Raw genomic sequence first — 286,151 nt, 5'->3', positions numbered from 1 at the left:
GCCTTCACATCAGTTACACAACCCAATTGGAGAAGCGTATATCCCGGCCCGAGGCCTGGCGCTTCGCCCTGCACGTTCGCCCCCTCCGAAATAACATGACAAATGATGCCCATGATGGCCGTCGCCTCGTGCGAGCGGAGGCCATTTCCGAGCAGTATGGTGCTCCACCGCATACGCGGACGCGGCCGGTCCACACTACAGGGGTTGGTACCCGACGGCCGTTGTCCACCGGAAAACCTCTGTTCAGGGCCTCACCTTCTGTGCCCCCAACAGTACATTCGCGGAGGAAGTTGCTATCGCGCTTAGAGCCGTGGATCCAGCGTCCCGAGTAATTACACCGAATCAAGGGGAGCTTGCCGCAATTTCGAACAGGAACAAATTACAGATCGTGCCTTCCACATTTTACCAAGTTGTGAGTACCGGGGTTTCCCAATCCGGCGCACCATCATCTGTCTCCAGCACATGCGGGGATAGAGGGAAATAAGGTAGCAGACGCTACCGCCCGTGCGCTTAACCACCGGACATTGCCTCTCTAGCTGCTTGATCCGCCTCCTGATATCAATTCGGCGATTACTTTTCGGGAGATCTCTCTCCTATACCAAACCGCTTACAGCCGATACCCACCCCCCACCCCCCTGTAAAGGCCTCAAGAAGGCGGAGGAGCGTTGGCTTCTTCGCCTCTACACCAACACGGTACTGTGCCCGGCAGTGCTTAAACATTACAATTCGGCCTTTTCGGGCGAGTGTCCACACTTTGCGGAAGTGTTTGCGGACGCATATCACATGGTGTGGGCACGCCCTGCGAATCCTACTTTCCGAACTTACCCCCACCCCACCCGAGAGGACTGGGCCGCTGCGGAGGCCTCAGGTGTCCCGGACTAGGGATCCCTTCTAGTGATGGTGACGGCCGGGCCCTCAAGGCCCGGAACAAGCAATGCCTCTTTGGTAAATTGTATAAATAAATGTTTTACACCAACACCACCACGCGTCTGCCACAACATCGCCAGCGCTAATGCATGCAGGCCACATCTCTTTCACAACGGCCATATACTGTCCTGTCTTTCACCACGGACATATACTGTCACGTGTCAGCGCCTGTTACGTCGTCTTCCATGTTTTCTGTCCGTGTCTTTTAAGTGCTGTCAACAAAAGAATGGTTCACCACCAACTAGCCCGACAACTTGTCCTATACAGCTTCACTACGCCAGCTTTTCGAGCCGTCAGCGGGGCCGCAAGTTTGACCTTGAATGTAGCTAAAGGTCGAAGCTTAAGCATGACTGGTGGTAGTAAGGTTCGACACATGACGGCAGGGACACCAGCGGCTGTTACAGCAACTTTCTTGACATTGACCTTGACCTTCGGTCGAGAGGGAAAGCGTCTGCCGTCGTCGCATGCGCAGCTCATGAAAGTGGGTTCTGCGTTCTGCACAGCACACGGGCGCCTTAGCGTTTTTCCTCCATAAAAACGAACCCGACCGCGGCGGCTGCGTTTTTATGGGGGAAAAACGCTAAGGCGCCTGTGTGCTGTGCGATGTCAGTGCACGTTAAAGATCCCCAGGTGGTCGAAATTATTCCGGAGCCCTCCACTACGGCACCTCTTCTTCCTTTCTTCTTTCACTCCGTCCTTTATCCCTTCCGTTACGGCGCGGTTCAGGTGTCCAACGATATATGAGACAGATACTGCGCCATTTCCTTTCCCCCAAAACCAATTATTATTATTATTATTAAAACGCCGCTGCACTTTGATGCGTTCAGCGGAACTCTAGGTGTGATCGATGCCACGCCTGCCATGGAGAGCGGCTGATGTGCGCTCCGTCACCGCGTTGCAGAGAGGAGGAAAGGAGGCATGTCAGGTGTGCTGCTTACGCCCTCTGTGACGTCACACACTGCTGGTATCGCATGCGCAGGGTACAATGCCAGCCGCATCGCCGGCTTCACAATAGCAACCGCAGGTACACCTCATTTCAGTTAGTTGCCGCGCTGCGGCGCTACCTAGATGGTACGACTGTTTGCGTCAGTATTGCGCCTGATCGCGCGGTGCTTGCGTTCTGATGATAGCTCTCTCCTACTCCTTCACCACGCGTCTGTCAGAGTTTTGCTTCCTACCCCTTCTTGAACTCTCGCTTCATCCGTGGAGCGGCGCCTTTCCCTACGACAATCGTGTGGAGCAGCAACATTGCTAGCCATTTGCAGAGGTGGGCAGAGGCGTTCGCTCCGCCTATCACTTGGTGGCGGCTGGCATAATTGAGGTGCAGCTTCAGATTTTTCCGCCGCTTAATGCTGTTCCTTGCCAGGCAGAGTGTTGTAAGTTGTTACGTTCGTTCGTTTCGTGCCACCAAAGTTAAGTTAGCGAAAATGGTTTTGCGCGGGTAAATGATGTTTTTCGTGCAGGGCCGGATTAAGAAAAATGGGGGCCCTGGGCTAATGCGCATGCGGGCCCCCTTTCCTTATACTGACACCCCCTCCCACCTTGTCGCCTGCTACGCTAATGGAAATATGCCGTGTTTCATTTTAATTCCACCACATTAAAAAGAACGAAGTGCGATCAACGGGATTATTATTATAGTCATTATTATAAGGAAAACAACAAAACTTGCTTGAAACGCGTGCTGTTGTAAATACCAACGCATATGTTCACTTTGTCATTAGACTGCCTTCTGTATTCAGCAAAAGTTAAGCTTTAAGGAAAAGTATAGTGCACTCAAGACGAAGAATAACGCAGAAACGACAACACAGCTCAAATGTCGATCCTTATGAAGCTGGGCTTTTTTTGCATCACTGAATGATCTCAAAATTACACCAGAGAGAATAGAATCGGCCATCGATCGACTTTCTAATAACTCAGCGCCAGGTCCAGACGGCATCTGCACAAAGATGCTTAAAATGACTAAACCTATATTATCTCCCGTATTAGCCACCCTTTTCCAGCAATCAATAGATACAGGAATCGTACCAGATGACTGGAAGGTCGGTCGTATCACTCCCATTTACAAATCAGGTGACCGATCAGTGCCCTCAAACTATAGACCTATATCCTTAACTAGTATTCCATGTAAATTACTTGAGCATATCATATCTTCCGCAGTTATGAAATATTTATCTGAACATAACTTCTTTTCTAACAATGAACATGGATTTCAGAAAGGACGCTCTTGTGAAACACAGCTTTTTGAACTTATAACTGATCTTCATCAAGCTGTTCACGATTCCATAATAATCGATGCCATATTTATTGACTTCAAGAAAGCATTCGATAAAGTTCCCCATTCTCGCTTAATGACGAAACTTAGCCGGCTTAACATACATGTAAAAATTGTTAATTGGATCTCAAGTTTTTTAACCGATCGCTACCAATTTGTTTCCGTAAATGATCACTTTTCCGCTTTAGCACAAGTTAAATCTGGCGTTCCCCAGGGATCCGTACTTGGCCCAATCTTATTCTTAATTTACATTAATGACATCAGTAACAACCTGACCTCAACAGTTCGATTGTTTGCAGATGACTGCGTGCTTTACAGACAAATTATCACCTCTGAAGACGCTAATATTTTACAGGCCGACCTAAACAAAATTTCACTTTGGTGCGTGCAATGGAAAATGGAAATTAATGTTTCTAAAACAAAAACTATGACATTTACCAGAGCCAGTAACGTTCACTTAAGTTCATATTTTATGAACAGCATATGCATAGAGAATGTGTATACATTAAAATATTTGGGAGTCCATTTAACTTCTAACCTTACATGGAATGATCACATTGATGAAATAATTTCGAAAGCAAATAAAACACTTGGTTTCATTAGGCGAAATTTATATTTAGCAAATCAGTCAACTAAATTATTAGCTTACACAGCTCTAGTTCGCTCAAAGATTGAATACGCTTCCATAATATGGAATCCAAATCAGACTTACCTAATAAACAAGCTGGAATCTTTACAAAATAAAGCAGCACGCTTCATCACTAAAACATACTCTAGAACATCCAGCATCACGGCTATCAAAAAGTCCCTCCAATTACCGTCCCTAGAAACACGACGACTGTTAGCACTACTTTCCCACTTCCACAGATTGTATCATGCCCCGTCATCCTTTACAGCATCCCATATCAAACCCCCACAAAAAATTTTCTCCCGCCTCGACCATCCCTTCAAAGTGCGTCCCATGTTTGCGCGTACGAATCTCCTGCGACAATCACCGCTCTTTCTAGCTATTCATCACCGGAATAAGCTGCCAAAAGAAATTGCTTCTATACGTGATCATGACTCATTTGTAAGTAATTTGAAACGCAGTTTTACGCATGTTGGGTAAAAGCAGAACTTTATGCCTTTGACGCATTTTAAGTGTATCTACATGCTTTGTACGGAGTGTTGTTGTTGTTTGTTTTTTTTCATCATGTATGCAATTCTCTCTCCTTTTTTCTTTTTATATTTTCTTGTTGTATTCGGTGATCCTTACCGCGATGTTCTATATTGCCTTGCTCCCCCCCCCCCCTAATTGTGTTTGAAATATCCTGTTGTTAACCCCCCCCCCCCCCCCTATGTAATGCCCATAAGGGCCTTTAGGGTATCTGAATAAAAGTTTAAACCCGTGAGAAGACGCATAATTGTATCCAAAACTTTCTTTATTAAAATTGAAGCATCAGACTGCAGTAGTCGTTATAAACGTTACTCTATAAATATGCAATAGATATATACAATACTTTAGTCAATACGAACACCATAAAAATGCTCTAGAATACAGAAAAATTACCAATTGTAATTACAAAACGTTATTTGGAAATATTTTCGTTAAAGGTAAGACAAGCAAGGATGACACCAAATAAACGTGGCACTATCAAAAACAACAAAAATACAGTTCTTTATAAGCACGCTAAATATCACAAGAAGAACAAACAAGAAACGAACAACGAAGATTTGCATATCTTGAATTACACTAATGATCGTTTCATTGGCAACGTGGAGGCTGGGAGGCGAGGCAACGAACTTAATGGAACTATTCATGTATAGCGCAAACAGTCCTCTTATAAAATGGCTTTCGCGCCTTCGCGTTGGCGAAATCGGATATAGTCTGTTCGAAGGATATATCGCGGAGGAGGTCATTTTGAATGGGCATGCTAGAAAGCGAGTTTTCACCTTGTCGTCAAGGAGGCTCGAACAAAGGCGATTTTTTATCAGCGACAACTTTGAAAACGATCGTTCGGTCTCACAATTTGCCACGTGTATTTTATTTTATTTTTTTATTTGCGAACACTGCAGACCCTTGTCGGGCCCATGCTGAAGTGGATACAAGGCGCAAAAAAATTACAATGGCGGATTGAACAAGGCAGACAGGTATATGCACAAATAAATACAAAATACAATTTCATCATTACAGAAGCATCACGGTGAGAATGTTGGATCAACGTGATTAACATGCTGTAAGAAAGATTCGACTGTGCTGCAGTTCACAACAGTGGATGGTAGCTTATTCCAGTAATGGATAGCTGAAGAGAACAAGGAATATTTGTGAACATTAATGTGGCTTATGGGTTGACGAAGTGCTTTCGTATTGTTAGTCCTTGAGGAGTGGTAGAATGGTTCCTGAAGGTATGTTTCCTTTTTTATGTTGAAGTGTCTGCGATAAAGTAGGTACAAGAACTTCAGTTTTGATACTACTCTTCGCTGAGCTAGGCTGTGTAGATCGGCTTTCTTTAGTAGGTTAGAGATGCTGGCGTGCCTGGAATAGTTCGAGTATACAAAGCGTACTGCAAGGTTCTGAATTCGTTCTAATCTGCCTATTAAATATTTCTGGTGGGGACTCCAAATAATATCAGCGTACTCTAAGGATGGTCTCACGAGGGTTTTGTATGCATTAAGTTTTACAGCAGGAGGAGCATTGCGTAATTTTCTTCTGAGGAAATACATCTTTCCCTGAGCCTTCTTGCATATGCTACTTGCATGTTGTTCCCAGGTCAGATTGCTTGATAGCGTCACCCCTAGGTATTTTACAGAATTGGTTTTTACGAGTGGGACATTATTTAAAGTGTATGAAAAATCTAGTGGCGTTTTTTGTTGGTAAAAACTATGCGTTTTGTTTTGACGGCATTAAGTTTCATTCCCAAATTAATGCACCAAGTATTAATGAATGATAAAGAATCGTTTAGTTTAATCTGATCTTCTACAGAATCTATTACCTTATACTCTACGCAGTCATCCGCGAAAAGTCGGATTTGTACCCCCGGCTCAAGGCATGAATGGATATCATTGATATATATATTTAAGAATAACAAGGGTGCAAGCACTGAACCATAAGGTACTCCTGAATAAGCATCCAAGTTGCCAGATACGGAATTTTTCAGTTTGTTACACTGTTTACGGTTTCTCAGAAAGCAGTCAATCCATGAAATTACGTCATTTTTGATACCTATAGCCTGGAGTTTTGTAAGCAAGTCTTGATGAGGAAATAAGTCAAATGCCTTAGAAAAGTCTAAGAAGATGGCATCTAACTGACTCCTTACATTGAGAGCATTTGCGATACCGTAAGTTATCTCTTCCAACTGTGTGGTTGTTGATAATTGGGATAGAAAGCCATGTTGCCGACTGTAGAGTAGATGATTAATTTCTAGGTGATTAATGAGTGCTTTGTAAATAATATGTTCTAGCAGTTTACAACTAGAGCTTGTTATCGAGACCGGCCTGTAGTTATTTATTTCGTTGTTGGGACAACGCTTATGAATTATAACTATTTCAGCACAGCGCCAGTAATCTGGAATTGTTATGATTTGCATTGACAGTGTGAATATTCTAAATAAATATATTGAAACCAATGATGTGTACCTACTTGAAAAACTATTTCAGATATCATCCAGCCCCGTAGATTTCTTTGTGTCTAGTTTTCGCAGTGAGCAGAGAATGCCATCCTCGCTTATCCTTATTTGAGGCATAGGATGAGTGATGGAGTATGCTTGTAGGCAAGTTTCCGAAGCCTTACGTGAGAAGACAGACTGAAAGAAGGAGTTAAAATTCGTAGCAATGGTGTCTGGGTCACTAATGATAACGCGTGGAGTTTTTATTTGGGAAGCTGTGGATTGCTGGCTTGCAAGATAGCGCCAAAACTTGTGTGGCTCATGCTTCATAAAGGACTTCAGCGTCTCCGTTAAGAACCGTGCTTTAGCATTTCGAATTATATTGTGACGAAGAAGACGAACTGTGCAGTGGCGCGGGCAGGAGCGCTCGCGCTAGGCTACCGGCCATTAAATCATCTCATTGCCATCGATCATAGCGTCTCTTTTTTCGGCTGGCCGCCACGTAACATTTGGTGGAGCTTGCGGGGTACCATCGACATCCTGGTCCGGGGAGCTTCGGCGTCCTGCGTCAGCCGTGGTCGTCAGCCGTGAGTTCTTGGCGTGCGTCGCTCGGCCGTGCCCCAGCCTTTCAGACCCGAACCGACCTCGCCGTTGTTCTCCCCGCCCCGTCCCCCGCCCCGACCACTCAACACGACGGACTGAACCCGACGCAAGGACCTGACCTATCGACCCCACCGACCCGAGATGGCGCTTACACCTGAAGACTCCGATCCCCGGCCCAGGCCGTTCGGCGCGTCCTGGGAACTCGACCGCCAGCTCTTGGCGACCTGCGGCCCGGAAGCTTCAAGGCCAGGAATCATTCAGCCATCTTATTCATCGTGGCGGCCAGCACCTCACCCCTTTCTCGTTCCTGTCCAACCATCCTCTTAAGCCAGTAACCACTTCGCGCGTCTCTTTGTCACCGATCGAGACGATCGCACGGTGGCCCCGGGTAGTGCGACGAAGAAGACGAACTGTGCAGTGGCGCGGGCAGGAGCGCTCGCGCTAGGCTACCGGCCATTAAATCATCTCATTGCCATCGATCATCGTGTCTCTTTCTTCGGCTGGCCGCCACGTAACAATATCGTGCAGCGTACTGATAGGTGTACACGGTCGGCTGACGAGCGATGCTTGCGCCGCCGCTTAATCTTTCTTTTCAGGCGAATAATTTCTCGCGTTATCCACGGATATTCTCGCTTGACGCGTTTTTTTCGCAAAGGAATATAATGCTGCTCGCAGAAGTGAACAACTTCTTTGAAATAGGACCATAAAGCGCAAACGTCACTTAACGTTTCATATTCTGGGCAACAAGCTTCCAGGTGAGCTAAAACAGAAATATCATCAGCCCGCTTGTAATCTTTGAGAAAGGTAACGGATGGTTTTACAGGGCTGTGTTAAATATGGAATGGACATGAGATGATTATCATTTTATGGTCCGGAATTCTATCGTCGATATTTACCGAACGGTATGCTTAAGTAATTCGCAAAGGAATAGAAAGTTTCGGAAACACATCAATAAGCTTTCTTTCGTGCAGCAACTTCATTATTCCCAGTGGTCTCGTGTCCTAGCTGGCACACAGAGTTGTGCAGAAAGTTCGCAAACTGAACAATTGCAGCGGAAAATGCTGGATCCAAATCATTTTTGTAGGTTTTCACTACCTTCTCAGCCTGCTGTGCCACAGAGGCCTCGCTCCCAACTTCTGTCGGCAATTTGAAGAATCCGAACCTTTCAGTGTAGGCAGCCTTTCGCACTCGCAAAGCAGAGCCTAGGCTGTCAAGCACAACATGTCTACAATAAACTTTTTTCTATCTTGTAGTACACTATCGCTTTTTACGTCCTGGTGCTTACTCAAAACGATGCGTTGGAGCTCATCCTGATAACATTGATGGGTACTTAGTGTGCGTGCTCTCTCTCCGAAGGTATTATATACAGGTAGCAAAGTATTAACAAAGCCTTCTAGAGAGCTCAGCATGTCTACAGCAGTTGGAATGTCTAGGCCTGGTTTTTTTATTGCTATTCTCGTTTTGTCAAAGCGCTCCAAGGTTTCACTCCAGAAAATTGCCATGAATGCAGTCTCTAGTTTTGTCATTTTCTTGAAGGGAGAGTGCGCTTCGTTTCTAATGTCACCGTTTTATTCCTCGTTCTTTAATATAGCTTCGAAGCAACACAAGACATCACTGAAATTTTTCAGAATGGCCTTACATGATTCGGCATGTATTGACCACCTGGTCTCAGAGAGACTTTTAAAAACAAGGTGCTGGCCAGTTACTCACGTGCTGTCCAAAAGATACCTCCATCGCTTAGGTGAGGCAGAAAAGAACAGATACAGTCTCTGAATTACAGTGAAAAATTTGACTGCCTCAAGGAAACTCTCAACGCTACACGCGCCAACTAAGTTCAGTGAACGACCAGCACACGAGACGTAGACTGCCAATTCGTTAAGGTGTTTGATTTGAGCTTGCAGTGCTTTGTATTTTCCTGAGATATTACTCGCATTTTCATGAGCTTGGCCCCAAGAATCATCAATTGAGATGCCATTGGTCGTCAAGAGGAACAACACGGTATCGAAAAGATACAAGCCGGCATGCGGTTCGATTGGAACAAATCCAATGAAGCGCTCGTACACATTCTCATTTATATAGTATCGTAAAACAACTGACAGCTGATTAACGTGAGTATGGTCTGGAGTCGAATCAACAATTAAATAGAAGTATTTTGTGCGTTTCACTTCGTCAACGAGATGTTCCTTGACCGCATTTGCCATATGCTCGATAAATTTATCACAAATGGTTTTTGACAGATACGATGGGTGAACTTTTCGTTTGTTCTCGTAGCATTCGATGTGCTCCTCTAAAAAGGGATCAAACTTTTCAATGGCCTCAAGCACTCGCATATAATTGCCATTTCTCGGTGAGCCAAAAATTTCCTCACTGCCCCTAAACGCTAGGTTGCGCTCAGCTAGAAGCTTAACTACAACGCCTATGCGCTTCAACGCCTCTGTCCAGTAAGCGGTCTCCGTGACAAAATGCTTAACCTGTTCCTTGGCAATTGTGCTGCTCGAGATAGAGCGGGTGAGCCATGCTGCCACGTAATTCCGGTGCTCGGCGCTCATGCGCGCAAACCTTTCTTTCTGCTCTTTTTCAATAAGAAAAGCCGTGCGTGGTGAAAGCACTGGGGTTGCTTGAAATCGAAAATAGTTTTTACATGAAAGAGTAAACGGAACCTTTGGACTCCGAGTACATTAACCAGTGTACGCTCGTACGCTTCCCCATTTACAGCCTTTCGCACAAAAAGATGAGGTGACATATAGTGCTTCTGAGTTTTGTATTACCTTTTGGAAGACCGAAAACTTTCTGGCCGATATTGAAAATACAATGGCCCTTTCTCAAGGCATACACTCCAAAAGGTGTCAATTATACCGCCCGGCCACTTAGCAGGGTCATTTCAGAGAATCTCGCAACGTACCTCTTGCTGCGGGGGTGTCTGTAATTCTCTTTTGCCGCAACGAGAAGCCGTCTCATTCGTCCCCTCGAGGCACACTTTGTGGGTGGGAACATGATTATTTGAAGCCAAACTAACAGTAAACAAGTGAGTCGGTTCTTGGAGTGTTGTTTCCTGGCGCCCGTCAGTAGAAGGAAGCTCATCGGGGAGGTTTGGCACCTGTTGATCAGCAGTAGTAGACATCGGGCGTGGTGGACCGGACACCTGGAGCTCTGTGGCAGGGGCCCGGCCGAGTAGCATAGACGTTGCTGACTCAGGAACAGGACAGGGCTCGGTCAGCATCGGTTGCTCAGAAATATGGACGACCGAAGTTGGCACCGTTTTTACAGGATCCAGAAAACCAAGATGAGTCAAACCTTGATTCTTGCCAGGAAACCGTGATGATGGAGTTTCGCAGGTCCTCCACAGAAGCGCAGTCGGTACTATTGGGAGTTTGAAACGGACTCTGGGTAGAGCGATCACACTGCTGCTCCGCGAAAGGCGCATTCAGTAGGTACTTTGTCATCTTTGGTAGCTTATTTTCACGCCCTTCTCTCTCTAACTTCGCCTTTCGATTAGACGCACCACTTTCCGATCGAGCATTTTCCCATGAATGGATGCTAATTGTGAACCGCACCGGGCACTTCGTCAGTCAAATGCGACCGCAGGTGTTTAACGGTGGCCGTCCCGATGACTGGCGCACGCTGCCTGGATGGTCCGCGGCTGGCCGAGAGTGGTGCGTCCCCCGGGAGCTCCTCAGCGAGCGGGCTTATGCAAGCTTAACTGGCGGCTCGGGGCTGTGTCGCAGCCCGCGATCAACTTCCTTTCACGGACGCGCGCCGCGTCTGTTTGTTACTAGCGCCAAAGCAGGCGTTCACATACGCATAGAGTTCCTTGTACAAATTCCCTCCTTCTCCGTAAGAACTCACTCCTTCTCCGGTTTCGGTCTCGTCTTCCTATAGGCTAGGAGCAATCGTCTCTTCTGGGAGGTTCTCGATTTTTCTTTCGCCCCGTCGACACCGAGCGCGAGAACGAAGGTGAGAAGGCGACTCCTAGCGCGGGCGAAGTTACTCGCCCTCTGTCGCCTCTGAGCCATCTTTTTCAACTTCTCTCTGGAAAGTTCGGAGGCCAGTTTGACCTACTTTTTCCGTCGAGCGCGGGCGAGAGTGCGCAGCCACTTTGCAGGAATGGGCCCTGGAGACAGGTCTTTGCGTCCAGCTTTCCAACTTCCCCCTTCACTCTTCCACCATCCTAGCCAGAACAGTGAATGTTCCATGCCCCATGACACGCGGACAAAAGCACGTGTGACGACTTCTTTCCTTTCCTGCCTAGGCTCTGCCATCAGACTCATCATCATCTGCTATCAGACTCATCCCCCCCCCCCCCAAATTACCATCACGATGAAGAAATGTCGAATGGGAAGCACTGTTTTGTACTGCAGCGCATCCTTTGTATGAGAAGAACAGCGGCGGAGCTCTTTCCGAGTGTGTGGGTGGCGTGGTGGTGACAAGGGGCAAGGGAGATTTAGGTCCTCATCCAACATTACATGTTTTAGGTGTTTGCCCCTTTCCCCTCCTCTCCAGACAGCACTGGACAGACGGACTGACAGGAAACCACGAAAACTCTTCCAAGCAAACGCACCTGGCTTCGTAAGAAAGAGGGCCCCGCCGGTGTGGCGGGCGATTCCTGTTTTTGCAGCTCGACAAGCTCTCCGCAAATGATCACGCTAAACGCATGCTGTTACTTTAGGCGGGGGGCCCCGTCTACTCGTGCTGGTTTTCTCGCTTCATACATGTCGCTCGAAGTTCGGTTGCCCATGGTTCCATATAATAAGCAGGTTAGAATAAATGGGCCCCCTTCTCCTACTGTCTGCGGTGAGGCCCTGGGCTGCAGCCCCCTTAGCCTCCCCCCCCCCCATTAATCCAGCGCTGGGTCTGTGACGCTTTACAGGTGTCCTCGCAGCAGCACTACAATGGCGCCGATTAATTATATCCTGTACGGCTGCTGCTGACAGTTTTTTGTGGGATGTGGGCATTTTTAAGCTGGCTTATGTGGACCAGAGGAACTTCGCTGCACAGACTATAGAAAAGAAGGGGACGTTTGCGTGCATTTATTTACATATATTTACAACTATTTACATCAATACCATACACTGAACTTTGCACGTATCTGCTGCTATATACGTTACAACTCTTTGTATGTGTAGTCATATTGATTTATAGAATTTATGTCTATTTACATTGATAAGAAATATGCATTGTAGCGCAACCATCTTTGTACTCGCGAGGACGAAAAAGCGTCTCTTGCGCGAACAGAACGCAACAACACTGAACGAAACAAAACACATCTAACACCCGTCTGGAGACGCCAGTTCATACGCCCTCAAGTGTTTGGTCGCCCCTCCTGCGGCGCCGAACGACAACGCCCGTAGAAGAGACGCTGACGCGGCGCCGAAGAAATGTTGGCTTGTGGTTTGGCCTTTACGGTGACTGCGCCTGAGCACGTGCTGAAGCGAACTTGTATTCATTTTTTTTCTGCCCCTTTTCTTTCAATTGCTTTTTTAGCTTTGAATAGTAGTATTAGCGCCTGGTTGTAGTCACATCCAGGCAGAAATTCCGAAATGCTTCGGCATCAGCTGCTGCGCCGTACATTAGCGAATAGAGTTTACTTCTCGCTTCTTAAAACATTCTTAGCTGCAGTCTGCTACGGACAGGGAAAATCTTTATCTAGTTGTCGTAACGATGACAGCTTATCCTGCAAACGGTAGAGCTGCGACTTGAAAGTTACTGCTACTTGGTAGTTTCGAAGAATGCCTTCTCGGGAAGATTTACCAGTCCTTTATTTCATTGCACCATTTTTCATACTGAACTTCATTGAATCGCAAATCAATATAGCGAAGCTTATTACAGTCTTTATCCTCTGAGTTCATATTTCTGCCAAGGAGTTGTAGTGCGTCTCCCGGGATGTTTCCGCGTTCCAGCTAAACCACAGTCATGATTCGAACAAGCCGCCACATCCTTTCGTTGCAGTGCCAACGCCGCAGCACCGCACTCTCTGTGGCTCCTTTTAAAACCAGCGCCTGCAGGGGCTCTACGATGAGCAGCTGCACGGTAAGCAGCGCCACGAACGGCGCGCTCTATGACGCGTCCATACCTGACAGGCAGCTTGACGATCATGAAGGATGCAGAGCATCGCGTCACGAAGAGAGAGAGAAACAAATTTATTGAGCCGAGCTAATTACGATGTCTTCTTAGACGCCATCGATGGAAGTGGTTCTCTATTCACGGGACCCATATGCTTCCCCAGCCGCCTGGCCCCTGCAGATCAGGACGAGCTGGACTTCCTGGGTGGGGCTGGTTAGGAAGGTCTCCCATCGCTCGGTAAGCGAGGATGAGGGATGGGGTGGGGAAGTGGGGCAGTTAAGAGGTTGGGGATTGCTTTGACGAAATTGCATACTCCAATGACGTGCTTGAGCACGCCTATCTGAGTCTTGCAAAAATTACATTCCTTCTCGTATCTTTCAGGGTACATCTTGTTTTGCAGGTAAGGGTGCGGGAAGGATCCCGCCTGTATCTGCCTGTAGATCGCTTGCTGTTCTCTGCTATGCGATTTGTGAGGATTGTCGCAATGTCGCCTCTCCCTCTTGTAATGGTTCGTAATGTCCCTATAACTAAGAAAGAGAAAAACGTTTCAAAAATAATCTTCGTCCACTTTCTGTCGTCTGGCACCTCTCAGACGGCTCTCTCCCCCAAAGGCGTAGAGCAGGCGCGAAGGCTAGCCGACGAGGGAGCGTAGGAAACGAGGATAGGAGAAGGTCTTTGACGGTCGGATCGACCGTACTTGGCAGGCATGATAAAAAAAAGAAGGCCGCCACTGCCTGGAAAACTTTGAAGTAACGAGTGTTAGCTTTATTGCCCATGCATAAAACGGAAGTTTTTCCGCATCCAGCGGGGCAAGTGAAGAAAACCTAAGCGGTTCGGAAAGTTAACATCACTTTTCCACCTATAGGATCGATCGACGCCTAGCGCCATCTATAAGAGAAATTACGATGCACGTCTACCCACTGTCGAGTTACACCCCTTCAAGATTGGTCATAAACGGAATTTGCTTCGTTTGGGGGATCAAAATGGGCCTAGAATTCGGCTTGCGGTGCGATATGATAACGATTCAATTAGTAATTGCATGTATACAATGTTTGCCTATTATTCCTTTGCGCGTTTATTTTTATACCACAACCCAGAGGGTTTTTATTTGAATACCAAATTCAGTACACAACTGCACCCGGATGGATGCCCCTAGTTGTCGGAGCATATATAACGGAACGAATGTATACATTGTATATGGCGCTATAAGTCTCAATGCGAGATGTGTTGTTTTCTAGTTGCGGCTACAGATGGCGCTGTGACCTCAGAGTAGTAGCAGGCCCACGTAATCCCGAAACGTGGTGAGTAAGAGCTCACGCTTTTTAAATAGAGCAGGAGCTGCAAAAGAAGTGGGTTCTGCATAAAACGCCGGTGCACTTTCATGCGTTCAGCATAAAGCTAGGTGTGTTCGATAAGACGCCTGCCGTGGAGACCGCCAGCCGCTCGACCACAAACGTTGCCAGGGATATGAGGCTTTTCGCCTTCGACCAGGGTTAACCAGAGCAAAAACCACCAGCAATTTTTTGCGTGACGGAAAGGCACAATAACTATCACGCTTCTCTGTCGACACCTCAACCACGTCGTGTTTGAAAAAGGCCGCCACAGTCTGCAAGACGTTGAAGTAACGATCGTTAGCTTAATTCGCCGTGCGTAAAACGAGTCTTTCCGCATCCAGCGGGGCCAGGGGAAAGGGACGTCATCACTGGCGCGCGGCAGGTGGTTGGTTTTACAATGCTATTGTGGATGGCGCTGTGTCCTCAGGGTGGCAGCTTACTCCACGAAATCTTCAAACGTGATAAGTTTTTTGCTGCCACAGATGGCGCTGTGATCTCAGTGTGGTAGCAGACCACAAGAAATCTCGAAACGTGATGAGTAAGAGCTGACGCTCTTAAAATGAAATGAAAAAAGTTGGGAGTGGCTTAATTTGGCTAAACCTAGAATTCAGCGAAAAGCAAGGACGCTTGCTAGGCATCTCAGGCTCGTCTATGGGTTCTCTGCTACATGCTCGCGACAGCCGTTCTAGATATATCCCCACACAACCACGGGGCTATGACGGGGTATCACATGGTCTTACGACACCCCCATCGGATGTTACGTGGCTTCACGTCACCTCATCGGATGTTCTCAAAGTCAAAGGACAACCCAAAGGTCACCCAATGTTAAAAGGTCAACTAAAGGTCATTGGTGAAGGGTTCGATACCATAACTGTAACACTTATGGTCATACTCGGCTAACGTGGTGAGGCTGAAGGCCGTTCAAAGTCATTCTGCGGCCTACGTGACGACGGCTTTACCTAGCGTACTGAAGCATTTCTCTTCGAATATTGTAGAGGGCGCGCACCTACGCCTTAGGGAAGGACACGAAAGAACAGCACACGACAAAAAAGCATGCGCAAAAACAGCGCACAAAAAACAGGACGGTTACAAAACAGCACAACGAAATAATGGTACAGCGACAAAACAGCACAGGGAAAAAGCAGCATGGCGACAAAATAGCACAAAGAAAAATCAGCCAGCGTCTAAACAGCACGCCGGACAAAATATCACAGCGACAAAACAGCGCAGCGAAAAAACAGCACGGTGACTGAAAAGCAGAGGGGAAAGATAGCACGACGACAAAACAGCGCACTGCAGTACGGGGCAGCGCTGCAGAGGCTGCTGCAGTGGTCGAGTGCTCCAAGGCAGCGGGAAGCGAAGCCGTTTTGCGCGTCTCTGTTTCGATTTCAGAATTTTTTTGTACTTCATACTGCTCTAACGCAAAACTTCGGAATGTCAAAAGTGAGCATATATCATGTGCCATGCGGGAGTTTCTTTAAGGCTACCCATGCAAATTTTTGTTTTAAATGAAAAAATAGTTATTCTTCAAGTTGTGGGCCTCCTATGAGGGGCATCTGCCGCTTCGTTCTTGAGTTGTATCCCACTATAGCCACGACGTTATCGCGCGTGCTTAAGAGAGAACAAAGGTTCTACGCGCGAATTTGAGCTGTAAATAGCAATTAGACGATATCGGCTCTAATCTCCTCACCCTGCCAGCGACGGCCGTATTTAAGCAGCCACCAAATAAGCTCATATTTTGCCTTGTTGTTCCGAAATGCTTAGCGAACATGTTATAAATAGCTTGAGACAAAAAACAGTGTTATCGTCCCTTTAAGACAGGTGAAGGCTTGATATGTGATGAAATGCCCGTGTTCCGTTCAAAGGCCGCGCGCTTTAAAACCGTCGAGTCAGTTCAACTTTGTTCTTGAATAAACTCTTCTGGCATCGAGAGGGCTACGGCACGTTTGGTAGTTTTCTCCGTCCTGTAAATAGCTCATAAGGGATCAGTATCTGTCCTTTATATAACCTCTGAAGACTGGTTCTTGCAGCGCAGCACCTTCGTCTGCTGCAAAAGGAGATATAAAATGCCCATCCCGTTCGGTCTTACTTTCTTTCCGCCCATGGGCACAACCAAACCACAGCGCTTGATCTCCCGTGGCCAAACTCACGAAAAACAACTTCGATTTGCTCAAAGAATGCGGCACGATCTCTTGGAGCCGCCTTCACTCTCCTTGTTATCAAAACGCAAAGTGTGCTTCCTGGTAGGAGGGCAGAGAGGTACTGCTAGCCTGGTGGAACACTAGCCAGTCTGCTTGTGTTCAGACCTAAAGCGGCTCCTGCATTTCACAGCGCTTCTCGCAGCTGCGGGGTGGGGAGCGTGGCTGCAGCGTTCTTTAGTCCGCATCTCCAGTTACTACGCGGTTTATCCTGATGCTCCTGCTACGTGGCCGCTTCATTTTTCTTTTTCTGTAATTGTGCCCTTGAGAAGATTTCTTTATTGCTCAAGCTGGCATCGTCGAAACCCAGAGCACCATCGCATGCGAGCAGCGGGTTCTGTGTATGTTTGCAGCCGGCGGCGAAGCTTACTGCAATGAAGTGTTGGTACAGGGCAACGCCGGAATCGGATGCGGGCACGCAGCATTAAACATTATTTCCTCCATTAAAAAAAGTGTTCCGGAAATAAATGCATTGAATCGTGCTGTTCTACGCACTAAATTTCATATTTTGACGAGCAGCTCACTGCAAAAATTAGGGTCGATTATAGCGCAATAAGCAAATTTTCTCACATTTCGAATTTCTTATCTGACAGGGCTTACCTTACCTCATGTTTGAAGCAATTTTGTCGGCTTCTTTGCCTTTTCGACAACCTGAGAAAATACTTCGACTACTGTGACACGATAAATTTTTCAAAATATTTCAAAATCCCATTGTTGTGCACCCTTTACGCACGGATCGCAAAAAATAAGCTGGAATAATGGTTGTCATAGAAGCCATGACCTTTTTCGCAGGAATCGAAGGATGCATCAGGATTTTCTGCAATTCATAAAGTACTTTATATCGCACGCAGCTTGTAGTACTCAAGAATACCTTTATTACTAATTATTATGAATTATATTTATAAAATATCATTAATACAAGCGGAATTTAAGAACGGTGCCTATGAGACAATTTCGCACAATACTTTACTAAAATATCCGTCTACGTACGCTGCTGATTTACTGATGAATTTCTGTACGTGCCATAGCGACATTGTGGGCTACAAGACACGCCAAACGAGGGCGCTGATTCTTAATTAGTTGTTTTTCTTCATTTGTAGTCGTAGTGTGAACAGCGGGCAGCTGTATCGGGGAAGGCAAGACGGGTTACAGCAAATAGACTAGTGGTACTAGTAAGTGGGTTTATGAAGAAGAATGGGCATGAGCCTGTCAACCGGCACCAACTGGGCCACTAACAGTGAGGCGTGCGGAAAAGAGAGAGAGAGATAGCAGAATCAAGAAAAATGACGATGGAAAGAATAAATACGCGTCAAACCCACCGCATGCTTTAGGACTGCGTAGGGAAACCAACACGACGGCTACTAGAAGAAGGAGCTTGTAGAAAACATTTATTTCGCGAGGAGCTAACACTCGTAAGCAAATCGGCAGCCTAGCATAACATCTATTAAAGGCGTCGTTGAGTGGTTTGCCAAGACGCCTTGCTGGCGCTCAGCAATATCAGCATAGGCTGACCTTTGGGGAACTGCAATCCCACGTCTAGCCTCCGCCTGCTTTTGCTCGGTTAGTGACGGCTCCTGCTTGTATCCGTGCCGCACAGGACGTGACAAAAGCCAGATGGCCAGAACAAGAAAAACGCGGGTTTATTGAGAATTGTTGCTTTTATAGCCGACCAAGTGAAAACAGGCCGACCGCAGCGCGCATGTCCGGAACAGGCGCACGGTCATGCACGCGTCTGATACATCCTTTCGTTTCAAGAAACAAAACAGACGCTCGACAGATTAGTTAGGCAACTTGATTAAATGCCTCGTCATAGTGAAGGCGTTGCGGGGGGCCTAGTGTTCCTGGACGATCTTCTAGGAGCTGGGGTCTACACAGAATCAGGTGTTGACCTTCCTTCATGGCTGTCCACTGTTGTGCCCCATCAATCATTCGTGACGATTCCGAGGCCTGCTATGTTGACCCAGCCCAAGAATGCATTGCAGGTACCTGAGGGTTGTCGACAGGCGTGTTCGCTTCGGTTGTGTCGTCCCCGTCTTCGCTGCTTGTCTCAGAATACGGCTCATCCGTTTGTATGAGGTGTTTGCGGTTGCGCCGCAGCACTTTCCCATCTTCAGTTACCAGCTGGTACAGCTTTGGAGCTTGCGTGCCTCTTACCCTCGCTTTCCGCGACCACGTTCTCGTTCCTCGCAGCCGTACTACGTCCCCTCGAGAAAGCCTCGGCAAAGGGTTGCCTTGTGCGTGCTGGCAGTGCTTCTTCACCTCGGTGCAGTGTACTACATGGAAGTCGGGATGATTGGCTCCCAGGCGCTTCCTTTGCAACAGTTCCCCAGGGGATCGCCCAACCTCTGAGCTGAGCGATAAGCCAGTAGCCCTTGCCAGAAGTCGTCCCCGGACTCCTGGGGGTTTTTTTTGAAGATGCGTTTGACGATCTGTACACCTTTTTCCGCCAACCCATTTGACTGCGGCAAATGAGGACTAGAGGTTGCATGTGAAAAATCATAGTTTCGTGCAAACATATGGCGAAGTCGTAACTCGAAAACTAAGTTCCATTGTCCGTGCAAACGTCTACCGGGACGCCATATGTTACGAAGATAGCGCTGAGTGCAGTTATCGTGGTCCTTGAGGTAGTGTCCTGGAGTTGTTGGACCTCTGGAAAGTTCTAGAAGGCGTCATAAGCGACAAGGTAGGAGTCTCCCCCTATTGGAAAAAAGGCAACGATGGGTAAATTGGAAACCAACATCAAACACCTTGGTGGAATACGGTAATGGAAAACGCAGTGGACTGCTGGCGATGCTGGGCGATGTTGCCACTGTTGGGCGATGGTGGTACTGTTGGGCAATGTTGCGACGGTTGGGCGATATTGGTACTGTTTAGCAATGTTGTGATAGTAGGGCAATGTTGGGATTTTTGGGCAACGTTGGAACTGTTGGGCAATGTTGGGACATTTGGGCAATGGTGGTACTGTTGGGCAATGGTGGGACTTGTTTAGAATCAGTTCCTGGGCGAGTTGGTATTTCATGCTTATATTCACAGCGCAAAGACGAACACGGACACGAGGGGAGACACCACAAAGCGCCGCGGTGGTGTCTCCCCTCGTGCCCGTGTTTGTCTTGTCGCTGCGAATGTAAGAATGGTGGGATTGTTGGGCAATGTTGAAACTGTTGAGCCAGGGTCCATGCTAGGAATTCGGCCAAGTTACACCTGTCGCAATGAGACATCAAAAACTTTCAAAAAAAGAAGAAGCTTGTGCAGCCAGGTTTATTTTGTGTTCATGCTCCTCTCCTCTTCTTCACTCACTTGCCAATGCAGCTGGGCCCTATGAAACAGCCTTGTTGATGTACTGCCGGTGCATGGGAACTTGGTATAACCAGGCGATGCACTCTCCAGAAAAGATTCATGTAGAAACATTGGGATCCACAAGATTTTTTCCTTGCCTATATTAGAGTCTTAAAAAAGTAAGCACTGTATTACGGGTACAGGAATACACCTAACCTAAATCAAGAACAGCTGAAACTATTCGCACTCCAAGAGAAAAATAATCTCATGTTCTTACTGGGTTCTTAATGTTTTCATGCGCTCCTTTAAAACGGCATCAGGGAGCATCTTGAGCCTATTAATTACTTCATATAATTTTTTCTCGGATTGTTCTTCTGGAAGCTTTATTCTAACTTATGATCTATAAAAAGTTCCGCTCATATTTTAAATTCGTTCTGCTTCGCGTTCGTAGAGGGCTCCTCAGCTTTTCTTCTACACGTAAAACCTAACCACATTCCTTACTGAATTTTCTTTTTAAACGTGTAAACGCAAACGTAGCTAGCGTGTAAACGTAAACGTTTTGAGTGTAAACGTAAATGATTAAACGCTAGCTACTACAGAGCGCTTCGGACGAATTCTTTCTGCCACCGGCACTTGTGCACACAAAGAAAATTTCCCGCTACATGCAAAAAGAGGCTGCATTGAAGTCCTTATCGTCCGTGTCAGTGAAAGGATCAAGAAATTTTGAGAAACTGACTGCCATCACGCTTGTTTGAGTTTTCATTATTTAATATCTATGTGTGCAGTTAGACATGATCAAAGCCACCTTTTGTCCATTTGGTAGTCAACGTGTGGACGTGTCTGACGTGGACCGATTTTCAGTGAAGGGAGACAGCTAATTTACTGCTACGCTTTCTGGCTGAAAATAACATTTTTTCCATTGCGAAGGAAGTAGCATACAGGACAAGTGCTCTCCCGTCTGCTCAGTTCTTCTTTTTGTCCTTCGTCTTTAGATAAAGGCACTAAAAGGTTTCGAAGCAATGCATAACTGAATTGTGCTTGGCCTTAAACCCGCAGATGCTAATGGATGAATCATATTCCTACTTTCTACTGTTAAATACTGCTTAATATATGCCGCTGTTTTAGAGAGCGGAAGACTTGGTGGCAAAAGTAAATATTATGCGGTACCCGCTTGAGAGAAAAAGACAGCACAGGTTAGCTCCCTGAGCAAGGGTTCAAAAAGAAAGCACAAGCACAGCAGCCACCATCGGAAGCACTGGCTTTATTGGCAAAACAGCAGCAGTAGCCAGCCCCGGGAGGAATGAGAGATCTTGCAGTGCAAGTAACCAGTCCATTTCAGTCAGCAATATTATAGCGCCATGAGCAACAGCAGAGACCGCGCATGGTCATCAGCAGTTCTCACCAACCTTTTATTATATACCTCAAAATAAGGTGGTGCTATCAACACATTTGGACATCACGTATCCGACATTGACGAGAAGCGTGTGTGCGGTGGGCTGGGGTTACTGGAGAAATGGGGTTAGCAGAGACAGCTATAAGTGAACAGTTGCGATTGTTGTTCAAGAAGCGTACATCTGAAATCGAGATGTGAGGGGTGTTGTGTCTTGGGAGGGAAACGGCATTGTAGCCGAGGTGTAAAAATAACTCAGGCTTAATGTCAGCAGGCCGTCAGACCGCGCGTCCCGCTGGTCTACGACTGCCCATGCAAAGCAGCACGCCATGCACGAGGTACAGACAGGCAAGGGGGCGTTGCCCAAACACTGGCACGTGGCCATGAGTTTGCCGCTTGCTTATCGTGATACAAACACTACATTCCCTCTTCCCTAAACTTTGCATGCTCTCATCACAAATGGTTGTCATTTATAACGAAAGGTTAGATTTTATACAGACATAGCAGAAACAAGTTAACTGTTTAAGCTGTAGCTCCAAATGTTGGTTGGCACAATCACGGCCCCGGTTTGTACCGATCCGGGGATGTCTTTCCCTTGTCGGGTATCGATGTCGTGTTGAGGCTTCGTAGCCCCTGGCGCCAGGAGAAAACCCCGAGTCGCGATCGGTGTCTTCGGAATCGAGGGCTGCCGTCGATACTCCGCCTCCTGCGGTGACCGCCCCTGGATCTTCCTCAGTGGTGCTCGCTGCTTGTTTCTGCGGTTGCACGGCACTCTTGTCGTCAGTACCCGTATGTGACCCAGATGGTTGCCACGGCTGCCAGGAGTCCTCACCATGGGCGCCGCAACCGTGGTCGGCAGACGGTGGCTCCGGTTCTGCCTTCCTTGCGTCGTGTTCGCCGTTTGCTTATTGTGATACAAACACTACAAGGGGAAATGGTACAGTGCATAGATTCTTGTGCCAGTTCTCACTCTCCACACGCCTCAGTGAAGGTACGAAAATTACCCGGAGTGGTAGGCACGTCTAGGTAAATAGTAAGAGTGTTACTTAAAGTTTAAGAAACTGGAGATATCATTACGCAACGAGGCAAAGCAAGTCTTTCTTTAAAACACTGCATTTCTCAGGACAAGTCAAACGTGACAGATAAACACAGCAGAAAAGGTAGCTCAAAGTTGGCTCTTCTGATTCCTCTTATTTTGCCAACAGCTAATTCCTCCGGTCAAACAGCTCAACATAACTGATATTCATTGTCTCCCCAAAACATAGAGAATTCCTCTTTTAGAGGGAACAATGTGACTCCGACTTTACTGTGTATGCTCTATATAATAAAATCTCGTTTCTGCCTACAATCGAGCGTTCCAGTAGTGCACATGCTCGTCTTATTCAGAAAATAGAATCTAAAGTAGTATAGCAGATTTCATTAGGGCTAAGCATGACGCTTTTACGTGATGGATCGGCTGGAGTTGCCTTCTGTTTGTGATGCCGTTCATTGCATTGCTCAGGACCACCGACAATGAGCTGTGCCAAACTGCAACGGCATCGGTAACAACCAAGTGAAGTAGGCCGACACATCTGTGGAGTCCAAGACGACCAACAATGCGTTACAAAACGGGAAACCAGGCGAACTCGAATACTTTACTACTTCAAACTGGGCTCACATTTTCCGTGTAATTGTACACTCAAGGCGCTGCCGGTCGACTTTATATTCCCCCTAGTGTACAAAATGGGGCTTGGACAAGTTGGTCCAGCAGTACCGAAACGGCGCAAAGGCACAGACATGATGAACATCCTTTTCACGTCCGCGCCTTTGCGGCGGTTCGATTTGCGCGGGAATGTAAATAAAAAATTAACAGTGCGGCGCTGAATTCAGATTTAAAATCACAAATACGGTGAAATTTTATAAAACCCCCGTAATTTCAAGAACACGCTTATTCACCAGTACGAGTGGGGTTGTGTAAAGATTTTATTTTCTGAGGTCATGGAATAAGTCTCGACGAATGGCATTCTAACGACCTTTGGTGTATCCCTAGATGAGACCGCTGCGTCGAACTATTTTAATGTGTTCAAGGTAAAATAAAGTGAAGTAAGCGGAGAAGTGCATTGAAAAGAAAAATGGCGGTGCTTTTGAGTCTTAGCGGCAGATCATTTTGCCATTTCATAAACAAGCGCAAACTTTCGCACTAAAATATGGTGCACTTATTTCGTGGGTTGAGCGGTTCGCCCACAGTGCACGAGAAAGCCGAGCTGAAGGCTGCCACGTGCCGCACAGCAGTGTTGCAGTCGTCCCCCAGAACCTCCGAGAATCCGCGACACTTGATGTAGCACCAGGAAACGAAGAAAAGCTGCAGCTCTGTCATGCTGCTGAAGTCAGCCAATCTGTTCTGAAAGCCGCGGCTCTTGAATGCGTCCACCAACATGTCCAAGGACGTGAAATCTGACAGACTGGCTAGCCATGATCTCCCCTCCGGGGGCGTGACACAATTGCGAGCAGATTGTATCAAGTTCGTCGTTGCGTTAATGTTGAAGTAGTGGATGAGAGATATTTCAGCGGACGCTTTCGCTACGTGAGCTCCAAGTGCGCCGTACTTTACAGCGTCAACAATGCTAAAGTCGTACAGCGGAAATGAAATTACGTATGGAGCAAGGACATAGTCGTGGAGCCAGTTAGAATACGGCGAGAACTGGTTGAGGGTTTGCCAACCCAGCGTCCGCGGTATGGTGTCGTTCTCCAGGAGCCGAAACATTCCCCAAGCCTTCTCCCAGTTCTTAGTAAGCGAAAGAGTCATGTCGGGGAGGGAGTTAGTTGCAGCGTTGAAGTTCGCGTCCCTAGACATCGATCGGTTCAATGCACCCATCACAACGTCGAGTGAGCTCCACCGGACACTCATGGAAGTGTCGTCAGAGTAATGTGGCTGCGAAGACAGCCGAGAAGCGAATTCTTTTCTGATGGACAGGACGACACGTTCCACATCTTCGCGTATTTGAGGGGAAAATATCAGCGCATTGTACGGAACGAAGAGGTAGTCTCCGACGAATTGGTAGACGAGTCTGTAGCACAAGCGTCCATGATGGTATCGAATAAGTTCATGGTTGCTTGTACCATAGTAGTTCGAGATGAGCTGGTAGTTTGCAAACACACTGGCGTACCTTGCTGCCATCCCAGACACGAAAAGGTGAGTTTTATTCTCGCCTAATTTCTTCCAAAGTTCGATAAATGTCATTACGTAATATAATCTAAATGTCCGAAAATTTGGCACGGTAGTCACGTTGAATTCTGCGAGTAACTCCATCCATTTCTCTTCCTGTAGGCTGTGGTCTGGGAATGCCTGCATTGTTAAGCGTTTTCGAGCGGCATGAAGCCGAGGGAGAAAAGTCTCTTCCAGCTCGCTGACTTCTTCGAACGTAACAGCCCTCTCTGTATTGCCTCCGGAGAACGTTTTCCTTATGAACTCGAAGCTGTTACGCCTGCTGTCCAGTCGGCGAAGTCTTTCTTGCTCTTCCACCGCGAGATCAAAAGATAGGGGGACAAAGACCCAGATGTTGTGTCGGCGTGGGACAACTTTAATCACGACGGCCCAGTCGAACTCGATGTTAAGGCTCAGCAGCGTCCGCAGAACATCGGGAGTCGTGGACAGGCGCGGCCACACGATGCCAGCTCGCCGGAAGCACTCGCGGATCACAGGGAGCTCATCGCGCTCCCCACGCCAGACCATATCACAGGAGCGGTAGAAGAGGCCGGCTTTCTGCACAATGTTCTGGCCTGTGGTCGGAGGGCTCGTGTCTCTGCTGACGACTTCGGTCATTTTGTCGACTGCATTGGCGACAAGCTCCGCGTGCACCGAGAACTTGCGCTTGGTGTGCCACCCAGCGCAGACGTACGCATCGAAGTTGGCGCACGGATTTAAGGAGCCGTTGACGGACTCCGCCATGAGCTTGGCGAACTGCTCGCAGGCGGGACTTGTGCAGAGCGTGGTTTCGTTACGGAGCGATCCATGGAAAATACCGAGCAGAAGCAGGAAGCAGGCGCCCGTTAAGAGTGCAGCGCCGACGGCTGCGGCTATGGCGATGCGGTACGGCGAGGGTTTATGCTGCACACGCGGACTGACGAGGCGCTTGTACAGCTGCCTAGGTGACTGCGAAGAATTGAAAGCAGAGAACAACTTCCGTGAGGTGGGGCTCTCTGAAAAGAGTCACAGCAGAGGGCACAAAAAAGTCGCTAAGATTAGGTTTACGCTATGTAATCGTCAGTCCCAATTTCTCCTTTTATGATGAAACACTACACGCGCTTGATTGTTTTTATTTCCAGCGCACTGCTGGCCAGGTAGGCCAATGCAGTTCATAAACAACTCTTTTAGCATTCCGAAATGTGTGCTACTATTTTAGTAGCGTTTTGTATGGGGCTAGCTAGGCTCAGGATTTAGGACGGACAACGGCTAGGGCAACGGAAAGGGCGCACCACATAAAGGAAGACGGCACAAGCCGTAAGAACTTTTTGTTAGGAGAAAACGTCTTTTTCTTATCTGTACACTGACGTCGCCGATGCATTGTTGATACGTTTTTCGGATAACAGCGGCATCAAAGACTTCACGTGCCCCAGTCTCGTGGCTTCGGCTTAAAATCTTTACATTACAATCTTAAGCTTTGATTATATTTTTACTGTACTTACAGTCTACCCCAGGTGTAAATTTGCAGAGTTTTGGAGTGACAATTCAAGTTCGCGCTCCCTTACAGCTTGTTAAATGCATATCTTTCCACGCAGAAGGGGTAATTCATACAAAACCACTTGCGCACTTGGGCCTGGTATGATTGGTCCCGCATCCAGCTTTCTTTTTTTGCATCCATAAGATGGGGATCGATCGATCATGTTTTCGAAAATCTGACAAAACGGGAGCATTGCACTTCTTCGCCACTTTTTCAGACTGAGACATTTGATGTAGAAATGCGGAGCTCGCTGTCTCACTTCATTTTTTTCTCTTGGAATGCTTTTCTGTCCTTTCGCTTCCTCCAGCAGGCACTCGGCGATTGATACAAAAATAAAATGCAGATGTCCTGCTTTTTCTAATCTTCTAATCTCGGTAGAGAAACAACATTCAGCCTTATGAATGCAGGACTTCAAACCTGGCAGCGTTAAAGCGGACTTTCACTGGAAAAGCCGCACATCTTCTCACACTAATATAGGATTAGCCCAGAGGGCTCAAACGCAAACTTTCACCTGTGGAATGAGAATAGCCAGAACTCGAATAAAGTTGGGATTATGAGTTGTAGTTTCACCTAATATCATTACGACCCATAATTAGGTTAAGTAAATCAATTTCGCTGAACAGATAACTGCGGTATTTACTTGGAAATTGAAACCATGGCCATTGGGTTGCTGTAGCCGGATACAACTCAAGAACAAAGCGCATTTTTCACGTCAAAGGACCTCCGTCCAGCCAATGGCATCGGCCGATTCTCATGACCCTGCTAACGAGGTAATAGAGGAAGTGGAAGATGATAGGCGACAGTCCCCTCCCTCCATGGCCGGGGATAGTCCCCTACCTGCATTATCATGCCACTTCCTGCATTCTGACGCTAGCTGGCTCATGAGAAGTGACCGACGCTACCGTCAGGAAAAAGATCCTTTGAAGGGGAAAAACCGCGTCGTTCGTGAGCTGAATGCGACTATAGTCCTACACGTTTGCGCTAGGCTATTGACGTTCGTTCGACTTGGTTAAATAGAGAATTTTGTACTGTGGTGTATGTCGTGGCCCCTTATGCCTGCTGGCGAAGCACAGGGTTAATTGGAGAGACTTGGGAGAGATCTTTGCCCTGCAGAGGGTGTACTCTGGCTAGTGATGATGATCATGAATTAAAAGAGGTGCTAATTAAGCAAGAAACTAGCAAATTAGCATTAACGCTTTCGCTTTACACCCGTAAGGTGGCGCATAATTGTGTCTATAAATTTCTAGCGCCGACAGAAGGGCAATGTTTGCTACTGCTCTCTTCGCTGCCTTATAGAGACAATAAATGTCAAGCCCAGCATAGAATCTAATGATGCTAATGCCTTTCGAAACAATTCTGAAATTTCTGTGGAAATGTTTTCGACGCTGCTGTAATTTTATCGCAGTGCCACGGTTGTGTCGATCTCAAACCCACTAGCATATTGGAGCTGTAAAGCATTTACGTAGGGTCATCTGTGGCACTTGATCTGTCAAACATCTTTCTTGCCTCATAGTTCATGACATTATTAACGTCCGGTACGGTAATAGTGCTATTAAGTGCGCTCAAGGCAGTCTAGTGCGCCTCAAGTAACCTGTCTTGGCCTATGTGAGAATGATGGGACGTGCTGTCGCGAAAATTGGTACTGTTTCTTCGTTGACACTGGAAGATGCGGCACGCGATTTTCTTTTTTTTTGTGAAGCGAGAAGGCGAGCATACCTAACTCGAGTGATCATGGCTAAGTGCAATGCTTCCGCAAGTTTCCGGATTGTTGTAGCTGCTCTGGTCCCTTATCTCGAACGTTCATTGACGACAAAAAACTGAGCGGGGCCAGAAGATGCAGACAGAACTACAGGCCATCACGTTTTCAGTGGGAAGCCGTATACCTAGCAATACTAAGTCGGAGCATCCCGTCACCTTGAGTGTGTTTGAAGCAGCAGTGCGTGTTCTGCCTCGATCAAGCGTCATCATCTCAATGGGTGCCAGAATTATCAAGAACATCAAGGGTATCATCGAGGGAAACACGCAGCTTCCCTTAGACCAAGGACTGGGGATGGCTATAGAAGCACCACCGGCTTCCGAAATGGAGTAGCTGAGGCACTGGTGGCAAACTTTAGTGAAGAATACCGACACCCCAACAAATTCTCGACGATTGCTTTTTTTAGATGAACTATCCGGCGTACAAGGGGCCTTCGCCTTCTCCGTCCGATCAGCAAAGGATTTCGCGTAATCAAGACAACTTGCCCGCATTCGACATCAACCCGTTGCTGCCACGGAAGACAGAAGATCAAAGATGAAATACGCAACATTCTTCAAAGTTAGAGCTTCTCGTCGCCTTCTAAAGGTCAGACAAACACCGATTGCCAAGCATCGCATTGTAACGGACGAGCACACCTGACCATTCCGCCAAAGCCTCTATCGTGTGTCGCTGCGACAGCGCTAAGCCATTCGGGCCCGGACCAAGTGGAAAAAATAATTTGGTACGTCGTCATCCAGCAGTCGAAGAGTCGCTGGGCGGCACTTGTTGTTTAGGAGAGAAACAGGGACGGCACACTGTGGTTCTACGTCGATAACTGCCCCTTCAACACCATTGCTAAGAAGGATGTCTAACCAATCCCCCACATCGACGACACACTGGAGCGGCTGTGCAACAGGAAGTACTTCTCTTCGGGGGACTTCAAGAGCGGGAACTGGAAAACTAAAGTCAATGAAAGAGTCCAAGAGAAAACCACATTCATCGCACCAGGTGGCTTTTTCGATTTCACGGCGATTCCATTTGGACTCTGTTCTGTACCAGCAACGTTCCGACTGGTAATGGAAACAGTACTGGCAGCTCTGAAGTGGGAGAGTGTGCCTTGTATATTTAGATGACGTCGTTGTCTTCGGCTCAAACTTTGATGACCACCTAAAAAGTTTCTGAACATAGCTGGAAGCAATCAAATCGCCCGCGGACTGTGTGAAAGCACAGCACGGCCCTTTCGCCTATTAGGAGCTTTTGTTTCTGGTAACTATCGTAAGCAAGGATGAATTACGCCCGGCTTTAAACTGAGCGCTGACAGGATATACAGGCTTTCTGTTCGAGGACCACCGAGCACGCTTGTGGTTATCGCCGTCGAGTTATTCAATTATTGCTGGGCGGAAGTAAGCACAAATTAATTTTTTAACCCTTTTCTCCGTGATTCTGATTACTGGACTGCCATCAACGCTTAGTAGCAATAATTTTTAAATACCCTTAGGCAACATAGCCAAAAGCTGACTTGTACCAATTAGCTTCCTACTGAATACATCCTTAAGATTTAGATGTTAAACTGTCCTTTGAAAAGAAACATGCCTGCTGGATGTACAATACACGGTCAAATAAAGAATTACGCCTTAGGATTCAGCTCATTCGCAAACTGCAAAGGAATCAAAAGCAAACATCTTTATCTGCAGCAAGTTGTATTAATCGCCGAGACATTGATGCATAAAGTAAGGAGAGGGGGGGGGGGTTGAAAATAGAACTAAGAAGGAAAATGACGGGAAACCGATAGCAGTGAGTTTTATATATATAGATTGGCACACAATAAGAAAAAAAATGCGAATAAGCAGAATACGCGCGTTGTTTTCTCAGGCCTCTTGCAATTTGCTCAGCTGTGCTCCCGCATTATGCATGCAAAAAGAAGAAATTTTTATGTGGGAAGCGATATTCCTGGCAGATTGGAAATTGCGCAAGCGGCGTGGTGTACAAATTATCCCTTTTGTGTCGAAAGGCATAAATTGGACAAACTGGTGTATGTATGCAAGAAGCGCATGGACATAAGCTGCCAGTGTAAACTGGTGGTAACTTACTTCTGCCGAAGCACAGCAAAACATAAAAAAGCGAGCGAACGCTGACACGTATGAAAACATTATGCAGACGCCATGTATGGATCTGCGTCACGTCACCTCCTTGAAGATCTTTTTAGCCGAAAAAAGATTAACTGCGTGGCATCGACGTATGAGTGTGCCTGAAACAACAAGAACTTTTCGATGTATGATTAGATGAGAATACGTACTTATACATGTTTATGTTTAGGTTTATACGGCTTTACCGTCCCAAAGTGACTAAGGCTGATATGGACGCCGTAGTGTTTGGCTCCGGATAATTTGGGCCCGTGAGGTTCCTTAACGTGCATTCACGTCGCACAGTAAACGCGCCTCTAGAATTTCGCCTCTATAGACACGGGACCGCCGCCGTTGGGGTCGAACCCGCTTCATGCTGGCCAGCAACCGACCACTGTAATCAATGATCCGCCACGGCGGCTCTACTTTATTGTTATGTGTGCTTTATGCTGGTCTATGCAGTACTATGTCCTAACTCGTGTGCCACAATATACTGGTGCCTAAGTTGTAGCGAGACTACAGAAGGAGTAATAATAAAATATTCTATAGCAATCACCAATAAAAGGAACGCTAATTAAACTTCGTATATATAATGGACGCAAGCATGGCTACAAAAAAAGAGTTCAAAACATTTCAGGAATAAATTTGTTTCCTTTGTACTTTGTGCTTTTTTGTCCCGTGTAGCTTGTATTAGAGCTGTGAAGTTAGTCCTGAAGAGAGGCAAACTTGGGTGGAAGAAGTGGAACTCGAAGTATGAACAAACTGCAAAACTTACGTTCCCTGGAATGGGCTATTATTTTTCAATGGGGCAAATAACTCAATGCGAGCTATGAAAAAAAATCAGAAATTCAAGTTTTGCTGGAAATATATAATTTTAGATCAATGAGTGTTTCCTAATTGTTCCATTCTTGACGGCATATTTGAACCTTTTTTTAGCCATTCTGAGAAAAAAGATCCAATATTAAAAAAATAGATTAATGGGAATTAAAAACGAAGCCAGATTTTTTGCACTGACCTTAAAAAGTTATGTGTCTAACTCGCAAGCGCATTATTTTTGACGTTTCTTCACTGTTGCTTTCGTCATAGCATTGCTGTGGAATATTCTAATAATGCGAGAGCATTAGAACCTACGTGTCAGAAAAAAAAAAACTGATGGAAGATTTTGCGTACTTAGACCAAACGAAAAATTAGGCGCGTTAGAACTTTTTCTGCTGTTCTGAACCAGTGTTCACGGAAGACAAGGAGAGGGCTGAGTCGGGCTGATTTGTTCATGTTGTATGGTACGACGAAACAGCGCTGACGGACGGGACGTAAAAAGAGACAGACACATGCGCTCTCTCCCTGTCTTTTCCTCCGTTCCATTGGTCAGTGCTGTTCAGTCGTACCATTCAAAAACAAAGTGCCACTGTCCTGCCATGTCTGATGCTGCCATGAGGCTAAATGCGGCAATTGCCCACTTATGCTCGCTATAAGTGCTAACGCTTTAAAAATGTCAACTGGCGGTGCTCTCTCTGATGGCACATGCCACTGCTGGCAGGTGAGAAACTGGAGAGAGCAAAATCCCCTCAACATATAGGGAAGAGGAGGAGAGCCCAGAAAGCGGTTGCCATCGGCAGTGCCTAGAAGGTGGGCTCTGCCGATGGCGATCGTCTTCGCCTTTTTCATAAACTTTTTCACCATTCTTATCTACGCGAAGAACTTATTTCACTCCCACAGTACGTGTCATCCCGCATGGATCACGCCCACAAGGTTGGAATACCATTCTGCAGAACGAAAATCTACTTTCATTCCTTTTTATCCCGGACATTCGACGAGTGGAATCACCTTCACTGGCTCTAATTAATGATCACCGTTTATTTCAAGATGCATTAACTAACATTGCATAACTAGCAACCTTACGTAAAATTGTGCTCATATTTATATGTTTTACTACATTGTATAACCACTCCCCTCTATAATGCCGTATGGCCCTGAGGGTATTTCAAATAAATAAATAAATAAATTAATTAATTAATAAACCTAGACGGAGGAGGTTCTGACAAGAGCGAAGGAATGCGCAACATTAGGGTGGTCGCGAAGCAAACAACCCGCCGGGTGGCTATACAGGAAGGCAAAGGGTGAGGACAAAAGCGAGCTGGTAAGAGGAGTCGAGATTACTAAGGAGAAGAGGAAGAGATAGTAGTGTGGCGCACACGCTCAGGACGTCACTCTTTCGTTGAAGTCGATGCGTGCTAGTCACCTCCAGATCCGAGTGCCGATGAGTAGTTGAGATGAAACATGGGACAGACCGCATGGGTAGGGAGTCAAGTGTAAAGAAGTACAAAGGCGACAAAGTGCGCAATAGAGGTGAATGCAAAGAAATGTGTGTCGTGTGTCGTGTTCTGTAATGCCGATTGACTGATACTTCGCATTTCCATCGGATTGGTCCACCGATTGCCAGATATTAGAGTTAAAGCGTTGCGCGATTCGTGATCCGCTACCGTGTACAGCTTCTGCGGCGCACCACTACACACGCGCTGGTTGGTCCAGGCGTGCACGCAGCTGACGGCAACGTGGCGCCATCTGGCGCCCCCATGGCGTTCTGCGTACGCGGAGTGGCGCCACGCGGCAGCGGTTCATAGTAGCGGATCGCGCGGTGCTATAACTCTGTGGCATTTTTTAGACGTTAGTATAACTTGCCCCATTGAGCGAGAAACCGGCCGTGTGTGCGCGCGCGCGTGCGTGCGTGGGTGTGTGCGCGTGCACGTGTGTGTGTGTGTGTTTGTGCGTGTGTGTGTGAGAGAGAGAGAGAGAGAAGACTGCTAGTGATCGTTGAATGTTAAGTATGGACAGACCGATTCTGCATATAAGGCCATTAATCCATTAGCTATCGCGTCAGACCCTTTAGGCGGAGCGCGGGCCGCAGTACAGCCGGCGACTGCTTTCCCGGAGTTAGCGCGCAGAATTCACCCATGCAAAATTCCCAGCATCGAGGCATCGGTTTACATCACGCCGCAGCGCGCGGCTACTGCGTTCATTGAGGGGGCGGGCGAGCTTACGCCTGGTCACACGTAAGCAGTCTTGTCTCTGCTCACTTTTTTTTATTATAACTGCAGGCGTGAACACCGTGGGAATTAGAAAGTGTTAGGGCTTTATATTCTTAGCTCGCCTTATGTTACTGCGACTTCAAGTAGAGAGTGTATTGCATTGCATTGGTGCATATAAAATCTTGCAGGTATTGCACCCTTAAAACATGCTGACAGTGGGTCAGTCCCGAAGCAACGGTACACATGCATTAAGCGACAAAAAAATGATACAGCACAGTCTACCTAACTGACTGAACAACCTATAGTTTGTGGTTCACTTTTCTGTCTTCCTTTGTCGCGAGCGAAAATTTCATTCGGCTGTTAAAATAAACAACAGAAGAAAAGCACATATTCGAGCAAAAACGCATAAGATATTTTAGATTCAGATAGAATGCCACCCGCAAATTTAGGAGTTCCCAGGCTACCATACTAAAGTTGCGGCATTCGTGCTGTCAGCCAAGTGGATATTATCGGGCTGATGACAATTATTCTAAGAAAAAAAGGGCGCTGACTGTTGAGTTCGAAAAAATTTCAGATCAGTTTCACGCCCAGTCCTCTGTAAGTATCGGTGCGTTGTAAAGGCCTTTTAAAACAGTACCAGTAAAAACTCTAGAGCATGCTTACTACATTCGAATCAGTGCGAGAACACGATTTTGTGCTGCGTAGAAGACGACGATAAGCGGACAGTGCCCCCGGACGGACCAGATGAAATTCTGTGAAGAAGAAGCTCTGCAATACACTGCGCTAGTGTGTGGTGGTGTTAAACACAAAGCGTGATCGGCTGTGGCGTTAGCCTAGTGGTCAATAAAGGGGAAAAAGAAGTGGCGATGCGCTAGTGGTCTCGCGCAGAGGTCTTTGAAGCATATCTGTTCACGCCGCCGCAGGTATGAATACTAGTCATGGATATTGAGGTGATGCGGACATACATCGTATATAGGCGATTTTTCATGGCTCACAAAAACCGGATTAGTGCTTTCACCCTAAAATAAAATACATGATAGTAAGCGATGACGTATGAGTACGTCTTTGCGCTCTATGTAAGATAAAACAAAATTCTGAGCCTCTTATGCATGTCATTTATTTATGTTTCTGAAGCTTGCTGTCTCATATAAGAGAAGAAACTGCTGCTGTTGATCCATTTTGTTCACCGTTACTGCCTTCTTTCTCTCTATTTTCAACCTGAAAGCCAGCGTATGCAATAAAAGAGAGAGAACTGCAGGTGTTACCACCCACGCATGACTGTTACTTCAGAGGAATCAAAGGCAGTGGACGCAGTACATGATATAGGCAACACGCTTTAGGGTAGAACTCGTTATCGCCTTTACCATAATGAACCAGAAAATATGCTATAGCATATATGACCGGAATATTAGATATATGATAACTGCAACACATTGCTGCCTAATGCCATGTGTGGTTTTGCCGAGACCGTAATGAACGGCACTTGCTTCAAGCAAATCGGGTTAGAGGCCCCTTAATATTCCTATAAAGCTGATGCGAGCGAAGTGGACTCTCTCGCAAAAAAAAAACGTCTTCTCGTCGGTTGACACCTGCAAAAGAGAAACTACAGCTAATTCTCGCTTTTCTGAGAATACATGGATATCTATACTTTGCGATGACGGTTAACATGATCAATAGCGGCGGCTTGCATTTCGTTCAACGGCAACCATGTTTGTTCATAAACTAATGCTTCGAATTAGCTGTATGATCGGTAGAATCGTCTAGCGACATAAAAACAACATATTTATTGCTCATATTTTTTGTTGTCTTGATGACAAGAAGCGAAATCCTCGTGCACCATTTATGCCCAGCACAGGTATTGAAAAACACGGTAACAACCATAATCTCACTACGATGCAAAGCTTCGCGCTTTAGAGCGTGCCATTATGTTGGAAACGCTACCTCCCATCCTTCGCTGGAGTTACGCGATTTAAACACCTATAAAAACCGCATAATAAGGTTCAACCAGAAATAGCGTTAGTGAATGTACTCTTCGAAGAGCGACAGTTTTTGCGTACGCAATACTGAAACAACCTAATTCAATAATTGACGAAAAGCAGCTTTACGCGCCCCCTGAGTGTTATTTATTTTCCAATCTCCTTGTAAAACTGGTCTTTGCACACAATATCGTTAACCTTAGGTGCATCTTTGTCCTATAAAAACATGCATTCTTTTATCGCATCTCCACGAAGGAGAGGCTACGGCGTTGCATCGATTTGCTGGCTGCCATGTTTTCTTGAAACGGGACGTCTCGTCTAAAATGCCAACGTCCTATCTCGTTGAAGGTGGAACAAGTAGGTCACGGACCAACCGTCCTCGCTGAGCCGCGCTGCTTTTCACCCAGATCGGCGCCATAAACAGAGAAATCCCTTTCACACGCCGCATATCTGAACCACTGTGAATAAGCTTTATCCAAGGGGTAAAAAGAGGAAAAACATTTTCGTTCTTATTTAGAACCATCCCATAAATATGAGTGTGTTTACCGGACAGACACAACCTAGCAGATTTCGGGGCAAACCCATCACATGCGGCGACATCGGGCGCTTGGAGCACTTGCGACTGCAGAGAAATATACACAGCCACCACTTCTCGTCGGTCTTGGCCAATGATTTGAAGAGCGCCCACAGTAGCAAGTCGCCCGGTCCCAACGGAGTGAGGTCACCCTCCTGTAGCACGGTATTACTTGAGGATCTCATGGACATCGGACGGCCTTCCCGTATTTGAACTTGGACTGGGATTTGACGCTGTTTTCGGGTATGTGTGTGCTTGGGAACATATGGTGCGTTCCCTGTCCCTCTCATTCTACCCTCTTCGCTACCCCCCACACTCCCCCCGGTGGAAAGGTGGTGATGAAAACTATTTGAAACAGGGAAGTTTAGGACGCGCAGGTCCTTGGGCCCCCGCACGGACCCACTGAAATCAAATGTTCATGTCCCGGGGGCTCATGACGCTGGCAGACCGGCCTAAGGCGCTGGCTTGCTTGGTCGGGTCCTCGGAGCGCAGTAGGGTCTCCCAAGCGTCCCATATGGTAAGGTGCTCCAGGCCCCGCGGGGGAGAATCAGCCGTGCAGAGGAAAAGGATATGATCGAGAGAGGCTTTGGGGTGGTGGCAGAGGGTACAGGAGGGGTTTGTGCGGACTTCGTGATTGCGCAAACGTATATAAGTGGAATATAAGGTGCGTGTTTGAAGCCACCTCCAAAGTGTCTGGTAATAATTGTCGAGGGAGCGATGGGGCGGGGGGGGGGGGGGGGGGGGGTTGAGCCGACGTTCGGCTTTGCAGGTTTGCGCCAGTTCACTGAACGAATGCATGAGCTCTCGTGAGAACCCTAGATTGGAGGCCGCGGGTACTGGTTGAGAGAACCTCAGGCTAAAGCGCTGGCAGCCTCTTTTCTGGTATTCCCGGACTGAGCAGGCACCCATATGATCATGTGGCGGGGCGGGTATGCGGCGAGAGAGTTCAGTATGCAGGGACGTGAACTCTCCTGCGAGCAGAACTTAATATGGCAGCTTGAGAGTCTGAAAGTTTATAACTTGCCTCCATGCGCGTGATTGCTAAGGCAATGGTGGCTTCTTAAGCCTCCTTCGAAGTGGCAGTAAGGGCACAAAAGGACGAAGAGGCCGCGCCGCAGAAAAGGCACGAGAACGAAACGCGGCGCCAGCGAGTGAATGCGAGAACGTGAAATAGGAGAACAGTTAGTCGGCGGTTTGCAGGAGCATGCTGAGTTCGTGTCTTCCTGTATCAGAGCATTGCGCAAGATCATTTTAAATTATTTGTACTTGAGAAGTGCTGCGCGTAAACTATACCTTGCGTCAGTTTTCATGTGACTAAATACTGGATTTTGAACTGTCATGCATGTGCATTAAGGCTTACCACAGCTTATTGCAAAAGGACAGGGCAGGTAAATGGCATTTATAGTTCTAAAATCATTACTTGTAACAAAATGGCGACCGGTATATCCTAGGACAATCTGTGTTCAATATATATAAGGCCATTCTTTTCAAAAAGACTGGGCGAATTGCTTCGGTAGCATGTGAGACTTGAGTTCGGTTGCAGATTCAAATTTCAGGAGTTGGAAGACTGGTACTTTCATTATAGAACATTCCGCATACTTGTCTTGTAATTATTAGCAATTAGCGGTATCAAAAGCTATACCGCTTGAAATTAGCCTTGAAATCAGGCTGAAGGAAGTTTTTCCTTAACCACTCAGACTGGGATTGTAGACGCTGTGGTGTTTCTATTCGCTGCGGTAAGAATAGTTAAAACTGTCAGAATTAAGTCCCGCAATATGGCGCGCGGTTGTGGCAAAAGACGATCGTCCTAAATATCTATAATATTAGATAGTGTATTAAACGTTACTAGCGGTATATCCTGTCAAGTCTTTCTAAAGGTAGTAAATGTTGCAAAAGAGTCTAGTTAATATTACAACTTTATAAATGTGTTAACTACACCTGAAGGTAGCTCCTGTTACCACCTCGTAGTCGTGTCACCACCCAGAATTTGCTATATGCGTTTCGTGCATATGTTGTAATTTATGTGACATGCTCTTTTTGCCACCAATGTTAATTACCGTCACAACAATTTTTCATAGCGTCATCTTCAAAAGCAATGCCTGAAATTTAAAAAAAAACGGAAGTGCCCCTCAACGGATGGCAACTATGCACACGCTTTTCAACTTTTAACTCTTCCACAGAACAATTATTATGGCGAAACACGGGTAAGCATCACCACCTGTCTGCCGAAAAAAGAATTTTGTGGCCCGACTTTAGCCGAATAAAACCAAGAAAGATCATGCGCTAGAAAAGACTGCATATATTACACATATTGTTTTCACAGCGCATTGTGGTTTTGAAGCAGGCATTTCAACTAGTCTCTGTTTGCCCAAACGTGATGGCCACCTACCTGTCTCACACGATTCCAACGTTCTTATGCGCTTTTATAGCATAAAATATTGGCTTTATCTTTTCAATACACCTGTCACTCATGACGTATTCGCCAAATGGGCCTCTTTTTATTCTCATACAACACTTCTAGCGAGATAATAATTGGTTTTTGGGGAAAGGAAATGGCGCAGTATCTGTCTCATATATCGTTGGACACCTGAACAGCGCCGTAAGGGAAGGGATAAGGGAGGGAGTGAAAGAAGAAAGGAAGAATGAGGTGCCGTAGTGGAGGGCTCCGGAATAATTTCGACCACCTGGGGATCTTTAACGTGCACTGACATCGCACAGCACACGGGCGCCTTAGCGTTTTTCCTCCATAAAAACGCAGCCGCCGCGGTCGGGTTCAAACCCGGGAACTCCGGATCAGTAGTCGAGCGCCCTAACCACTGAGCCACCGCGGCGGGGCCTTCTAGCGAGAGAGACGTCAAATTTTTCTTTAGGTTGAGATATGTGTGAAAGCCCGCTTGCGTAATAATGCTTAATTTTCCTTATCTCGTTTCAAACAAAAGGAAAGCGAGCGATTGCAGCATGATACGCTTCTACATGAAGATTGCGGCCCGTGAAAATGGTCCAGTTATTGTGAACCATATATTACCTCTACCGTCCAACTAAATTTCCGTGTCATCGGCGTCGTCGGCAAAAAACGCCAGGCTAAAAATTCAGCGCTATTCCAAGTGGAAATGTACCCAACAGCATATAGCTGGTGTGTCATACTGATCATAGAGGAGTCGTAATGTGTGACGAATTTAAAAAAACACACAAATAAAAAACAAACAAATCATTATAGTTTAAAAATAAGCAAACACATTAAAATTCAAAATTAAAAGAACGAAAAATAAAAATATATGAATGGTAAATGATAAGCGGGCATACCGCATACAGCTCAGTACTCGTTTTCATTAGAAAAACAAAACAAGCATCAAAACCACATTATGGATGACAAGGCGCGTGTGAACAATAAGAACACCATTTCACCAATGCAGCTCAACTGACAACCATTCATTGTTCATGCATTGATCTAACCCTACCAAAGACTATCTACATTTAGAGCAGAAAATTTCAGTGTATATCATAGTGACCATCAAGCAGTAGTGAATTTCGTTGTGAAGTAATAAAGGGTAAAATAAGTATATTTCACTTGTCTCTGGTTTCACGTCACAATAGGTAATTGGGCGTCATTTTATGCTTCGCTGTCCAACCATATTCACAGCATCGATTGGAGCCACATTTTTTTTAATCGAAATATTAACAACCAAGCACCTACTATTAGTGCAGATAGCTCTTCTGAGCTTCACGTTAAAAGCCTTCCTGGTAAATGTAAATACAGGACCGTTGCCAGCTGTGAATTCCTCATGTGCTGCTATTGTTACCTAGCAGCAGTCGCAGCTGCACAGGGGAGCCGTTGGACAAGCGGCGTGAAAAAATTGAGCAATCAGACTCGCTCTAGCCTCACCAGCTCGAAAATTTCTACGTTCCTTGGGAAAAATTGGCAAGGACTTAACATAGCTAAACAGATAAGGCATGCGAAAGCAGGCGTTAATTATTCAATTGGAGGGGGCACTTAACTCCGTCTGAAGGGTATGACGTGATATCTTTGGTTGATTGATGCCCATATATGCAAAATCGTTCATTTTCTACTTAACATTCACACATTCATAGGCTGCCAGCACTCAGGCAAGGTATTATTTTCAGTCTTTTACTCTGCGACAACTGAGCTTGACAAAAAAGCGAAAGCTATAGCCTGAACATGCCCAGTCTTCCAACGCAGAGATATATCGTGCCCGCATTCATTTATAGTGTGTTTTAAAAGACCCCTTATTCGTAATAACGTTTTGAAACGGCGCACTTATTACGTAACTGAAATCTATAAATGCTTTTGATTCGTAGCAAGAAAAGTTTTCATGATTACAACAAATATTGTAGGCATAACCCGTTTAAAGTAGTCTAGGAAGATGGCGCTATCTACAAGAGCGGCGAAGCGCGCATCACCGGCGGAGCCACCATCGCACTAGTTGTCCTGCGGCACTATTCTGCGGCTTCATTTTGTGGAGTGACAAAGTTACAAACGGTCCTCCCATATGGGCTTCTCTTCATTGGTAGGAATAGCCGCCAGCGAGCGTACTACTATCGAAGGACTTGCCAGGTTAGTGTAACGTGGAGTTTTTGGAACTCTGCAACGTGGTCAGGTAATATTTTTGGTTAAAAACCACGGCAGCATTTAATAAACTACAAAATAGTATTTGCGACAAACAGTGTTGCAATGAGATATTTCTGCGATCACCTGTGCGATGGTTAAAAAAGCGGTGCTTTGGCTAAACCATTTTTCGAGAAACATGCAGGGCAACCCGTTTAAAAAAAGATATTGAGACATGGGTACTGCTGAATGTGAGTGCGCTCTGCTTTGAGCAAAAGAGGTGCCTAGCTATTTGAATCACAAAATAGAGCGCGTAAAAGACGAAGTGCACAAACCAGTAGGGAGGACTTGAAGCCTGAAGCACATCTGATGGGCTCTTCGAAGTCCTGCAAAAGATTGCTTGAGTATTAAAGTACCTCACCGCATACAGGTCTAAATGAAGCGCAAAACATATATTGAACGCATTTTTTGAGACCTTACGCAGTTCGCAAATACTAAATCTGGCTGGGATTTTGCAGCCATTTGCGTAATCTGCTGGAGACTCTCAGCTCAAGTTCGGATCTCTTGCGTCAAAACAGAAACAGCCGTGAGTGTTCTCTCCGAAAGTGATCGCATTTTAAGGCTTGTATTTCGTAGCCTTTGTTTGGGTAATTTACTAAGGCAGACCTTGCGTCTTCGACACAGTAAATTACCCATCAGTTGATATTCGCTTCATGACTGCCAAAGAAAATCTCCAGCTTACGCTCGCTCACTCAAGAAGCATCATGAACGAGGTTATAGCTTAGTGTGCTTTAGCCATCAAAAAGCCAGCGGATAGTTTGGCGATATTGCTTTGAGCGCCAACTGACGGTCACGCCAATCGCCGAAAGCGCCTTTGGTTTCGCGTAGCTTGTTTCGCTCAAAATGTTTTAATAGTTTTCTATGAGAATATAATTATCGTCACGTAATAGTGACGGCAGTAAGAAATACAGCGTAAAGGGATTCTTAAAGAAACTGTTTATAGGGCAGACCTGTGCCCACAAAAAACTGAATTACTTGGCGGCGTCACAGCAAGCGTGCTCGATGATTGTCATACACTTCTCCCAGAAAGAAAACCGTGAACAGCCTAAGGAACTGATAGGCATGTGGGATTAATGTTTGCAAAACAGCTAGCTCCGTACTCACCCGTGGGCTCGTAGGACTCGATGGCGTGAGCACGGGGCTTCGTCTAGATGTCCGCTCGTGGGCCGACTGGAGTGGCGTCTGTCGCGCCATTCGTCTGAGCCTGCGAATTAATGTTTAGATTACTAACGGGGCCGTAAGATATTTTCGTTTAATTTTTTGGAGGCTTGCACCAAACGAAGCGCGTGTCGTCTTTTTTTGTTGTCTACAGACAGTCGAGCTTGGTGATGAATATTCTGCAGTTACAACGCCGATTATATTTCGTGCATTTTGTCTCCATCGACAAGGAAGAGGAAAAGGTTGGCCTATGTGACGAGTTCACAGCACCAGAATATAATTAGAGGGCTGTTTACAGCAGCTGTACAAGTCGACATTCCTCAGAGGTGTTGGTTATTGGCGCTTGCGCATTACGGTTGTGGCCTTAACACAGCCTATGTAATTACTTCAGAATTTGCGCTTTACAGATTGGGTTTGTGGAAGTTATACAGAATAATGAAATAGCATTGAAGTTATTAATTATCCTACAGCAAGCGCGTGAAAAAGTTAACTTACAGCTAGCAGATGTACCCGGGTGATGTGATGTGCGGAATTTTATTCATTTGATTATTTTGGGCTCTGGATGGTTAACTGGTCTTACACTCATGCATTTCTGCTACCTGTTCTTCTCTGAAAGGCACGTTATTTTCTTCCGATACACCAAAAGTAACTACCGGATAGAGAACCCAAATTCGCAGCTAGCGCTCGGCTGCACAACAAAACAGCCAATTAGTCGCCGTGGCGGGATTGATATTCGCCACGTTCCTTAAGGCATAGCTCTAAAACATTTTCCAGCATATTCGAACGTAGTTCAGGCAGCCGTTTTATGAGCAAACTGTACTGCAGGCTCTGCAAAAAAAAAAACAGTGTTCCCTTGTGTGCATTTTAGCTGCTTGTTATGTTTCTTCACATGCTCCTCGGGGCGACAGCGAGAATTCTGGAAACTGCTCTATGTACCCATTATAGACCCTGAATCACGTATTGGTCCAAGAATGGGCAGCATATAATAGTGAGACTCATCAGGAGTGAGAAATTAATACTCGCGTAGTAATCAGGAAAGCGCGTACTCATCTGGGCTATCTGATGACAAGTTTAATCTCTTACCCTCTCCTTGACTGCAGGCGTCTAGGCCCTGTAGCAGAAGTCCTTGGCAGTGCAGAGAGGCCACGATGCGAGAGGTTAGGCGGTGGCAGTCACTTCTTCTTCTCACATTCTTTTCAACTTTTTTGTCTTCGTCAAGAAATAACGCGATCATATGCACTCCGCCTGTTCGGTCTGCTGTCAGGTAGATATGTAACACGATCGAAAATGTGTTGAAAGTAGCGTTCTGTCATCTCTACATATTTTAAGTGTAACATATTAATAATGTCATCTCGAAAACCTTTGCTCTAAGTATAAGTAAAAGAACAAAAATTAGAAATCATGAAGCAGTCGTCTCAGATTTAGGCGCCTCCCGGGCGCCGTAGCTTAGATGAAATCTTGTAAGCACCGAGCAGTTGCCTGAAGAGGGGAACAGAGTAATCCCGAATGCCATAGATAATGCTCTAATAGGATTGGCGCCAGCATATCTCGAGGATTGCCACCAAGACAGAATCTCTCGCCAGGTGTCAGCGGGGTGCATTTACCGCGCTCGCCCGGTCGTTGCTGCGTGAGACAAGCGGGGAGCAGGGTTCTGCGAAAATCCCTTTAAGGAGTCGCTGTCGCCGGCCGCGAAGTGGTTCCGGATGTCTTCCGATTTTCCCCGACGTTTTCACCGACCCGACTACTCCTGGCTTCACGAGTACCGCACCAGCGTGGGAACGGATCTCCACAGTGGCTCGTCTGCCGGCTTCGCCGGCCATCGCTAATGGCAGAACCACTAGGGAATTTCTCCCGACGGGAAGCTCCGGCTTTGCGCCTCGGCTTCTTCGAAGTTCACCGACCGGCGGAGAGCGGGCCGAACACCTGACGTCTCCTGCCAGCCCGGCGGGGTCCTGGCCGCATACCCCTCTCCCTCGGGCTCAACTTATGCCAGGGGCGTGTCCATTGTGCGGAGGTGTTTGTTTGTGTGTGATAGTGAGTTTGTCCACAACCTGGTACCACGGCGAGGGCGTCCCCTACCTGGGGAATCTAGGGAAGACGCAGTGTATAAATCTGGACTGCGGATGCAGTTGGAGGAGCTCCCTTCTGAACTTGAAAGCTTGTAAATATGTAAAATAAAGCAAGTCTTCTTTCTCCACAAACGTACCCTTCACTCAGCGGCACTCCTGTCCGGGACGGAGCGGGCGTCATCTTGACCGAGGTTGTATCGAGCAGCGACCCCGATACCCACCTTCAACAGCTCTATCTCAGAAGACGCGAAGCCAAGACGCACCAAAAGGCTACACTGGAGTCGTTAAAATTGATCTGTCCTTATATGGATGGTCTGCAGAGACGTTTCCAGCAACCTCTACATGGTTTTGAATTCTCTCGAGCAACTTGGAGCGTACACAAGTAATTCTTAGGAACTCAGCTATTAGCAGCGGAAGGCAAAGCTGGCTCGCACAGAGCAGCCCTTTCAGCGCCAGCTCAACGGCCAAGCCTGGAGGCCAATCTTCGTTGATGGTGTCCCTGACCTTTGCGATCCATCCGCGTAATTCCTCAAAGTCAATTTACTCTAAGTTTGCTCTCTGTAAGTCCTTGCATATGGTCCTGCTGGAATAATTCATCATTAGACGTTTTTGGCGAACCTTTGAAGCTGCAGTAGCTGCTGTGGTGGAGATCAATATTCAAATGAATTCTTCACAGCCGCCAACTTAACTTCGTTTTCTTATTAGGCAGCCTTGCAAGTTCAATGGCTCTGAAACTGCACCTTTTCATCTTAGCCTGAACGTCAGTGAAGCTTCGGTTTATTATCACCGTGGATGCTCCTGTGCAGCCTACCTTTCTCCGGACTTCCTTGCCCTTCATTTCTAGTTCGGTTACGTTCAGTGACCTTCCATTTTGATCAGACCTCTTGTAAGCTTGAGTGCTACGAATGGTACGGAAGCTGAAGTCGTCCCGCCACTAGGACGCTAGAGAATTAGTTAGTTCACAAGTCAAAACAGCCATACAAGCCACCTTTATGCAGCGGCGCATTATATCCTGCTTGGTTACAGACGAGGGGGAATTCACTATCACGAGAACCTGAAGCGGCGATGAGCTGCTTCAAAGAAAGCCACTCCTAGATGCAGTTTCAGACGCCAAAGGATTGCTCGCATGGTAAGCGCTGTTGCGAGAGGCCAACGAGCGGTGTAGTCACATTTTATATAGCATGGAGCGGTAGTGGTCCAGCACAATTCCATGTCGTCTGCGTGACGATATTCTGTTGGCGCTCGTCAAATCGCATCGACAGTTTTCGCTCATCAGTTATTAGCACCAAGTGCGTGTGCTCTGAATCATGGTTGCTCTAAATTTAAGCCTACTGAAGCTAACCTGAACATACGTAGCCGTTATTCCGCATTATCTAGAGTTCGATGACTCGCAGATATGAATTGCCTTTCTCAGTGCATACAATATTGCCACGTGCCTAGCACCGTGCAGCCTAAGAGCTTAATCAAAACGACGACAAAGCAGCGGTTGGCTCGAGATGCGCGCTTGGGATATTTTGACACAATAATTCTGTTTCAGCGCATCTCTATATTATTTTATTATTATTATTACTAATTTTGAAATCAAAACTTTTATACCTTTTCATTTCATGAGGAAGTATCCCCCGGTGTTGCTTTCCCGCGTGCTTTTCATTTTAATTACCTGAGTACAGGTAAATAGCCACCAGATTCTTGGCCGATTCGCCAGTGTGGGTATGTGCCATCTTCTGATAGGCTAACAACAACTACAACATATACCTAGCCCTGGGATTAAAAGTGCCGCCCTAATTCCCCCCAAGCCTACATGCACGGCTCTCCTTGGGTCGTCACACTGCTGGAGGTGCTAGGTAGGCGAAAAATGCGATAATGGGATGAGTCGAAAAAGACAGGAATACCCGACGGAAGCCTATTTAAATTCAAATAAAGTTTCTGTCCGCTTTCTTGAGCCTCTACTGACATGCCAGCGACCATTCTGCACATTTCTGTGCTAATTCAAAAATTGAAATGTGGTTCAATCAGTAACCTGTGCCACATTGGTTCTGTTCATTCCTTTGAAGAAGACAGCCTAAGGTCTCGGAAGAGGTCAGCATGCTGAGAAACACTGCACGTATTTGTATCCACCAGAAAATTTACCGTTAAGAAGCAGAGTAGAGACGAGTTATGACTGTCCAGCAGCTCTGAAAGGCTGAACAGTCACTCTCCACATTGACGCTAAGCAAGAACTAGATTTTGTTTTCCTCAGCTCCTGAAACTTGTCTGCGCTATTCGTGGGGAACTCCGAGGCGCAATTCCGTTGCCTCTCATCCCCTGCCTCACTAATTTTGATGATGATGGTGGTGTGGCTCAAGGATGAGCAGAAAGTCCCAACCTTTGCACCCTTGCTGTGGTGTTTGAAAATAAAGTAATGCGAAAACCCTAAACAAGGACTTTAATAATAGCCCCAGGAAAGTAAGTGAACACATTCCAGTAAATCAGTACAGTATAAAGAAAAAGAGGAATTTCATAACAGTAACCTACAAAATTAGAAGTGTTGCTCTAAATCGGCACTGAGGAGGAAAATCGCAGGTTTTGTGTTGTGGACACGCAAAATAGATGCATCAATTGCGGTCGTGAAATTACATTGTTCGTTTGGTTTGTTTTTTATTTTTGATCAAACTGGTTAGTAGGGATACAGTTCGCCCTCCACCCTAGGTGCGTTTACTTGCTACGTACCGTATTCAGAGCCCATTGATTCGGTTATACATCATTGTTCATCGTTGCTGACACAGCTTTCAAATAAGCCTTCAGGCGCAACCCAAACTTCTTGTGTGGAGGCCCTTGACAGAACGGAACTCGGGTTTTTTAAAGTGTTTGCAGTAGAGCATGGACACCGAGGACAATGACGACATGAAAGCAGGCTGCCTTGTCGCGAGGAGGTGAAGAAGAAGCAGGAGAACTGAAACTGTTGTGCCATATTACTTGAGGAGAAGAAGAAGAAGAAGAACCTGTCACCAGAATGAGGCACTCAAGAAGGCGTCCGAATCGCAGAGTTCCCGCGTCGCCTCAGCGCAAGGCACCGAATCATGGAAGAGCGGCGGCAGAAGGCGCGGCTCTCCGGCGCAAGATTTCGGAAATTCTCCCGCCAGCGCAACCGAATCCAACCCCAAGCCCCGCCAGTTCTGGGGAGGCAGTGCGTGAGGACGAGCAGAAACTCCACTTTTCGATGTGCCCTCTTGACAGTCCGCCAACAGGGCCGCCACCAGCTCCTGCAGACAGGGGCTACGCAGCGCTTACACCACCTGGGTGAGTGCTGATAATGCGCGTTGTGATTTGGACCGTCGGCTGTTCCAATCTCCTGTAGTTTTTTTTTTGAGGCGGATTCGGAGTGGAAACTGCTGGGGCTAACCGGTATGCAAACATTCAAATTACGACGGTTTAAAAACCAGATATACTTGGGTAGCTGAAAACATCGTGCAGGAAAAGACTACTTATAGTGTTATACTTTGCGAAAAATACACAGCAGCGAGGCTTCATGCTCCTTCAATTGAAAGTTAATTTCATGGCTGGAACGCTAGCGGGGCGCGAAAGGTTAAGCATTTTATTTGCAGAATGCTTTCGAAGGCCATCATAAGGTAGTAACGTGGGCGCGTATCGTAGGGTCCGAGAAAGGTGAAAGTTAGTTGTGTATGGAGGGAATGGATTTCACACATAAAACGAGGGAAATTAGTCGGAGCGATTAAAAAGTTTCATTTTAATTAACTTAGCACACATAAAGTTAGCGGTACTTTTTGCACAACGAATGCGGGATTGCGGAGAAAGCATTTCATTATATGGACACTGACATACTTCTTGTAGCTAGTATTCTTAGTATGGCAATTTTAGGTATAATTTAGGCGCAGGGCATATCTCTAGAAGGATGTCAAGAAACTCTACTCTAATTGGCTTACATGTAGGAGCGTTAAGCTGCTGTGAAAATGATCAAAGAGATAGAGATGTTTTCTTGATTAGAGTGAGAGGTAACACTACCAGTACAAGTTTTGATCTTGCAGTAAATATCATTTATATGCAAAGAACTGTATTTCTTGTAGAGTTAGTTTTGAAGGGCAACTCAGATCGAGAATTTGACTGCCTTAAAAGCGTCGAATGTGTCAAAGTAGCAGGTAAACCATGTGAAGCCCTTCTGTGCTAGCATTTTGAATTATGACGTGAAGGCCTATTAAAATCGCGGCTGCCTTAAAGCTTCCCCGCGCCACACAGCGCCAAGTGTGTGTGAGATAAGGAGGGCGGGCGGCATTTTGTGCCATTTTCTCTATAGTTTCATTTCCCTCGCATATGCACTTGCTCAACACCACGAATAAGCACCTAAACTTCGCCTTAAGAGCATGACGCTACAGGTTTGATGGTTTAATGCCCATATATGCTATGTTGATCGCTATGGACTTTATGTTCATAGATCAATGGGAGTCCCCATCCTTGTGCGATACAGGATTGAGTACATTCAGCGCTTTATCACATCATTGATTACACCTCGCTGCGTGTGACTCCTAATGAATGGAGAGCAATTTTAATTGTTAGCAATATTGAAATAAAAGGAATTTGGAAAACTGATTTCGACTCACCTTCGTCTGTTTAGTTTTCGGCTTTTATCTAAAGTATAATGCCTAGTAACAAATCTGGATAATCATAGCAGATCGAGGAATGGAAAAAATTATTGGGTACATCAACGACAAGCACGAGTAAAGCAGCATAGGGGAAGCAGGGAAAGTGATACGTGGATTTTTTATCAGAATTTAACACCGAAGAACATCAGCGCGACGCGTAACGCCCGATTATTAGGCAAAATTTAAAAGTGCAGTGTGCCACAGCAGGTAGGAAGAGCAGCGAAGCTCAAGAATCAAATCTAGAAAGGACATTCGGATATTCGGTTATTTGTTTTCAATAACGTGGTAGTACCCGCCACTAAACTGAAATAATCAGAGGTGTTATTTCCTTAACTGTGGATTCACCATGACTGCGAGTTTTGGAAGAGTGACTGTCATCCACAGCACGCAGAAGTAACTTTGGCGCTTTTCACATGCTCCATAATCTGCCGTCCGCAATTCCCAGTATTCTGTTGTTCTGGCTTTTGTAAAATGGGTAAGGGGAGGGGCGGTGAAAAGGCGGCCAACACAGTAACTGATAGGCGCAATACTTTGGGGCACAACATTGCAAGGTTGGAACTTATGAAGTGGTATGGTGGTGTGCAAAGCTGACTGCTGTGATATATTGAGCCAAACAACTGCATATAATGCATAATTTTAACTGCAGACTGCACTTCACCAGCCAGCGGATTCGACTGTCTGCGGACCAGGCGCCGGCGCAAGAACTGAGCGATCTGAATGGCCTGCTCTCTCCGAGGATTGCTGCGTGGAGAAGGCCACAGCCCAAATTTGGAATGTCGCCACTGTTACCACCACTGCCGCAGGCAAAGGTAATTTCTTCAGTGGATCGATTCAGTTTAGGTCCCTTTGAGTTTTAGTTCTTTTGTTTACTAACGCATTATTTCATTAATCCGCTTATTCTCTCAGGAGGCCGGCCTGACAGCCTCGAACCAACAATATTTTCTATTTCTTAAGCTTACGAGTACTATATGAATGAATAGAAAGTGCGAGGAAATCGAGATAATCATGGACAGAGGACCACAAGTTAACTCAAGTATTGCTGTCTGCGTCTAAAACAAACGCTTTCACAGAGGAACAACAAGAAAATGAAGAAGAAACTTCCGTGTGTCGAAACTCCCGTCTAGGCTTAATCTTTTCTGCATCTTTAGGCTCGGTGGAATGATAATCATTGTACTCAAACTTTTCGCCATGCGTGTATTAGTCCAAATATGAGGGTGCACGTTTTAGGGCAGGTATGACAGTCAAGTAGGACATCAGCTCAGTTATGGAGCTGTTGTCTTCTGGTGAAGGTCAAAGCCTTTGTACGAGAGCGGAAGAGTGCCAACACTTTAATACGTGTACTAGCGTATTCAGCGGCAGGGTTGACGGCACTTATTTAAGCAAGCCAGACTGACCCTCCAAACACCTCGAAAACAGCGTGATGATTATAAAACAAGTAAAAAATTTCAGATACCACATCGGCCATACTCCAGGATATGGGTCATAGGCAACTCGACAATCGGGGATATGCACACCACCGTTACAGTGATCCAGCATTGCGAGGAATATAACGAACCCTTATACAAGGTAACCAAAGCTACGCTTTAAAGTTAGGCGCTGAGAGGTACGTGAAATCCACCTCAGCACATAAGTGATGCAGGCACGGCGACACAAAATGAGATAACTGCCACCATAAGTTCCGTCATTAAGTAAACTCTCTTTATGAACGTTTGAGTAAATGCTAATCGCGTTTCGGTTATTTTCGGCGAACCCTTCGACTAGGCACCCTATCAGTAAAATTATTAGCTTATTTAACATTCAGTCCTCGCAATTTAGATACGCATGCGCTGTTTGGGACCCCTATCACAGTAACCTTTCTAACATACAAGAAGCAACACAAAACCGCGTAGCAAGGTTCATTCGCTTGGCTTTTTCCTATAATGTAAATGTAACTAAACTAAAAAGCAATGCTCATTTTACAAACTTGGCAGACCGCGTAATATTGCAAGACTATGCCTTTTCATGAGTTTTGCTATCATCCTATGATAAATTCTCATATCAGCTCTGCCCACCCCATCTCCTGCCGCACAAACCACCAGAGGGCCGTATGCCCTCCCCCTGTCCGCACAAGTGCTTCTCTGTCATCATTTTTTGTACGCAGTGCAAAGGACTCGAAACACTTGCCCAACGGCGTCGTACTTAATTCCGACCCATCATCATTCAGACCATCCATCGAATCAACCGTTTGCCCTGAACTCCACTCCGTCATTTTATACTCCTGTATTGAGGCATTTCAAGTTATAATAAATAAATAAATAATAAAAAAATAAATAAATATATAAGGTCGTTTACACAACTAGTTTTCACATCTCTTCTTATAATTACGCATGCAATACTGTGCGGAACTGTGCAAAGCTCCTCGCCTCTTTAACGCGGATGTTGCGTGTTGCGAGCTACAAGATTGCCTCCACTTTAGCGCCGCCTGTGAAAAACCACCACGAAGAATAACGTTGGAACCGACGTCACTGATACACCTTCTTCCTCCGGGACGAGGTACTCCACCCAAGAAAAAAATTTGGACGACGTTAAAGGGCAGCTGAAGCACCTTTCGAAAAAAAAAATGAGTTCTCTACATAATTTTGTAGCTTTTAGTCCGCTGAAAAACAATATCTCATTCAAAAAGAGCAGAAAGAAACGCAAAAAGCTGTTTTTTAGAAGAAAACGGGCCCTTCGCCTAAGGGCGCCGGGCGAACGCTGCTCTTGCCCGCGATTGGCAGGGACTGTCGTGACGTCATCCACGGTGATCTCCGGCCGGAACCGACGGCGTTGCTGCGCAGCGCGTTGCTTCAGCTGGCTTTCAAGGGTGTTACGTTTCGCCTACGACGCGCGGTATAGCCGGCGCGGATGCAACGGACGCCGGGGCTTCGTTCAAAGTGGCGGTCATTTTGGCCCGTTCAGCGCTGCCGCAACGCCTCCCGCCAAGCGCGTCCAGGCAGGTTTCAATGCCACGTGTCTTCGTGTGTGCGTGTGTGTGTGTGTGCATGTTGGTGCCCACGCTTGTCAAAGCGCGGCAGCCGGGGAGAGGAGCTCCCCAACTGGGAGGCGAGGAGGTCTGACCGGCGCCGGCCCGACGGACGCGTCACGTCACGTCTCAACATGTCCGTGCGTCGCCGTCTCGTGCGCCTCATCCCGAGCCGTTCCTTCTTGCCCTCGACTCCGAGGGTATAAAGGCAGCTGCCCCAGACGCCAAAAAAGAGGCTTCGATTTCTTCCGTCGAGTAACGTGGTCGCCCTGACCGGCTGCTCTTTTGCGATGCTGGAATAAACAAGTTGTTCTATTGGCAGTCGACTCATCCTTTGCCAGGACCTTCGGATGTTTCCAGCTGTGCCCCAGGCCGCCAGGCCGATGCTACCCTTGGGGCTTGCGACTCATTTGCAACAACTGGTTGCAAGCGGTGAGATCGCAACAACGGAGGCCAGCAGCGAAGATATGCGGTCAACTGTATGCTGAGCAGCACAACGACCATCCAGGAGCAGTGCAACGATTCCTGTGTGATGACTGGTTGCCTGCAGCGGAACGACTGCGCTGAATTATTGGCTGCGAGGTTTGGTGAGTGCGGGACTTTCTTCTGAGTTTTGCCAGGCTTTTGTTAGTGTCAGAAACAGAGCTGGTAATTGTGGTTGTCGTTGCTGCCGGGTTAGTTTGCGGCAAGACAATAGTAGGCAGTAGAGAAAGCAGCATTCGGAGCAGCCATGGATTTGAAGTCGTTGCGCAAACCGAAATTGCTGGAGCTTGCTAGAGAGTTCGGTCTGGATGTCTCAGACAAACTCAGAAAACCAGAACTGCTAAGGGCTATTCCGGAGTTGGAGGCTGAGGATGACGAGCTGTCGGAATGCCTTGAGACCATTGAGGAGAGGGCAAAAAGACAGGAGAGCGAACATAAAGAGCAAAAAGAGAAAGACGAGCGCGAACGTAAAGAGCAAAAAGAGAAAGACGAGCGCGAACGTAAAGAGCAAAAAGAGAAAGACGAGCGCGAACGTAAAGAACAAAAAGATGAAGAGAAAGAAGAGCGCGACCGTCAACAGGCTTTGGAAATGAAGCGTCTCGAGGTAGAGATGGAACGCGCTCGTAATGGAAGTCAGGCAAACGGTGCAGGAGAACGAGTATCGTTCAAAATGAGTGACCTGATGCGGCCATTTAAGCTTGTAGAGGACATTGGTTTGTTCCTGGTTAACTTTGAGCGAACGTGCGAGAAGCAGGGGTTCTCTCGGGAAACGTGGCCACAGCGCTTGCTCACTTTGTTACCCGGCGAGGCGGCCGACGTAGTCGCTCGCTTGAAGAGAGAGGAGGCAGAGGATTTCGACCAAGTGAAATCGAGTCTGCTAAAAAAGTACAGGCTGTCAGCGGAGGCGTTCCGTCGGAAGTTTCGGGAAAATGAAAAAGGCAGAAGCGAGTCATATACAGAGTTTGCCTACAGGCTTATGTCAAACATGCAGGAGTGGCTCAAAGAAGAGAAAGCGTTTGGTGACCACGAGAAAATTCTGCAGTGCTTCGGGCTGGAACAGTTTTATAGTCGGTTACCTGAGAACGTGCGGTACTGTGTCTTGGATAGGCCAGACGTTAGTACAGTGGCTAAAGCTGCCGAGCTAGCCGAGGAGTTTGTGACGCGTCGGGCTCGCGGAGCTAAGGACGGTCAAAAGGGTGAATTTGGCTCCAAGTCTGAGAGGCCGAAGTTCACACCCATGAGAACAAGGGGGGACACACGTAGTGCGGATGCGAGTGAAAGCAGTCCGACCGAACGTAAGGAGACGGCGGCAGCCGAAGCCGAACGCAGAAAGCCGTTCGAGACGAGGCAAGCGCGCGTGTATTATACGTGCCAGAAGCCGGGTCACTTTTCGGCGCAGTGTCCAGAAACAAAAACAAAAGTCGTGTTTTTTTCATTATGCAGCACTGACGAGAACATGAAGCTTCTCGAGCCTTACATGCGAGACTTCCTCGTGAACGGGAAAGAGTGCCGAGTGCTTCGTGATTCCGTAGCTACAATGGATGTAGTTCACCCCTCTTACGTAGAACCAGATATATGTTCACGGGCGAGTGCACATGGATCAAGCAAGCCGTGGAAGCTCATAGCGTGTGTCTGCCCGTAGCAAAAGTGCTTATTGAAGGACCTTTCGGAGCACTTGAGACGGAGGCCGCAGTGTCATCTATGCTGCCCCCCCCCCCCCCCCCCCCCAGTACCCGTACCTATTTTCGAACAGGTCCGATCACCTGCGCGAGAAGGGGCTTTTGTTTGGTGAGGCTAGCGTTCAGGCCTTAACCAGATCGGGAGTTTGGGAGCTCGCTGCAAAGGCGGTAGTTGCGGGGCCGACGTTGTCGAACAATGAAAAAGGGTCGGAGGCGCGGCAAGCTGATATTCAGAGCACGTCCGAACTGAATAAAATTGAGCCTGTAGCGTTGAAGGCACCAGGTACTGGAGAGGAAATGCCCGACACGGGAAAGTTAGGAGAGCTATCTGCAGATTTGCTCATCGCGCCTACGTCAGATGGACTTAATAGGTTGCTAAAAGTCAGCCGGTCGGCTTTGATAGCCGAGCAAAAAAAGGATGGCAGCCTAGAAAACATGCGCTGCAATGTCAAGGAAGGTATCGCCAAGAAAAATGCTCGTTTTGTGGAAAGAGGTGGGGTCCTGTATCGGAATTATCTAGACCGCAGGGGAGTGGAATTCGATCAGCTGATCGTGCCTCAGTGCTACCGTCTGGATCTGTTGCGCTTGTTGCATGGGGGTTCGTGGTCCGGACACCTAGGAGTTAAGAAGACTAAGAACCGTCTCTTGCAAGAGTACTATTGGCAGGTTCCACTTACAGAAGAGGCTAGTAGGTATGTGGCGTTCATTTCACCAATGGGAACATTCCGCCCTAAAGTTTTGAGTTTTGGTTTGAAGAACGCGCCATACTGCTTTTCAAGGTTCATGGACAAAGTGTTGCGGGGACAGGAAGAATTCGCTTTACCGTATTTAGACGACGTAGCGATATTCTCCGCATCCTGGTCTGAGCATATGGCACACTTGCGGGCAGTGCTAATCCGCCTGCGCGAAGCGGGCTTGGCAGTCAAGGCTCCCAAGTGCCAATTAGCGCAGGCCGAGGTTGTCTACCTCGGTCACGTGATTGGACAGGGTCGTCACCGCCCCTCTGAAATAAAGGTGGCCGCTGTGCGAGACTTCCCGCAACCGCGCACAAAGACCGATATTCGGTCGTTCTTAGGTGTCGCCAGCTACTATCAGAGGTACATCCCCAGGTACTCCGATATCGCGGCTCCCCTGACGGATGCTCTAAGAAAAACAGAGCCCCAAACAGTCGTCTGGGGCGAGACAAAGGAAAGAGCTTTTAGCGCCCTAAAGAGCGCCCTAACAAGCCAACCTGTGCTACGATCGCCAGACTACACAAAAGGGTTCGTTGTTCAGTGCGATGCTAGTGAGCGAGGCATGGGCGTTGTACGGTGCCAACGGGAAAATGGAGAAGTGGAACACCCCGTCCTGTATGCTAGTCGTAAGCTGACCTGTCGTGAGCAGGCGTACAGCGCCACCGAGAAAGAGTGTGCGTGTCTCGTGTGGGCCGTTCAGAAATTGTCATGCTACCTAGCCGGTTCGAGGTTTATCATTGAGACGGATCACTGCCCTCTCCAAAGGCTGCAGATCATCTCTCCCAAAAATGGCCGCCTCCTGCGCTGGAGCCTCGCTTTGCAACAATATTCCTTTGAGGTGCGTTACAAAAAGGGGAGTCTCAACGGTAACACCGATGGCTTAAGTCGAGGCCCCTAACGTGGGAATCCGCCTCAAAGTTGTTTGTTACTGATGTTTTCTTCCTGAGGCAGGATTTTTAACATATTGCTTTTGTTTAGTGTTTCAAAGTGATGACGTGCTTCCTAGTGCAATTTTCCCATTTGTGGACGCGTTCTGAGTGCTGCTTGACTACTGTAAGGAACTAGGCAGTAGTATAAAAAGGGAAAGAGCCTGGCAGAGCTTAGTGAGGGTTGTGTCGTGCTTGCTGACTGAGCGGTTGCGTTTCGGCGTAGTTCTAACGCTTGCTGGGAACGAGAACAAAAATGGCAACTCTCCCGAAGTCACTTTGCAGTGTCCTGTGTGAACCTGAACCTGAGAACGAGGCCTTCTCTGTGCGCTGCGCTCAAGCAACGCCGAGGGACGACCGATTTCGATTACGAGCATCATCGAGCGACATCCCTCCGGACAGCGGATGCAGTCCCCTGACCATCGGGATCTCCTTCTCCCGGCGGGGCGGTCTTTACGTTTCGCCTACGACGCGCGGTATAGCCGGCGCGGATGCAACGGACGCCGGGGCTTCGTTCAAAGTGGCGGTCATTTTGGCCCGTTCAGCGCTGCCGCAACGCCTCCCGCCAAGCGCGTCCAGGCAGGTTTCAATGCCACGTGTCTTCGTGTGTGCGTGTGTGTGTGTGCATGTTGGTGCCCACGCTTGTCAAAGCGCGGCAGCCGGGGAGAGGAGCTCCCCAACTGGGAGGCGAGGAGGTCTGACCGGCACGGCCCGGCGGACGCGTCATGTCACGTCTCAACATGTCCGTGTGTCGCCGTCTCGTGCGCCACATCCCGAGCCGTTCCTTCTTGCCCTCGACTCCGAGGGTATAAAGGCAGCTGCCCCAGACGCCAAAAAAGAGGCTTCGATTTCTTCCGTCGAGTAACGTGGTCGCCCTGACAGGCTGCTATTTTGCGATGCTGGAATAAACAAGTTCTGTTGGCAGTCGACTCATCCTTTGCAAGGACCTTCGGATGTTTCCAGCTGTGCCCCAGGCCGCCAGGCCAACGCTACCCTTGGGGCTTGCGACCCATTTGCAACAAGGGCTACGTTTTAGAAATTTGGATAATTTAAGCAGTGTTGAACAGTATGGACTTTCACCATGCATGTTCGAGCAATCAGCAGCTTCAGAAAACGGCGGAACCAATGGCGCCGCGGACTGCGCCAGCAGCGAAAGTCAAGTCGCGACAATTTCACATGTGGAAATCTCAACTGGATGGACGGATGGACGGATGGATGGATGGATGGATGGATGGATGGATGGATGGATGGATGGATGGATGGATGGACGGACGGACGGACGGACGGACGGACGGACGGCCGGACGGACGAACGGATGGATGGATGGATGGATGGATGATTGGATGGATGGACGGACGGACGGACGGACGGACGGATGGATGGATGGATGGATGGATGGATGGATGGATGGATGGATGGATGGATGGATGGATGGATGGATGGATGGATGGATGGATGGATGGTTGGGTGGATAGATGGACGGACGGACGGACGGACGGACGGACGGACGGACGGACGGACGGACGGAAGGATGGATGGACGGACGGACGGACGGACGGACGGACGGACGGACGGACGGACGGACGGATGGATGGATGGATGGATGGATGGATGGATGGATGGATGGATGGATGGATGGATGGATGGATGACAGCTTTTATTTCCACCGGGAATGGAGACCCCTTACTAATCACCGCCCTCGGCACGCATGCGTGGTGGGTTGGGGTCGGAGCCTCCGTGACTAAAGGCTAACAAAGAGATTTTGTCTCTTCGCGGCATCAGCCACCAGGCGGATTGGCTGGTTTCTGCTGAGCGGTTTCTTCGCTGCGCAGCAGGGCTTCCCAGCTTTCTTTGCTATCAATATCTTCGTTGACTCCGGGGTAGTCAGCGCATTCCCATATTCTTTGCTTCCGGGTAGCCATGGAACCGCAGGACTGTCGGAACCTGGACGAACGCGCGCAAACCTATTCCGAAATCGTTGAGAGCTATAGACTAAACAGAAAACTGGTGCCGCCGCCGGATAAGATGCTAAGTAATAGAGAAGCGAAAGCATGGCGGCGCCTGCAAGCCGGAAATTTCGTTAACCCGGTAGGGGGCTTTCACGTCCTACCAGGGTAACACGAAAACCAAATCTCGACTGCTGCGTATGTTTTGCGTATGTGCATGCGCGTGCATAACTTTTGTGTAGGTCCATGTGCAAGTGGCAATAAAAGAAAGGAAATTGCGCGGAAACGTAGTTGTGTACCACTGCTGCATAAAAGCCTGGCCACCAACTTTTTTCCAGCTACAGTCTGTGTGTGTCTTCTCCTGGTCCTGCGTCTTTTTCTCGCTGGTTTATTTCTCTTGACCAACTGCTTTTAACGCCTGTAAACATGGTCTAAATCAGATCACCGGCACGCTTACACGAGTCCCGCGAGGTAAAGCATTTGTTTTCTCATTTATTTATAGTTACTTGCCTAATTACTCCCGAAGGCCTTTTAGAACTACAAAAGAATGCCAAACTGGATGAGTTGGAGCGCGTTCACTGCTGTACTGCAGCGCGAAGAGGCGAGGCGGCCGGGAGGAAGCTCCCGTGTGCGCTTTCCTTCTGTCGCATGTTCGGGCTACTGTTCAATCATGAATTTTCTGCACTAACCCCCGTGCGTTGTTTTTTGCATGCTGAACATGCTATTGAACAATAATTATGGCTGCGTTTTGGAGCTCGCCGTGCTGCTCATCAAAACTAGTGTGCTGCGATATATAGTTGCGGCTGTAGCGTATCGAAAAAACCAGCAGAATTACTTTTGGATGATATACATATATGCGTATCGCTAAGGACAAATCAGAATGAATTCTGGCGCCATTGTCGATCATCAGCTATGATAAAGCGGTCATGAATGCAAATGTTTGATTTACTCAAGTGTAATAGGCTTATATAATCGCTTTTTTGATCAGTAGGTGCAGTTGCGTTTGCTGCGCGCTGATGAAAGATTAAGAAAATTGCTTGTACTGCCTTGAGGTACAAGCAATCAGAAAAAAATGCAAGAAGGCACACAGTGCATAACGAGCTCCAAAGAGTTCAAGACTTTCTTCCTTAAAGACAGTGCTGGAAGTGTCCTTAGCTCAGCTTGGTTGTGAACCAGCTGGAAAAGGCAAAGAGTTTACAAACAGGTAAGAAAGTAATATAAAGAAGACCTTGGTGTGGGCTAGTTGGTTCATACTGCTACGACACAGACTAACAAAGCGCAACGGAACTAGGACGAGTAGAAGAAACACGAAACACAGGACAGGCGCTGTGTTTCGTGTTTCTTCTACTCGTGCTAGTTCCGTTACGCTTTGTTAGTCTGTGTCGTAATATAAAGAAAAGAGAAGTATTGATGCACATATCTTGTGCAGGCAGTTTCGGTTAACGTGGAAGAGGCTGGGGGAGAAAAACCGATGGATTCTACCAAGCTGTGTGCTGAGCGCTGTTCGAAATAAGTACCATGCCAAAACTAGTTAATACACAGGCTTCAATCATTACGCAGAACGCCAGAACGAGAGAAAGTGAACGGCGCTGGCAGATTACGTTCATCTGTTGTTCGTCAAAGCGCGGGCCGCAGCGAAGCAAGCGCAGCCGGACGGCCGGCACACTCTCCGTGAATGGCGTCGTCACTTCCGCCATTTATCCCTCTCTGCCGTCCCCCCACCCAGCGCTTCCGGAAGCGACGAGGGCGTACCGGCGGCGGGTTTTTAAGAAGCGATTACAGCTCTGTTTGCTGACAGAATAGGGGAAAAATTTACACACATGGTTTTCAAGGTCCATTCTTCGCAACCACTGCGTGTCTTGCGATTTGAAAACCGTTTCAGCTTCCTTTTAAGCTTCGCCTTTAAAAGCAGGACGCGACAGCGTGTTCCAGCATCGCCAAGGAATCCACGGAATGCCATCGTCTTTCGGCGCGACCCCTTGTCCGGACAATTTAAGGAAAGGAAACATGTCTTGGTGGACAGCCGAACGGCGCCGTAAGGCAAGGAAAATGAAAATATTTTTTTTAAGGAAAGGAAAGGATGCCTGCCTCACATATATCGGTGGACACCGGAACCGGGCCGTAAGAGAAGGACATTGAAATGAAAATTGGTTGTAAGGAAAGGAAATTACACCTGTCTCACAATTCTCGCTGGACACCCGTACCGCGCTGTAAGGGAAGGAAAATGCTTTCTCTTACGGCGCGGTTCAGGTGTCCACCGAGATGCCCCATTTTTCGCTCACGGCCAAAGACACCGACGACACCGGCTTTTCTGCGACACGAGCTCCTTAACATTGTCGCGTTTAAAATAGACGTGTACTTCCGTTGGCTCAGATGAATGACAACACCTCATGATCGATGCGTCTCTAAGCGGCTCGCCAGCCAAAGCGTCAGCGTCCGATTAAGCAAAATTTCATAAACGTTTTTCGACGCCTCCTCATAAAAGCCTAAGCCCAACATCAGGGACAGGCCACGAAAGTGATTGTCGATGAAGGCTTGTAAATTGACAGTTTCGTGTACGTTAACTGCATGCTATAAGTCAGCCTGCAACAGTTTACTCAAGAGTACGACGCACCTTCGAAACAGTCGTCAATTTGTTAAGGAACTATAACTTTCATCCATACCATGTTTGTCTTCGCCAGGAGTTTAGTGAAGCAGATTTTGAAAAGCGGCTTCACTTTATATATTTGGGCCTGATCAAAATTTATGACGGCAAGCAGTTAGTACAAAAATTTAGTTTGGAATGATGAACCTCGGCTTTGTCCGAATGCCACTGTGAATGTTCACAACTTCTGCTACTGCTTTCAAGAGAATTACTATTGACTGCGGCAAAAACAAGCACCCAGTATGGTGGAGTGTGAATATCTACTCTTGTGAATGTATATTGTGAAATACCAGATGATAGTATTATTGGTCCTAAAATTTTCGGGACAATATCGACAGAATGATGTGCGCGCAACAAATACTTGCTGGTGCTGTCGATTAATTCGCTAATCTGCTCCGTAATTACGCGCGCGAATTCTGGTCCAGCATGATAGAGTACCACCACGTTCCTCTTCTACAATTAAAGAGCTTGTTGAACAGACATTTTCAACGACTGTGGATCAGGTCCAGTGCAGATGTGTGCTTACGACCCATATTCCTTGATTTTTCTACGCTTGCCTGCTTTGGGGGAGCTGCAATAAAGATCATATCTGTGTAATTGAGAGAGAATTGACTTTAATGCCATGAAGAACGGCATAAATGCGGGCTGTGCGACCATCATCCCAGAAGCACAGCACTGATTTAATGGAGCAACGCTAGAGTGGTTTATGTGTGGCGTTGCGGCGGTAGGAAATATTTTGGACTTTTCTAGAAGCTATAATATCTTTACAGGTGCCATTTTTACATACAAAGTCAGGTTTGTGCATGAGCTCATTGGCCATTAAAAAGCAAAATTGAGTATTCAGCACTGCCAAGTCTCGTTTTTTGTTGATTTCAATGAAAAGAAATTACACGAATTAGAATCAGCAGTTACTTAATTTGCATAACATAGGCAAAGACATCTCCCGTCCATCTGGGCACCCATTACGCACGCATTTTCTCCTCCGGGTTTTCCGCTGCCTCCCATTCCTCGGCAAGGCACGGTCGCTGTCGTTGCAGACTGCGCGGTTGGGTGTTTCGGCAGCGGTTTTGGGATCTTAATTTTTTATTTCCGCAACCGAGAGCGAAAGAGAGTGAGTATTTATCACCTTTATCTATGCTTTAACCCCGTTGCCAGACTGAACGCCGCAAGCAACAGACGCGTCATCCGGAGGAGGAGCTAGGAGCTGGTCATCAGTCTTGCATGTGTAATTATACGAAGATATGAAAACTTGCAGGCGGAAATCTCGGAACACGGGCATTATAGAAGACTTCTACAAAACAGAATTGTATTGAAAATAACTTTGTCTATAAATTTCCGATATTAACATGCCCGGCTCACTGCATTCCCTAAAAAAGTTCAATAAATAGTTTTAGGTAATTAGGAAATTATCTCACCTTTTGTCTCCCTGGCCGCATAACTTATGTGCACAAGTGGATTTCACGTACATCTCAGTGCCTGATCTGAAGAAATCTCTATGTCTTAACTTTGGTCATCCTGTATAAAGATTTCATAGATTACGAGAAAGATTTTACTCAGTGCAAAACACAGCACTCATAAGCGTGGTATTACCAGCGTGTAGAAGAGGTACGTGGAAGGTTGTTGAAAATACATGTAGATGCTGAACAGCCGCTAGAGCCGTAAATAGGGATAGTGATAAAACGACGGTGTCAGGCAGGGAGACATGAATTTAGCAGCACCGTTAACGGCGTGTTTACAGCAGTTATTGAAAACCTTGGATTGCGAGGAGTTCGCAATAGATGTTAATGTGGAATTCCTACGTAACCTTCCGTTAACTTATGACAGTGGTTTACTAAAAACTCAGGTGAAGAAATATTCATCATGCATGATCGAGGACTTTCTATGGTAAAACTCAACTGCGAACCTGAAAATAATATGAACAAATGTAAACTAATGTTCAGTAGTCTGGGTCTCACTGAACAGTTTACGACAAGCAGCGATGCATCAGAAGCTTTCAGGAAATACACCAACTTAGGGCACGTAGAAACCGGAGACCCGGACAGTGGGACTCGCATAACTAGGCGAGAAGAAAGGAGGAGTTCATTTCGTTGGCCTTCTCAGTTCGTGATTCAAACTTTACCATTAATGCTGAAGTAGCAAGCTTATGACCGTTGTAGCTTGCCAGTACCAGTTAACGTACGCGGCAGAACTTTGAAGGCTAGTCAAATAATAATTGGTTTTTTGGGGGAAAGGAAATGGCGCAGTATCTGTCTCATATATCGTTGGATACTTGAACCGCGCCGTAAGGGAAGGGTAAAGGAGGGAGTGAAAGAAGAAAGGAAGAGAGGTGCCATAGTGGAGGGCTCTGGAATAATTTCGACCACCTGGGGATCTTTAACGTGCACTGACATCACACAGCACATGGGCGCCTTAGCGTTTTTCCTCCATAAAAACGCAGCCGCCGCGGTCGGGTTCGAACCCGGGAACTCCGGATCAGTAGTCTAGCGCCCTAACCACTGAGCCACCGCGGCGGGGCAACTAGTCAAAAGCTTGAAATTGAGTTTCTGATATCAGTATGACCTGCAGAAAAGAAAATGGTGTTTGTAACGTTAAGAGATAGGAAGAGGGCAGAATCAGTCATTAAATAAATACAAGTTATTCATATCGCAGGTAAAATGACGAAGGACAAATGAGCATTACCAGGGCATGTAATGCGAGGGCAAGCTAACATTGTGGTAAGGGTTTGGAGTACGCGAGGAAGTAATAGTGGCAGAGGGCGATCGAGTGGTCAGGTGGGCGGATGGGATTAGAAATTTTGCGGGATTTAGGTGGACGCCGCAGGCACCGGACAGGGTTCATTAAAGAAATTTGGGCAACGCCTTCATCCAGTAGGCGTCGTAGCTTGGCTGATGCTGCAGATGATGACGCGCGGCTTTTCAGAGCATGAGAAAGACAGGTCAAAGAAAGAACGCTTCGCGCCTCCCATGAGGAAATGAGGAGGAAAGCTCGGAGGTGGAGAGCGCGGAGGGAATGAAAGCGCTCCGGTTAAAAACGAGAAGGAGGGCAGAAGAGGGGAAAAGAGGTGCGCGGGGCGCTCCTAAGGGAACTTTCCGCTATTAGATCACGCATTAGACTTCAAACATCTGATTGGCTGACGGTCGTGCTCCCGAGATGGCTGCACTGCTGACAATAGAAGAGGTCAGAATAGGTGGAGAGAGGCTCATGGGTGCAATGAATACAGAATTACCATTGATATGCAACTGCTGTGCTGATGAAAGGTATTAATGTGATTTTTTATTGAATATTGTTACAAAAACGAAACCTTGAGTAAAACTGTAATCTTTTGTTTTTTCATTGGTTTATTTGATGTCGAATTTAACGACGATCAACGCAACAGTCTCGCAACCTGATTACAAAATACAGCTTTCGCATAATGTGATAATAGCAATGTAACGAGAGTTTGCGCGCGCCGACTTCCTAAAAGGGGATGATGTCTCCTCTTAAGTTGCGTCTCGTTGTAAATTTAGCCATTAGATATGATGATGAGTTAAAAAAACTGTGTTCTTCAATCCGGCCCGCATCAATGCACCAAAGACATGTTTGATTGGGCCCTTAATTTTAGATGATTTTTTGTGTGTGTCCCACATCTTTTCGTTTCAAGTCGAAAAATTTTTAACCAGATTTCCATGTGGCCCCATCGTTGCCCTTAGAGTGTGTGTTTTATTCGTCACTATAAGCTGTCAGTTTTCTCAGAACAAAAAAGAATGGTCTTATTAGAGTAGGTTTAATGGATCTGAACAGAACTAAGTGTATGTCTTAATTTCTAGCTACACCTTTTGACGACCTAGTTTGTTCATGATCTTTTAAAAACAACGGTGCGCTTAACAGACCAACACAGTAGTCTAACATTCTGTCTTCGTCTATTTAGAGCACATTTGTTTCTTCAAAGCCTTAATTTCTTCAATGCCTTGTTGAAATCATGCCCCTGCTTGTTAGAACACGTTTCCTTGCGCACAAATGCTTAAACATTTACGCTGGAGCCGCTAATCCGAGGCTTTACTGAAAAAGCATTTCTATCCGCAGCATATGTGAAGTTACCCTGGCAGTGGCCGACATCCGTGCTTATCGATCACTAAAGGCGCTGACATAGTAGCTAATGCTGTTGCAGTAAGTGACCAGTGCGTTTTGTAAACGTAACACCTATCCATCCGATCTCTCAGGTGCCGTCTTATAACGTGAAGCCCTCACACGCACATGCGTTGAAGCAAATTTGTGATTTTATGGCTACATTAGGCTGGGCATACCGACGTTCTCTACGTGACCTAACAACTGATATTGGGTTGGAACCCTGAATAAATGTACTCTGTTCACGGTCGAGCCATGATCGCTTCTTATATTTCAGTGCAGGTTGTCTTTCATCGCAGCTTTCAGTGAGTTACACGACAGTAGCATGCAATCAAGGTAAGAGGCTTAACCAACTCACAAACCATTTTTTCTGGTGAGAAGCAAACAGAATTCAACACTTCCCAAAGCAGCCTGCCGTATTGCGCACAGATCCAGCACACATCAGCCATACGTTGCAGGGAATGATGCAGAGGACCAGTACTTGCATCAGTCGGAAAGCTGAAAGCCGTGTGACTTTAATATTAAGACAGGGATGTATTATTTATGTCGTTTCCAACACCCCTCTCATGCAGAACCCGCGAGTGCGCTTCAAACATCCTCCCGCACCGCCGATGTCTGAGGCTGGCAGTATCGTCTTCCTGGAGCACGCGCCAGCCAGCAAGGAACAGAGCAGCACGACCTCAGGCATGGACCAGTGTCCTCAGCTGCGAGTCATCTGCGGCGTGTGTGCCTGCATAGGCATCATCGTGATCAGCGCTGCGATGGCTGCGCACATGAGCCGCTCTCTGCTTAGCAACATCCAAAGCCCTGCAACGCTGAGCTTGACGTCACCTCCGGAGCCTACAGCGCAGAAGCCTGCTTTTACAACTACAAGAGCCCCTTTCGAGAAGAAAAACCCCGGCTTAAGGAGAAAAGCTAGTTTAACTGCTGACACCACTGCGGGATTAAGTTTCAGGGAGGCCGAGGGAACATACTCTAAAGAAGACGTCTATGAAACGTCGTTTGTAGACGATTCTGATAAGCGTGACCAAGCAACGGCCACAGCTGACGTAGTTGTGCTACATCTTTCAGGTCGAACTGCCAGTATTAAGAATGTGCTGAGCATGGCCCGCAAAAACGGGAAAAAATCAGGAGGCGCGTTCAATGATGCTGATTAGTACCATCAGCAGGAAAAGTAAATGCGGCGTAGATAAGTGTTTTAAATTTTCTTTATTAAATCACGTTATAGAAGAAACGTCCATTCTGTCGGCAGGTGCAAAGCGCGGTGGACTACGCCTGTCGTGCTCTCTCTCGACTTAGTGCGGATTTACGCTATCCTACAAATAAAACTTAATCTCGCTCACCTGGTGTATTTACTTCTCGTGTGTGATCCGGCGGTGGGATCCGAACCCATGACTTCCGCATTTCGTGTTCGGTGTTCTACCAACTGAGCTACGGTGCTGGATGTTCTATCTTCTACTTTCGATTGTATGTATGTTGCGTGTAACCTCTCCATGAAAATGTGCACCAGCGCCACCCTCCTTTATAAGTACGGGCATAGTATTGCCGCGAAGGTGATCGAACAGCGACAACGACACATGTACGAGAACACTCTTAAGATATCTATCGCATTAAGACTGCCACAACCAAGGACCTCGTTAATCTATTGAGTGGGCAAGTGCAGGAAAATGAGGGGCTCGGTATTACATGCAAACGAAGGAAGCAAACAGTTTCCGCACTCTAAGAACATAAGGAGTACTGGGAACTCCTTTCAATGGAGTATACGCTTGTCCCATATTCCACTCCTTTTTCCAGAGTTGCCGCACTCCTTCCAAGAGTATGCCCCCTTCAGGAGTAGATATACTCCTTTATTAAGATGCTGCCGGGGAAAAAAACTGTGCCGAAGCTAGGAAACGAACCGAGGAACTTTGGGTTGTGAGGCGGGTGCGCTACCTCTTCACTATCACTAAAACGAGAGTTTCAGGTTTTGAACACGTATAAATGTTTTCATTATTACTTCCGTGGCGCTTCCTACGTATGTTTCGTGAACTTCTGTCGTTTAATTTCCCAGGCAGCTGACGCGTTTGTTGTCACAGCACAGTAAGTGATGAAACAGTCCCGACAGCAGCTGCGTGCCACGGATAATATTTTCTCGGAAGCAATTTCATGGTGCACGGTATGGTTAAGCCTCGCCGTTCGTGAAGAAGATAACTGCTGTGCTGTTGCATATTTCTTTGCATTAAAAACGATGTGAATCTTGACTTAAGCGCTGGTCGAACATTCGCACCGTACCAGCACTGCAATAGCAAGTATTTAGAGCGATGTTTCGCGGCGAATCGAGAACGTTTACGGCATCTGACACAACTGTTTTCTTTGAACTGTAGCATCGCTCTTTTCAGTGAAGCGCTTTTTCTGGGAAGGTCACCGTTTTGAATCAGATGTACCAAAATAAGAATGGCTGCTCCGGAGCGCGTAAAATACTTACTTAGCGATTGCGCTACGTTGCGGATAAATTGCGAAAGTTACAAGACATTCCCTTCTCATATTCATGTACGTAAAAGCATGCTTTCGCTGAAGGGAACTGACCCAGAACCTCTGCTCAGGCATATCGCTTCTTTTCTGCAGCTCAAAAGGAGAGCTATTTATTTTCGTTAAGCGGGATCAAGGGCGGACCTAGTTTTTATGAGGTACGGGTCGTAGGTGACTATATAGCTCCGTTGCATTACATTGTACTCTTTGCCGAAGGAGGCGTTTCACTCCTTAGGCAATTTGGAGGAGTAGAAGTTCCTAGAGAGTACAGCGGCTGGCATCCTCTAAAGAGGGTGCCAGTTGTTAGATTGCGAAAGATGGTTTATGGTTTATGGGTGTTTTACTTCCCAAAGCGACTCAGGCTATGAGAGGCACCGTAGTAAAAGGATCCGGAAATTTCGACCATCTGGAGTTCTTGCGCTGACATCGCACAGTTCACGGGACACTAGAATTTCGCATCTATCGAAATTCGACCGCCGAGGCCGGGATCAAACCCACGTCTGTCAGGTCAGCAGTCGAGCGCCATAACCACTGAGCTACCGCGGCGGCCAGGTTATCGAAAGAAAAGAAAGCACAGGTTATTTAATTGTTTGTTTTTGATGCTGATCAATGTGAAATTAATCCTGTAATTGGATCATTGCTGAAAGGCACTTGATTACAAATTTGAAGAAAAATAACGTTGAGCCGCCGGTGGGATCCAAACGCAGGGACCCCGAAATGCTACGTAAGGCCAGGCGTATATCTTACCTCAAGGATGGCGTTAGTATTGCAGCATATATCATCAAATAGTAGTGGGCACCGAAAGCAAGCTGTACACCTGCTTTGCGCACGTAACTCTTAAATATCTGCGCAAACATTGCCCATGTGCAGAGGAACTGGCTTAGCTCTGGCTATGTTCAAGAAGGTGCATCTGGTGTCAGTTAACTGTGGCTCACTTATGAAGATTGTTAGCATATCGCAAGTGCTCGAAAATGCGTTGCACTTCTCGCTGCTGAAGGCGCGACAAATTACCACCGCTTCCCTGAAACTAGGGAATCATGAGCTGTTCCGCAGCGACGATCCAATTGTGGAATTTTCTCCTTTTTTGAAGAATTTTATGACTCATATTTGGAGAAAGGAAACTTTACGGTTTTCAGCGAGTTTTGAGACGGGAAATTTTCTAACCCGCAGTTTTGAAGCTCTGCAGGCAAAAAAGGCAGTGAAACAAAAAAAAAGAGAATTATAGGTAATGCTAAGGAGCAATTAACTAAAAATTTTACATTCTACCATTCTGGTCGCTTTTATTTTAATTCGCTGAAGCCAACAAAATGGCGCATAAGGGGAACCCCGGGAAGCGTAAAAAAATTGTTTCAGTGCCATCGCATCACTGCCCAATGGAGCAAGAAATCACAATACGGCAGCTATATTTCTTCCATTAATGCACGGTGCTTTCCCGATTTGTAAAGATCTCTTGGAAGATATTTTTAATGCTTCTAAAAAAATTTTGACACGTTATTGCCTGTGGTAGCTCTGAAGACATAGCGTTAAGCACACAAGCCTTTATAAAACAAACAGACGCACACGTTTTTATAAATGCCACATTGCCACAGTTCGAGCAGGCGGAGCTTTGCGGAATTGTCTCCTTCCTAACAAAAAATAAGCTCTAAAAAGGCTAACATCTAGATTCATTGGTCATGTGTGTCGGGATCAATAAATGTAGAACGGCAAAAGTGGGATTTCATGTTTTAATAACAAAGCGAAAAAAAGAAACAGATAGCGTTGAAACAGAAACGTCGAAACAGTGTGGTGTAAGTGCCGTGCAAGGCTTGATTTGAAAGCCAATCGCCCTCACCGACCATACGCATTGGCTTGCATCGGTTAGCGCGCTTGCGTTCGGGCTAATTTTGGGAGGTCTATAAGAAAATAACTGCACGCAAGCTGTTTGCTGCTCTCGTTCATACAAGTCAGTTTTTGAACCTTTGAATAGGGGCACTGAATTTGGTAAAATATTATATTGCGGGACACAGTAACAAGTAGTATCGCCGCTGCTTAGCGTGTTTGCTTTATCGGAAATTGGTTTTATGCATAAAAACGTTCCGTTTTTATTTGTCATGGTTAGTACAATAAATTTATTTCTGCGGTGGCTCAATACAATTACTCAGGATTGTGGTTATCATCTAGCGCTTATCTTCCGTGGAGGTAGATTTCTGATGTCCGTTTGCAATACAGATAAGGAAACCTACAATTTAGTTGACGACTGAAGGTTTCTTGTTAAGTTGCAAATCTACATTAGTTGCCTTGCGCAGGTACAATCCGCGTATAACGCATTTTCTTTAAGGCATATCTTACAATACTTTTCGTTTAACTTAAAATACTATATTCTTATAATTAAGTGACACACATGAAACAAATTTGATTGCACCAATAATTAAGGCATTTCACTGCTGCGTTTACGATTTCCACGCATTATGCGCTTGACATGAACACATGAAAGACGGAGAGAAGCTTTGTGCAAAACGAGAGAGATTAGGCTTCGTACGGTTTTGAAATTCTGTTCCTGGATGATCTTCATACCTCAGCAGGGGCTGCATTACAGAACCGATGGGTCTATATTTAAGTGTTTATCAATAGTTATCCTGGCAGGTCCCCGAAGGCATTTTAGGGTATTCAGTTCTGCGGGATGCTTCACCGATTCACACTGTGTTCAAGTTTGAAGAGCAATGACGGCGGCGTCTACTGGCATTTCAGGGCTCAAGTGTCAAGAAAGAATGCATGTTCGACACACACACACACACACACACACACACACACACACACACACACACACACACACACACACACACACACACACACACACACACACACACACACACACACACACACACACACACACACACACACACACACACACACACACACACACACACACACACACACACACACACACACACACACACACACACACACACACACACACACACACACACACACACACACACACACACACACACACACACACACACACACACACACACACACACACACACACACACACACACACACACACACACACACACACACACACACACACACACACACACACACACACACACACACACACACACACACACACACACACACACACACACACGCACACGCACGCACGCACGCACTCACGCACGCACGCACACACACACACACACACACACACACGCACGCACGCACGCACACGCACGCACGCACGCACACACACACACACACACACACACACACACACACACGCACGCACGCACGCACACGCACGCACGCACGCACACACACACACACACACACACACACACACACACTGTGCTTCCCAGAAGCAATGCGTGCGAAATGTTGTGTCACTCAATTATTTTACACGTGTTCCTGAGATATTGTTACGCTCTGTGGTAGTTATTTGACACGCTACATCGTAACGGGGCGGTCTAATTGTGTGGATTGAAAATTGCCGCTTTTCAGATACATGCCAGTAGCGCACTAAGGAAAGGGCACAAGAACAAGGAGTACGACGGGACGAGGTGCTGAACTATCAAAATTTATTTTGAAAGGGGAGACGGACCAGCACTTAAGAAGTGCCCTATCAGGACACATGACCACGAGAAAACAAATCAAAAACCAAACGAAACATGGCACTAAAACTTCAGGTGCGAGAAGCAAGGGCAACACCTCACGTAACTAGGAAGCAAAATACAGAATAAGAACAAGGCAAAATATAAGATATCTTCCTACAAAAAAAAACAAACTCAGGTAAAAAATTTGCGCAGCTCAAACTTATACAAGGCCAACCAAGCACTTGTACAAGGCCAACCAAGCACTTGTAGGAAGATATCTTATATTTTGCATTGTTCTGATTTAGTATTTTCTTTCTTAATCACGTGAGGTCTTGCCCTCGCATCTTCATACGTGAACTTTTTGTACCATGTTTCATTTGGTTTTTGTTTTGTTTTTTTCGTGGTCATGTGGCCTGATGGGGAACTTCTTAAATTGTGGTCCGCCTAGGCTTTAAAAATAAAAGTTCATAGTTCAGCGCCTTGTCCCGTCGTACATCTTGTTGTAATATCTTGGCTGCTAGCATGAATCCTAACCAAGTAGCCTAAAAACAAGTATTGCTCCAGTATTTTTCAGATACACACCACAATTTTATAGAGAGGTTGCTGCCTCTTCGAGTTTTATTCTTGGGCATGTGTTTTCAACTATTCGCCTTGAATAGTACTCTAGCTATGAATATGTTCTTGTGCACTTGCCCTAATTACACAAGAGCTGCGTACAGAATCCGCACGACACCTGGAAACGGCGCAATAGCATTAAAAGGAAGATTCTGAGTGAACTGACGACGACACTAGTGCAACATGGATAGACAGAACGTGCTTTGAACTTGTTCTACATGTTTTTCTCCCATAAGATCTATTTAGGGATTCACTAGCATGGGGTCTCCACAATGTAATGTTGATATAGATGGAAGAAAAAAAGAACGATAAACTGCAAGGCACCCATCCATCCTCACCTATGTTTCTAAAGGTTTCTGGGTGGATTGCAAGGAATGCCTAAATTTATGTTTGCGCACCTAAAAATGAATTTCAAAATCGGTCGCCAGTCTCGTCTGTGTCTTACTCGACCACACATCCTACTAGCGCCCCGAATAATTCATCACAAGAAGCAAAAAAAGCTTGCAGCAAATATTTATTAGGGACCAGATTTCCCCGGGAGGACAGTTCGGCTTTGAAAACAGTGAACCTGTGTGCAAGGTCTGAGAGCCGCTAAAGATCAGCGTAGCCGGAACTGCGCCGTCTGACCTCCTGGAACCACTCGCCCTGTATGGTTCGCCATCCAATGGGCGCATCGAGGGATCCATAGGGCATGCTGTCGTCGGCCTTAGGCTCTTCGCTCATCTCTTGATAGCTAGGGAAGTGTTCAATGTCTGCGGAGACGAAGGAGAAGCTTACTTGTCAATTTTGTTGCAATATACATTCGTGGCTTTGTGTTATATTAATTTCATGATTCACTAAGAGCGAGAGAAAACCTCTGTACTGGTTTCGAATGAAAAATAAAAATGGCGGTGGTTTAGCTCTGGTTAAACGTGGAGTGACGCGATAGCTACAGATGGCCGACTGGAACTTGGTCATGTGACCAACCACGTGACGAACCACGTGATCAGCCACGGCGCCGCGCCGCCTGCAGCTGCTCCGCACCACGTGACCAAACACGTGACAGCGGGGCGGTGCAGCTGAAGGCTCCAAATGCTACCGTAATGTAGCTATCGGTACAAAAAAAAATCTCGTGAAATCCTCCCCGGCCACAGTGTATCTACCCAAGTAATGAAAGATGTGATAGGCATTTGTCTGCAGTGGGCGTAGTGAGGCTGACGTTGATGCTTTTATTGTCTCGGAACGTCTTAGGTTCCAAACAAGAGATTCCGCTATGTTCTGCGTTGCTGCCTCCAATCGATGTGTAGGTAAGGAAGCATTTTTTAGGCCATGAAATTTATGTGAACGCCAGAAATGGAGTCCAAAAAACTAAGTTATCACATTTAAAACCCTATCTCAAACCTGATCACTCTTTCTATCCTTTACATGCTGTGCCTACAAAGAACAACTGCTTGGAATCTTGGCCCAACTGAGGCTTTTAGAAAACAGTTGCATGTACACTTTACGCAAAAATTATGCGAGCGTCAGCTCTGTTTATTTTATGCGCAGATCCTTCTTCAAGGTCTTTACTTCAGGAATGGTATTATCCCTAGCATGTTCCGTTATTGTCGAGCTATCTGGTGGTTAAATCTGGCATTTAACATCTGCCGGAATCGACGGTGTAATATACTGCATGAGACCTCACTTCGCTTTCCTCTACGTATAGGGCTTTTTTGAAGTTTACAGTGGCAAGTAAAAACATTAGCACATGTAACCCAGGACCGGAGCGGCATGTTTGCACCGTGTGGCGCTGTGCTTTGTGAAAACGCTGATAGCGACAGTGTCGAGCTGTTCCCGCATTTGCTGCGTGGTGGAGGCTTCAGGATGTATGCTTTATTAAGCGCTCAGCTTCGAAAACGTCGGAGCTCTGGTTTTGAGCGGTCGTGCGTGCCACATTTTCTTTCCAGCTTGGTCGTCAAAGGCAGCGACATTTTCAGTCATAATAATTGGAACATATTTACAACACGTCATCGCCGAACCCAGACTCGGCGACTCAAATTGCTGCTTTTGTTCACTAGCTCCATTACCTTCGGCTGCATAAAAAAAAAAATCTCTGCTCAGTGCCAGTATTCTCTACTCCTAGTCAAACGTCATGTGGTTTGGAAACTGAAGCCGAGCTTTTTACGGAAATATGCATCAATCTAAAACGGAAGTTAATTCCAAGCTTGACCGACCACCCTAGTAAGTATGCCTTTAATAAAAAAAGCGCTAAGAAATTGTTTTAGGGCGATGACTTTCTTCAGAATTTCGTTTAGAGGAGGTCCGGCACAAATAGTTCGCTTTTAAACCTGTGACTGATTTCTATGAAAATCTGTGGGATGGTGCACCCTTGTGTCGTTAGAATCTGACCAAAATATTTATGTTGCTCTTTGACAAAATTGTAGTTGCCATAAAAATAAGCTAGCTGGAGAGACATTTTAGGAAAAGATATAATCAGAATACTTGTAATTTGTTGACTTTTTCGTCATAAAGTACCACAGACAGTGTCTCATACACGATAAGGAGGACCAAAGAATAAAATTGGACCAAACAAAAGAAACTTTTGATTGTTTTCCGGCAGTGACATGGCGAAGTTATCTGCCACAAACACCTGAGAACCGAGCATGGTAAGTAGCTTAACCAATTCCCCGTGCGGTGGTAGTCCAGAAAGCAGCTTCAGAAATAAATAAACTCATGCTTTGATATATGGCGTTTACCGTCCCAAACCTACTCAGGCTATGAGGGACACCGTAGTGAAGAGCTCCGGAAATTTCGACCACCTGGGTTTTTTTAACATGCATTGACATCACACATTACACGGGCCTCTAGAATTTCGCCTCCATCGAAATTCAACCGCCGCGGCCGGTATCGAGCCCGCGTCTTTGGGGTCTGCTGCCGAGCGCCATAACCACTGAGCCACCGCGGCGGCCGCATAGAAAATGAAGTCAATGAGTCGAGTACGTGTACTGTTGTTTGGAAGTTTTTTTTCAAATAAAAGCTTTTGTTACATACGTTGGGCCTCGTTATTCGAAACTACTAGGTTCAATGGGAATCGCCTCAAGGTTTGTAACTAATTGCTCTAGTTTCGAACTGTGCATCGACTTTGTTTGCTGCACTCTAAGCATAAGAGGCATTGATCTTAAAAAAAAAAGACAAGCTCAATAAATTCGCTTTCTAAGGTGACCTGACGCATATGAGATAATTATTGACTTTTTTTTCTTCCTAGCGATTACGACTCGCGAGGAAATGATTGTATTTTTCCTTGTGTTTTTAATCTGTGTCTGTCTCCATTCTCGACAAAATTCCCTGGAAACGATGATATAAATTCCGGTATGCCTGTTTTTTTCGGCGGTGTGCGTTTCAAACGTCTTTCGTTCCGGGGCATGCGATACCTCCTGCTCTACCTTTAGTTGAAGAAACTTTTTTGTCAACATTCCAACTGCACAGATCATGACCAAATTATGAAACGTTCCTTCTCCCTTTATTAACCTTATATAACCAAATACCATGAATAAGTTTCTTTTTATGAAACTTAAATATTCAAAGTTGATGCCCTGCATCTTAACCTAAATCAAAAATAAAAACAGCCTCCACTTCCAGTCATCTGGTCAATCGTGAACAGCAGCTCCCCACGTTGGCAATGCGCCGCTCTGGTGGTTGCACATTTGCGCTTAATCTTTTTCATTCATCACTGTGCGTAAAGCGGCCCCATTGAGAAATCGAAGCAACTGTTGCCGCTCTGTGAAATGACAGCCCTGGAATGAAAATTTTTCACGTGACCTGGGTAGCCCGAGTGCCTGGTCAGACTACTCCATGTACCGCCCGGCTCGACTGGCCGCACAGACGGGTTCACCGCATGGGACGGCGATTCACGTAGTTTGCCCAACCATTTTCTGGCTCACTGAACGAGCGATTCACTGCTTTTTTTTTAAACCTTGGGCGGTGAGCATAATTTTTTAACGCCTACATGGTATAAATAAAGCCCCATGGGTGCATTCTAACAGCGTTGTTGAATTTTATGCCTTTTGCCTGAGCTCTCTGCTGGACCCGATTAATTTTGGATGCTATTTGATGGAACTGGACGGCTGAGTATCTTGAAAACCTCGTTAATATTGACACGGGTACTTATCTTTATCGGGCGACCAAGTTTCGCCGCCTAACAAGTGTTATCGCACAGCGCGGGACGTGCCTGCATCTATCCGAAGTTTCTGGCAAGTCATCGATGCTTCTATTCGCTGTCTGTTGTAGCCGAACCTTATGTTATCTGATTTCATCGCCCGACGCGAATGGCGTAGAACTTTGTGGAAGGCACGCGGGTCCCAACGATTAGTATGGAACATTCGACGACTGCTATATAACAGCCGACGCGCTTGACCCACGGATCAGATTTTCGACGACCGCCGACAGTGTTCACCGCTACGTTTAATTTAGAAACATGCCGCGCCATGGTATTCATTGTATATAGATTGTTGGCCTGTTCCGTTTCTGTTTGTATCTGTGCATATTGGTGACTCGTTTGCGCATATTTTGCTTCTTTTTGAAATTACATTATGTACTGTTCGTGACTGCCAGTGTTCTTATGTAAATGTGGTCTGGTGTACAAATAAATTCTCTTTATACCGTTGTGCTGTAAGTGTAGCCTCTGTTTGTGGGCGCAGGTTCGCCCAATAAAAGTTCGTTTTGTCTTTCACAGTATTGCTACTGTGTTCATCAACGTCACCACCACGTGACAATATCTTCTTCACCATGGCTACTTCGTGCTGACGTATACAGCACCCCCGCCAACACCGATTCCACGGAAAGGATTTCGAAGGCTTCTCGATTAAGTATATGGAGTGTAACGGAGAAGGAAAAAAACCGCTTCCTTTGATACCGACAGAACTTCCTTCCTGGAGCATTACTGACCGACTATGCAGGGTGTTTCACCTAAGGATAAGGCTTATGTTTCACCCAAGACAATATTTAAAAATTGGAATTTTGAGTAATAGTGCTCTTTCGGCATATCACTATAAGCGGTGTATTACATCAGAATACAGCAAGAATATTTAGTATGAGTTAATAATCGTAGTGAGCTGGATGGTTACCCTGGGCGCTGTGGCCCAACAAATTTTGACTATTTCGACGAGTTGCACGCGCTGGAGAGGATGCTTTGACTGCAAGCGCCTCGAAAGTTGATGTATTTTAGCGAGATGTAGGCAAAATTTCTTGGGCCACTGCGCCGAGGGTAACCGCGTTTTCGAAATTCTATAAATTGATATGGATATTACCTGCGCTGCCCTGCACGCCTCTCAATATTTAGGGAACCCACCAGTAACGATTTGAAGGGGAAATATTTCGAATTAGTTAACGAGCCTGCTAGCCTACTAGTTAGCACATCTTGGCTATATTCTGATAAAGAACACCGCTGACAATGATATGCCAAAATATGCTATTCTAGCTCAAAATGCCCATTTTTCTAAGCTGTGCAAAGAATTCGGTAACACACCCTGTATATTCTTGACGAACTATCTCACAAGGCACGAGGTGATGCCGGGGCCCGCTCACTTCCCACCTTGGCAGAAGAATGCGTTCAAGGACCGCGTCGTCGCACTCTTCCGGCGGCATCCATCATTTTGACAACGCACTGCGCATGGCTAACATCCCTGTAAACAGGGAACATTTGGGGGGTGAATCTCAAGGCTGCCAAGCTCGTCTTCTTTAAGCGAAAATACGTTCGTGGGAAAAGACAGCTCATATCTGGAACGTATTTTTATAGACTGAAATAAGTGCATGTCTTCTATCTTCGCTGAATGGTTGCATCTTTTTAGATTAAGTAGCTTATAACACGTGAAACGCCTTGAAACTGTCGTTCGAAATTGAATTGAAAATTGGTTTTTGGGGAAAGGATATAGCGCAGTATTTGTTTCACATAACGGCGGACACCCGAACAGCGCCGTAAGGGAACGGATAAAGGAGGAACTGAAAGAAAAAAGGAAGAAAGAGATGCCGTAGTGTAGGGCTACGGAATAATTTTGAATACGTGCGGATCTTTAACGCGCACTGACATCGTGCAGCACACGGGCGCCTTAGCGTTTCGCCTCCATCGAAATGCGGCCACTGTGGTCGGGTTCGAACCCGGGTACTCCCGATCAGTAGCCGAGCGCCCTAACCACTGAGCCACCGTGGCGGCCTGTCGTATGGTCGCAATGTCCACACACTAGGTGTTTGCCTTGACACACACACAGGTAGACTCACTCACACAGTTTAATGCATTGCAAAGCAGTGCCAAAAATGCTCGTAACCGGCAAAATCGCAAGAGGAGCAAAGCAAGCTTAACCGGTCCTAGGAAAGGTATTTATCTTGTATTGAGTTTCTTTTTTACTTTGTCGTTTGTATCAGGAAATAAAAAGTTGTAACGATAAGGAGCATTACAAAGTTTTATGATTAAGTATGTAGTCTTTTGTGGCACCCCAAATCACTCAGACTACGAGTGTAGAGGACTCTCCGTCAACAACAATCGGAAATTGAAGTGGCATTCCGTCTTCGTTGCACGAAAGCATCTGCTGCTGGTTTTTAGGAAGTCAGGGCGATCGTAGGCGGGCTTTCCACACCCGATGTAGGTCCGCGTACTTCTCTTGGTTTGCTTAGTCCTGATCTATTTTTCTTCACTTTCTGCGAAGTTGTGTGCACTGCACTGTCTAGGCAAGCATATGATATTGCAGCTCTGAAACTGCGCGCGTGTCCTTCGCGCCTTGTACCCTCCAACTCAAAGGCAAGCCGGGGGCCTTGTATATAACTCCTTCTCGCCAAGCACTAATCCAGCTAGCAACCGGTCGCTGTAGTGGCAGACCAAGCCTTCCTGTTAGTTCTCGAGACGACCTGCTCCGACTGACATCCAAGTTTTACGGTCAAATGCAAACGGCGACCGCACAAGCGTGTCACGTGCAGACTGAGCACTGTGTTCGTTTTAAATGATGCCGTCGTTGGGGTGGTCGCCATTGGTGTCATGCACCCTAGACACCTCCCGTGGAAGCGGCGAAGCTGAGGTACAAGCGGACACCACTAGTCACCGGGCACAAGGCGGGCTTTGTGGCCATTTTGGTAAGCCAGCAAGGAGTGTGGTTATGGAGGGTGTTCGCGAGAAGACTAAGTAGTTTTCGAAACCGTATATTAATGCAAACGCATTATATGGATCTGTGTACAGCACGAACTGCTGAGAACGTTGGTCTGACATGATTTTTACTGCAACTCCCGCTTCTTTTCCTTTGCATCGTACCCTTGCGCAGTTGTACTACGAAAGCAAACCCGGCATTAGTGTTGACCAGCAACAGCAGTCCGAAAAACCAAAGAAGACGTTTCCGTGGTATCACAGAAAACTAATATCTCTTCTGGAGGTGCGGGGTTTTTAACCCAGGACTTTCAGATTAAGCATTCTAAATTAAGTGTTCTAAAGTGCCCTCCGTAATTTTTTGAAATACAACCTTAGTACGTAAAGTTGAGAGACTGAGTCTATTAAAAAATGCGTTTAACATTGAAATAATTTGTGCAGCACCCCTTCGAAATAGTCTCCCATGCAGTCTATGCACAGCTTTCAGAGCTTCTTGAGGTCTTGGAAACAGAAAACGCTTCTTTTGGCAGGGTTCTCATCTAATTTGTCGTGGCGTCTTGACTGGCTTCCACGCTCCCCATCCAGCGAACTTTTAGGACTCACTTCACACGAGCAAACAGGTAAAAAATCCCACAGTAGGAGGTCAGGTGAGTATGGCGGATGGGGAAGTACAGTAATGCTGTGCTTCGAGAGAAATGTTGTCAAACTAAGAGCAGTGTGTGGCCTTACGTTATCGTAGAGAAGGCTCCATTGTCCAGATGCCCATAAGTCAGGGCGACGGCGTCGCAGTGCATCACGCATGTGCTGGAGCACGCGGATATAAAACTCCTGATTCACTATCTGTACTTGTAGAACGGACTCGTGTTGTATGACACCTCTTGCATCGAAAAAACTATCAACATCGTCTTAGTTTCGGTCTTCTGTCGCCACACCTTTCTCGACGCCAGAGATCTTGTGGACCGCCATGCGGCGCTCTGCCTCTTTGAGGATCGTATTGAAAACACCATGCATCGTCTGCAGCAATGATGCTGCCGACGAATGCATCATACTTCTCTGCTTCGGAGAGCTAATCAGCGCTCACTGACACCCGCGTGTCCTTCTGGTCCTGTGTGAGGGAGTGCGGCCCAAGTCTGGCATTCAGCTTTCGTTTCCCCAAGTTGTCTCGCAAAATTTGGCGGCATGTTGTCTTACTAATGTCGAGAGCATCTGATAGCATGCGAACTGTAATGGTGTGGTCTTGCTTTACGATTTCCCTGATCCGAGCCACATTGTTTCCATTCCGACAGGTTGAAGCCCCTGCCTCTGGTCTTCCACCGTCGTTCTCCCCGAAACGAACAACTTGTGCCACTCGAAAACTCGCACCCGCGATAATGTCTCGTTGCCGTAAGCGTCACGAAGGAGCTCCTACGTCTGTCCGGCTGTCTTGCCAAGCTTCACACAGGTATTTGTGCTTGCACGCTGCTCGAGGTGGACGTCCATATCTCCACATTTACTCACAGTAGAACGCGAAGACTAGTGACAATGTATTTTTCGACATCTAAAGCCATGTAGCGGCTGCCACAGCAATTAAAATAAATAGCTCAGGCCAGCTCGAAAAGATGGCGCTACGCATGCACATTAACATTTGTTTCGGGTAATCATTTCTAGAGAACAAAATAAATCAGTCTCGAAACTTTACGGACAAAGGTTGCCGAACGATGATTTATTAGCGATCCTGAGAGCGACTTTGGCGGACGTAATTAGACTTCTGAGTGATGTTTATTATTATTTCAATCACCAGAGCCCGCTCAAAACGTTGTTGTTTTATCAGCCAGACGCCCAATTATGCAATTAATGAATACGGGGTATCAGAGCAGCGAACGTTGATAACTAGAAGTTGAAAAGGCCGCCACCGGCTGGAAGACGTCGAAGTAACGAGCGTTAGCTGTTTGGTTTACTAGTTGAAGAAAGCGAAGAAGAAGGCGCCGCTCGTCTCGAGAAACGGAATGTAATACCCTTTGAAACGGTGTGGATTGCCACCATGCTCGGCGAAGTGTGTACGCACGCCGCCTATAGCTAAACGGTCGCAGCCTAGCGCCATCTATCAGAGAAATTACGATGCACGTCTACCCCATTGTAGGGTTGCACCCCCTCAAGACACGTCCCAAACGGAATTTCCTTCGTTTGGTGAGTCAAGGTAGGAGAAGAATTCAGCTTGCGGTGCGATAAGGTAACCTTTCATTTAGTAATTGCATGTATACAATGTTTACCTAATATTTAATTGCGGTATCATTTCTATACCACCAACCAATAGGGTTTTATTTGCCTACTAAGTTCGGTGTACAACTGTCCCCGGATGGGTGCCCTTTTTTGTCGGAGTATATATAGCGGAACGAATGTGTATCTGACACCTGATTTAATATCTGCAGCGGGTCCTTGGTGCGAAGATAATAAACTTATTTTTGGAATATGGCAGAATGCTTGGCTTGATGCACTTTAGCACGGGTCGGCCTAGTATTGCACTGCCTCCCGGATCGGCCCTGGGCAAATTAGCGAGCACCTTATCTTTGCTCTGCTAACCTTTAACTCTCCTGCTTTCAGCACGTGGCAGCGAAGGTGGCTCGGCTTGAGCCAGTAGGCAGGCCCGTGCACTTTCCTTTTCTTTCTTCCTATTAGCAACAGGAGCAGCAGTAGTAGCGAATGTATACATGTATAGCGGTCCCGTGACTTGACAGTTTTACTACCCGTTTTAGGGTATTTTTTGGTGAGGGGGAAAGGAATGAGAGGGCATAACTAATTGTAATGGCCGCCATCTTGGAGTTGAGAAACCGAAACTATGCCGCCATTTCGTCCCCTGACGTCATATTCGCATAGTTCCACCTCTATCCACCCTATTGGACCATGCCGTCATCATTGGCGCGCGGTAGATGGTTGTTTCTACAACGCTATTTTAGATGGCGCTACAAGTCTCAATGCGACATGGGCTGTTTTCTAGTTGCAGCCAAAGATGAAGCTTTGATCGCATTGTGGTGGGACACCTCACGAAATCTCTAAACGTGATGAGTAGTTGCTGCCACAGATGGCGCAGGGATCAAAGGTGGTAGCAGGCCCCACGAAATTTCGAAACGTGATAAGAAAGAGCTAGCGCTCTTAAAATAGAATGTCCTTGGCACTGCGCGCTGTTTTTAAAGAAATGAAGGGTTGCTTCGAAATCCGTTGATTATGTACTCTGGCATGCCTAGCTAGTTTCTTGAAAACACATCGTGACTGTGTGAGTCCGAGCCACTTTGAAGCTATAGCTTACTCTAGCGCTTCCAAATTGCTCACCGAGCGTGGTTCAATCACTGCAGAATAGGAGACAGTTGGGCGAGGTAGTTCATTATGCAAGAGAACAGGTGCGAAACTAAGACAGCGCAAGAAAATACGACGAATGTGAGCTTGTGTCAAGCTCTTTCTTGTGCTCTTGTTTATGTCACGTAGTTCCCTATTTAATACACGCTTGTCCAATGGGCAGGATCGAATGAAATCTATTGCAGGCGGGCGGGCGGGGCTCACCAGACTTTGTTCTGTGGCCGCCATAACATCACTGTAGGAAGAACTGCAGAGATCAGCGACCTCTGATTGCGTTAGCAGAACGGGCGCTAATGTACAGTCCGGGCATCCTAGAGGTACCGTGTGTGGCATAATTTAAAGAGAGTCATGTTTAAATGTGCACTAGTAGCATCGCACCGACAAAGTTTAAAAGCTTCAACCAGGGCAAATGTTTTTCGACTAGGCGCTTACCTCTACTGGGTCGTAGGTCGTCTTTGTTAAACTCGACTGCACCCTGTCAGCATGGAAAACAGAGAGAACGAAAGTCAATTTCCTTTTTACCCATTTAAGCAACTAAATTTGATAGCGTGAGTTACTTTTCTTTTATGGCGCAAAGCAGAGGAAAAGAGAAGAATAAGATTTTAAGGGCAAGCTAGTTCAGGCCCCATTCCGAGATAAATCACTTGTCACAAAGAAAATGATGGAATATATATCCGAAATAAAGAGTTAAGAAGCACATCACACTCTTCACCCCTTAGCCCTGACTAAAGGGCTGATATAAGATTATCGACCCCTGTAAGGTTCTTCGCACCCAGTACACTCTGATCATGATGTGTAAACAGTGCCTCGGTTCCTTAACCAAAGCTACACACCCATTTGTGCTGCAAAGAGAAATTATTGGAGTGCTCTCAGTTTTCACATTGTTGCTGTAATACGCAAGCATGTGAAAACGAGGAATGAATATTTATTGCTATGTGCTCTGGTATTTTTACCGGCAGCGTTTATGCTGAGACATTCCAAGTGGTCGTGTTGTGCGCGCGTGCTGTTGGCGATGCAATCGGCTGCAGTTGTACGTTCATTATTCATATAAAGATAGTAATTACTTATTAGCATCCACCCAAACGCAGCCATACAGCTACAAAGAAAAGATAGAGAGCTTGCATAGGGAATTCGCAGTAGGAAAAGGGGACGTCTAGTTGATGGCAGGATGAGGTAGAATAAATCAAAAGCTTTAAGCGTGAATGGTGCTTATACATTGTGTTCAGAAGAGTGGCATCAATCACCTGTTCTTCTAAAAGGTCGACAACCATCTCGGCGCTGTTGGTGCTTAATGTCCTGTCGTGTTCAGCCGCTTTTCTCGCGTTAGCTAGCCCGCTAAGCGTCAGCTGCTGCATTCAGTGATTGAGGCACCATAGTGCTCTGCCGCTGCTTGTTTGCCTTACCAATGGGTTAGTCCACAATTTGTGCTTCTTTCGTGGGAACACAAAGCTCATGTTCTAGAATGCCAAATATTTATATTTCTTGACTCCATCAGCTCCTATGCACTCTCACGTCAGAAGCATTAATGCCCGTTTCACATGGAAGCGAACCGCTCGCGAACTCCGCCGCGGCGGCCAGTACACCCTCTCTCAAGCGGCGGAGAAAGCCCCAGCGGCTGGAGCGGCGAGGTTCGGGCAGGTTGGAAATTTTCGCGGCGGCGACGCGGCAGCGCCGCATCTCAACCAATGACGGCCCGGCGTTGCCACGCGAGTTTGTACGCCGCACGTAGAAGCTTTTGTTTAAAAAAATAAATTGTATAAAGTGCTGTTTAATGCTTAAAACGCAATAATTATATTTATTTAAATAAACTGTGAAAAGAAATGACAAAATAATGCTTTTGTATTACACTTTTTGTGCTTGTAGACCACCAAAACCGGTTGCAGGCGCATATCTTTAGCCAGCAACATTGGTTTTCGCAGTGGTGGGAAACGCGCAGCGGCGATGCATGTGAAACGAGAGATCGCGAACCGCTTCGCATTGCCGCGCCGCTGTTCGCTCTGTTCGCCAATTCGCTTGCATGTGAACCGCCCTTAACGCCGCTCCAGAGCATTTGAAAGAGCAGAACGAAGGAATGAAAGATGAAAAATTCTCTTTCGAATCAATAGCAGGAGAGGATACATATAGGATTAAGGCGTTGGGCTTTAATCCCCGTATGAACTTTGGACAATTTTTTTTTACTGTACGCCAATCCGACGGAAAACTTCGGTATGTTTTAAGAGGTTAGGCTGTGCGTTCGGGTTCATATATTGCCTTAGTTTCGCCGCGTTTCCAGGACGTCATTTGGCTGAGCTTGCCCTGGAGTGAAGCTCAAAGTATTTTTTCCTTTCCTGTCTTAAAAACACTTCGGAAAATTTTTCTCACCACTTGATAAATCACATATTTGGATCAAAGGCGCTGAAGCTTGCAGCTGCGCACCGCCAAGAACATCAAATATGTACGTTACGCTGTAAGCTATTGAAATTAGTTAAAAATAATCCCGGTTAATTCAGAAATCTGCAAACCACAGTAACAAACATGTTAGCAGTCATCAGCTCCGTGCGCTATATTTTGGACGCGATACACGATTCAGCAGTGAGCTACGCAGTAGATGGACATGCAGTAGATGAGCATCATTCCTCCTCCACGAAGATTGATATCGTTTGCCAAGTACTTGAAAGAAAACGCGATTTGCAGGACGCTCAGGAGCGGAAGCCTCAACTATTTCTTTAGAGTTAGAAAATGATGCTTGCATAAGCACCTTTGCTTATCTCATCCGTTGGAGATTTGGTGTCGCCTTCATAAGCCCGGTGGTACAATGCGCAAATAATGCTCCTGCGAGAACTCATAACAATTCTCAAGGCAGACAGCTGATCTTGATGACCATTGTAGCTCTTCTGCGTGTGTAGTTTTTGCTAGCGGACACAGAATTACTCATTAACTCTACAATTAGACTGGCGAAGGAATGGTGGAAAGCTCCGACTCGCAGATGAGACTGCGATAGCAATTTCATAAGCAATGTTCGTAATGAGCTTAAAGGAGCCGAGGCAGATGATTTCTACAGAGGGTCAATCACTCATAACATTAATTGGAGAGGCAGCTCTCTCGGAGAAGTTGGAATCCCAGGGGTTAAGAAAGAGGCTGCTGGAAAAGCATCACAAGCAATGACAGTGATAAAAGAGGCTGGTAAGGATCAAACTATGGGAATCTGTTGAAGGTGAAAATAATCCGCCAAAAACATCTGCACAGTTTAATGAAAGCCGCATGTTCCCGACAGTGCAGGCAGCTTCAAATACCAACGTTATGTTAATTCTCAAGAAAACGGATATTTAAGACTGAAAAATTATATACTAGTTATGTCACAAGTCTAGCTCATGCATTCATTGCTAAGTGGAGCCTCATGTATTTAGTGGAAGATGGGTAATAAGCAAGCTTCGTAGCAAAATAATTCGTCAGTATATGTAATGTATGGCAGGCACAGTCTGAGATGCAGTTGCAAAGTACTGCTAGTTGTAATTTTTATTGTAAGAATACTGGGAAAAGTTTTTGGAGCCTGTGCGCTCAATATATTTGTAATAATGTTTGAAACTTTTGCTTCAAACGTTACAATTTTATGCAGAACACTTTTATACAGAACTGCATATTTAGAAAGTAATTGATTTATTAACACAACATATAATATTAGTTGTTAATTCTTAACACTATAATATTATTTACAAACACAGCATTAGAGTAATCATAACTTTGAATATTAAAGTTTTCGATGCAACATATGCCGTTATATGTTCATTTCTGGTCTTCACGTAGAATCCCAATGTAGAACGTAACTTTACTGCAACTTACAAAATTTCTTATAGCTTTATTGCATAGTTCGGTGCTTCATGAATTATTACGAAACACAGCGCTGACTTCGATATCCCGCCAATGATGGACCAACAGGAACTGGTGGGCGACTAATTTCTGCCTTAATAACACTCTTTATGGCGCGATTACACTGCAGCAAGACGTTTTGAAGATAGCCCAATTAACACAATACGAAAGATATTCGCACGGAGAATACCTAGAATTATTCAACTAAGCTTGTCGTGCTCAAAATAAGAGCATGGATAACTCACCTGCAAGCATTGCTCGTCCTCCGCCAGCAGCTCGGAGTAGCATTCCTGTAGAGGCACGGCAGAAGAAATGAAAAGTCCTAGACTACGGCTTTCGGCTTTAAACAACTGAAGAATTGAACCGGCAGCTAATCCTGACCGTATGCTTCCACTTTGGCCAACACTACGCTAATGTAAATTACACTTTTCGGACATCCGATAAGTAGAATAGATTTAGGTAGCACACGCAACGCTGTTCCTATAAGAATATGTTTATGTGAATGTTTATGCTGGATGGTTACATGACACAGTTATGAGACACTAGCCTTGTATAAAGTTGGAAACGCAACCGTTGCTCTCCCATTTAGAATTTAAACTGATATGAAGGAATAATAAAGTTTTGTGGCAAAATTAAACGCTGTACTATTGAAATGCTTGCCATGGCGAACATCCGAGCACGCTTTTTCACAACGCACAAATATTCATTATTCTTGATCCAGAGCCAGACGTATTAATGCTGCACACATAAGAATTTCGACGCCTCTCATTTCTGTAATACAAAATGGCAGTGAGTGACATTCTTAAATGAGAAAAATTTTTTCTAAGACGTCGCGTTTCTGTTCACATAAAAAAGGAAAATAGACAAACAGAACAAGAGGCGCCACTCAAGACGAAGCCAGATATATTGTTTTCATAATCTTTATTTGAGGCAGGACGACTTACACGCGCTAGTGTGATTTGAAAGATGTTTTTTTTTAAGTGGAGATTTTCTGTACTCAAAAGCAGAGTCTCGTTTCCATTCTAATTACATCTATTGGTCTGACAGCGTGATCTTTAGCTTCAAATTCTTAACTTATTATCCCACGATTGTACAACTTCACGATTGTACAAGAGTTGTTAAAAAATTAGAAGTTGGAGAGTTATGGACCCCGACATATCCCTTAAACTGCACAATGCTTCGAATAGGCGACTGCATTTATTCATTATCAAGAGATGAAGCGGGACGAAGGGACGTAATATGCTCCTTTTCAAGCCGCATCTGCAAAAATTGGCATAGTAGTTGAGTCAGTGAGTGAGTGAATGTGTGAGTGAGTGAGTGAGTGAGTGAGTGAGTGAGTGAGTGAGTGAGTGAGTGAGTGAGTGAGTGAGTGAGTGAGTGAGTGAGTGAGTGAGTGAGTGAGTGAGTGAGTGAGTAGCGAGCGAGTGAGTGAGCGAGCGAAAACTGTGGCAGTAATTTTTGGAGCCTCTGTGATACTAAAGGGCACTCCCTGAGCATTCCCAAGAGCATGCTTGCAGCTGGCAGGAACTCAGGTATAGAGAAGCGACCGTGACCCAAACAATCCATAATGCAACTTCAGAAGGTATAGAACACAATCTCCATGAGATTATGCGACCTTCCATTTTCTGTTCACCCCGTGCTGCCAGTTACATCATGTCCCTTCAATGCACCACATTAGCGGTCCTATTACATTAGCTGCCTATGTCATCAAGGCGGCTATGCGCGATGCGCCTTGTTCTATGCCTGCCCGAGTTTACCCCATGTTTGCGCGACGGCTGTCAGTGAATGAAGGTAGAGCGAAACGTGCGAAAACAGCACACAATAAAATGTCGACTTGAAAGAAGGTATGTGTTTTCAAGTGGACGCGGCTCCTGGACGCGGCTTCCATCCTAGGCGAGCCGCATTCAACTTTCAAACAAACAAGACTGGGCAATTCAAAAGCGCCAGCTTCACTGAGTGTTACCAACGCAACATTGCAAGTCATAATATCGTGACTAGTTGGCTATTAGGAGTATCGGCGGAAGCCGTCCACGACGAGTTTGTGCGCATACCTACGGTCAAAGCTGAACAATAGACAACCAAAGCTCTAGAAGAGCAGGTGAACTCAGTGGTAAATGCGCTTCGCAGATTTGCTGTTTCATCTTGGGGCAGTTCTACATCAGCTCTGCTTGAAGTGCACAATGCTCGCGTAGATAAAAAAAAAATTGCGTGCTCTGCATCGATACTGCAAGCCCTTTCGATACTGCTAATGTTAATGCTTATGCTAGAACTTCTAGCCTGCCATTGTCTCGTAGTGAATTCCGTCGTCGTTTAAGATACATGATAATCTTTATGAGGGAAAAAATGTGGTCCCACCCAAATTATATAACTCCCAATCTTTATCAGATTGCCCTCTTATGGTTTACAATCCCACTACCACTGAACGAATGATTAGAAACTCGCATTCACAGTTACGAATGAGAACAGCGAACACGTGTCTTTTTTCTACATAAAATTATCCGTGCAAACGATCCAGAATGTGCACGTGGTCACGATGATGAGGATATATGTCATCTGCTACTGGACTGCCTAGAGCATGAGAATTTTAGCACACAAATTAAAAGGAACTTCACCACCCTTGATAGAAAGTCTTTCAGTCTCCAGAGGTATAGGGGCATGGCCGAGGCATGGGCTACAGAAACTGTTGTTCACAACGTTAAAATCATTACTCTAGAACAGTGGTACTCTCGGGAGGTACTAGTTATTGCTTGAGTAAATTCTGTTCTTGTTCACCTCGGCTCTGCTCGTGCTTTCCATTGTCCTAGAAATATTTTTTGCGTGTTGCTATCATGGTGTCTTGGGTATCTGATATTGCTATTGTTGCTGCTCGTTGTTTCTCTGTCATTTTTTTGTGGTTTTTATAGCGTTTACTTTGATCACGACATATTGTTGCTTATAGTATATCCCTATTTTATGTGATTAGGTTATATCATTACGTACAGTATATTTTTACATTTTATGTTAGCATTGCAATCTCCTCTTTTCTGTTATTTGTATTGTTAATTGTGTATGTTGTAGCGGTATTTTATTGGGCATTGTCACCAGTTTCAGTGTTTTTCTTCCATTATGTTTAAAAGGCGTAGAGGTGGTGGTGAAAACATTCATTAGGAAGGAACAGGAGGTATGTTTGGATCAGTCTGTAAGGGACCGAACCTCACGAGCACTAGGTGGAGGTCCCTAGTTTGGGACCCCAGTGGCGGTGGCCGCTGCAGGGCGCGCCTGACGAAGGCTTGTTGGGCCTGTAAGTCGTGGCAGCCGAGCAAGGTCACCTCCCAGTCTTCCCTGGCTAGGTTGGGGATGGAGGGAATAGCCGGGTTGGAGGGGCAGGCCCACATCATGCGATAAGTGTCAGAAGACACCACTATCCAGGGTGTGCAGCTGCTGTTAAAGGAGGGGTCAAAATGTTTTAGTGCTGCCGGGCACATCAATGTTTTGGTGAGAAGGCGGAGAAGGAGCCGCTCATCCGCCTTCTTGATGCCTTTACATGGGCGAAGGTAAAAGCGGCGATGACTAACCTGTGTGTAGGTTGTAACATCATTGAATATATAGACCGGAATAAAATCGGGTTCCTGATTGGGTGGGGAGGAGAAAACAGCCCGGTGAGAGGGCGCGCGTGCGGCTGCGTCTGCTGCCTCGTTTCCTGCCAACCCCTCATGAGCAGGGGACCATATAAGGTAACGGTGTGTGGGGTCAGTAACCTGTATGCAATTTTCATAGATTCGATGGGCTAGGATGGGCGTGCAGCCTCGTTGGACGTTCCGTCAGGCCCCTCGCAAGTCTGTGATTATGTATTTTGAATTGAAATGTGAGGCCACGAGAGCGATCGCGACCTGATCTGCTTGTGCTGCACTGCGGGCTCTGAAAATGAAGCTGTTGACTGTGTTGCTGTTTTGAACTACCGCGACCGTGTAGATTTAGGGGAGACGCAACGGCCGCCCTCCCCACGACGTGTGTAGAACCAGTGTTGAGGGCGTTACGGAAAAAGTAACTAAATACGTTACTCGTTACGCTAAGAAAAAAGGAACGCGTTATCGCCGTACGTTACCTACATGTAAAAGTAACGCGTTACCGTTACCGTTACCGAAAAAAAGTATCGCACGTTACTTTACCGTTAGTTCATGGCCATAAATTTTAATTAGTGCGTCTTCGCCTTAAGAAGTCACAATAACAATTTCATAAAGCTCATATTTCACATAAAACTTCTAGTCCAAACAGCGATTTCACGCGAAATACTGATTTTAACGAGAACAGTTTGCACAAATGTGCAGGAGCCTAGCAAAGTTATAGGGGCCTAAAGTTGCCTGTAGAGTTACATGTGATGGATTCCAACTCTGTGGCACATTGTGAGGCCATTTTCTGGACGTGACTTCAAACACAAAATGACACTTCATCATCAATTCTAGCTTCACAAAGAAAACATAGCTGAACTCGCAACAAATTAAAGTAATTCTGAAAAATGCGATGTTCAACGATGCTCAGCATGCTTCCACTCTGTAGACAGTTGTGCGCGTGAGTCGTTCGGATAGTGGAGGTAGGTGAAGGCAACTGTGTGAGTGCGTGTTCGTGCACGTGTTTTGTGCTTTATGGCTATTCTGTCTTTTTTTTCTTGGTTGGGGGCGTCGTAAAGAACAGGTGTTTTCTGGCATGAATGCGAGCTGTAACAGAGGTCATCGAGAGCACCTGTTTGTAACATTTGCAACATCCATTAAAGTGCTCTGTGCTCTTCTTTCTAAAAAAAGGGGGTGCAGTGCGGGACAACTGGAACAAAAAGTAACGAGTAACGTGACGGCTCACGTTACCGAAAAAACCTTAAAATAAGTGTGTTTCCTGTTACAGTTTCCAAATGGTAACGAGTACGTTACTACGTTACCGAAAAAAGGAACGCGTTGCCGGTAACGTCATTACTTGTAACGTGTTACCGCCATCATTTGGTAAAACCATATAATCGCTTGCCTCCCGCTCCAGCCCCTAAAACCCATCTTAGCCTCTCCCGTTTTTCACTACGGCGTGCCGCCACCTAATTAATATATGGCAATTTAACTGCAGGGTGTTCCGCCGCAAGCGAGGCAACCTGCAGCAGTACGTCCAAAATTCGGACATTTCCTCTGATATCATCGCCCTCCAGGAAACTCATGGCCCTTTGAAACTACCTGGCTATAAACCATGGGCCCCCCTAGATAGACGTCGCCGCTCCCGACACTGCTATTTTGATTCAACGCAACCTGCCGGCCGTCCAACACTCCTTAGACGACGTTGGCGTAGACAGCGTCTTGCTCGAACTCCTCCCTCGTAAAAGGGGCGACCAAAACATCTTCATTCTTAACCTCAATAGCTCACCAAACCACACCAGACGCAACCTCACGCCGCGCTTTCTTTCCGTGTGAACAAGCTCGCGCACCATTCAGTTCTCCTGATTGTAGGGGATTTCAATGCGCACCATCCCGCTTGGGGTTACAGCGCCGCCAACCGAAAGGGTAACTATCTGTGGTTACCGGCACAGGAACTGGGCTTCACCCTTGATATTGGCCACCACTTTCTCGCGACCACTCTCAGCACGTCCCCGTACCGTCGGAAAGGTCGCCTGACCCTAATCCCAGATTCGGACAAGTTTCGTTCCCTACATGCTCAGAACGCCCCTACCCGGATTAAAAACCTGGACGAGTGGACCTGCAACCTCCAGGCAGATGTCTCTGCTATACTAAGGAGTCACCTACCACGGCTGATCAATCCAATAGACAGCCGTCTCCTCCACCTTCGGCAAGCCCGAAAAAGTGTGCAAAACTGCTTGAAAACACAACACGACAATAGAACGCTTCGGCGCCGAATAGCTCAGATAGATAAACAAAATGAGGCACACACACTCGCATTGGCTTCTTAGCAATGGGGTCAAGTTTGCAACAACATGCGTGGCCAGCTCGGGCTAACCCGCACCTGGAACCTTCTCCGATACCTTTTAGACCCGGACGGTTTGAAAATATTCCAACGAGACAGCATTTCCCGCATAGTCCCTCAACACCCCGGCTCAGACCAGGATCTTCTCGATGAACTTCGTGTCCCGTATCTCAATACTACTTCCCCTGACCCTGTGCCCCCTTACATGGGTGGTTCCAACCCTGCCTTAATGCGGAGATTTCAGAGGCTGAGTTAAGGTTCGCTCTCACTCAGCTCCGCCCTAACTCAGCCCCGAGACAGGACAGCATTTCCAACAAAACTCTCCCTAATTTAAATGACCCGTCCATTGAGGTTCTCACTTACTTCATGAATGATTGCTGGAGAGAGGGTGAAAACCCTGCAGCGTGGAAACAAGCATGCGTGACTTTCATACCGCAGCCTGGCAAACGACTAGCTCTTGAACACCTCCGCCTCATCTCCCTCACTTCCTGTGCTGGGAAATTGATAGAGCACGTCATTCTCAACCGTCTTAATCATCATATTGCAGATAATAATCTCCTACCTCGCACCATGATTTGACAATGTCGCGCACCGAGCTATTCTCGCTAACCTGTCCCTACTAAATCCTGGTCACCGTACCTACGAGTATACATGCACGTTCTTCCCTGGTCGTGCACCTGAACTTAGCTTTGGCTATCTCCTCTCAGACCTCAAACCCTCGGCAGCAATGGCGCCCCCAAGGATCCGATCTCTCCGCCTTTCTTTTCAATGTCGCCTTGCTCACGCTACCTTCAAAATTAGACGCTTTCCCCCGGCTATCCCGTACCTTATACGCAGACGACATCACCCTCTAGGTTTCAGCAGGCAAGGGTGCTGAGGGTGGATCCGCACTTCAACAAGCGGTGGATTTCATTGAGCGCCAGGTAGCTGGAGCCGACCTCTCGTGCTCCCCTCAGAAGTCTGAGCTGCTGCTCATCCGCGGTCAACCCGGCCTCCACCGCCATCCTCCCATCTGCATTACTCTAGTGGCCTGAAGTGTCAATCATTAGGGTATTGGGGCTTCTCAGCCAGAGTAATCGGAAAAACACCGACACTGGCTAAACTCACAGTCGCTGTCTAGCATACCATTCGCCTAGTTCGTCGCATCGTTAATAAATAAAAAGACATGCGAGAGGTTGACCTCGGACGTCTTTTTCAGGCGTTATCAGTCGTTTCACATATACCTTCCTTTACCTCTACCTTTGCTGCAACGGACGGGACCGCGTTGACTGCCTTATTAGGCAGACATACAAGGCGGCTCTTCATCTCCCCTCCGGACCACCATGTATAAACTACTGGCATTATAGGTCTACGACACTGTGACGGAGCTCTCGGAAGCTCATCTCACTTCTCAGTACGAGCGTCTCACCCACACCTCCACGGGGCGTTACATACCCGACAAGCTTGGAATAAGCTTCGAAACAACCATCGCCGACAAGGCCCAGCTTCCGTCCCATATCCAAAATAACTTTATCGTTACCCCTCTCCCTAAAAACATGCAGCCAGAGTATCATGTCGCTCGCCGCAAGGACAGGGCTAAGTCTCTGCACAAAAAGTATTTACAGATCGGAGAGTTGTCTACGTCGACGCCACCGAATACCCCGATCGCGGTGCTTTTTCGCTCGCGGCTGTAAACTACTGTGGACGGCCGTTGGTTGCGTGTTCCATTCCCGTCAGATCGTCTGAAGAGGCCGAGGAGGCGGCCATAGCCTTGGGCATGGTTTCCACCTCTGCAGAAACCATCTTCAACGACTCTAAATATGCGATTCGTAATTTCTCCAAAGGCCGGGTCTCCGCAGTCACCCTATCTCTCCTCCACTCCACCAACTTACAACTCCGCCCGATCCAATTGACCTGCGTCCCTCCGCACTCATCCCGGCCAGGGAACGAGGCGGCTCATAATCATGCCCATGGATTCGTCGACCGGGATGCAGTGTCGCCCGCTCGGCAGACGGCGAGAACTCGTATGATTACATTTCAAGATTTCAAGACATAACCAGGCAGTTCCGCTTAGGAAGACTTCCATATCCCCCAGAACAAATTTCTCTCTCCAAAACCAAGAGGTTGCGTGGAGGCAACTCCTAACGAACACCTTCCCCAACCCTGCGGTATATGCCCGCATATACCCGGGGTCTACTCTCCTTCCTGTCAATTATGTGGCCAACATGCCTCTTTATCCCACATAATCTGGACTTGCCCTCGGGACTCCCCTCCTCGAGGTTTTAAGGTCTCGAATCCAAACCAGTGGGGTGCCGCATTGCTCAGCTCCGCCTCAGACACACAGATCCGGGCTGTGACAAGATCCCTAGAAGTCGCCGAACGCAATGGGCTCATGGCCACTTGATGGCGCCATAAACCCCACACCATCTACTACTTTTGTCGACGAAAGTAGTTTATCCTCGTCCTCCTCTCCTACTACTCCCCTCCGTAGAACACCCCTACCCAAAATTTACCGCGCAGGGTAGAGCTACAGTGGGTGACGGCTCACTCTGGGAACCCTGGAAACGAGGCTGTCGATAAATTGGCCCGAGGTTAAATTTTCCGGGCTGAGGACAGTCTCTATCCGGGATTCTCAAGGGAGCGGGCGCACACCATTGCGGAGCTCACGCAAATACCCCGTTTCGACCGTCGGACTTACCCGCTCTTACGAACTCCCAACAGATTCTCTTCCGACGCCTCCAGAGCAGCTCTCTGTCATCCCCTCAGCTTTTATTCCACTATTGTGGCACAACCCCGGCATGCTCCCCATGCGGTGACCCTCACGCCACACTCTTCCACATCCCTTTCTGCTGTCCTGCTGACCCTACCCCGCAGGTACAGCACGCCATCTCGAGCCGGGAGGACTGTGAGGTCGTGCTAACGTCTGCAGACCCGACATCGCAGCTTGCTGCGGTGGCTCGGGCTGCCGACGTCATGTCCTGACATGACATACTTGATGCAGTGCAGGGCCGCGCAGTAGCCCTGGGACCCAGCAGACTCTAAAACTCACTTGCGAAATAAAGTTTTTCTGTCTGTGCCTGTCTCCGTAGAAAACACGTGACCGCTATGACGTCACTTAGCCACTGCCGCCGAACCGAGCGCTCGCCTCTGTTTCCATAGGCCGTCGGCGTTCATTGTGTTCATTGGCGTTGGCTTTGACAACGTTTTAGAGTCCGATTGGTTTGGTTTTTTAGTTTTTGAGGAAAGGAAATGGCACAATATCTGTCCCATATCGGCGGACACCTGAACCGGGCCACAAGAGAAGGGACAAAGGAGGGACTCAGAGAAGAAAGGAAGGAGGAGGTGCAGTAGTGGAGGGCTCTGGAATAATTTCGCACACCTGGGGAACTTTAGCGTGCACTGACATCGCACAGCACAGGGGCGCCTTTGCGTTTCGCCAGAGTCCCTCAATAATTTTGATTGAGGGACTCTGGTTTCGCCTCCATCGAGACGCTGCCGCCGCGGTTGGGTGCGAACCAGGGTACTACAGATCAGCGCCCTAACCACTATGCCACCGCGGCGGGTATACTCCGATGAGTTTAAAGCGAAAGCTTTCATGGCCTAGCAGGAGCGAGGAAACTCGGCTCCGAGAAACGTGACGTCCCAACCACGCGACATGCCACAGCTACGCCACGAGTCCGAGCGGACGCATCCCCAATTTACGGCGTGGTTCGGGTGTCCAGCGAGATACGTGAGACAGTTACTGCGTCATTTCCTTTCCTCAAAATTCAATTTTCAATTTCATGCAGCCCACATCTCTCTATCAACCACCTCCACGTACCTCAAAGCGCTACTGAAGCGTGCACTGAGCCAGAGAGCCAGTTATGCCCCCCTCCTTTCCTCAAAATCATCGTAGTCTAGAACGTTGTCAACGCCAACGCCAATGAACACAGTGAACGCCGACAGCTTTCGCTTTGTATATATGGATTAGCAGAGCTCCACAGCCTAAAATTTTTTTAGGTCAGTCGACGCCTGAATCGCGCTTTGAGGTACGTGGCAGTGGTGATAGAGGGAGAGAGATGCGGGCTGTATGCATTAGCACTGACAAGGTTGTGGCAGACACGCGGCACTGCATCAATAGGTCGCAGCGTTCATTCGGTTACCAACATTTCGCGATCAACCATCAACTGCCACCTGCCAGGGTGGCAGGGTGGGTGTGCTGCCTATCCAGTATGCGGAACGCACTCAACGTTGCAGACGCTGATCCGCGTCTACTTGCCCGATAGAGCACAGCTTTCGCTCTCTAACCAGGTTCAGCAGTAGTTAAACCGCAGAAATTATTTTTCATAAAAGCAACAGGAAAGTTTTTGTTACATCGTGTTTTATTTAAGTTTGCCATTCCTTTCGAATAACAATTTGATGAAAAACACGGAAACAGTGTCAAATGTGATTTTTAATAGGCACAGCTTTTGATTGCATTAAATTTTAAATTGGATATAACAGCTGTAGCTATCACATTTCTTTGCACTCAAAATGAAAGCATGAGACAACAATACAGATGTGCGCGGCTTCGTAAGCGCTTTCCAGCATAGTGTTCATGTGGTGCTGCTAATGTTTCTGATAACGTTACCGTGTCTATCATAAGGAAAAAAAATTATTCATTCGCCAATGCGAATTCAAAAGATCCTCAGGTCTGTTTTCACCTTTGATTTTGAAAAATGCGGTCACCAACGTGTACATCACGAAACGACAATTCGTTTGGTACCGCCCGCATCCTACTGCGACCACTGGTTCGCCCCCACAACCCACCATGGTGGCTCAGTGAATAGAGCACTCGGACACTGATCCAGAGTACCCGGGTTCGAACCCAGCCGCTGCAGCCGCGTTTCAGTAGAAGCGAAACGCTCATGCGCCCGTGTGCTGTGCGATGTCAGTGCATGTTAAAGATCCTCAGGTGAACGAAATTATTCCGGAGCTCTCCACTGCAGCACCTCTTTCTTCTCTCAGTCCTCCTTTACCTCTTTCCTTACGGCGCAGTTCAGGTGTCCGCCGAAATATGTGAGACAGATACTGCGCCATTTCATTTCCCAAAAGAACCAACTTTCCACCTGTTTTCACCCGCCGCGGTGGCTCAGTGGTTAGGGCGCTCGAATACTGATCCGGAGTACCCGGATTCGAACCCGACCGCGGCGGCTGCGTTTTTATGGAAGAAAGACGCTAAGGCGCCCGTGTGCTGTGCAATGTCAGTGCACGTTAAAGATCCCCAGGTGGTCGAAATTATTCCGGAGCCCTCCACTACGGCACCTCTTTCTTCCGTTCTTCTTTCACTCCCTCCTTTATACCTTCTATACGGCGTGGTTCAGGTGTCCGTCGATATATGAGACAGATACTGCGCCATTTCCTTTCCCCAAAAACCAATTATTGATATTATTACCAGTTTTCATTTGAACCAATTTTTTCACTTTCGGGGACCAAAGGTCGTTGCTACGAGTCCCTCACAAACACTAGGCTTCAACTCGACTAACAACTTCGTGCGCCGCACCGTTTCAACTCATTGGTAACACTCCGAACTATCTGCGCCAAACGGAATGGCCACAATTTTGTCACTAATGGAGACCCCCAAGCAACCTCGACCGGATGATCACAATCGGCCCGGCGTCTGCGAGTACCCACTATCGAGGACGTCGGCTGAGGCTGACTTACCTTGTCCATAGCAAGACATTGGTTAGTCAGCGCACAGCGGCGGCGCCCCAGCGCGCGGCTGCAGCTGCTGCGCGTCACGTGATCCGTCCCGTGGTTACCTACGCAGCTCCGCTCCTTCTGTTTAAGCCCATTCGTGCGGACACGGTGAAAGAGGCACCTCTGGGCTAGTAATGGTTTTGCTCTAAAATTGAAATGATAATTGGGTTTTGAACCCGCCGCCGTGGCTCAGTAGTTAGGCGCTCGACTACTGATCCAGAGTTCCCGGGTTCGAACCCGACCGGGGCGGCTTCGTTTTTATGGAGGAAAAACGTTAATGTGCCCGTGTGCTGTGCTGTCAGTGCACGTTAAAAATCCCCAGGTGGTTGAAATTATTCCGGAGTCCTCCACTACGGCACCTCTTTCTTCCTTTCTTCTTTCGCTCTCTCCTTTATCCCTTCCCTTTCGGCACTGTTCAGGTGTCTGTCGATATGTGAGACAGATACTGCGTCGTTTCCTTCCCCCAAAAACCAATTTGAAAACATAAAAAAATCCCCGCCGCGGTGGCTCAGTGGTTAGGGCGCTCGACTACTGATCCGGAGTTCCCGGGTTCGAACCCGACCGCGGCGGCTGCGTTTTTATGGAGGAAAAACGCTAAGGCGCCCGTGTGCTGTGCGATGTCAGTGCACGTTAAAGATCCCCAGGTGGTCGAAATTATTCCGGAGCCTTCCACTACGGCACCTATTATTCCTTTCTTCTTTCACTCCCTCCTTTAACCCTTCCCTTACGGCGCGGTTCAGGTGTCCAAAGATATATGAGACAGATACTTCGCCATTTCCTTTCCCCAAAAAAACCAATTATTATTAAAAAATTAAAAAAATATGGTTTTTTGGGAAAAGGAAATGGCGCAGCATGTCTGACATATCGGCGACACCTTAGCCGTGCCGAAAGGTGGTGGTAGCGTTTTTTTTTATTAAAATAGCAATAAAAAGGGAGGAAAAGATTTTCGCTAGCCCCGGCATCTGCCATCGATAATGAAGTACCTGAGCTGGGGCAGCGGAAATAAAGGATAGCAGGCAGAATGGAGAAATGAAATGAAAGAGGTGAGGGCACAGGAAGAGAGGATAGGGGGAGAAGTAATAGAAATGATAAACGAGGGACTAAGAGAAGAAAGGAAGAAAGAGGTAACGGAGTGGAGGGCTCCGGAATAATTTCGATCACCTGAGAATCTTAACGTGCGCTGACATCGCACAGCACACGAGCGCCTTTTGCGTTTGGATGAATGGATGGATGGAAACAACTTTTATTAAACGAAAAAAATCTTCGAAGGTTGTCCCTTACTGATGCAGGTGTCCACGGGCTTGTGCTTCAGAAAAATCACGATCGAACAGCCATTTCTGGCCGGCGGGCTGAGCGGTCCGTAAAGGAGCCTCCCACGAAGAATGAGTGGGATTGGGAATGGGGTACTGCCTTTGGGGAAGGACATTTCCAAACGTAGTGGAAAGTGTATCTGGGCACGCCAGAGTTGTTACAATGAGGAGGGAAGCTGGGGTGATAACATTAGGGACGGTATAGTGAAATAAAGTACACCTGTGTAATTGTCATGTGGTGGTGGATAAGGGCGATCGGGTACTGTGGGTTGATGCAATGTTATTGCTAAATTTGTAGAATGTGGTGGATTGATGATATGTATAAAGGACCGATGTGGCCTCTTGCCCAGGATTGGGTGCCTGATCGTCAGGGGTCTGGGAGGAGAGTTATCGGGCCAGCGCATGAACGTGCTCATTACCGGGGATCGAGCCATGCCCAGGGATCCACGATAGAGTAACCGTTCGGTCGAGAGATGTTGCTGTGGCAAGAATATTTTGTGTGGCCGGCGTCGCCTCACCCTTTAGGTAGTGGCCAGCCTCTCGGGATCAACCATTAATTTAACCTGGACGTGGCAGGGCGGGCACGTTGCCTATACAATTTGTGGAACGCACTCAACGTTACAGAGGCCAAGCCACGTCTTCTCTCCCGATACACCACAGCTTTCGCTTTCTATGTTCAGCAGTAGTTGAACCGCAGCTAATTTTTTAGTTTAACCTCCATCGAAAGGGTGCTGCCGCCTTCACCATTTTCCACCGCTTTTCTCTCTTGTATCCCTACCTTACCCGCCACGGAGGCTCAGTGGTTAAGACGCTCGGCTACTGGTTTGGAGATAATATTAATAATTGGTTTTTGGGGTAAGGAAATGGCGCAGTATCTGTCTCATATATCGTTGGTCACCTGAACCGCGCAGTAAGGGAAGGAATAAAGGAGGAAGTGAAAGAAGAAAGAAAAAACAGGTGCCGTAGTAGAGAGGGCCGGAATAATTTCGGCCACCTGGGGATCTTCAACGTGCACTGACATCGCACAGCACATGGGCGCCATACCGTTTTGCCTCCATAAAAACGCAGCCGCCACTGTCGGTTTCGAACCCGGAAACAGGATCAGTAGCCGAGCACTCTAACCACTGAGCCACCGCGGCGGGTTGGTCCGGACTTCCCAGGTGGTCGAAATTATCCCGGAGACCTCCACTACCAATCCACCGGCACCCCACAGGGCTCCGTCATCTCGCCCATGCTCTTCAACCTCGCCATGATCGGGCTAGCAGAAAAGCTACAAGAACTCGTAGACGTCCGGCACACCATATACGCCGACGAAATAACACTCTGGGTGCACGAAGGCAGCAACGGTCACATTGAAACGGCACTGCAACTAGCAATCAATACAATAGAGGAATACCTTGTGGGTACGGGATTACGATGTTCGCCTACAAAGTCGGAACTCCTACTCTGCCGCCCTACGCAGAGGGGCACACCACCCGGGTGTGTTCGGAATGCGGCAACGACCAGACGAGAATACGAAGCGATCAGACTACGCACGAGCAACGGACCAACCATCCATATAGTGCACAAAGTTAGGGTCCTTGGCATGATAATCGAAGTCAATGGCGTCAACGGCGAAACAATCACTAAATTACAGCACAAGACGGCTAACGCCGTGCGAATCCTCAAGAGGGTCGCCAGCAGAAGAAACGGAATGAGGGAGGCGAGTCTCACACGACTCATACACTCTTTCGTCATGAGCCATATTGCGTACGTCGCGGCATCCCGCAACTGTTCCAAGGGAGAAGAAGCCAAAATCAACGTCCTCATCCGCAGGGTGTACAAGATAGCACTGGGACTACCCAAGTCAACCAGCACGCAACGCTTGCTTCAGCTCGGGCTTCACAACACGCTTACCGAAATCGCCGAGGCGCAGCGCACTTCACAACTAGAAAGATTAGCGGGCACGAGAGCAGAACGCCAGATCATGGAAAGTGTCGGCATCCGTTACCATGTACAACAAGGCCAGAAAGTCGCTGTTCCTGACGCGATCAGACAAACCATAAAAGTCGACCCGATTCCGCGGAATGTCCATCCAAAACAACCGGAGAAAAAGAGTGGCCAGGGTCAGAACTCTCCTACACAGCCACGGAGACGAAACGGGGACAAGGTACGTTGACGCCGCGGAATACGCAGAACGCTTGCGATTCGCGGTTGCGGTCGTCGATTCGAGTGGCGAAACGCGCATAACGGCAAGTGTAGCGTGCGAGCGCGCAGAAGAAGCGGAGGAAGCGGCGGTGGCCCTCGCCCTCACGGATCCGACGTGCATCACAGTTCTGTGCGACTCGCGACAAACGGTCAAAAACTTCACCAAAGGATGGATATCACAGACAGCGGCCCGAATCCTGAGCAATCTAAAAGCCCAGTGGAAGGAAGCTTTTCAAACCAGAATCCAGTGGTTCCCGGCGCACATGGGAGCAGTATCGAACACATATCGCAACCGAAACGAGACGGCACACGCCAAGGCGCGCGAGCTCGCGAACCGCGCCGGCGACCGTCGTTCATGGGACAGCACCAAAGACTGTTTGACCACATAGAACGAAATTACCCAGGCCTTCTGCCTGGCCCGCCGAACCTTTCCTCCGCCCAACGACAAGCTGGACAGGGCGCACGCGGTGGCCCTCAGACAACTGCAGACGCTCACGTACCCCAACCCGGCACAATACCACAGACTCTACCCCGGAACATACCCGACGAATATATGCAAGGTCTGCCACACTGCTGTAGCAACTTTACCCCACATGCTCTGGGACTGTAGCAAAAACCCTGACGGTGCTAACTCCGGAACCCTCCCGCCGCGGTGGGCCGCTGCCTTGCGCAGCCCCAGTCTGGGTGACCAACTCTGGGCTGTCCAGCAGGCCCGCGAGGCGACGGCGAGGCAACACCTCGACGTCCCCACGTGGGAGACCTAAGGCCCCGTCGGCGAAAGCTCTGCAGGACTTTTGAATATAGTTGTTACCAACCAACCAACCAACCTCCACTACGGCACCTCTTTCTTCCTTTCTCCTTTCACTCCCTCCTTTATCTCTTCCCTTACGGCGCGGTTCAGGTGTTCGCCGATATGTGAGACAGATACTGCGCCATTTCCTTTCCCCAAAAACCAATTTTCATTTTTATTTTCCCTACCCCTTTCTCTGCCTTTTCATTCTTGCTCTCCCTGATATCCCCTTACTTTCATGCTTCAATACGCTCTTCTCTTTGCTGAAGCTCTGCTGATGACACCGACATTGACGGCGATGCTTAAGCCAGTAACTCAGGCCTGAGAGCTGCCTCTAATATCTTCAGACGGGAGCCAGTTGTCAGCTATAACTACCACCAACCCTACATTACAATATGGGCTCTAGTCAGGCTGTAGTTACCCTTCACTAACAGTGTTTCTCTCGACGTAGTCTAAAAACTATTCAAATACAGAGACCTAACCTTCTAATCTTGCTAGCCGCCGCGGTGGCTGAGTGGTTACGGCGCTCGGCTGCCGGCCCGAAAGACGCGGGTTCGATCCCGGCCGCGGCGGTCGAATTTCGATGGAGGCGAAATTCTAGAGGCCCGTGTACTGTGCGATGTCAGTACACGTTAAAGAACCCCAGGTGGTCAAAATTTCCGGAGCCATTCACTACGGCGTCTCTCATAGCCTGAGTCGCTTTGGGACGTTAAACCCCCATAAACCATAAACCTTCTAATCTTGCCCCAGAGGTGCAAAGAAATGGCGAAAAATAGTAAGCGGGATGATCACAGGCTATCGAGCGTATGGCGACATTTGGAAATGGAACGCTGAAATTTCCTAATCCATCGCACTGGACGGCGAAATTTCATTCGATATATTTATTTAGGACTGACGCAAGACGGGAAAGTGGCCGTTTTTTTAAACAAACACTGAACATGAGTACAACTACTGTTACAATGAAAGAAGTTCCAAAGAGTTGCACAGGAAGAGAGAATTTTTAGCCGCTCCTTCGCAGGTGCCGTAGGCGCTGCTATACCTTTGTTCATACATGGCTCAGCAAAGCTAACCTGCTGACCTGCCAGTCCAATGAAATCACGTGCGCCGTCTGCCGGGTCATGTTTCAAGAAAAACCCCCACCCCGCGTGAAATTTTCAAATGTAAGCAAAGCCACAGCAACTGATGGCGTGAAATACTGCATCCCCAGGATTCTGGACCATGCGCCTCGAAAAACCGGTCGCGCCATCTCGCGACAGCCGAGGAGAGGCGGCGCGTAACTCAAAGGCGACGAAAAATAAAAATTCATATTTCGTCGCGCATAACAGTTAGAAATTAGCTCTCTCGCCTAGATGTTAAATGCATCTTAAAGTTTCATTTAGTCGAGTTTCATTGATGTAGCTTACATATTGCGTTTGCCATGAGAAATGATCTATGACAGCATGGAGCCTATGGCGAGGTCCTGAAAAATACCCCACTTGACTTCAATTTATCGCTCACTACAGCCCTATTTTAAAATATATCGACAAGCTCTAGCAGGTTCACGTAGGGTAATGTCCTACATTTAAGGAAGTATAAGGTATTTTACATTTCAATGGCGTAAAAGTCTTCCTGCGCTATTTCACTATTGTTCATGCATCATCAGCTTTTTCATGAAACGTGTGGCGCCTTCTCTCGGTGCGTTGGAAAGGCACACGTCCCTGCTCGCGGCCGGGCTCGAGTAGCGGAGGCGGCTCGATTCCGGCCGTGCCCTGCTACAGTGTCCCTGCATTGTAAAATCGCGTCTTAATGTCTACATTTCAACACTCATGTTATTAGCCTCAATAGCAGAAAGCTCTTCCAATCTTTTGTCGATGTGGTGCAAGTGCAGCAAGGATGCGTTGAAGTGAATGTTACATGTGTTGCACATAAGAGGCGGCAAACCTGATGCTGCGTTTTATGCCAGTAGGTTATTTGTCCAATGTAACAATTAGTAGTGTGGTAGTTCACATTTTTGTCTAGGTTGGTAAAGTGCTTCTCACGATTCGATCGTTCGCCGTCGAGAAGGGGTTTACCATTGCTGTAATCGATGCTAGTTTCGGCAATTCTGTCAAAGATGTACGTGAAGGATGAACCGCTAACGAAGACTTCATAGAGTGGCATGCTGGGAACTATTCTGAAGAGTGTGCCATCAGTTCGGCAAGCCAGTAACTACGCCGTTACCCAGAGCAGCAATCAAGAGTCAAACTTTAGGTAAATGTTCTTGATTATAATTTAAATCTGCTAAGAAATGAACAGAAGTTATTGTCGGATAACATGATGTTTAAAAGATTACTGGTTTTCTCCAGTACGGTGACTCGGCGCTCCACCCAACCCGTTTGTGCAATGCGCCGCTAGCGCGATTCATTAGCGACAGGACGCTACATGCTCGCGGCCCTGAATATGCAGTGAATTTACCGTGTTGCGAATATGTGCAAGCAACAATACCCATAAGCACTTTCGCACGAGTGGCGCGAACATATTTTTTTTTTGCATAAGTTCCAACCTACCCTCGTTTTTTTTTTCTGCCGCTCTCCTATCTACTTTTCGCTATCCTCTCTCTTTGCTTTTAATTCCACCGGTTGCAGTTCCAGTGCTTGAGGGATTAGATAGCAATCGCTGGGCCGGCAACATTTTTAGCTTCCTTTTTGTATTCTCTCCCGGGGAGTTAGCGCGGCTTTTTAAGCGCACAAACCGCGGGAGTCAGAAGAGGGAGCCGTTTCCACGGAACAATCCAGCGACTTTTAAATGTGCCATGCATCTCCATGTTCCTGGTGCTGGCTCCCTTCCCCTGTCGAGCGGACGGAGAGAATTTCAAGCCGTGGAGAGACGGGGTTGGGGGGCGATGAAAGAACAACTTAAACCGCGAAAAATTCGGGGAACCTGAAATAGCTTCAAGCCATGAAGAAAAGAGCCACCGAGAGCCCAGCGATCCTTCTATTGTTATAAACCGGAGCCCCCTTCCAACAAGTACACGAGCGCCCGCGCGCTGATGCCGACATCTAGCACGGACGCCTCACCTAGGCCTGCTGGCGTCTCCTGCAGTGCGCATGCGCAGACCGGTTTCGGCTTACGCTAAGAGCGCGGACGCTGAGCGCGTTCGCCCAGGAAGGGCCATTCGAGTTGGCGCCTCTAGGCCTTTTTTGGGTGGGATGACTGTCTTTGAAGTGGCACAGGAGGCCTCCGATAATGATGTCCGGCTTGTGTGTAGTTTGCATCCCTTCCTTTCTGAGAACACTGGCCAAGGTTTCGCAGACACCCTTTACGTACTAACTGCATGCGCGTTTTTGCCACCAGAGTGTCCTTAGCATAAGCATATCGAGTTGTTTTCGTTGCATCCTTTTCAGCTTTAGATGATACATCGAGTGAAGAATCTTGGGTATCCATTGCCTAGAAATGTTTTCTTTTGCTGATGATGAGTTTTAATGGCGCACTGGCAACCTCGCACCAAGCGCAATGGGTTGAAGTGTTTTCTTCAACACAATGTTAGGTGGAAGACCATTTTCCGAGCACTTCAACTCAAAGAAACCAAGCGCCAGGCTTCGAGAAAACTTCTACCCATTGGAAATCAGTGGGTACACGGCGACACTGCGGAACGAATCACACACCGTCCTCGAGCCGCATGCTCAAAGCGATGTGTCATTGCTGTTGTCGCTGATTTTAAAACAAATATGCAAGAATTGGGAATCGTCTTAACCAAAACTTGCTTGAATTCCACCCTACCCTTAGGGCACAATTTTCAGCCCTGTTCCTCCCAAAAAGGCTACGGGAACAAGACGCACAACACGCAGCATCAAACGGATGAATAACGTGGAGAGGCGGTAACGGAAAGGGCCAAGGATGATTTGAGCAGGTGCATAGGTACGGAGAAATTCTTTTTCAAGAGCTACACGGGCAGCCGGTAGCAGGGTGGTAAGAGGGAGGAAGAAAAGGACAGTGGGGAGGGGTCTCCTGCTGTGCCTTTGCCTGTCTTTCTTGTTTTTTCTCCTTTTACTTTTCCTCGAATCGTGGAGCGCAGTCCATGGTTGCTTTTTGGATGCGCTATGTTTCTGTTCCCTATGGTGCGAAGCACGAGCTGCACGACATAGTCGGCGCCTCTGCGAAAACGGCCCGGAAAGGTCATGGACGCACTCTTGCCTCCAGGCTGTCACAAAAAAAAACTTACAACCGCTAATGTGTCAGTCCTGGCAAAGGGTTTCTCCACACGCAGACAAAAATCTCCCAAAAAAGACATCAGAATTTCTGCAGAAGATTCTTTACTGCCTTCCGCCAAACTAAGGAATTCCACCAGACTTGTTAAAAGCACAGCGCATGGCACAGGTAGACAGTGCCACCAAAATCAATTTCGGACGAATTAGCGTGGTTACGCCAGTTGCAACTAGGAGTGCTAGCACTTCGGTTTTCAGTGCTGTTTCAGTGTTCGGTTCCGTTGCGCATAGATGCAGCTGATGAAGACGACGATATCCAAAATACAGCGCAAGAGACTGGTATTTTATGACGCAGAATGTTCGGCTGCGGCGGTGTGGCAGTACGCCCGTGCGCGTAGGCGCTCCGCCGGTACGCGTAGGATGTGTCCATCGAGGTGGGGCTTTAGATCCTTTACTTCGTTCCTTGTCATGCAACGTGAGTGCACTGTGTTGTTATGGGCTGTGTACTGTACGAAATAAAACCGACCATTGTGAACGCGCGAGACATTTCCGCGACCACATAATTGGTGAAAGCTTCAAAAACCACGTGTTTTCTTCTTGTGTGGCAAGAAACGAATAGAATGCCACAAACTGTCCATTTCTCCAGAGATTTTCTGGCGACGAAAAGCGTCGAGCACGGTGCATTGAGTCTCCAATGCCACCATATCAAAATTAAAAAAAAACGCAAAGTACAGCACAAAAATCACGAGACACGGTTACCACCGCAGAACGCCAGATATCTCATTCTTTATTGCCATTTATTTTCATATTGCTTTGAGTACGCATGGCGTCACTATTCTTTTACTCGTGATGTCACTATGCTCGTAAACCTCTCAGCGGGGAAGCGTGAGCGCGTGCACTGAAAATGCGGACAACTCTTTTTAATGGAGGAAAAACGCTAAGGCGCCCGTGTGCTGTGCGATGTCAGCGCACGTTAAAGATCCCCAGGTGGTCGAAATTATTCCGGAGCCCTCCACTACGGCACCTCTTCCTTTCTTCTTTCACTTCCTCCTTTACCCCTTCCCTTAGGGCGCGGTTCAGGTGTCCGCCGATATGCGAGACAGATACTGCGCCATTTCCTTTCCCGAAACACCAACCAACCAACTCCTTTTCAAAGACAGCTGGTTCACATGATCTTTGCCTCGCGTCACTGCACCCTAGGCCAACCAAACACAAAAAACTATTGACAGGGTACTCTTGACGTGCAGCATTCATTTTCTCAGAAGTGAATGGACAACTTGCAGAATTGCTGGCTTAAAGGAAGGTTTCTTCCAACAACCCGCGTTAGCAAACCGCGTTTTCACTTCCTGCTCTGCTGACTAACGGGGTTAGAATGAGAAGAGATGAGTCAGTCGTCCTCCACTGTATTCTGTTTCGAAAAGGTGAGGGGGGCTGCCTCCTATCCTGCGGGAACATGAAGCCCCGACGGTCGCCACCAGCTGTAAAAAAGAAGTCGTCGAAAGGTTACAATGATGTTTTCGATCGTTTCAGCGACGGTGGGGGCGCAAAGCGGGCTCTTCCTGAAGCGGCGAGCCGGTGATCACTCTGAGCGGCGCGTGCACTCGCAGTGGTTTGGAGCCTAAGATACGCGTCAAAAATGAGCATATTCTGTTATTCTACAATTTGCGAACAGTCCAAATAGCAAACATGTTGTTTCTGCCAACATGTAATGTGTTCAAAAAGCAGTGATTAAGTTCATTCTGCAGGTTGGTAACGAGTTTCAGCCTAATGACCGGTCCGTTAATCAGCAACATACTCGTTGCTGATTAACACCATGTCGTCAACACCACCACGACACCATGTCGTCAACGCATTCCTGTTCGGAGTTTTGTTCATGCTGCCAACATAGCCTATTACAGCTGCATGAAAGCAGTGCAGTGCTTGAACACTTAGCTATAGTATGGTGTATATGGTAATATTTTAAGGTGGGCGTTAGCAGCAAACACATTTTTCATCGAGCTTCAGTCCATTCTGGTCTAGATTAAACACGGCTTTCTGGCCACGACGTGACTGCTAAAGAGCGACATGAATGGCAAGAACTTCACAATGTACATATATTTCTCGGATATAATGCGTAAAGTGGTTGTATAATTGTGAACGCTTCTTGGCAACCGTCGTCTGCTCACTCGATCACAGCGTTTTCCCCCGCCAGTCAAAAACACAATTTCAGCGCTAACTTCGACTGTACTATAAAGCTCGAATGACCCCCTGGCTGCCGCTTCAAACAACAGCTACAATAAAACTTGAAAAGTGGACGCCGACCAAAAGTAAAAAACAAAAAAACAACAAAATGATGTTTCGGCTCCCGTAGGGGAGCCTTGTTCACAATGAGAAGGATTAGAAAGTGCATCAGGATTAAATACGTTTGAAAAGCGGGCGCAGGGAGCGTGCGTATACAGGAGTTAGATTTCCAGTCTTGCGATTGAGGGTGCGATTAGTCGTTTGAATGAATAATGATTCGAGGTGAAGGCGACGGTACAGATTCTTTTCAGTTGCCAGCACTTGTGCCCTACCCCAGTCAATATCGTGGCCAGTTGATACGGAGTGTTCGGCGATAGCATTAGAGTTCACTTTTTTGTTTTTAACGTCATTACAATGTTCTTTTTGGCGTCTATTAAAATCACCAGTCTCGCCGATGTAGACGCTGTCACAATCAGAGCAGGGGCGCTGTAAACAACGCCAGGGTACTTTTCTTTGGGGAGAACGTCTTTGACGTTAACCAGCGCATGCCAAAGTTTCCTTGTGGGGACATGGGCAACGTGGACTTGGAATGTGCGCAGAATACGCGCCAAGGCTTCGCTTATTCCAGGTGTGTAGGGAACAGCGGCACGTTTCAGAGGGGACAACACGGGAGTTTCACGTGTCGGGCAAGATAACTCACAAAAGCAGCTGGGTACTCGTTTCGCGCGAGTTCTTGCCGTACAGTACCAAAGTCGACTCAGGAAAACTGCATATGCGTTCTGCGCGTCTGAACAAGGTTGTGGCAACAGATTTCTTTTGATTAGCCGGGTGCACAGATTTGAAGTTAAGGTATCTTCCGGTGTGGGTGGGTTTCCTGTAGACGCTGAATGATAGCTTTCCACTGTTTCGTTTTACCAATACGTCCAGGAAGGGCAACGCGCCATTAATTTCTTCTTCGACGGTGAAATCAATCGCTTCTTCAATGGAATTTAAATGGGACGAAAAGGCCAGCAAATCATCTTTCCGAATGAGGCAGAAGCAGTCATCTACATATCTAAGAAAGATTCTTGGCGGTGATGGGGATGTTTCAAGGGCACGGCGCTCAACAAATTCCATAGTCAGATTCGCGACAGTCACTGAGATAGAGGCGCCCATTGGTGTGCCCGGAAGTTGTCGGTAAAAAGAGCCTTGGAAGACGAATTAAGTGTTGTCCAGGCAGAACTGTAAGAGCCTGCGGAGATCTGGAATGTCAATGGGGGTCCTTTGTGGTAAACAATTGTCAGCTTCAAGGGCAGCAGAACACACTTGTACGGCGAGGTCAACGGGAACGTTGCCCATGTCCCCACAAGGAAACTTCGGCATGCGCTGGTTAACGGCAAAGACGTTCTCCCCAAAGAAAAGTACCCTGGCGTTGTTTACAGCGTCCCCTGCTCTGATTGTGACAGCGTCTACATCGGCGAGACTGGTGATTTTAATAGACGCCTAAAAGAACATTGTAATGACGTTAAAAACAAAAAAAAGTGAACTCTAATGCAATCGCCGAACACTCCGTATCAACTGGCCACGATATTGACTGGGGTAGGGCACAAGTGCTGGCAACTGAAAAGAATCTGTACCGTCGCCTTCATCTCGAATCATTATTCATTCAAACGACTAATCGCACCCTCAATCGCAACACTGGAAATCTAACTCCTGTATACGCACGCTCCCTGCGCCCTCTTTTCAAACGTATTTAATCCTGATGCACTTTCTAATCCTTCTCATTGTGAGCAAGGCTCCCGTACGGGAGCCGAAACGTCATTTTGTTGTTTGTTTTGTTTTTTACTTTTGGTCGGCGTCCTCCTTTTAAGTTTTATTATGATCGTCCCCGACCAGACGAGTTTTCGTCCAACTGTCGACTTCGTCCTCCTTTTAAGTTTTATTATGATCGTCCCCGACCAGACGAGTTTTCGTCCAACTCTCGACTTCGTCCTCCTTTTAATTTTTATTATGATCGTCCCCGACCAGGCGAGTTTTCGTCCAACTCTCGACTTCTTCAAACAACAGCTACGTTGCCTCTTCTTTTACCGCATATATGCGACCAACGTACGCTGCAGATGGACTATATAAAGTCGGAAATTAGTCTGCAGTAAAGCTACGCGCACATTCAGGGCCACCGAGCAGAATTCCTCCGCGAGAAAATGTAGAACACTTGTAAAACTTTTCTGTTTACCTAAACAAGCAGTCAATCAACGTCGAAATTGTAGGCTCAAGGATTTTGATGTTTCTGGCTGTTTGATGCAGTCCAACATTAAAAAGTTGATTTTCATCACTGCTGTAATACTACGCTGCGGAATGGCCATTGTTACCAACTGCTGATTTTTTTTTTTCAATGGTATCCTTATAAGGCCAGCACACAATAAATACACACACCGCATTTACGCGGGTAAGGGCCGCACTCGTGTAGGCACGAAACATAGCGTTAGACTGTCTGGGTCATTAAAGTAGTTTATTTACGCTTTCGGATAAGTGCCGAAAGAAAAAGAAAGTGAACGCGCAAAATAATTACGCTTCAAAGTGTTCATCGCACTTCACCATGCTAAGTTCGCAAGTTTCAACGACGCGGTTTTTGCGCGCGCGGCACTTGCGAACTAGCGATTCCATGCGAATATCGATAAAGATTTATTTCTAGCCTGTAAAGCAGCCAAACTCAAGCATAGGATCGTATTAATGACCAAGAATCATTTACTGCTGCTTATCTAGACTCTACGTTGTGACACCTTTGGTGTGATTTTTAAAGAAGCCGCTTTGCTTCGATAAAGACTCACGCTATGGCATCGGCGCCATCACCGCCTCGTCCGCAGTACCGTACCACCGCCGCGCCACCTCTAAAAGCTAGAATGACCGAATTCTCTTGACGAGTACCTATCTCGACCCGCTCCTCACATCCTTTCAACGTCTACTCTCTCATACAGATAAAGGGACCTCTCCAAACTCATTTTTCGTACAAGAATGCGAGATTGCCGTCTGTAAACGAGGGTTTTTGGCTGGAAAACTGTAGAGGACGCTCGATATTCTGCAAGTGTGCTCCAAGGGCCGTTTTTGGGTGCACGCGCCCAAAGTCGGCGCTCTTAACATACGACAGAACCGGTCTACGTATGCCCACTGCTGGAGACGCCGTCCAAATACATCGGCGCCAGCTCACGGGCGCTCGAGCACGTGTTGGAAGCACGGTCCGGTTAACGGCAGTCGGAGTACAGCGGCGCTCTCGGGGGACTTTTCTTCATGGCTTGCAGCTCTTCCAGGTTCCCAGAACTTCTCTTCGCGGTTTAAGTTGTCCATTCAGCGCCCCTCAACCTCTTTTCTTCACGCCTCGAAATTCTTTCCGTCCGCACAAAGAAGCACCAGAGTATAACACAGTTTTTTCTACCTCTTTCATTTCATTTCCCCATTCTGCCTGCTATCCTGCTATCCGCTGCCCCAGCTCAGGTGCTTCAGTATCGATGGCATATGCCGGGGCTAGCAAAAATATTTCCCTTCCTTTTCGTCATTATTTCAATAAAACCACCAATACTACTACATGCCTCTGACGCCGTTCTGTTCTCCTCAGTACTCAATCCACATGGTCTTGGCCCGCCTTCGCGGCGTGTATTGGCGCCTGAGAAATGGCTGTTGGACAGACTAAGAGAGGAGGAAAAAAGCCAGTGACTTTTGTTCTTTCAGAGCGAGAACCTTATAGGGTGTGCGAGTATCGCATTTTTGCCTGCGAACTGAATAGTTTCGAATTATTATGAATATAGGCAAAGAAAAAATACATGTTGCTGGTAACGACTGAAATGCGCTAACAGACGGGACAGAAAAAAAGAACACATACACATGCGATGGTGTCTGTATTCTCTTCCGTACCGTTGATGCTGTCCAGTCGTTTGCGTCAACATTCACCAACCAGCCCGACCTAGCCCTCTTCAGTGAACAAAAAGTTTTTCGCACAACAGAACAAGGAAATATGTATCAGACCATAACTTTATTTTGGTCGTTATTGTGGGGGGATTCACTCGTTTGGTTTTACGAGGTTTAACGTCCCAAAGTCCGGGAAATCAACTTCGAAGGCGCAGCAAAGGTGTCTGCATTGGTGGAAGGGGTGGGTGGACAATTTTCAATTCTCAGAAAATAAGAATGGTTTAGCCGGGGCGAACACATGTGCATGTGCATGGAAGAAACACACGCCAGAAGTGGAAACGTTTTGCATTCCATACGTGAAAGGCGTGAGCGAGACGCTGGCACGCATTCTCGGTAAAGAAGGGTGCTAACAACGCACAGTCTATTGAGTGGCTTTACGACTACCACCATCGGACGCCTTCTCTCCCCCCCCCCCCCCAAACGGCCGTCACCCCAAAAGAAAGGGCCCAAGAGGTTGTATACCAAATGTCCTGCTCGGTCTTCCCGGAATCGTACATAGGGGAAACGAAGAACTTCGCCGAAATAATGAGGCAACACAAAGCGGACGTCCGACAAATGAACCGTGACCGCAGCGCTGCGGCCGAACACTGCGAGGCATGCGACCACCGAATGGACGTTGACGGCACTAATGTACTGGAAACCGAAGCTAACCCGCACAGGAGGCTTCTACTTGAGTCGTGGCACATCCAACAGACAGGGAAGAATGTTAATCGCTCCCTGGGGACACTTCCCGCTTCTTACATCCATGGTTTGCAGCCACTGACCCGGATGTCTTCAACACGAGGGCTTAAAAAGCCGAGGTTCGAACCATCCGAGGGTTTGTCGACAGCCCGGCGCCGAGATGCGGCGATTTCCCTGTTAATCCCCGTCAGCAGGAAGCGTGCATGGCGAGGCAAGCGGGCGTAGACCGGCGAAGGCAAAGACCGAGCCAGAGGAAAGGAGCCAAGACGTTTTCCCGAAACCGCCCGCCCCCCTTCGCCCGTCTAAGGAAACCACCGCAGTGATAGCGTAGCATAGCGCATGGTCAGCGCGGACGCGGCAAGCAGACGCCGCGTCTAAGCAGCGACGGCGTCGTCGAAGTCAGAGGATGGGGCATACCAACGGGTCCCGAGAAGCGGGCCTGCTTAACGAAACGCTGAAGCGTGTTCAGAGGCAGCAACGACAGGCTGGCGCCTCTTTCCAGATTTTGCGGGGACGCCTGTCAACAGTCGTCCCGAAGACGAGTAGTCTACTACTCGCAGCGGTAGCGATCGTTTGAATATCGGTAATTGGCGTAAAGCTGGGAGCCGCATGGGAATGTTTTGATGTATTTTCATATGTTTCTCTTTTTACTTTTTAAGGGAGAGAGTTTGAGTAATACTGTGGAAGAATGGGGCGTGGCACGTAAACCTGTTGGCCCAAGCATTTCGAGGGTTCATTCCCGGAATTACATTTTCTTATAGCAATTTAGATGTGCTGTGTATTTCAGGGAGAGGGTTTGAACCTTGCCGAAATTGGAGGGCGTGCCATGAAGTTTGTAAACCAATGATAGGTTAGTTTGCTGTTGATTGGGCAATGCAAGAGGTGGGCCGGGTTTCTAGGTCTTTAAAACCAGGGTCCGGAGCCATGGGAGATCGTTCTGAGCTAGATTTAGATCCCTTGCATCTTCGGCGGTGCCAATGAAGGAAGATTTTCCCTTAGCCAGTTCCATGTAACCACCATCGCCCCCCATACACCTTGCCCTCGTCTCCCGCATCCTTTAAGCTCCTCAGGACCTGGCTGTCTCGCTACTGTCTGTCATCAGCTGCATCTGGTTAGCCAGTTCCCTACGTCCATTGACTTTCTTCTGCTGAAGTTTTGATGTACCACCTGGTCGAGAGAGTCATTGCCAAAACGGTAAGTAACAACCTTCCCAAGCCATTTCTTTAAGCACATCGGTCCATGTTACGTTTTGAGTTTGTTTGCATGTCCTGATTACACAATTCAGGGCGGTTTGTAGAGCTTGTTGGTAACTTTTTTTTAATTCCTACAGCATGACAAGCGTAGAGCTTACATGCGTGTGCAATCACTGTGGATTTGGTTTGTGTGGAAGGATTGTCACGGAAATTCAGTGTGGGGTCATCGTTTCGATTAAAGAAGATAAGAGGCTTAGGCAGAATTCGACACGACCACTAGGTTGCGAACCAAACGCGCTCGAGGCCACAAGCACGCTTTGGTGTTTTGGGGAAAGGAAATGGCGCAGTATCTGTCTCGCATATCGGCGGACACCTCAACCGCGCCGTAAGGGAAGGGATAAAGGGGGGAGTGAAAGAAGAAAGGAAGAAAGAGGTGCCGTAGTGGAGGGCTCCGGAATAATTTCGACCACCTGGGGATCTTTAACGTGCGCTTACATCGCACAGCACACGGGCGGCTTAGCGTTTTTCCTCCATAAAAACGCAGCCGCTGCGGTCGGGTTCGAACCCGGGAACTCCGGCTCAGTAGTCGAGCGCCCTAACCACTGAGCCACCACGGCGGGTAATGATCTGGGAACAAGAACAAACAAAGGACGCGTCTTCGTTTGGAGCTATCCACGAGGGCCACGATTAAACATTCTTTCGCATTCCATGATTTCACAAGCAGTCTTCAGTGTCCTCAAAATTTCTTCGTTTTTTTTTCTGACATATAACTACGAATTTGTAAAGGTAATACTTGTACATAGTTCCTGACCACTCTCCCTCCTATAGTTTATGGCTATAGTTATTTCATTTCTCTAATCTGCCTGATATCCCTTTATTTGCGCTGCCCCAGCTCAGGTGCTCGCAGCAGGAAAAAACCTTTCCCTTCTTTTCTTTTTATTATTTGGATAAAATCACCGCTACTACTACTACATAGAATTGCCACCCATCACAGTTAGCATTCAACATTGCAGATGCGACACGTGACACGCCGCCGCGGTGGCTGAGTGGTTATGGCGCTCGGCTGCTGGCCCGAAAGATGCGGGTTCGATCCCGGCCTCGGCGTTCGAATTTCGATGCAGGTGAAATTCGAGAGCCCCGTGTACTATGCGTTGTCGATGCATGTTAAAGAACCCCAGGTGGTCGAAATTTCCCAAGCCCTTCACTACGGCGTCTGTCATAGCCTGAGTTGGTTTGGGGCGTTAAACCCTCATAAAACAACGACCATAAAAAATGTACACAACGACCGGTCGTTCATGTTTATAGCAAACATGAAAACAGCTTAAGGCCCTTGCTTACGTTGTGCTAATTGCGGTTTACGTAGTGCTCTCATATTTTATTAGGTAAAATTACAACATTTGGCCAGGAAAAAGCAGTAAAGGGAGACGTCGGAGCAAATGTAATATTATTCCAAAGGATATGCAAGGCATTGCAGATAATTTAGCGAAGCTTAAAGAGATAACATGCAAAGGTCCGAATAATGCAGAAATACAGCAGGCGCCTTCTGCTGGACATAATATTTCTGAAGTACGTAATTAACAAGTAGCGCTATCTCTCTTGTTATTCATAACTTTAGCTCAACATTTTCAACATAAATGTAGACCAAGTGAGGACTTTATTTACTAATGTCCGCATGCCAGTGTTACCGGATACGTTGTCATTCACAAGTAGACATGATGCAAAGCATGCAAGGCGAGCGAATTAAAGAGGAATCGCTCGTGGGTTATGTAAAACGGTATAGCATACCTACTGACAGAGGAGTGAAGCGGCTAGATTTGACACAAAAAAAAACCTGCAGCTGGTTCGCTTTCCCATCTCGAGGAATAAAAATAAGCGCACAACAATATGTTTGGATAGAACAGATGACAACCTAAACCTTGCAAGTGCAGAATATTTGCAGCGCGCGCATTTGTTTCTTCAAGCTTTCCTTGGCATTAGCTGAGCGACTCTGAATACCAGGTGTTACCTGGAAGACGTTTCAAAAATATGCGTTTTGGCTTTAAAATATGGCTTTTACGGCACAGTATTACCAGTGTGAATTGTTTCCGGTGAATCGTTTTAACTATTCAGCTGGTTAACTAGATTTTAATAATTAACTTTTAACAATTGCAGTTAGGCGCTTAGTCGTAATTTTAGATTTGTAGCCGGAAGTAAGTAATAGCCATATAAGTTTTTAGAATTTCCAAAACATGGTTACCTTTGGCCATATGGATCGACAAAATTTGGCTGTTTCGACTAGTTACGCGCACTGGAAAGGTTTCTTTGCTTGCATGCTTTCGAAAGCGCATGTATTTTGGCGCTAACTGATTCTTGAAAATCGGCTTTTGAGGAGAGCAAATGACACAGTAACTGTCCCGCCTATCTCGGCGGGCACCCGAATTGCACCGTAAGGGAAGAGATGAAGGAGGGAGTTAAAGAAGAAAGGAACAAATAGGTGCTGTTGTGGAGGGCTCCAGAATAATTTCGACCAACTAGGGATCTTCAAAGTGCAGTGATATTGCACAGCGCATGGGTGCCTTTTGCGTTTCGCCTCCATAGAAGCGCAGCCGCTGCGGTTGAGTGCCAACCCGGGTACTCCGGCTCAGCAGATGAGCACCTTAACCACTGAGCCATCGCATGATGTAGCCAAATTTTGTCGAGCCACTGCGATGAGGGTAATCGCGTTTTCGAAATTCTAAAAACTGATACGGATATTAGTAACCTACCTCTAACTGCAACTAGGCGCCTAACTAATAGTTAAAAGTTAATATCAGAATTAGTAAACCAGCTTCCTCCCGGTTTACTGCCTGTTAACTACTGGGTAACTACCGGTTAGCTACAGTTTGCGGGCACTGGTATACTATGCCGCAAAATCCATATTTTAAAAGCGGAAGCTTTTCCTGCTTTCGTCGGAGCGATTTCGCCGTCACCTCACGTTTGATCTTGAACGTCCTTGCTGCGCCGCTGCCATAGCAACCCAGCAAGTGACTTCGCCGCGCCGCCAAGCCTAGTCTTCGCCGTCTCTGCGCAGGGGCTCCACAGCCGTGCAGCGGCTGCTGCCTGACCACGTTATCTAGCCGAGTATCAGCTGGATAAAAAAATATTAGCTGTTGCTCAACTACTGCTGAACCTTGTTAGCGAGAGCTGTGATGTATCGCGCAAGCAGACGCGGCTTAGCGTCTGTAGCGTTGAGTGCGTTCCGCAAACTGGATGAGCAGTGCGCCCAACCTGCCACCCTGGCAGGTGGCATTTGAATTAATGGCTGACCGCGAGAGGTTGGTCAGGCTGCGGCCTATTGCTGCAGTGCCGCGTGTCTGCCACAACGTTGTCAGCGCTAATGCATGCAGCCCACATCTTTCTCTCACCACCATCACGTACCTAAAAGCGCTATTGAGGCGCCCACTTACACAGGTGGCCAGTTATATGCGCCCTTCCTTTCCACAAAATCACCAAGAAAGTTGTCAACGCCAACACCAATGAACACAATGAACGCCGACGACTTTCGCCTTGTTAGCTGAGCTAATCCGAGAAAGCTTAATTTTGATGATGACTTAGTCTTCTCTGTAACACCTGGTATGTGTTACTGCTGTTATCTGTATAAGAGAGCCCAGAAAAATTCAAACCTTTTTCTTTTGCATTTGTTTATTGATGTTTGAAAAAATGTTGTTAGCTTGCATATAAATAAGCTGTGAGGAATATAAACTTAAGAGGTGTCTTGATCACGTTTTCTTTAGGTTTTTAGGTTTTCATTGACTAAAATGTGTTAGAGAAATTGGTAAAATTGCACAGTAGGAGGCCCCAAAGCGCGGCAGTCAGGGAGACTTCCTATAACAAAATGTCTCCGCAATTGGTATACCGCCAGTTTTCACTAGGACTCACAAAAGGGACGACGAAAGGCGCGAGTGGACTACCTGCGCCGCACACACCGACAGGCACGAAATGCTATATACGTCGACGCAGCCATGTACCCCAATTCCACGAACGCGGTGGCGGTAGTTTTGGACACCAACTTCAAGGAAATCGCCAGCGCCTCTCTACGCAACTGCTCTCCCACAGTAGCAGAAACGGCCGCAATCGGTCTCGCCATCCAGCACGGCGATACCACGCGAAACGGACTAAAAATTGTTACAGACTCCCAGTCGGCGTGTCGGCTCTTCCTCACTGGCAGACTTCCACACTCCATCGCTCCCATTCTGACTACCCCACATGTTAAAAATTCCACATGCAAGCACCAAATCACTTGGGCTCCTGGGCACGAGGGGCTCGAGGGAAACGAGGCCGCGGACAGTCTAGCTCGAGATACACCAACCGAGCGACTAACCTCCCCGACGTCACCCCTCTTCCCTCTATGTACGGCGAACGCCTCCTCCTTCTCCGAACGCAAAGGCAAGTCTATCCCCCACCACACTCGAAGCTAACGGCGGCAGAGGCGAGGGGCTGGCGACAACTACAGACGAACACCTTCCCAAACCTACACAAATACCATATCATGTTTCCCGATGGATACGACGGAATCTGCCCCTGGTGTAGCGGAATTCCAACAACATACCATGTAACATGGGGCTGCTCCGGTAGCAAGGCCCCCGAACTAGACAAACATCAATCCGAGGAACAGTGGGAGTCTGCCCTGCTCAGCTCCGATTTGGTGACCCAGCGTAGCCTGATATCCCAAGCAAGAGCAACTGCGGTGGACATTGGGGTCCTGAAATAAGGACTCCACCCAAAATCTGTTTTTTCCCGCCTCTTTATCCTACCTTTCTATGAATAAATGTTTTCTACTACTACTACTACTACCGCCAGTTTTGAACACTCGACTTCCAAACTTAGTGATGATGCCAGAGACAAAGCATTTTTCATAAATATATTTTTTCGCGCTAAGCGGGCAGCCTGAGTCCAGTAAGGTAGATAACGCGGTCAAGATTTTGAGCAAACCCTTCAATCCCCAGTAACTTAAGTCCTCTAAGGCACTCATTTCGTCACTAATGGATATGTTAACATTTGCATAAATTACCATTCAAGTTCATTGGCTCTTCATTTCGTAGTGACATATCTTTCCTTTGTCTTTTCTTTGGTTCACTTGTGCTTCGTTTTGTCGTTCCTCGGCGTGTGTGAGTTTTCTTGAGCTAAATGTTTCACCATGCCATCTTTTTTTTACAGAGCAAGGGATACCTTATAAAATGGAAAGGATATTCCAAGTTGCATTGCTCTGTTGAACCAAGAAAAAATCTGAACGGCGCCTGTCTCCGGGAATTTAAGCACCCAAGCAAGCCATCGCCACAACGACTGGAAGCTGCTGCTGAGGAATTAATTTACGCTGTGCAAAAGAAACTTTCCAACAGCCGTCGATCCAGCGGGCTTGTCAAGGTGAACATAGACCTGGACATCTTTAGATGGGTTTTCAGTAGGAAAGGAAGGCCGCTCGAAAGGGGTTGGATTGTTTGCAATGAGTCAGACTTTTCAAAGCTGAATCTTCCCTTTGGGTGGCATACTCGAGAAACGAAACTTGGCAGTGTACTGGCAATTGAGTTCCCAGTGCGTGTGAAGGCTGCTGTGACACGACAGAAAGCTTGCAAGCTCTTTCCAAACGGCTATCCTGTGGAAAGTCTGCAAATGTTCCTTGTGTCGAAGGTTGTTGCATGCAGAACCTAACCCACAGAAATAGTGAGCCTTCCGCCTTTCACATATATGTTGCCAGCAAACGTTTTGGAACTTTGTTTTTTTTTCGATATAGTATTGATTCTTGCATTTCAATTTGTGTTGTTTAGAATTTCTTAAAAATGAGTTCGGGAGCTTTGCGCTTAGAGATTTCTGAATGTGCAATTTCATTTACATTGACAAATAAGACAGTTCTGGAAATCTTTAGCAACAAAACGGTTTTGGAGAAATCTTATTTTGAGACAATAACATCTTTTATTCCACTTGGCATGTCCATCCCAGAGAGTTTAAAGGTTGCAGTAGAGACAAGATTTAGAAGCCTCTGCTCCTCGGTAGATACTCAGTACAGAAAAATTAATGGCCGAGCAAAAGAGGGGTTCCTTAAAAAAGAGCGCCATGTAAAAATTCCCTTCGATAAGGAAAGTTTTGTTCAAAATTCAAATAACAGTATCAAGGACATCATTATTCAAGCTTTACAAGAAGAAGTGAAGCGAATGGAGGGTGTATCAGAACGGTCTCTTCCTGAACTGCGTAAGTCCATTCAAGATTTTGAGGCAAAATGCCTTCAGCTGCAAAAAGAAAACAAAAGCCTGTCATCACAGGCAAAAAACTGCCGCTTGCTCAACAACTGCGGAAAAAGGGTCGGGGAAGGTTCGAAAAGCACCGATAGAAGAAAGCTGCATTCTGTAGGCAGAGTGATGGTTCAAGGGCTAGAAGAAATTTTGGAAAGCTATGGCTTGGACTTATGCCAGTTGGTTGTAGAAGACCTTCGAGGGCTACTGCACAAAATTACTTTTTCTGACATTTACGGAATCTCCGTGGAGCGAGGAATCAAAAAAGAATACCGCAGTAATGGTAAAACTGACTATCAGGATCTTTCTTCCCCCGAGAAGAAAAGCGTCCGTGCGTGTAAGCAATGTTTTTTGGGAAAAAATGTCTTCAGCTGTCCCTAATTTACCCTCGCTCCGTGTCATCAATTCATACAGGCAAAAACTAGACGAAAGCACTGCTGTGTTTAAAACCCTAGGCGAAGCAGCTGGCGCTCAGGTGTCTTTTGTGCACGAACTTGAAACTGCCGTTGCGGAGTACGCAGTGAATAGAAGTATAACAGGAGAACAGCTCAGGTCGCAGCCAATATTGGTCAAAATAGAAGGAGATGGCTGTGTAGTCAGCACACGAACAAGCTGGACAACTCTATCTTTTCTCCTGATTGACAGCAGCCGGAGGCTGCAGAGCCATACCATACATCGCCTGCTCGCAGTCGTCGAAGTCTCTGAAAACTATTTTCAGATTAGAGAAAGTTTGAAGGATTTGATAGACGAAGTTAACAGTGTTGTGAAAAGGGGCAGTGTCAGCTTGGAAGGACAGGAAGTTCCCGTCATAGTCTGTCTGGGCTCAGGTCTAAAATTCTTGCTCATGGTTCAAGGATTGCAGTCAGCGTCTTCTAGGCACCCATGTCCTTTCTGTCGTATTAATTTAAAGGAACGAAGCAGAGCTGGGGCAAACACAGAGGAGTGTAATAAGCCGCCTCTTCTGCGCACTCTAAAAAACATGAGGGAGGACGGCATTGTTGAAGAATTCGGAATGAAAGTCGTTCCTCTATTCAACATTGAACCTGCATTTGTGGTTCCAGACATTTTACACATACGCATTAGAGTCGTTAATCGCCTGGTTGATGGATTGATTGTCGAAGCAATGGACAAAGACAACCGCGATAAAGTTATGAACTTAAACACCAAGAGCACTCACGTGGAAGCAATTGTGCAGGCAATTAATAGCTGTGGTGTAAAATTTGAACTGTGGCAGGACGAAAGAAACGGAAAAAATTTCACCTGTATTCAAGGAGACTCCTGCGAGCGCCTGCTCGAAATGCTGCCAGAGAGGCTCACTGGAAAACTCAGCCCGGAAACAGAAAAAAAAATCATCTCACTTTTCAAAATGCTTAGTCGCATTTTTGATCATTTTGAACATAACACGACCGGCGAAAGCATCGAGCAAGAAATAGCCAAATTCCATAAAACATGCATAGAACTTGGAGAACGAGGGCATAAGGGTTACGGGGCTGAAAGAATGACGCCATATATGCATATTCTTGTCTGTCATGCCTCAAATAAGCATAAAGAATTCAAGTGTTTGGGGTGGTTTTCGAGCGAAGGCATTGAGAAAAAGAATGATATTCTGAAGCATTTGCATCATGCAAGATCCAATAAATGCAATGCGGCCGCCGATGCGCTGAAACTGGCAAAACGCCTTGAGAATAGCGCGCACGTAACAACAAGTCGAGCGTACAAAAAACACGATCGTTCATACTGGGTTGAGGGTATGATTGAAGACAGTCGCACAAATAGGGCTCGAAGCGCTCCTGAAATGGAGCGCGAGGATACACCTCCCGCTTGCATCGAGGATATGGACGCGGTTGAACTGCGGACCGAATTGAAAGCTGCTGGCATTTCAACGAAAGTAAAATCAGTTCCCAAACTGCGTGAAATGCTTCGCAAAGAAAAAGAAAAACGATGTTTTCAGCAGTCGACTTGACTTCTATTAGCAAAAATTGCCTGCAATTAGCAATTGCCTGCTCGCGATGTTCCACAAGTCTGTATGCCTCAGTTTTTATCATTTCTTACTTTTTTAATGAAATATTCATCAAAAATGTTTGTAGTGCAGTATGTGCACACTTGCAGCTTGAACGGTTTACTATGTCTCTTCACTCAATGCTAAAACTCGCATTCTCGCTGGTACGACTAAACGAGAGTGAAATGCTTTGTTTGTGCTTGTGGCGACTTATATGTGCAGTAAATGTTCTTCGTTCTTCGCCATATTTGTGATAATCTTCCTTGATGTGCAATATTTACACGCTGTATCTGTATTCATGTATGATATGTTTATATTTTTTGTATCGCGCCACGCTGTGTTGTTTTGTGTTTTTTGGGTTTCATCAAGATTAGGCCAATTGTGTTTTATAATTACTGCAGTACACGCTTGAAATGCCTTCGCAGTGCACCTCTGGCTGCCTATGTTCCCTGCGAAACGGCGCGGCTCATGTGGCTGACCTCATTGTAGCGCGAATGTTGTACCTCTCCTTTCCTCACAACCAGCCTAGTGATGTGTGGCGGTTGCAAGTGGTACACGTCTATGTAGAAAGTGTAAAGTTTTGCCATACTTAATATTTACTACCGACACTTTCTCAAGCTGGTTTTGTGCATAAGTGCATTGTGTATTTCTAGCAAACTGTCGAAATGTATCTTTTAGACTTTTTCTGCGCCATGATGTGATGCGACAATAAATGTATTCTGTCATGTCAAGTAAACTGCCGCTTTGATTTTTTGTACGAGTTTTTGTAGCGATTACTACGGCAGCATTTCGAGCCTTCAACGTGGCGGCGTCGTGGTGGTGGCGGCACCGCCACCCTGTGGCTGCGTTGACACCCTGTAGATGCGCCGCCACCCTGTCACGTGGTTGGTCACGTGGTGCGGCTGATCACGTTGTTGGTCACGTGTTTGGTCACGTGACCAAGTTCCACTCGGGCAGCTGTAGCTATCGCGTCACTCCAGGTTTAACCAAAGCTAAACCACCGTTATTTTTTTTTTGCAACTTGCACAAAAGGACAGGAACAAAGAATTGAGCAAAACACACAACAGGTTAGGAAATTCGGTAGGCTGAAGAAGTTGAACTGAATGTACGCATTGCTACATTTAATTTTCGCTATTTTCAACTTCACTCCTGAACCTAATATGGCCTCCTTTTGGAGATTCTCATTTGCGATGGCATGTTCTATCTGCGGCCGCCTCAGCATTCACAGTTGACGGCGAGGGGACTGAATTCCCGGGGGTATTCAGCGTCGGTCGTAATCGAGTCACGTCACCATGCTGGTGAGTAACGTCATGTAGATCCGGGCGTCAGGGTACGTTAGTAAATTTCAGCTTTAACATAAGTGATGTGTCTCCACTTGGATCCCAATTTAGATCAGTTACGAAAAAAAAACAGAAGGAACGAAGAGGACCGGGTGGGACGCATTGCTGCCGTTATATGATCTCTAATTGTCTTTGAAACATTTGTCAGGCAGTGCTTTCAAATACGTGAAAAGGTATGTTTGGCGCATCACAGCTCCAGCTGCCGCTGAGCGAGTTCTTACAACGTGAAAAAGCAATGCTTGCTTTCCGATCCCTCATAGTTATGTCACACCCAAAAATAATTGTGGAATCTCCTTCATCGCGCTTTTCCTTAAGCCGTATAATATTTCCATGCGTTTTGGTTTATGGTTTATCGTCCCAAAGCGACTCAGGCTATGAGGAACGCCGTAGTGAAAGACTCCGAAAATTTCGACCAGCTGAGGTACTTTAACATGCACTGAAATCGAACAGTACACGGACCACTAGCATTTCGCCTACATCAAAATCCAAGCGCTCCATAACGATCGCAAAGTACAACATTGATGACTTGACTACACAACTCCTCATTGCGGCAGCACTATGAGCAGTACTTTTGAACAAAGAAAAGAAATCGCGCTGAAATTAAGAAATTTGGGGAACACTTAGCTCCGCCTTGTTGGTATGATGCTATAGCATTAACAGGTCTTTTCTGCGGCTTGGTGTCCTCTGCATATTTTGTATCCGAAATTTCAGGCTATTTCGCATGGTCTCATGACGTAACATTTAGCCCGGCGAGCAATGAGCACTCGACCGTATAACCAGCCAACAGCCACCCGCTAGTGCACCTCCCATCTCGGACATGTGACGGCGCTTGGTCATGTCACCAGGTATCGTAATCTAGTATCTTAACCCCGCTCAGCCACAGCGTTTAATGCCGGAATGCATGAGGCGTTTTTACGGCGTGAGGCCGGCGATTTTCACCCGATGGTGAGCGCCGCCACCAATGTGGACCTACCAGATAATTTTCGCACGTCGTCCGACGACGGTTGATGAGGCGGCGGCGGACGCGAGCGAATAGGTGCGCAGAAAGCCCGCTCTTTTCCGATATGACTGCTTGCGCACGTCGCCGTCGACGAGGCCGCCATGGCCGACGAGCACGTGGCGACTTGGGAGGCGGGCATGGAAACGTGACTGTCTTGAAGATAAACGATTCATCAAGCATAGCATGTCTTTTTTTTTATGGGGACATGAATTACTGTCGTATGAAAATGGGCGCGCGCGTTTCCTCAAGGCCGGTGGAAGAAAACCACGCGCGCAAAAAGCCTGTGTTGTGTCGAGCATGTGGTTCTCGATATCTGGACATGTTCATGCGGAGTAATGTGATGAAAAAAAAAATCCGAGGGATCTGGTTGCATGTCACATTCTCGAATTTCCTGTTTACATTATCCCTACGTCATAAGACAGGCCGGTGATCAGCCATGGAACTTAAAAGCTTCACATCCTGAGCTGCCCTCGCCCTCCTAACCAAGCCAAACTTGCGACAAGCCAAGTGGGAGCTCCGCGTTTTTGCGCCACTGCATGCAATGGACTCTAACGTGGCGCGCGCGCGCACACCCACACACTCAGCCCAACACACACACACACACACACATGCAGAAAAAGGCAGTGAACTAGGGCGCCAGAAAGTCACGTGCATGCAGGTACAATTCCTTTACAAGCGCATCCCGAAAATGGTTACACGTTTAAATGATATTATTCAATAATTCGTACGCTGAGCACCTGTCACCATACTTGTGTATAAATGCAGGAAACACATGTTGTGTGCAAGCAGCCTAGGTAAAATGATCAGCGCCGTTCGTAAGTAGAAGGCAGCATATTTTCATTTTTGCGAAAGCATAGCAGCTCATAAGGAGGAAAATCAAGCGTTGTCCTCCCCAGAGGTTTGGAAAAACCACGTGACCTAATCAGAAAAAGAAAAATTAAGTTTCGTAAATAAAATACTTTCCGAAGTGGGTTCCGCACCCACGAAGGGAACCCGCCGCATTGGCTCAGTGGATAGGGCGCGATGTCAGTGCACGCTAAACATCCCCAGGTGGCCTAAATTATTCCAGAACCCTCCACTACGGCACCTTTTTCTTCTTTTTTTTTCACTCCCTCCATTTTCCCTTTACGGCGCGGTTCAGGTGTCAGCCGATATGAAAGACAGATACTGCGCCATTTCCTTTCTCAAAAAAACCAATTTTCAATTTTTACTTTCAAGGTTAGTTTCTAAAATTGGTTTTGAGGAAAGGAAATGGCGCAGTAACTGTCTCACATATATCGGTGGACGCTCGAACCACGCCGTGAGAGGACTGAGCTCTGGCCCACTTGAAGGTCAAAACCGTAAGCACCACGAAATCGTTACGAGGTAGCATAGTGAAGCTTTCGCATCAAAAGTGAAGGAAAATAATGTTGCCGGCCGTGGCAATTGCTATCTAATATCTTAACCACCCGAGCTGCAGCCGGCGGAGGAGAAAGGGAAATGATATCGAGGAGAAATATAAAGGGGAGCGATAGCAAGGAAGCACAGGATCGAGTATTCGGGTGTGGCTCAATCCCCGGTCCGCTTTCGACGGGGGATGCCATTTACATACCTGGCTTAATATCTCATATGGTTCCTTGAGGCTTGGGTGTTACGCATATTTTTGAAAGTATGGCGGAGTGCTTGGCGTAACGCACTCTGGCACAGGTCAGCCCGGTATTGCACTGCCTCCGGGATTGGCCCGTGGCCTACGGGCTATTGCGCGCGCTTTTCTTCTGTCTCTTTACTCCCATCTTTCACCTCCTACTATCAGCACGCAGGCAGCTGGGCGTGGCTCCGCATTGAGCCAGTAAGCAAGCCCGTGCTTTTCCTTTCGTCCTTCTGTCGACAACTTAACTCAACTCGAAGAAAGGAAGCACAGGGGCTCGAGCTGGGTTTGGGTATCGTCGCCTTCATCAACTTCCATTCGGGCGGCGTGAACTGATCAGCTTGGCTGGCCATTGCATTAGAGCAGCACGCCATCGCCGCAGCCGAGCTCCACGCTGCAAGCTTTCTCCTTCACAGCTCGTCAGTAGACTTAATTGTTGTCAGTAATTTTTTTCCCCGTTGCGAAAAAACTTGACAATTATGGTGAGTCAGGTTATAACTGCAACCTCTTTCGAAAAAATAAAAACACTGACGTGTAAACAAATGCGCAACACAAGGTTCTTACTGATGCTTATACGGCCGCTAGTTCTGTTCTGTCACCAGTCATCAGATTTTCTGTACAGCAAAACACCATTTACCATGAAGACACAGACCGTCCCACGGGGAGAAGTTGGGTGCAGCGCTAAAAAAATTCTATTCCACGCATTATGCTCTGGACTCACTGAGTGATAGCTGGGCCTTGGCACAATTCTGGAACGTTTAGCCATATCTTGTGTGACGTGCATATATACCGCCAGTAGTTTTTGACAAATGGCCCCTCAAAGTCGGACAAAGACGGGGCGTGTACACCGCTTCAACCCCAACCCGACTTCTTTCTTTTCTTGCACCGCAGTAAAGGAACAGACTAGGGGAGCCGCACAGTCAGCCCGTTTCGAACACGCTGGGTGGAAAAAAAAAACAGAAACGCGAAGGGTGCCCCCCTCCCGAGGAGCTTGGCTTGAGGGGAGGACACACAAAGCGGACAATGGGCGAAGCTTACTAGCGTCTCTCTCTCAAACCGGGAGGAAGAATGTAAGAGAAGGAGGAGGAGCTCAACTTCATGCGGCCCGTGGTGGCGGCGTTGTGAACTAGGAGCGGATGAACCAGAATCCTGGCCACAGTAGAAGGGAAAATGTAAAAATTACCGATTAATGTAAAGAGCATTCGGTGCACATTTTGCGCATTAAGAAATACTGAATAAATGCCATGAACTCTATAATAAACATCCACCAGAAACATTGTTTCTTTAATTTATTGAACAGGTAATTTGCTCGGTGGAACAACCAACACATGAGGTTACGCTAAAATGGTGATAATCAGAGATTGACTCTAGAAAACCCAATGGAGGTGTAGGCGTGCCAATGGATGAATTTGACGTCATGATGCCAATAGTTCATTCATCTCAGGACGTCGCCAGTGCTCGAAGAAACTCTAGTTTTGCCCAGAAGATGCACTGCGAAGCATTGCTTTCCGAGTTTCTCCTAGCCTTAAAGCGTAAATTTCTGAACCTTATTCTTGATAACACTGAACAATCTTAACAAACGTTGAGTAAGGAGCCTCAGTGTGCTTAGCGAACGTTTCTACAAGACATCTGAAATTTCTGAGTTTATGCTCTCCATCCAACCACACTTTCCACAATACTCTTTCACACTCTCACCGCGGCTTCCTCCTTGGAATGAATGCCCTATTAAACCCGCGCCAAAGATGGGCTCTCCTATTTAACCGCATCAATGATGAATGCCTTCCAATGAGTTCATCCTTGGCGCGTGTTAAATAGGGCTTTCGTTCCGAGGAGAAAGCCTTGTTTAGGGTGTGATATCCGAAAAGTTGGTTGGTTTATTGCGTTAACGTCCCAAAGGGACCCAAGCTATGAGGGATGCCATAGTGAATGGCTCTGGATATTTAAACTACCTGCGGCTCTTTGGCGTGCACTGACATCGCACAATACATGGGCCTCTGGAATTTCGCCTCCATCGAAATTCGACCGCCGCGACAGGGATCGAACTCGCGTCTTTCGGGTCAGCAACCGAGCGCCTGCTCGGCTGCCAAAGAAGATGGCTGATAAGGAAGCTTATACCCGTTGACCTGGAAAACTGCGATAAACAAAAAAAAAACGCGACCGCAACATAACGAAATCTTGGGAGTGTGAGGGCGGAAAAATAGCGAATGTGGTCCAGAAATGCTGTGTGCCCAGGCGCAGCGAACGTTGCACTGAGGCATAATACGTGGAAGTTTGGTTGACCAAGAAAAACTGCGATGAATCAACTGTGATGCACTGCAGAAAAATGTACGGGCGAGAAATAAAAAAGAGACAAGAGGTGACAACACAAAACAAGCTATGCACGCACTTACATAGACAAAAGTCCTGATCCAACGCATTTCCGCATTACTCCTACATTGGGCTCTTTTCTATGTCGAAGAACTAAGAACGAATCAGCCACAACCATGGTCAAACTCGTTGCCGTAACTACCTGACAGTGAGTGTTCCGCGCCCGTCCTGTCTTTTCAGGGGAGAACCTTTAATTGCTCATACTCGCGGCCACGAGCCTGTCCGTCCGTTATCACGCTATTGCGCCATTGGAAGTTCAGTGTGCATGCGTGAGGTGGCGCCATCGGCGTGCGCGCCGCACCCGCGCCAGACGCCTCGCAGCTGTCGACGGAGTGGGTTCCGCGCAACCTCCCTCCTGGTGCTCGCTTCAAGAGAGTCTCGGAATGTGGGCAAACGCAAGTGTGCTACTTCCATATCTACGCTGTGACGGAACACCAATGAACGAATGCGTCGGCATCGGCTTAATGCTTCGTTCCGTGTGTCCGTCCGCTCGCGAAACCTGTCACACTATAGCTGTCGATCAAATGACGTCAACTCGAAAAGAAAAGATAACCTTGCGCACGGCTGGATTCGGTTAGATTTGATCCTTCCCTTCCACAGTCGAGCCTGCCAACGACTACGCTCTTTCCTGCCAACGCATATGTAGTAACAATTGTGTACTTAACATTTTAAGTGCAAATCGGTGACACAAGCAGCAACACCGCGCTAAAGGCTTTCGCCTCACCGCACTTTAGGCCAACAAAGTGCACCCCTGATTTTTTTTTGTTTTACCTCTTGTCCACGTTTTTTCGCGCTATGGTTCCCGTCAGTAAGGTATGCACTAACTAGCCCAGACAAAAGTTCCGATTCAAAAAGGTGGTTGTCCGCTGTAATGCGAACGTTATCGCTTCGGGCGGCTAGACTCGCTAGTAATAAGGTTGCCATATTAATGGATATAAACTTTTACTAATCATATTTTTCCTGCCGAATGTGCGATGAGCTTGAATTATACTCACCACAGCTTCAGAAAGGTCGCGTGGCTGTTCCGAAAAAAAAAATGAAATTGATTTCATGAAAGAAGCAACAAACACAATTCAGATAAAGATGCCACGGGAAAAATAGCTTGTTTAAACTTTGCGCTGGAAGAAAAGGAGTGTCTATACGACACACGTACTTTACGGGACAATCAAAATCGCGAAAGTGGTACGTCGGGTGCCAATAGTGTTTCAAAAAAAAGTGTTTTTTTTCATACCCGAGCGCTAAACCAGACTCAAGAAACAGCAACATGTGCAATAGCGAAGTCCAGCCTACATTATTTTCTTGTCGCCTGGCCGGGAAGTACCCTTTGGATTTCAGGTGCTTGCTTTGCGACCATATCGCTTATGCGTAAGCAGTCATCTCTTAGAAACGTGCGTTTCGCGGCGAGTGCATACTTTTGTGGCGGATTTGATCATAAGCATTCTTGCTTTTTTCGCTGACAGGATGTGAGCAGATCGCTGCACCACAGAAATATAACTGCGTTATTCTCAAACGATTGCACCGAATGCTTACGGTTACGGTCAACGTGATGTAGCGAAGCACCACTTTTTCTTTGTTTTAAAACATATAGGCAGCAATACTATCCTGGATAGAATTCTCATGGCACGCCCATGTTACTAGATATTCTCCTCTAAGTGTCTCTAAGGCGCTTGTCCCGTTCGTCTCTGTCTCTTGTGTTTTTTGTCGCGCCACAAGCATCCCCTCGAGCGAAGTGTTTGTCGCATTAGAAATTTTCGATTGCTCTTGCAGAAGCAAAAAGGAAACACTAATCAGCTTCAGCTATGCATCCACGCTGATGGCGTATGAAACATCACCGGCAGCAGCAGTGTCACAGGAGAGTTGAGGTTGAATGTTCACTGTCGAATAAATATGCAGCAAATGAAATCATCCCAGTAATATATGTTACCATTTGTGTTCGTTTGTGTCTTTTCAATTCAAAGTCGGAATAAAAAATTTTATTATCTGATTTCTTTCCCATTCTGCTCACTCGCGCCACTACGCCCACAGTGTCCCGAATGAACTGGGGATTTCTTCTGCGACATTGTCCATAACCACTGTTATTAGTGCAGACATTTAAATTTCTAAGACTGACGGTCAGGTGAAGTGACAAGAGTACAGGAGAATTTTATATTTTTGCTTCTAATTGATAAGGTGGGAGTTTTGTTAGAAGCCATGAAGGAAACAACATAAAAAAACAAAGGCTCGAAGTGCCAACTTACGTTCTGCGCCATAGAATGAGGGAATTCGGAGTCGCATGATCTGTACTCATCTTCGATCTGCACAGAACACGGCAGGATTACTTTTTTGGAGCAAAATAATCGAACATAAGTTTCCCTAATCGACAAGCGGACACCCCAATTCCTCGTACGTAATGCGCGCGACTTTTTGCCGTCTAGCACAATATGGGAACTGACAGAGATAAACAGTAAATCCCACTCCTAATGATCGCATAAATGTCGTATGAACTAGTTATCAAGCTTATATTACAGAGACGCCAAGTGTTAGATGCATTTATGCAAAAATATTCGCACGTAAGTTGCCAAAGTAGACGACTAAATTATATAGGTCTAAATAATAAAAATGCAAAAGGTTGAAGTGCAATATGCCTATGTCCACTTCATTCATGAAATACGTATTAGCGCCATTTGGATCAAACTGATATGCTGCGAGTTTTGTTTTATTACGATTACGAACTAGTCGCTGCCCATTGATGGTTGCAAAGGCGTAATGTAGACACAGACCTCGCAGCGCATACCAGGCTTAGGAGACGTCTTTGAAGTTTAGTTTTTGTTACCTTGTCTTTCGCTGCGCTCAGCCTCTCCATGTCTCCTCAGTATTATAATAACATAGATCGAATAGCCCACAAGCTGATCGAGGCGTATAATGTCGAGAAGATTGACACATCGCGTGTCAGTAAGCCGTGGGTCAGACTACTAGCGCATTGTGTTGAAAAGGCACTTCTTGTTTCAGTGCGCTAGCACTAGGTGGGCCACCAGCGAAAAAGAAGTGATGCGCCGATGAAGCTTTTCAGTAGCTCGGGTGAGCTCAGAGAAGCGTCACGCCAGCTGCAACCGAGTGGAGAAAGGGTGGGAAGATGAATCTCGAGAAACGCCGTTTCGTGCACATGCCGATGCCTGAAGGAAGAAGCGAAGGATGAAGTAACCGGAGGAATGTGCAGTGCAGAATCACGCACAGTCATTGATGAATAAACATCGCTTCAAAAAACAAAGCCGGTCATTCCACAGGTTTCTTAGCCCAACCAACGGCACGGCGAGCTCAACAGCGATGAAAAAGAAGAGAGCGCCTTCACGAATCAACCGATCCAGTGGATAGCAAAAGCAGCCCTGAGTGGTCTGATCGCTCATCCCATTCCAACCTGTGCTTTCATTACAGCATCACGGTTTCTTACGTAAACTTGATAGAAAGAATTTGGCGCATCAGCGCTTACTTCCGTGGACGATTTTCAGCCCTTCCTGTTTTCTTGAAGGAGTAAAGCTTGGCGACCTCGCAGATTTGAACATTCCTTCACGTGACTACCTCACCGCGTGCCGCAACTAAATTTTTACTTCTTCAGGCCTGGTCTTGCGATCTCCCCATTATGTCAGTTCTGTGCTCAGCCAGAAACAGTAGAGCACTCTCTTCTCTACTGTCGCCGCTACCCATAGTACAGGAGGCGACTGTAAGAAGTTTCATTACAGAAGCTCAGTTTCCGTTTGTCTTCTGAGGTTGTTTTATCTCTAGGCGCTTCTATGTCTGGACGTACGAATGGGAACGTTTGTTTTGCCGTTGAAAATTTTCTTCTTGAAACAAAACGCCTACCATCATGGGCTTTCGTACTGCACTCTAGCCCTTTATTTCAAGGTTTCCTGTCTGCTATTCCTACGCGTTTTTTCCTCCTCTGTTTTACTCACTCCATTGCATAAATTTAAGCTTGTTAGACACTCTAACTACCGTCAACCACCACTGTCACGAAAACTGAGTCGCCCAATTTTTTTGGTCATCCCATGCTTGCCGCATGCAGTTTGCAATACAAGTAGTCACAGCCTGGTTATGGCCAATCCCCTTTGTGGATATGTGCGATTTTGTGAGGCAAGCAAAAACAACACATGGCGAGGCGGCAAGCCGAAACCTAACGGCGAAGGCAGTACAACCTTGCTATACGATATACCAAAACGCATGAAGATTGAGAAAGGCGAAGAATTGTGCGAAAGAAGACAAGAATGACGTGGGGTTAACGTGCAGTAAACAGGTGTGTGCAAGTGGCTGCATAGACCGCCAAACAGTGGGCACAGCGACTCGAATCGCAACGAGCAGCTCGGGCGGCTGAAGATCCACTGCAACATTTTGGTGCTACTGGATTTTTCAGGCATATAAAAGTACAACCAAATACCAGCAAACATATACAAGAACAAACGCGCTGGCGCACCTAAGCCGCGTTAGGCTTAGCCGGGTAAGTCAGGGGTAAGCTTTTGTGGTGATGGTCCTGATTGCAGGATAATAAAGGTTTAATAATGGCCATTTCATCATTGTATAGCCCCGATGGATGCTAACGTTTGGAGAGTTCGTTTCTGTATCTGCACGGAATTGCCTAAATGGTAGACACAGTAATGGCATGGCAGATGTCACGTGACCCCCAATGACCAATCACAGTGCGCCGCCAATTTTGAAGATCCATCAACACCAGAGCCCCTCCGAGGCTGCGACAGTATCGACGTCGCTACCGGAGAGGGGCAAAGCGCAGTAGGGGATGTAAGGCCGCGCTTCATCCAACTGTTTTTTTTTAATTACATCAGCTCGAGGCCACTGCAGGCCTGCGGTCTACGCGGAGAGTTCCTAGTAAAGCACCGAGCTCCCCACCCACGTGTTCCCGCAAACATTAACAAAAGCGCAGGTGTCACTGTCTACTTGACAGCATCGCTGTGACGGCCGAGGGCTCCTAACTTTGTTAAGCGCGCACTTCCACCAGCGTACCAAGAAAGCACATGTGGTGCACACCATGAGCACGCGGCGGAATCTGTGCATTTTGAGTCGAATCAACCGCTTTCAGTCCAAGGGCCTACGTGTGAAGTTAAAAAAAGGCTTTGCGGGTGATTAAACACACATTAGTTACACGCTCGTTAATAAACTGTAATCCAGAAAGGCGAGGTAAAGCTGCCAATACATCGGTGCAGTCAATAACGCCTCAATCAGAACTGTTTGTTTTCTGGAGAAACGCTAGATATACTCTAAGGGAAAACGCACTCTGAGGAAATGGAAAGTGGCAGCAAATTCCTTCAAAATACCCCAAAGGCACTTCACGTACAAGGCCAGCAGGAGCGAACAGAATAGCAAATGGGCACTTAATCGCCTTTTACGCCCAGCTCTAAGGAAGAGATGTTTTATCGTTTTTAAAAGAAAAAATGACGGATGCGCTACCGTGGTTAGTGCAAATGCCAATTAGGTGCGCAAGCACTTAGACGTTCTCTTCGGTTTTGGCTCCGGTTCGAGGCTCGGCTCTTAATGTAAAGCAGGCTTCGAACATTAAATTTGAGGACAAAGTTTAGTTCCGCTTTAAGGTTATGACCCCAAAGAATGATGGGCTAGTTTCCCCATACCCGGAAGGGGATTCTCTAGTTTACATTCATAGATCCTTGGGAGTGTTCAACCCCCTACTGGCGTAACCGCGCAGCGGTTGAGCGATGGCAGGTTCTCCCAGCGGCGGGCCTTGTGCGGTTCAGATTGCCCTTCACGGCGACCAATCAATAATTTAAATTCCACCTGCCACGGTGGGCACTTTGTTCTCTGTCCGATGGACAGGTTGTGATGACGCCGCATGGTCGCGTGGCCTAGGCGGGCCGCCTGCCTCCTAGGTAAACGCTCATCTGGGACCTTAGTTCTTGCGCACTAAAACTGGAGGGGATGCTTTACATCCTCAGCCGTAGGAAGAAGTACTGGTAATAGGTTAATGCTCATATTTGCGGAATTCGTCATTATCTATTTTACATTTATAGATCAGTGGTAGCGGTCGCACCACTCTTGGCGCATTGGTGGTGCAGCGTTTAAGCGATGCGCCACTCCCTGCGATCGCAAGTGCTTCCACAGGTAGGTCTTTGAGACTGAGATTGGTCTTTCCAAACAGTCTATACTACGAATCGTCAAATGCGCTGCGGCCTGCCCCTGTAGGTACTTTGCTCAAACTTCCGTGGTGACATCACAATGCCACGTGCTCTAGTTGGAAGGTGGGCCACCTAAGGCAGATTTTCCACAACCAGGTGGGTGATGGTGGCGGCTGTGTTAAGGTAAATGTTAAGGCGAGATTAGCAATACAGTTGGCCGTCAACAACTGCTCCGTACACATCCAAACCCGGGTTTGTCGCCTGACGGACGAGATTTGAAAATCCCAGTCTTGTCCACAATTGCAGCACTGAAGTGAGGGTGCCCCAAATACTCCTCCAAAACAGCTTGGCTTGTTTTCCAGTGTGGAAACAGAAACCCTCTTGATATATGAAAGTGAAGAGCCGTACCCGAACTCTCACAATTTCCTGGGCATACGGAACGACCTTGCAACGGCACACAGCGGGACCTAGGCGGCTAAGTGCCACACAACTAGTGAGTTGAGCTAACTCACGAAAAAATTTGAAACAAGCTCATAAACAGACAAATCTTGAAGAACGGCCTCACAGAATCCAGAGAGAGAAACAACTTGTTTCGACGCATAAGCTTCGACTGAGAGAGACACAAAAGTCGCAAAAATGCCATGCATCGCTTATACTTTTTTCTTTCCATAATGGAACGCTTGCATAAGGTAGATGAGCTTCGAAACCAAAAATTAGCAGACGGTTTAGCATGGCAAGTGCGGAAAATCGTTGAGTAGCACTAGTTACAGAGTTTACGTACCGTGAATGGGAAATCATAATCATCATCAGCAGCAACCGCAGCAGGAGCATCAGCAGAAGCCCCACTGCAGGGCAAAGGCCTCTCCTGTGTCTCGCCGAATAATCCTGTACGTTGCCAGCTGCGGCCACCGTATCCCCGCTAACTTCTTAATCTCATCTGTCCACCTAACTTTGCGCCACCCCCAGCTACACTTGCCTTCTCTTGGAATCCACTCTGTTAACTATAAGTCCCTGCGGTTATCTTGCCTTCGCATTACATGCTCTTCCAAGCCCATTTCTTTTTCGCGATTTCGACTAGGATGTCATAAACGCGCATTTGCTCCCTCAGACACTCTGTCTTCTTCCGGTCTCTTAAGGTCACACCTACCATTTTTCTTTCCATTGCTCCACATGATGCTTTCCGCAGTGAAAGCATCGTGTGATTTAAAAACTATTGCACTAGTGTACTTAACCATAAAGAGGGCATTTGACCTAAAGGACCTTATCTTGAAGACATTTTCATTGAAGGCCTTCATCCAAGTGTCTTCACTCAGGCCTTCAACCAGATGAATGTCTGCCAGGCGCATGCACCTGGCAGATCGCCCATAACGCACTGGGCAGCTGGCCCACCTGCCACAAAGCAGGCTTCAGGGATGAACGTGCGTAGGGTCGTCCAGTCTTGATACGAACATGCGAGCGCGTGGCCGCTCTTTTCAGAGGTCCACTGCGAGTGACACAGCCGCTCATCACAGCAATGTAGCACAGGAAGAGATGGACCTGGAAGTTTTGCTTCGGGTAATCTGTCAGATTACTTAGATGTGCGTCAATGTGGAACGCATAGGTCCTCCAAAGAGCACTGCGATGCGCTCACGTGTTCGCGCGATAAAAGATATTGCATACTTCTGCCCGTGCTAACACAGACACCTCACTAGCAATCCGACCCCCTCTTTGTCGACTGACAAACGAGATTTCAGAATGTCAGTCAAGTCCAATAATGTGATACTGATGCAAAGGAGTCCCCATAAACTCCTCCAAACAGCTTGATTTGTACTCCACTCTCCAACCGAAACCTCGTTGATTTATGAACTTAAGAGCCCCACCCGAACACTCACAGAGCGGCTCAGTTAGATGCAAAAACTCTAGCACACATTAGGCGCAGTATCTGTCACATCTCCGCAGACACCTGAACCGCGCCGTAAGGGAAGGGTTAAAGGAGGGAGTGAAAGAATAAAGAAAAAAATAGGTGTTGTAGTGGAGGGCTCCAGAAAAATTTCGACCATCTGGGGATCTTTAACCTGCAGTAACATCGCACAGCACTCGGGCGTCTTTGCATTTCGCCTTCATCGAAACGCTGTCGCTGCGGTTGGGTTCGAACCCGGATACTCCGGGTCAGTAGCCAGACGCCCTAACCACTGAGACACCGCGGCGGGTCTTTGCGTTTCGCCTCCACCGAAACGCGGCCGCCGCGGTCGGGTTCGACCCCGGGTACTCCGGATGCTTGAATGGCAAAATTCTTAACCTCATGCCATAATAGATCGCATCTTTGAAAGGCTGCGATATTTTCACGTGCCCACGTATCATTGAAGTGAGAAGCTACAGCAAACCGAAAATTTTCACATGGGAGGAGATAATTATTTAGCTTTTATAGCTCCCACCATAGTCTCAGTAGACGCCGAGTGCACTTCCCTATCAGAGCAGACGTCATGCAACGGTTGCTGAAAAATATTGGCCTCATCTAATATTCATGCACAATAGTTAATGTGCTAGCGGAAACGTAGATCCTGTCAAGTCGAGCATTCGAAGAGGATTCGAAATGCGTGAAATGCATACTATCGCTTTTTAGTCGGCCAATGACAAAGACGTTGTGTTCACAATAAAGGTAAGCGAGAACAAGACATGCTGAGCCATAACCCCCATAGTTCATTATTCAATCGTCACTGTCACAAACAATATGGCATTCTCCCAGCAGTAAAATTTTGCTATCCTTGCGCAGGAGGCTTGGCAATGATAGGAACAACACTTTTCTACCTTGCTGCTTTAAAACATATATATGTCGCAACCATTGCCCCGTAGCTGCAAGACACAGGATGTGAACTACCCCTTATCATCAATGCAATGCGAAAGGTCAGTCATATTCAAGTCGTTACTCAAAAACAGCATGCGCCCTCCAGACAATAGTCTACAATGACTGACTATAATGGCATACTCCAGTTTTAAGAGATCAAGACAGTTTTTGCCTCTTAATGAGAAGGTAGTTTTTTGTCCTGAGTTACAGCTACGTTCGCACTAAAGCTTTCAAACAGGTGCTTTAACTGGTACTGCTGCCGTAGATTCCGTAGCACTATAAAGTTGAGAGCAGTGACCTAAAAAACTCAGCACCCAGCCATTTTGTGTGAGTACATTATTTAACTCCGTCCGCAATGGCAGTGAGAGCCGCTTGTGAATTTGCCTACTGTAGGGTTGTCATTGCCCTCTCTGTGGATCCCAACCTTCATTTGCCCTCCGCATCGGATACCTTGAAAGGATCACCGGTTACAATCAGAATATCCCGCGTGTTTAACTGCAAGTCTGGCGGAGTGCTTTGGATGCCGTTCTTACTTCCATCCGTGCGCAAGCACGCCCAGAACCAGGAGAACGCGGACACCTGCACGAGGAAGACTAAAATGGAGCGCGTGGCAACTATGGACGTAACAATAGCGAAGAAAAATCAAGGCGCGAGGGCCCTCTCGACAGCTGGCAGCAGCTCCTGATTGAGTGTGGATTCGTGTCCGAGTCCCCAGCCACAAGTGTGTAAAGGATTCAGAACACACCGCTACAAGATTGCCTTTTCAAGGCTTCTTAAGTGCCTACATCTTTTTTTACTAGCTTTTCTTTTTGTCAGTGTTCCCAGTCGGGGATTTCAAGATGTCAAGAGTTGCATTGGCCGCACGTGAGTGACAGTAACAATATTACATGCTGCAACAGCCATTATGTTGTCCTTTACTGAGAAGATGTGTCTATATCGGAGTCCCCATCCGTTCGGCCTATGTTCAGATTATCATTGTATGGATTGGCGGCTGTGGTCGTTTTGATGGCAAAGGATTTTGTATGCAGTAGTAGGGAACCTTCTCAATAATGGGGACAGCCCAGGGATCTCTCTGGAATTACGCACCAGGTGATTATGTATAATCCTTACAGTACGAGAACTTTGTCAGCAATAAGCTCACACTTAGCTGCACAGACTTAGCTGCTTCACCGGTCTCGAACCCTCATAAGCACTGCGATAATAACTCCATTGAGAGCACACAGCAAAAATCTATTAGGTTCATATATCGTCGCTATGATCACCATTTTTCCCCCTCTCGTGCCTTTTCTTCTCTGAGCCTAACCCCTTTATCCGTAAGCCGTCACATTGAGTCATTCAATTTGCTGCATGGCATCGTCAAATTTTCTTATCGCGTCTCACATCCAATATATATTAATTCAGATATTCCTCGGTCAAGTAGGAGTAACCATAACCTTAATATTAAGCCTTTCTTTGCTCGATGTAAAAAATTTAAATACAGCTTTTTCCCACGTACTATTCAATTCTGGAACTTAATTCTCGGAACAATTAGGTTCCTGCCAATAAACGATTTCCTGTTGAAAGCTAATTACACCTGATTTTATGTACTTTCTTGATGTTATGCTGTACTGACATTCTCGTTTCAATACTGTATCTGAGCGTGGCTGTTATTTGGAGTTTAATTTGTGTGATCTGCCTTATTTTTCATGAATTTTAAATGTTTTTATTTACTTGTTTTTCGTGTGACCTCTTTTTGTCTAACCCACTCCTGCAGTAGCCCCATAAAGAACTACAGTACGTACAAATAAATAATAAATAAATAAAAGCCCTCAAGTGTTCATGAGCACCAGGCATGTGCATGTGTAAAGATAGTTTGTCAAAACGAGCCCAAGCCTCCCCGACTTACATAAACACGGCATTTAAGTAATTATTTCAGCTACCATGCAAAACTGCATGCACATCGAAGCGGACATGTGCATGTGTAAATGTAGTGTGTCGAAACGAGGACACTCTCCGCGACTGCCGTAAACAGGGCATTTAAATAATTATTTAAGCTACAAGGCAACAACTGCATGCACATCGCAAATACTACCACCCTTCCTTGCAATTTTTGTGGCCGTCGCCTTGAGCTTTACGTGAATGACTAGTTTGCTACGCTAGTTGCTGTCTGTATATGGCGAATATGTTTCCATTTTTAGTTGTATTTGTCTCTTTCCTCAGTGCCAAGGGGAAGCCAGCTGATACTGGCGGCGCATAAAAATCTAGTTCTCGCAGATCTTATTTTCAGTACTGACGCATGGCCGGAAGATATAAAGAGATATGACGAAAAAAATTAGGCGGCTGAAACTCGCTTTTCTCTTTGTGGCCAAGCCCTTACACGGTGGCCTGACGCAGAGCACACTCCAGGCTGAGGTACAATTCATTCCGTTATCTGCGTTAGGTGGTTTGTCATGTAATATAGGCTGGCTGCAGTGCAGATTGTTTTTGTGTTGCAAAGGGTTGTCAGCTCCACATCTTAAGCGACATAAAAAAAAGAATCGCTTTTCTGCTTACCCATGCGAGACACTCCGCGCTGTGTTTTTCCCAGAGTTCCCTGCATTCCTCTGTAAAGAAGGAAAAAGAGAGTCCAACAATGAAGCGCACTTATGCAACTATAAATGCGGTAGGTAAGGTAGAAGTGGAATCAATTGGTATGTGACAGTAATTTAGCACGCACAATCGCATTTTGCGCTGATTGGTGTTTTCAAATATTGATATTATAGCGAACCATTACGGCCGCGCCTGATGTCGCCTAGGCAGATCACTGAGGGAGCGCCGATGAAAACGAAGCGCCACCGCGCTGCACAAGATCCCTTCGGTTGGACTGGCCGTTTTCTGCGCTGCCCGCCGTTCTGCTTGCCGTTTTGCGTCGCCCGCCGTGAACTCCTTTCCCTGTTCTATTTGTACGAAAACCACCTTTCGCTTTGAAATGCACTAAGCTGTGCATTTTCCTCATCTCGAAACCAATTCTTGTGAAGCTGAGTGTTTGAAAATTTTGAATAACTATTTTTTCACTGAATTTTGCATTACTTCGAATTCACTAACATTACAGATGAAAACGAAAAAAATAAACAAAACAGAAAAATGAGCTCAGTGATCAAGATGCTGTTCTTTCAGGACGCAATTTCCGTCAAAAGATTTCACGTGTGATTACTTTACGCCTGCGAGGGAACGTGTTCTCTTCATCCAATGGTGAAAACATTGCCTTACCTAATATTAAGGCGTCACTCTTGCCATAGTCTTTGGCTCTTAGTACGTACACCTAATTTTGGCCTATGCCTTGCTTCTTCTTAACCAATTTTCGGCTACCTCTGTTCTTCATAGCATACTGCATTCTAAGCTAAATATGCTTCCTTATGTCAGTTACTTTTTGCTTATCGATTAGCTTCGACAGTTCTGGCATTTATGTTGTGTTGTTGGATGCTGTCTTCCTTTTGGTGTTTCTTAATGAGATCTCTGTTCTTAAAAACATTTTCAAATAGGATGTCTAGCTAGCCCATCTCCAACATTTTTTCGGCAGCCTGTAGTCATATTTTTTAGAATATGATTTGTTCCTTCAACATCATGGTCGTCGTTCTGTGTTAAAGCTGGCTATCTGAAGTAGAAGGCGGAGCATTTGTCTGAAGATGTGAAGAAGGTACCACGAACGGAATATAGGTTGTACAGTGAGATAAAGACTTCCTCTAGCTTTGCTCAGAATGGCAACTGAGTGATGTGCTCCTTCCTAACCAGTATCCTCCGTCTTTTCTTCAGACAAGCTATTTCGAACCCCGACCACCTTATGGGCACTGCATTTTACTTTTCAGAACACATCAATATCGTGCACGATGCAAGGATACGCGAACATGAAGTCTTGTTGCATTTCCAGTGTCGCCATTCAGGCTCTTCCAATTACACAGCCGGTTTCCTCGTTTTGTGAAGGAGGCATTCATGTCCGCAAAGAATTGTTACGAATAGGAAGAAGAGGGCAGTGGTGCTGGACGGAGCGCTCGCGCTAGGCCCTGAGCCATTAAATTATGCTTGGCCAATCCCCCTAGTGGGCATGTGCCATTGTGTAAGGGTAACAACGACAACAAGAAATCATACTTTCATCTGTCATCATGCTGTCCCGTCCCTTCCCCTGCAACCTCGTAACATTTGGTATGAGGTTCGGGTATCGTATCATCGCCCTGGTTCTTCTAGCATCGCCGCCTTTTGCTCGTCTTCGTCGGCGGCTGAGGGGACCTTGACTCCGCCGCCCGGCTGAACCCCAGCTCGTCCTGACCAGAACCGACGAGCCGCTTTGCCTCGCGCCCCGTCCCCAGCCCCGACCACAAGACACAACGAACAGCACCAGACGACAACCCGAACCAAGTCGCCACGCCCGCCCATGCTGTCTGGCGATTCCTTAACCCTTGACCGTCGCCTGTGTGCGACCGACCGCTGGACCTGAAGCTCCGAAGGCAACCGTTCATCAGATCATCTTTTTCATCTTGATGGCAAGCCTTTCATCTTCATCTATACTTTCTGGCCGTGTTCATCGTCACCTCACTATTCAGAATTGAAGCAATCGATCGAGACGATCGCTCGGAGGACCCGGGTAATGTTACGAATACGAAGAAGAGGGCAGTGGTGCGGGACGGAGCGCTCGCGCCAGGCCCTGAGCTATTACATCATATTTTCACCTGTCATCATGTCGTCCCGTCTCTTCGCTTGCCATCTCGAAACAGTATTTTCTTTTCAGAACTCGACGGATAGCTTCCCCTGCCGTTCATACAACCTATGTCACAGCACCCCAGAGCCCGGTCTCCTGCCTGTACCTTGCACTGCACTGACGTAGGCTGTCAGTGCAATGTACTGCGTATTTCACTCACTGCCGATTACTTTTCTTCATGGAACCTTTCGGGTATCTCGTCATCATGACTGGATCAGGAAACGCCTGTACAACATTGAGTTGGCACCACTTATTAGGATTATTTACAGTAAAATGCACACTCTCGCTAATGCTGTTGAATTCTTGTATTTATCTTTATTTGCCCGAAATCTGATACCTAGCTCTCGCCTGTCCACTAAAGCCTTGTACGTGTCCCTCCTTGAACTCACATTGTATACGCTTCACCTCTCTTGTTCTCCTTACCTACCAAACAGTATTCCCTTCAATGGCCGCAAGTTCCACGAACAGCACTGGCAGGCTATCCTCATTAGATACGGCTTTACAATTAATCCTTACGAGGTTTAGTTTGAATTGGCAGCCTTTCCGGATCCGGATACTGCTGGCATCCTCTACTGCTTCAGAGAATGGGCCGTCGCCTTGGTCGGTTGCGCCACACCCGCTTGGGACTGAGGGCCGCGGTTTAAGCCGTGTATCCATGGGCTATAAACCGGAACACCACTACATAGGAATAAAAAGGGAGGAATCTATCCTGTAGCGCATGCTCAGCTCTCATCGCCGGAATCATGCGGCACCCCAGGCCTTGTTACGCAACTCCATGGGCACTGTTTTGCGGGAGGAATTAAGGTGACACCATAGTTACAACCGCTGGCCTTCTGCACGCGAGACGGATTGTTTAACTTTACGCCATCGCTTGCCTGGAACATAACATCTCCCAATACGAAAATGCTTCCTCTACAGTCGTTGTACATAAAAATGCTAGATCTAGTCTCCTTGATGTACATAACGAGGGGAATGGAAACAAACGCATAGAAGTTTGAGCTGTCCTGCACAAGATTACCGAATTGTAAGTGGGCGCCTAGCCAATAGGTCGGCAGTATACATGATGAGCAGAAAATTAAAACGGCAAAGTTCTTTCAACTATGAAAGCCGCACATTGTAAGCCTTGTTGAAATGCTCAAGCACTTACCGCTATCATAATGCTACGGGACGGTGGAGGAACAATACAGCCCACGAGAAGAGGAATCGCTACCACCGAGCACGCATAATGCTTGCTATAAAGCACTCGTGTTTAAGTCCGTCTCAGGGATGTCTGGCAACCCTGTGTGTTCAATCGCGGGCGTTCATGGCAGTGGGCGGTACGGGAAATACCATTTTCGTAGGAGGCTGCTAACGAGGATATGCGGCACAAAAGAAAGTTGCTTCCATGACGAAGGTAGGGTAATGGTAATGAACCAGGAATTAAACTGTGTAGCTTATTCGTTGAACCGCAGATTTGGGTGTAAAGGTAGCTTACGAAAGCATATGAGTACCAGCTGGTGTTGGCAAATTGAGTGTTGGTGGAAAGCATATCCTTAATGGTCTGAAAAACGCGTTCATTCAGACCTTTAGTTCGGCGGGAGAGGGGGATGTTCTCTTTTTGCTCGAGGTGTGACGAACTTTATTCGGGAAGAGAAAGGATGATCATGGTCGCTGAGAACACAACGGGCTCCATGGCTGAGAGGAGTGATGTTTAAGAAAAAATGGGCTACCACTTTAGCGAAAGGAAGAGCAGGAGTTCCAGCTTATTTGGTGAGGTGGGCCACGGCGATTACCGTCTAGCGATTCATTGCCGGTGTCAGTGTATAGGTTCGTAAAGGTGGATGCCGACGACTTCTAAAGGAGTGAAGTGCCAAGAAATAGGCTGGAGGAGATGCGCAGGAGGCGACGTTGACTATTTACGGTCGTGACAGGGAGCACATGATTCGACGTATTTCGCAGCGCTTGCGAAAAAGCTAAGCCATAAGAAGCGACTTGTAAGGTTACCGTGCGTCTTCAGGAAGCCCAGGTGATTAGCGGTCAGGCCATTATAAAACTTGTGCAATAGCAGACACCGGAGGGAACGGAGAACAGCATGAACCGAAGAGTTCTTCACAGTGCTTCAGTTGTAACTGGAGATAGGTGCCATTCTATATCTTCGATTTAACCAGTTAGCGGTGAAGTCGAGCGTTTGGAGCGTGGATAGCTCCAATGACGCTGTCAAGTTGCTTTAGGCAGCCACGATTGAACTGCTGCTCGGAGACGAGATATCTGGCGCCTGGTTCTGGAGGCCAAATCGGTGGAGGCGGTTGTCATTGCCTAGGAAGTGTATTCTCAGGACTCCCTGGCGACAAAATAGATGATGAGGGAGGGGCGTGGAGCCCTGAAGAAAGGGAGGTCACGTTTTGCTGCAGAAGTTCAGGACGGGAGAGGTGAAAGGCGAAGGTGGTGCCGTAGCAGCCTCAACATACGCTGGCACGCTGCGGGAGACAGTGGGTGTTAGCTGAAGGGGCGCATAAAAGAGTCAAGCGTTCAAGCTCCCGTCTCGCTAAACGGGAGGTAGGAAGAGACTGCGGGAAGTAGGCAGCAGACCATGAAATGCACCCTGCCATTCTGCGTGGATAGTTCAGCGAATTAGCTATCGCAAGTCGGCATCGGCGGAGGGGCGGGGATCCCAGGTGTTGTGGAATCGGAGTGAGTACAATTCGCCAGGACGCTGGCTTGTGCTGCGAATGTGAAGTACCGGGGAAGGGTCCTGGGAAGCGAGAGCAGTGAAGGCAAAAGAGGCAATGCCTTTCAGGACATGGCAAACTCGGGCAGCAGCATAGGCCATGCAATTCTTCACATGCCGAGTCGCCTGGCAGCTGGACGCCGCTGGCAGCTGGACGCAGGTATGTAACTTTTTTGCAGACTACAGGGCCGGCACTGGCGGGACTGGTTTTGAGCAAAGGAAATGTGCAGTAATTATCTTACTTCTCCGTGGGCACCTCTACCGCGCTACTGCCACCGACGGACTCAAAGACCTCGCAAATCTGGAACGCGTAGTAGGGCTAGTCAAAAAAGGCGACGTCGATGAGCTTCAAAGAGGCATCCTAGTGGTTGAAAGCGCTTACGCACCGTATTGCTGGAGCAAGTCTCCCACGTCACCCTTACGAATGCAGGCGGAATAGGGACGGTAACGCAGGCGGATGCTAACTCTCTATGCAGGCTGGCCAGAATTCGCAGGGACAGGAGCTGGAGTGGATTCTAAGTGCTGGTGGAAGGATCGGGATGAAAAAAGCAGGCAGTTGGCGGCCGGTGCAACAACGGTATACGTGGCACAGCTACTCGGGTCGATGTGCTCCCTCACTGATTTAAGAAGTGAGCTTCCTTGAGCCCCTAGTAAGTGTTGATTATCCCTAGTGCCCTAAGGCCAGTGTACCAGGTAGCTATTGAAAGGTCATGTTCTCTCTAACAGTTTTCGTGGGATGACGTCTATCGTGTCGTTTTTGTCTCTGCACAGTTGGAGGTAGAGCACCGACTAGAGTATTACAGGCGACATATACAGCACGACGTCCTATACAGGAAAGAGTGCGGATACGTGTACTATGGCATCGAGCCACATTAGACCACCCTCTCCCCATGAAAACGGATAGAGAAAAGCATGAGGTCCGAAGAGCGGCGCCGACGCGAGCCCTCAAGTGCCATTACGGCGGAAAAGACAGCGTACACTATATAGACATTCCTGGCCCAATCCGCAGGGGGTGGTACACAGACGCAGTAGTTCATTAACACCGATGGGTGGACGGGCTCATTCTGAGAGTTCCTGGCCCAACAGAGGTAAAGGAAGTGGCTATTGTACTAGCTGCTTCCAACGCCTTTTTGAAACATATTACGGACTTGCTAGCGGCGTGCCATAACTGTGAAGCCAGCTCTGGTAGAAAAAATATTGCGCTGGAGCCTAAGGAACTAAGATCCTTCGACAAAACATATTGCCTTGACACCTGGTCACCAGGGTCGGGGGGAAATGGGGCCTTGAATTGAGGCCTGAGCGCTCATCTCTCGGGTGCCTCCCGCGGATACGGTGAATCATGAGGTTTGGAGAAATTCTAGATTGCTGTAAAGATACTCATCCCCCTACCTCTATGCCATCGCTGAATGATCCCATTCAGCGACAATCAGAGACACTTGACCATATTCACACAAACAATCAGGTGATAGAGAAATGCGCAAAATATAGTTATCCCTTCTATGTAGCGTTCATTGATTACGAGAAAGCATGTGACTCAGTGGAAATTGCAGCACTCATGGAGGCATTGGGAAACCAGGGTGTAAAATAATCTTATGTGAAAATACTGGAAAATATCTATAACTGCACAGCTACCATAGTCGTTCATAAAGTCAGCAATAAAATTCCAATAACGAAGGGTTTCAGGCAAGGAGACACGATCTCGCCTATGCTATTCACCGCGTGTGTACAGGAGGTGTTCTGAGGCTTTGATTGGGTACAGTGGGAATTAGAGTCAATGAAGAATACCTAAGTAGTATGCAACTCGCTGATGACATTGCCTTGGTACTTCACTCAGGAGATGAGCTGCAACGCGTGATCAATGAGACGCGTAGAGTAAAACGGTAAGTCTTAATAATAACATGCAGAACACCAAAGTAATGTGCAGCAGTCTAGCAAAGGGAACAGCTGTTCACCATTGGTAGCGAGGTGCTGGAAAGGGTGAGGGAATACGGCTACTTAGGGTAAATAATGACCGGCGATCCGCACTATGAGAGGGAAATAACTAGAAGAATAAGAGTGGGGTGGAGCGCATATGGCAGGTTCTCTCAGCTCATGAATGCCAGTCTACCAGTCTCCTTCAAGAGAAAAGCATACAGCAGCTGTATCTCACCGGTACTCAAAACGGGGCAAAACCTAAAGGCTAGCAAAAAGAATTCAGCTTAATCAAAGGAAAACGCAGCAAGGTATACACAAAAAATGATAGGAGTAACGTTAAGAGACAGGAAGCGGGCAGTGTCGGTGAGGGAACAACCGCGAGTTAATGTCATCGTAGTCCAAATCAAAGGAATAAAAGGGCTTGGACAGGGCTTGTAATGCGAAGGCAAGGTAAACGCTGGTCCTTAAGGGTAACAGAGTGGATTCCAAGAAAAGGAAAGCGTAGCACGGGGCGGCAGAAAGGCGGGCGGATTAGATTAAGAAGTTTGTGGGGATGCTGTGGCCGTAGCCGGCAAAGGACAGGGTTAATTGGAGAGATATAGGAGAGGCCTTTGCCCTGCAGTGGGCGTAGTCAGGCTGATGATGATGATGGGTCATTATCGATATCCTATTCCCGCTAAGGGTGTCGGGAAATGAAACGAACGCCTGCTCCTGAAACTTCAAAAACACGAAGTTATGCCCGGTTATTAATGAAACACTTTTACCCTCTAGTCACCGGCAGGTTTCAGCACGGTGGCAAGGTAGCAGACACCTACCACATGATGTAGATATGTCAGCTAAAATCAGCCTCAACCCCGAACCTTAAACAAGAGAACTTGGAGGCGGCCCTGGTTGGCTGCTCTGACCTTCAAGTGCAAAAAGCTTTGGTCCCGAGAGGCATGATGGTGGCTTCGACCAATGGGGCCCCGGACTAGGCACCACCTATATGCGGTTCCCCAAAAAGGGTCAACACCTCTATTTATTCGGCAATAAAAGCTTTACGCCACCACTACCACCTCCGTCACTACATATGGGCCGAGCAGAATATTTCCAGAACGGAGGTTCATAGGGCTAGAGAGAGATATATACGCGGACCAAGAAGGGCTTTCACCACCATGAGGCCGATAATGCACGGAGCAGTCTTTATGACGACGGTGATGACAAAAAAAAATGTAATTGGAACAAAACTTGGTCGTCGTTCCTTTTACTCCGGCCGTCCATTGGATCTTGAAACCACTCCAGCTCTTTCCGTCAGCTCCCGCTTAACTGTAGGATTTGAGCTGGTCATGATTTACTCCCACATTGCTCGATTATCGATACTTTATTATTTCAATTTCTGTGTTGTTTTGACTCCCCATACTATTTGGTATAGGTCCGCCGCTATGCCACAATGTGCGCATAGTGGTTCATAACCTGGATTAATTTTCGTCTTGAGAATTCTTTTTTATTCTCAACATTGTCACTTTCTGTTCCTTCTCTAGTCCATCTGGTGGCGCCTTTTCCCTTCTGTGTACCCTATACTGTAAAATATCTGAGTATGTGGGCAGCATCTTTGTGTAGTTGTGATCGGCCGTGTGTTGGGGTGCCCGGAGTGTGTGGTTAACCTTTCTATTTGCGTCTGGCTGTGGCGTGAGGAGAGCACGGATGGAAGGCGACGGGAGGTTTTGGCGCTCATAATTACACTTTTGTGCTCTTGTTTAGTTCTTGGCCCACCATACCACCCTTTTCTCTCTTCTCGTTAATACTAGCCTACGCAGTAGCGTGCGCATGCTCTCCGTGTCTATGCTCTTCGTGTGAACGCCGCTGCAAACGCCCTGCTATGCTTCCCTCTGCCCCTCTTTCTTCTTCTTTCTCTCGCTTGTTTCCTTTTGTTTCTCGATTTTTCTCTTTTTCTGAAGCTTTCCATGTGCAATATTCAAATCTTTAAGCGGACGCGTGGAACCTTTTGTGCCAGCACTCTTGACGAACTCAATGCCCCGCTCGAAACGTGGAATAAATGCGGTAAGTTTTGCAGTGCGTCCTCCTAAGTTACTATACATATGCATATACATTCACATATGCCCGTCATTTCTCATAATTTGTCTGCTCAACCTATGTATGCTTATAAAGTATGCTGGCACACGCTTAAAGCATAACAAGGCGTTGCTAACATTTTCACTGCGGACCAGTCTTCGACAGTATTCATCACTTATATCAACACTGGTATAGAGCAGAACATTTGGTAATGCCTTTTTTGCTTTTACAGCGCCTACCGATCGAAATATAAGGAGCATTTAATTCTTAGTGCCTTCTTCTGAAGTGATATATGATATATCTATATATCAGCCAAGCTTACTTTGGTATAGTTCACTGTTCGCTTACTTCATATGTATGTCATGAGGAGCTCCTGATTTGCCAACCCATTTCTGCACTACATACACACATGTATAAAGAAATGCGTATTCTGAAAAGCAGGATAATCGAGATCCCGTAAACAACGTTAATGCAAGTGTTAATGGCCGCCTTCACCAGGAAGTCTGGCATCGGCGTAGGTGTTGTAAGCGAAAATTCATGATCATGGCTCTTCTGTGTGGTACCCAGAGAAGCACTTTGGAAGCAGGTGGGCAACCTAGGTGATGTGACCTTGCGGCATTATCAAATCCTGCCCACCGGATAGTGAGCAAACTGCCCATCGTGGCAGATGGCAGTTAAACTAATGATTGGTCGCTCGAGAACAACATGGGTCGCACAAGGCCCACTACTGGCAACGCTTGCCATCGCATTGCAGTGGGGCATCGCTTAACCGCTGCACCACTGCGCCACGGTTGGTATGAGAACTCCCAGCGATCCATGGATATATAGTAGAGAATGGCCTTCTCCACATACTGGAATGAAGTCATTACGCTGACACTTCTTAGCCTTAAGGCGGAAGTAATCTGTCGAAACATAGAAATGGAACTCAGTTTTCAAAGAAGCGTAGTATTTTTCTTAAACAAAATGTAGATAAAAAAAAGTGCCTGAAGTTGTTTTATCGACTTTGTGAAATTACAAGTTTTGTATTATCGCAGGAAGCAAAAAAAAACGTTTCTGGAGCCTGCGTATTGTTTTACAAATTACAGAACACCAATTCTTTGCAAGTGGCGCTACGGCGTTTTTTGGCTCATGGAATTTTACAGCAAGAGCAGTTTTAACACTGTGCATAAAGTATGTATTTCAAAAAGGCATTCTCACAAAAAAATGATTTATGGTTTATGGGGTTTAACGTCCCAAAGCAAATCAGACTATGAGGGGCGCCGTAGTGAAGGGCTCCACAAATTTCGACCACCTGTGGTTCTTTAACCTGCACTGACATCGCACAGCACACGGGCCTCTAGCGTATTGCTACCATCGAAATTCGACCACCGCTGCCGGTATCGAACCCACGTCTTTCGGGTCAGCCGCCCAGTGCCGTAACCACTGAGTAACCGCGGCCGCCGGAAGGTAATGAGACATGAAGGACGAAGAACTACATGAAGAAATTTCATTGCGTTTATCAGTCTTGGCTACTCCCGACAGACAACTTTACTCTTCTGGACGGCTATATCTGTATAAGGCTATTGAAGTCAAATTTTTTAGGCTCTTTAGGTTAATTAAATCAGGATTTTAAGATAAATATTGAAAAAGTGACATTTTAAACAGCAATTGGAAAAATATATTCAAGATGATTTCCTTTGAAGATTTTCTGAAAGGCTTTCTGTCCCTGGTAATCCTGCACCAAAAATTAGTGTTGAAATATGTTCTAAACTACAAGACAAATGCCTATTGTAGACCATATCTGTTTCACTTACGAAGTGCATATTGTGCGTTTAAACGTGTAGCGGTCATAAACTACACTTTAGACTGTGGTGCATGCAGTTCCATTTTATCACAGCGGTACAATCACAGAAAATACTTTGAAAGGATTTTCTCGCATTATGTTTTTTAACAAGCCAAAAGAAGAGTAATTATAAACAAAAACGTAGCATATGGACGGGACGAAGAAAGGCGACGACAGGACGGTTGCTACACTTACAAATGAATAGAATGAAATGCGACAGTAAACCACACCCCATCCCAGAGCAACAACACGCATGCGCATGACATAAAATAAAGTAAAAACAAACTGATAATTTTAAAACCTGTGTAAAAAGAGAAAAAAGGAGAAAAGAGAAAGAGCAATAGATAATAAAAGGTGCTAAGAAAATTCAAGTGCGTTTTAAAAACTTCAATTCCTTCTCCATCAGATACACAGATGGGGTACTAATGCACGTGCCTTCACTACATTTCGAAATTTCCTGGGCTTCCAAGATTTCCCTAGCCAATCGGGTTTTACCACGCCCTACAATCTCAGTACGATCAATCAGGAGAAAACAACCATTGCACTTCTTGCAATGCACTGGTACGTGTTCCCCAGTTTGTTGGCGAAGTGAAGAGGCATGTTGACCCAGCCTCACATTTAGACATTTTCCCGTCTGCCCAACGTACACAGACCCACAACGGAGAGGGAACTGATAAACAATATCTGTTGCGCATGAGATTTACGGTTTTCTATGTTTTGTGCCACAACCTGGTTCTCTTTCCCTCTCTCGATCTGCTAAAGCACTTAGCAATGCCATCTTGAGGGGCGCAGAAAACACGACGTCAACCCTAAATTTCGCTGCCACTCTCTTCAAGTTGCGGGAGAGCCTGTGTACATGTGGCATAACCTCAAACATCCTATTCTTTTGGTCACCTGGTGTGATATGTCGTAACAGGAGCTCTTGTTTTTCTTTTAGCAGTTTCTTTCTGAGAACCTCTGCAACTGCCACAAGAACATCAGCAAAAAAGACTGCTTCCTTAAGTCTCTCGACCTGAATGTCAAAACTTTTTCCCACTCTGTGAGGGCAAAATTTTTTGTTTATAATATGTCTGACCAACTGGCCCCTCAGTATACTCTGTTAAAAACAAGAATAAGGTTGCTTCTTCTCATGGTTTCCAGCAGTCTGACTAATGGTACCTAGAGGTTTGCCGTGCTTCAAGGGCATTTCGATGTAATTCAGCATGTCACGAGGTTTATGAAACGCATAGATCAAAATTTGTTGCCTTCTGATTAACCAAAGGCTTTTGAGTAAGACTGAGACCAAGTACACGCGAGCTGGTAGAGTCCTGCTTAATGCTTGCGGTTTGCAAAAAGCTCCAGCAAAGGCACTTAACCCTTCAAATATGAATATTATGTGCATTGGAGAGTGCCGCATGTGTCCTTGGTAACTGCAAGCGCTGCCGAAGACAATTTTTGCTGGCAAAAGATTGAATTCAATAGAGAGCACGTAAACCTAACGTCCACAAGGAAGAGAAATGAAAACACCTCACACGTCTTCAGTGTCATTAAAGTAACTTTGAGAGAGGGCCACAGAGTTACTCCCCTCATGTACAGAGCTATCCCAGCAGGATTTCTGCTGAAGGAAGCTAGAACTATTAGCGGATAATTGAAAAAAAAATGGTTTCGAGGAAAGGAAATGACCTAATAGTTGTCTCACATATCTGAAGGGATTAAAGAGGGAGTGAAACATGAAGGCGAGAACTACGAGTGGAAGAAATGAAAGGTACTGTTTGGCATTTTTAGATTTTCATTTTGTTCAGTACTCAAAAGTTGGGTTTTATATTAAAGTATAAGCGTGCCGTTGGCGTAAAAGCTAATTTTTTTTCATATATGCTCCGACGTGAAAAAATCGACGCGCAGATACGGCTTTATTTCCGAAGACATGACTCAAGGGGCAGAGCATGCTAGCCTTGATCCTTAAAAATCAAGAAATGCCCCCATCCCAACGTGTCCACCTATATGCCAAAACAGCTTTTGACAACGAGAAGACTTCCACTCACTGTAAGAGTAAAATTTGCCTTTTATGAAGGTCAATGCCAGCACTATGAACATACATCAGCGATGTTCTCGCCAGAGGGCGCAACAAAAGTGCGTGGAATGACGATACTGGATAGTGAACAAAGAGTGGACAGCTCCTCGTCGGTCGAAAACGAAGGCATGCAGACAGTCATAGCCTTTGTACAGGTAATGAAAAGAAAGCTAAATGAAATGAGGATTCTGTGCCTACTGTTAAATCAGTTTACTGATTTTGATGCGACGGTGGGAGGGTTGAAAAGAGCAAAGAAATTCCTCAGCAACATTCAGCCTCCATGTAACGACATTACATCCGTTTAAGGCTACGCTTATTTGGCCTACGCCTCCGTTTCGCTGTGGAATCAGTTCTGGGGCTAGTTTACAAGCTTACGCACGGCCATTCTTTGATGTAACAGCGATCTGAAGAACTCTCGTTAATTGTTGCTAGAATTTAGAGCAACGGAGTCTTAGGGCTGAAAACTTTCTTTTATTTGTAGGCGTTCGCGCTTCGTCTAAGGTATCCTGGAATAAAACGTTGAAATTCCACGATTACTTCAGTGCCGAATACATTTTATTGACAGAGTTCGTCATGTACGATCGCCAAATAAATCCCATGTAAATAAGAGACGAGAGCGTTAGTCGGTTAACCATCATCATCAGCCTGATTACGCCTATTGCAGCAAAAATCCTCTCCCATATCTCTCTAAGTAAGCCCCTCCAGTGTCACTCGCGCCCACCTCACCCCGCCCACTTCCTAACCTCATCGACCCATCTAACTCAATGCAACCCCTTGCTACGCTTGCGTTCCTTCAAATCCTTTCTGTTACCATTTACGACCAGCGGTTATCTTGCTTCTCATTACATGCCCCGCCAAAGTCTATTTTTTCGTGATTTCGATTAGGGTGTATATAACCTACGTTTGTTCCCAGACCTACCCTGCTCTCTTCCTGTCTCCTAATTTTACGCCTCTGTTTTTCCGTTCCTTGGCCCGCTGCTTTGCAATAAAGTTTAATTGAGCCCTTTTTTAGCCTCCACGGTTCTGCTCCATACTGATAAGGTACAGCAGCTATACTTTTCGTTTGAGAGACTTTTGGAGTCTGCCATTCATGGTCTCAGAATACCTGCCAAATGCTCTCCAGCCCATTCTAATTCTTCTAGTTTCTTTTCTACCCACCCTAGTTAGACAATTCCTTACCACTTCCAGCGCCTTTCGTAAACTGTTGGCCCATTCCGAGACTGTTGAACATTACTTTAGTTTTCTGCTTATTAATTTCTAGGACTACTGTTAAGGTTTGCTGGTCATTATAATTCATCATGCCTTGCAGTTCATAGTTCATCCCCTGAGCGACTTAGCTAGGCAATATCTACAGCGAATGGCAGGTTATTATTCTATTCACTATTAACCCTCATCCCTAACTGTACCCAAATCTAATCTCTGAATACCGTACTCAATAGAGTTTGAGAGGTCGTGCCTGTCGGCCTGACACCTGTCCTTATTGGAATTTTATTGGTGTCTATGGAGGACCATAGTGGCTGTGCAGCGGTTGTACAGGGTGTTTCAGCTAAGACATTAGTCAATTTTTTTAAATATTTTTTTTAGTTAGATGAGCGCTCTTTTCCGCGTAGCCCATGCCGTATCTCTGCCACTCGGCGCCATGTCATCCAGGAACAGGTGGATGCCATGCCTCAGGGTGGAGTGATTCAGGCCTCTCATAGTTCATCGGCCTCCTCGTCGTACTCATGAAGGAGATTGATGGCTCTATTCGTTCCTGCATTGATTACCGCCGCCTGTATAAGATAACACAGAAAGACATCTACTGTATCTCATGTAGTGGTGACGCTCTGGACTGCCTACAAGCAGCAGAACTCTTCTCTTCTCTCGATTTGCGCTCTTGGTACTGGCAGGTCCCTGTGGCAGCCGAAGATTGACAAAATCCGCATTTGTGACCTCATGATGGCCTGTATGAATTTAACGTCATGCCTTTCGGCCTCTTTAATGTCGGGCTAATTGCGATCGCATGATGACCACTATTTTAAGCGGCCTGAAGTGGAAGTCGTTCCTGTGCTATCTGGATGACGTCGTCGTCTTTTCGCCTGACTTCGAGACTCGTCTGTCCCGGCTCAAGCAGGTCTTGAGCTCCCTTACGGACACCAGCCTGTGGCTCAAGTTGCAAATGTGCCACTTTGTTGCTCGCGAATTTGCTATTTTAGGCCGCGTTGTGTCAAAGGAGGGTGTCTGTCCTTACACCTCCAATCTTTGCGCTGTTAATGCTTTTCCCAAACCCACTTCCTTTAACAAAGTGAAGTTTCCACGGCTTCTGTTCCTATTTTCCGCGTTTTATTCGGAACATTGCTGCGAATGCTGCCCCTTTAACTCGGCTCTTTGGCAGCAACGTGGATTTCACGAGCTGGTTGCTTGCATGCAACGATGGCTACCATACCTTGCGCAGTCCTCACGGCACCACCCATCTTGCGACACTTCCAACCGCAAGCCCCAGCCGAAGTACACACGGGCGCCAGTGGCACTGTGCTCGCTGTTGTGCTCGCTCAGCGCAAATCTGGATTCGAAGAATATGCAGTTGCTTACGCGAGCCGCACCCTGACTAAGGCCAATAATAATAATAATAATAATTGGTTTTGGGGGGAAAGGAAATGATGCAGTATCTGTCTCATATATCGTTGGACACCTGAACCGCGCCGTAAGGGAAGGGATAAAGGAGGAAGTGAAAGAAGAAAGGAAGAAGAGGTGCCGTAGTGGAGGGCTCCGGAATAATTTCGACCACCTGGGGATCTTTAACGTGCACTGATATAAGGCCAAGTCCAACTACTCCTTTACGGAGAAACAGTGCTTGCCATCGTTTGGGCCTTCGGAAAGTTTCACCCTCACCTCTATGAGCGTAATTTTGACGAGGTCACGGACCACCATGCCCTTGTTGGCTTTCTTCGTTAAAAGGTCGCTCCGGTCGCCTGGCTCAACGGGCTCTCCGCCTCCAAAAATATGCCATACGCGTCTTCTACCGGTCGGGTGGCTAGCATCAGGACACCGATGCTTTGTTCCGTCACCCCCTGCCGGCCGAGATTGCCAGCATCTACGCCCTCGAAGCCACTGCGCCTCCGCTCAGCATCAGCGACATGCATTCAGAGCAGCGTTCTCGGCTTTATATCCGCTCCATCTCCGGTTCCGGCATCCCGCGCCCTTTGCCGCCTAGCTTCACATTTTGCCACTCGCGATAACCTCCTTTATCGGCGTAACTATAACCGTGATGGACACAAATGACCTCTCGCTATTCGACGCCTTCTACGCTCCCAAATCTGCGCCTATCTCCACGCTGACCCGGAGTGCGGTCACACCGGAATATCCAAGACATACGCTCGCACTCGTCTCAGGTACTACTGGCGAGGCAGGTACAACTTCATCTTCAAGTACGCCCGCTCATGCTCGGCCTGCCAACGCCGTAAGCAACAGCCTCATCACGCCGCTGGCGAGTTGCAAGCCACTACTTTGTCCGCCTCGCCCCTTCGACCGAGTTGGAATTAATTTATACGGCCCTCTGCCGTACACCGCTGCTGACAACCGTTGGGTAATTGTTGCCATTGATAACCTGAGCAGGTATGCTGAGAGCGGTGCGCTCTCGGCTGCTACAGCTCATGATGTGGCGTTGTTCATTCTGCAGCGTTTCATTCTTGACCACGATGTCCCTCGTGAACTCTTCAGTGACAAAAGGACGCGTCTTCTTTTCTGAGGTCATTGAAGCTCTGCTCACAGAGTGCAATAGAATTAATCAGACTAGCACCGCATACCATGCGCAATTAAAGGGTCTAACTGAGCGCTTTAATCACACCCTTGGGGACACGCTGGCCACGTACGTCGCTGCCAACCATACGAACTAGGACCTCATTCTCCCTTCTATAATATACGCCTATAAAACTGCTGTGCAATACACCAACGGCTTCTCGCCGTTTTTTATGCTCTATGGCGCGTGCATCCACTTCCATCGACACAGTTATCGACTACCGCCCTGCTTCATCTGCATGTACAACTACCTCTGAAGCTGCCCCGCATGCCGAACACTTCCGTCATATCGCAAGGTCGCTCAGACACTCAGGGGCGCCACAGAGACCGCTATGACGAAGATAAAATTGCACCGGCGTTCTCACCTCGTTCTCTCGAGTGGCGTTTGGTATGCACGGCCACTTCAAGAAACTTATTTTATTCAAGACAAAAAAAAAAACATCAGAGGGACAGCACATCGGTCAATTGCACAAGAAAATTTTCATTCAAAACAAAAACAAAGGTATTAGTGTGTCATCGTGAGCATCCGACCTCTACATAAGTTGCGGACTGAAACAAATGCGACAGAAATTAAGCGAAAATGCGCCTCCGAACGCTGATTTCACAAATGCTGAATCCATAAAGGTCCTAGTGAAACACTCGGACACTCGGTTCGAATAGCTGTTGTAAGGTAGCCTCCAACCCGACTAATAAATATATGCTGTATGGAGCAACAAATCGTATGCCCACCAACAACGGTTCGCGATGAACAGTTGCATCACAATTTTAACGCGAAAATTGTTTTATGACGAACGGAAATGACTCAGTAACGGTCTTACATATCAATGGACACCTCAACAGCGCTTTAAGTGAAAGAGTAAAGTCGGGGAAGGCATTCAGTTGAAGGTGTATTTGTCGTGAGTTCGAATACCTGTCGCAACCTAGCCTCCAAGTTTACTAGAACATGTAAGCAATATGCAGAAAGAAATTTTAGGACACTACCCTGAGCGCCGTACCAGAAACAGTTGCTCACACTTTGTTGCATGTGTAGTCGGGTCGGGAAAGCTGGCGCCATATTGCTCACAGCAAAGGACCCGCCGCGGTGGATCTGTGGTTAGTGCGCTCGGATACTTATCCGGAGTTCCCGGGGTCGAACCCGACCGCGGCGGCTGCGTTTTTATGTAGGAAAAACGCTAAGGCACCCGTGTGCTGTGCGATGTCCGTGCTCGTCAAAGATCCCCAGGTGGTCGAAATTATTCCGGAGACCTCCACTACGGCACCTCTTTCTTCCTTTCTTCTTTCACTCTCCCCTTAGTCCCTTTACCCGCCGCGGTGGCTCAGTGGTTAGGGCGCTCGACTACTGATCCGGAGTTCCCGGGTTCGAACCAGACCGCGGCGGCTGCGTTTTTATGGAGGAAAAACGCTAAGGCGCCCGTGTGCTGTGCGATGTCAGTGCACGTTAAAGATCACCAGGTGGTCGAAATTATTCCGGAGCCCTCCACTACGGCACCCCTTTCTTCCTTTTTTCTTTCACTCCCTCCCTTATCCCTTCCCTTACGGCGCGGTTCAGGTGTCCAACGATATATGAGACAGATACTGCGCCATTTCCTTTCCCCAAAAACCAATTATTATATTAATTGGGGTCAGCCATGGAGGGGGGGGGGGGGGCTGTATAATCCGAGCGGAATGAATATGATTGAGAGCGCGGCACTCGGATTGCTGAGTGCGTCCTACGGCTGCTTGATGACGCCCCCCTATTTCCTTGAATTGCTGGGATTTTCTTTACCACCTGCGAGCACACGTACACTGGCATGCACACGCCACTGGCATTTCTCGTAATTGGTCTAGTAAGGCTTCTGCCTTAAAAATGTTCATCGACCTCGACTATATATATATATATATATATATATATATATATATATATATATATATATATATATATATATATATATATATATATATATATATATATATAAACGCAATAGAGTGGGCGCGCGGTGCAAAAAGTAACAATCTTTATTTTAACGTTTCGACCAGGGTCTGGCCTTCGTCAGAGTATATCCGAGTATATCAGGGTAGTTGCGCTGGCCGTCGCTCGCCCAGTCCTCGTCGGGAAAACTAACGCCAGCGACCTCTGCAGGCAAGGACGCTGACGTCGAGATGTGTCAAGATCCTGCATCGCGGAACCATCGAGCCGACGACACCTGGACAGAATGAGGCAGCGACAGTACCCGATACGCTGCATCCGATTTGCGGGTGACAATGGATGGCACTAAGGTTACTGCGCTGCTCGATACCGGTGCTGATTATTCCGTAATGAGCTGTACCTTTGCTGGAGTCCTTAAAAAGTTTCTAACACCGTGGACGGGGACCACCATGCGCACCGCTGGTGGCCACTTAATTTTCCCTGTAGGCAAGTGCACAGCTAGGATTGGAATTTGTGATTTCACGTACGTTGGGGAATTTGTCGTGCTCTCTGAGTGTTCCAGAGACACATGATTCTGGGGATAGACTTTCTGCACGCGAACGGTGCTGTGATTGAATTTACGGACGCACGTGTCACGTTATCGACCAAACAGGCCGTGGCCCGCTTTGACTCCCGAGATCCTTGCAGCAACGCTCTGCGCATTGTCCAGAATGACGTAACAGTGCCGCCGCAGTGCAGTGGCCTGGTGCTCGTGCGGAACGACCTATTCCACGACTACGAGAGCCTGGCAGATGTCCATGCACAACTGCTGCTTGAGCGGGGCCTTGTTGTTGCCCGAGGTCTCGTTCAACTATGTGAAAGCCGTACCAACGTTCTCCTGACCAACTTTTAAAACGAATATCAGCACCTCGTCAGAGGCACGGCTATTGCCTTTCTTCACGACGTTGCTGATGTCCCAGGTTTGTGCACCGCGGGAGGACCAACTCCAGAGAATGCTGGCCCACAGCACGCTCTTCAGTCAGTCAAAATAAAAACGGCCTTGCCATCTCTTCAGAAGGATCTTCTGTCGGACCTCTTGGCAGACTTTGCGGACTGTTTCGCTACGTGTTCGAAGGTCGGCCGCACTCCACTCGCCAAGCACCGTATCATCACTGATGCGACTACACGAACCGTCTGCCAGCGCCCTTACCGTGTTTCCCCGATGGAGCGAGATGTCATTCAAAATCAAGTGGCCGAAATGCTTGCGGACGATGTCATTCAGCCGTCCACCATCGCTTGTGGTTCTTGTCAAAAAAAGAGGACAACACTCTGCGTTTCTGTGTGGACTATCGAAAACTTAATAACGTGACCAAAAAAGGACGTTTACCCACTGCCCAGGATAGACTACGCGCTCGACCGATTGCGGGACACCCGATACTTCTCGTCCTTAGATCTTAAAAGTCGGTACTGGCAGATCGAACTGGACGAATGAGACCGGGAGAAGACAGCGTTCGTGACGCCCCATGTCCATGAGTTTAAGGTGCTCCCATTTGGTCGGTGCTCAGCACCGGCCACGTTCCAACGAATGATTGACACCGTTCTCTCCGGCTTGAAGTGGCAGTCGTGCCTGGTGTACCTGGACGATGTCGTTATATTTTGACCACGTTTGGCCAACACTTGGAGCGGTTGCGCATTGTGCTACAAGCACTCAAATCCGCACAACTCACCATCAAAGTCGAGAAATGCTATTTTGGCTTTGAAGAACTTCGCTTTCTTCGTCACGTTGTCAGCGTGCAAGGTGTTCGCCCGCAACCTGACAAGACCGCTGTCGTCTCAGGTTTTCCACGCTCAAGTGGCAAGAAGGCGGTTCGCCGGTTTTTGGGTCTTTACTCGCATTATCGGCGCTTTGTTCAAGATTTCTCGCGAATCGCCGAACCGTTATACTCACTGAATCGAGACAACACGCCCTTCGTGTGGGGGAGCGACCAAGAGGCTTCATTTGTCGAGCTTCGCAACCGTCTACAACCTACTCCGATACTCGCCCATTTTGATGAACACGCTGCCACGGACATCCACACTGATGCCGGCAATGTCGGCCTTGGTGCGGTACTGATCCAGTGGCAAGACAGTGCAGAACGGGTCATCAGGTATGCCAGCCGAACACTTACGCATGCCGAGACCAATTATTCTACGACGGAGAAAGAGTGCCTTGCAGTGATATGGGCCATCAGCAAGTTCCGGCCGTACCTCTACGGGCGACCCTTCCGTGTGGTAAGCGACCACCACTTCTTATGCTGGCTGGCGAGCCTCAAAGACCCCTCAGGACGCTTGGCTAGATGGAGCTTACGCTTGCAAGAATACGACTTAACAGTCGTTATCAAGTCGGGCCGTAATCATCAGGATGCAGATTGTTTGTCGCGTGCGCCTATCACAATCGGTCCCGAGGAACCCGCCGATGTTTTTCCTTTCCAGGGCGCTATTAGTACCACCCAAATGGCACAGCTTCAGCGGGCGGACTCGGAGTTTGCGCCGCCCATCGATGACCTCGAAGGTGTCGACTCTCGCATCTCGCATGCTTTTTGTCGCGGGCTCCACATCTTCACTTTACAATCTGGTGTTCTCTACAAGCGCAACTTTCCAGCAACAGAGAAGCGTTCCTGCTTGTCGTACCATCACAACTGCGGCCAGAGATTTTGAGTGCCTCTCATGATGCACCCTCCGCCGGCCATCTCGGAGTAAGTCGTACATTCGCGCGCATTGAGCAGAAGTATTATTGGCCCAGATTACTCCCATCAGTGCGGGCCTACGTAAAAACATGCCGCGACTGCCAACGTCGTAAGTCTCCTCCGTTCATACCAGCCGGATTTCTTCACCCCGTCGAACCACCGAAGACCCCTTTTCACCAAGTGGGCATGGACCTCCTTGGCCCGTTTCCGAAGTCTTCATCTGGAAAGCGTTGGATCGTCGTTGCCACCGACTACCTGACACGGTACACTGAGACAACGTCTCTTCTCAAAGGCACTGCTGCTGAAGTGGCGCAGTTCTTCGTACACAACATTGTCCTGCGTCATGGAGCCCCCGCCGTTGTTGTTACTGACCGGGGAACTGCTTTCACGGTCCGCTTAACCCAGTCCGTGATGACTCTGATGCACACCAGCCATCGACGTGCTACGGCCTACCAGCCACAGACAAACGGATTGGTAGAGCGACTCAACCGCACTCTAGCCGACATGCTTTCTATGTATTTTGGCGTCGAGCATCGAACTTGGGTACCATTCTTCCGTACGTAACATTTGCCTAAAACACCGCCTTGCAGGAGACAACCCGACTGACCCCCTTCAGCTTGTCTTCGGTCGGCAAGTGACCACTCCATTGGATGCTATGTTGCCCGTTGACCCTTACTGCGACTCTTACGCTGACCTCGACGCAGACACCTTCGTTCAGGGTGCTGAGGAAGCGCGGCAATTGGCACGCCTGCGAATTAACCGCCAACAGGAGACTGACGCCGCTAGGTACAACCTCAGATGCCGCTTCGTCAGTTACGCGCCTGGCGACTTGGTTTGGGTGTGGACACCTGTTCATCGCCGCGGCCTTTTCGAAAAGTTGCTGCGCAGATACTTCGGCTCTTACGAAGTAGTGCGCCGCATCAGTGATGTGACGTATGCAGTTACTCCCGTCTAAGCGGCTTGCTCATCGCGCCGGTCGCACCCTACTGAAGTCGTGCACATTGTTCTCATGAAACCTTACCACGACCGACTCCCTAACTGAACAGCGGTTCACTGCAGCTGTATTTTGCTGATATTTCCCTCCTAGCCGCATCGTGGCGATGCTGCAGAAGAGGGGGCAGTTATACGTGCCACTGTGGAAGAAGAAGAAAAAGCGCCTGCATCCGTGGAGAAAGATGTGGCTCTTCCGCTCACGCCATCGGACCACTTAGGGACCGCCACAGTTTTGCGTCTCGTCTTTGGAGGTTCTCCTTCGAATTGCTCGTAACAATATATATATATATATATATATATATATATATATATATATATATATATATATATATATATATATATATATATATATATATATATATATATATATATATATGAACGAGGGCAGCCCCATACTGATGTCCAATAGATTTAGTTTTTAGGGCGAAAGCACTATTTCAGTAGCAGTCCTGAAAATGCCGACGGGTCTCCAAAGCCTCAACCTTTGACCCTTGATACAACTCAGATACCTGCAGAGATAAAATAAATATTGCCGCGACTGATCTGTTTCCCTCGGCGGCGAAAACAGAGTGAGTGAGTGAAAACATTTATTGATTTCCAAAGGGATTCGCGGATCGAAGGCTCCGTCGTCTTCGTGCTTGTGCCGAGTGCGAAAACAGATCACCTTCGCTGGCCACTGCACGAGATCACTATGCTCTTTTCGCAACCGACCTCGTCTCGTATGTAACTGCAACGCTCTCGCGCTCTGTATTGCACGTCGTCGTCTTCAACTTACATCCGTGCGCAAAAAGCACTGTTAGCCTAATACCCTGCAAAATCTACATGTGAAGGTGAAGCCTCTACCCGCCGCGGTGGATCAGTGCTTAGAGCGTGCAGCTACTGATCCGGAGTTGCCGGGTTCGAACGAGACCGCTGCGGCCACGTTTCAAGGTAGGCGGAACGCAAAAGGCGCCCGTGTGTTATGCAGCGTCAGTGCAGGCTAAAGATCCCCAAATGGTCGCAATTATTTCGGATCCCTCCACTACGGCACCTCTTTCGCAACTCCTTGAACTTCTACCTTCCTCTCTTTCTTAAGGCGCGGTTCTGGATTCCAACGAGATGTGAGAAAATGACTGCACAATTTTTGTTTTCTAAAAGAAAAAAACTTTTCCTCAAAACTGCTAGTTGTGCCGTGGTCTCCTCTTCTATGTGCTGTTTAAGTTATTAAAATAGCGCGTTTTTCAATTCTTCTATAGATTTAGGTAAAGTGAAAGTTCAGATTTAGGCTGGTATGGAAACAGAATTTTTTTCGCGGTTCGCCTTGAGAAGCGTCGGAATTTCTGAATCCATATTTTATGCCCAACAATGCCCAAGAAGAGTAAGAAATCTAGTCTTCCCGATATTCCTTTGCCTATTCATGGTGGATGAAATGCGGCGCCACCAGGTTTCCCTCAAGTTCTATTAAGAGACTGATGTTGACCACCAAGTGATCTTTTTAGGGCTTTGATAAAATAAGAATCATACGTGTCTACGTCGAGAGAGTACGCTAGATGCAACTGCCATTGGTAGCCCACCTTGGCGAGCGCCTCTGTTGTTACATGCCTGGTGCAGGGGCAGGTGTTCTCGTGCTATACGAGCACGCCTTTCAGCCTCTTCGTTAGAGGCGTACAGTGAATTCCACAACGAAGTGCGTGTAGGCTCGCAACGTAAGTGACGCTGCTTAATAATAATAATAATAATAATAATAATAATAGTTGTATTTGGGGGAAAGGAAATGGCGCAGTATCTGTCTCATATATCTTTGGACACCTGAACCGCGCCGTAAGGGAAGGGATAAAGGAGGGAGTGAAAGAGGAAAGGAAGGAAGAGGTGTCGTAGTGGAGGGCTCCGGAATAATTTCGACCACCTGGGGATCTTTAACGTGCACTGACATCGCACAGCACACGGGCGCCTTAGCGTTTTTTCTCCATAAAAACGCAGCAGCCGCCGCGGTCGGGTTCGAACCCGGGAACTCCGGATCAGTAGTCGAGCGCCCTAACCACTGAGCCACCGCGGCGGGGCATGCTGCTTACGTCCACCTCTGGTTCAATCCACTCAAATCGATTATGTTTTGCATGTCCCAAAACACCCAATGACCCCTTATAAAAATGGTCTATAGACAGTCTATAGATTTTCTAAAGACTGTGTTGGATTCCTATAGATATTTATTTTTGTCTGTTCATAGTCTATAGACTGTATATAGACAAAAGTCTACTAAAAGTGTATGGCCATAAATCTATGGGTTGTCTATAGACGGTTGATAGGATTTGTACAGCCTCTAGACAGTTCTCTAGGGTTTGGCTATAGGGTGTCTATAAGCTTTATCGACAGAAGTCTATGGACGGTCTATAGAGTGTCTAGAGAAATTTTCGTTAGGAACGGCCAACGGTGCTGTTTCCAGTGCGTCGACATCTCCTTCATCTCGAGTTAATGAAGCCATGAGTCGCTGCCTGTCACAGGGGCACGTCGACTGAAATCTTCATTTCTTGTAACGTGACCCGCCTGTTCTCTATAAAGATCGCTTTCAGCTGCGCTTTTTGGTCCATGGCTGGCCCCCTTCGTTGAGGACTCGCGGCCAGCTTTCAAGTTTTTCACCGAATAGAAAGCTGTTCTTCAGGATGCTGTCCTCTCGCTACATACAACCACGAGTGGTCAATGAATCCCCACAGAGATCGCAACCTCCTTCAAAAAACCACGCCGCCCAGCACTGCCCTGCAGGGCTGTTCGCTTGGCTACTGGCACAAACACGGAGCAAGTGAGCTTTCAACCATAAAAATGAATGCCTCTGGCTGTAGCTGCCATCTGGTGGTGGGACACAGTTGCCGCTACTAATTATAGGCGCGGTGAACGATAGGGCCGCGCTCATGCTGTGCAGGAGATAATAGAAGTTCAAATCAATAGACTTCAACGCTCGCAAAGTAGGAGAGTAGAGCACGTACTGCAGACTACTTGTCGAAAGCCGAAGAATTCTGCTTGTGGGCGCTCTTCTTTCCTTGTAACAAAGCGCGGATGCTTGCGGTACGAGCTTTGAGCGAATGCCATAGAAGATAAAGCCAGGAATACCACGAACAATCCAGTGGCACCCGTTGCAGTCGGCATCTCCTGCAAGAGGGATGATGTGCACATTTAATATACTTTAAATTACGTTCCATGTAGAGTGAGTAGTCGACAAGTCTATAAAAGCTCACAAGTCACGGCAGAAGGTTCTATTAAGAACTTAATTCAAGATTTTTCAAGTCTGCTGCAAGCAAGAACCTAGCTACCCGAAAAGTTATGATGCGCGCATATCCTAATAGTACGCCTTGTAGCTCTGCAGAATGGTAGAAGCTACGTCGTGAACAGCGTCAGCAGTTCATGGTTAACGAGATAGTCGAAAGGAATAATGGCGCATTGCATAACTAAGTCATTTATAGTTGCTGCTTTCGCAAGTTTATCCTTAAGCATTCCATAAAAATAATGCGCTTAATGGCTCTCTATCGTTTCCGTTTCAGCATTTTGATTATAAGCCTCATTGTGGTCGTTAAATCTGTACGTATGTGCGTAATGACTGCTACAATGCAGAGCCACTGAACACTAATTCGCTTGAGCGGTTTTGTGAAGTTGTTTGCGTTATTATGATTTCGACAGTGAGGTACCCTGGCGGGATGTCCAGGGCAAATAGGACGTGCTGGACAACCTCGACAATGAAGTCGGTGTTGAAGATGATTGCCGAACTTCGATCGAAGCGAGCGAATGCCGTCTTCAAAAACTTCACGATGTTTCTTGAAAAGTGAACTTTGAGGCGTTTGGCGACCGCTTGCTGCGACCGCACGGCCCACCTGACAGCAACATAGGCACAACAAGGGGCGAGGCACAGTCTGTGTGTATGAGGTAGTCTCATAATTGTAGCTATAGTCACTACTTTAATTGTAAACCATCGTATACCCCTCCTAATGATCCAAGTTTCCTGATGTACCCGATGCAGACAGGGTGGCACATACCAGTATGCGAAACAAGGGTAGCTTCGCGGCTAATCGCGGAACGTTTGCTTTCCGTTGACATTGTTTATGAACGGATAAGCAAAAGTTTACCAACAATCGAACATTGATTTCGCTCCTTTCGATCCTCAAGATTTCTCGTTGTGTTTGCAAACAGTTAAATGCTTATCTTTTATATATCTCTGGTTTTTCACGCATTTGCGACAATGAGAGAATTTGCGCTGGCAGCTTTTTTTTTCGAGAGCGAAGCGTTAAGGCTACAGCACTGGATAATTGTTGCGTTTCCCGGAGAGCTAATATGTTCCAAGAATTTCATGGTTTATAGTTTATGCGGGGTTTAGCGTCCCGAAGCGACTCAGGCTATGAGGGTAGTGAAGGACTCCGGAAATGTCAACCAACTGGGTTTCTTTACCGTGCACTGATAACGAATAGCACATGGGCCTCTAGCATTTCGCCTTCATCGAAATGCAACCGCCGCGGCAGGGATCGAACACGCGTCTTTCGGGTCAGCAGCCGAGCGCCGTAACTATTCAGCCACCGCGGCGGCGTTCCAACAATTTTGCGGGTAGCAGTCGCTATGGACACATTTATTCAACAGGGTGACTGTTTTTACACTCTCACAATTCGATGTAAATATAGACTTTATAGCAATCTCTGTGGCGAGATAGGGGCTGCAGAAATGACACGAAATTATTTTTGTTGTCCTAATACATGGGTAAACTTTAAGCTACACTGTTGCGCCGGTGATTTCTTTACAACTGTAAAATTGGGCTGGAGCCGTGGTGACGTTGAAAGGATCACTTACATAAGCAGCCTAGCAGAACCTTTTAAGGCGGTGTCTTTAATGCGAACCGGCCTGTGGGCACTTCACTACGTTTACTAATGAACTTCAAACTTTTTCTTAATCATTTCATTTTTTAATGGAGTATTTACCGGGTGGCCTACGCTATTGCTATGTACTAAACGGTGCAGCCCCGTGTGCTTGGGAAAGCCGAACTGCTATTGAGGTTATAGCATTATAGAGTCCACATCAGCAGTAAAACAAGGTGGCGTCATGAGTTTGTCACGAAATTTCCTGACTGGTCGAAGAGTGGTGTGACATCATGAGACTACGAGACACACAAGCTATATAAAATTGCCTCCTGCGGCATTTGAACCCGCGGCGGCGCAAGCTTATCAGCTAAGACTACGCTGTCGCCGTTTCATTTTGTCATAGTAAATAGCCTCGGGCCCAGAGTGTTTTTGCTAGTACATCGTGACCCACAACCCCACCCAAATACTCAGGTGCCCTTCTTGAATATTATATTGATAGTGAGCCGTATTGGCGAAGAACAGTTGGAGAATTAACCGAGAAAAAGGATTTAATGCAGTGAAGTTGCCACTATTTAGGGGGGCTACAGTTTGCAATATTTTCTTTCTCAGCAAATGGTATGTAATCCAGGACGTACATTGACCCCGTTTGAATGCTTGAAAGCTTGCAGAATGTCTGTAGTGTTTGTGAGGGGTTTCTCTTGAGAGCAGACAAGCCGAACCAGCCTTTTCGGCTGGCCTGCGATGGAGTTTGACATTTGTTTGTTGAGATTTAGCCAACCCCTTTCTTTCCTTTCGGGACGCTATAGACCCCTTTTTGCGTGATGTTGAGTTGCAATTGAGCAGAGTTTTACATAGATTTGCCATCACAATACAATGTATTCAAGGAGCTATTCATGTATACCTGTGGGAAGCTTAACAATCTAGCCATCTTCTGCATACATGCTAATTTTCTGATTGTCTCAGTAGAGTCATTCTAAAAAAGGTTTACAAAAATCTGTAAGCCACTCTTTCCTCCACCATTACCCTGCCCAATGCACGGTGCACGTTCAGGGCAAATAATATTAAAAATGGTGAAAAAAATGATAATTTCTCGTGCAACCTAAAACATTTTTTTTGAATTTACGCATCAGAAATCTGCCCGTTAAAACGTGGCTGCAGAAGAAAGAGATAATTTGCAGCGTGAGGAGCCGATTGCTCGGTGTAACAAGAATGAAACGATTGGGCATGTATTTATAGACTGCGGGGGTGCAGTTTTTTCCTGGAACGTGCTCCAAAGAACCCTCAGGAAGGAGTTCCTGCTTAACACCCAAGTCCTCAGATAGCTCCCGATTGCCAACGAAGATAGTTATTCTTATGATCTTGTCATTGCTTTGGGATTGCATGGTATGTGGAGGAGCAGGAAGGCGGTGCGTCCCGCAGATCTTGACGAACGACAATTTATACAGTCTTTTAATAAATCAATTGCAAAATTTGTTTAAGTAATCAAACATAATGATCTTACATCTGACTAGCTTCGACACACTAAAACCTTAAAGGCAATTAGACAACTTTAGCCTTTCTATGACAGTCACGGGCAAGCTGATGATGCTTGTGCGTATAATGTAGGATTTGTTGGCAATCCAAAAATTTGCAGTGGCTTAGCTCAGCTATGCCAGGATATACGTAGCGACAGCTGCAGTTCCCCCCTGGTTACGCATGTTGTCGAGCTTGGTCTTGAGGCTGTAATGTTAAGCATTGAAGAAGTATTCGCTGAAACACATTGTTTATTTGTTCAATTGTTTTCACAGAGATAAACATTGCCCGATAATCGGTAAAGTAACACGCAGTTGTCTTAATGCTGTCTATACAGTATTTAGACTAATTGGTTTCTCTCAGATACACAAGATTAATGGTAGTTCCCCACTGTGTAGTCTGAATGCGAGGATTGCTAGCTCCATACGAAGCGATTGTGATACACCGAGTCGTATCACCTCAGCCTTTCTACATACAGCCGCACATACGCAGTTTATCCACACGACCCCACACGCGGCCGCTGCCGAGCTCTGACGTCATGCGCCGCGTACCTGCTGCCCTTCTCTGGTTGCCGCACATGCGCATTGACGCGCTGCCCCAGTGGGCGTAGTCGGGCCGGCGCGGCTCCTCGCGCGGTGGCGGCGGCGAACTCGACGCCATGCGCCGCGCACCTGCTGTTCCTCTCTGGTTTCGCGCAGGCGCACTGACGGCCTCTCAGGCTCACGGCGAAATGCTCGACTGGTTAGCGTAGTGTAGCTCTCGCTAGAAAAACTGCACCATCACCGCAGCCCAGAAGCCCGCGTGTCAGACTACCAGCCTCTCGCGTGGTGCTTTGGAAGTCGTAGTCTTGATCAACATCCATCCTTGCGCAAGTCAGTCCCAAAGCAACAGAACACTGGCGCTAGCACATGCGAGTACAAGTTCGAATGCGTGGCTGGTTTAGTGGTGGCAAAAAAAGAAACTAAACTGGATGCATTGACAGAAGAGCGTCCGCTTTCAAACGGAGTGGTTGCAGTTGCCACCATGCTCTGCTTTTTTTAAAATTTTTTTATAAATTTCTTCAACGCTGTTATAAAGCGGTCTCTACATTCACTGTTTTCTTTAATAAAATTTTAATACTACACCTCTAACCTTGTCACCACTCTGCTTTTGAGCCAGAAATTTTCCAATCGCTTTTTACTACCTTCTTCTGGAGATTCATTTACATGACCTTTGTTATCTCTAAAACCTAAGATTGTCTGTGACTGCCTCGACATCCGGATGAATACCACCATATTCGGGAAAGAGGTTTGTTTCTACAGATTTACAACAGACTTCACATGTGTGTTCGTGGCTGGATTTCTTTTTGTAGCTGCGCGTTCCAAGACACCCTGATCTAGCTTCATAGCTGTAGGGCACTGCCTCTTTGGTTATCATAGCACGATTCCTTCCTGATCTGCCCTTTTCGGTTTCGGGATAGTTCTACACTCTGCTTCTTTGCCATTGAAGTAATCCAGTTTTTACCTTTTCCGTTTGTTACTTGCAGTTTCAAGCTCTTTGCTTCTCTCCCCTTTTGTCCTGTATATTTTCTCAGTTTCTTAGTCATTTTCCTCCAATCTGAGTCGACGCTCTTTCTGTGTAAATATGTAAAAACTTAAGCTGCCCACTTGTTTGCATCCAATTTCCCAAGGCGTTCTTCATACGTATAATATTTTACTGTGAACTTCACGTGTTTCAAAAAATGCGCAGCCCATTTCCCCTCTACTGCCTCGTTCGTGGTTTTGCCGCGGGCACCTAGTACTAATCTTCGAAGACCTCTCTGATTTATTTCTAACCTCTACTGAACTTCTGCGCTTAGGCGCAAAACAGCATTGCCGAAAGTGAGTCCTGGCATCATTATTCCTTGCCAAACACCTTCCAACGCTTCATATGTTTTGCACCCCCATAATGCCCGGCCCTTTTGCCCTAACACACTGTTCGTGCTTTTCGCTGTAGATAGGTCATTCGTTTACCCATACTCAAGATATTTGTATTCAGCCACTCTGGGTATTTCATGGCCTTATATTGTAAGCATCTGATTATCTGTACCGTTGAAAACCATCAGACCTGAGCTAACTGAGCTTAAACCTGAAGCTAGGGTCGGATGTAAGCGCCGTCTGCCGAGCATGCAAAAATCACCCGGAAGAGCAGCAGATCTGAACCAAGATCTAATGAAACTGCAGTGTCAACAGTTAATGTTATTTAAGCGAGGTTAAAGCTTTGTCCCGAGCATTGCATTAAAGAGACATTTGAAGTAAAGCACTGTGCGCCAATATCTGTAACAAAACCAATAGGTATAAAATGGCTGAAAGTTTCCATAAGGAAAACTTATCATGCTAATCTCACTAATTTTGAGTTACTTTTATGTGTTGTTACTAAATAACAAAATTAACTTATACCACTGCTTTAACAGCTTGTTAGAAAAAAATTAAAAACCTCTATTCAGACGCAAGCGAGCAAGTAGCCGTTCTTTATTTCATGAAGGCGAATTTTACCAACAGATAAGAGTGAAACATAGCCTCGTCCACTTGAGCATCCTGCAAATGTATTTTATAAACTTTAATTTTGCTCGCACATCGAGAACTGCGGCTTATTTTAGCTCTAACTTACGGAATGCGTCAGCTGATGCAGTGGACGCTGCCGACAGTGCTGATCTCATTGGCCCACGCGTGGAAAAGTGCGAGACAGTTATCGTGCTGACAAAATAAACAACAATTGTTCTGTAAGCTCCTAAGCATGATTACGAAAGTCTTCCATTCCTGTTGACAACCACCGCAACTTGAAATAGGAGTGAATGGGAGTCGCTTCTACCATTTCGGTGAGCCTGTCTCCCCGTCCGTTCAGTAACCGACTGTGTAGAAACGCAACGTATAGATCGCGTTTTTACCAAACAGAAAACGCATCAAGAAAGTAGACCGATTGGACCAATGTCATTGGAATAGCCTCTTCCTAAATCTACTTCATTTAACTTGTTAGTATGCTGCCACATGAGCAAGAGCCGCCACCCAAAGTCTCAGTCACAGCTGCCACCTCAAAATCTGCGACACAATTTTTTTTGTATATTGAGTACCGCTAAAATAAACGACACACTATAACTTCAGTTTCGATACAGATATTCTGATGATTTAATTTTTGAAAAGCAATACCTAATGCCGGTCCAAATATATCGAATGATCCCATCGCAGGTACACGTGTTTTCGATACTGCCCAGACTAGACGCCAGTGAGCAAAAACAGGCATCTGTTTGACTACTGTTAGCACAAAAACTCCCTTCTCATAAATTGATTCTAAAACTATCAGGCGTGCACAGATCAGCTTCGCTGGCCACTGCTATAAGAGAACTGAGCCATCACCGCAGCACAATGCACCACTCGCTAAACTAACAGTCTCTCACGCTAGGTTTGGGTATTGTGATATTCATCAACTTTCATTTGGGGGGAGAGGGGGCGTGAAAAAATTAGTACGCAATCGACACAGCCGAAACCCTCCCGTGCTTGCTTTCGAATTGAAAGACCGTAAGTAGCCCTAACTGTCCTCTGTAATATTTTATCACCAGCCAAGCTATCTTCAGTGCGGGATGAAAGACTCACCCAATCATTTCCAATAAACTTTGTCCTGCGCCAGCTGGGAACACCTAATTACTGCAAACTTCATTATATCATTGCAACTTCTTTGTCTCAGGGGCTTCCTGCTACGCTTGCCTTTTCTTTAAATTCAGTCGGTTACCCATAACAATCATCGCACATTTTCCTTTGCATTACATGCCCTGTCCATGCCCTTTTCCGCTTCTTCATCGAAGCTACCTTTAACTTCGGCTTGCGCTTATTTCCCGATCTATTCTGGTTTCATCCTCTCTCGTAACGTTGCCCCCGTAATTTTTCTTTGCTCAGCTTGCTCTTTTGTCCTCACACTTAATATAACACTCTACGTCAGCGTCCACGCTTCTATACCATTTGTTAATACCGGTGATTTTGAGCTGTTGTAAGTTTTTCTCCTGAGAATTATTGGTAAACAACTTTTCACCAATTTCGGGTGCCTGCCAAGTCCATTCCGCCCTGTTGTGATTCTAGTGTTATTTCACCCATGTGGGGGTAGTGGTAAAACATTTATTTAGGGTTAGTAACAGCTGTCTATGATAGGCGGATCTGCGACCAGGACCACCACTGCTGACGCGCTTCGGCACAACATCGCAAAAACGATTGCTTGTCTCTCGGCTCCGAGCCGGACCGGGCAGCCTCGCAGGAGGCGAATGAAGGATGGCAGACGGGTGTTTCGGTTCCTGGTGGGTTCGCGAACTTCCAGACAGAGTAATGGAGTGTTGGGTTTGGATAGCTTCACTTAGACATCATTCCGGCATTGCGTGCGGAAGAAAAAGTCCTTGTGAAAAATTTTAGAATACCTGAGAGTTTGGAGCTGGAACGAGGCAATTGCGTAGCCCCTATTGAAGGATATGTAAGGCACTGGAAGCATTCTCCTTTTTGTTTTGTGGTATTCTGTTTTTTTCGTGTAAGTGAGCGGTTGTGCTCTTGGAGGCACCGCGTAGGTCTTGTGCCTCCTCACCGTTTCTTTGTGTCTGCAGTGGAGGCTATAGGCTTATTGTTCTAGCCTTTTCCGTCACTAGTGCCCGGCGGGTCATATGTCTGGTGAGCGTGTGTGCGCGCTAACTGCCAGGGAGAGAGTCACGGCCTGGGGCACAAACAGTGAGGATAGGGTGTCGGTTGCTGGATGGCGTGATAGTGCTGTAGAATGTGTCTTGCCTGTGTGGATAGGATGTCCGATGTCATCCACGTGGTCTAGATCTGGAGCCACTAACTTTCCTTTTTAGATATATTTACTTACCACTTTCAACGCATCGATGCGTATCGTCTACTGTTCTTAGCCTCCTAAACTGTTCAATGTTATTTCAAATTTTTATATTGACTGGGAGACCCACCATACTGCTTTTCCCCGCCATGTCTTCGACCATGCTTTGCAATTCGGTCCCTGAGTTACTTAACAGAACTGTCATCCAGAGAACGAAGATTGTGAAGGCATTAATATTTTGCTCCAACCGTTCCTAACCCAGCTGTCAGAATAGTACTCAAGAAATCGTGTCTTCTTACTAGACTCCACTCTTTCTGGCATTTCATCAATTTTCCTGTGAAGAAGTGTTGTAGCTGTGCGACCTCTGTATGTCGGATACCAACCGCTATTGATTATATTTGGGGATTCTGGCAGTTTTTTTCTATAAATGAAGGAGGCGTTCACGCTTTGGCGTTCCGTAATCACTTCGCTTTCCTGAGAGTTTTGCAGTTTCCCTTCTATGTAGCTTACCTCCTACTTCTATTATGCAGTCCATACAGATATTTTGAGAATATGAGTCTTCGCTATAGCACGAAAGTCGTCGTGCTCTGCTCTTAAGAGTACAGGATAAGCAAAAAAATCCCAAATAATTTGTTTCGTTGCATTTCAGAAAGATGATGGTAGTGGTGGCGGTGCTAATGTACAGGCGGAAGTAACATTACGGTGACCAGCCGATAATTGCATTGCCTGGCACATCCCGCATGTTGTCCTGCATGCTGTCTACACGTGATAAGCTAAGAGCAGAAAAAATTCAAATTGTTTTTTTTTTGTTGCTTATCTGAAAGCAAATTCTTTTCTGCACCTTTTCCGGTGTCGCAGCTCTTCCTGCGCGGCATATTTTCCTTAAGGCAATAGTTCTGAAAGGAAGAAAGCGAGCGGCCCGGCCCCGTTTTCGGTGCAGGAAATGTGTTACCTGCCATTTGAAGCATAATTCAAGTACCGGTACAGAAAGTTTCTTGGTTCATTTGAAGCAATGGACTTATCTGGCAACAATCTTAGAGATCTTACCCTTCATTTTTGCCTCTCAGTGTTTCAGCAGCATTGCCCTGTAGACAGCATCAAAACGTATCTCTCTTGTAGACGTGGCAGTAAAACTGCCAGCATTAGATTATGTCGTAAGACTCAACGGCGGCCACAACGCAATAGACAAGTTTCTAGAGGTTGTCTGGAGTGCAGTTTGCTTTCTAGACTGAGCAGCACAGCAAGTTACAAAACAATCCTATTAAGCTAATTAAGCGGCTACTAATGAAACGCAAATACCACTTTATTGACTGCGCAGGTTATGCATATGGTATAAATCTTTCAGAAATTCTTGGAAGGAGGCAACCTTCGAAGTGAAATTATTTTAGAGTTTAGAGGAATTTACCTTAAAAGAAGGTTTTTATAAGAATCGTTACCATTATTTTCAAAAAGAGAAAAGACAGAAGGTCATTGTTTTACCCCTACTTTTTATGATCAGGCCGAGCTATAACAAGAAAAAATCAGGCGCGTGCAATGAACTATTTCGCTTTTGTAAGCATAAACAACGCCAAGAATGGCACCTGAACTACGAAGTGGAACTGGAAAAGAAATATAATTCTGGTTCAATAGAAAGATTGCACATCACTTACCAAATGGTATATACAGGTAGCTGCTATCTTTATTGCTTGTTGAGAGATATAAAGCGGAGCACGCTCTAAAATACGTGGCAACAATAGCCCTCACCGGGTGCTTTTAAAGCTGGAAAAGTGATCTGCAATGAGCTGTTGAATTTGACTAATTTTCCTCTAAACGCCAACTCATTTATACGCATGTTTTGTGCCGTTTTCTTCCTTTACCTCTTCAATGTAAAGAATGCTGTTTACAGGGAGAAAATATTCAAATTTTCTGCGTTATTACCTTCTGTTTCTGAATTTGAGACACGTAATACAGGCAGGGTTAAACTCCTAACGTTACGTCGAAAAGAGGTGCGTAGCAGTAGCGTTTAACTTGGTGCCAATAAAAAGCAAGCTGTCTGCACGTCTCTCCGCGCACAACCTACACACTTTCCTTGCCAAATGGTTAAAACTACTTTTGGTATATTTTAAAACAAATCTATATGCGACGACACATAGAACGACGAGAGAAGTTTTACGGATTTTTTTTCTAGTTTGTTAAATAAAAGCATCCTTCGTAACTTAAAAATTATTATGTCCATCTGAGCTCTTACTAACATGGCTGTCGGCCTCGTTCAGTTGTTGTATTAGATTCATTGTATTAAAGTAAGAGACAAAGATTGTTTTTGTACGTTGCATGTGTTGTGAGCATAGACGGCAAAGATTTGGAATTGTTTATTTTGTTTCGAATGCTAACAACGCCTTTCAAGGCAGGGATCTGCTTATAATCCGCCTTTTCCGTCACTTGATCAATTGTCCAGTTCAACTGCGAGCCTCTACCTAATACTTTGTTTAACTGGGGATGTTCGCTCTTGAAGCGATTGCTTAGCTAAGAACCGTGAAACCCTTAAATTGAGTCGTCGTCTTTAACAAACACTTCCATATAAACACTATATTGTTTTTCGTTAATATTAGAAAAACCCTCGTTGGTCTATTGTCACCATTAGAATAAACCGTTATATAAAGCCTATCGATGTCGAGGCTAACGTTCTCTCTTGTGGCAGCGAATAACTCAGAGTAGGGAACTCACTGTGACGAGCGAAGGGTGGCTCTGCTTGTTCGTTTGCTGGGCCACTTTTCGATTATTCACAACTAGCCGTACTAGTTTGCGATACGTATCTCTGCTGTCGCCAACTTGATAGATAGTGTTTCTAATTTACGTGCTTTTTCTTCTCCAAAACAAGTCGTTCTGGATCACAGTCTCTAAATGCTTTGTTTCTCGTGGTTCAGGTGCGATTTAGACGCACATTTCGCGCTAACGAGAATTCCAGCTGGCTGTGTCCCAACAGGCAATAAAACTCATATTCCACTTCACATTTACACAACGAAAACAGCTGTATAACTCGAAAGCGAGAGCTATGGAAGTAACAGCTGTACAGAAGATTATCCTTTCTACACTCTACTTGCAGCGTTATGATGTGAAAGCCACGTCATCTAATAATCTTAAAGTGCCCATAGCCACCACTTTGAATAATGTCTGCACGCGACCTTAACGCTTGTTGTAACAGTCACATGTCATACACCTGCAGTGACAAGCCGCCACTGGCAGACTACTCCAAGATCGCTTTATCATAACACGCTCTCAGTCGAGTGGGATACGTCGCCTGCAGGCCATATATATTTACTCAACTCGCGGGCTCTGTAAACAGCCCGCGCAACAGACAAAAGTTAAAAATAACAAGGGAACGGTTTTCCTATCTTCTTCTTTTATGCAGCCGTTTCCTATTATACATCCTTCAGCAAAATTTTATTTTTTAAAAATTGAAAGAAAGGAGCACATACTTATAGGGAACATGCTGCATGGTGCTTCAGGACTCCATCCAGTATATTTCTTTTAGTGCTTTGCGGATGTACTTACAACTGCAGGAAACGAATAAATAGACCTGAAGAATGCGCGAGGAGTTCCTTCACGTTGTGCTATTTCAACGATGCGTTCGTATTGACCAATTATTCAGCTGTTCTTACAGAGATTTTCAGGCACGGTTGGCATTCTAGTGCCGTCTTTTGTTGTATTTTCTGCACTTTTAATACTCTAGCAGTAAGGTCCTAGTTAACTATAAAATACGACTTCGGCGTTGTCAGCGTTTTGGGCTAAAGATAACGAACATGACTCTGGCATGTGGTGCCCAGAGGCAGGCGGGCCATCTAGGTCACGTGACCTTACGGTGTCATCACAACCTGCCCACCGGATTCCCTATCGCAACTGCCCAGCACAACTGCACACCATGGCAGGTGGTGGTTAAGTGAATGATTAGACGCTCGGGAAGAGCAACCTGGGCCGCACAATGCCCCGCTGGGAGCATCTGCCATCGCAGGGCAATGACGCATCGCTTAACTGCTGCATTACTGCTACAGGAGAAGTATGAGAACTCCCAGCGATCCATGAATATCAAGTAGGGAATGACTTTCTGCACATTTGGTACTCCTGCATATTTGGTACTTAACCAATCACGCTTTCGCTTCATATCCCTAAGGCGGAGCTGAAGTGTCTCTTCCAATGTTTGCTTCCCGCTTCTGCTGTGCCTTTGCGTCGCCTGAAACGGAAGAAGATTTGGCGCCCCGCCAGGTCTGCCATAATTACTGCATTAGAGACATCAGTGACAAGCGTGATTAAGCTCCATGTTTTTCAGAAGGAAATGCTGAGCTCCACTGGGTGTTTCGAAGGCCGCCGTTCCTCATGGGCCCCGTGCCAGGTATGGTGAGTCGGACGTCCTCGTGCTTGCTTAACAGCGCCACGTAGGGTTCCATGTGCCCCACACATCCCAGCAGCGGGCGCCAGGAACTCCGAATGAGTGTATGTGTTCGTGTCGAAGTGCTCTTTTGAGCAGCTACCTGCCGGCTGCATCGTCGAGAGGAACTGCTGCTGTGTTTTAGCTGCCCTATTTTTGAAGACAGCGGTGCGTGATTGAAGCCCAGGGCACCTTATATAGCTTACAAGCGGATCGCAGTCCTGGGCTTGCATCAGGCACTCCTCTTAGAGGGCTGACCTCTCGCATGACCGTACACAGAGTGCTAGTTCACGTCGTATCGGATATCCGAATGCGGCACGAGCTATAGGAGGCTACCCTTGACAATGGCGGTCTGCCCAAGGTGTGGCAGCTGAGGAATGACAAAAGCATCGCCGGCTCCGTACGGCTATCCGTTTACATTTACTCGCCAGCTGGAAGAAACAAGCACGCTGCTGAGGAGGAAGCTTGCAGGTGCACAATCTTCAATACCGCAGCGCGAGAAACTCTGGCTGCATGTGGACGGCTGAAGGTGTGTGTCCTACGTGCAGTGGCGTACGTGCAGAAATTTGGGGGAAAGTCTCATTGGTGCTGTGTGAAAACAATGAAAATATTTGGTTTTCGACTGCCTCGTACTCAAGGACAACCAATTTCGAGCATTGGGACCTAGAGACCTTACATGGCTTAAAACCGGGGTTTCAGCATGGCCGGGAGCTTTTTCGTTTCTCTTCTCTCTCAACTACGTGATGTAAATGAAATAAATTGTCAATCTCTTTTGTCTGGAACCGGCTGCTCCTTATTCCGCACATCGAAGGTGAAAGCAGACTTCGGACACAATCACGAAGCACGAACAATATCGTTCGTCTCGAGGTACCGACCGTTGCGCCTTTTTAAGAACTGGGATGTGGTTGCAGCTCATCCGAACTTACCCGTTCCCTGACTCAGAAAGTTCGAGCTAACGGCTATCGGGCAGCAGTAGCCCTTATAATGTAGCTGCACTTGTTAAGTGTATAGCGACATCATTGACTGGAGGCCTATCTCTTTAGGTTGAATTAATGAAGCGCTTCATGGCAGCCGAATATTTTTAACTTGTCCTTGTATGCAATGCCGCACACTGGATAGAAAAATCTAGCAGGAACAGACATGCACGCATACTCGTGGCTTCAAGGAATGCCCTTTAAGAAATTCAGTCGTGCCGCTCGATATGCCTGTTCTGTTCAAATTATATCTGGAAGATGGCGTCATCGCTCAACTCACTCAAAAAAAAAAATTGGACGAGACACTTAAGCGCAGCGCTAAGGAGATGACGCGACAGCTTTGTGGCTAAACGCCCATATAGAGCCCCGTTTAACCACGCCATATGATCGCGCCTGCGTAGCCTAGGAAAAGCATGTACGACTCGGAATGGAAGGATGCTGGAGGGGACGATTCCCTTCAGCCTCCCCTCTGATTTGAGAAGGCCGAGTTGGCTGCTTCCCCCAACTTGGCCATGTCACGTGACGTCGCACAGTCTCACGACCAATCTGTACCCGGCTATGTCACCTGGCAGCTACCACCTTCCAAATCCATTATTGTGATTTTTTTCGCTCACAATGCCGACGGCGCAATTTTTGGAGAACGGGACCTTTAATGCTATCGCGTTAAAGCCGCAGCCGATCCTGGCTCCGGGACTACGGAGAGGACTGCACAGCTCATAGGAGCCAGAGAGGAGTTTTACTCTGGAGTAAAGCCGGCGAGCCCTCCTATGTTCCATCAGCCGGTTGCAAAGAAGACAGCAGCTTATATCGCCCCCTTAGGAAGGCGAGCACCTAAGGAGATCCGATTCCAACTTTGCGGCTGCAGTCCTCCCAATGAAATCCTGCGCTCAATGCAACCACGGTAGGAGTGACATCATCATCGTCATCATCATCAGCCTGACTACACACGCTGCAGGGCAAAGACCTCTTCGATGTCTCTCTAATTAACCCGGTTCTTTGCCAGCTGCGCACACCTTATGCCTGCTGCGTTCTTAATATAATCCACCGACCTAACCTTCTGCCGCCTCCTGCTACGCTTGCTTTCTCTTGCAATCCACTCGGTTACCCCTAAGGACCAGGGGTTGTCTTTCCTTTGCATCACATGCCTTGCCCAAGCCGATTTCTACTTCTTGATTTCGACTAGGATGTCATTAACTAGCGTTTGTTCCCTCACCCACTCTGCCCGCTTCCGGTATCTTCACCTTACACCTATCATTTTTCTTTCCGTGGCCCGCTGCATTGTTCTTAACTTAAGCTGAACCCTTTTCGTTAGCTTCCACGTTTCTGCCCCGTAGGTGAGTGCCAGCAAGAGACAGCTGTTGTGCACTTTTCGCTTGAGGGATATTGCTAAACTGCTATTCTTGATCTGAGAGAACCTGCTATATGCTCTCCACCCCATTCTTATCCTTCTAGTTATTTCATTCTCATGATTCGGATCAGCGGACACTACCTGCCCTAAGTAGTATTCCTTTACTACTTCCAACACCTCGCTTGCAACTGTGAACAGCTGTTCCCTTGCTAGGCTGTTGAACATTCTTTTGGTTTTCTGCGTGTTAATTTTTAAACGCACCGTTTTGCTCTGCCTGTCTAAATCGTTTATCATGCTTTCAAATTCATCTCGTGAGTGACTCAGCAATGCAATGTCATCAGCGAATCGCAGATTAATTGGGTATTTTTCATTAACTCTTATTCCTAACTGTTCAAATTTCAGGCCTCGGAATACTTCCTGTAAACAGGCGGTGAATAGCATTGGCGAGATCGTATCTCCTTGCCTGACGCCTTCCTTAGTGGAATTTTATTCCTGACTTTATGGAGGACTACAGTAGCTGTGCAGATGCTTTAGATATCTTCCAGTATTTTCACATAAGGCTCTTCACATCTGGATTCCGCAATATCAGTATGACAGCTGAGGTTTCCCCTGAGTCGAATGCTTTCTCGTAATCAATGAAGGTAATATATAGGGTTTGGTTTTATTGTGGGCATTTCTATATCACCTGATTCATAGTGTGAATATGGTCTATTGTTGAATATCTTTTAGGAAAGCCTGTCTGATTATCTGGTTGATTAAAGTCTAAGGTTGCCCTAACTCTATTAGCGATTACGTTAGTAAATACCTTGTAGGCAACGGACAGTGAGCTGATCGGTCTGTAAATTTTGAGATCTTTGGCGTCTCTTTTCTTCTGAATTGAGATAATAATTGCGTTCTTCCAAGCTTCTGGTACGGCGGAGGTCATAAGGCATTGCGTATACAGGGTGGCTAATTTTTCTAGCACAATTTCTCCTGCGTCCTTCAACAGATCTGCTGTTACCTGATCTTCACCAACTGCTTTTCCTCTTTTCACTGCTCCCAAGGCTCTCTTCCTCTTTTTTTACTGACGGGACGACGCATTGATGTGCGGTAATGTATCTCTCGTTAGCGCTCTTATTAAATTCACTATAATATAGATTTGTGTAGAATTCTTCGGCTACTTTAACTATCTTATCCACATTGCTAATGACATTGCCCTCCTTGTCTCTTAAAGCATACATCTGAATTTTACCAATGCGTAGTTTCCTTTTGATCGCTTTCAGGTTACCTCCGCTCTTTAGAGCATGCTCGACCCTCTCCATTTTGAACTTCCTTATGTCCGCTACCCGGCGCTTATTTATTAACTTCGATAGTTCTGCTAGCTATATTTTGTCTGTAGGGGTAGACGCCCTCATGCTTTGGCGTTTCTGAATCAGATATTTTGTCTCCTGAGATAGCTTGCCGGTATCATGTCGAGCCGTCCTACCGCCTACTTATACTGCACACTCCGTAATGACAGCTGTCAGATTATTGCTCATTGTATGACCATTAAGACCATATTCCTCAGTTAAGGCTGAATATCTGTGCTGCAGCGATATCCTGAGTTCCTCTATTTTCCCTCTTACCGTTAACACGTTAATGCACTTCTTCACTAGCCTCCTCCGTTCCCTCCTCAAGCCTAAGCTAATCCGAAACCTTAACATTCTGTGGTCGCTACAGCGCACCTTTCCGAAGACGTCCACATCCTGAAAGGTGCCAGGTTCAGCGCATAGTATGAAGTCGATTTCAGTTTTAGTCTCACCATTGGGGCTGTTCCAGGTCCACTTCCTCTTCTCTCGTTTGCAGAAAAAGGTATTCATGATCCATAAATTATTTCTATCTGCGAATTCTACTAATAACTCTCCCTGCTATTCCTAGAACCTATCCCATAGTCGCCTAGCGCCTGGTCGCCAGTCTTCTTCTTGCCCACCTTCGCATTGAAGTCGCCCATCAGTACAGTGTACTGTGATTTTACTTTGTTCATTGCCGATTCCACATCTTCATAGAAGCTTTCAACTGTCTGGTCATCATGGCTGGATGTAGGCGCCTAGGCCTGCACCGCTTTCAGCTTGTACCTCCTATTGAGCCTTATTACGATTGCTGCCACTCTTTCGTTAATACTATACAACTCCTCTACGTTGCCAGCTATATCCTGATTAATGAGAAATTCCACACCAGGTTCTCATGTATCCGCTAATCCGCGATAGTAAATTATGGGCCCGTTCTTTAGTACTATATGCGCCTCACCTGTTCTCCAAACTTCACTGAGCCCTATTACATCCTTCCAATCGGATGAATGACCGGGAACCGCCAATCCCGAGGGATGGCATCGCCCTACCCAGGTCGTACATCCGCACGTGTTCGCGCCCCACGCCACGTCAACAAGAAAGACATTCCCGACGCCTGAACCTTGCACGCCTTGCCACTGACCCTTGACAAGGAATTTCGGACGATTGCGGGAGCTTAAACAGCACCGATTGTACCCTCGCCTTTGTCTTCGATGCACATCGGCGAGCGTCAGTTCTCTCCTCGCTATATGCAACTTTCGCGAACTTAGCCTCCCTTCCAAGTTTCTCCGTTTCTCACGCACGATTCAGACATCGGCGCGAACCCAGCGACATCTACGACCACTGCTTTGCATTCCGACTACCCGACGCCGCCTGAAGCGCCTTTCTCGATCCGCCAGTATGACCAGCGCTCGCGCGGCGAAACCGGCACGCGAGCCGTCGACAGAGTTATCACGTGATTTCCCAACTATATTGAATATATATAGATCAAACGTAAGCAAAAATAACTAATAAATTAGAAATCAGTTTGCTTAGGGACCACGCAGCACTTAGTGTACCGCAATGCAGCGCGGTGCAGGACAAGAAAGGGCAATGTCAACGTTTGTGCTTTTCTTGTGTCCAGATCAAACTTTATGCTTCTTTATTGGATTTCTCACGCACAGTTGCATCTAGTGTTTCTAGTTTTATAAACATCCCTCACACAGGAATATTAGTGGTGTAAACAAAAACAGAGGCGCTAAGCTCTGGAGATGAAAGATTTCAACCTGTCAGAAGATAGCATGCAATTACACTGCCACGTTGTAAAGATAATGAGGAATTACTCACTTATTACAAATTTACTCCACCATGGGGGATTTCTCTAAACATTCGACCGGTCATTGTTTAAGCTTTAATGGGATAGCGTGAGAACTGTCGTGACAGAAAAATGCCTCCGCCGGATGTCAGAAAATTGCCTTATTGGTGGAAAAAGTGATGACGCTCGGGGTGTCACGTGATCGCCAAGTATCAATGACAACGCGCCGACGATTTTGAAAATTCACCACTATCGGAACAGCTTGGAGGCTGCGACAGAATCGAAACCGCTACCAGAGTGGGCAAGAGCTTAGAGCGTCAGGTGGGCGGTTGTTAAATAATTACAATAATTTTTGATCTCGAGCGGGATCTGAAGCCGCATGGTGTGAACAGGTAGGCTTGGCTGGCCACAGCGTTAGACCACTACGTCATCACCGCAGCCAAGCATCCCACGTGTTCTGCTGCCATCCACTCGCACTATGCTTAAGATGTCGTCCTTTTAATGAACTTCCATGAGTGTGCAATGGATATGCGACAAAGCGCTATCGCATCGCTCATTTAAGGTGACTTAAGCGGCCCCATGATTTTTGGCGAGCGGTTGACAACCGCTCGAGACTTGTGTAAAGCGATACTCATGACGTCGGGAGGAACAATTTCGCCCGAAAAACGCGCACCGATAGGTGCACAAATGGGCATTTTCAAAATTATTTCGAGATACCAATTCGCTTCTGAGTACTTGTATCCGGCATTTATGCTCAACAGCCTTTACACACCCTACTGCAAGCATATTACAGCCACCTTCAAACCGTTGCAGACACCTTTCAAGCCATTGTTTTATGGGCGCAAGAGCGCCAAATAAAACCGATGCTCCTACGACTTTCATTAACGAAGTGATGTGTTCAGTGGCCTCAACTAAAAAATACCCATTGCAGCCGAGAACCTTTTGTCCAGACGCAAAACGATAATGCTATGTGAGCGACTTAAGGAGCTGAGAAGGGTGTCTCTTGGTTTCAGGTCGCGCTATAGTGACGTAAATTAATTTTTTATCTAATTTCCGGTCCTCACCTTAAATTTCGCCATGACCTATGCGAAAACTACAACGCATACATAAAGGCACTGAAGGTCGTGGCTTCACCTCCAAAGTTCTGGTTCTCAAGATTTTCCCTGCTAGTCATTTAGTTGCCAAAGCCCTTTTATAACATGCCTGAATTTTGAAAGAGAGACAACTGAAGGCAAAAATTAAGCGCGGATAAGGCAAGTAATAAAACAGGTGTATAAATCTGTGCTACATTTGCTTCGCACAGCGAATGAAAGAAAAAAATAAGGATTGGATGCTTTCTCGGCTTCTGCGAATGCTGACGGATGACTGAAATCTTGCCAAGAATCCTTCCTGCGATTAGTATAACTACCCGTAAATTTTGAGCAAGCGCCCCCCCCCCCCCCTCTCCGCCGCACGTATGACGAAATTACCGGCAAAGCGAGGGGCTAGAGGGGGTGCGCTATCCCGGAATGGCGCCGAAGTTCAAGATGGCGCTGACAAAATTTTCCCGCCAGAAAAAAAAAACCGCAGTGCACATAGACTTCAAATTTTATTTATCTGTGGGAACATGAACTTTATTAGGCAAAGATATGTTACATCCTCTCCAGAAAGAAGTCTGTTGCTAACTGCGCGTCGGCCGCTTCTTTGGCGCTCAAAGAACTAGAACAGTGCATCGTCCACGCATTCACCAAACACCGGCGCGCCCTTAGCTTTTGTCGAAGTTAGGCTTACCCGTAGTTTTGCGGTAGTAAATTGACAATTTGCGGTAGGAAATTGTCCCATTCCCGTTTCCGGCCGACATGTCGAGACGTCGGGTGCACGTTTTTGCCGCTTTCTTGATGCCACTGAATGACCTCTATTTTTTTGGCACTGTGCAGGAATGCATAGTCGACCTGACGCCGCCAAAACAAAGCGACAAATTGGGCGTGGGAACCGGCTGATTGGAGAGCAAAGCAGGATCAGATTGGATCGGATTCTTTTACTGGTTGTGGGAAGTCATAGTTGCCTGGGCGCGGTGAGTGAGAAGGGCGCGGAGCGTGGTGGCAGAATGGGGGAGAAGGGAGGCGGGGGCTGCACGGGTCTAGGCGCTTGCTCGGAATTTTACGGTACACATGCAATGTGAGAAAGCCATTTTTTACTGTACTTTTAAAGCGAAAGCTTTATCGGCCGAAAACTCGCGATTTCATGAAGCGGCACTCCATCGAGGCATGTGACGTCACAACGCGCGCCTCGCCGCGAAAGTTTACTGTGCTTCGCGCACTCGCCGCGCCATCTGGCATGACGTCACTCCGCGCCGCTCGCCGCCCCGGCGTTTGGTAGGACGTGACACCGTGTTCCTCGTCGTTGCCCTCGCCTCTGCTCGCTTCGACAGCTGCGTCGCATGCGTGATAAGATGTCACAGGATTGAAAAGGAGAGCTGGCGTGAGTTTCAACCACAGTTGTGGAGACAGTGTGGACGGCGACAATTCTGATAAGCTGGAGGAGGCCTGGAATCGACAGCGGAACGAGATGAAGAGGAAACGAATCGGCCAGGAAAGAGACGAACAGCGCGCCGAACGAGTGGCTAAACGCCGCCGTGAATATTCCGCCGCGAGGCAGGCATGTTTAACGTCCGGTATCTCGACCGCTAGCAGAAGCGACAGCAGCCGGAGGAGAGACCTGAGTCCTGCTTCACTGAAGACGTCCCGTGATTAACGATGAAATGCGGCCAAGAGAATTCAGCGGTGAACTCAAGAAACCGAATGCCAAAGTGCCGTTAGCCTAGCGAATAGGCGTAAAAGTGGCGCGACCGCTTAAATCCTTGGATAGCCTCTGTGCTGAAATGAAACATGGACCTACAGGTCATATTGGATGTTTATGTCTGTGCTTCATACGTTGTAGAATATGTGAACAAGGCCAACCGGGGAGTTTCACACTTGCTTTCGCTACACATATCCTGGCATAGCCGAGCTAAGCCACTGCTATTTTTTAAAGCGATCTTAAGTGTGGCTACAATGTACAGGTTGGCCAGCCTTCTAGTGCTTGCCTCATTAATAAAGTATTTTGAACATCTACAGCTTTTTTTTCGGTACAGAGTACTTAGCAATAAAAACTTGTGCAAAATACTTTGTATTGTTTATTGTCGGGTTCCAAGAACAGGCGGAAGATCGTGGATTCTGCGTTTAATCTATGATTCTCAGAGAAGTCGCTGCAGAGTTGTTTCAGTTTTATCACCGAAACCGCACAATGCACTTTAGAGATTTCTCGTGAGCGGCCTCATACGCGATCTTTCATTAAGGATTTTTTATAACATTCATAGTTTGACTGCAGGTAAAAATGCACAGTTCGCTGCTAGAGGTATAATTCAGAAAAGTTACCAGGTTTTATAGGAGCCGCCATGCATCAGATCAATATGTACTAGTAGCTTGTAGCGCTAAACAAGTGCTTTGAGCATCCGCTTCGCATGCGGAAGTGCAGCGTTCGATCGCCAGAGCCAGTGGCGAAAACACCTTGGATCATAACGCTTTTTGGCCATAGATGCCCTAGCGCCATAAAATTCAGCGCTCAGCATAATCTTGTTCTTTCTTCTATGCTTCAAGGGTGCTGACTTTTCCCAGTCACTGGACGTGTCAACTCCGATTCTTTAGAAGAGTCCTGGAAAAACTTTTTTTTTGTCCAGCAATGCACGCAATGTACGTTCGTTTTCGTAGTTAACTTGACAGCAGGTATCCGGAGCTTATACATTCAAACAATTTATGTTTTCTCTTGTACAGTTGGGACCACTACAATCCGTGAGTTCTCGCAGGTAACTTTTTTCCTGACTAACGCCAACCTACATGCGTCCAGCTTTGTTTTGCGGAGTGACTCTTTTCGGCACAGTGGTTCCCATGTTGCTGATCCTTGTTTCTCGTCGCAGCGTACGCATACAAGTCGAAGAGTGCCCCATCGCGGTACGCGTCAGAGCCACCGCTTTGCTGAATTCCCTCATCGACGACACTGCGGAACCGTGCTGCGACTTTCACGCGCACGTTTGTCGCCGTTGGGACGCGTGGTCACCTTAGCTACGTGGACTTGAGCGCGCAGCAGATGGCCAGACGTGCTGGCCGCAGTCTTCTCAACGCGATTGAGTGCATCTAGCTTACCCGCGACACCCGACTCGTGACTGAGTCTTATACCCCTGTCACACGGGCATTTCGAGGGCCCTCGAATCGATAGTCTATCGACTCAAAGGCGATCGAGCGCTGCTACACGGGCAGTTTCAATGGCGATCGAGTCAATAGACTATCGAGTCAACGGAGTAGCGCAGAACTCCATCGAGATTTCGAGGGCCTTCGAGCGGTGCCCAAGGTTGCTAGCGTTGCTTCGAGCGGCGCCAAGCGCACTTTTGTACACGACACATTCACGGTACAAAAGAATGAATAAATATTATTCGCCTAAAGTTTAATGCAAGCAGTCTGTACTATAATTTTAAAATTGTATGAAACTGGTTTTGAACGAATTAATTTTGCGTCGCGGTCTTTGCGTTGCTTGCGTACTTAGCCTTGACTACATGGCGGCGCCCTGCCCGCTCGCTACACAGCGATAACAGCTTCGTCGCTAATCCCTCAACGCAATTTTGTGTTCTAAGCTGTTGTATTCGCCTTCGATTTGCCCATTCTTACCCTCGCATAAATTTTCAAGAGACAAAAAGCTCTTTTTTTCCAGATATCAAGGCGATTTCCCAGGTCTTAAGCCTGACGAAGCAGCGCTCCGACCCAGTTGGACTGGCTTGGTTTTGGCTCGCCTTGTATTAGAGTGGCTACAGAGTGTCTGCAACTATCCGTCGCGTACGTGCCATTAAAAGGGTTTTAAACGACATGCGCGTATACGTGTATTTCAGCATTTAGTATACACTTATCACATATTTTTGTTATTTTTGCAAAATCCAAAGTAACGATTGTGGCGCCACATAAGCTTGGCGTAAGACACGAGAACCATTTCAATGGCCATTGAGATTTGCCGTGTAGAAGCGACACAACTCCTTCGAGTTCGATGGCGATTGAGAATTTCGAAGACCCTCGACTCGATGGCCATTGAAACTCGCCGTGTGACAGGGGTATTACACGTTGTGCTCGTCTTTCATAGTCGAATTCCGCAGACAAGCTCTACGCGCGCTGACGGTGCAGCTTCTTGTCGGCTTTAGCGGTCACCGCCCAGTGCTCGTCCGTCAATCTGCCGTTTTGTAAGCAGGCCGGACTTGTCTATAGGTCAGCACATTCACATTTTGTTCGGAGGTATGTTGTGTCCTGGTAACATCGGTTACTTAAGAGCCTTTCTAGGATAAGCCAGTGCGCAGAAGGCCCACCTGTCTTCGGATGTCCGTTTTGGTCCGTGAGTGAACTTATTTGTAACCACGGCATCCCAGAGCACTGGGGACACTAAAAGCCTTTACATTAAGAAGGGCAGTGGATTCTCACGGTAAGGCTCAATGCATCGGGAACTGAAGGCGGCAAGTTTAGCGCTTATAAGAGAACAACTCACCGCTGAAAACTGGTTAGCAGCTTTCTCGCTGACCTGCGGACAAGCTAGAAAGTTACCATTTATCTATCATATGACTTAGCGCTTTTGCTTCTATAAGAAGTTAAGAAACCGCCATTGCTAATATCGTTTAATTCGCAGGATGGCTAAAATTTCATCACTCCTGTTGTTATTTGATCTTTCTAACACATTCTTCTCTGAAATGCCGTGGCCTTGATGCAAAAGTAGCAAGTCACAGGCGATTGCCTCTGTCTAGTATGATCGTCAAATGCTCATTGCGAAAAAGAAGCTCAGTGGATGTCTCACGCGAGCCAGCTCGTGACGTTCTGGACAGAAGAAGACGAGCAGCCCTATCGAGAGCTTTCATGGAAAGAAGCGTCCCGAAAGACCCGATGTCGCCAACGTCAGATTCCAGAAACGACGACTGCACAGCTGCGCCGAGAGAATTGGAGCACTACGAGTACAAGAACGAACCTCAAGGCTCTCTCTCGAGCAAGGAAACTTCCGGTACCGACGGGGACAAGTCTGCCGCCAGTGCTTCCACCGGCTGTGCCAGCTCAACGGTCGCCGACGCTCAACGTGAGGAAACTGCAGCTTTTTTCGGGCGCTTGATTGTCTGTGAGCAATGCACCTGTTCCGTTCTTTCATTGATACGCATGGCATTTTCACGCTTCGACTCCTTAGACTTATTTATCTGAGCTTTCCTAGGGTTAGTCCAGTTCGCCCGCCGTGTGGACGTTCATGAGCCAATGTGGAAAACGATTTGTAACTAGCCGGTTAGAGCAGCGACCAGTAAGGTTCGTTACTCTGTCGGCGACGCCATGCATGATGTTCTGCAACACAGTTTTGACGTTTCTTTCTTGCTTTTGGCTACCGCTGTTTTCACGACAGTATCAAGCAGCTCGAAAACGACACTTTCGAACTTTGGGGCTTAGTATTTGAGAGAAAAACTCAAGAATTTAAGGGCAGCTTTTCTAGATAGCACTTTTAATTTCGAAAGAACTGTGGAATATTGTGCGCTACTGTTCCGTACGTTATGCTTAGCAAACTCTTGCTTCTAATGTTTGCCCTGCGTTCGCGCAAAAGGTGAAAAGTGCCTTACGAAATTGGTGGTGGACGTTTTTTACAGTAATTGTAAAGTAGGTGTAGATTATTGTGAGACACATGTGAATATACTGTTGGGAATAATCTAATCTTCTTACACGTAGAAAAATCTTGAAATTAAAGAGCACAAACCTACAAACGTCGAGGGGGGATTTGCGGGTATACTTTTTGTTATGGTGCAAAAAATGCAAAAAAATGTGCTAAAAAATTGCAGACACAAACAACTTTCCCCTAAAAAAAAGAGCATGTCTATAACTTCTGAGTATGATTCCAGATAAACGAACATGTACGCATTCAGTGCACGCATAAATCCGACCAGGAAGCTTCGAAACGCTGAAATCGTGCAAAAGCGCTACCTCAAGCTTTCTTCTTTCAGACTTGCTTTGAGATTTTTATCCATATTTGGTACAAAACCACCGGAAATATTTTCGCGATTTAATTTAGCGAAATAACACTTGTTGCTATAACATAAAAATAATGGCACCTCAATATTGCTTATTTGCAACATTGGTTTCTCTGCTTCCCAACAGGACAAACGGAGGCCGGAAATGATGACACTGAGAATTTCTCTTCAGTTGGCGCTTCTAAACGAAGCGCCAGAAGTAAGGCAAGAAAACAACGGCACAGTAAGGCTTCGTCGGCTGCTGCGAAAGAAGGACATATGCGCGGAGACCGTAGCCACAACGATGAGTCACCTCGTGCCGTTTCACCCAAAGAGCCGCCTAGGGTGGACCGAACGGCTGACGCCTTTCCTCGTTACGAACGAGACAAAGTTCTTGCCCGTGGAGAGAGGAGCACTGGTGTCTCATCATATACGTCGGGCCACAGTCCACAGACGTCAGGTTTGCCGTCTAAAGGAAATACAGGACTATCTATTTCCAGCGACGTTTCTCTACGACGTCCGAGTACCTCACAGGCATTCCCCACTTGTGGCCAGGAAGGCTCTACCCTTTCCAAGAGGAGAACTACCTCCAGTCGCATTAAACAAGCTAAATCGAAGCCGCCAGGCCCGGCACTCTCTACCATTATTACTCCGGCAGAAATGCTGTCTCCCAGCCGCGATGTTCACATCTCAGCCACAGCGGAAGACCAAAGAACTACCTCAGACGGAATGGCCATTGCATGTCCCAAGGAGGAACAACCTGGGCAATTCCTATCACCAGATAAGGCGGATGTGACCCCGCTCTCCAAAGTTTGTTCACATCTGGCTCCATCCAAACTGGAAGACAACACATCAGAACGACTGGATACCTCGGGGGCTGGTCTTAATATGCTCTCGCCTCAATATCCCACCCATACAGATCATTCTGAGCTTCCATTTCTACAGGAGACGTCATTGCCGTCCCCGCTACCTGCTTCTCTACCAACGACGTATGTTCCTGAGGCTTATACGACTGCAACCTCCTCCACAAGCGATGTGGTGTTCCAGTCCGGTTCACTGCTATGTCTACCGACGTCTCCTCCAGCAGTTTTTCCTAGAGGCGCGGACGCTATCAGCGACATTACAAGTATACCGACGCATCCACTCTACGCGGACGCTGTGTCGAACACTGTCAGCAGTGAAGCAGAGTTGCCCTCGGGAATGGTGAGTGAATTCTGGAATTGCCTATTAAACCCCTTCTTAGTTGTCACCCTGAAGGGTAAAAAGTTTCTCCTTCGATGAGTAGGAAGTACTGAGCAAACTGTAAAAATGATTGGTTTTGCATTTTGATTTCCTGAACGCTTGTAATGGCAACGATACATTAAAGGTGACGCATGTCACAAGAGCAGAATGTTTCAAATGCGTAATTATTCATGGTGGGGGAAGGTAGAGGCAGTAATACTTGCAGGTTGCCAATTTACAAAAAGAGCAGAAACACTCAACGAAGTGGAGAAGAACGACAGAGGCACTGTTCTCTCCACTTCATCCTGTGTTTGCGCTGTTTCTTTTTGTAATGTTACACAAACTAGCCCGCTACAGCACCCCTTATATCTCCAACTGAAGCATATGTCTTGTTCTTATACTGTGAACAAGAGGTAAATAGCTCTTCGCGATTCTAAACCGATCGTAACGCAGAAATATGAGCAGTTAGGTATTTCTTGATTGTTAGAAACATCATAATTAGACCACGCGTATGATTTTCATTTTTCGGCATCACACACTTCTGCCTGTGGAGGAGGCTCGAATATTCCATTCTTATGTTGACCTGAGTAACTCTTAACGCCGAATCAGCGCACTGTCTCCAGATTTTCCACACATGTACTTAGTGCCATGCTGCATTTTTCCCCTAAACCTATCGTACGAATTTCGCCGCTGCTTTTACAAGGCAACCCGCCACGGTGGCTCAGTGGTTAGGGCGCTCGGCTACTGATCCGGAGTACCCGGATTCGACCGACCGCGGCGGCTACGTTTCGATGGAGGCGAAACGCTAAGGCGCCCGTGTGCTGTGCGATATCAGTGCACGTTAAAGATCCCCAGGTGGTTGAAATTATTCCGGAGCCGTCCACTACGGCACCTGTTTCTGTCTCTTTCACTCCCTTTTTTATCTCTTACCTCACGGCGCGGTTCAGGTGTCCGCCTATATATGAGACAGATACTGCGCCATTTCCTTTCCCCAAAAACCAATTATTAATATTATTATTAGAAGGCAGTAAAAACTATAGGGATGTTAATTAAAGGTATTGGAGGTGGTGGAAACAGGAATCCTCGAAGCTAACATTGCATGTGGGACGAATCATGTCAGAGTGCTAACTAAACTGGAGTGAGATGGCACGTCTTGGGTGCCTTCGTCCAAAATAGCAAGAGGAAACAATAAGACGACGGTAGAGTAGGAGGAATGCCTTTCATTGCTGGTCGGTGCATGTTACGAAAACCTCGAAATCATCCGACATTACCTTCTGCTTTTGCCCCGCTGTCTTTACCTTTCCGGTGACACCTAGGGCTGTGTTCTACTGTGTGGGGAGCGGTTATTCTCACTTCTTGAGTTGCGCTTCCATGTCACATATGCTTGCTTGCATATCTTTTAGGAGATTGATGTCTTGAGAGAAATAGCCTGTCTGAAGCAAGATCTATTACCAGTTGCAACCAACAAGCTTAATCCAAGACGTGAGCACTAGTGATCGCTCCTTTGAACTAGTCAGCAACCATAGTTTTTGGTAATCACGTATGCAGGTGCTCTATGTCTAAGAGAAAAATGGTCTCTCTGCTAGGCTACTTGGCTGCGCACTTAGATGTCCTTAGATTGCCTGCAAGCAAAGAGACAATACAGCAATGCTGCTCGACGCTAACCTCAAAGGACTGAACATGCTCTCTTCTTTGTCTCCATTCCAGGTGGATCAATATGTGCTGCCATCAGTTCTCGAGACGTTGCCCACGCCGGAACTGCCTGCGTTGCAGCCAATCGCATATCCTCCCGAATCCTATACGGCGGTCACTCCACAGCTCAGCGCTGTGGTGTCAACGTCTTTTTCGTCACACTGTCCAGCGACGTCACCTGGCGAAATCGTCTCGAAAGACACAGATGCTCCTGGTACAACCACAAGCAGCGTATCGCATCGTGTACACGTAAACTCTGTGTCACCCGTCGTCAGTGGCAAAGGAGAGCTCTCTTCGGGGATCGTAAGTGCACGCGTGAGCAGCTGCGCAACTGTTCCGGCATGGCCTAGATCAACGCTTATTAGAATTGAAACTATAACCCAAGGAGATAAGAGACATTTACTGCAAGCCTAGAAACACGCATACGTATGCACATAGACGAAAAAGATGATTCTAAAGCCGTCCGTGTTGAGGAGTACCCGCTTACGCGTGCCGACCATCGTAGGTCTGCCACGGTCGACACAATGTGCGGTCGTAATTCTTTAATCAAGCTTTTTGCATATTGTGTTTATCACCATGCCACTACTGACTGTCGAGGAGCTTTGATTTCTTTGGACAGTAATTTTTCTTTGGCCGGGCGTTTGAACGCAATAAAAGTGACATCTTTATCTTTATTAGTTTCAAGTTTTAACTGTGCCTCGAAAATTCTCTTCTGATGGACAATTTGAACTGCTATGAAGGACTGACCGGAAACGAATAAAGTCGACTGAAGCCTTAAGTAAAATTAAGATTACCGGGGCTTATATTTAGGAGCAAGGAATTAATACTGCGGTTAACTTCGTTTGCGAAGCATACTAATTTTGTTGGCATAATATATGATGTATTCCCTCATGTCCGTGTAACCGTCGATGCAACTACTACTGGTTCGTGATTTGTAATGAACTACTACCGATTATTCTCTGCAGCAGTTCATTAAAAATGACGAACCATTCAAGAACTGATAACTCTCGGTAGAAGTTCTGAGCCGTGTATTCTATACACGGCTTAACTGATAACCGGTGAATCGTTGGAGCTGTGGACCGGTTCTTGAGCTTTGGTTTGCAATTATAGGCGCCGTTACGCGAGATTGCAATGATTTCGGTATTTTCTCTGGATGGAACTATTGTTTGCTTAGTCAATAAAGGCTCCGCGTTCTGATTTCATCAGTCGTATTTTCTTTGCGGCAGATTAGAGCTGTTTGCCCAGATAGGCGCATACACGGCTGCACAGCTCAGAAACACGAGAGAACAACTTAAAACGCAGTCAGTCGACAGTCGGCGTTTAATATTCTATAGATTTCATACTAGACTATGTCTTTTGGCAATGGGCAAAGCAGATTTTTTGTTCTGCCTTCGGGAAAAAGCAACTACAAAATATCTAGTGTAGATAAGTTTTTGTCAAATTGGACGGCAAAAAAACTGAGAGGGGGAACGTAAAAAGCGGCAAAAACATCACTTAGACCGCGAAACATTTTTTTCTTCCGAATTCAGTTTAAAAAAGGATACCGAGGCAAGCTTTGTCATGGTCACCTGTAGCCAATGCGAAAGCGTGCCGAGTTGTTCATTTCTGTTGGTTTGTCACCATGGGACTCACAGCTGCCTGTGCCAGTCTAAGGAAGATGGTCAGGACAGGCGCTTCTCTTCGACGCTGCCGCGGTTCCTGTGTTTATACAACTCTAAGCTTGATCAATACCACTTTTGCTACATTTTAAATGGACCTCATAGAGGACATTTTATTACCGTGAGGCCATTACTTTCCCGGTTTTGTTTTGCGCGATCGTCATGTTGCTTATGACTTTCACTGTACGATACGTTATCAAAGAACACAAGCTGATCAAACAACAATGAATCATTTCCTTGTATTGTGTGATTATTTTTCCGTGTCCCTATAATATATCAATTGCTAAAGCACGTATTGTGCTAACGGAATCCAGCATGACCGAATTATCTCAAAAGAGATATTTCTTATACCAAAAAGTAACTGTTACCTAACCTTACACGTATATTTAAACGCCTCTAAATGGGAATACACGGGACTGCGAAATTGCATCGTTAAAGCGGGCAGTTGATTATAACGGCCGCGCCCCCTTTTACATCCAGTTGAGTAAGATCATCATCTTGAGGAAAGCCAAGCTTTATTCATGGCGGGTACTGCATGGAGTCAGAAGCAGAAGTCGTGAGAACTTCGCGCCACTCTACTTGCTACTATGGCTGGCCAGACGTTTTCAAGCTGGCAAGTACAGTGTCGAAAGGTCCGGGGGTTACGCAAGCAACAGTTTCAGAGTGTCAAAGCACATCTATAAATAAATGGTTCATTAACACTCTCTCTCCTCTTCGGTCGGATTGAAGTCACTTTCCGCTTGGTCAGATCACTGTCCGATTGGGAGTTGCGTGCGCACGCCCCTCGGCGCCAGCGCTGCTGCTGTCGTTTCTAGTTACTTCTGCATGTATGTGTCCTCTCCAGTGTGTGTTTTTATGCGCCAGATGCCACCACTTCGGACCGAGTGGCGCCGCCAACCACATTCAAAGCGAACGGCAGTTGTGAGTCGGTCTGTCTGTTCATCGTGCCCCCCCCCCCCCCCCCCCCCCGTTGGTCAAACAGCTCGGAGGGAGAGGGGAATCGAGGTGGCAACGTAGGCGCGAATTGGAGCGCTCTGGCACTCCGCATGCTCGCAAGAGCAAAGCTGCGTCGGCTGCTTGCGGACCAGTCGCATGCACGCCCTCTTTTCCTAGCGCTTGATCGCCACTGTGCCAAATGATGTCATTGAGGAAAGCCCTAATTGGAGGATGTGGCTTTTGCGTCATAGGTCACACAAGGAGAAGCGCGACGTGGTATGCATTTGGTCAGAGCGCGCTGCTTTCATTTCGGACGCTCCAGAGCCTCGTGCCGCTTTAAAGGGACAGGGAGGAGAACTCTGTCAAATCTGTTTTGTTAGCAAAATCTGATAGTTCGGCATTTCATTGCTTTGTTGTCACTTGTCCGGGAGCGAAAGATGCATTTATTTCAAAGAAATTTGGATTAGACGTTGAAAAAGTTTTTCCCGTCGCTCCGATTCAAACTCGGGGCACTTTTATGACGTCACGGCGCACTTTTATAACGTCATAGGACGGAGTGACGTGAAACGTGACGTAAACGCAGACTCCGTGATTTGTGGCGGCTAGCAGTGCTGTCTAGCAGCAGTCGAAATGAAAGCTACCGCCACCGCACGTTGAAGGCATTTATCGGTCGTCGCTATCGTCGCTTCGTTTACGTTTGCACCGGCGTCTTGGTAGGTTTACGATGGATCCCGTTCCCGAAACCGACCTACTCTCGAGCAGTGGGAGGCCGTGTTGGTCAGCTCAGACTTGGGAGTTAAAACCCGGGTCATTGAATGGGCTACCCAGGTCGCTGTCAGCCGTGGACTGATAGCCACCTAGCACGGATCGTCTGCATTCTGCCTTTACTGACGAATTAAATGTTTTCCAATCCGAAACCGACGACGAAGTTCTCGCAAAAACAGCGGCCTGCAGTTCAGCGGCCTCAGCCCCACAGAGCGTGCAATGCTTTTCAGGGAGCACGGTTAGGTTAGTCGCCGGCGGGTCGTTTCCCTCTTCCGCCATGAGCGGCCGTTGATAAATAAATACCGTAAACCCAGTGCGCGGAGTCGCGAGGGTCGAGGACAAGGTCGGCGCGTCGCGCCCATCGGAGGCTGGCCGGGGTTTGGGGCCAATTGACTGCGATTCCTTGAACGGCGCTGTTGCACAGTGCAGCAGGTGGCGTAGAGGAGGTTTCCCACGGTTGTAAGGTTCAGGTTATTTATTTATTTTTTTTTTTGCCACAAAAACGGATGGGCGCTCAAGTGCGCTCGCGTTTAAAGTTGGCGGCTTGAAAGTAAAGCCGACGCACGGCGATTCAATGGGTTCCGCGCGTTTTCGATGGCACGGGGTTCACTGGATCGGGCTCTCTCGCCCACATGCATGTACCTTCAGATGTGTACTGTGAATGGATTAAATTAGGCGAGAGCTACAATATAAAAGCTCCGCCAAACTGCCAAAGCTATTGAATGGAGCCGCAGACAAACGAGTTGGAGGAGAGCGGAGCCAGGTCTCGGCAGGTTCCAAATCTCTTTCTTAACTGTCTTGTATCTTGTTTCCCGTCCCTAATAAACGATTTCCGTTAAGTAGTTTGAAGTTGACTCACACAGCCGGGAACGTTTCTCTGGGCGAGCGTACGAAGACACAAGTGCTCTTTATGCTGTTAACTGCCTTGTACGGTCACCGACCATCGTGCCACCATAGTTTTTCATCGACCATGGCAATCATCTGACCATCCTTAACAGGCTCCTTCAAAGGTTAGCTAGCACTTGAAGCGGCACTTGAAGTTTCTCTGCTGTTCGGCGCTTGTAAATCGTGGCGCGTCAAAAACAAAACCACAGGGCACGCAAAGCTCATAGACGCAAAGCGCCATAACAAATCGAAACTCTCCAGGCCGCCTGTGGCGCCGCCAAGCATCGGTTTTCTTTGCTTCCAACATTCAGGTTGTCTTTTGTCTGTCTTCCTTGTGTGATAAAAGTGCACTTTCGGTTTCAAAACAAAACTTAATTCAGTATTGAACCGCGCAACCTTCGTTTGTCAGCCTCAGAGATTCGTGGCACCATGTAAGAAGGAAAACTCCTTCAAGGTGGCGTCTCTTGTCTTATGACGTCATCACGTTTGTACTTGAGAGATTGGCCTGTGGTGGCGACACCTGCATTTTGGTTCTTGCTATTTTCTACCTTTCAAGAGCTTTGTTTTCAGTAAGAGTGGCGTTTTTGTGATCGCGAGCTGGTGTTCTATCGATACAAGCCAACTCCAATTTCTCCTCAGTGTCTTTTTAACAGTAACGCCATGCCAGGGTAAATTGTTTCCAAAATACGCTTTGTGTCTTGCCATGATGGTTCCTTATAAAATGACAAGTGTGCAATCAGGAACCCGAAACAGGCAAATGCGTTGTTGTAGTCGTTGCAGTGGTATTCACATCGCATTATTAAGGCCATAGCGTTTAATGACTCATACTCGCGTCCGTTCGTTATATTTTATGACACGTGACATTGTGATATAACGTGATCACTCCGCCACACTCGCGCCAGCTGCTTCAAGCGCGGCAAATTCACATCAGTGCAGTGTGTCGCAAGCAGCTTTCGCCTTCCCGCAGTTAAGAGATATCTAAGTGCCTCCAACGAATTTTTAGAATAGGAAAGCAGTCAGGAAAATTGTTTTCCTTCTTTAAACAAGGTCGATCGCAGTAGTAGCGTTTACTGTAGCGGCGTTTAAATGTAGTAGGTAGCTCCGCTAAGCAACCGAAACTTCAAGGCTAACGGTATGTACAGTAGAGCAGCCAATGTTTCTGGGATGCTAATGGGAGAAAATTACTTCAGAGCTATCATGCACGCCAGCCGCACGAACTGACTGCAAATGTAATGGGACATGCATGTTACGCTCTGAGGTATCAAGAAAAGGCATCTTGGCCATCAGGTAGTGCTAGAGTAAACCTGCTGCCGAATTCTTGTATACCGTAAACTTTTGATGTTAACTGCTCATGAAAGAAAGTAATAGGCATGCACATATTAGCAAATGCGTAAATTTAGAGATAAACTTGCAAAGTATGAAAAACAATGATACATCATGAATGCTCAACGAAAGTGAATTCATCCCCAGACGTTATGCTTCTAAAGAAAAGAATTGTTATAAGTGAACCTTAGCACTGTCAGCGCCACAGTGTGGTGTTTCCAACCCTGTTTTTGGCGCATAATAACTTCAGCTGCCCATGCGCCATAAAACATGTGTACACAAAACTCACCGGGATTGTATGATTTCAGTTCTCTAACGTACAATACGATATCCCGCCAATGTACTCCAGTGAACGTTTAGAGAGCTATCCCGTGGCCTCTGCGCAGGTGTCCGGCAAAGATCTCCTGTCATCGGAGAGCAAGGAGGAGCAGCGAGCCAGGTCTGACTCTCTCAGTGCCGGCAGCGCGGCAACGCGACGGAAGATGACGGTGCGATGTGAGCGGAACTCATTATGCCTCCATGCGCACACGCTGTGTTCGGCTGTGATTGAAACGTATTAAAAATTAGCGCAACATTCGAGGACAGCGTAAGAGTTTATATAAGCTATTCGTAAGCGCGCAAACACAGCGCTTCTCTACTACATACCACGTAAATTATTGTAAATTTCATCTCTTAAGAGCAGGGTAACCAATGAATGAGCAAGCATACTGCAGTCCTTACGTACAGTGGTGATCAAAAGTTCCCAGGCCGCTCTGACCGATCCAGGAGCGGGGGCTCTCCGCTCTCGCGGCGCTGCTATCGCTCGCGCGGCTCGGCGTGCGCCGGCTGCGAAGGAATGCGCTGGGAGGGTGTGCATTCCCCTCCCTTTTGCTCTAGTTGATAACAAAGCCTCACAAATGCTAGTGCGCCGTTCGCCTTCGCTGTTCGCTCTTCACATCCCGCTGCGGCGCTTCGCGGGGCATTGCAGAGGAGAGTTTTCCACCAAGTGACGCGCCATACTAGCGGCCATATTCAGTTACACTATGTGTGCTTCCCGTACTTTTCGGCTTCCTGCCGTACGATATAACGCGTTTACCTACACATGAGCTGTGTTCCGGCTCTCTTAGCCATTTGCGTGACTTCCCACCTGCCATTTCGGCGCGGAGCATTCATACGTTCCGCGGCACCCATCAAGAATATTCTCCGATCTTGTTTGTGCCGATACCAAGGCTACGCCATATCAAGTTTAAAAATAGCATAACACGTAGAAACCTATAAATTCGACCCGGCCAAGCCCGAATCGACCGTGCCAATTACGTTGGTGACCTCCAATTAAGCATCTCTTCTCTTCTTCTTTCACACCCTCCTTCATCCCTTCCCTTACAGCATGGTTAGCGTGTCCTCCGAGATATGCGAAACAGTGCGCCATTTCCTTTACTCAAAAACCAACTTACTCACCTCCAATTTGGTACCGGTTATTTCCAAAGAGTGTCCCGGCCCAACCCCGAAATTTGACCTTCGCCAATTTGCACCAAAATCGGTGTCCAAGCCTAGCTTAGCGTGCCAGATATGATGGTAACCTCGTAATTTGGCACGGATCATTTCCAAAAAGTGGCCCTGGTCAAGCCCGAAATTGACCTTTCCCATATTGCACCAAAATCGATGTCCAAGCAAAACTGAGTGTGCCAGACGTGATGGTAACCTCCAAATTTGGCACGGGTCATTTCCAAAGAGTGTCCCGGCCCAACCCCGAAATTTGACCTTCGCCAATTTGCACCAAAATCGGTGTCCAAGCCTAGCTTAGCGTGCCAGATATGATGGTAACCTCGTAATTTGGCACGGATCATTTCCAAAAAGTGGCCCGGGCCAAGTCCCAAATTGACCTTTCCCAAATTGCACCAAAATCGATATCCAAGCAAAACTGAGTGTGCCAGACGTAATGGTAACCTCCAAATTTGCCACGGCTCATTTCCAAAAAGTGGCCCGGCCCAACCCCGAAATTGAGCTTTGCCAGTTTGCACCAAAATCCATGTCCAAGCATACCTGAGTGTGCCAGACGTGATGGTAACTCCAAATGTGGAGGTCACTATCGTGCCGGGCATGGTCAGTTATTGTAGGACATCGATTTTGATGAATTTTGTCCAATGTCAATTTACGCAGGTGGCCCGGGCCAGTTTCCGGTTATGAGCCGTGCTAGGCTTGGAGGTCACCATTGTGCCGGGCACAGTAAATTATCCTTCGACATCGATTTTTGTACTAAGTGGCCAAGGTAACATTTTGAGGATGGCCTGGGCCAAATTTTTGTTTAATGACCCGTGAAAACTTTTGAGAGCACCAATGTGCTGTGCGCGATCGATTACAGTCGGACATCGGCTTTGGAGCGCATTAGCATAGGTGTAATTGCAGGGGTGGCCCGGGCCACTTTTTGGGAAGGACCAGTGCCATATTTAGAGGTTGCCATCACGTCTGCCGAACTCAGTTATGCTTGGATATCGATTGTGGGGCAAACTGGCAAACGACAAACTTCTGGGTTGGCCAGGGCCACTTTATGGAAATGACCCGTGCCAAATTTCGAGGTTACCATCATGTCTGGCACGCTAAGCTAGGCTTGGACATCGATTTTGGTGCAAATTGGCAAAGGTCAAATTTCGGGGCTGGCCCAGGACGCTTTTTGAAAATGATCCGTGACAAATTGGAGGTAAGTTGGTTTCTGAGGAAACCAAATGGCGCACTGTTTCGCATATCTCGGCGGCCACCCGAACCATGCTGCAAGAGAAGGGATGAAGGAGGGTGTGAAAGAAGAAGTTAAGAAATACCAAATTGGAGGTCACCAATGTATTTGCAAGGGTTGTTTCGGGCTTGGCCGGGTCGAATTTGAAGGTTACTACGTGTTATGCTTTTTTTCTAAACTCGACATGGCGTAGCCTTGGTATCGGCACAAACAAGATCGGAGAAGATACTTGATTGGTGTCGCAGAGCGTATGAGTGCTCCGCGCCGAAATGGCTCGTGGAAAGTCACGCAAATGGCTGAGAGATCCGGAACACAACAAATGTGTATGTAAACACTTTATTTCGTACGGCAGGAAGCCGAAAAATACGGGAAGCACACATAGTCTAACTGACTATGGCCGCTAGTATGGCGCGTCACTAGGTGGAAAACTTTCCCCACAAAGGAACCCCACAGGGGTCGGTGATTTCGCCCGTGCTCTTCAACCTAGCCATGATCGGCCTGGCCAAAGGACTAGGGGAAATCGAAGGCACACAACATGCCATGTATGCAGACGACATCACGGTGTGGACCAACCGTGGATCGCTAGGAGAAAAACAAGAGAGACTACAGAGAGCCGCGACCTGCATTGAAGAATACGTGAAGGCAAGGGGTCTAGCGTGCTCGACAGACAAGTCAGAGCTACTCAGAGTAGCGAGGAAACCCACGCAGGCGAGCCTAGAGATCAATCTCGAAGGCCAAAACATACCAGAAAGAAGCACCATAAGGATTCTGGGCATGTGGCTGCAGAGCAGCGGCAAATGCAGCCACACGATCAGCCTGCTACAGAAATCGACCGAACAAGTCGGCAGAATGATAAAGAGAGTCTCCAGCAGAAGACACGGCATGAAGGAAGAGGACACCCTCAAACTAGTCAGGAGCCTGGTAGTCAGTAGGGTGACGTACTCCCTCCCCTACCACCCGGCGATCAAGAGGGAAAAAGAACAGATCGAGGCATTAATAAGGAAAGCCTACAAGACCGCACTAAACCTACCGAGAAACACCCCGAACGACAAGATACTCCAGCTGGGAGTCCACAACACCTTCGAGGAGTTGGCGGCGGCCCAGCTGAACGCACAGCTAGAAAGACTAGAACTTACAGAAACAGGCAGGCAACTCCTGAGAAGACTTGGCCACAGAGTAGAAGCCACAGCAGATCCGGACGAGAACATTCCGGACGAAATCCGGCAAACCCTCAGAATCTGCCCACTGCCGCGCAACATGGACCCCAACCTACACGAGGCCAGAAGACAAGCAAGAGCAGAATACGTGGAGAGACACCTAGCCACGCAGGAAAACACGGTGTACACGGACGCAGGACTATATCCGAGGGATAGACGCAACAACATCACGAGAGTGGCGGTGGCGGTCGTAGACCACACGGGCGACACGATCAGCTGCGCATCCGCGAGAGGACGTACGGTGGCAGAAGGGGAGGTGATCGCTGTGGCGCTTGCAGCGGTCGAAGCCTACCGCAGAAACAAGCCACAGATTATAATAACGGACTCCAAAACGGCCTGCAGACGATATCAGCAAGGAAGGATCTGCAGGGAGGCCCTACGCATCCTCCTCGGCGCGAGAGCCTCGGGATTCAAAGCGAAGCAAAAGGTCTTCTGGGTACCGGCACACACCGGAGTCGAGGGCAACTCGAGGGCTGACAGCCAGGTTCGCGAGATCACGCACCGAGCCTTGCTGACGGAGGACCTCGAGAACCCCTCGAAGGTGGACCCGACGTACGCACACATCCTAAATCACTACAGACGCTGCAGGTTCAAGTATCCCCCGCCCCACAAACTCCTCACACACCAAGAAGCGGTCAGCTGGAGGAGGCTGCAGACTGGCACCTTCTTTAACTTACACGTCCTAAGCAAAATGTTCCCCACCCAGTACAGCGACAGCTGCCCCTGGTGCGGGGACGTCCCGACACTTTACCACGTCACATGAGAGTGTAAACACAATTACACCATCCACAAACAGGCTAACCCGAGTGCGGAGCAATGGGAGGGCCTGCTCACCAGCAGCGAGCTCACCGCCCAAAGGGCATTGGTGCAGCACGCGTGCGAGGTGGCCAGGACCAGTGGAGCCCTGGAATGAGGGACCACCCTTGCTAAGGAGCCCCCCGACGGCGGCGGCGGCTGCGGCAAGCGCCCAGACGCAGCTGCAAGGAGACTCTCCGGAACTGACCAAAAGAATTCAATAAAGTTTTTCATTCATTCATTCATTCCTCTGCAGTGCCGCGCGAAGCGCCGCAGCGGAATGTGAAGAGCGAACTGTGAAAGCGAACGGCGCACTAGCATTTGCGAGGCTTTGTTATCAACGAGAGCAAAAGGTAGGGGAATGCACACCCTCTCAGGGCATACCCTCGCAGCAAGCAAGAGCAGCCGCTCCTGGCTCGGTCAGAGCGGCCTGGGAACTTTTGACCACCCCTCTACATGATGAAATCGAAGAATATTTTTTAAAGCGTCCAGTGTTCATTCCTACGACACCCTGCTGAGTACTAGCAATGTCAAAGCCGTCTGGAAACTCCTACTCCAGTGACAGCTGAATTCTGTAATGAGGCGCTTAACCACTCCCGAATAAAGGCTGCTTCTGCATCGTTCAGGGGTCAGAACGGTGCTTCGCAGGCGCAGCTCATCACCTGCTCTACGTCGCAGAGGTTTTATTGCGTACCTAGAAAGAGACCTGTCGAGGAAAAAAAAGAGGCAAGTAAAATAGCTTAGCTTGCTAAATAAATAGCTCCAAATAGCTCCATGTGAGCACACTTTAATGAACTAATTTCAGTAGTACAAATAAAAGGTGGACGTTGTCGCGCTGACTCAGAAAGCAGTGACAGGTTGAAATTGGAATTTCTACCCGGATGCTGCTTGATACTTCACTGCGTTCTAACGATGTGGAAAGCACCCTACCGAAAGACATGATCTTTTACAGCGCATCTGTTTAGAGCTCGTTGCCTGACTTGGGCGGCATAGGACTTCATTGAAAGAGGATGAGGAGTAAAGCCTAATAAAGTCGTCCATCTCGAACCGGCGCACAAAAACACTAGCTCTATCAACTCTATCAACACTAATTCTCTATCAACTCTCTTTCTTCCGTGCCCGATGATACTTGTCGCACCCAAGTTGGGCGCACAGAGAGGTGTTGGAGGCCTCGAACATAATGGCCGCAGGTAACGACTTGTGTGTCAGCTCTACATCGGTGGTTTTTGCTGGAAAAAAGTATTAGAGTTCGTCGGTGTCTTGTTGCCGATGTGGTAGCGCTTTCATGCTGTTTTCGAATTTTTCGTGTGCTGATTGATTGCTTCAGTCAACCGATGGGTTTAGGTTTTTTGCCTTTTCTCTTGGTTTCTCCCGTACGTTTATAGTACAGCTACGTAACGTTTTTTTATTTGGGTTATGTTGTTGACAAGTACTGAATTTAATGGCGCATTCTCACTGAGGGGGAAGCGTTTCTTTGACCACGCATCGGTTGCATATGCGCTCTTGCCCGTCCTGTTCTCCCTGTCTTTTTTCGTGTTTTTTTGTGCCCCGTTTTTAGATGGGTCGTTACCAACTGCCCCAACTTTGTACTTTAAAGGCAGTCGTAAAGAGGGTGAAACCACTCCACAGACTAATGAGGAGGAGGAGGGGCTCAGAACAGGCGAAAAGAAAACTTGGAAGATGCTTAACCTACTTTGTGTGACAATTAGCGTGAATGTTCAGAAAAAGAGGTGTTCTGACGCTTCGTGTAAAAGCATAAAGACGAAAGCTCGGAGAAGAAGGTGAGGCATTCTGGACAGGCCAAAGAGGTTCGTACGAAGCAGCGGGCGCATCTGAGTGCTCCTCCCAAACGTAGATGAAATGACTACTTAAAGTATATAATTATTCAGACGTGCGCGCAAGCAGACCGAAATGTTCAGAGGAGAAGGTGAAGAATAATTTAGTTTGGAAGGTTACGTCACAGGGGGTCAAAAGACCATCGTGGGGTTCAATGAAAGGCAAAATAATGAAACACATGCAAGCTCTGTGCCGGACAAATGCATTTAAGAAATACCGCCTGACTTTCATGTTTGGCGTCGCCTTGTCATTTCTTTGAACGATCCCTTAAAGCTTTTTGATGGCGCACCGTTTATTGCACCACTTTAATGAAGCAATGAGGCCATCTTTCCCTACAATTGAATGCGACTTCACCTCTAATATTAATGGAGATAACTTTTGTTTGGAGGCATCAGAAGTCTTTTTTGAACGCAATAACACAGAAAGACAAGGGTCTGTTTAATTGTTTTCGGGACACCTTGCTCTGTAGAAATTATTATGGCGTCCCTCCCCCTCTTGTATTTATGCCCACGCCGCGCTAGACAAAATATTTTTGCCAATGTTCGGTCTCATAACTTCTTTCGTCCTAACACACATGATGTTCTGTCATTATACGCAGTTGGCGCCACTACACTGTGGGAGGTAACACAAGCCACCCTCCCTTTCATGACCGGGAGACCTTGGGTATGCGCCCTGGTATGTGGCCTGATGATCTTGTGCGCCACTGTGGTCCCGTTCATGCTAGTCCTCCTGACAAACCGCACTCCTGGAAAGTACATAGAACAATGCACCACCAGCGCGTGCTTGAAAGCGCTGTCCTCGCTTTCGATTCTGATGCAAGAAGCCGTTGACCCGTGCCATGATTTCCACGGCCACGTGTGTCGCAGGTGGGACGCCAAGACGGGCGGCCACGTGAGCTACGTCGAGTACAGTTTGCAGCAATTGGCACGGCACGTCAACGAGAGCTTGTACGACGTGGACGACTTCAGCGGTGCGTCTAATGAGGCGCGCAGCGTTGCTAACTTCTACCGGCTGTGCCTGAATTTTCTGACAGCCACAGATAGCTCACTTGGGAACTCCCAAATCATGCAATCCGTCTCTGGTAGATACGACGGCCTTCTCAACCTGACGAATTTTGCGGACGTTGTGACGCACCTTATTGACTTGTCTTTCACTCGAGGCCTGCATACGGTCTTCGGCCTCAGGCTCGTGAGTCGAGCCGGTGTAGGTGCAGTCACTGTGTTTCCGGGAAGGACACTGGCCGAGAAAGTAAATCCTTACTCAGTAGAAGCATGGAAGGCTTTTCTTACGCAGCTCGTGCTTAATGCAGATGCAATGTACCCTTCGAAACATTTTAATTTAGGCCGCATGCGAGAGATTGACGAAATGATGCATCAGCTTCTGGCGCCTAGAGTTTATGGCGGCACAGCCGCTAAAGAAAGCAGCATTGCTAATCTAGAGCTCCTTGGCGACGTCATAAGTGCAGATGCCTTGCTCACTGAGCTCAACTCTCACCTGCCTGCGACTCACCGACTGGGAAGTAACTCCAAGATCTCGGTCATAAATTACAGGTCGGTGCAAAGGGTGCTAGAGTTACTGCGAAGCCTAGCAGACTACGGTGTCGCATATCTATACTTGAACCTATTGCTTGAGGTTTTACGTTTCGACTACCTCCGCACACTTCAAGACCGAACCACCATCGATCTCATCAGAAATTGTCTGCAGGCAAGCCAGGACGTCATGTGGCATACAAGGAACGTAATCTCAACCAACATATTTCGCGGTCGGAGCGAAGCTATGCAGACGAACAGCTCCAGCAATGTTTTCCGCTGGGTCATCAAAGCTGCTTCCAGCACCACTGGCTGGCTGCACTCAATGGTACCTGAGGTTCAGTATAAGGCTGACAAAACCCTGTCTACGATTTCTCTACTTGCTCACGACTGGTACGAGACGGGCCTCACACATGCCATCATGAGCGGAAGCGCGGATAACCTTACTGTTGACGCGAGGCTTATCGATTTTCCATCCATCTACCTGCACACCAGGGTGCAACAACAAAGGGCTTTCCTCGCGAACCCAGACGCTAGGAGTGACCTGGACGGGAGGCTCCATGTGTTCGAAAGAGTGCCTGAGTACGACGCCAGAGCCAACGTTCTCATATTGCCTACTTCACTTAGCGTCGAACCGGTTACATATGCGGAGGAGGTTCCCTACGAATTTAATGCCGGAACGCTTGGAACTCTCATCGCTAGGGAATTGCACCAAGCACTCTTCCCAGATCAAGCCTCACCTCACTGGGGTTCTGGGCAGCTGGCTGCTTTGACTAAATTCCAAAAGTGCGCACAGAAGTTAGCCCAATCATCTATGAATATTTCACTTCCAATCCCGGAGGACCCTGTCGGTCGGCTCGCCCCGAAGACCCTAGCGCACGTGTTCTGGATGCTGGCTGTTAAGACCGCTCACGAGGCTCTCCGCTTGGAGTTGGCGGACTTCACCCGCGCAGTTAACTGGGCAAAATACTGGAAGCAGGCGCAGAGAACGTTCTTCAGGCGCTTCTGTCTGCTTATGTGTGGCTCCAGTGAAGAAACGGGCATCAGCGAGGAGCGCGGTGATTCACCAAAGCTTTTGTGCGTTCTTCCACTGGCAAACATGCCCGAGTTTGCAGAAGCCTTCGACTGCCCTCCTCAAAATGGTGCTGATACAAAGCCGGTTTGCCGCATGCAATGATGTGAACTGTTGAACGCCATCTTGTAGTTTAAGTGATGAATGTTGTGTTTACCTTATCTTCTACGATACAACTTATGTGCAGTTTTAAGTTTAATTTTTTATATTTACCTGTGAATTTTTTTGCTGAGGTGTGACACCAATGTGCGAACTACTTTGTTCAATATTTTCTTCTCGTGTTCAATATTTTCTTCTCGTCTGTCCTAGCCAAGTAGTGTTTAGTGCGCACCGTTTATTTAGCAATTCACTTTTGAGTTGTATATATCTCCACGTCGCAAAGGCTTAGAAATCAGCAGCCGGAACTTTTCGTAATTTGCAACTAGGCTACTTGAGGCAATTTGCTTTTCGAAGAATGAGAATTAGGATTCAGAGGAAAAATCATTGGTAATTAATTTATTGCCAACTTCGATAGATTCCCTTAATATTTGAACTGCATGAAGCCAGGTACCACCCCTAAATCCTATCTAAGTGCCTTTCTCCCACCCTTGTGACGGCGGCAATGAAATGCACATTTTTAGGATATGCGCTTAGGATAGTTGTGATGCATAACACATTGCATGCTCTATTTCGGTACACGTGCGTCTAATGCGCCCGTATTAACCTCAGTGAGCCGATGTATGTGCAAAAGATTTAATACATGGAATTGCTAGCTCAACGACATAATTGTTCTATACAAACCGCCTTTAATATTTCATCGAATTTCCTAGCATGCACCTCTAAAGATCCATCATAGAATTAAAGGTGAATATGTCTGTAATGCGTCCATATTTTTCCAAACGCGTACTATAACCGCTATCCGAAATGTAGTCAAGTTCCTTTATAACCTGTTAAGTGTTGCAGTGATTTAAACCCCTTTCTCGAATAAAGAATTCATACAATCTCACAGCCAGTGTTACACCAAGACAACACATAACTGCCATTTCCTTCCTATTTACTGCTGCTGCTTCTCACAAGCACTTCAAATCCGCCTCTGCTGAACGATGCTATTTATTCAAAAATGACTGACGTCAGTGCCTATATTGCTTTTGTAAATAAACGCTGCCTTACAAAGCGCGTAGATACACACCGACGAGTGAAGGCGACCGACAAGTTCTGCACTAGTCCGTGTCTTTCCCCACTGTTTATGTGAAACATTCTTTACCGATTAGCCAAGATTGGTACCTTACTAAACGTCCATCGTCCACGAAATGGGTAACATTGGTCTGCTCTTCGTGAATTCTATGCAGCATGTGTATGGCACAACGAATAGGATGCCTGGAAGTATTCAGGAGGTGCAGTTCTGTCCGCTCTGTTATTTTGTGTCCATGAAAAACCATAGCCAATTGTTTCGTATGGGGCTTCTTTCAATTCCCTTCCTTCAATGTAATTGGCATGTTCATACAGTAGGTTGAACCGAAGTACTAGACGCGGATTGCCAAATCATGCACTGCTGAAAGGGAGGGCATATTTTGTTGATTCCTCGGTAGACTTTCCTCATGTGTTTGAGTCTAACTTTGCCGCCCCGTTCTTTTCAGCTCTGTTCGCAAGGAAACTGCAGTGCCAATGCGCTCCTTGTTTAATTCCGTAATCTTTCGATGTTTGATGTTCATGTTCGATGTTCTTGATGTTATAACGCTAGACAATCTGCAAAAGTCAACCTAGGGAACAGGCGGTTTTTTAAAAGGGCATTCAGAACAGATCATGTCTATATAACCAATATGTTAAAGTGGACGTAAACATATTCATTTGTGCCATGACGTCAGTGTAAGTGTACATAACTCTTTTTTGTAGTCCTCGGTTACTGCTGGGGTGCTTTGTTCCCACTTATGGCTAAAGCATGCATTTGAGCTATTCAATGAAATTTAAGTTAAGCGATGTCATTATATATGCATGCGAATTGGACTCGGGAAGTAGAAGACGGACGGCTGCGCGTATTATTTAAGCGCGGTTTGGCTACACAGTGTTTACTTCGTTGTCTACTTCTATATGCATCAGCGTTTTAAAATATCAAACTAATATAGAGGGAGGGTGGTAATATATCATAATTACGTATCGGTAAAGTTAAAAATCCCTTTTATGCATTCTCAGCAAAGTAGACCCTAAATATTGGAAATTTTAAAATTTTCTTGCGCTGTAAATAGTAGGTGGCTAAGGGAGTACAGCCAGATACATCTCTTTCAAAAATTACGATAAGCATTTCATGCAGTCTAAGCAGCAGTGATGCAGTCTTATTTTAACCAGGGCATGAAAAGAAGCATTCGTAAACGTGCTAGAAATTATTTGCACACATTATGAAGCGATCGTATTCTTCAGCTATCAAGAAGTGCGCGATACAAGGATAGCCACCCTTCTGCTAATCACCGCGTGTTTTATAAAAGGTAATTGACGATCGTGCAGTGATAAGCTGCGGATATAGGATACTGATGAACGCCTTAGCAGTCCCCACTTATACAACATTCTCGGAAAAAATTTTGAAAGCTGAAAAAAATTTCAAGGCACTGTAATAAAAATACTGAAGGTAGCGGTCCATTCTTCTCATATGTAGCAAAATTGTTCTTTTAAACTCTTACCATCGACCGCATCGAACAGTTAATACTGCACACAAAAAAATATTAGGGAACGCTTTTGACTATAGAAAAACGTTAGCAGAAAAAATAAAATACTTCTGTCGGGTCATCTGCGGATATATAATTAATTATACTGAATTCTACATAATAAGAAAAAATTGCGTTCACAAACAATTTCCCGCTCAAAAATGTTTTTGTCCAGAATTGTTCGGTATGGATTTTCTGATGACATTACCCTAATAAGTAACTAAGTAGATGGACCGCATGACATGATTAAGGGTCTGGGCATGGAAAGAACAACAGTGGAGTAAAAATAGTGCGCAGAAAAGAAATATACTTTTCAACAATCGGCTAAGGTACCAAGAGTTTACGATTGGCGACGTGGCGTTAGAAGTCGCAAAAGAACACATCAATGAGAGGCAAATAGTGCCTACAAAGTGGAGTACTTAGCTGCCATAATAATGGAAGCTCATAGAGGGAAATGGTTAGGAGAACTGCAGCGGGTCACATTTCATTAAACGCTCTTCACCATTGTGCCTCGGGGAGACGGTACACAGTACTCAGCGCCAGTACTCACCCATGGGGCAGACAAAGTTAACTACAATGCTTGTAATCCAGTTCAGGTCTATGTGCTGAACAATACCAACGAATGCGACCGTGTTGACGCTAGGAGACAGGAAAGAATCAGAGTGGATTTGTAACAACCGCGAGAAAATTATATAGGGCAGTAGGAGCTAGTGCAGGGCCCGGTTTATTTGGCATGAATGCAAGAGGCTTTTCGTCTTGCAGTAGCCGTTGTCGGGCTGGTTTCGATGACGCTAACCAGAAATAGTTAGCATCCGAAACTTTCAGCGTCCATCTATTCAACCCTCTGTGCACATAGAAACTGCAGTTTAAAAAGGAATTTGACTGCTCTATTCCATTGAACATTTCGGAGAGAGGAACGTACAACACAGGCGCTGTTTTTCTTTTTGCTCGATCAAATCAGACTGCAGAAGATTTAATGTTGAGCCGCAGCTGCTCGAGCAACATGCTGGCACTGATGCCACCTGCTGTGGCTCTACCTTAGATCTTCTGCGGTCGGCTTTGATGGAACCCCCAATAAACATGACGGAATCCGATAGTCATTGAAACCAAGGAGCATAGCGGATCTTCTTGGGTGTTCATTAATGGAAGAATAATAAGGTAATTAATTTTTAAAAAAGATAATATAAAGCAAAAGAAAAACAACCACATGACGCTGGTACAGTCTAATTAATAATAATTGGTTTTTGGGGAAAGGAAATGGCGCAGTATCTGTCTCATATAACGTTGGACACCTGAACCGCGCCCGAACTCTGAATTCCGCGTCCTGTGCTTAACCAACTGAGCTGCGGCTACGGCTGTCCGACAATCTGCTTTGAGGGGTATTTATGTGTATTTTAACTGAAACTTGAGCGTCTTCACCAGCGCCACCCTCGTCCATAGTGGCGGACGTTGAACATCCTGTATTACCGCGAGTGGCACGTAGGAACATCGAACGGTGAGGGCGGAAGCTTTCCGAGCACTCTCTCATGCTACCTACGGCATCAAAAATGCTAGAATCGAAGCCCTCGTTAGCTTTTGAGCAGCACCTCCCGTTGATGAGCACAAGAATTTGAAAAGAATGCGCTATGCTCCTCCATTTTAGTGACAGTGCTGGGTTCCGTCATTTATGTCATAACCTGGCCTTCTTGTCTGCTTTATTCTGCTGCAGTCTTTTGGGGGGACTGTTTATAAACCCGCTGTAAAGCCCGCTGGCGATTGTCGCTAAAGTAATACTCAAAATCCTCATTCCTCCCGAATATGCAGAATCATGTTAATTTTTGGGCTTTGACTGCAAAAGTGTGTGGTAAGAGCAAATGAAAAAACGGAAAAACGCTCGGCGTACGCAATCGATGCACTAATTAAGCTGCGTGCGCAACGCTAAGGCAATCACATGGGACAGAGCTACACAAACCACCGACCCTGAAGCCATGCCCCGCCTCCAGATAGGACATTCCTTATGTGTAGAGTATTTCATGCCGAGTAGGCGGAAAGCTGGGGGGTGAAATTGTTCTTGGTACTTGCGGGGAGAGATTTTTCTCAATGACTTCCTCCCGGAGTACTCTATACATTCCTGGACGCCAACGGGCGCGAGGGCCGAAGTGAGATTAGGAGGTGGAGAAAGGGGTGCATTGATTTGTTTGCCCCGGAATCAGACGCAGCTTCTGGCGGGATTCGCTGCGGTTTAGGAAATTTGACTTGGCTAGCTAGATGCAGTCTGACAGAAAGGAAGAAACTGAAGCAGAAACAAAAAAGCAATTCTATAATTTGCTATGCGTTCACACCAGCACTGATAGCGACCTGCAAGTGCGCCCACTGTGATCCTCCTCGCGTCTCTGAGCGCGCAATTCTTTTTTTTTTGCTTACGGCTAGTTATAGCCGCCCATGATGGGCGCAGTCCTCAGTCCAGGACCTCTGTGGCTGAGGTGATCCGGCGCGCCCGCCTCTCAGGAGGAGAATGAAGAGTGGGAGATGGGTGTTTCGTTTGCTGGTGGGTTTGGGCACTCCCAGACAGAGTGACAGAGTGTTGGTTTTGGATTGTTGCACTGCGGAGAGCATGAACATTTCTGTTCGCAGTTCTTCGCTTCAGAAGTTGGGCACGGCGACGCGCATAGTGCTATAGCAATTATAAGCGGTAAATGAAACGAAAACAATGCAAGCGTACATTAACCGTTTTTTACTGCTTTGTTCTATGGCCTCCCTAAGACGATGCAATGGAAGCCTGCAAGCCTGAATCGCGAATGCCCTACTTGAGTTTGGAAGTTTCTACAGCCAAATTATTTCGCCTGGCGTGAACATCTCTTCCACATACGAGCAAAACAACAAGCTTTCCCAGGGCGCGTTTGCAGAGCTACCCTCACGACCGGGCGAAAAACAGATGTGTGCAACATCGCTCACAATGAAAACGCGAAGAAAAGCCTGTAGAAACAAGAGAATGAAAATACAACGTACTGCTCTAACACCACCTATGGTGTCCACATGAGAGTAGAGCTTGTTTGTATTCCAAAGTTTCTGCAATGCACCGCATTGGTGGTGAGCTACACCCATGCACAATGTTTAGAAGCTGGCGCTCCGGAATAAAAACTGTGTCTGATGAAAGCAAAGCATTGTGCGCGCCGATACGCGAGGAGAAACACGTTGGGCGTCCCCTGCTTAGGCTTTTTCGCTGCTGTTGTGCCCGAAAAGCAAAGCTTAGTCTTGATTTTGTTTTTCCGAAAAACTTTCCCTCTGTCTTAACAATGCCATTGCATCTGGGTCGTCATATGAAGTTTATAAAGCGGAGCGCCTTCTGTCAGAGCTTGCTCTCCAATTGCTGCGTAGGAAGACAGTAGAAGAAAAAGACTGCACCGCTCTCTCCGCCTCCTCCGCCTCTGGCCGCGTTCGAGCATGCGCAGAGAAATGTTTGGGTGGGAGGTAGTGCGAAAAACAAACGCTTTCGGCAGCACCCGCTTTCACAGTGGTGGCACTTGTAGAAATCGCTCTTCGAAGAAGCAGAAAGTTACAAAAGACATAACGCTAAAGATAATTTTTCAATGACACACAAATATTGCGTTGAATATTAAGCCAATGTGCTGAAAAGAAAGGTCAAAAGGTGCGTTTAATAAGCAGACAAAAAAACAAAAATCTTAGCTGAGTTGGCTCAATGCAAACTGTTCTTAATATCTCTCGCCCTTTTAAACTATAAATAAGGCGGTGAATTTTTTACAACCATCAGTATTTTCAATTTAAAAAGCATGACTGGTGAGAATACGAATAAATTTTCTTTTCGCATTTGTAAATTAAATCTTATGCAGGTCCTCTATGAATCTAATGAGTCCTATAAGTAAATTACTTTCCGTTGGAAGGCGCATTCTGTAATTCTCTGCTTTCATAGCTGCAACTGCCTCTTGTCCATCTAAGGTTCATGAAAACCACCAACGGTGAAAAAAACAATATATGGGGACGCTTACATCTCCTCAAAAATTTACAGCTTGCTTTATGGTGTTTAACATCCCAAATCAACTCAGGCTATGAAGGACGCCGCAATGTAATTTCAGGAAATTTCGACCAGCTGGGGTTCTTCACTGTGCACTGATATTGCAGAATACACGGACCTCTAGAATTTCGCCTCAGTCGAAATTCGACCACCGCGGCCGTGGTCGAACCCGCGTCTCTCGGGCCAGCAACCCAGTGCCATAACCACTAAGCCACCGCGGCGGCTAAACTGCAACAAAATTGCAAGCAACATATGTTTTACTTGTTTCTGTGTCTATGACAGTTCTTTCGCCACATACACAATAATGCCACATTAAGCGTGGCATTATTTTTAAAACACATTGATTTATTAATTACGACAATACGAATCACTCGAAGGCATTGTTGCAGGCGGGACGTTACAGAGAAAAAAACGCGAAGACTCCTTATGGCAGCAACTTGTCATTGAAACAAAAGCAGATGAACACACAAAAAAGCAAAATTTCTACTGGTTGGAACAGTAGACTGCAGCTTCAAGGCAAGCAATTTAACTTGTACAAAAGAAACAAAGCAACAGAAAAAATACACTGCAGAGAGAGAGAAAGACGAACGCACTACATAACGCGACACAAAGTCACAATCTCTTGAGCACGTGCTGTCACAAAGAGAATGTCTTAACACACCGACAAGCAATGCGTCAAGGCCAAAAAAAGTGCCTAAAAAAAGGAGAGCAAAAATACACTGCGGAATGGAATATTGTAACCATACCTTTACACAAACTATCACAAACATACCGTCTTGACGCACTCCTGAACTGCTTGTAACTTTTAGACAGTACGATATGAGGCAGATTGTTCCATTCGTTAATAATACGGAGAAAGTGAGAGTATACTGGCAACCAATAGAAAAAATGTTACAAAGGTTATTCCTTCTTCGCACTTCACTTCCTTCGAGGTGCTCGCTTATTTAGCGTTGGACGTGTAGCCGAAAGCCAGACGATGAACGATCGATGACAGATAGACGAACGAAGAAACTGGACTTTTGTAACACTTGAAAAACACTCACACAAACAAAGAAACAACAGAGGCTGCACATTCAGCTACCAAGGCTGACACAAATTATCGCTGGAGCTCCAAGCTCGATCTTCACGGCTTGTCGAAAGCCGGGGTCCGCCTACTCCGCTGCGCGAAGCCTGACCAAAAACCGCATAACGTGAGTTACTTGGCGCAACGGGGTCATAAACAACCCAGTTCCAAACTTCTAGAAGCGGGCGAGGGCGCTGGAAGAAATAGAAGGCGTCGCAGCCACAATCTTGCACCATGGTTGGAGCAAACGTTAAACGACGGCTCCCTCCCCCGCCTGCTCGAGAGCACTAGAACCATCTAGAACACATGTCCGCACGCACCCTGCTTCGCCAAGGTCGCGGCGGGAGGAGGTCCTGGCCACTGGGCTGTGATCACGGTGTAAAAAACTGTTATGCGCTTGCAGCCGCGCGCGCCTTCAGAAATGCCCAGATTTCATTTTCTTTTCGTTTTTCGGTGTGCACGCTGGCACCGACTCGCGCTCGGAACAGCAGCCTTAAGCGGCAACTCCATGGACACTTCCTCGCGTATGTACGGAGGGCCTGCGCGCCCTATAGCCACGCCGCGACGGGCATCGAAAAGGGGCATGCATCTCCATACTATTGGTGCTGCCTGGTTCCCTCTTTCGAGCCGACTAAAAGAATTCCAAGCGTGAAGTAAAGGGATTTGGGGGGCGCTGAAAGAACAACTTAAATCGCGGAGAAAAGTGGGGGGATCCTGAAAGAGCTCCAAGCCAAGAAAAAAAAAAGTCGCCTAGAGCCCCGCGGTCCTCCTATTGTTTTAAACCGGACCCCGCTTCCGATTCACGCGCAAGCGCCCGTGCGCTGGCGCGGATATCTGACGTACAGATTTGCGGCCCGCCTGCGCCTGGTCGAGCGTCGCAGCTGGCGCATGCGCAGACAGACTCCAGCGTACGCCCGTGCGCGTAGACGCTCCGCCGATACGCCTAGGATGTGTCCATCGAGTTGGGGCTTTACACGCCCCGCCGTAAGAAGATTGCTGGGCTCTTTTGTCCAGCCAATCTAAACGGAAAGAAAAGGCCGCGACATGCTTCATGCACACCGTAAGTTCATGAGCACAATTCTCGTGTGGTGTCCTTCTGCGGCATTCACTACTTTCACGGCAAGTCCAAGTTATCACAGTCGTGCACGCATCACTATTAGTCAGATTTGCTGCGTTTGTGCACACAGCACTGTTGGAGAAGTCTTTTTCTGTGCAGTGTCTCTGGGACACCTCGTCCAGTCTTTCTTTTCGAGCACACACACAGGAGAACAAAGGCGAGCGGGAACGTTCACACCCGCCGGCGTAGCATGACTCAGGCTCGAGGCAATTTCCGACAAACTGGTCGCTGGAGCCAGGCAGGTGCGCTTGATTGCGGGAGTCGCCCTGCCTAGCGCTTCCGCTAGCTACTCAGCACTTGTGATCGGTTGCGTTCCTCAGCGTGACGCGGAGCGTCTCAACGGTCACATCGCACGTTTGGGTTTCTAAAGATACGGAGGTCGTAGCACTGAACTTCTTTGGTCATCCACTATGGGTGGCCACGTCACACGTTTTGGCTTCCACCATCTGACTTGCCACGGAGCCTGTCGTCCCGTTTACGACTCCATTCTGTATTGCCTCCTCACCCGCGGTCTTCGAATTGCTCAACACGTCCCGATTCGTATCGTTAGTCACTACTATGGCACTCAGCTCGCCGTTCATTATTTAGGCCTGGGTGGTGCTCTTGCGCATGTAATTCCCATTAATGAAAAGACTGGAGAAAATCTCGGCGGCTCATGGCATTCACCTATTTCTATTGCTTCGCTTTCTGCGGCGCCTTTGAGGAATTCAGCCAGCGTAGGTACGTCCCGTTTTCTGCCCGGTCTGCGAGATGTGTCGGGGACTAGCTCAGATGTCCCACTGGGTGTGTAGCTCTCTGCGACTAGAGCTGTTGATGTGCCTACCGCGTCATTCACATTCACGCCTTGGGTCGCTTCACACGCGCGATCCGATCCACTCGACCCGTCGGACAGCGTCTCAGCTGGCCATTCGCACGCCGCAGCGTTACACCGTAGCTGCAGCGCCATCCAGCCAGATGCCTACATACGCTGTCGAGACAGTCGCATAACGTGAGCATTTCGGTCAGCAAGGGCGCCACACGCGCCGGGAAGCGTCTCGTCAGTTCCGGTCTGCGCGGTAGCTTCTGACACAGTCCTCACGATGTCCGACCTGCAGCTTACTAATATGGGCTGGTCAGCCGCATCGTGTTCGCTATTCGATCCGCTCGACCAGTCAGGGAACGCCTAAGATGCCTCTTCGCATGCGGTAGCATCAGGCTCCACAACCGCCACGTCCCCACACATGCCATCTGTTGACTCTGTCAGGGCCGTCGTCTCACGAGCGGCCTTCCATTGCCTAAACACGACAAACGCGGTAGAGAGCGCCTCCTGAGTTTCGGCGTAAGCGGTAAGTTTGAACAGGGCTGTCCTGATAACCGCCTCACCGTTTGCTAACTGAAACTGGTCAGCCGCACTACGCTCGCAATCCGACCCGCTAAACGCATCGAGTATTGTCTCGGGGATCTCAGCGCACGATGCGATGGAGTCCAAGCTTGACTGCGCTTGCCCATCGGGGCCCGAACCTGCGGCGGTCTGCCCGAAACTCGCTGACCACGACTGAAAATTTCACAGGACAATGCACTCCTCGGTCTCAATTTGTCTTCTCGCGCGTTTCCGCTGCTGCCTCTAGGACTTCTGCTTCTGACCCTCGGGCTTCCGCTTCTGATACTGCCTTTTCGGCTTCTGCCTTCATTTCTCGTATTTTCAGCTCGTACTCAAGCCGCCACAATTCGCTATACTGGCCAGTTCCCCTAGTCATCCTCCTACCCATGGCTGCTGTCGTCCTACTCATCTAAACCGCTTATCTCCCGCTCCCGATGTCTGAGCCACGTACACCCACAGACGCAAGATATCCCGCTCGCCTGAACAACCGTTGCTCCTTTCTCGCTGCGTCGTTCCTCGCTGCGCGACAACCTCCTCACGTTGGTGCTTCGGGCCGTATCCGCTTGCGGTTCCTGGGCCCTTGGGCGCGTTTCAGGTATTCTTCCCGCCTAGAATGAACGGACGTCACAATGAGCCCAGGAAGACGTTGCGCCGGCTTGCGTAACAGACTGACTCTTGCGGAGTGCCGGTGGTCGCCAAATCGTGTCGGAACTTGCGCCAGTAAAGATGTTACAAGGTTCTTCCTTCTTCGCACCTAACTTCCTTCGAGGTGCTCGCTTATTTGGCGTTGGGCGTGTAGTCGACAGCCAGACGATGGACGATCGATGAAAGACAGACGAACGAAGGAACAGGACTTTTATAAAACTTGAAAAATTCTACACAAAAAACTATACCCACAAATAGGGGCTGCACACACAACTACCAAATCTAACTCAAATTAACGCTCGAGCTCCAAGCTCCAAATGCTTGCCGAAAGCCGGTGTTTTCCTCCTCAGATGCGCGAAGCCTGACCAAAAACCTCATAACATGACGCAACGAGCTCTTAATTGACCCAGTTCGAAAGTTCCAGAAACGGGCGAGGGCGCTGGGAGAGACAGAAGGCGTCGCAGCGCACGTTAAACCGCGTCTCCCTCCCCCCACCTGCTCGAGAGCACTGGAACTTGGCTAGAACACGTGTCCGCGCGCACCCTGCTTCGCCAAAGTCGCGGGGGGATGAGGCCCTGGCCCCTGTGCTGTCATGCACTTGCAGCCGCGCGCGCCTTCAAATATGCCCAGGAGATACCTTATTCCTTTCTTTTCCGGTCCGCACGCTGGCACTGACTCGCGCTCTTTACACCGGCCTTACACTTTTGTTCGGCAGGCGATTTCCTGTATTATCTTACTATGATCATGTATTTCTAATACGAAGGTAGGCAGTTTTAGGAAATTGTCGTTGTTGATGGCGATATGATTCTCATAAATTTGATTTACCAGTGAAAACCTAGCCACTGTACAGCGGACACCAAGCATACCCAAGTCAAGCGGCTTCTTCAAGGTGGTCAAGACAGTGACAATCTGATGAGAGTTGGGAACAAATTCCCAAAGTGAGCACTAAACCCGAGGGCTCTGGCGCAAATGAGAGAAGAGCATCCTCGACAGAAGTACCGTCTCTAAACTCTTAGCTCAGATACTTATTTCCCATGCTTATACTAGCAACAAGGAATGTGCCATGTCCCTGACAAGACGGGAGACCAACCTCGGGCCGTAAGATCATCAGCTACCCTGCAGGGGCCTCATCATTACCAACGTAAAAGAATGGAAATAGGAAGCCCGGGCAAGCAACGGTTTGCCAGGCTTAACGCCAATTCAAGATAATTGAAAATGAGCTCAATGCTCTAAAGAAAAAAATCAATTTGGAGGACAAACAAAACTAAAAAGAAGAGCAAACAAAAGGCACATCACAGTCAAAGTCGCAGACAGACAGACAAAGCATAGACTGCAGGTGACGACCAAAATACAAGAGAAAACCAAATTAACGCTTCAGTCAAGGTCTCAGTAACAATCACAGACAAAGCACAGAGTGCAGGCCACGGTGAACATCAGGAAAGTAAAAAAAAATTGGCGGTGGCTCAGCTCTGGTTAAACTTGGAGTGGCGCGATAGCTACACCTGGCCAAATGAAATTTGCTGTTTTTTTTTATTCGAGAAGTGTGCCATGAGGCATAAGTTGAAAAAGGAAAGGGGGAAGGAATGCACGGGATTGAAAGTTAAAAGAAGGAGTGAAGAACCGTTGCGCTGAGGTAGTCGCAGAGGTTGTTAATGAAACGGTTGTCCATTGTCCACTTCACGAAGTCACTTTCGCGGTTCCACCGCAGGCCCACCTCCCTGAGGATCCGTTTTCTGATAGCAGCCGTCGCTGGGCACGTCCACAACAAGTGCCGCACATCACATATGTCCGGTGCAGCGCCACAGTTAGGGCACCTGTCAGATAGTGGCAGATCTTTGGCACGCCACCCATGACGGACAGATGGTGTCAGAGCCGCCCCTGCCCGAATCCGGCGCACGGATACCTCCTCCTGCCGAGTAAGACTACGGGGGAGAGGGTGCGAACACGGAGGAATTACAGCGCGTGTTCGCTGGCGCAGAACTTCGGAATCGGAAACGTGGGACAGGAACGGATCTGGGGGAAGAGGGGAAGGTGACGGATCGTCTAATGTATGAAGATGAGTCACAGCATCCGCTTGAATGTTATGTGGATCCTGGGCATGGCCGCGAATCCAGTGTATGCGCACAGGACATGGATACTTTCCGCAGAGCACATGAATAGATTGTGAAATCTGGAACGTTCGTCGAACAGCCTTCAGCTGTTTAAGGGCGGCGCGGGAGTCGGTGTAAATGTGAACTGTATTGAATGTTGGAACGAGCGGAAGGGAATCAATGACATTAAAAATGGCTTGAAGTTCCAATGCCAGGGGAGTGCACGTATCCGCAGTATACGTCGCGCGAGAGTTGAGATGCGGATGAGATGGACTATACACAGCAGTAACTCCCCTCTCTGCAGAATGAGATGCATCCGTGTATTATATGCACCCTTCAGGCAGATACGCTGCTGATACCGACGGGGAAACAGTGGGGCGATTGTCAGTGAGCTGGCAATAGGACCACGGTGGAAGTGTCTTTAAACGATGAAGTTTGAGAGACTGTTTTCGAGCTCTATTTGCCACCCGTTGGTCGACGATTTCACTGAGTGCATTAAGTTGTGCGAACTCCTGTAGCACAGGTATGGGTGTTAAACGAGGCAGATATGTTATGACGCGCATAGCCTCACGATTGATAGCTTCAAGGGAGTCCCACTGTCTGCGGGTGAGACGTTGAAATTGTGCCTGATATACTATCCGTCGCTGAAAGATAGAGCGCACAAGCTGGCGGGCCGTATGAGCACGTGCGCCACCAGAGCGCATAGCTATGCGACGAATCAGACCTAGAGTAGCGTGAGCCGATTTACGGGTGGCTGTCAGCCACGGGGTGCCAGTCCCAGATGTATGGAGGAGAAGACCAAGACTACGAACAGTTTCTACCTGAGGAATCAGAGAATTATGTACCGTAAAATTTAAAGGGGGAGCTTTCCGTAAGGCGGCTTTATTTCCAATTCGAATGAAACATGATTTAGTAGGAGAGAGTGTTAGATCCAAAGGTGGGAGGCGAGATGTCAATACATCCAGCGCGTGTTGAAGGACCGACTGATGAATAGACGCATCTCAGTTGAATTGCAAAGTCAGTCTTTCGCCACTCCGTTTCTCTGGGCATTCCTTCTTCATCTTCGTCCCACTTGACACGGCGTATGCGCACAGCTGTCGCAGCTCGGTTTCGCCGGCGCGCCGCGCCGGCAGCAGACGCTCCGCACCACGTGATTGGTTACGCGACCAACCACGTGACCTACCACGTGGCGGTGGCGGCGCCGCCACGCCGTGGCTGCGCCGCCATTCTGAAGGCTTGAAATGCTACCCTAATGGAGCGCTACAAAACATAAATCTAAACAAGACAAAACCAAATTCACAGTCACATAGCCAAAGCATCCCTTAACGAAAACTAGCCGCCGTGGTGGCTGAGTGGTTATGGCGCTCGGCTGCTGGCCCGAAAGACGCGGGTTCGATCCCGGCCGCGTTGGTCGAATTTCGATTGCGGCGGAATTCTAGAGGCCCGTGTACTGTGCGATGTCAGTGCAAGTTAAAGAATCCCAGGTGGTCGAAATTTCTCGAGCCCTTCACTAGGCGTCCATCATAGCCTGAGTCGCTTTGGGACGTTAAACCCCTATAAACCAAACCAAACCTTAACGAAAACTAATACATTTGGAATAAATGGCGGGATATTTATAATGTAATTTAAACATATTTTGTATTCATGAATGCAATAAAAATGCCAGAAATTGGTTCCTGAAATTTTATGCTTAGTAATCAAAATACATTATTAAAATTTGGCAGAAGTACGTCACTTAAAGAATGCTTCGAGCACGTTTCGAATACGGGAAGAAATATATATGCGGTTTTAGTATCTTATCAATGTATTAAATGTGTACTTTTGGAATCATAAAATTAATCCGCCTGAAGTACACTTCAATTTTAACAAACGGGCATTCGCTTTAAACTTATTTGAAGCACGCTTTTAGCTGCCGTAGAACAATCCAGTATCGAAATCGCGTTTCGGCAAATGGCCTTTCCATGTTAGCAATGTATTGAAAGTGTATTTTTGTAAATACGAAATCAATTCCTTCCAAGTATCAATCAATTCTAACGAATGAGCTGTCCGCGTGAACATATTTTTAGCGCACTGGAAGCTGCCGTTGAGCAACCTGGTGCTGGGAATCGCGTTTCGGGAAATGGCATAATGGCAATGTACAACCTTTGTCCGTAAAGTTCTGAAACTGAGCCCATTAAAAAAATGCGTTTAGCATTTAAATCATTTGTGCAGCACCGCTTCGAAATAGTCTCCCTTGCAACTATACACAGCTTCCAACGCTTCTTGAGGTCTTGGAAACAGCTGGAAAACGATCCTTTTGGCAGGGCTGTCAGCTCTTTTGTTGTGGCGTCTTCAATGGCCTCCACGCTCTCCACCCAGCGACCCTTCAGGGCTCTATTCACACAAGGGAACAGGAAAAATCGCCTGGGAAGAGGTCAGGCGAGTATGGCGGAAGGGGAAGTACAGTAATGCTGCGCTTTGCGAGGAGTTTTGTCACGCTGAGAGTAGTCTGCGGCCTTTCATTATTGTGAAGAAAGTTCCATTGTCCAGATGCCCATAAGTTTTGGCGACGGCGTCGCAGTGCATCACGCATGTGTTGGAGCACGCGGATATAAAACTCCTGATTCACCGTCGGCCCTTGTGAGACGAACTCGTGGTGTACAAAGTTTTTAGATAGGAGAGTTGGAAAACTTGACTATAATTTGCCCGCGTGAATCGGCCCCACTACCGTAGACGCTTTCATCTCAAAGAGACGCCAGCGATATCTCTTAGGTTTTGACGGTGCCATGTTAGTTTTCTTTGCTGTATCCAACGTTACCTAAAAACGTTGCTCAACGTTTTTAGATTAGGGGAGCCGGGCGCAGAGCGGACCTAAAAAGGGTTCCACCTAGGCGGTGGCGCTGCGGTCGCTTTGGGACGGGCGCGCCATCTGCTACTTCCAGCTTAGACGGTGACTGGTGTGCGTACAGAAACTTATTGAATGAAGACGTTTTGAGGTTTTATTTACAGACACGCAACTTTTAGTGATTTAATCAGTAGAGGGAAGTTTATAGTCTACTTTGCACAACCGCATATTACACACGGGAGAAACCCAAACTATGAGGGTGTAAGCGGCACGTCGTGTTTCTCTCATTTTGACGCATGTAATTGCGGAAAGAAGGGCCAAATGCTCAAACCCGGGCATCCTGGACTCTGGTACCGCAAGCGTAGAGCGCACGCGAACTTTGCAATACGTGGACGAGCGCGGCTTGCAGCAGCCGCACCCGGCGCACAGGGTGCGAGGCCCGAGCCAGCGTAGACCAGTTATGGAGCAAACTCTCCACGTGATCAAGCGCAGCCCATGGGCGTAGCAACTAACGTGGTACTGTCAAAGCCCCAGATATTGCGCTGGCGTCTCTTTGAGATCAAAGCGGCAACGGAAGTGGGGCCGAATGGGGGGGGGGGGGGGGAGATAAGTTTTCCAGCTGTCCTTATCTAAAAACGTCGGTGGTGTATGAAAACCCTGGAATCGAAAAACACTATCAGCATCGGTTTTGTTTTGGTCTTCAGTCACCGCAACTTTCTCGACGCCGGAGAGCTTGAGGATTGTCATTAGGTGCACTGTCTTTGTTTGAGGATCGTATTGAAAACACCATGTTTCGTCTTCAGCAATGATGCTGTCGACGAATGCGGCATCCTTCTCTGCATGGAAGAGCAAATTAGCGCTCACTGATGCCCGCGTGTCCTTCTGGTCCTGTGTGAGGGAATTCGGCACAAGTGTGGCATTCATCTTTCGTTTCCTCAAATTCTCACGCAAAATTTGGTGGCATGTTTTCTTACTAATGTCGAGAGCATCTGATAGCATGTGGACTGTAATGGTGCGGTCTTGCTGTACGATTTCGCTGATCCGAGCCACGTTCTTTTTATACCGTGAGGTTGAAGGGCACCCCTGCCTTGTGTCGTCTTCTTCCGACATTCTCCTCGAAACGAACCTCTTGTGCCACTCCAAAACTCGCACCCTCGATAATGTCTCTTTGCCGTAAGCGTCACGAAAGAGCTCATACGTCTATGTGGTTGTCTTGCTAAGCTCTAGACAGAATTTTATGTTTACACGCTGTTCGAGGCGGGCGTCCATCTCTCCACATTCACTCAGAGTAAAATGCGCAGACTAGTGACAACGTATTTTTCTACATGTAGTGCTATCTAGCTGCTGCCACAGCAATTACCACAAATAGTTCAGGTTAACCAAGAAAGATGGCGATACACATGCGCACCAACATTTGTTTTTAGGTATTAATTCTACAGAAGAAAATAAATCAGTCACAAAACTTTACGAACAAAGGTTGAAGTTAAAGTGTGTTTTCGTAGATAAGAAATTAATTAGTCTAAATTATACTTCTATTCTAATAAATAAGCAGTCCGCGTGAACATATTTGCCGCACACTGCAAGCTGCCGTTGAACAACCTTGTGCTGGAAATCGCATTTCGGGAAATGACACGTTGGCAAAGTATTTAAAGTGAACTTTCGTATATACGAAATTGATTCGTGCAAAGTAAACTTCAATTCTAACAATTTGGAAGGCCGCGTGAGCTTATCTGCCACATACTTCAAGCTGCCGTGGGACAATCTAGTGTTCGAAATCACGTTTCCGGGAACAGTGAAAACTCTAATTTTTCTGTCGTCTATTCGTATATGGTAACTTCTAGCAGGAAGGCAATCACCAATTATTTAAATTACGCGTGGACAGCGTGACAGCATTATACCGGCGAGGGCGCCATGCGCACCTCCGAACCCGAACATGCCAGCGAAAAAGACACCGACCGGCAGGGCCGACCGCCCCCATAGACGCCCATGGATTTGTTGTTTGACAGTTCGACTCCTGACCGGCGCCTGACGCTGGTTACGGCTAGCAATTCGATTCTACAAATATCACACATTTGAAAGCAACCACTCCGACAATTGTGCGATAATTTGGGGGCCCACACTCTTTGCGCAAAGAGCGCCTCACCGGGCAAGATAATATGTCTCCTCTCAGGGGTATATATAAGCCAAGCCACGCCAAGTACCAGGCTTGTCGGAGCAGTTCCTGTTTGCTGACGTCATTTTCCGTCGGCATTTCCTGTGTGGTGACATCTTTCCCGTTCAGGTCCCGTTGCGTGGCCTTCTATTGGCATAGAATTATTGATGGTAACGTGTTTTCGCTGCGATTGTCTGTCTCCTTATCCTTGTTTTTAATTGCTTTTTGGTTTCCCCAACCTAACGAATGTATCTTTATACTTATAGCCGGTTCTGTCATTACTTATGCTGTCGACAGCACTGATCTGTATTATCCGGTGAATCCGACTAATACACCTTTATTAAGCAGAGCTGAAGTGAATTAATTTTAATGTATTAATTCTATATATTTAGAGTATTCTTAATGTACTGTAATGTATTTAATGTATATTTGTGTTATACCTTTAATGTATTGAATGTGTATTTTTAGTATATTTTAATGTAAATAAGTATTCTCAGCAGACACAAAATGCATTTTTGATCTATATCTGTTTCAGTATTCAAGCCATGCGGCAATTTTCACCGATGACTCTCTACAAAGCGAAAAGGCAGCAGTAGGTGTTTATTCCCACACACTAGATTGGAGTTACTCTCTGCGGGTCCCTGATTATACACCAATTTTCGCTGCTGAATTTCTCGCTATTGGTTTGGCCCTTCAAAAACTTCCCAGCAATATTTCTCAATTTATCATTCTCTCGGACTGCCTCTCAGACTTTGCTGCAATAGAAAGTTCGCCAATTAGTCTCCTGTACCGATCCCTAATGTACTTTGTGCCACGTCATGTCCTAGAGGTGCGCTTCCAGTGGATCCCTGGGCACTGTGGCATTACTTCAAATTCGATGGCCGATTTCTTAGCGAAATCAACCATCAATAGGCCTGTTGCCCATGTCGATCCGAACCTCAACCCTCTGACCACGTCCCGTTATGAACGTTACCAAATACGCCTTTACCTGAGCCATGAGCCCATCCTTGATACAATGGATTTCGAACATTTGAAATTCCCATGGAACATACGTTCCTGCGCATCAAGACAATGTGAGGTTTCCACGACGCTGTTGCGCTGTAGGATTCCTCGCCTTAATCTATATGTCGTTCTGGGTTCAAGCCTTCCAATCTATGTGCGTCACGCGGGGACGTCGAAAAGATAGATCATTTCATCCTCTACTGCCGGCCGTTTGCACGGCAGAGAATTCAGTTTTTGCAAAATCCTCTCGCTCAATTAGGGATGCCGTTTCCCCTTCCAGTCCTCTTCTCCTTCGGTGCAACCGTCAAAGGGCATGCCATTAGGCAGGGGTGTCAGCTTCTTCACAAATATATCATTCAAACAAGGAGATTTTTGTGTTACCTTCTCGATGCCTTTACTTTCCTCTCAAAATTAATTTCTTTCTGATTAATTCTTAAAATTTAGTTATTCTTCTCGCACCGCTTTGTTTCCTCGATTTTCATTCCGATGTCCTCAAGCTCCATCAAAATTGGTGATTTTCTTTTTCTATCAGAGTCCTCTCAATTATTGAGCCGCTTGAGATAAACCTGGATGAGATTTTTCCTGTTTGGATCTGCACCAAACCCCGGCCAATCCCCCAACGTGGTGTCACGTTTCGCCTACGACGCGCGGCATAGCCGGCGCGGATGCAACGGACGCCGGGGCTTCGTTCAAAGTGGCGGTAATTTTTACCCGTTCATCGCTGCCGCAACGCCTCCCGCCAAGCGCGTCCAGGCAGGTTTCAATGCCACGTGTCTTCGTGTGTGCGTGTGTGTGTGTGCATGTTGGTGCCCACGCTTGTCAAAGCGCGGCAGCCGGGGAGAGGAGCTCCCCAACTGGGAGGCGAGGAAGTCTGACCGGCGCCGGCCCGGCGGACGCGCACGTCACGTCTGAACATGTCCGAGCGTCGCCGTATCGGGCGCCTCATCCCGAGCCGTTCCTTCTTGCCCTCGACTCCGAGGGTATAAAGGCAGCTGCCCCGGACGCCAAAGGGAGACTTCGATTTCTTCCGTCGAGTAACGTGGTCGCCCTGACCGGCTGCTCTTTTGCGATGCTAAAATAAACAAGTTGTTCTGTTGGCAGTCGACTCATCCTTTGCCAGGACCTTCGGATGTTTCCAGCTGTGCCCCAGGCCGCCAGGCCAACGCTACCCTTGAGGCTTGCAACCCATTTGCAACAACTGGTTGCCAGCGGTGAGATCGCGACAACGGAGGCCAGCAGCGAAGATATGCGGTCATCTGTATGCTGAGCAGCACAACGACCATCCGGGAGCAGTGCAACGAGCCCTGTGTGATGACTGGTTGCCTGCAGCGGAACGACTGCGCTGAATTCTTGGCTGCGAGGTTTGGTGAGTGCGGGACTTTCTTCTGAGTTTTGCCAGGCTTTTGTTAGTGTCAGAAACAGAGCTGGTAATTGTGGTTGTCGTTGCTGCCGGGTTAGTTTGCGGCAAGACAATAGTAGGCAGTAGAGAAAGCAGCATTCGGAGCAGCCATGGATTTGAAGTCGTTGCGCAAACCGAAATTGCTGGAGCTTGCAAGAGAGTTGGGTCTGGATGTCTCAGACAAACTCAGAAAACCAGAACTGCTAAGGGCTATTCTTGAGTTGGAGGCTGAGGATGATGAGCTGTCGGAATGCCTTGAGACCATTGAGGAGAGTAAGCAAAAAGAGAAAGACGAGCGCGAACGTAAAGAGCAAAAAGAGAAAAACGAGCGCGAACGTAAAGATCAAAAAGATAAAGAGAAAGAAGAGCGCGACCGTAAAGAACAAAAAGAGAAAGACGAGCGCGAACGTAAAGAACAAAAAGAGAAAGAAGAACGCGACTGTCAACACGCTTTGGAAATGAAGCGTCTCGAGGTAGAGATGGAACGCGCTCGTAATGGAAGTCAGGCACACGGTGCAGGAGAACGGGTATCGTTCAAAATGACTGACCTGATGCGGCCGTTTAAGCATGGAGAGGACATTGGTTTGTTCCTGGTTAACTTTGAGCGAACGTGCGAGAAGCAGGGGTTCTCTCGGGAAACGTGGCCACAGCGCTTGCTCACTTTGTTACCCGGGGAGGCGGCCGACGTAGTCGCGCGCTTGAAGAGAGAGGAGGCAGAGGATTTCGACCAAGTGAAATCGAGTCTGCTAAAAAACGTACAGGCTGTCAGCGGAGGCGTTCCGTCGGGAAAATGAAAAAGGCAGAAGCAAGTCATATACAGAGTTTGCCTACAGGCTGATGTCAAACATGCAGGAGTGGCTCAAAGAAGAGAAAGCGTTTGGTGACCACGAGAAAATTCTGCAGTGTTTCGGGCTGGAACAGTTTATAGTCAGTTACCTGAGAACGTGCGGTACTGGGTCTTGGATAGGCCAGACGTTAGTACAGTGGCTAAAGCCGCCGAGCTAGCCGAGGAGTTTGTGACGCGTCGGGCTCGCGGAGCTAAGGACGGTCAAAAGGGTGAATTTGGCTCCAAGTCTGAGAGGCCGAAGTTCACACCCATGAGAGCAAGGGGGGACACACGTAGTGCCGATGCGAGTGAAAGCAGTCCGACCGAACGTAAGGAGACGGCGGCAGCCGAAGCCGAACGCAGAAAGCGGCTCGAGACGAGGCAAGCGCGCGTTTGTTATACGTGCCAGAAGCCGGGTCACTTTTCGGCGCAGTGTCCAGAAACAAAAAGAAAAGTCGTGTGTTTGTCATTATATAGCACTGACGAGAACATGAAGCTTATCGAGCCTTACATGCGAGACTTCCTCGTGAACGGGAAAGAGTGCCGAGTGCTTCGTGATTGCGCAGCTACAATAGATGTAGTTCACCCCTCTTACGTAGAACCCGATATGTTCACGGGCGAGTGCGCATGGATCAAGCAAGCCGTGGAAGCTCATAGCGTGTGTCTGCCCGTAGCAAAAGTGCTTATTGAAGGACCTTTCGGAGCACTTGAGACGGAGGTCGTAGTGTCATCTATGCTGCCCCCCCAGTACTCGTACCTATTTTCGAACAGGTCCGATCGCCTCCTGCGCGAGAAGGGGCTTTTGTTTGGTGAGGCTAGCGTTCCGGCTTTAACCAGATCGAGAGTTCGGGAGCTCGCTGCACAGGCGGTAGTTGCGGGGCCGACGTTGTCGAACAATGAGAAAGGGTCGGAGGCGCAGCAAGCTGGTATTCAGAGCACGTCCGAACTGAATAAAATTGAGCCTGTAGCGTTGAAGGCACCAGGTACTGGAGAGGAAATGCCCGACACGGGAAAGTTAGAGGAGCTTCCGGCCGAGCTTCCGGGACTAGGCTCAGTGACGAACAGGGAAGACACTGATCAGGTCATTAGTGACTTAATCATTAAAGCACCGCTGTCGCCTGAGCAGAAAACCGAACTACACCAACTCTTACAAGAGTTTCAAGGTCAGTTCTCTGAGAGGCCTGGTAGGACTTCTGTCCTTACTCATGAAATAGAACTTACCTCCCCACAGCCAGTACGATCCAAGGCGTACCGGGTGTCACCCCGCCAGCGCGATATTATGCAGGCTGAGGTAAAGAAAATGCTACAGCTCGGTGTTATTGAGGCGGGTGAGAGGGATTATACCTCCCCTTTGATTTTAGTTGAGGTACCGGGCAAGGAACCTCGTCCTTGCGTCGACTACCGCAGGCTTAATTCCATCACTAAGGATCAAATTTATCCGATCCCTAACATCGAGGAGCGCCTTGAGAAAGTTAGTAGCGCTCAGTTTATTTCCACCCTAGATTTTGTCAGGGGTTATTGGCAGGTTCCACTTACAGAAGAGGCTAGTAGGTATGCGGCGTTCATTTCACCAATGGGAACATTCCGTCCTAAAGTTTCGAGTTTTGGTTTGAAGAACGCGCCACACTGCTTTTCAAGCCTCATGGACAAAGTGTTGCGGGGACAGGAAGAATTCGCTTTACCGTATTTAGACGACGTAGCGATATTCTCCGCATCCTGGTCTGAGCATATGGCACACTTGCGGGCAGTGCTAACCCGCCTGCGCGAAGCGGGCTTGACAGTCAAGGCTCCCAAGTGCCAATTAGCACAGGCCGAGGTTGTCTACCTCGGTCACGTGATTGGACAGGGTCGTCGCCGCCCCTCTGAAATAAAGGTGGCCGCTGTGCGAGACTTCCCGCAACCGCGCACGAAGACCGATATTCGGTCGTTCTTAGGTGTCGCGTCTACTATCAGAGGTACATCCCCAGGTACTCCGATATTGCGGCTCCCCTGACGGATGCTCTAAGAAAAACAGAGCTCCAAACAGTCGTCTGGGGCGAGACAAAGGAAAGAGCTTTCAGCGCCCTAAAGAGCGCCCTAACAAGCCAGCCTGTGCTACGATCGCCAGACTACACAAAAGGGTTCGTTGTTCAGTGCGATGCTAGTGAGCGAGGCATGGGCGTTGTACTGTGCCAAAGGGAAAATGGAGAAGTGGAACACCCCGTCCGGTATGCTAGTCGTAAACTGACCTGTCGTGAGCAGGCGTACAGCGCCACCGAGAAAGAGTGTGCGTGTCTCGTGTGGGCCATTCAGAAATTGTCATGCTACCTAGTCGGCTCGAGGTTTATGATTGGGACGGATCACTGCCCTCTCCAATGGCTGCAGACCATCTCTCCCAAAAATGGCCGCCTCCTGCGCTGGAGCCTCGCTTTGCAACAATATTCCTTTGATGTGCGTTACAAAAAGGGGAGTCTCAACGGTAACGCCGATGTCTTAAGTCGAGGCCCCTAACGTAGGAATCCGCCTCAAAGTTGTTTGTTACTGATGTTTTCTTCCTGAGGCAGGATTTTTAACATATTGCTTTTGTTTAGTGTTTCAAAGTGATGACGTGCTTTCTAGTGCAATTTTCTCATTTGCGGAAGCGTTCTGAGTGCTGCTTGACTACTGTAAGGAACTAGGAAGTAGTATAAAAGGGGAAAGAGCCTGGCAGAGCTTAGTGAGGGTTGTCTCGTGCTTGCTGACTGAGCGGTTGCGTTTAGGCGTAGTTTTAACGCTTGCTGGAAACGAGAACAAAAGTGGCAACTCTCCCGAAGTCACTTTGCAGTGCCCTGTGTGAACCTGAGCCTGAGAACGAGGCCTTCTCTGTGCGCTGCGCTCAAGCAACGCCGAGGGACGACCGATTTCGATTACGAGCATCATCGAGCGACATCCCTCCGGACAGCGGATGCAGTCCCCTGACCATCGGGATCTCCTTCTCCCGGCGGGGCGGTCTGTTACGTTTCGCCTACGACGCGCGGTATAGCCGGCGCGGATGCAACGGACGCCGGGGCTTCGTTCAAAGTGGCGGTCATTTTGACCCGTTCATCGCTGCCGCAACGCCTCCCGCCAAGCGCGTCCAGGCAGGTTTCAATTCCACGTGTCTTCGTGTGTGCGTGTGTGTGTGTGCATGTTGGTGCCCACGCTTGTCAAAGCGCGGCAGCCGGGGAGAGGAGCTCCCCAACTGGGAGGCGAGGAGGTCTGACCGGCGCCGGCCCGGCGGACGCGCACGTCACGTCTGAACATGTCCGAGCGTCGCCGTATCGGGCGCCTCATCCCGAGCCGTTCCTTCTTGCCCTCGACTCCGAGGGTATAAAGGCAGCTGCCCCGGACGCCAAAGGGAGACTTCGATTTCTTCCGTCGAGTAACGTGGTCGCCCTGACCGGCTGCTCTTTTGCGATGCTAAAATAAACAAATTGTTCTGTTGGCAGTCGACTCATCCTTTGCCAGGACCTTCGGATGTTTCCAGCTGTGCCCCAGGCCGCCAGGTCAACGCTACCCTTGGGGCTTGCAACCCATTTGCAACAGTGGGTATGTGCCATCGTATTTCAGGCAACAACAGCAACAACAACTGGACCCAGCTGGTTCTCAGTCACCCGTCGTGACTTGAATACACTCCTGGTCGTGAAATCTTGGTGGAAGGTGCCGGGTATACAGGTTCCTCCGAAGACGGATCCCCAGCTTCACATTCGCCGCAGTCGTCGCATTGTTGGTGAGCCGCCTTCTGTGCCAGTGATGTGCAAGGACAGCGACGCTGCGAGGTCTGTGCCCAGCAGTTCGTGGCAGCATTACCGGGAGCCACGGTTGTTCACGGGCTCAACCAGCGACGACGTGGATGAATGGCGCATTCACTACCAACGCGTGAGTTGCTACAAGTGGAGCTCCTCCGCCCGGCTTGCCAACGTCGTGTTTTGCCTAACCGGCACGGCCGTAACGTGGTACGACAACCACAAGGATTCTTTCACGACTTGGGACCGCTTTGTAGAGGAGCTCAAGAAGCGCTGCGGTGATTCAGTCGCGAAGAAGAAGCGGGTTGAACAAGGGCTTGCGCAACGGGCTCAGCTTCCCGATGAAATTTGTACGAAGTACATAGAGAAAATCATGAAGTTATGCAAGGTCGTCTGCCCTGTCATGAGAGAGGAGGACAAAGTTGGCCGTTTACATAAACGATTCGTCGAAGACGTCAACAATTTTCTTATCGAAAAAGAAAGTCTTGAGTCCCTGTCTGACGTCATCCAGCCCTGCCGCACGTTTGAGACATTAAAAATCAGTCGCATCACACAGAAATTTGGACGTTTGGCCAGGGTGAGAACGGTGGCAGCTGTAGAAACATCATCGTCATGTGATCTGACTTCCACATTCCGCCGCATCATTCGCGATGAGTTGACCAGGTCGCTGGAACTCACTCAGAATTCCTCAGCGCTCCCTCATGTGTATCCGCCGTCAACACAGCCGACTTTGAGGACTTTGAGAAGCACTGGGTACCCCGAGGAGTGCGGCCGAGCAACATACCATGATCGCCCCCGGAGCATCGGTCCCGCTTTTACCAGCCTACACCGGCCAGATACGACGAGAACTTTAGGCCCAGTCCTTCGTATGATTACTACCTGCCGGCGCCGCATGCTCCCGGTCCCTCTCTTGTTTGTTACCGCTGCGGTCAACCCGGTCACATCTCCAGATTTTTGCTCCGCCGACCACCATCCCGTTACGGCTCCTCTACCTATCCTGCGTGGCCAGATTACCAACCCATTTCTTCTCGGTACCAACCCTACCCGCCTGATTCCGACAACTCATGGCCTACAACAAATGCGGAATCGTTCGCCGGCATCAGATAGAAGCGTGACACCGCCTCCAGCTTTCTTCACTCGTCGATCTACATCACCCCGATGCTGCTACCTCTCGCCTGCGCCGGAAAACTAGTCGGCGCGACCGATGGGGGTGAGGTCGCTGGAAGTCTGCCGCCGGAACAGATACCTCTACCTGTAGTGATGTTGCGGAGCAAAGTGAATGTGGTAGTGGATGGTGTACCTGTGATGGCTTTAGTGGATACCGATGCTACTGTTTCAGTTATGAGTGATGCGTTTAAGTGTCGCCTCGCACGTATAGTTTTGTTTCGATGGAACAAAAATGTCCAGTTTTATGGTGTTAGCGGCGAACCGTTGCCAGCTGTTGTAGTGTGTAGTGTTAAGCTTTCCTTGGTTGGTGCAGTTTTCAGCACGGAAATGGCGGTGCTCTCCCGGTCAACGCACGACGTTATTCTTGACCTCCACTTTTTGAGGATGTGGGTCGCTAACTTCGACTGTCACACCGGTGAGCTGAGTGTCTGCAAATGTTCAATCGCTGGCCTTGTGGAAGGCTTGTCCAGTGGAGAAAGAGTATTCTGTGTTACCCAAGATACTGTCGTGCCTCCTTCTTCGGCTGTATGCGTACCAGTTTCCTGCCCCAATACCACTGTCGACGTATTTTATGCGATTGTGGAGCCGAACAACTTGAACTGCATAAAGAACATCTTTGTTCCTCGTGCCATGGTTTCCATCACCAACGGAAGCACTGAACTGTGGACAGTGAATTGTTCGACAGAATCTGTAGTTCTGACTGAAGGCCTGAAGCTTCAGTCATGTACCCACAACACGCCGGTATCCCTTGCCTTGGATACCGACGCCTTGGGCGCAGCAGCACCAGAGCTTTATGACGAGTCGGAGGTTCTTAGCATCATCGACAACTCGCTTTCCACGCATGAGCGCCGTGCTCTGGTGGCCATCCTCCGGCGACACTCCACTGTGTGTGAGTTTTCACAGCCCGTCGGCCCATCTTCCATCCCCTCGTCTTGGACCCCGCAGAGCGTTGACACTGGCACCTCACATCCGGTCCGATTAAAGTCCTACCCGATTACCGAGTGTCACCGTCTGAACGCAAGGCTACAATGAAAAAGTGCAGGAGATGTTAACCAAACGTGTTATACAAGAGTCGTCGAGTGGCTGGGCTGCTCCAGTAATCCTTGTTCGAAAAAAGGATGGATCATGCCGTTTCTACCTGGATTACTTTCGTCTAAATGCCGTTACAAGAGTATACCCTTTCTCTCGAATCGAGGAGGCTATCGGCTGCCTTTTTTCAGCCTCTTACTTCTCTTATATTGGCCTCCGGTCGGGGTATTGGAAAATTCCTATGCATCCCGCGGACAAGGAGAAAGCAGCGTTTATTACACTGATGACGTTTATGAATTTAATGTGATGCGGTTCGGCCTTTGTAATGCGCCCGCAACTTTCGAGAGATTCATGGACAGTATGCTCCGTGGTTTAAAATTGGAAATATGCATGTGCTATCTTGACGATGCTGTCATTTTCGGAAAGACGTTCAGTGAGCACCACGGCCGTTTAGCTCTCGACCTGGACTATTTGCGCAAAACTGGCCTTGTGCTTAATTCTAAAAACGTGCAACTTTGGTGCCGGTCAAGCGTTCGTGCTTGGACACTTCGTTGACAAAGACGGTGTTAGATCTGGTCTAGCCAAGACTGCAGCTGTCGAGTCGTTTAGGATACCACAGTCTGTAAAAGAGCTGCGAAGTTTCTTGCGCTTATGCTCATACTTTCGCTGCCTTATCCATTGCTTTACGTACATGGTATACCTCCTGACAGGCCTGCTTCAGAAAGATGTGGCTTTCAAGTGGACCCCTGAGTTCGACTCCGCCTTCCGCCAACTAAAATTCCTTCTCACGCCTCACCCTGTACTTCGCCACTTCGATCCCTCCACCCCCACAAAGATTCATACTGACGCCAACGCTGTTGGTCTGGGCGCTCTGCTCGTCTAGCGCGCAGCGACAACAAAGAGCACGTTATTGCGTATGCAAGTCGCTCGCTCAGTAAGCCGGAGCGTAATTATACGGTCACCGAAAAGGAATGCCTCGCCGTCATCTTCACACGCAGCGTTTCCGTTCGTGTTTGTACGGACGCCCGTTCACCATCGTCACCGACCATCATGCCCTCTGCTGGCTCGTTAATCTTTGTGACCCGTGTGGGTGCCTTGCACGGTGGGCTCTTCGGCTACAAGAGTTAGACTACGCAGTCGCCTACAAGAGCGGTCGGCGGCACGCTGATGCGGACTGTCTTTCGCGGTTGCCCCTTGCTAAGCCGGAGTCTCACATCGATTACTTCGACCACTGCGTCTCGCCAGTGTCACCGTTTTCCCCGATTTCACCGCATTCAAAGCAGAACAGCAGAAAGATTCAACACTGCGGTCTCTTCTTGCGGAGGCTGAAGACCCCTCCGGTGCAAACCATTTCTGTGTTCGAGATGGTCTCCTATGGAAGAAAAACTATTCTTTTACAGGCCAGCGCTTCCTCCTAGAAATTCAGAAAAGCCTGTACACCTCTGTCTTGCAGGCCATGCATGACGGCCCTACACATGGACATCTTGGGTCGGCACGCACGCTCCACCGTATCCAGGCACGCTTCTATTGGCCGAAAATGCGGGCTACGACTGAGCGGTACGTCGCCTGCTGCACTCAGTGTCAACAGTACAAACGCCCCACTAGCATTGCATCTGGCCAGGTTTATCCTGTGACACCACCTGCCGCTCTGTTCGATCAAGTGGGCACAGATCTCCTGGGGATATTTCCCAAATCCTATCATAGGAACTGCTGGATAGAGGTTTGCGTTGACTACCTTACCCGGAATGGCGAAACGGCTGCCCTACCCTCATCTACAGCGTATCATGTGTCCTCTTTCATGCTGCGCTCCATAGTTCTCCGCCATAGACCGCCAAGAGTTATCATCAGTGACCGTGGCCGACAGTTCACCGCTGACGTCGTGGAAGAGCTTCTCTGTTCCTGTGCAGCATATTTTCGCCATTCCTCGCCTTACCATCCCCAGACGAATGGGCTAACTGAGCGCACGAACCGAAAGATCACTCACATTCTGCCAGTTTACGTTTATTCAAAGCACAAAACTGGGACAGCATCTTGCCATTCATCACCTACACTTTGTGGGGTTGAATTGGGGAGATGAGTACGTTCTCCCCACTCAATCGCGGCTGACACGGTTCAAAGCCGCCCGGACCCCACCCCGTGATCGCGTACGCTACCGAGCGCTCACCAACCACGGCGGGCCTTGCTCTGGGGGAACAAAGGAACGACACATTGGCTGACACAAACAGGCATTTATTGCTACAGAAACAATAAAGCCCGCTAGCAACAAGGTACGCTAATGAATCAAGGTCGTCCGACTCACCAGCAAGGTTCCGAGCGAATGTTCGCCCGCGCTAGGGCAAGGAATATATACTCCGAAGGCCGGACGGGACGAGTACGGAGCCTTCCTCGCTTCCTCGCCCCGCCGGCGAAGAGTGGAGCCGCGAGCGACACGTCCGCCCGCGCCGACGATCGCCCGCCGAAGCCCCCCATGCCCCCCATCCCGCGCGCGGGCTTTGGCAGTCTCCCGCGTAGCGATGCTGGCGCCCTCTCTTGCCAGTTAATGTAACTGACAAGGGAATGCGCTCAGCCTCGAGGTGAGACTGCGCTGCACGTTGCCTCGCGGGAAAGCAAACTCAGGGGGCTGCAGGGCAGGTCCCCACATTCCCCCAACCTTAAATAGACCCAAGCGCCTGAAAGTACATGCTATGGAGGAGTCTCCTGGTCTTCATGTCCTTGAGGCACGTCTTGCAGCGGAGGTCACGCCGACAGCGTCCACGCAGACTTCCGAAGGCCGGTGGAAAAACTGCAATCCAGGATCCTGCAGTAGTCGCCAGGGCAGCAGCAGTTGGAGGTGACTGCTGACTGGTCTCGCCACAGCTGCCTCGGATGGATGCGGCGAACAGGATACAGGCCGCTCCGTCGCAGCAGGTGGCAGCGAGACGATGTGCACCGGACAGCAAGCCTGGGTGGCTCCACCGGATCTGCAAAATTGCCGAAACGCTCTCGGCGTGCCTTTAACGTAGGTCACGGGAGGGAAAACGGCATCCACAAGGGCCTCGTGGCACAATGCCTAACTCGCTAGCAAACCGTGTCGGCGGCTGTGCAAACGCAAAGTTAGAGTGAACAAAGCCCTTTCTTGAGTTGCACGAGACTGCTCAGTTCGTGCGAGGTTAGAAAAAAAACGGGCGGGCAGCAAAGTGCGCCCCCTCTCAACGACACGGTCCGGTGGTCGTGTCTCTTTTAACGTGGTGCAGGCAGCTCCGAAAAGCCTCAGGCCTAACTACCACTCCGGCAACAGCCGTGACCACAACAAAGACCCGAAACGGATTATGTGCGCGCAGCCGCGAGGAGACGTCAGCTTTGTGGGGTGGTCCTACCCCGCTCACTGCACAAAGCAGCTTCTGAGCGGTCGGCGCCCACCGTATCGGACGGTGTCGGAGCGCCCGGTGCCGAGCTGCAATACCAGCGAGCTCGTAGCGGCACCCGTGGCCCCAGGCCACCCGGCTCCCGGAGCCGCGACTCCCAGAGTCGAAAAAGAGACAGTAGAGAAAATATATACAGAAACTCGGACCACCCACGCGGCTTCCGTACTCACTCGCTTCGGGCTCGGCAACTCCGCGGGCGCTAGGCCTCGCGCTCCCTCGATGCGGACCAAGTGATTCTGACGAAGAAACTCCAGGGAAAAATGTGCTGAGCATGTCGAAAAGTTCAAACATGCTGCAGCGCAATACTCGCACTCAAGAAAGCATGCCGCAGGTCCTAGCGATCAAAATTTCCTCTACGCCTAGCACTTGTCAAGTCCAGACAAGGAGCGTTCCCCGAACCGAACCGACAGTCGTCCAATGTTCCAAGAGCAGGCCCCACGTTGGGCACCACATGTGGGGTTGAATTGGGGAGATAAGTATGTTCTCCCCACTCAATCGCGGCTGACACGGTTCAAAGCCGCCCGGACCCCACCCCGTGATCGCGTACGCTACCGGGCGCACGCCGACCACGGCGGGCCTTGCTCTGGGGGAAGATTTATCCAGCCTTCATGTCTGGGTTCCGACGGGGCCGCTCTTCTATCGACAACGTGGTGGACGTTGTAACGTCGGTGCAACACAGCAAAAGTTTGAAAAGATTGACCGTGACATTGTTTTTGGATATCAAGGGCGCGTACGACAACGTAACGCATCAGGCCATTTTGGACGCAATGGAAGCTGCTGAGATCGGAGACCGCACGTTCAGCTGGATACGCAGCTATTTATCAGAGAGGTCGTTTTTTGTCCTGACTGCGGACGGACCAACGTCCTTACACCGAAATTCGCGCGGAGTCCCTCAGGGTGGAGTGCTGAGCACAGTCCTCTTCAACCTTGCTCTTATCGGCCTGGTCGACGTATTGCCACAATCTGCTCAGATCTCGGTATATGCAGACGACATCTGTATTTGGGCATCAGGGGTGACCCGTCCTGAAGTTCGTGCAAGACTTCAAAAAGCGGCATCGATATTGACATCTTATCTTCGCTTCCAGGGCCTGAACATTTCGACCGAAAAGTGTTCACTTGTGGCGTTCACACGCAAAATAATGTCACGTTACACCATTCGCATCAATGGCGAAGCCATTCCCTATGAGAGAAGCCACAGATTCCTTGGTGTTGTCATCGACAGGAATCTCCCGTGGAGTCCACATATCTACGACATGAGAATGAGACTGTTTTCGATTGTCCACGTCCTCTCCTACCTCGGGGGAAAGTCCTGGGGCGCATCAGTGCGCTCGATGCTACACCTGTACCGTTCCCTATTTCTGGGCTACATGCGGTACAGTCTTCCGATATTCAGTTCCATTAAAAAAACAAATATCAAGACTCTTCAAAGTGTGCCAGCGCAACCTCTCCGTATCTGTCTTGGACTGCCTAAATGTGCATCAACAGCAGCAACTGTTCTTGTTGCCCGGGAACATCCTGTTACTACATACATTGCTGTTGACACCATGATAACACATATTCGGCACCTCACACGGGTTGCCTGTCATCACCTCGCAACACTCCCAATAATTATGCCGCGTACTGTATTCGCCAAAGTCATTGTAGCCCATCGCGCATATCTTCCATCGCAGTTCACCCCTGCGTCAAGACCGAGCTCACACTTATGGAGTCTTCATGAACCGCGGGTTCACCTCTATATTCCTGGCATTACAAAGAAAGCTGGTGTATCACTGCCCGCTCTTAAACAACTGACATTGAATCACCTGCATTCTTACCACAGTCACCGCATACATGTTTATACAGATGAATCAGTTCACTCGACCAGTTCTGCGGGGTCGGTGGTGATACCGGCCAGATCCATCTTCATGAAAGTGAAGACGACCTATCCAACATCTTCAACTGGTGCGGAGCTTACAGCCTTACGGGCTGCGGTAGGGTTCATCAGTCAAGAACATCCACATGACTGGACGGTTTTCACCCACTCTAAAGCAGCCCTTCAAGCCCTGCAAGCTGCGCTACGCCGCGGGTCGCAGGAGCAACTTGTTGCTGAGATCCGTCTACTGTACCACGGCACCGTTTCCAAAGGTCATGACATAATTTTTAAATGGCTGCCAGGACACTGTGGTATTAACGGTAATCACCAGGCCGATGCGGCTGCGCGTTCTGCTCACAACGAGGGACTTCCAGTGAGGATCCCAATATAGAGACCTGACGCTGCGTGTGGGCGGCTTCGCCCTTTGGCGCTGGAGCTCACACTTTCAGCGTGGAACACGGGAGAGTTTTGCAACCTCCGCCTCAAGGCACTGGACCCTGAACTGCGCCTTCGTCTTCCACGTAACTTAGAACGTCGCGACGCAACACTGTTATGCCGTTTATGGATCGGTGTTGCATTTACCAATTACTTTGCTTTCCGGATGGGGATGGCCGACAGCCCTAGAGTTGTGGCTGTGAGGAGACCATCGCTCATTTTCTCTGTGAGTGCCCTGCATTTGCGAGTGCAAGGCATACACTGTGTTGTGCCCTGGACCGCCTCGATCCTCGCCCAATAACAGAGCAAAAGATCCTCGGTCCGTGGCCACAGCAGTCGACTGCCCTTAAGGCATACAAGGCACTCTTTGCCTACTTGAGAGCGACTGGATTGAGTGACAAATTGTGACAGCGTTGTGCGTGTGTGTGTTATGCCTTTTTTCCCTTCTCTCTTCCTCCTTTTAGTCCCCTAATCCCTCTTCCCCGGTGCAGGGTAGCCAACCGGAACCCCTTTCTGGTTAACATCCCTGCTTTTCCCTCCTCCTCTTTATCTATCTATCTATCTGGAATAGTTAAAATCAGTTGTAATTAAAGCAGTTCTGCATTGCACAGAACTATGACAATGCAACAATAGTGACTTATGTGTTTTTCAGTCCATATTATTAAAGCAAAAATAGAAATAGTACTGTGTGGCTTCAAAGGCGCTTAGATGTGGCCCACTTGGCTATAGTGCAAGGCTTTGTTCTGTAGCTTCAGCGACAGCGGGCCATTAGGTACTCCTTTAGCATTCCTTCATGAGCTCATATTGCCGTTGCACAAGCCAGGCAACAGCGTTGAAAACAAGCATGGGAAGTTCTGCTGAAGGTCATGTCATTGTTGCCATGTGCAAAATAAGCTGGCATATGCTCTCTGCAACTTCAAAGCATTCTGAAATGTTGCTGTGCATGCAAAACAAAGAGGGTGCCTTTGTCTGGCATAAAAGTCTACACGTCTTTCTCATTACTATAAACATAATGCGATGTGGGAGCCAGTAAACTGGATTACAGGTAGAGGAAATGCAAGAACCAATTTGGAGGGTTTACATGGCAACCGCTGCTGGCTTAGGCTGGGAAAGAATACTTTGTATATTCAGAGAAACAGGATACGATGACCACATAATCTCATTATATCGAGCAAACACCAACATTTCATGCAGAATTTGTAAAATTGGATTTCCAGTATTGGAGCTAGGATGTCGCACAATAAACAGAAATAAAAATTAAGCCAATTAAGTTTGGGATACGCATACATGCGTATGTTCTCTGATACAACTTTAAAGCAACGTTTAAGAGTTATTTTTACTCATTAGTAAAATGTAGACTGACAGAATGTAAAGGTGACTAGTTCCCAATCTAGCCAGCAAAAGTGAGCACTGCTATCTGTTAACAGATGTGTGTACCACTCGAAATGTCTTGAATTTTAGAGTGTGCTAATAGTTTGTGGGTTATTTTCAGCTAAATACCCCTACTTCACTGCCAGTCTGGTTTTCAAGAAATAAATTAACCGAGGCATCTATAGGCATTAAAAATATTGAGAAGCAATTCGAAGTTAGGCAGTAGAATGCCGAAAAAACGAGAAAAGCAGTGATGGCTTTGGCCTTTACTGGTGTCTCTTTGCTTCAACTTGAAGTTGACAGCTTTTGTGTTTAAGATGAACCAACGGCTTTGTTAACACTATGCTGAATATATAAAAGTCACATAATTAAACATGCATTCCTAGCATTCTCATTAAGCCATGTTATCAAGAGCCACGGTATGAAGGCGGTGTATTACTTAGCTGAATAGACGATAAGAGAAAAGCACCAAGAAAAATCTCACAGAGATAGGCGTATTAACGCATGCTTAGCTTTTCAGTGCATGAGTTCAGCTGGCTGGACCTAGCTTGTGCACGTTGTGCACGTTAGTGCAAATGCAACTGTATATCGTCCAACAAAACTATTGTGTAAATATGTCCCCAATATTCCTTGAAATAGATTGTGAGAAAAGCTCTTACGCTTTAGAAAGCATTGCATTGAATTGCCGAGCTGAGCAAGCAACTAAGCACTTCATTAAAGCATTTTATTTTATCATTTATTATACCTAAACAGTACTAAATGACAACACTTGGCTGGTGAGCTTTGACATGATGTGTCAAGTTGGAACTTGATGAGCTTGTAATTTAGTAATAAGTTGTAACCAGCCATTTGCATCAATGCACAGCAAATACGGCTACAAAGGAAAGCTTTGTAGCTCTATTTTGTGGCCTTAGGGCTGCACTAGGGTGGATGGTAACGAGCAATTACTCCCTTATTACAAATATTCGCTGCCATGGCAGAATTACTTCATTCAGTGGATGAACCTTATCATTTAGGCGTCGATTTCTGCAGTAACCAGCTGAAAGGGCAAGAGGTTAGTAAGCCTTGTGAGGTGGAAGGCCATTCCAGCCTTTAGTGGCAAAATCAAAAATCAATCATGAAATGCAGTGGCATGAGCTAACTGAGGCACAACAGTACTCTTGCGGCTAGTGCAGAAGGAAACATGAGACAGAACAGATTTGTTGGTTATGTGACGGTAAAGAGTTAAAAAAACCCTGAAGTTTCTGCACGACATGAAGAAATCTGAAGATTAACCTTTGGTGCGGTGACACTGGAGCTTGAACAATAATCTGAGAAAATAAAACAAGGGCTCAGGCCTGAACTCATTCGACGATTTTAGTTAAGTTAGATTTGCTCCATGTGCCATTAGAGCGGCCAAGGTGATGCTACAGAGGGGATCTTAACGCAAGTAACTTTGAAGACGGCGATGCTAATTACATGTCTTGGCGTAAATATCCTAGGTTGTGGGTGAACGTGTAAGGATTATGAGATAAGACCATGCTACATTGCGAGCCATGTGAGTGGCTGAGTGTTTGAACCAGTATACAGAGAATATACCTTTCTCGCTAAGGCCTTATAAGTAGGGGAAATGTAGTTTTGCTGAAAATAAAAACATATTAATGCATTCCATGTATCATTAGCAAACAGACCACTCTAGAGCATGCAAAAAGTTGACTTGGAAAACTAAAACACGGGTATTTATTGCAAGATGCCAGATGCTATATAGCCATCCGTGAAGGCACGTTAAAAAACACTGAAGGGATAGTGATAATGTCGGTAATAAAAATCTGAGGCTCAAGAGCAATGCCTTGCGGACGTCCAAGATTGCAGGAAAAGGCAGGATACATAAGAATAGGCAAGAGAAATCTGCTGACGCTGGCTGTTTAAGCTTGGATCCAGTTTAGAGCTATTGGATACAATTTAAAGCACGACAAAAAAAGCCATACATAAATAAGCGAATAACATGCTTTTTCAGAGCCAAGAAAAAAAGCATCGAGGGGGGAGATTACAATCAATGTGCATATCGTGACAAACAAGAGAAAGTTGGCTATTGCAGGAATATTTTCTAAAAGCTTGCCAATTTGGATTAAACAACTTAATGGGCCAAAACAATTTAGCAGGGCAAGAGTACAAAATTTGTTTAGTGATTGCCAGCACACGGCAACGGCAGGTCCTAGGTGCTGGGTAAAGATGGGTAAGTAACATAGAGGGGCAAGACTATGATGAAGCAGAAAGCCATCTGCACAGTATGCCCCAGCTATGCATACACTGTGCTTCCGATCCTGTTGGTGCTTGCTGCAAATTTCACACGGCTTGATACGAGTGTACGGTCGGGTGAACCGGTGCTAAGCTGGCATGTTGAAACTGCGTTAATAGACGAGGACAACAGAGCAAGAATTGCTACTATGTGCAGTGGTGTTGTTTTCCGTCGTCTTTGTTCCTAACATATCCTTACCAGCTCCTCAGGGCTCATTTTACAATCTGCTGTTTAAAACGGCATCAGGTAAAGCCAACTGGTATTCTTCAACCAACCAACTGCTGTGCCATACAACACATCCTTCTAATCATCTTCATGATTTGCGAGATAAATGTGCTTGTGTAGTCACATAAGCAAAATAACAGATTAATTGCTTCTGGAATCATCAGAACTAAAAATAAACTATAATTTCATATATACAGTCATTCCTAATTAGTTCAGAAACATTGTCATCAGTTTGAGTCCATATTAACGAGGCCTGAACTAATTAGGAATGACTGTATATATGAAATTATAATAATAATAAAAAAACAATAATTTATTATTATAAATTCATATATACAGTCATTCCTAATTAGTTCAGGCCTCGTTAATATGGACTCAAACTAATGACAATGTTTCTTGGGAAAAAACTTTTTTTTCTATTCACTTACGGTTTGTTAACATGGAAACTGCTTATCATAGTGGAAAGAGTGTAAATGCGCACGGCCCATTGTCGCGTGTGTTATTGTGCAATTACTCTGCAGAGCGGAAAGACATAAAAGTTTGGATTTGAGCAGATAACCAAACGCTGCCTGAATCATATACCTTTCTTGCACACTGGAATTGCCATCACAAAGCTTTCCCCACTGTGTGCACATAATTTTATGCTAACCTGTGAGCTGCCACGCACACTGACTTCTAACCAGCTTACGCACTTTCTGGTTGCCAAAGCACTTCTCTTTTTAGTGTAAAAAGCGCTGTCGGAGCGCGGCAACTCACATCCTGGCTTAGATTGCTCATTGCACAAAATGAATTCAGCTCCTTAAAAATAAAACAACCGAACCACTTGCTTATATTATAACCTCACAGATGCCTACCCGCAGCCCATAATGCTAAGTTAGCACTTTTTATACACCGCAGAAGAAAAGAAAAAATGGAATGCTCCTGTTTCAGGCATGCGCGGCGGGCAAGAACAGAACTAGGCGCCGGTGCAAAGCGGGGCATCTGCTAATGCAAGCAGCAACAGTCGTTCCATTCAGTTCGAGGAGAAAGGCAATGGGTTCAAATTAAATGCGGTCTTTGGCTTGACAGGTGAATGGTTCCGTTGATACTACGCCACTCTCAGAAACAGGGCAACGTCGGTATTGCAGGGCAAACCACCATGCGACAGTGCTTAGCGCATTTCAAAGAAGTGAAATAAGCATTGTTATTGTAGCTTTGAATGTGTGCAGGAATGGTACTGTCGTGACCACACAAATGTGAATAGAGAAGTGGGCCGGGAAACCCAGGCGACCGTTGAGAAAGGCACAAATATGCATCTATATGTCAGAAAATAAATTTTTCTTAGTGTAAAATGTACGGAGGATTAATGAAATCTGGGAAGCGTTCTACGCTGAAAACACACAGCTGATTGTGCTCACTATCGTCGTCACTCAGCAGACAAGTAATCATGTCCGTAGCAAGCAGCCACAGGCAAATGAAGGTACCAGATAGACATGTGCTTGTGCATCCATGACATCTCCTTCTCAAGGCTTCGAAAATATGTGGTTAAACAAACTGGTGCGGCTGTCTCAGGGAGTGCTGCTGAACAACCGCTTAACACCAGTAAAGCCGAGTTCACGAGCTGCTCTGCACTGCAACAATAGAATTGTGCACACATCATCCACTTTCGTACCGCTGATCTTCCGATCGAAAGAAATCGTGAGCAAACTCAACAATAAACAGTGTCAATTCCCATGAGCCGCTTCAAGATCACCGCTTTTTTTCTGATTACAATGGAAACCAAGATTCCACTTCAACTTTATATTTCCAAGCGTTTGTCAAAAAAAAGCAATTGTAAAGATTTTCTTGATATAAGTTTTCTTTCATCAAGACTTGTTATGTCAAAATTGCTCTGTGGACAGTTTTGATCCCATTAACTGCTGCCACAGTTTTTTTTGCGTAACATAGAGAGAAATGCTCATTGAAAAGCAGACTCATGGGTTAACACATATCAGAGATTCTACACTGTGAACTAGCCGCGATTTCATATCGACAATGATTCATGTTCGTAATCGTGTAATAGCATGTTGTCACAACCTAAACTGAAATGACTAAAGGAAGAGTTCAGTCAAACATCCATCACACAAATATTTATTGCAGACAAATTTCCGCACAGCTGGCAGGAAATAAAAGAAAATGACGCTCTCGAAGATGCATCTGCACTGTACACTGGTGTTTTCACACAGGTTACACAGTTCCACCTGCCATTCGTTACCCGAGCACCCATCATCACAAAATGTACTGAATGGAGCACCAAGGCGCAGTAGGATGGCTCCGTTGCTTTTGTCGCTGCAGAACACAGTCCGAGGGCCGTGCAGCCAAGATAATGTCACGTTGCACACATGCCAGTACTCGAGTACAGTGCCCGCTCGAATCACGATAAATTTACCAATAGATATGTAGCAGAAACAACTGATCAGAACAGACAAGCACAAAGACTGGTTAACACAGAGGGGCGCACTAATGCATGTTTGGCTTTGCAGTGTGCAAATCTAGGTAGATAGAGCTAGTTTTTGCAGTATGCAGGTTAACCCAATTGCTATTATTGTGTAAATCTGACCCCGATATTACTTGAAATAAATTATGAAGAAAGGTCTTGCTGACCATGTTATACATAATAGAGCGTTGTATTGGTTTGCCGAGGTGACCGAGTGAATACGCACCGTTTTGAGTATTTATCACGCTTTAGTGGTCTTATATGGCATAATTGAGTGGCGATCTTTCAAATGGTGTGACAGATAGGAGCTCGACGAATGCGTCATTTAAAGCTTGACTTATGTAGTGACCACATAGAAAGTAAGTTGCACAGCCTTTTCGGGTGCAAGACAATTGCAACCTTTCGTGGCACGAACAGATATGGATCTTGAAGTGCAGTGGCATGAGCCAAGAGTGTTAATGCGGCCAGTGCAGAAGGAACCGCAAATCTGAACAGTTGAGTTTGTGGTGTTGATAAGGAGCAAATAATCGTGCAGTTCCTGCATGAGATCGAAATATTTAAAGAAGCACTTTTATTGCCGTGACACTGGACCTTCAAAAATGGTTCGGGAGAATAAAGCCAGCGGCTCAGGTCTGAACTTATCACAGGTTTTTAATGAAGCTAGATTTGTTTAATATGACATTAAAATACCCAGCCTGATGCTGCACAGGAGTTTTGAAAGAGACTTGGAAGACGATAATTATAAGGACATGCGTAAACGTCCTAGGCTGTGGGCGGTTGTACAAGTATTTATAGGCAAAAGCACGTTACACTTAGCGCCTTATTAAATGTCCAGTAATGAAACAAGTATGCAGTGAATATTTCCTGCTCAGCAAATCCTTATAAGTAGGCACATTTGAGTTATCCTGACAGTAAAAAGTGTTAGTGCGCACTGTCTTCGTAACATTGGGAAGTGTGCTATTCAAGTGCATGCAAACGGATGGTCTGCAGAATTGAAACACTGGTATTAATTGAAAGATGGCAGGCCACAGCGTTACAAAACAACTATTCTTAGACGAAATATTGAAGGGGAGGTTGTAATATATGTACTAAAAGCTGAGGGCCAAAGGCAAGGCATTGGTGGATGCCCGAGATTGCAGGAAAAAAGCAGGATGAGAAAGAATTAGTACGGGCAAATTACCGACGCCTAGCTGACAAAAAATGAATCCAGTTCGGAGTCATTAGATGCAAGTTGAAGCATGAGCGAATCAGCCTACACAGATGAGGGATCTTAACACATGCTTTTTTAAAACCCAGAAGAAAATCGACGGGCAAGTTGCAGTTAAGGTGCAAGTGCATGTCACAGAGCATGTTTGCTATTACAGGGATGATTTCTAAAGGCGTGCCGATTTGGATGAATCAACTTATTGCGGCAAAACAATTAGGAGGTCAAGAGTACATAATATAATTTATGATTGCAGCACACACATATAGCAGAAATAGGGCGACAGGTGTTGGGTGATCATTGGTAGGACGCATCTACAGTCCAAACTGTGTCTGAGGCAGGAAACTATCTGTACAGCATAAAATATATATATATATATATATATATATATATATATATATATATATATATATATATATATATATATATATATATACGGCTACGAGCAATTCGAAGGAGAACCTACGGAGCCGAGACGTAAACTGTGGCGGTCCCTAAGAAGTGGTCCGAGCGCGCAAGCGGGAGTGAATCATCTTTTTCCACGGATTCAGGCGCTCCTTCTTCTTCTTCCACAGTGGCACGTATCACTGCCTCCTCCTCTGCAGCATCGCCGCGATGCGGCTAGGATGGAATTATCAGGAAAATACAGCTGCAGTGAACCGCTGTTCAGTCAGGGAGTCTGTTGTGGTAAGGCTTCATGCGAACAAAGTGCACGACTTCAGTACGGTGCGCCCGGCGCGATGAGCAAGCCGCTTGGACAGGAGTAACTGCATACGTCACATCACTGAAGCGGCGCACTACTTCGTAAGGGCCAAAGTATCTGCACAGCAATTTTTCAGAAAGGCCGCGGCAACAAACAGGTGTCCACAGCCACACCAAGTCGCCAGGCGCGTAACTGACGAAGCGGCGTATGAGGTTGTACCTAGCGGCGTCAGTCTCCTGTTGGCGGTTAATTCGCAGGCGTGCCAATTGCCGCGCTTCCTGAGCACGCTGAACGAAGGTGTGGCAGTAGGGGTCAACTGGCAACATAGCATCCAACGGAGTGGTCACTTGCCGACCGAAGACAAGCTGAAAGGGGGTCAGTCGGGTTGTCTCCTGCAGGGCGGTGTTGTATGCAAACGTTACGTGCGGAAGAATGGTATCCCAAGTTCGATGCTCGACGTCAACATACATAGAAACATGTCCGCTAAAGTGCGGTTGAGTCGCTCTACCAATCCGTTTGTCTGTGGGTGATAGGCCGTAGCACGTCGATTGCCGGTGTGCGTCAGAGTCATGACGGACTGGGTTAAGCGGGCAGTGAAAGCAGTTCCCCGGTCAGTAACAACAACGGCGGGAGCTCCATGACGCAGGAAAATGTTGTGTGCGAAGAACTGCGCCACTTCAGCAGCAGTGCCTTTGACAAGAGGCGTGATCTCAGCGTACCGTGTCAGGTAGTCGGTGACAACGACGATCCAACGCTTTCCAGATGAAGATTTCGGAAAAGGGCCAAGGAGGTCCATGCCCACTTGGTGAAAAGGAGTCTTCGGTAACTCGACGGGGTGAAGAAATCCGGCTGGTTTCATCGGAGGAGACTTACGACGCTGGCAGTCGCGGCATGTTTTTACGTAGGCCCGCACTAATAGGAGTAACGTGGGCCAATAATACTTCTGCGTAATGCGCGCGAGTGTACGACTTACTCCGCGATGGCCGGCTGAGGGTGCATCATGAGAGGCACTCCAAACCTCTGGTCGCAGCTGTGATGGTACGACAAGCAGCAACGCTTTTCTGTTGCTGGAAAAGTTACGCTTTTAGAGAACACAAGATTGTTAAGTGAGGTGTGGAGTCCGCGACGAAAAAGATGCGAGATGCGAGCGTCGACGCCTTCGAGGTAATCCATGAGCGGCGCGAACTCCGATTCCGCCCGCTGAAGCTGTGCCATTTGGGTGGCACTAATAGCGCCCAGGAAAGGGAAATCATCGGCGGGTTCGTCGGGACTGATTGTTATAGGCGCGCGCGACAAACAATCCGCATCCTGATGCTTACGGCCGGACTTGTAGACGACTGTTAAGTCGTATTCTTGCAAGCGTAAGCTCCATCTAGCCAAGTGTCCTGAGGGGTCTTTGAGGCTCGCCAGCCAGCATAAGGAGTGGTGGTCGCTTAACACACGGGAGGGTCGCCCGTGGAGGTACGGCCGGAACTTGCTGATGGCCCATATCACTGCAAGGCACTCTTTCTCCATCGTAGAATAATTGGTCTCGGTGAGCGTAAGTGTTCGGCTGGCATAACTGATTACTCGGTCTGCGCCGTCTTGCCACTGGATCAGTACCGCACCAAGGCCGACATTGCTGGCATTAGTGTGGATGTCCGTGGCAGCCTGTTCATCGAAATGGGCGAGTATCGGAGTTGTTGTAGACGGTTGCGAAGCTCGTCAATTGCAGCTTCTTGGTCGCTTCCCCACACGAAGTGCGTGTCGTGTCGAGTCAGTGAGTTTAACGGTTCGGCGATTCGCGAGAAATCTTGAACAAAGCGCCGATAATACGAGCACAGACCCAAGAACCGGCGAACGGCCTTCTTGTCACTTGGGCGTGGAAAACCTGAGACGGCAGTGGTGTTTGTCAGGGTCCGGGCGAACACCTTGTGCGCTGACAACGTGACCAAGAAAGCGAAGTTCTTCAGAGCCAAAATTGCATTTCTCGGCTTTGATGGTGAGTTGTGCGGATTTGAGTGCTTGTAGCACAATGCGCAACCGCTTCAAGGGTTGGTCAAACGTGGTCGAAAATATAACAACATCGTCCAGGTACACCAGGCAGGACTGCCTCTTCAAGCTGGAGAGAACGGTGTCCATCATACGTTGGAACGTGACCGGTGCTGAGCACACCAAATGGGTGCACCTTAAACTCATAGAGGCCGTCTGCGTCCCGAAAGATGTCTTCTCCCGGTCCCTTTCGTCCACTTCGATCTGCCAGTACCAACTTTTAAGATCTAAGGACGAGAAGTATCGAGCGTCCCGCAATAGTTCGAGTGCTTCATCTATCCTGGGCAGTGGGTAAACGTCTTTTTTGTTCACGTTATTATGTTTCCGATAGTCAACACAGAAACGCAGAGTGTTGTCCTTTTTTTTTACAAGAACCACAAGCGATGCCCATGGGCTGGTGGACGGCTGATTGACATCGTCCGCAACAATTTCGGCAACTTCATTTTGAATGACTTCTCGCTCCATCGGCGAAATACGATAGGGGCGCTGGCAGACGGGTCGTATAGTCGCATCTGTGATGATACGCTGCATGGCGAGTGGAGTGCGGCCGACCTTCGAACACGTAGCGAAACAGTCCGCAAAGTCTGCCAAGAGGTCCGACAGAAGATCCTTCTGAACAGATGGTAAGGCCGGATTTATTTTGACTGACTGAAGAGCGTGGTGTGGGCCAGCATTCTCTGGAGTGGGTCCTCCCGCGGTGCACAAATCTGTGATATCAGCAACGTCGTGAAGGAAGGCAATAGCCGTGCCTCTGACGAGGTGCTGATATTCGTTGGAAAAGTTGGTTAGGAGGACGTTGGTACGGCTGTCACGTAGTTGGACGAGACCTCGGGCAACAACAAGGCCCCGCTCAAGCAGCAGTGGAGTATGGCAATCTGCCAGGCCCTCGTAGTCGTGGAATAGGTCGTTCCGCACGAGCACTAGGACACTGCACCGCGGCGGCAGCATGATGTCTTTCTGGACAATGCGCACAGCGTTGCTGCAAGGATCTCGGGAGTCAAAGCGAGCACCGGCCTGTTTGGTCGAGAACGTGACAGGTGCGTCCGTAAAATTAATCACAGCACCGTTCTCCTGCAGAAAGTCGATCCCCAGAATGAAGTCTCTGAAACACTCAGAGAGCACGACAAACTCAGCAACGTACGTGAAACCACAAATTCCAACCCGAGCCGTGCACTTGCCAACAGGGGAAACTAAGTGGCCACCAGCGGTGCGCATGGGGGTCCCCGTCCACGGTGTCAGAATTTTTTTAAGGTCTCCAGGAAAGGCACGGCTCATAGGGGAATAATCAGCACCGGTATTCAGCAGCGCGGTAACCTCAGTGTCATCAATTGTCACCCGCAAATCGGATGCAGCGTATCTGGTGCTGTCGCTGCCTCTCTCTGTCCAGGTATCGTCGGCTCGATGGTTCCGCGATGCAGGATCTTGACACATCTCGACGTCAGAGGCCTTGCCTGCAGAGGTCGCTGGTGTTAGTTTTCCCGACGAGGACTGGGCGAGCGACGGCCAGCGGAACTACTCTGGCAGCCGGGGCTGGACGCACAATAGCGGAGAGGCGAAGGCGAACGGGACTCGCGCCTTCCAGAGTAAACACGGTTCTGGCGCGCCCAGAGATGCTCCGCAATCTCAGGCGGTCGTTCACCGTTCTGAGGACAAGGTGCGTCAGGACGGAAACCGCGAAGACCCACTTGGCGGTACAGACAGCCTCCTTAGAGATGACCGAACTCCACACAGTGGTAGCACAGAGGCCCACGGTCCGGTGTACGCCACAAATCTGACTTCCGAGGACGTGGCTGAGCTGTAGCAGGGGCAGTTGCATAATATGGGGTGGTGCAACTGACAGCAGACGTCGAGGGAGCAGCGGAGCCAGGTGCAATTGCGTGACATGTGCCAATGCTGCTCATGGCAGGTGTCGGAGTAGCGGGACCGTAGCCAGCCGAGCGACGCACAACGGATGCATATGTGGCCAGGCATCGAACTGGGGCGGCGCTTCGGGAACAGGGGGCGCCTGCGCAACCTGCCGCACTTCGTCCCTGACAACTTCTGTCAACGCTGCCAGTGGCCCAGGCGCAACCTGGGGCAGACGGAACCGTTGGAGTTCCTCCCGGACAACTGACTGAATCAGTTCACGCAATGTGTCTGTACTGCCGCCAAGCACGACGGAAAGGTTTCGGGCACAATGCTGTTGATGTCCCGATTGTACTGGTGGGCCCGTTGGAGCGTCGTCTTCATGATGGTCGCCTCGCTGAGAAATTCCGCTACTGTGCGGGGTGGGCTGCGTACGAGGCCTGCGAAGAGCTCCTGCTTAACCCCTCGCATCAGATGGTGAAGCTTCTTCTCTTCAGTCATGTTGGGATTGGCACGCTTGAATAGACGGGCATTGCCCTCGATGTACATGCGCCCATTTTCATTCGTGCGCTGGTTGCGGGAGTGCAGAGCAGCTTCAGCCTTCTCCCGGCGGTCGGCGTTGGAGAATGTAGCCAGGAGATTCTGGCAAAACGTCTTCCAGGTGAGAAGGGTAGTCTTGTGGTTTTCAAACCACGTCCGGGAAGATTCTTCCAGAGCAAATATACGTTGTGGAGCTTGCGATCGTCGCTCCAGCCGTTGTAGCGGGCGACCCGCTCGAAGGTCTCCAGCCAATCCCCTGCGTCTTCGAAAACGTCACCGTGAAAAGATGGCGGTGTTCGCGGTGGGTGGCAAAGGATCGGGGCCAGGAGCCGGGGGTCAGTGGCCATGGCAGTTGGACTCACCGGGCTAGGCTGGGTCGGTGCCGGGTACCCGGTGTCAGTGGCCACGTCAGTTAGACTCGATGGCCGAGGCTGCGTCGTTCTTTCGGACGGAGTAAGGGGCCCAAATTCAGGCGACTCTCCGCGGACACGGCGGCTGGGTCGCTGGTGGACAGGTGTGAGGTCCGTTGTGATGCGGTGCAGAATGCGGTAGTCGGGGAGCGGCACCCCGCACCTCCTCAAAATGTTACGAGCAAATCGAAGGAGAAATATATATATATATATATATATATATATATATATATATATATATATATATATATATATATATATATATATATATATATATATATATATATAACGGAGCTAGAACTGCCACCTTGTGCAGTAGTGGTGTTTGTTATTTCCCATCACCTGTGTTCCTAATGCAGTTCTTCCGCCTCCAAAAGGCTCATAATGTTCTGTTTAAAAGTGCTGTCCGGTAGAGACAAATATTTTTCATCAACCACCGAATTCCTATGCCATAAAATGCATTCTTCTATCAACTTTCAAAAGTTTGCAAAGATGATTTTACTTGTGTCACATAGGGCACACAAAAATTTATTGCTTCTTACCTCATAAGAACTAAAAAATTAGCCATAACTTCATTTATACAGTCATGCCTCGGCAGTACAAAACTGCTGAATATGGACAGGAATTAGGGTCATATTTTCTGGGGACCACACTTTTCCAATTCATGTACGCCACTCTACGACAGAAAGTCGCTCATCACATAGTAGACAGGGTGAAAATGCATACAGCTCGTTGTTTTTTGTATTGAAGCGAAAGCCTTTAATGGCTCATACTTGCAGCCATGACCTTGTCCGGTCTCAAATCATGTCACACCGATGACATCATGAGCGAAAAAAATCCTTGCGCACGGCGGGATTCTAACCACCATCCTTCCGATCCACAGCCGAGCGGGCTATCGACTACGCTAATTCCTGCCAACGCATATGTAGTTCCCCTTTATTTCTCTGCCCACACTAATATATGTCTAACGTAAGGACTCTGGAGAGTGTTTGCGGAAAGGCATCGAACCATAGTGATGCCTCCCAAACGCCCTCTAGTGTCGCCAGCATTTAAGATTCACAAACAATTATGTACTTAATCATCATCTTAACCTCACATCAGTGACAGAAGCAGCAACACCGCACTGAAGGTTTTCGCCTTACCGCACTTTAGGTCAACAAAGTGTCCCATGAATTTTCTTTTCTTGTGTTAAATTGCACAGCAGTGTGAACAAAATCTCAACTCTGCTGACAAGACCATAATGTACAGCGCAAAGAGTGTTACAAGTGTTTGAATTTGACTGGACAAGCAAACACAGACTAAATCATATACAATTCTTTGCACCGGGTTCTTCATACTGTTCTTTCCTTAAACCCCTGAACTGCCAGGCACATTTATTGCTCCTGCTCACATGCTTTCTGGTTCCCAAAGCACTTCTCTCTCTAGTATCAAAATCCTGACCACGGCTCGGGCACTCACTGCGTGGTACGCACTACTCCTTTCACAAAACAAATAATTCTGCTCAAAAAGAGAAAAACCGCTTGCTTACTTTACAACTTTTATAACCGCAGAGATGATTTCGCACAGCCCACAACACTAAGTTTAAAGACAGCGCACTTCGAGACGAAGAATGCAGTGCTCTGGTTTCAGATGTGCATGTTAGGCAGGAACAGAACTTGGCTCCAGTGCAGAGCGGAGAATCCGTGAATGCTAACGGCCGCAATCATTTCAGCCAATCCAAGCAAAAAAGAAATGGGTTCAAAATATATCTCGTGTCAGCCTCAACAGATCGACAGTTGCATCAATACTGCAGGGCTCGCAGGAATAACTGAGCATTGGTACTGCAGAGCCAACCACCATGCAACAGTGTAAAGCACATATCAAGGAATTAAAAAAGCCATGTAACTGTTCTTTGAGAACCTGTGCAGGAAGAGGGCTGTCATGGCTATGAAACAAACGTGATCGGATAAGTGCTGCAGGCAACTTATCTGATAACTGAGGAACGTACAATTATGAATTTACGTATGAGCAAATAAATTTCGGCAAGAGGAAAATGCGAGCAGGGCTAACAAAGTCGCAGAACCATACTGCATTCTCGACACATAAGTTCTTGCAGGCCAACCAGTGCTTTCAATCAGCAGGCAAATAATTGTGTTCATAGGTAGTCACAGGCCAATGAAAGCAGCAGATAAGCATGCAAATGTGCATGGATTACATCTCCTGCTGTAGACTTCAAGAATGCCTCATCAAACAAACTAATGCAGCTGATAGCATAAAGGCTGCTGCTTAACTTCTCGGCACTGACAAAATCAAGTTGGCAAACAGGTCTCCATCAAAAGCATAGAAAAAGCTTAATCCAATTTTGTACCTTTGATCTCCCTGTGTAAAGGGACTGCCAGCAAGACCATAACAACAAACATGGTAACAGTCACTGATTATATTGAGGCTGTGTTATAGCTATGGGGTAAATGTCCTGGCCCATGAAGTGCTTCGAGATCACGTTTTTCCGATGAGTCGAAACCAAGATCCCACTTCACTTTAAAGATTAACAGCATATTTTCACGAATTTCTCTCATATTGATTTCACACCACTATTAGAAAAATGGGTATCTGACGAGCTTTCATTGAATTTTCTTTTCTTCTCCACCACCACCACTCATTGTGCACAACTTGCTGTGTGGTCAGTTCTGACCGAAAACTACAGTGTCCATTCAAATTGCCACGAGTGGCTGCTTGCTTTGAGAAGGAAAAGCTGCTGCACAGGCGTGGCGTAATTGTGGCTATGATTCTTGAAGTTATTTCGTTCATCTGGTGACAGTATGTTGTCACAAACTAACCGAAAACTATTACTCTGGCTCAGCTCAACATCATGCACAGGAAGCTGTGTGCAGTCGCCTTTTCATCACAAAGATATTTATGACAGACACGAATCCACATAGCTGTCACACACTCACGCATACAAAATGACGATTCCCCTGAACTGATCTTTGCACTGCGCACCGATTTTTTCACAAAGGCTACATAATACCTCTGACACACTGTCGCAACCCGAGCACCCATGATCATAAAATGTACTACTGCATGGTGCACCAAGACGCAAAAGATGCCGACGCTGCTGTTGTCCCAGCAGAAAATAGTGCGACGGCCGTGCAGCCAAGACCGTGTCAAGTCGCACACACAGCAGTTTTCTATGTAGCATAACGAACGTCGTGTGCTCGCCTCGGTCGCGATAACTGCAACCATCGCAACGGATGCGACCAGCTACACAGCACCAAGTTCATTTCAACATTCGGAAACGGCGTGCGTCGCGAGATTTTTGCAGACGAACATGTCGCTGACTTGACGTGAAAGCACTCGCACCGACCAAATCACTTTCACTACGCGGACACTTGCCGCTATGCTGTGAAATTTAGGCACGCACAGGAAAATAACTCGCAGCAGTAATTACAAACGCTTGCAACAACCACAAACAGCTCCAAATAGGCACTTCGTGACACCGCCTCTGCGCAGGTCTTGCGTCGGTTTGGAGAGGCGCTCTGTGAACTCCGTCAGCGTATATGATTACAGAATTCAACTAGTGAAACTGTCGCTCGCCACTGCTGCACGCAGCGAAGTTCGCAGTCGCTCTGAACACATGTGGCCAATATAATATGCTTCGCGACATAGCTGATAGCTGCCCAGGACTCGCTCCCCAGTTCAATCGACGGACGGCCATCTTGCCCCGGCAGAAGCGAGGTGGAGGGGCTCGAGACGTCACTGACGTCACAGAAAAAGCAGCCAATAGCTGCAATCCGGTCACCGTCCGGACCCGCTCGTCCACTCGAAAGTTGAATTTGACCAACTTTCCATCCGTTTGCCAGACGGGGTGGACCGGCTCGCCCGCTCGCTGGCGGAGGCCGCTCAAAAACGATCGTATGAGTCCCCTTAGCCTGCCAATAATTAAGCCCACTTTACCAGCAACCGAATCTCACTCGTATAACTCTAAAAATTCCTCAACACATTGATTTATTATTTATCCTAACCTATCCACTTGATCTGAAGTGCAACGTGTATGATTATTTGATCCTCATTCCACTTTCGGTCTTAAATTTGACATCATAAATCTGATACCTTTTAGGAAATGATTATCAACACAAATGTCCAACATCGTATTGTACAAGACAACAAAACCAACAACGTACGCTCCATTTCGGAACACACACAAAACTATACTATCAACGAATTTACCAACGGAAACCACCTTGGTGTAATCCATCTATATCACAGTCGTAGCTTAAAATCGTTCTCAAAACTGCAATGTACACAAATCGACAATAAAATGAGCCCCACTCACTCGAAGTTTGCAGCCAGGAAACTGCTTTCGTAGCAATTATATATCTTCAAGGCGGGGGGCAAGCGATATTTTCGAATGTCTTTCTTATCCGCACACCAGGAGCGAACATACCGAAGTCTGGGCTTCTCATCATGCTTATTACATCTCTTGATTTGATTAGGTAAGCCATTCCAGAAAAAAATATTAATTTACCTGGTTCAAACAATAACTCTCTTTTGTTAACACTTGTTTCAGTGACTTCGGCTCCGACAGTAACAATTACTTTGTTCTTAGGCTTTTCTCGTTTTTCTTTTTAGCTAGACCAAATTATTTATACGGTATTTGTTGTTTTCCTACTGCGTATTGGATTAAGCCCGTTATGTTTAGTGGCACGGGTTGGCAGATTTTTTAAAAAATTTTACTTATCTCCACTATAGTATTAGTGCATTCTTTTAGATCACCACTATCATATTAGAGAGCTTTATAGACTCGGGATTTCAGACCACAGCAGCATATTTTTGATAGGGCGCACATAGAAAAGCATAACGCCTCCTTAACTTCCGCGATGCTTTATTGTAGTTTGTTCTCATAAATAGGCGTTCCATTGCAGAAGGTGTTCTCGTTGCACAATTTGGCGTCGGGGACCCATTTTCCAAGCCCTTCGCCCATGAGAAGCCAAGAACCAAGCCAGGAGATAGCTTGGGCCCACTGTATTACCGGGTTGTTTCCGGCGTCTCTGGGGGATAAACTCCACACCTCCCGCATGCGAGGCGGACACTCAGACAGCGTGCCACCTTTGCGGCGCAAAGCGTAAAAGCATGTCAAGCACAAGACACTCGTTCTCAATGCGTACAGTATTTTCATACATGTTAGTGAATCACTTAGTTGGCACTAACTCTCAAATAAAATCTAAACATTTGTCACGTGTGACACCCTGAAGTGCTGAATTCGCTCGATGAAAGGGGGTGTTTTCAGAATCTTTGCGCGCTGCTCAGGTCATTTCTCTCAGACCGAGAGGTGGTGTACCGCTATTTTGCGGGCGACGAGGTTGCGCTTCCCACCCGAGGCAAGGAGTGGTTTGAGGATGCTCGGGAATCTATGAATGGCCGAGAATTACCTCAGTCATTTTAAAAACTGGGCGAGGAAGACGGGACGTCAAGACGAGCCACAAACAGGATCATACACTGCGCTTTGTGTGATCCTGTTTGCGCCTCGTCTTTTCCTGCCGTCTTCGCGCAGTTTATAAATTGACTGAACTCAAGAACCAACTAGAGAGCCTTACTTGAGAATGACCTATTCCTCATATATGGGCATTAGCCCATTGACGCTATCGCATCATACATACCCTTAGGGCGTTGCTTAAGTGTCCCCTTCAATATTTCACTCTCGATGAGTGAAGGTAAGATGGCTGCAAGACCATATTTTATTCACTATTGTGTCACCTGTCTCATCAGGCAATGAAAAAAAATGACCAAGCGAACTCGCAACAGGCGGTGGCCAGGATGTGCGGTCGGTGCGCTGATGCGCGCGTGTTGCCATTGCGCCTACCCACCACTCGGCGTCATTAGAAGATCATAGGCAGTGCGGCTGTCAGGTAGCTCCCGGTCCCTACTTGCGACAAGTGTTGTGGAGAAAGGAAGGAGCGAATGCTTCGCAGCTGCACTGCGGTGTACGAACCAGATGCATAGGCGCAACTGTTACATTGCCCACCCATTCCCGCAAACAATATCCCTGGCTTCCTGTGTCAACAGCCCCTATGTCTGATGTATGTTGTGGTTACTTCCTAGAAGTGCAATTTGAGTTTCGGTTCTTGAAACCTATTTCTTTCTTAAATATCCTAGGACTGTTTCTCGAGATATTTGCATAAGCATCGATGTCTTGCTGTTCTACCAGCGCCCTTTTAGTGGTCTATACGCTACGAAGGCACACATAAGAACCTGAAATCAGTGCAATTGATGTCTAATTATGCACAAACATGTCAGAAGTAAATACATGCTTTTAAGAAAAGGGTACCGTGAGGAACGTACCGCGAGGAAGCGTCGTACCGCGAGGAACGTATCGTTTTACTTGCCAGACGCCAGAAAGAAATGAGCATGTTTAGGAGGTTGTTTGAAGCATACATTTTCTAGGACATGTTGCAATGGATATTGCAGAAAACCCTACTAATAGACAATTACAGGATCCGGTTTCTGCGAGAAGAAAGTGAGGATGGCACTCCATGATATATCATGATGCTGCTTGGCCATCAGAGCGATGTGCATGTAGAATGGCTGCTAGATATTCTGTTCAAGACGTTACAACTTTAGTGTTGTACTTTCATGAATCCATGAGAAACAGTCGAAAAGCTGATATTACAGCGGCTTGAAGCAGAATGGCATCCAAGAATGAAAGCCTTAAAACTATTTCCTGCTTTTCAGTTCTTTTTTCTATCTTGGTGTAATAACGTCTTCTATTTACATTTTCACTTTCGGACGTATTTCTTGCTATCTAATTTGGTAATGTAGATGCAAAAAATGTAGAGGAACACTGAGTCGCTGAATACGTGTGATAATGGTAATCATCGCATTGCGTACACCAACTAGCTTGTCATACGGGGCCGACCTGATCCAATAGATATTTTGCATTAATTAGTCGACGGCTCGACTCCCGATTGACGCAGGAGTCATGTTACGACAATCACTTTTGTGCTAAAGCTCACGCAGATTAGTACGGAACCGACGCCGTACTTGTGCGGCAATTTCTGCCTTCGGAATCTTTGTCCAGAAACTACATCACTGGGCAAGCTGGTGCGTCACTACAGGGGTAAATGCATATATAAGAAGCGATGATGCACTTTTCATTCTTCCTTCAGCCCCAAGAAAAACAATGCCTGAACGACAACAGCCTCGCTAGTGGTTAGAGTCGTCTTACTATATTCAAATACCTTATAGTCTATTATAAATCGATTCCATTCTTGTTGGCGCAGTTGCTAGAACTATTGACTATTACTGGTTTACCGCTTAGTATTTTTTCGTCTTTGATGATGTCACAGCGTTTCGACAAATGTGAGTTCTGTAAGGCCTCATTTTGCGTGTCGCCTATGTTTTGTGCCCATGAGCCGTGTAATGCTTTCGGCTTAAAATCCAGCGATTGCCGAGTGGTCTCTGTCATCAGGCAGAACACATCCCTGTTCACACCAGCGTTGTCGCATATCTCCCTGAGGCTATATTACGATACCTTTCGTGTAATTTTTCAGGGAAAAATTCGAGAATGATTGAAGAAAATCCCGCTTCAAACCCTGCCCGACGTTCGGCTCAGGTTCCCAGCGGTTCCCTGAAGACGCCAGCCTTAGCATGTCTACAAGGGGAGCTAAATGCATTTCATGCGTTAAAAACACTGTCATGTAAGGGAACGCATTATATGGCGAGCAGAAATGGAACCGTGGCGCCGATTTTTATTTTGCCTTTTTTGGTTCTATTGCTTCCATGCCGTGATTGCTAGAACTGGCACATGGCAAGGAAAAATGAGCACATACTAATGTCGACGTGGATGGGTGCTGGTCCTTCCGTTCCTGTTTTTGCGTCAACAGCCCGGGCCATTTTTTTAGGTAGGCCATGTTTACGAAGTTCAACCCCGCTTACGCCACAGTGCTTGTTTTTTTTCAGTGCTGCACAACCTAAGCCCGCTGAAAACAAACATGGCCGTGATGGCAGTAGTTTCATGGAGGCTAAATGCGCATGGGTTTCGCTATGACAGTGCATTTTAATTAACCAAGTCGCAGTCAATGTTTTACCGGACACCTCAACTAAGGCATCTCTCACAATTTTTGTGCAGGTTCAAAACGTCCCCATCAAGGCTCCGCGCCTGCACTGCGCGACAGTCGTGCTCCAGCAGGTCACACGCGGTACATTTTTGCAATTCCCGGACTTTATTATATGTCTCGCGAATAAATACTCTTAAATACTCATCATCGCCATCAACCAAGCTACGTCCACTGCAGGACAAAAGCCCATCTGATATCCGTTAAATTACCTGTTTCCTATGTCAACAGCGGCAGCCTTATCCCCGATGACCTCCTAATCTCATCTGCACATCTAACTTTCGGACGACCGGCTCTTGCTTAGGATCTACTCTGCTATCTTGATTAACCATCGGTTATCGTCTCTTGTCATTACATGCCTTGCCCCTGTTAGTATGCTCTTATTGATTTAGACTTGAATAATTTTAAGTGCTTTTGTTTCCTGACCCACTGTGATGTCTTCTCTCTTAAAGTTATATCTATCAATTTTCTTCCTATAGCTTGTGCGCTGTCCTCAATTGAAGTTCAACCGTTTTCAATAGCCTCCTCGTTTCTGCCACAAAGGTTACTACTATTAGGATACATGTGTTATATGCTCTCCTCTTAAAGGATATTGAAAAAAAGTACAATTCAGTGCCCTAGAGCATCTGCGAAGTGCACTTATTCGTATTCCTATTGCCCAAGCTATTTGAACCCCGTGGTCCAGAATTTAGGTCACCACTGGCCCTAATAGTTGTATTTCCTCCAATGCTTCGTTGCATATTGCAAACTGTGGTTCAATTTTCAGACTTTGAAATATAGCTTTAAATTTCATTATTACAATTTTATACCCATTTTACTGTTTTGTCCTCCTAGATGCTTAATAAAGCTGTGCAGTTTGGTCCCTGAATTACTTAGCAAGGCAACATCTCCGAAACATCAGAGATTGCTAAGGCATTCTCATCTTTTATACCCAGCTCTTCCCAGTACTGTTCTTTTCAGTCTCCTGTAGGCACTCTGTGAATAGTATTGAAGAGATCGCGGCTCTCTGCCTTACACACTTCACCACTTTCCGTGTGAATGACTATGTTAGCTCTGCAGCAGCAAGTTATTTTCCAGTACTTTTATGTAGGCCCCTTGTAAAGCTTGGTGACGGCATTGCTGCATGACTGCTGAAATTTCCACTCAGTCAAATGCTTCCCGCAATCTGTGAGGGCTGTACATAACATTTGTATCATATTCTGCGCATTGCCCTTGAACAAAAACCAGCATTGTCCTTTTTTCGACTCAAGTCTAAGGGCGCTGTAATTTTGCCAGCGATTACCTTGTAAAAAATGAAGGTAAGCTCATCAGTGTGCATATTTAAATCCTCGATGTCCGCATTTTTATCGACTAATATGATGTTAGCTTTCTCACAAGGTTCTTGTATCCTGGAGGTTGTGAGACACTTAGTATACATGGAGGTTGGAGAGAGTCAAGTCTTTCTAACACAGTGTCCGCGACTTGTTAAGTTGATGGTCTTCGGCTTAACAAACTCATATGAAGAGCTCAGGGTAACGCAACGTGTCTCTCAGAAGATGAGGCTTCAATGAACTGCGACGAGACGAGCTCTCCTCCGGATACTGAACTATCACGACAACATATAAGGGATTTAAGGGACGGTAAACTTGCTGGGCGAGATCCTGACTACGTTTATAGAAGCGCCAATCCCCATGAACTTGCATCCTGCCGTACATCAAGGCAGTCGTAGGGCCAGGTTCGAAGCCCTAACGAAGATCCACCAGAACAGGGACGACACCGTACATCAAGGCAGTCGTAGGGCCAGGGAGGAAGCCTTAACTAAGACCTACCAGATGAGGGAGAACACTGTCCTCATAGATGTTGCAACGCACGCAAACGGAAGAGATGCGGTGGTGAAGGTGATCGGCTCCCGGCTAAAAGAGAAGTTCAGCGCATCGCTACGGAACTGCACCACGTCTGACGCCGAGGAGTCCACTCTTGCTGCAGCGGTAGCTGATGGCCACAGGTCCAGGCGGTCGCTAGTAATTCTGGCAGAATCCCAAGGCGCATTCCAGGGGTTCACCAACGGTAGGATAGGCAAAAAATCGGCTGGCACCTGGAAGGCCGATGGCGAAAGCGACGAAAAAGATTGCATACTTTTGGCTCCGGGGCATGACGGCCGTCGGGAATCTCCAGGCCGATCTCAAAAATCTCGAGGTTACGCTAAGCGAGCGAGTTCAGAGGCCGCAGAGACATAGGTGGTGACTCGTACCTACGCACATTTTGGTGTACTTGCGGTATGCCACAAGCCGGTATCCCCCTCTCCACAAGATTTTAAACAGGGAGGAGTCAGTGTTTTAGCGGCAACTACAAAATCATATCCATGCCTCTCTATATACAGCAAGGCACATGCGGCCCTATACATGGAAACATGTCCCTGGTGCGGAGAGAACCGCACACTCTACAACACTACAAGTGCCTGTCAGAATATTGGTGAAGTGACCATTATCCACAACGTCACGCTGGAGCTGTGGGAAGCTGCACTGTCCAGCTTAGAATCGGAAGGCCAGTTTTTGTTTGTTGAACAGGCGAGTCGGGCAGCAATAGCCGCAGGAGTCCTGGTATCAGGACTCAAGCCCGGCAGCTTTGCAAGGCCTTTTAGAGCATATAAAGTTTTTTTCTCGCACTAGTGTCCTGATCACCATGTGCCACTGCTCCCCTTCGCATTGTTTTCGAAGCTTTGTTGTGTTCCCCCTTTTTGGCCTGTGGCATGATCAATGTGTCGACAAGACTGGCTTCATGGTTAGGATCTTCACTCTTTCGGCTGCCGTAGAGATATGGGTAAAATTATTGGCTACTTTCATTATATTATGCATATTGGCAATGACATCGGCCTCTTTTTCTTTCGGGGCCTACGTTTTCTCTCGACCAGTTTTAGGCTGTCTTCCTTGTTTTAGAGCATGCTCGTTCCTGTACATGTCATACCTTTTTGTGTCGTTAACCTGACTTTTATTTATTGGCGTTGATAGAGGGATGAGATGCTTTCATGCCCTAACAGTGAAGTTGGATGCTTTCATGTTCTGATATTTTTTAAGCAGATCTTTCGTCTTAAAAAAGAGCATATCGGTGTCCTCTATATCTACCGTAACTCCTACTGCTGTTCTCAACTGCGAAGGTCATCGTCCATCGTTAAAGAGGAAAATAAGTTCACAGCGAGCATTTCAGTCTATCTACTTTCCCTATTACAGCTACAGCTAACTCGTTGATAGGCTCTGCTCCTTACTTCTTTCCACTTTTGCTATTCAAGTGTAGGCCAACTCGACACCTCACAATCCTGTCGTAACTAGACGTCACCTCGGAGAGCAGATCTACATCCTGTACTATGCGAGGATGAACGCAAAATATAAAGTCCATTGCATTTTCAGTCTTGCCATTCTCACTCTTCGCAGTCCATTGCCGTTTCTCTCGTTTGCCAAAGAGTGTATTCATGACCAGTAAATTACTTCGTCCTTCAAACTCTTCTCGTAACTCCTCCATGATATTTTTAGAACCTATGGTGCAGTCCCCCTCCCCCCTGTCTGCTCCCTCTGCAAGCTTTTTGCCTATTTTGGTACTGAAGTTGCCCATCAGGGCTGTGTACCGCTTTTTCGCTGCACTGATTGCTTATTCCCGACCTTCATATATCTTTCAAATGGAATGCGAAAATGATGCCTTGGGGCGAATATATCTGCCATGTATTTTTTAAGACAGTCCACAACTTTCTAATCGACACTTTATTCCTGAAGGCACTACTAAAAAAGTTGGCAAATTACCTTTTACTAATTATTTCAGTATGGAGAACGAAAATGCTGTCCACACTAGGCTACAGTACTCTCAGCAGCACTCAGTTGTTTTCGTTCGGCTAGGATACTCCGTCTTTAAAACCTTGGTTATTTGTAGCTGGGACACTCGGTGTACTGTCAAATACCCATTCTGGAGTGGATGTTTATCGGTGACAATGACCGCAAAAAGTGTATTATTAAGAGCGCAATACTTTACGGAATCCAAGGGGTCGTTATCCTTCGTGGGCATGGAATGCAGAGATTTGCTGTTGCAAATTACCACTATGGAGATGACGGTAAACAAGGAAAACACCGTGCAGAATTGTTTTGCGAGCACAATGATTTGATCGCGTATGCTCTCAATTGTAAGTGGGGCATGCTCGTACGCTGTGATCTTCTCAAGGACCTCAGTATGCACACAAGGTACAAAACGAACGTGAACAAAATGTTGAGAATAGATGCACAATTTTTTTGCGCTACAGTAACGAGAAATACTCGTTCGCGAAGAGATTATCCACAACAGCCCATAAAAGTATTCAGGCCAAGATAATAAATATATTAGCAAAGCGGAAATAAACCAGGATGCGACCGGAGTTTTCTTGATGGCGCAGTTGATATTGCGGTTTTCTTATTATTCACCATTCGAAATTCGTAACTATAGAGATATATTTAAGAGAGAGAGAGCACTGTTTTTCAGGTAACAAACGTTAGTGATTGATATATTAAGTGACATCAGTAAGTGAAAATGGACATGAGCAATATGTATAATGGGAAGGGCAGGTAGCTGATGGGCGTATAATTAACGCTATGCACTCCAAGAGAAGTCATGCGTTGCATCGAGACCTAACGGAGTAAATTCGTCGGTTCCGGTTTGTCGGAATAACGGGGTTCAAGCTGGCGCAGGAGCGGGTTTATTGAAGGCGTGTGGGAGCGGCTTTGTCCAGCAGGGAACATAGTTGCACCATTGGTAATAAAAAGGAAAATGTAATTAGAGTGTTAAAATGAAGTGTTCAGAGCAAACTTTTTTCATGTTTTGTCTTCTGATGTTAAACGGTGTGAATCTGTTCTGCGCTTGCTGGAGCTTGTGTTTCCTAACCTACGCGAGTTCCAACTGTGCGCACGTCATCCCGTTTATTCAATTTGATGAGCATGGAACGTTTACATGGATCAACTAACGCCTTTAACGAATCTCTCTTGCCAATCGCAATACAGGAATGGAATCAGCTTCCCGACTCTGTTGTATTTCAGCGTGATCCCGTAAGATTTGAAGAACGCCTGATGATCTGCCTAGCTGTATGAAGTGTTTCATTTTCCAATTCATGTCAGCTTCCTGTAAAGCTCAGCTATAGTGCTCTGTGTGGCTTGAGCTAATGCGAAAGCATTAGGTGGCTATGTCGCGTCCGCAAAACCTTCTCTGCACGATTGTGTCGTCCCTTAAAGATAAACGTGAAAAAGATTGATTGTGTTACATGGAACGTGATATCTTGCTTTCGAAACAATTGGTGTCAATAATAATTAGTTAAATAATTAAACGCGAGAATTGCACTTTGACGTCACAATAGTCCCGTGCTTCGCGGCAGCAAAACTTTCACCGCACGATTACGTCGTTCCGTTAAAACAAATATACAAAACTTTGTGTTAGATAATGCTTGATGAGATATTGCTGTTTCAAAATTTTGGTAGATGAGTTTTAATTAGTTAATTAATTAAAAGCGAAAACTAAGCTTGGATGTCCCAATAGCCGCGGACGCCGACGTAACATCTGGGCGTCAAAGCTAAAAAAAACAAATGAAGAAATAAAAAATAACATAAATAGAACGCGTGCTGGCGTCGTGGAAAGAAAACCCGATTTCTAGAAAGTTCCATGCTTTCGCATTCCTCCACGTAAGCAGACTTAAGCGCCCCGGTTAATTTTTTTGACTGCCTACTCGTCAATGCAACTTTTCTGTGTACTTTACCCGCCCCCCTCTCTCTCTATGTAATGCCCAACCAGTGGGCCCAAGGGTTGAATAAATGATGATGATGACGATGACGGTGATAGAAACACCCTATGAGCCATTTAGAATATATTCACAAGTAACATACGGACGGACAGAGGGTCAATTTCTGAGAATATGTTGCAGGAAAATAGCCGCACACAATTTTTTACGAGAAACCAATTCTATTTGTTGTTCCTCTGTTCTATCGGTACCTGCTTGGAGGAACTACCATCAATGACCTGGTGAACGTAAAGAAATGACAGCCCACAGCTGCCGAGAACAGCGCTGCTTGCCTTGAGCTCGCACTACCAAGAAAGAAAACGTAGTCAGTTATTTCTTATTTCTTTCCACCCCCCCCCCCCCTTTCCTTCGGCCTCAGCCTAATGCACTCGGACGGTTTGAAGACAGTAATGGTTAGTACTAGCTTCCTGTCGCCGTCTCTTCTCACTTGCGGGCTTCACGGAGATTCGAGAGAGAATGAACTGGCAGAAGCGTTTATGCAGAGGAAATACAACGTATATACAGCGCCTTCCACTAACTCTCTGGCAGCGCCAAGAGCCCCCTCCGCGCTTAATTGAGCGTGCCGACATGAAATCTGTTTTGAGAATCTGAGATGCTCAAGAATTCTAATGGGTGCAGGTTCTAGGTAAAGCACGCGAAGTAGTTTTCGCTATGATTTAATATGCTGACATCATTTCCGATTACAAACGCAACGATGCTCAGGCTTCTCAGTGCGTTTGAGAAGAGGGGGAAACTTCTCATGACATCATTGTTGCCGGAATATCAGATGACCGCTGCCTTCACCCATATACGTCTGTGCGTCGACCGATGCCGAAAAACAATGCTTCGTGGGCTGCACCTCGGGAGGCGTTGATTTTCTTTCTTGAGGCAACGGTTTCTTCGCTAGAAACGTAGCGCCGTTGTACATGACGTCTTCATTACGGCCTCTGCCTGTAGCTGTGCACTATACAGAAGCCTGATCTACGACGCGTCTTTATTCGGTGTTTACGTCACTAACAATTTCTAATGCTAGCAGAAAAATATTTCGCAAGCTTTACAAACAAGTTTGATACAATTGGCTTTTTTAAATTCGTTCAATTCTCAAATATCTTTAACTGTCCTCTAAGGGTGGCGCGATGACATTTAAATGCCATTCCAGTTGCACCCATCTCTAATCCAAAATTGAAAATACTTTCACTGCATCTTCAACCTGCCGTATGCTTGACGCCACTTTAACGCTTCCGTACTCGTAAAGAGTGACTTCATGGTTTTTGCTCTTTCTCCTACACTTTACCAGTGGATGGCGCAGTCCCGCAAAACGCGTCGAAGCAGAGATCTCCGGGCTCAGAGTAATACTTTTGCGAGCGCCGAATGCGCGTGGTCCGTCCGTAAGCACCAAACCGCTACGCCGCGTTCAGCGGTCATCATGGCAGCATGTTGCTCATGGTGTTCGCGCAGGTAAATGTACATGGGAAAGCAGAAATAAAGTATAACTGTAAACAGCAAAACGAGCGCTATGGAGGCGTAGCCCAACTTGTGCGCTGTCGGTAGTGAGGTGAAACAATAATACAGCAATGAGAAGCACCTCACAAACACAAAATTTTGGAGGTAAGCTTGCTTGCATGCGTGCATACAGACAATATAAAAAAACGCTGAATAGAAGTGCGGTGCGTGGCGTAATTGTCATGTCAGATTATCTGCGCCCATAGAACGCAGCATATCTTGCTTCACTTCCCCATTCATGAAGATTATTCTTATGCTATTCGCGCGCCTCGGAAATTCGCTCGGTACAAAAGTTCTCACGATGCTGCTTTTTAACCTCCGGCTGAACACTTTCACGACCTCTGTAAAAGATGAACACTAGCGTCATGTTCTCGCACAGAACAATGGAGCTTGAGATCATTACACTGTGTGTAGGTAATTAGGACTGCAGTTTCCACTTTGACCAGGAGAGAAATAGCAATACTGTGTTGGACTGCTTTCAATTAAGGTAAGTAATATAATTCTTTTGAACATAGAAGGGTTTCCAGGGAAATGCAGAACCAATTGTGTGCTCTCTTTGTCACGTGAACTATAGGGACATACAGATTCGATAGCGTGGGGTGTCGTCCACTCAAAATGATTACAAATCATGTGAGCTGTTGCTGCACTGATTGTGCCAGGTTTTAATCAGCTGTAATGATAAGGTCTGAGTGCTTTCACTCGGGAAAACACATTTCGTCGGCAGGAGTAATTCAGCACCGTTGCGAGTTCGCGATAACTTTATCAACGCTGTTCTGAACACTGAAGAGAACTCGCTTGTGTCTTTCTTATCACCTGGCACCACCAATGTCCCGAGGGCTTATCGGAGAACTTCCAAGTGAAAAAAACATCCACGTGAATGCACTGAGCTAGTCTCTGTGTAGTACTTTTTCATCGCGATCACATATTTGCCACACCTTAGTTGCCGTGTGCAGCATTGCTTAAAAACCGTCAGTTCTTTCCTTAGTAGAACCGTCTCCCGACCTACTGGAAACCTAGACAACACATCCAGATGGCAATGTCCTTGTGTAAAAGCAATCACCGATGGCATTCGGAGAGGAGCTTTTGCTCTAAGAAGAATTCGCGGTTACGTAGAGGGTGTGAAAAACGAATCGGTGCTGATTATAATTGCGTCTTACCTTCCTAGCATCAACGATTTTGAAACAAAGCTTTGTTTTCTCTTTAAACGGAAAGATTTGATCCCAGGCAACCTGGTAGAGCAATAGTTAACTTTCACATGAGCGCAGATTTTTTTAATGCAGAAAAGTAAACAGCCACCGTACTTAAACAGGCGCGCTGTGCCTCGGTGTGTACGAATCAATTGGTGGCTTCTAGAAATGTTTTCAGGCTTCCTGCGGGAACCAACCCACGCATAATAAAAGAAATGGTTGGCAGGGTAGCCAACCAAACCACACTTCTGGTTAAGATACCTGCCTTCCGTATTCATATTTATCTCGCTCTCTTTAAAATTTCTTGCAGTCGCAGTGTTCTAGGACGAAAATGCCTAAAGTTACAAAGTCAAAAACTAGCTGACTGCTAATTTACGAAATGCCCGTCATGCATAATCAGTCTTGAGTATTTTCAATAAAACAATACTCTTCGGCAAAACACAAACCGTTCACAACAGGCATTTGGCTTTTTCTCCGTTCATAGCACTGCAGGGAGCCCGATATTTTAAATGCAATAAATGAGGATAACTACTTTCATAGTTGTCTTCACATAAATTTTTCCCTTCTACCAATTCATCAAAATTGTGTAATTTTTGAATTGTGTAATGCTCTAAATTATAGCAACCCAAATGTTTCTGCAACTCAGACATCGCACCTTTAATTTATGATTTGCCAGCGATGTTCTGTTAAGATATTAATATTGTTGTTGGGATTGATCCTCTATCAGATGGATGCGGTTTTCAAGGACGCAATGAGAGAACGTACCTCGACATTTATTTCTTGTTACACTGGAGACAAATAAAAAAGCTAAGCCCAAAGTACTACACCTCAACGCAACGGTTGTGGTTGCGCACAGCACACTAAACACTCGCAAGCCGTTATAAGTGAAGGAGTTGGGAACGAGTGCCCGTAATTAGACGGACGCTTGTGGTGATCACGGGAGCTTGTACGAGCATAAAGAGCCACTGGTGTGTTCAAATTCTCCCGCCGCCGGACCTAAGTACTTCAGCGTACATCTCACCCCGCCTTAATTATTTATGCTGGCTCTGCAAGTTACTGCTTGACCTCATCAGGCAGCCGAAATGTTCAGTCTGCCGAAACTAAAAAATCGCAATTTTTGCAACTTCAGAGAAGCGCCCGAAAATCGCGGAAAATAATTTCTAATTTCTTCATGCTCGTATCCAGACACGGCTGTCGTAAATGGCTGCGAGAGCTGCGTGCCGTGGAAAGGTGGAAGGTGTAATTATCCTCTTGCCGCCATCTCTACAAGCTGTCTAAAACAGTGGTTGCTATGCGATGCCTTCGGTTATCGCACCAGTCCTACGATGTGCGTACCACTATTTTCATTATGGCTGTTTAATAAGATTCCTCAAGGCCGCCGTAAACTATAGGTAAGGTTAGGCATGCAGGGAAAAAGTCCCGAAGCCAAACATCGGCTATTAAGGTCTTCGCAGTAGACTGTTGCAATTTAATTTTGATGACCTCGGTCTTTTAACGTGCGCCGACACCTCACAAAATATGTGAATTTTTTTTTGCGTCCACTGATATGCGCTTCCAGCGGAACGGATTGATGCTGCGACCTCAGCATGAGAAGCTTGACGCACAACTATTCTAGTTACTAGGCACTATATTTTTGGTACGAATTATACACTAATACTGCATATGTCTGTACGCACTGACTTGTGACACAATTCCGGTCCATACCCACAAACTATTATCAAGATTGATACGTAAACGTCTCTCCTTTGGCATCGACGCCGATTGGTATAACAGAAATTGTGTACAGTGCTAAATTCTGTGAAATTATCATTTACGTTTTTTGTGTGCCTGTTAAACGTGTCTCATGATCTTTTTTTGTGCGTGTACTATGTAGTTATGCTTGGGCCCACTTTTACGAGTATGTCCGAGCCATGCGGGAGAATTTGAGTGAATACGAGAAGAGCATCTAATGAACATTATGAAGTTCATTCGCGTCATTTGGTTCACAGTAGGGCAGAGAAGGCATTCTGTGACATTGGTCTGGTATTAAACTATAGTTAATAAATATCGCCCACAAGAAATCAGAAAAACACTTGCGATAGACCGAACGCTGACAGAGCAGGCGAACCGGACCAACACTATTCCCAGCAGACAAGAAATATTCCCTCTTTCCTCCTCCAAAACGCAGCGTTGCTACGCAGCTCACCGGCCTCTCAAGCACGGAGCACAGGTATAATGTTATCTCTGCTTATATCCGGAATGCTATCTCTTCAGGCCAATGTCTGACTGCACACAATGCTGCTACCCACTTCGGCAGCCACTCATAATGCTCCGCTGACATTTCGAAGTCAGCTCTGCCATTTATAAGCGCTCTAACCGGGGCTCCATCTGTCAGTGCACACCAAGCATGGCTCCTTCGCGGTCGGTTTTGCTGCCCTTGCTGGCCTCCATTGTAATCGCTGCTGCAGCACCTGAGAAGGACAAGAGCTCTGAACCAAAGCTCTGGGCACTTCTCGTCGCCGGCTCAAATGGCTATGGCAACTACAGGCACCAAGCAGACATCTGTCACGCCTACCACGTGCTCAGCAATCACGGAATCCCCGATGAGCGCATTGTGGTGATGATGTACGACGATATCGTGAACAGCACCGAGAACCCTACACCTGGAGTGGTCATCAACCACCCTAACGGAAAGAACGTGTACCCCGGGGTCCCCAACGACTACACCGGAGACCTGGTAAGCCCCCAAAACTTCCTCGATATTCTTCAGGGCAAGAAGGTCAGTGGCGGCAGCGGCAAGGTGATCGCAAGCGGTCCCAACGACCACATCTTCGTCAACTTTGCAGACCACGGGGCGCCAGGACTGATAGCATTTCCAAACGACGAGTTGCATGCCAAGCCGTTCGTAAATACAATAAAGAAAATGCACGAAGACAATAAGTTCGCCAAGATGGTAATCTACATTGAGGCCTGTGAGTCAGGCTCGATGTTCGACGGCCTGCTCCCAGACAACGTGAACGTCTACGCCACGACGGCAGCGAATCCCGACGAGTCCTCATACGCCTGCTACTGGGACGAAAAGCGAAGCACCTATTTGGGCGACTGCTACAGTGTCAACTGGATGGAGGATTCGGACAAAGAGGACCTCCACAAAGAAACACTCATCGACCAGTTCAAGCTCGTCCGAAAGGAGACCACCACAAGCCACGTCATGGAGTACGGCGACCTGAACTTGGGGAAGCTTTCAGTGAGCGAATTTCAGGGCGATAAGCAGACCGAACCCATTGAGTACCCTCAGGCGCCGCGTGACCCAGTCTCCAGCCGTGACGTCCCCCTCGCCATTCTAAGGAGGAAGCTCGAGAAAGCAACCGACAGCGCCACCAAGCGTTCTCTGATGATCAAGCTACAGCGGGCCATTCGAAACAGATTATTCCTTAGCGAGAAAGTGAGTGAAATTGCGAGCTTTGTATCTATTGGAAACTCCGACAGCGCCATGTCCCTTCTACATAAAAAGTTTCCGCTTCGCGACTTCGACTGTTACGAGAAGGCTGTGCACCACTTCAACGAAAACTGCTTCCGACTTTCAAAGAACCCGTATGCCTTGGAACACCTTCCGGTCCTTGTTAACATGTGCGAATCAGGCTTTGGCATCACTCGCATCACAGAAGCTATGGACTTGGCGTGCACTCACCCTACAGTAATTGATATTGTTTAAAAACTTCTGCCTACTTTAGGCGGCACTGCCGTATCTTTTCGTCATATCTTCAAAATAAATGATTTTTTCTTTGCGGCATCTTTTTGTTTTTATCTTAACCGTTTTATCACTGCTCTTCGTTTCTCAATGAAGGAAAGATATATGTAAAACTTTTGTTTTCCCCGATTTTCTATACCGATATTGAGATAATCCATCGACTCAGGCGTTTTAGGTCATAGAATGATAATTCTTTCCTCGCAGGTGTCTGATCAAGGCACCCAAATTTAAATGAGGCTATAAGGACCTAGAGGAAACAGAGTGTAGCACAACAAATCATAGAAAACGATATGTTCTCTGCGGTAGATACACAAAAGAAACTGAGGAAAGCAGGACCACGCTATCGCCATGTCAAATGCTAAGTATACGAGAAGGACTCTAGGGAAAATAAAGAAAGCCAAGTTTCATGTATTTGTGGAACAAAGGTTAGATAGACTGCAATGCACACAGTACCCCGCCTTTTAGTCAACGCAGCTAGTACTAGAGCCGATTAACCCATCACAAGCGGACGTGTGCTGTTCTGAAATCACAACTTCGGCCTTGCAAACTCAGCTGACTGGCAGCTGTCGAATGTCCAAAAGATAAATATTTTTCAGTCATTCTGAACAGCCGCGTGTCAGCTGAGGTCGTGGGAAATCTTTTTGTCTGCATTGGTTTTTCTTCTTTTATGAAGTTTTCCTAAAAATATTCTTCTGCTTTATTTGTGCAAACTTCATCAATGGAAATCCATTTCCTTTATGTAAACAAATTTCGAACAGCTCAGGGAAAAACAATATTTAATGGGAGAAAGTTTAATGGGGCAAATTATTCATTTATTGTAAGCTTACATTATAACAATCAATATATCATGCAGATCTCTGAGCAACATGTTTGCTTTTTTTGCTATCAACGTTTTTTTATATCGCTAATAGCGTTCCTCATTGGTTTTCTATGGAAGTATTAAATGGTCGATGCGAGCGATAGAACACTATAAAAAAGTTTTCCTACATATCGGAAGAATCGACCATTACTTTCAATATTTCGATACCAGTACCTTACAATTTTTCAATTCCCAAAATTGTTGTTCACGAATGTTGTATGCGAGAGAGAGAAACTAAAGCATGGTGTGACGGAAAGATAGTTTAACTTGAATACCACTCTTAGTTAGAAATAAAAAAAATCAGCAGATACAAAATGCTTTAATTTCTTTGAAGTTATACGGAGCCTAGTTCCATCAATCAACAATTAATATGCATTAAAGCCTAAAATACGTTATACCTTTTGCAGCTTGCCGTTGAGACCCAATGCAATAAAGCGCACAGCATGAAAAGCTTTAAATGCCAGAACAATGTAGCACTGATGGCGCTTATTCATACAGAACCTAATAGAGCTGTGTCCGCAATGTGTTACTACTTGCTAGAAATTTATAAATTTATTTGAGCTAAGTTACAAAAGCATGGCGGGGCGAAAGTAAAAGCTAAAGTTTCGTATCTCGACTGATGCGTGACGCACATTACATATTGGTGGATTGGTATTACTAAACCAGTTAGAGTTATTAGGAAAGGTAAGGGATTACATCCGGGAAAAGACAATGACACTGTTTTGTTTTTAACGTCGCAAATAAGTATGTTCTGTGCATCGATAACCTGGCTTTCACGGGTGCATGTTTGTTGCATTTCGTTACCCTTCGTTGCCTATATTTCTACTCGATGACTTTAATATTCCAAACGTCTCATGGATCACTGAACCTATTAGCGTTAACCCCTGCTGCACAGTAGCTAAATACTTCCTTGATCTGCGCTCTGTCTTCTCTCTTACTCTATTCTAGAACCACAAGTACTGTTTCAAATACACTTGACCTAATCCTTCAACTCAACATTCTTTTGTTTCCAGCATTAATCACTTGCCATCTCTGAGCGACCGTACCCTCCTAACGTTGAGATTACCACTTCTAGGCCGCGAATTATAAAGATAGCGAAAACAATTTATGATTGCAATAAGGACAACTTTAGGACCATGCACAGTGAGCTTTGCGTATTTCCGGAAACTTTCTTGGAAGAAAGTGTAGACAAAATTTGGCTGTTTCGACTAGATCCTGCACTGGATGAGATGATTTGCCTGCAAGTAGTCCGAATGCGCATGTATTTTGGCACGATGTACCCGAAATTTGTTTCGCCGCATAACCCAGGGTAATCATGTTTTCGAAATTCTAAATAGTGGTTCAGCTGTTACTAACCACCGGCTACAAGTCCCTATTTGCAAGCAGGCGCTTAACTGTAATACTTAATAAGGTGAATACTGTAAATTAGTTAACCATCTTATTAAGATGATCGACCGGTTTTCTGGTGTCCTGCAACGCTGGCAGTGCTATGCCACAAAAGCCATATTATGACCTCAGAAATCCTGTTTCTGAAAATTACTTAGTCTTTCCTCAAACACCTGGCAGATTTCGCGAAAGCGTTTGATAAAGCACGCCATAGCTTACTAGTGCACAAATCGAAACAGCTTAACATGGACCCTACAACTCTGACCTGACTAGAAGCTTTCCTTACAAACCATCGATAGTTCGTTTCAGTTAATGACCTCACCTCGCATCCGAGTCCGGTTCACTCCTTTGTTTGTCTAGGCTGCTTGTTCGGTTCACTTTTTTTTCTTGTTTACATTAAAACGTACGTTCCGGCATATCATCTCACAATTGTCCATTCACCAACGACTGTGTAATATTTATGGAAATAGTAAGCGATAATGTCAACTTTACCTTAATCCCAAATTTGAATCTGTTGGAAATTCTGGCTAATGGACCGTAAAGTGTAAATTCATGCGTGAATGTTGAGTGACTAACAACTTTCCCTCGTGTAACCTTAATAGCATGATTCTAGACTCTGTACGTTCTTGTAAATAAGTCGGTGTTGATATCATTATCGTCCTCACCTCGGGTGTTAATGTTACACACATCGTTTACAACATCCGCAAAACTCTTGAATGTCTTCGACGTAACTTCGGTAAAGAACCTTTTTCTCAGACACTCTTACTTACTAGGCACTTGTTTTACTTAAACTCGAGTACGCAGGTTCAATTTGGGTTCCTTACCAGCAGAACATAACGCACTCGCTTAAAATAGTCTAGAATATTTTTGTCCTGTTCATTTTCTCTTACTATAATAGAACTCCAAATATAATGATGATGATAAGCGAGTAATTTACTCATTGACATCCACCCGAGTGCAGCCATAGGGGTAGAAAGAAAAGCAATGCAGCTTTCTCAGATACTTCCAGTTAAAGAAAAATTCGCCCTGGTCAGGGGTTTCGAGCCCGGGACCACAGCTTCACCGGAGCAGTCGCTCTAACAACTGAGCTATAACCGGGACGGCACACTTATGGCAGGGCAAAAGCGAACTGATCAATAACTCCAAGTGGGAAATGTGTCGGTCAAGTGTTTTAGGGGAATCCCCCAAGGCGGAGTTGATTTGTAATAAAGGAGTAATTACTCATTGACATCCACCAGAGCGCAGCCATACGGCTACAAAGCAAAGCCCTATAGTTTTCTAAGAAACTTCGCAGTTAGAGAAAAATTCGTCCTGGTCCGGGGTTCGAACCCGGAACAACCGCTTCACTGGAGCAGTCGCTCTAACAAATGAGCTAACCGAGACGGCACGCTTATTGTAGGGCGAGAGCGAATTGATCAATAACTCGAAGTGGAAACACTGTTGGTAAAATGTTTAAGGGGAATCCCCCAAGGTGGAGTAGATTTGTAATAAAGGAGCAAATACTCATTCACATCCACCCGAGCGCAGCTATACGGCTACAATACAAAGCCATACAGCTTTCTCAGAAACTTCGCAGGTAAAGAAAACTTTGACTTGGCCCGGAGTTCGAAACCGGGACCATCGCTTCACCGGAGCAATCGCTCTACCAACCGAGCTAACCGGGACGGCACGCTCATGGTAGGGCGAGAGCGAATTAATCGATAACTCCAAGTGGGAAATGTGTTGGTCAAATGTTTTAGCGGAATCCCCCAAGTTGGAGTAGATTGCAATAAGGGAGTAACTACTCATTGACATCTACCCGAGTGCAGCTATACAGCTACAAAGCAGAGCTATACAGCTTTCTCGAATACTGCGCAGTTCAAGAAAAATTGGTCCTGGCCCGGGGTTCGAACCCGGGACAATCGCTTCACCGGAGCAGTCGCTCTACCAACCGAGCTAACCGGGACGACACGCTTATGGTAGGGCGAGAGCGAATTGATCAATAACTCGAAGTGGGAACAGTGTTGGTCAAATGTATAAAGGGAATCCTCCAAGGTGGAGTATAGTTGTTATAAGGAGATAATTACTCATTGACTTGCACTCGAGCGCAGCCATACAGCTACAATGGACCCCAGTCCGTAGTCCGGATTTCGGACCAGGACGAATTTTCTTTAACTGCGAAGTTTCTGAGAAAGCTTCATAGCTTTCCCTTGTAGCCGTATGGCTGCGCTCGGGTTGATGTCAATGAGCAATCACTCCCTCATTACAAAGCTACACCACCTTGGGGGATTCCCCTAAAACATTTGAGCAACACATTTCCAACTTGGAGTTATTGATCAATTCGCCCTCGCCCTACCATAAGCGTGCCGTCCCGGTTATCTCATTTGGTCAAGCGACTGCTCCAGTGAAGCGGTGGTCCCGGGTTCGAACCAAGGACCAGGACGAATTTTTCTTTAACTGCGAAGTTTCTTAGAAAGCTGTATAGCTTTCCTTTGTCCCCGCATGGCTGCGCTCAGGTGGATGTCAATGAGTAATTACTCCCTTATTACAAATCTACTCCTCCTTGTGGGATTCCCCTAAAACATTTGACTAATAATGATGATGATGATGTCCTCGGGCTTAATGGCACGTAAGCACAAGCAACATGAAAACTAGTAGGACACTTCATCCTCGCCTTTGTCATCAAAGTTTTCACCATTCGCACCTGCGCGACGAACTTATTTCAACCCCGCAGTACATGTCACCACGTGTGAATCTCGCTCACAAGGTTAGAATACCATCTTGCAGAACGAAAACCTTCTTTATTTCTTTGTGCTCCGAACATATGTCGACCGGAATCACCTTCCCCAAACACTGACACTAATAAATGATCACCGTTTCTGTCAAGAATGCATTAGATAACATTATATAGCTGGCAACTTTTCGTTAAGCACTATGAAATTTTGATGTTTTGTTTTATGACTTGTATAAACGTTCCCCTCTTTAATGCCATATGGCCCTGAGGGTACTTTACATAAATAAATAAATGATCCTCTTCAGTAGACAGGTGAGCTCCGCTGGCTTGAAGGTTTGGGTACATATACCTGATTCAGGTGCCGTAATTTCGCGTGATTGATTTCTCCAATGATTTGGCTTCGGCTCATGCTGTATGCCTGCGCGCTGCCTCTATGAAGGAAGTTGGCAAGCCGGTCAACCGGGCGAGCCGGAGCCAAACTGTTGGGAAAGCCAACCACGCGATAATCCGGCTGCCGGTAAGAGTTCAGCAGCCTTAGGCAGGGTGTCTGCTATCATCTTACAACCACAATGTTTTCTAGAAAGAGATATTTACAGTGGTTTCGAAGTACGGGGTTTGAATTAGAGCTATTTTAAAAAAAAATGTGGTATTTACGAGGAAATTGTGCGTTTGTTTCAAAGAGAAGATTTGAGGCAGTTTAGCGGCATGCGTTATCTTTTGTTGTATTGGCAATATATTGGATAGTAGGAATTCGCATGTTGTTTACCTTACAAGGTGGCAATGATTTACATGAAAGGCAAGCAAAGTATTATAGACTAGCGGTTTAAGCGAAGCCGGTAAGAGGTGGGTATTTGTTTCATACATCAAGAGTATACCGTACATGTGCAGTGCACGCTACACCTGGACACTGCACCACTGCATAAAGGCATGCGTGCTTAGCAATATAGTTTGCAAATACTAACTTTTTAGGGCCGAGTCAAAACGATCATTTCCTCGAGCACCGGGTGAAATCTGTGGCGCATGCGACCAACGGATTTGTAGGAACCGTGTGAGTATATGCAAAGAGCAGATTAAGTGCGGACAGCCTGCAGGGCAGGTAAAGAGCACGCGCGAAGAGAGTGCCACGGAACGCGTACAAGAGGGTCCAACGAAATGGAAAGTTTGTGTCTGCTGCCTTTGCGTACTATATCCACTGCAACAATCTTTGTAACTCCCTGCGTATCTGCCTTCACAACGCCGTTGCTCTAGGTGGTAATTTCAATCCGTTTGTTGTTTTAACAGCTGAACAGTTGAAACAGCTGAAATTGTGATCTTAGCGCGCCGTAGTCGGCGCGTCTTTGAGCAACGTCTTTTAAAAGCTCTTTTAGCCGCCTCCTGCAGCTCCCACAGCCGCCGCTGTTAGCTGGGTCACTCTCTTGGCAAGGAAGTCTATAATAACCCCAGGGCGTCTGTCTTGAGCGTTCTAACTTCTTTGTCGCACACAAGTTGCTGCCCAAGTTTGCTTGCAGGACTGTGGCATGTGTAAACTTTGTAGTGGCTAAAGATTCTTGCAGCGTTTAACTTACAACAACTGTATACTGGCGGCAGCCCGCATGCGCTCTTCCTTCAGTGCCCTGAGGAGGTTCGGGGAATGGCGTAGCCAGTCCAGTTGGGCACAACCGCTCAGTGCTTATCACATGCGCGCAACGCCTACGCTGATCCCAACAGGCAAAAAGTGAGGGAGGAGAATATAATAAAAGAACTCATAAGAAATGGCTAACCCAACCAGAACATTAACACTGAGCAACGCCGTTCTTCGAAACCTCCCACTGCATTGATAGAAAACCGGATGAGGGCTGCCGTTCCCTGCCAGTTGGTGTAAGCGAAATGTTGGCAAGAATCTTTAACCACTACAAAGTTCAGATATGCCACTGTCCTACAAGCAACTTTGGTAGCAACTTATCTGCGACAAAGATAAGTTAAAACCCTCAAGACAGGCACCCTGGTGTTATTTATAGAATTCTTTGTCAAGACAACGACGCAGCCAAAGCAGGCGAATCTGGGAACTGCAAGTGGCAGGTAAAATAGTTTTTCAAAGATGTTGCTCAGGGGGCGCCGAGCCCAACGCACTGGCAGATCACAACAAAAGCTTCTGTATAGCCTGGGACTCAGCCACAATTATCACCATCTAGAAAGCACTTTCTCCGCGCCTACTCCTAGTCATTTCACATTTAATCAACACCGAACGCAATTAATCGGACACATGCGGCCTTGCCTGAGGGACACTCGTGCTCAGTACGGAGACCACCACAAGTGTAAATACGGTCGACCCTATTTTTCGTGGCATATACAGGCTTTACAGCGCCGTATCATGGATGCTGCCTTCTTTGATCACGTGATCACGACGACATTAGACGCGTCCTGACTGCTCGGCGCGCGCCTCTTCGCGACGCCTAATGCGACTGATGCTTCGGTTCCGAGAGGCAGTGTTTCGGCTGATACGGTTGTAAACGAGTTGGCAGACGACACTATGGTTTGGCCAAAGCTTCGAAAGACATGTGAGAGCCCTAATTTGATCACTTGAGGGCTGAAAACGTGATCGTACTTCATGTCGTGGAGTGCCGGTGAGCTCTCCTGCTGAACGGAGCCAACGGATGAATCGCCTGAATGCTTGTCTTTGCATCCGCTGAAAGCTTTGCTGAATGTTTTTGTTGTTATTATCTAAAACTGCAAGGTGTAATGCTCCTGCGGCAGCGCGGTTCATTGTCGAGTTCCGTACATGCATGCAGACACCGCTCTAAATAGCTTACATGCACATGGTGCGCATTTGTATACAACCTGTCAGCGGTGCTTAGGAAAACCTCAAATATTCTCTGCTGTTTTGTTATATACAGACAGGAGACAAAAATAAATAGGCACACAAATGTTAATAATCATGGTAGCAGTACTATGCATAAAGCAGTCTTCACGAGCTGGCGTGCAATCGTTTCGAAGGATTCCGCGATATTATTCTGAGAACGCGCGCATGGAAACGCGTTAACATTACATGAAGTTCACAGTTATGTCAGCCTCACATATAAAAATGTGGTACGCTCCGCGCTCGATATGCGGACATGAAAATGATCGATGCCTCGTTCGTGCTAAGTATTCACCTTCACTCTGAGCGCTAGCCTGCGGCGTCACTTTTAGTGACTGTCTCACATGAACCAGAGGAATTGACAAACACCCAGCACTCCAGCCGTAACGTAAATGCTTTATTCCGAATATGGTCCATGAAAACCGCTCTACTTGGAGCGAAGCTCAACAGTGGCATCAAGACGTCATGTAATACACGGACTGACGGTAAGCGTTGTGCGCTCACGCGGCTGCAATAGCGGTATGTTGGAGCGTAAGTCGACCGTTTTTTCCTTCCTAATTCGTTCTCGGGCGCTCCTTTCACTAATGGCCGCACACCTTAACTTAGGAGCAATGGCGTCTCGCTACACACGCGGACGTAACTGCACAGCATCTGAAAGCAGGAAGTGAGGGTTTCGGTGTCGGAACAACTTGTTCATGCTGCCATGTTGTGCAGTTGCCCTCGCAGATTTTTCAAGATCGAAGCCTTTCTTCCGATATTGGCTATCTATCGCTGGCGAACGTGTTTGTTCCTTTCGCCCGTTCGGAAAAGGTGCATGCCGAAGGGGCGCGACAGGGGCAGTACGTACTAGCACAGTTCGGTTCCGTAATGATCGTAAAGAATTTCATCCCACAACTTTAACTCTCTGTCGCAATTCTTGCAATCCGCAACACAGCCCGAGTTTCCTCTGCCTTTCGGCATTTCTGTAGAAAAAAGGCGTTCGGCAGCCAGCCGCGTTGTTTCCACTCCTGCGTCTAGGCGTACGCGCTTGCAACTTACGAGGCCCGTAACGGCGCCATGTTCCTAGCGTGCCTGTGGCGCCATCTGTTCCCAAAGGGAAGAACCGCGCGCTGTAAACAGTCTATAGAACAAGGGGCCTGTACGGTCTCACAACCGTCTTGTGCTTTTGAGCGGTTTTCTGCCTTTTGGGACTGTTAGCTCTAACTCATAATATCTTTTCGCCAGACGAGTTTTGTCGACCATGTGGTGCTCCTTACAATATTTTCAAAAGTTGCTGAAGTGTTTAGTTTACTAGAATGAATTATACGATATTTTTATTATTCATTAAATGAATGTGCTTCGTTATGTGTGGAGAAGGTTCCGAAACATTCGATCCGGTATACGATGGCAACTTACTTCTGTGTGGTCCCTTTTTTCGGCATGTTAAGAAAGCCCACAAAATATTAAAATACAAAGCACGTGACTGCCCTTATGCACTACCGTGGTGAAGGAAATGCAGCCGTATATATAAGGAACGAAACATGCGTGCTCACCGTGTCCAAATGAGCGGCCGTCGCTGACTTCGTCGTGCTGCACAATAATGCAAAATATCAGAGATCACTGCGGGTACCAGCTTTAGAGGAATGCGGAAGCGTTGACACCTCCTCAATACTCGTCGCCTTTCAAACTTGGCGCCATGGTTGCTTTCTCGTTCACTTAATATTTCATTTCTTTCCCATTTTCTTGATTACTCACCTTAATTGACCACTCTTACTCCGATTATAACTTCTCTTCTTCTCAATCACTCAATCTAGGTTTTCAAATTTGGCGCCATGGTTGCCGCCCTGTACCCTTACTATATACCCGTCCAGCCTATTCAACCGTCCGTTGTCTTTCGCTTCTAAGTTATTAACTAATTACTCGAAATCAATGCAATATCTAATCGATTACTTTTAGTAGTCAAACACTTTCAATCTATTTCGAACTGCATTTTAACTCTTTTGCACAAATATCTACTATTTTGTTATCCACTGCTGTTCTCCCGTCCACTCACTATATCGACGTCCGTGCTATTCCACTGCTTTTTTCGACACTTTTGGTTCTAATTAATAAACTAATCATTCCTTTGACATATTTTTTTGCGCAGCGTCCTCACATCGTCCTCTATCGATTACAACCATTCGTTTGCTGCCATATCTTCAGGAAACGTCACAATCGCTGCCGACAAGCTTTTTGGGCACGTTCTGCGGACATGACCTTGCCGACTTAGCCCAGAAATTCTTTCGTATTAATGAAGAAAACGGAGGCTACATTGAGCTACGGCACATCAATTGTTTCATGTCCTTTTCCTGCTTAGACGGTGTAATGGCACAATAAAATATCTTAACTGGCTTTCGGTGGCCTACCCATCATTTTTCTCAGATCACGGCGTGCCTTCAATTTTCCGGACGAATTTTCGAACGTGCTTTCATGGCTGTGCTCACAACGGCGTTGGCCGCTCAGTTGGAGACGATGAGTGCCCACACTTCGTTCAAAACGCGTCCGGGAGCGCTACAGTACGGTAGCGGAAAACCGCAATTACGTTGTTTCTGTCATATATCGCATATATCGCGGATGTTCATTAAATGCCGGGAAAAAAGAACCACGCACGTAGAACATATACGCCTCTAGAAAAAACTGAATAAGGTTTTTGTCAGCCTTTTGCTATTGCTTTTGGGCCACTCAAAAGTGCCACTAGACGACGAACTATCCGCCGCTGGTTTCACCCGGGTACCGTTTTTTTAAAACCTTGGCTCAAGTTGCCAGACTCAACTTTTAACGCTCGATAGTTTTGTTTAAAAGCTGCGCAAGAAAAGCTTTGATAGACTCAAATTGATTTCACTGCAAGAAGGATATTTCTACACGGTTGAACTTAATATTTTGGCGATTAAAGAAGTAAACTACCAAATTATCTTTTTTTTCTAATTGATCTTAGGGTGCAACTTTATACTGCCGAATTGAAAGCCGCAAACATCAGCGACGTCCCAAACTTTAAAATTTTCTTTTCGCAAATGCGGTGTGAATTATAGAATTTAAAAATTAGTTGTTTGATATTTCGTTAAGTTGGCCTTCCAACGTTGCAAATTTATAAAACAGTGTCGCGGCGCGCAGAATCTCCGCCGAAATCATTTTAATTGCTTCTGCATTATAAACAACCCTATTCCCGTCAGCATTTTGGGCATTAGAACGTAAGCTACTCAATTTTATAAGCATGGAAAGCGGGAAAGGCAACTTAACGAGGTTTCGAATGCGAATATTTAACGTTCGGTATTTCGAACTGTACTGGCGTTATACAAAATTTAAAAACGGGCCCACCTTCAATTTTGACGGCCTTCAATTTCACAGTATTATCTTTCCCTCTAAAATGAAAACTGAAAAAGTTGTATGGTTTACTAAAAAAAATAGTAAAAAGTAAAATACGTCCCTCATAGCCTGAGTCGCTTTGGGACGGTAAACGCAATTAAACTAAACTATATAGTCTTAGTTATTTATTCATCAAATTACTGAGCTATGCATGTACACACTGTCCGCTTTGCAGTACAATCTACTTGTACAAACCGCACCATAGTATCTCAGATAGTTATTAAAATAGGACTCTGTTAAAGTTAAACAAATTCGCCCGGCATACAACCGCTATGTGTAGGACGAAGTTAACATCATCGGAACTTTCTAGCTGCCCAAGAAACCCGTTTCCCAGCTGCTCGAGGACATATCTGCCTTCGTGACTCCAGACAAAAAGAGAATCATGGAGGTTAAATGCACTGCGATACACAAACTATCTGTACTGGTTAAACTAAAACACGCTCCGTACACACTTGAAGAAGGGCGGTTCTCGTGTGTGGGTGGCTGCCCGGAACCTAGTAACTGGTTTACTTTTGCGGCAGGCTCTTCGGGGAGCAGACAGATAACCACAGCGGCCTGCTAATAGAAGCATGTTATTACCATTTATATCCTATCTTCTAGCATTTACCGCGTACACCTGTTTACTGTTTAAAGCAGAATTCACACACTTTTACCAAGTGTCAAAGCAGCACCAGGCCATGAAGCGATGTCGACAAGATGGCTAAGGTCGTCACTTCTGCTCGTCTGCTCTTGTAGTTCAAATTCATGGCGTTCAATATTCCCGGACATTAGGTACATTTAGCATAGAGAGTACCACTACCGCTGCCGCTTATCGCGCCCCGCCACTACACGCGCGCTGATTGGTATCGACGCGGCAGGCGTGCGCACTGATAACGAAAACGTGATATTTTCTGGCGCCCTAAGCGCGAGTTGCGCATGCGCAGTGTCAGTACACGGTAAGCGGTAGCGGTTGCTAAATGTGTCTGTAAACTGTTGTTAAACGCTTTAAGGTTAAAAGGAATCTTGAACGAAATGAATGGAATAGAGGGCGACTTCTTTTAAGAGGGCCATGAAGAGCCGAACCCGTGGGACGGCAAGACAATTAGCGATAAGAACATTAAAGGAATCTGCAACAAGGAGCTAGACATGGCGGCACATTGTAAGGCAAGAAAAAGTAGTTTTGGGTTAATATATTGGGAAAACAGCACTGAGATATGATCACATACTCTCCTTCTTACCATTTATCTCACAATTCGTAACACTCAATACGCCGCACTTAAGCGAACACCACCGAAAATCCATGTTTAAAAAATACTAAGCCTACACAGCAGACGCGTCCGCGTCCGGTCACCAGACACTGCCGCGTTTTGGGGAAATTGGGTGCACGCCAGCCACTCGCCTTCTTTTGCAATTGTCACTACGTTCGTGCTATATATATATATATATATATATATATATATATATATATATATATATATATATATATATATATATATATATACCATGTCTTCTAATTGCTTAACGAGAGCCTCGATTCTGGCAGTCTTGATGCCATAGGTAGCACAAGAGGGCTCTCGCACAGTTCCCGCCCTCGCCGTTAGATGACGTTCCACGTCACACTTGCGGTAATACAGGACGTGCTACATCCGCCACTTTGGACGAGGGTGGCGCTGGTGAATACTCTCAAGGTTCGCATACACCCAATAAACATAAATACCCACGAGAGCAGCACATTGGGCAGCCGTCGCCGTAGCTCAGTTGGTAGAGCACCGGACGCGATATTCGGAGGTCGTGGGTTCGGATCCCACCGGCGGCATCGTTGTTTTTTCTGCGGATTTATATGTAATTTTCTTTAAGCGATAGAGTAATCTAAGTAATATTATCCCACTGATTAGCACTACACATTAAAAAAAATTAAACATACCACTATGCACCTTGGTTTCGGTGACTGTTGGCTCCCTTACTATATATATATATATATATATATATATATATATATATATATATATATATATTAAGGGAGCCAACAGTCACCGAAACCAAGGTGCATAGTGGTATATATATATATATATATATATATATATATATATATATATATATATATATATATATATATATATATATATATATATATATATATATATGAAGGGAGCTAGGAGTCACCGAAACCAACCAAGGGGCAAATTTTTTTTTAATGTGTAATGCTGATCATTGGGATAATAATACTTATATTATTCTATCGCTTAA

The 286,151-nt window shown here is 47.1% G+C and overlaps 1 protein-coding gene and 1 pseudogene across 2 annotated transcripts; one reads left to right on the top strand and one right to left on the bottom strand.

Moving 5' to 3' along the window:
* Positions 1–71,033: 71,033 nt before the first annotated feature.
* Positions 71,034–198,275, bottom strand: LOC144123152 (uncharacterized). Its single transcript, XM_077656035.1, has 8 exons — positions 198,191–198,275; positions 163,959–164,121; positions 138,897–138,946; positions 129,665–129,721; positions 128,423–128,446; positions 84,984–85,028; positions 81,325–81,367; positions 71,034–71,230 (listed from the first exon to the last, which is right to left on the bottom strand). The coding sequence occupies exons 2-8, from the start codon at positions 164,116–164,118 to the stop codon at positions 71,070–71,072; spliced, it is 540 nt and encodes a 179-aa protein (XP_077512161.1). The 5' UTR covers positions 164,119–164,121; positions 198,191–198,275; the 3' UTR covers positions 71,034–71,069.
* A 73,092-nt stretch (positions 198,276–271,367) lies between these two features.
* Positions 271,368–272,792, top strand: LOC144124734 (legumain pseudogene; annotated as a pseudogene). The gene has a single exon (XR_013313271.1). The product of XR_013313271.1 is annotated as a legumain pseudogene (transcript).
* The last annotated feature ends 13,359 nt before the right edge of the window (positions 272,793–286,151 follow it).

Source organism: Amblyomma americanum, chromosome 3, assembly GCF_052857255.1.
Source record: "Amblyomma americanum isolate KBUSLIRL-KWMA chromosome 3, ASM5285725v1, whole genome shotgun sequence".
NCBI classification, from domain to species: domain Eukaryota; kingdom Metazoa; phylum Arthropoda; class Arachnida; order Ixodida; family Ixodidae; genus Amblyomma; species Amblyomma americanum.
The sequence above is the reverse complement of the archived record's forward strand: the minus strand, read 5'-3'. Positions and strand labels throughout refer to the sequence as shown.

Bases quoted from the DNA above. Each gene is read 5' to 3' on its own strand.
- LOC144123152 (XM_077656035.1), bottom strand. From the start codon at position 164,118: ATGCCGACTGCAACGGGTGCCACTGGATTGTTCGTGGTATTCCTGGCT. The intron at 81,368-84,983 runs GTGAGTTATCCA...CCATGCTGACAG, and splicing joins AGGACGAGCAATGCTTGCAG to GGTGCAGTCGAGTTTAACAA. The intron at 71,231-81,324 runs GTAAGCGCCTAG...TCGTCTCCGCAG, and splicing joins CGACCTACGACCCAGTAGAG to ACATTGAACACTTCCCTAGC.